The sequence below is a fragment of the Microcaecilia unicolor genome, unplaced genomic scaffold (assembly GCF_901765095.1).
Source record: "Microcaecilia unicolor unplaced genomic scaffold, aMicUni1.1, whole genome shotgun sequence".
NCBI classification, from domain to species: Eukaryota; Metazoa; Chordata; class Amphibia; order Gymnophiona; family Siphonopidae; genus Microcaecilia; species Microcaecilia unicolor.
In genome coordinates this window covers 201,255-471,511 of record NW_021962969.1, presented here as the reverse complement: position 1 = coordinate 471,511, position 270,257 = coordinate 201,255, and the positions used below count along the sequence as shown (strand labels likewise).

General features: G+C 46.3%; 2 protein-coding genes and 1 long non-coding RNA gene across 3 annotated transcripts; 2 read left to right on the top strand and 1 right to left on the bottom strand.

Moving 5' to 3' along the window:
- The first annotated feature begins 28,023 nt into the window (after window positions 1–28,023).
- On the top strand, window positions 28,024–173,959 carry LOC115458699 (calpain-5-like). Its single transcript, XM_030188527.1, has 12 exons — window positions 28,024–28,200; window positions 83,495–83,626; window positions 131,477–131,685; window positions 137,568–137,760; window positions 144,506–144,699; window positions 150,569–150,646; window positions 152,131–152,326; window positions 154,926–155,048; window positions 155,133–155,329; window positions 158,765–158,886; window positions 166,527–166,663; window positions 172,077–173,959. Exons 1-12 carry the CDS (start codon window positions 28,036–28,038, stop codon window positions 172,257–172,259), a joined length of 1,929 nt encoding a protein of 642 aa, XP_030044387.1. The 5' UTR covers window positions 28,024–28,035; the 3' UTR covers window positions 172,260–173,959.
- Window positions 107,840–108,316, top strand: LOC115458698 (olfactory marker protein-like). Its single transcript, XM_030188526.1, has one exon. It carries the CDS (start codon window positions 107,840–107,842, stop codon window positions 108,314–108,316), a length of 477 nt encoding a protein of 158 aa, XP_030044386.1.
- Window positions 170,846–194,522, bottom strand: LOC115458700. Its single transcript, XR_003940139.1, has 3 exons — window positions 194,513–194,522; window positions 181,140–181,150; window positions 170,846–170,929 (listed from the first exon to the last, which is right to left on the bottom strand). It is a non-coding gene; the product is annotated as an uncharacterized LOC115458700 (long non-coding RNA).
- Window positions 194,523–270,257: the final 75,735 nt, after the last annotated feature.

Sequence of the window (270,257 nt, the reverse complement as noted above, 5' to 3'; positions counted from 1 at the left end):
ATGAACATTCATATAACGCAGATAAGATAATCACGATGTCAGCAGAATACAAATGAAACCCCTTAATGGGTAACATATTAAAACATTCTTATAAAGTTGATATGATAAAATGATGTCAGTACAATACAGATATCAAAACTATCACCACTTATATTGATGGATTCATACATAAGTCCACTAGCATAAGAAAACCATCCCATCAACATTAAAATATGTCTTATGATGGATCCTCAGATAGCCCTTGAGCATTCCAAAGAATATACTCTCCAGGTCCACTTTTCATAGGTCCACAGGCAGTGGCGTTCCTAGGGGGGCTGACATCCGGGGCGGATCGCCGATGTGCCCCGCCCCCCCGGGTGCATGCCGCTGGGGGGGTGCTGCGCCCACCTGTCCTTCGGTCGTTCCATGCTCCCTCTGCCTCGGAACAGGAACCTGTTCTGGGGCAGAGGGAGCATGGAACGAACGAAGAACAGGCGCGCGTGGCACCCCCCCCAGTGGCGTGCACCCGGGGCGGACCGCCCCCACCGCCTCCCCCCTTGGTACGCCACTGTCCACAGGTCCTATCTTCATTAGTAATTTTTAACCAGTTTTAAGGCATTAGCCAACTTTTAGATTTTTGGTAAATATAAAAAGTAATGCACTTACCTTAAATATTCAAACTTGTGCAAAACAATGGCTACCTCTCCCGACATGGTTATGTTTCAGTGTCCTTCGTCAGGGTCGAGGCACCGAAGTATCCAACAGCTGAAAACTGGTTTTGGATACTTTTGTCCCTTCACCCTGACATCCCAAGTGGAAAATACACAAAATCAAGTCATTAGGATGTAGGTGGAGCCAGCATTCTTAGTACACTGGCCACAGAGACATCCTAGCAGAGCAGTGGGACACCCTAGGGGGCGCTGTAATGGACTTCACCTAAAAGGTACCAGGTACACATCTCACCATTGCTCCCTTATATTGTTGAGTGAGGCCTCCAAGAACATACTATACACCACTACAATAGCCCTTATGGCTGCAGGTGTCACCTATATGTGAGTACAGTAGGTGTTTGGTGGGTTTTGGAGGGCTGAAACATCCCACCACAAGTGTGACAGGGCCACCGAGAGACTCGGCCGGGCCCTGGGCAAGGCCGCCCCGCCTCCAGCCCCCCCCCCCCCCCCGTCACTCCCCCTGCCACTGCCGCCCCCCGTCGCTCCTCCCGCCGCTGCAGTCCGCGGTCTCACCTGCCTGCCTCCATGGCTCCAGGCCCCCTGCATTCAAGGCGGCAGTCACAGATCGCCTCTTTTCTGGCCTTCCCTCCCTGTGTCCCGCCCTCGTCTGATGTAACTTCCGGTTTCCGTGAGGGCCGGACACAGGGAGGGAAGGCCGGAAGGAAGGCGATCTGTGACTGCCGCTTCGAATGCAGGGGGCCCGGAGCTGAGGAGGCTGGCAGGTGAGACCAGGAACTGCAGCACCAGTGGCCTGACCCCGGCGCCAGGCCCCCTCCTCTCGGTGGCCCTGGTGCCAGTGGATTATTGGCCTGGGTCCCCTTCTCCACAGTGCACTGCACTGACCATTAGGCTACTCCAGGGACCTGCTGAGGCTGGTATATACTGTTTCTTTTAAATACTTTGGGGAGTTGGAGGGGCTCAGTGACCAGTGGGAGAGTTGAGAGATCATTCCTTTATTTCTCCAGTGGACATCTGGTAATTTAGGGCACTTTTTTATGGCTTAGTCATTATTAGAACAGGTCTAGCTCAAAACGTCTTAGCCCTGGACGTTTTCGTTTTGTTCCATTATGGCTGAAAAACGTCCAGGTCTTAGGAACACCCAGATCCCTCCCTTAACACCCCCCCCCCCCACCCAACATGCCCCCTTGAGATCTAGACGCACTGCAGATGAGCAGGATAGAAAAACATCTGGAAAATGGGTTTTCCAAATACCGATTTGGACGTTTTGGTGAGAAAAACGTTCTGATGCCACTTTTTAGATGTTTTTCTCTTTCGAAAATGAGCCCTTATGTAACTTTGTAAGTTCTAACTGCTTTGAAAATATGCCTCAATGTACAAGAAATTACTAAATGTCATGAAATCTTATTAATACAATGATGAGTGTGCAAAAAAATCATATATTACAGATATCGTAAACCACGATAGCTGTAATATAAACCATATAAAAGCAATATGGCAAGTAACATTTATTTATTTATTTGCTGCATTTGTACCCCACATTTTCCCACCTATTTGCAGGCTCATTGTGGCTTACGTTATGTTGCAAAGGCATCGCTATTAACAGAGTAAGAGGTTCAGCATAATGTTACAGATTATTGTGTAAGAATTCAGGTAAGTAGGGACAGTGGAATGATAATATATAACATATAGTTGAGAACAGAATGACTCGGCGCTGCTCCTGGGCCATCCTGTTCTCATACACCCTGTCCCATCAGGATTTACCCCTTTTGTACGCAAAGGTATTGTAGTGGCTAAACAAGCAATACTCTCAGAATGGCGTACATACAACTACCCTACAGTATCGCAGTGGCGTGTGCATATGATCACGCTACTGCGGGTAGAGAGGATGGGAATTACAGACTTTAAAACGAAGACTGGAGTGCGTTTCCAACTCACTTGGACTCCCTTTTGGAATACGCTGACTCCAACTGCCAGGAGTAGACTGTTAAACTTATAAATATTGCCCTGTACCCTGCGTTATTATGTTCATTTGATGCCATAGCAAAAGAAAAAGGGGTTGGGGTGGGAGGGGAAGGGAATGGGAGGGAAGGTTAAGTCCTATTTGTTGGGGTAGAAGTACTATGTGTTTTTTTTTTTTTGTTACATTTGTACCCTGCGCTTTCCCACTCATGGCAGGCTCAATGCGGCTTACACGGGGCAATGGAGGGTTAAGTGACTTGCCCAGAGTCACAAGGAGCTGCCTGTGCCTGAAGTGGGAATGGAACTCAGTTCCTCAGGACCAAAATCCACCACCCTAACCACTAGGCCACTCCTCCACTGTTGCTACTATTTGAGATTCTACATGGAATGTTGCTATTCCACTAGCAACATTCCATGTAAAAGTCGGCCCTTGCAGATCACCAATGCGGCCGCGCAGGCTTCTGCTTCTGGGAGTCTGACGTCCTGCACGTACGTGCAGGACGTCAGACTCACAGAAACAGAAGCCTGCGCAGCCTTCTACATGGAATGTTGCTAGTGGAATAGCAACATTCCATGTAGAATCTCCATAATAGTAGCAACATTCCATGTAGAATCTCCAATAGTATGTATTTTATTTTTGATACATTTGTACCCCGTGCTTTCCCACTCATGGCAGGCTCAATGCGGCTTACACGGGGCAATGGAGGGTTAAGTGACTTGCCCAGAGTCACAAGGAGCTGCCTGTGCCTGAAGTGGGAATGGAACTCAGTTCCTCAGGACCAAAGTCCACCACCCTAACCACTAGGCCACTCCTCCACTGTTGCTACTATTTGAGATTCTACATGGAATGTTGCTATTCCACTAGCAACACTCCATGTACAAGTCGGCCCTTGCAGATCACCAATGTGGCCGTGCAGGCTTCTACATGGAATGTTGCTAGTGGAATAGCAACATTCCATGTAGAATCTCCAATAGTAGCAACATTCCATGTAGAATCTCCAATAGTATCTATTTTATTTTTGTTACATTTGTACCCTGCGCTTTCCCACTCATGGCGGGCTCAATACAGCTTACATGGGGCAATGGAGGGTTAAGTGACTTGCCCAGAGTCACAAGGAGCTGCCTGTGCCTGAAGTGGAAATGGAACTCAGTTCCTCAGGACCAAAGTCCACCACCCTAACCACTAGGCCACTCCTCCACTGTTGCTACTATTTGAGATTCTACATGGAATGTTGCTATTCCACTAGCAACACTCCATGTAGAAGTCGGCCCTTGCAGATCACCAATGTGGCCGCGCAGGCTTCTGCTTCTGTGAGTCTGACGTGCAGGACGTCAGACTCACAGAACCAGAAGCCTGCGCAGCCTTCTACATGGAATGTTGCTAGTGGAATAGCAACATTCCATGTAGAATCTCCAATAGTAGCAACATTCCATGCAGAATCTCCAATAATATCTATTTTATTTTTGTTACATTTGTACCCTGCGCTTTCCCACTCATGGCGGGCTCAATACGGCTTACATGGGGCAATGGAGGGTTAAGTGACTTGCCCAGAGTCACAAGGAGCTGCCTGTGCCTGAAGTGGGAATGGAACTCAGTTCCTCAGGACCAAAGTCCACCACCCTAACCACTAGGCCACTCCTCCACTGTTGCTACTATTTGAGATTCTACATGGAATGTTGCTATTCCACTAGCAACACTCCATGTAGAAGTCGGCCCTTGCAGATCACCAATGTAGCCGCGCAGGCTTCTACATGGAATGTTACTGGTGGAATAGCAACATTCCATGTAGAATCTCCAATAGTAGCAACATTCCATGTAGAATCTCCAATAGTATCTATTTTATTTTTGTTACATTTGTACCCTGCGCTTTCCCACTCATGGCAGGCTCAATGCGGCTTACATGGGGCAATGAAGGGTTAAGTGATTTGCCCAGAGTCACAAGGAGCTGCCTGTGCTGGGAATCGAACTCAGTTCCCCAGGACCAAAGTCCACCACCCTAACCACTAGGCCACTCCTCCACTAGTTTAGCCACATGGGGGGAAAATATCAGATGTTCATACATGATGATGTTAACTTTTCTTCTTAAGTTTTGAATAAAAATGATTGAAACATAATTGAGAACAGATTTAAGATATAATGATCAATGATGATAATATGTTTAAAAATAATCGAAATAAAAGGGATTAGTATTAGTTGGTTCTGGTATAGATTGGAATCAGGTCATTAAGGAGTAGTAAATGACGGCAGAAAAAGACCTGAATGGTCCATCCAGTGGGGACAAATAGTGAAAATGCAATTGATCGTATGAATAGGCAGGAGGATAAGTACAAAGAATCCAAATAAAAAGTGTAAAACGGATTGAGCTATTGACATATGAAAATGCAGTTGATCATGTGAATAAAAAGGAAGTGAAATACCAAGGGATCTAAATAAAACGGAGGGAACAGCGGGATAGGGGGAAAATGCAAGTGAGAAGAAAGGAGAGATAACCTACCAATATACCACGATAGGCACAAATACTGATGAAGATAAATGTTATGCTGTAAATTGTAATATAAAAACATGGACATTGGAAAAGGTGCACTGACAGAAAAACTGCCGTGTAATTGTTTGTTTGTTTTTTTAAACGTTTTAAAATTATTTTTAAGCAAACAGAATGCAGATGTAGGGTCAGCTGGAAATACATTATAAGTTTATAGCACTATGGATTATCGCATCGAGGCCCCTTTTGCCGCAGAAAAAAGGAAATGGATGTGGGGTAAGTACGTACTTGCTACGGGGCCGTTTCTCGGTGCAGTAAGGATTCCTGCGCTAACCCAATGGTGACCGAGCTGCACGCAGCGCTGCCCGATGACCGCTGGCTACGCCCCCGGCACTACAAATAAGAACAGTTTCCCCGTCGTTCCGGTAATGGCTCACAGTGGAGGCGGCACTGCCACCTGCTCCCGCGGTAGGCTGGCGATAGTGCCGGGTTTAACACCGTGGTAAAAGGTGTTGTGAAAGGTCCCCTGTATTTGCATAAAACTGGAGGGAGGGCAGAGTTGTGATTTGAGGTGTCCCTTTCCCTTACATCCTTGCTTGAGACTGAGCGGTTCTTGTTCTAGTGCTGAGGATAATTAGGACGAGCCCTTGCAGTAATATCTGACTTGAGGATGTGCGAAATTTCTGTGCTGAGAGGTTGTGAAGTTAATGGTTAAAAACATTAATTATACGTATAGTGGCTTGTGAGCATCACTTGGTGTAAATAACTATTATCTGGTTACGGCTGAGAGGGCATGAGGGCAGCTTGGCTGTCAGCCTGTTTCTCTAAGCCTCGAGGTGGAAAGGGGGTTCCATAACATCAGTGACTCATCCCAGTGGCATCTTCCAGGAAATAACCTCTGGCAACCTCTCTCCTCCGGCAGTTTTGACTGACAGCCAAGATTACTGATTGTTTCAGCCTGTTCTAACCACATGTAGTATTTGCTCTAGCAGTGTTACTACTGCAATCTCGGAAAACAAGAGCACCACCAGAAACCAAAACTGGCACTTAAGTCTGAAAAAAAAAATTAAAGTTCTGCTTCCTTTTCTCCAACTTTTGGAACGATCGTTTTATTTCTCTCTTGTTAAGTCATTGGCCTTGTCTTCTTGGTGGCACTCGGAGTCCACGTGCCCAGCAGAAACTTTAAACCAAGCTGACATAACATCAAAAGGAGGGTCGTTTGCAAATCTGAGAGATTACCAAAATAAGGTATTATTTTTTTAGAAACCTAAGGTGACTTTACTACCTAGGGATGTGCACGGCCAAAAAAAAAAGTTTGAATAGTTTTAAACAGTTTTTGTGATTTTTTTTATTATTTGTTTTGTTTTGTTTTATTTTTTTTTGTGTGTGTATGAAGAGTATTTTCACACATTTGTGTGTGTTCCGTATATTTTATATGCCCCAAGAACCTTTAGTGTATGCAAATGAAATGTGTGTGTGCTAATTTGTAAGTATAGGTGTGTTCAAGTGATTTGTGCTAGTACCATCTCTAGACAAAAATATTTGGGATGGGGGGGGGGGGGTCGACAGGCAAGCCGTACTGACATTTCCACACATCATACCCCTTCTTCCTCCCATTTTCAAATTAGTAATATAAGACACTATGGCCTTCTATGCAGAAAGAACCCCCTCCCCCCACCCCCAGCCAGTTCTGCTACCCAGTAAAAGTCCCATTATAATTGATAGCATCATTCAGCCAATTTTTTGTGTTTGGGAGTGGAGTCTGAGATTCTGTCCAATCTTGTACAGAATCCAGTATAAACTCTGCCCCTCCTGTTCTGTATTGCAAACTCCATATTCCCCCAAAATGGAACTAGCTTCTTTACAAGTTACCGTATAAAAAATACTGAAATGGGTTATTATCTCAGGATAAGCATAGGTTCCTTCCGCTGCTCCTTTGTTTAAAGCAAGAACTGCTCCAATAGGCCAGACACTTTACAAAAGAACACAAAACCCTGCAAAAGACACACGGAACCTATATAGGAAATTACTTGAACCATAATGGCCCTAACTCATCTGCGAAAAGACAGCGCTATAACACTGGGTCCTAGAGCACCAATATACCTGATACTGTGAAGCTAGAAACCAGCTGGATTGGATTCCTGCACAGACGTTTTCAGGGGAATCCTGTATAGGCCACCCAAAGTTGGGTGTGCAATTTGCACACAGATCCGTGTGTAAACTAATTGGCTAATTAGGTGATAGTGATCAATTGGCACCGATAAGCACTAATTGGCAGTCATTACATGTGGATCTGCCCGACCACCCTATCTATTTATTTATTTGTTGCATTTGTATCCCACATTTTCCCACCCATTTGCAGGCTCAATGTGGCTTACATTGTGCCGGAGTGGCACTCGCCGTTTCCGGGTTGAGAAATGCAAAGTGATATTGCATTAGAGTTCATAAATGATACGGTAAATTACAAAGTAGCTTTGCATTAAAGTTCATAAATTATAGAGTAGATTATAGAGTAAGTTAGGCAATTAAATATAGAAAGTTCATATCCTGCATATGAAGTAGAGTGGTAGTGAGTAGTGCGTAACGTTCATTAGTGGCTGCGTAAATGAAGCAGTCAAGTGTGTAGAGTTCCGTTTTGGTGAAGTTTCCTTTCTAGTATTTAGGATGGATCGTTGTGGAATGCTTTTCTATAACTTGTGTTCCTAACATATTTCATGTGCAGCTCCAAAGGGCGTGGTGAGGGGAGGGGCATGGGCCGGTCATTCTCAAGATATGGGCACGCAGTGAAAGAATACTTGAATATGTGTGCCTAACTGACAGTGGTTGGGTGTGAGCATTTACGCCCAAAGTTAAGTGCAAACGTTCATACTGAGGAGGCCTTTTACAAAATGGGTGTAAGCCCATTGTGGGCTACAGCCGGCCCAGCGCGGGCACAGGCAGTGGTTCCACCCCCAACACGTGGCTTTTCCTGTGGGGTGAACCCTGTACAACTCCACAAATAGATTTCCAAAGGGGGGGGGAGTACTACATAAATTCTGCTTTAGCCTAGCCAAATTTTGTTCAGTTACTATACTGTACTGTACTGCACATGGTTTTATATTCCGCTAACTTTCCAAAAAGATTGTAAGCGAATAACAATACTAATTCCTCCAGTCAAGGAAAACTATAGATCTTATCGAATGAGATCTTATATCATGATCTCATTTACCCTAATCCATCTTACTAAACAATAGTATTAAATATTTTTTTCCAAACAGAGGCCTCTTTCTATAGGAGAGCCAGACCCAATGACCCTGCTGGCACTGCCTCTGATACCCCTGCCCCTCAGCGACTGTCATCTTCCCCCCGCACCCCCAACCTCCCCGTGGTCTACTTTAAAAGTTTCTAACTAGTTACCTCAATGCAAGGAGCTTGGAAACCAGCAGTTTGGTTAGTATGTGCGCATCAAATTGGAAGCAACCTAGGTTGATCCAGCAGTGATGGGGGTGCAGTAGGACATCTGGAAATGCAGCCTAAAACTCAAGATTTGTGCTATAATCAGGGCTTTTTTTGAGGGGGTACTGAGTACCGGCACCTTTTCCATTGTCTGCTAAAATTGACCCATGGTCTCCAAATTATAATCAAAGAGCTCAGGTTCAATACACCAATTCTGCCTTGCCATAGATTCTGTGACTGGTTTCAGGGGGCCTGGCTATTGTGGGGGTGGGTCCCTAAATGATCACCCCACCACTGAAGGGTTCACCTGGCATTTGAGTACCTGCACCTTTTTTGCTAGAAAAAACGCACTGGCTATAATATGGCGGACAAGGATGCCTGGGGAAAACCCACAAAACTCAAACCTATTGGAAAAGGATTTACGATATGTGGTTCACTTCTGTTCTGCTCTGATGCAACATTGCATGTGTTAAAAAAAAAAAAAAAACTATACCAAGCTTGTTTTCTGCATAACTGTCAAAACGTGACCAATTTCAATACAATTTGGGATGTATCATCCTGAATAAGGGCCCTGTTTACTAAGCCACGCTAGAGGCGCCCACAATATTCCTACGGGCGCCTACACACCGCGCACTAATTTTGTGCAAGCGCTAAAAACGCTAACGCACCTTAGTAGGCAGAGCCCTAAATTTGCAATAAGCCTGCATTCACGTAAATGACAACGCCATCACCTAGCGATTTATCGTCACGATATGCTTTAACATAGTAACGTAGTAGATGACGGCAGAAGAAGACCTGCACGGTCCATCCAGTCTGCCCAACAAGATAAACTCATATGTGCTACTTTTTGTGTATACATGACCTTGATTTGTATCTGCCATTTTCAGGGCACAGACCGTAGAAGTCTTGCCCAGCACTAGCACCGCCTCCCCCCATCGGCTCTGCCACCCAATCTCAGCTAAGCTTCTGAGGATCCATTCCTTCTGAACAGGATTCCTTTATGTTTATCCCTCGCATGTTTGAATTCCGTTACCGTTTTCATCTCCACCACCTCCCGCGGGAGGGCATTCCAAGTATCCACCACTCTCTCTGTGAAAAAAATACTTCCTGACATTTTTCTTGAGACTGCCCCCCTTCAATCTCATTTCATGTCCTCTAGTTTTACTCCAGCTTTAAATGTAAACAGTTACCATGATTTTTTTTCAGTCAGGAGCAGTGGCGTAGGAAGGGGGGGGCGATGGGGCGGTCTGCCCCGTGTGCACGCCGCTGGGGGGTGTCGGCTCCGCTGGTTCACTGCTCTCTCTGCCCCGGAACAGGTTACTTCCTGTTCCAAGGCAGAGAGAGCAGGGAACCAGCGGAGCCGACGCAGCTCCCAGCGACGTGCACTGCAGCCCTCCCGCCCGCCTCCTTTGGTAAGAATGCGCCCCGGGGGGGGGGGGGGGGAAGTGCACACGCGCCGAGGGGGGGGTGCGCCGTGCTGCACCTGGGGGGGGGGGTGCGCAGCGACAAACCGCCACGGGTGTCAGCCACCCTCGCTACGGCACTGGTCAGGAGGATCTGACCCTTACTAAAAATTGTATCTGGAGAAAGGTTTTAGTTCTCATAGACTGGTGCAAGAGTTTCCCCGAAAAGAGGTGGAAGAGGGTAAGCATAGAATATGTTTTGAACAAAACTGCTAGAAATGGGCTGAGCAGATCATCAATTAGGAAACCAGCAGGGCTTGATCAATTCTCGCTGAAGAAAATCATTGCGACAGTTGAAGAACCAGGTGGTGAAGTGATGCCGTTTAGGCGAGGTGGCCAGCATAAGTGTGCGCTTATTGCATATTTATTCAGGATGATATATCCCAAATTTTATTGAAATTGGTCAAATTTTGAAAGTGATTTTTGTAGTCGAATGAATTTTTAATTGTGCTTGCATCTATTTTCCACTGATATTAAACCCTGCAAACTATGCATCCAGGAGCAGTTGATAATTGCAGTGGGTTGTTTTTTTTTTTGATCCACTTCCAGCTTTCTGGGTCTCCATGCTAGGAATTTCTGAACACTTGCTTGGTCCACTACAGAAATCACTAAATTTTCAAGGGTTTCCTTAGCAAAACGTGCTGGGAGAGTCCATTTCAATGAAGCCTGGTACAAAATAAGTACCTGAATATATGTAAACCGCTTTGAGCGTAGTTGCAAAAACCTCAAAAAGGCAGTATATCAAGACCCATTTCCCTTTCCCTATTTGAGATTCTACATGGAATGTTGCTACTATTGGAGATTCTAGATGGAATGTTGCTACTATTGAGATTCTGTTGCTACTATTTGAGATTCTACATGGAATGTTAATGTTGCTATTCCACTAGCAACATTCCATGTAGAAGCCTGCCCTTGCAGATCAGCTTTCGGCTGCGCAGGGTTCTGTTTCTGTGAGTCTGACGTCCTGCACGTACGTGTAGGACGTCAGACTCACAGAAACAGAAGCCTGCGCGGCCGCGTTGCTGACCTGCAAAGGCAGCCTTCTACATGGAATGTTGCTAGTGGAGGAGTAGCCTAGTGGTTAGTGCAATGGACTTTGATCCTGGGGAACTGAGTTCAATTCCCACTGCAGCTCCTTGTGACTCTGGGCAAGTCACTAACCCTCCATTGCCCCTGGTACAAATAAGTACCTCAATATATGTAAACCACTTTGAATGTAGTTGCAAAAACCTCAGAAAGGCGGTATATCAAGTCCCCTTTCCCTATATAAGAATAGCCATACTGGGTCAGACCAGTGGTCCATCTAGCCCAGTATCCTGCTTCCAACCGTGGCCAAGCCAGATCACAAGCACATGGCAGAAATCCAAATAGTGGCACCTTTCCATGCTACCCATCCCAGGGCAAGCAGTGGCTTCCTCTATGTCCATCTCAATAACAGACTCTGGACTTTTCCTCCAGGAACTTGTAGAAGGGCAAGTGATGATAAAAGTAATTACTGACACTTGCTTTATTAAACGTATTGCTGGAATTATCTGTGATTGTCATCTGGCAGTTCTCAGAGGCAGGGACCCCTCTCGCTTATGGTATGTTGAAGATTTGTGTTAATCATTTACTGTTACCGGGAACGTTTGCTCACCATTACAATGTGGAATGCAGGAGGGAGAAATAAAACAAACAAACAAACAGAAACACTGTTTCCATCATGATGAAATGGAATGAAAGTGACAGAGAGCAAGTGCGGGCAGACTCGATAAGCTTTGTAGTGTCTGTCTTTTGTAGCAATCCATGATTCACTTGAAAAACTGTTGGTATGTAATTGATCCAAGCTGCAAACCCTTTCCGTTCTTATAGAATGAGTACTCTGATTAAAAAAAAGAAAAAACAGGAAGATGACTGAAGCTGTAAAACCATATTTCAAAGCAGGGGCGTAGCCAGACTTCAGCGGGAGGGGGGTCCAGAGCCCGAGGTAAGGGGGCACATTTTAGCCCCCCCCCAGGCACCGCTGGCCCCCTCCCTGACATTGCCGACACCCTTCCGCCGCCGTCGCCTACCTTTGCTGGCGGGGGACCCCAACCTCTGCCAGCCGAGGTCCTCTTCTTCCGGCGCAAGGCTTCGTTCTGTTTCTGAGTCTGACGTCCTGCACGCACAGGACGTCAGACTCAGAAGCAGAACGAAGCCTTGCGGGGGTTGGGTCCCCCTTCAGCAAAGGTAGGCTACTGCGGATTGGCGGCGGGAGGGGGGATCAAGAGGGTCGTCGGCAAGGGTCCAGGGCCAAATCTACGGGGCCCAGGCCCCCGTGGCCCCACGTAGCTACACCACTGTTTCAAAGCAGCCAAAAGAATGTCTGGCAACATCGGGGGGGGGGGGAGAGGGGAGCAGTGGTGGCGGTGACCTTGTGGGGGGGGGGGTGGAGGGGGGAGAGGTCGCACCCTGGGGGGGGAGGGGTGAGCGGCGGTGACCTTGGGGGGGGGGGGGGGGGGGTGGCGAAGGACTGAAGCTGCTCCTCCAACGTTCCAGTGTTATGAACGCAGCCAGAGACATTGGAACGTTGGGAGTGCAAATTATTATATTAGATGCTTAGACAGTTCTGCATATCAATTCTAATTAATGCCAATTAGTGTCAGATGCTTGTTAATTGGCACTTAGTGCTGATTGGCTTGTTTTGGAATACACTTCGATTTCTGTGCGGAAATCTTGGCGCGATATATAGAATCCAAGGGATACGTTTTTGTTTTTTTAATTCTGTGCTGATCACTCTTTAAGTGATGCCAGCCTACATAGCACTTATAGCGTGAAAGCATTAGTAACCACAAACATTTTTGACTGTTTCCTCAGTCCAGGAGGTACCGTTAGTTACCTTCCAGAAATCAATGTTCAGTGTAGCCCGCCCGACATTGTGGAATGCCCTTCCCCTATTGGGCTCATAAGACGTGAACTTGGGTCATACTGTACACGTAGGCTACTTTCTTCTGTGGGGCTGTATTGGAATTCAACAATTTGCTCTCTGTCCTTTCCTATAGGTTTGTATTTCCTTTCTTTTACTTTATTTTGTGTATGTAAACTGCTTTGATGGCTTGTCTTTAGGTGATCAATCAAATAAATGCAACCTTGAACCTTTTTTAGCCTCGAAAAGCCTCATTAGCTGGAAAATACCTAAATTTACAATTTATAAACGCCTAAGAATAGAAGCCCTATATATAAAATGAAAAGGGAATAGATAAACAGCCCACCTGAGGGGTGTATGAAGGGGACATAAATTGTTACTTGGTTTCATGAAAGTCTAGGGGAAGCCTTGAGGATCTGTAGCTGTGGAAAGGCAAGGGAAAAGCCACAGACCATGTAGAATCTGTGGTACTCGTGGAGGGGCATAATCGAAAGGGACGCCCAAGTTTTGCTGAGGACGTCCTAGCAAAACGTCCCAGTGGATGGGCAGGGAAGCCTGTATTATCGAAACAAGATGGACGTCCATCTTTCATTTCGATAATACGGTTGGGGATGCCCAAATCTTGAAATTTAGGTCGTCCATAGAGATGGTCGTCCCTAGACTTGGTCGTTTCTGATTTTTGGCGATAATGGAAACCAAGGACGCCCATCTCAGAAACGACCAAATGCAAGTCCTTTGGTCATGGGAGGAGCCAGAATTCGTAGTGCACTGGTCCCCCTGACATGCCAGGACACCAACCGGGCACCCTAGGGGGCACTGCAGTGGACTTCATAAATTGGTCCCAGGTACATAGCTCCCTTCCTTTGTGTGCTGAGCCCCCCAACCCCCCCAAATCCCACTACCCACAACTGTACACCACTGCCACAGCCCTTATGGTTGAAGGGGGACACCTAGATGTGGGTACAGTGGGTTTTGGAGGGCTCACATTTACCACCACAAGCGTAACAGGTAGGGGTGGGTGGGTGGGTGGGTCTTGGTCCGCCTGTCTGAAGTGCACTGCACCCACTGAAACTGCTCCAGGGACCTGCATACTGCTGTGATGGACCTGAGTATGACATTTGAGGCTGGCACAAAATATTTTTAATATGTTTTTTGAGGGTGGGAGGGGGTTAGTGACCACTGGGGGAGTAAGGGGAAGTGATCCCCGATTCTCTCCGGTGGTCATCGGGCACCTTTTTGTGCCTTGGTCGTAAGAATAACAGGACCAGGTAAAGTCGTCCAAGTGCTCGTCATGGACACCCTTTTTTGTTCCATTATGGATCGAGGACGTCCATGTGTTAGGCACGCCCAAGTCCCGCCTTCGCTACGCCTCCAACATGCCCCTGTGAACTTTGGTCGTCCCCGCAATGGAAAGCAGTTGGACGCCCAAAATCGGCTTTCGATTATGCCGATTTGGGCGACTCTGTGAGAAGGACGCCCATCTTCCGATTTGTGTCGAAAGATGGGGTGTCCTTCTCTTTTGAAAATGAGCCTGAATGTGACCTCAATTTACCATCATTTTTCTGTTTCTTCAGAGATGGTTTTCACAACTTCCTATGTAATTTATAATTGGTATTGTCCAAACTGAAATGCCTTTTTGAACTTTCAGCCTTTCCATTTGTCTGTGTTTCCTTTGGCACATCTGTTTTTCCTTTTCATATTCCGTCAGCCCGGATTAACCTTCTCTGTGTATACAGTAAGCAGATTCTTCATGTCTTGCCTCTTTTTTTTTTTAAGCCATATTCCAAGAAAAAAGTAATTTGTCTTCTAAGTCTCTTAAACACAGCGTGGTAACTGGTGTGCGTGTTTCTTGCTAGAAAGATTCAGGAGTGACAGGAAGAGGAAACTGCAATGGCTGCACACCTCGGTTATGATGTAATCCTCCTTTCTGCCTCTAGGAGGCAGAAATGGCCACCTCTGTGCTTGTCCTCTGTAACATGGAAAAGCATCAGCGTGTTGGGGGAGGCTGAGAGAGAGGCACCACTGATGCTAGTTTCAGCTCACCACCTCCCTCCAGAGTCAGGAATCTTTATTAACATGACAGAATTTGTTCACACATGGTCAGGGTAATACATGTGGAAAGAAGTTTTATAACAGGTTCCATGTTAACTATAAGGTACATAGGTGTCTTATAGAATACTAGACAAAATAGCACAATTCAGATCTCTTTCACCATACTAGAAGGAAGCAATACCTTGAAAAACAATGGTGAAGCACCAAACGAAAATGATAAAGGGAATGGAATGACTTCCCTATGAGGAAGGGCTGAGAAGGTTAGGGCTCTTCAGCTTGGAGAAAAGGCGGCTGAGGGGTGATAGGATAGAAGTCTACAAGATAATGAGCGGAGTAGAGCGGACAGATGTGAAGCGTTTGGTTACACTTTCAAACAACAACAAAACCAGGGGACACAAGATGAAGCTAGAATACGGTAGATTTAAAACAAATAGGAGAAAGTTTTTCTTTACTCTGCGTGTAGTTAGACTCTGGAACTCATTGCCGGAGAATGTAGTGACAGCAGCTGGCCTTACGGAATTTAAAGGGGGTTTGGACAGATTCCTGAGGGAAAAGTCCATTGAACATTATATATATATATTTTTTTTTTGGGGGGGGGGGGGGGGTTGCCGGGTTCTTGAAGCCTGGATTGGCCACTGTCGGAGACAGGATGCTGGGCTTGATGGACCCTTGGTCCCAGTATAGCGGTGCTTATGTACTTAAACAACGAGAGAGGGGGAGAGGGAGAGATCAAAACACCCAATCGAAACTGGTCCGGGTCCCATCTAAATTAGGCATGGACCAGGCGTATTCTATAACAACGCCCCCTTTTCAACTGTGTGACTTAGAATTTACCCGCAGTACGTTATAGTATTCGCTTAGACAATTCTGTGTGTAAATTCTAATGAATGCCAATTAATGTTAATTGCTTAATTGGCAATTAGCGCTGATTGGCTTGCTATCCAATTAGGTTATGCGCATTGTTCTGGAATACGCTTCAACTTCCATGCTGAAATTTCATTTTGATATATAGAATCCAGAGGGAAAGAGTCTAAATTGTGACTCCACCTGCACGCTTCTCTTGAACACGCCTACGTGGGTGAAACCTCTGGGATAATTTCCAGGAGTCAGGTCAATGTCCAGCTGCATATGATTGCGTTATGTAGTTCGTCAAGATAATCTGACCTCTGCAAAATTTCTGGGTCTTCAAAATTCTCAGGGTTAATCAAGTATTTGGGAAATAGGCTATGGCAGTGGTTCCCAAACCTGGTCCCGGAGGCACCCCAGCCAGACAGGTGTTTTTGGGATATCCACAATGAATATTCATGAGAGAGATTTGCATGCACTGACTCCACTGCATGCAAATCTCTCTCGTGAATATTCATTGTGGATTCCCCGAAAACCTGACTGACTGGGGTGCCTCCAGGACCAGGTATGGGGACCACTGGGCTATGCAATTTTTTTTCATGATGTTAAAACAAACAAACAAACAAAAACAGAGAAAATAAAATTCAGTGGATAGTACAATGAGTGGAGGAGTGGCCTAGTGGTTAGGGTGGTGGACTTTGGTCCTGGGGAACTGAGGAACTGAGTTCGATTCCCACTTCAGGCACAGGCAGCTCCTTGTGACTCTGGGCAAGTCACTTAACCCTCCATTGCCCCATGTAAGCCGCATTGAGCCTGCCATGAGTGGGAAAGCGCAGGGTACAAATGTAACAAAAAAAAAAATGAGTGGTCTTGTCTCAGGTCATGATAGCTGAGGCCTGGTTGTGCCTGTTGGATAGATCACTACTACTTCTACTTAACATTTCTAGAGCGCTGCTAGGGTTACGCAGCGCTGTACAAATTAACAACTAAGGACGGTCCCTGCTCAGAAGAGCTTACAATCTAAAGGACGAAATGTCAAGTTGGGGTAGTCTAGATTTCCTGAAGCCTGTATGTACAGTTGTTACTAGAAGAACTTAATGTAACATACATAGTAACATAGTAGATGATGGCAGAAAAAGACCTGCATGGTCCATCCAGTCTGCCCAAGACAAACTCATATGTGTATACCTTACCTTGAATTTGTACCTGTCCTTTTCAGGGCGCAGACCGTATAAGTCTGCCCAGCAGTATTTCCCGCCTCCCAACCACCAGTCCCGCCTCCCATCACCGACTCTGGTACAGACCGTATAAGTCTGCCCTCCCCTATCGTCGCCTCCCAACCACCAACCCCTCTTACGGCACAGACCGTATAAGTCTGCCCAGCACTATTCCCCGCCTCCCAACCACCAGTCCCGCCTCCCATCACCGGCTCTGGTACAGACCGTATAAGTCTGCCCTCCCCTATCCTAGCCTCCCAACCACCAACCCCTCTTACGGCACAGACCGCATAAGTCTGCCCAGCAGTATTTCCCGCCTCCCAACCACCAGTCCCGCCTCCCATCACCGGCTCTGGTACAGACCGTATAAGTCTGCTCTCCCCTATCCTAGCCTCCCAACCACCAACCCCTCTTACGGCACAGACCGTATAAGTCTGCCCAGCACTATTCCCCGCCTCCCAACCACCAGTCCCGCCTCCCATCACCGGCTCTGGTACAGACCGTATAAGTCTGCCCTCCCCTATCCTAGCCTCCCAACCACAAACCCCTCTTACGGCACAGCCCGCATAAGTCTGCCCAGCAGTATTTTCCGCCTCCCAACCACCAGTCCCGCCTCCCATCACCGGCTCTGGTACAGACCGTATAAGTCTGCCCTCCCCTATCCTAGCCTCCCAACCACCAACCCCTCTTACGGCACAGACCGCATAAGTCTGCCCAGCAGTATTTCCCGCCTCCCAACCACCAGTCCCGCCTCCCATCACCGGCTCTGGTACAGACCGTATAAGTCTGCCCTCCCCTATCCTAGCCCTCCCAACCACCAACCCCTCTTACGGCACAGACCGCATAAGTCTGCCCAGCAGTATTTCCCGCCTCCCAACCACCAGTCCCGCCTCCCATCACCGGCTCTGGTACAGACCGTATAAGTCTGCCCTCCCCTATCCTAGCCTCCCAACCACCAACCCCTCTTACGGCACAGACCGTATAAGTCTGCCCAGCACTATTCCCCGCCTCCCAACCACCAGTCCCGCCTCCCATCACCGGCTCTGGTACAGACCGTATAAGTCTGCCCTCCCCTATCCTAGCCTCCCAACCACAAACCCCTCTTACGGCACAGCCCGCATAAGTCTGCCCAGCAGTATTTTCCGCCTCCCAACCACCAGTCCCGCCTCCCATCACCGGCTCTGGTACAGACCGTATAAGTCTGCCCTCCCCTATCCTAGCCTCCCAACCACCAACCCCTCTTACGGCACAGACCGCATAAGTCTGCCCAGCAGTATTTCCCGCCTCCCAACCACCAGTCCCGCCTCCCATCACCGGCTCTGGTACAGACCGTATAAGTCTGCCCTCCCCTATCCTAGCCTCCCAACCACCAACCCCTCTTACGGCACAGACCGCATAAGTCTGCCCAGCAGTATTTCCCGCCTCCCAACCACCAGTCCCGCCTCCCATCACCGGCTCTGGTACAGACCGTATAAGTCTGCCCTCCCCTATCCTAGCCTCCCAACCACCAACCCCTCTTACGGCACAGACCGCATAAGTCTGCCCAGCACTATTCCCCGCCTCCCAACCACCAGTCCCGCCTCCCATCACCGGCTCTGGTACAGACCGTATAAGTCTGCCCTCCCCTATCCTAGCCTCCCAACCACCAACCCCTCTTACGGCACAGACCGCATAAGTCTGCCCAGCAGTATTTCCCGCCTCCCAACCACCAGTCCCGCCTCCCATCACCGGCTCTGGTACAGACCGTATAAGTCTGCCCTCCCCTATCCTCGCCTCCCAACCACCACCCCCTCTTTCCCCCAACTGCTCCGCCACCCAATTTCAGCTAAGCTTCTGAGGATCCATTCCTTCTGCACAGGATTCCTTTATGCATATCCCACGCATGTTTGAACTCCGTTACCGTTTTCATCTCCACCACCTCCCGCGGGAGGGCATTCCAAGCGTCCACCACCCTCTCCGTGAAAAAATACTTCCTGACATCTTTCCTGAGTCTGCCCCCCTTCAATCTCATTTCATGTCCTCTCGTTCTACCGCCTTCCCATCTCCGGAAAAGATTCGTTTGCGGATTAATACCTTTCAAATATTTGAGCATCTGTATCATATCACCCCTGTTCCTCCTTTCCTCCAGGGTATACATGTTCAGGTCAGCAAGTCTCTCTTCATACGTCTGGGAACGAACATCCTTTGACTTCTTTGTACTTTCACTAAATGAGATGGTTTGAAGATTTAAAGAACTGTCAACGGGAACATTTACTGGGAAAGATTGTGCAGAAAGTAAGAAAAAAAGAGCGAGAACCCTACAGGATATTTTATTCTCAATGACAAATTATTGTGCTTTTGTCTAAAGAGAATAGGGCACTGTAAAACTGTGGACTTTCCAAAGGTTGCTCCGAGCAGGGCTGTGTTTAATTGTGACTCAGACTGTGACAGAAACTTGTGACACTGTTATCATCTGCATTGAGCAGCTCATATCATAGAAATGTAGTTTATCAATAGAAATCAAAATAAAACATGGAAAAGAAAATAAGATGATACCTTTTTTATTGGACATAATATATTTCTTGATTAGCTTTCGAAGGTTGCCCTTCTTCCTCAGATCGGAAATAAGCAAATGTGCTAGCTGACAGTGTATATAAGTGAAAACATTCAAGCATTACTATGACAGTAAAATAGATACCATTGGAGATTCTACATGGAATGTTGCTACTATTGGAGATTCTACATGGAATGTTGCTACTATTGGACATTCTACATGGAATGTTGCTATTCCACTAGCAACATTCCATGTAGAAGGCTGCGCAGGCTTCTGTTTCTGTGAGTCTGACGTCCTGCACATACGTGCAGGACGTCAGACTCACAGAAGCAGAAGCCTGCGCGGCCACATTGTTGATCTGCAAGGGCCGACTTCTACATGGAATGTTGCTAGTGGAATAGCAACATTCCATGTAGAATCTATAGAAATCAAACAAAATAAAACATGGAAAAGAAAATAAGATGATACCTTTTTTATTGGACATAACTTAATACATTTCTTGATTAGCTTTCGAAGGTTGCCCTTCTTCCTCAGATCGGAAATAAGCAAATGTGCTAGCTGACAGTGTATATAAGTGAAAACATTCAAGCATTACTATGACAGTAAAATAGATACCATTGGAGATTCTACATGGAATGTTGCTACTATTGGAGATTCTACATGGAATGTTGCTACTATTGGAGATTCTACATGGAATGTTGCTATTCCACTAGCAACATTCCATGTAGAAAGCTGCGCAGGCTTCTGTTTCTGTGAGTCTGACGTCCTGCACGTACGTGCAGGACGTCAGACTCACAGAAGCAGAAGCCTGCGCGGCCACATTGGTGATCTGCAAGGGCTGACTTCTACATGGAATGTTGCTAGTGGAATAGCAACATTCCATGTAGAATCTATAGAAATCAAACAAAATAAAACATGGAAAAGAAAATAAGATGATACCTTTTTTATTGGACATAACTTAATACATTTCTTGATTAGCTTTCGAAGGTTGCCCTTCTTCCTCAGATCGGAAATAAGCAAATGTGCTAGCTGACAGTGTATATAAGTGAAAACATTCAAGCATTACTATGACAGTAAAATAGATACCATTGGAGATTCTACATGGAATGTTGCTACTATTGGAGATTCTACATGGAATGTTGCTACTATTGGAGATTCTACATGGAATGTTGCTATTCCACTAGCAACATTCCATGTAGAAGGCTGCGCAGGCTTCTGTTTCTGTGAGTCTGACGTCCTGCACGTACGTGCAGGACGTCAGACTCACAGAAGCAGAAGCCTGCGCGGCCACATTGGTGATCTGCAAGGGCTGACTTCTACATGGAATGTTGCTAGTGGAATAGCAACATTCCATGTAGAATCTATAGAAATCAAACAAAATAAAACATGGAAAAGAAAATAAGATGATACCTTTTTTATTGGACATAACTTAATACATTTCTTGATTAGCTTTCGAAGGTTGCCCTTCTTCGTCAGATCGGAAATAAGCAAATGTGCTAGCAGATCTGACGAAGAAGGGCAACCTTCGAAAGCTAATCAAGAAATGTATTAAGTTATGTCCAATAAAAAAGGTATCATCTTATTTTCTTTTCCATGTTTATTTTGTTTGATTTCTATTGATAACCTTAAGAGTGGACTAACACGGCTACCACACTCCTCTACTCATAGAAATGTAAAAAATAATGCCAAAATGAGGATCATTAGCTTTATCTGACCTATTTTACTCTTGGTGCAGTACTGTAGTTCCTGGTTCATTCCTGACTTATTTATACTGTGTTGCAGCTTGGGATCCTGAAAAAAGAAAATTGTAAACCGCTTAGGTCTAGGCGGTATATACTTTAAAAACAAATCCTCTGTGCTTCTTGCAAGCTTTCTTGAATTTAGTTACTGGGTTTGCCTCATCAGTGAACTCGTTCTGTACATCCTTCATATTTTCTGAGGGTCCTTCTGAATCTACCCCTCGGAACCTTATATCACGACTTCTTGTTTAGAACGTTCTTGCCTCCGAAAATAAGGTTGGAAGTGTACGTGCAGGACGTCAGACTCACAGAAGCAGAAGCCTGCGCGGCCACATTGGTGATCTGCAAGGGCCGACTTCTACGTGGAATAGCAACATTCCATGTAGAATCTCAACTAGTAGCAACAGTGGAGGAGTGGCCTAGTGGTTAGGGTGGTGGACTTTGGTCCTGAGGAACTGAGTTCGATTCCCACTTCAGGCACAGGCAGCTCCTTGTGACACTGGGCAAGTCACTTAACCCTCCATTGCCCCATGTAAGCTGCATTGAGCCTGCCATGAGTGGGAAAGTGCGAGGTACAAATGTAACAAAAATAAAATAGATACTATTGGAGATTCTACATGGAATGTTGCTACTATTGGAGATTCTACATGGAATGTTGCTATTCCACTAGCAACATTCCATGTAGAAGGCTGCGCAGGCTTCTGTTTCTGTGAGTCTGACGTCTTGCACGTACATGCAGGACGTCAGACTCACAGAAGCAGAAGCCTGCGCAGCCACATTGGTGATCTGCAAGGGCCGACTTCTACATGGAATGTTGGAATAGCAACATTCCATGTAGAATCTCAAATAGTAGCAACAGTGGAGGAGTGGCCTTGTGGTTAGGGTGGTGGACTTTGGTCCTGAGGAACTGAGTTTGATTCCCACTTCAGGCACAGGCAGCTCCTTGTGACTCTGGGCAAGTCACTTAACCCTCCATTGCCCCATGTAAGCCGCATTGAGCCTGCCATGAGTGGGAAAGCGCAGGGTACAAATGTAACAAATATAAAATAGATACTATTGGAGATTCTACATGGAATGTTGCTACTATTGGAGATTCTACATGGAATGTTGCTATTCCACTAGCAACATTCCATTTAGAAGGCTGCGCAGGCTTCTGTTTCTGTGAGTCTGACGTCCTGCACATACGTGCAGGACGTCAGACTCACAGAAGCAGAAGCCTGCGTGGCCACATTGGTGATCTGCAAGGGCTGACTTCTACATGTAATGTTGCTAGTGGAATAGCAACATTCCATGTAGAATCTCAAATAGTAGCAACAGTGGAGGAGTGGCCTAGTGGTTAGGGTGGTGGACTTTGGTCCTGGGGAACTGAGTTTGATTCCCGGCACAGGCAGCTCCTTGTGACTCTGGGCAAGTCACTTAACCCTCCTTTGCCTGCAGCATTGACCCTGCCATGAGTGGGAAAAAGTGTGGGGTACAAATGTAACTAAAATAAAAATAAATAAAATAAAATTATTGTAGTATAATTTGAGGCTCATTTGCAAAGAACATAGATTTACAAGGTTACATATGTTTACTATGGAACTTTGTAGATCTATGATGTGCTTTGAAAATGAGCAGCCAAATCTCATGAATTTTGATGCAATTCTTTTTACGTACATTTATTTATTTATTGTGAACACTTATACCCCACACAATCCCACTAAAGCAGGCTCCATGTTGGCTTACAACATACAGGAAAAGAATAACATTGTAATTCTAGGACAGCAGAGAGTAAGGTAGTGTTGGGGGAGGGTGGGAATCAGTAGGAAAAAAGGGCGGGGGACTGCAGGAGGTCAAGTAGCAGAGGAGTAAGCTCCATCACAAAGGTAGGTCTTCATATGATTTGGATTGTTATTTTAAGTTATTCTTTCTGTCTTTTAGCTATATATGTTTTGATATGATGCCTACATTTTATGTTGTTTTACTAATACTGATTTCATTTTAACAGTACTTTTTGCCCCTGATGCAGCCCGAATAGTGGCCGAAACATGGCCATGTTGGGTGACTTTGTCATATTCTCAAACGTTGTAGAATTAAATGCCTATGTTTACTAAGCGGCGCTATGGGTGCGTTAGCGTTTTTAACGCACGTAAATGCACCCATAGAAATGTATAGGTGCACGAGAGAAGCTTCACTGGCTCCCCATCAAAGAGAGAATAGACTTCAAGGTCCATACAGTGATCCATAAGATCATATCAGGAGAATCCCCTAGCTGTATGAACAACTTGATAGACCTTCCAATTAGAAACAGATCAATGTCATCACGAAAGTATCTCAATCTACACCTTCCCAACTGCAAAGGTATCAACCTACTATGCATCCACTTTCTCCTTTCTGGGTAGTCAACTTTGGAATGTTCTCCCAAGACCTATCCAAGCAATTAACAGCTATTTACCATTCAGGAAAATGTTAAAGTCCCATTTTTTTTCAAGCAAGCTTACCCTAATGAACCAACTTAATTCTAAGAGCCCACCTACACCACTCCTGCTCTGACGATGACACTGAGGGGAAGATGCACTAAAAATTCGTTAGATCCCTTCCCTTTCCGTTTTCCTTAACGAATCGGTAAGGGAAGGGCATGCATCAAGGAATAGGACTACAAATGAGCTGCTCGTTGTAGCTCACTTGCATTTTCTATTCCTTCGGTACGTCAGTACGTTAAACAGTCGGTACATTTAAAAAACAAAAGTGCCTATGGACGTCCTTTATGGACGGCCTTGGCCCCCCCCCCCCCCCCGCCCGAGGTCGATGCTGCTCCACGCTCCCCCCTGCATTAAAATTGTGACTTTTTTAGGCAGCCCCCCCTCCCTCCCTTCCTTCCTTCCTCTCTTTCTCTTTTTTTAGAAAAAACAGCTCCCGCTGTCCTCCCCCACCGCCGTCGGGTACCTTTGCTGGCGGGGGTCCCCACCCCCGCCAGCCGAAGTCCTCTTCTCCGGCTCGGCCATGTTGCTGATCTGCAAGGCTTCTGTTTCTGTGAGTCTGACGTCCTGCACGTACAACGTACAACATGCAGGACATCAGACTCACAGAAAACAGAAGCCTTGCAGATCAACAGCGCGGCCGCGCCAGAGAGGAGGACTTCAGCGGGCAGGGGTTGGGGACCCCCGCCAACAAAGGTACCCGACGACGGGAGGGGGGTCGAAGGGGTTTGTTGGCAAGGGGGGGCAGGGGCAAATCTACGGGGGCCCATGCCCCCGTGGCCCCACATAGCTACGCCCCTGATCCCCCGTGTCATTAAAGGTGCGCACTCTTTGCAAAGGGTACACCCTAGTAAGGACATTGCCCCCAAAATGATAATTAAAAAAAACAAAACGAAAAATCTTCACAATGACACACAAAGTTAAACAAAATGAAAATGTTTGCCCTGCACACCCACTGTATAAATGCTTTCTTCAAGCTTGGTTTGTTATTTTATAGCTTAGCAGATAATGCAGTATACACATTTCTGTGCTAAAGTCTTACTCTTTGGTTAGCACAGTTAACACACACCCTTCCCAAGCTGTTGCACCAAAACTGTGCAAGCTTTAGACGGCTTCCGTTTGACGTTCTAGGGTTCAGATTTTTGTAGAACCATACCCCTCATTCTATAATCTTAGCACCATATTATACTATTGCTTCATCAATTCCATTGGTTACCGGTGGAGGACCGTATTTGTTTCGAAATCTTGGCCCTTATTTTTAGGGGTTAACCTGGTGGAATTCAGTCTTACCTGTCAAAGCTAATCATTCCATAAACACTTCCCCATCTTTTGTGTTTGTTGAATGATCGTGTCCTGATGGTACCAGGCCCAAAGAGTGCATATTATCAACCCACTTGTTAAAGTGCCTTTTTCTTTGTTGGCCCCTCCTTATTGAACCATCTTCCGTTAATTGTTCGTTCTGAGCTATCTTATAAAAAGTTGCAAACATTATTGAAAACCCGTTTCGTCACTATAGCATTTGAAGGTACATCTTCAGGTCATTACTTGGGACTTTCCACCTGTGGTTATATACCAACGCCTGGCTATAAATGTATATATATCATTTGTTTTATTAATGTTTTCTCTAGTGTGCTTTTCCTTTCCTATCTTGATGTGGTGTTCTTTTCCAATATTTTTAATTTACCTTTTAATTTATTTTATTAATTTGGTGCATTTGTATCCCACATTTTCCCACCAATTTGCAGGCTCAATGTGGCTTACATTGTTCTGTCATGGCAGTCGCCATTCCAGAGTAAAAGATACAATTAGTATTACATAAAGAACATGGGTGACATAGAATTAAGCAATCAGTATGAAGAGGTCATAGTCGGAATAATAGATAAAAGCGTTAATGCGTTACAATTCTTATGATGGATCGTTGGAGTATGCTTTGTTGAAGAGAGAAGTCTTCAGTGATGTCCGAAAGATGATTAGATCGCGTATTGTTTTCACATCAAGTGGTAAACTGATTGATTTGTAAACTGAAGATCTGACTGTTAGATTGGAAATACCATTTGTGCATCAAGATTGCGAATGCTAGTAATTCCGTTCATGAATTTAACATTCACACATGTACATGATCAGCGCATGCTAAATGCTGTTATGCAAATTGGCAACACAGTTCACCAGATGCATACATTGTGGATATCCTGAAAACCTGACTGGCAAGGGGTACTCTAGGACTGGACTTGGAAAGCACTGTGGCAGTGTTTACCAACTGTAGGTTGTGACCCTACATAAGGTCCCAAAAAACATGGCTGCTCTCTGCCTCCCTTCTCTCTGGACCCCATCTGCCTCCTGCATTGGTTCCCTGTTAGACCCAGCACTTGTGCAGAGGATCTGGGCCTGTGAGTACGGCAACTCCGATCCTGCACAGACTGCTGTCGACACTAACTCTGCTTTTTCCCTTTGGACAGCTTCCCTACGAGGGAAGGCTAAAGCGGCTAGGGCTCTTCAGCTTGGAGAAAAGACGGCTGAGGGGAGATAGGATAGAGGTCTATCAAAGAATGAATGGAGTGGAACGGGCAGATGTGTATCGCTTGTTTACTCTTTCCAGAAATACTAGGACTAGAGGGGCACGCAATGAAGCTACAAAGTAGTAAATGGAAAATGAATCGAAGAAAATATTTCTTCAATATACATGTAATTAAACTCTGGCATTCTTTGTCAGAGAATGTAGTAAAAGCAGTTAGCTTAGTGGGGTTTAAAAAAGGTTTGTAGCTTCCTAAAAGAAAAGCCCATAAGACGTTATTAAGGTGGACATGGGGAAAATCCACTGCTTATTTCTAGGATAAGCAGCATGTACTTTTTGGGGATCTTGCCAGGTACTTGTGACCTGGATTGGCCACTGTTGGAAGCAGGATACTGGGCATGATAGACCTTCGGTCTGTCCTAGTCAGGGGCTTAGGTAGGTGGGGACATGGGCTCCCACACATTAAGTCCTGGTCTCCTCTACTTTTGACCCCCCCCCCCCCCCGCCAATCTCCCCGCTGCCACCGCCAGGTACCTTTGCTGGTGGGGATCCCCAACCCCCCACCAGCCGAAGTCTTCTTTAGCGCCGGTCGACTCCGGCGCCTTCGCTGATGATCTGTTTCTGACTTCTGACGTCCAGCGTGCACTTCCTGTATGTAGCCCCGTGCAGGACGTCAGGAGTCAGAAACAGATCATCAGCGAAGGCGCCAGAGTCGACCGGTGCTGAAGAAGACTTCAGCTGGCGGGGTTTGGGGACCCCCGCCAGCAAAAGTACCTGTTGGCGGTGACGGGGGAGGGCGGCGGTAGCAGGGGGTGTCAGCGGCGGGCGGGTGGGGGGTCAGCAGCTGGGGGAGACGGGCTAAACTGTGCCCCTCACCTCAGGCTCTGGACCCCCCTCCTGCCGAATTCTGGCTATGCCCCTGGTCCTAGTATGGCAATACTTTTGTACTTATGGATGAGTGGCGGTCTACAGGTTTGTTTTGATCATTGAGGTTACATCAAATCTGAAATGTTAAAATGGGATCATATTGGATAGAAAATGTAGGCGTTCTAGTATGACTGGTAACACAAAGTTCTTAATTCAAAGTGTCTGTTTACCAAATGGCTTTTGAGGGTATCGTTAGCATTTTGTACCCCATCCTTGTATCATCAGTCAGACATCAGAAACTGTACGACAGGGAGATGTTTTATATTGATCACTGAGATACCTATAAGAAGGCGATGTTAATTGACCAGACAGTCTTATATAATGTGAAAAGGAGGCTGATACATGTAACAGACTTTGAATATCTCTACTTGAACTATTTATTCAAACATGTACAAGATCTTCAAAAAAAATCTCAATGTAATAATGCTTAAAAAGTTCAGAAAAATAAAACGTCCTCAATTCCAATGGAATGTGAGAGAGTTTCAGAATTCCAGGGCTTGTACCAGCCTTTCAAGCTATGTTGAAGACAGACAGGCACTACAGAAGTGTGGATTTTGCAGATCATGCCATCAAACTGACATCTTATATTGATACCTGGGCTCTTTATGCAAGTCCTTTTCATGTTGCCTTGAAGCAAGCAAGCACAAATTCTGAAGTTGTGTTCCTTGCAGTTCTGCATGGGCATTTCCCATGGTAATGTTTAAATAAGTCTTTAATTGAGCTTGTTGACTGAGCTAGCGTGACCAGAATGCTCTCCGCCCCCAGTCTGCCCTAGAAATGCCTAAACATCCATAGTCCCACCAGTGATTGATCCGGCTCTTGTGGTTTGCTTTTTCGCAGTAGTTGCTCTGAAGGATGTTCTCGTCAGTGAAGCCGTTTGAAAACCAGCAGTACTCTGCTCTGAAGAAGGAATGCCAGCGGAAGAGGGTACTCTTCGAGGACCCCGAGTTCCCAGCCAATGATGACTCCCTCTTCTATAAGTCCCAGAGAATGCAAGGTGTACAATGGAAACGCCCAAAGGTGAGCACCTCTGAAATCTGTCAGTCATGTCATTGGTCAGAAAATGCCCGTTAACTCATCTTATAATGTTACAAAGCATTTTCCTTTCGTAAGGCATGATTGGCATGTGGAATGGGCACTTACAAACGTTGTCTGGGGCTTTACAAGTGTACAATATGCATTCCAAAGTCACGCGCACTTTTATATAATATGTACGTAAGAGTAGGGGAGCATAAGTTGGGTAGAGTTGCAATATATTCATAGGTTTGTTTTTTTTTTATTCCAAATCTGTTTATTGAGGAAACAACAAGACAAACCAAAAAGTGAAAACGCAAACATCACAGACAGCTTGGCTTCTGATAGCCCTGTGAGAGAAATACAAACCAAATATTATTATTATTATTTACTGCATTTGTACCCCACATTATCCCACCTATTTGCAGGCTCAATGTGGCTTCAGAGTGTTGTTATGACAAAGTCATGACAGGATCATACAATCGGTAGTAATCAGAAGATGTATGAGGAATTAGAGAGGTAAGTGATTAGGTAGGGTGGTGTAAGAGGTGTATTTTAATCCTTGAGTGGGTTGGGTGGAATTAAGTCATTAAGGGTTCTTTTTGTAAGCTTTGTTGAAGAGATGTGTCTTCAAAGATTTGCGAAAGTTGGTTAGATTGTCTATGGTTTTCAAGGCTGTGGGTAGTGCGTTCCATAGCTGTGTACTTCTGTACGAGAAGGTAGCAGCGTATGCCTGCTTATATTTAAGTCCTTTACAGCTGGGGAAGTTCAGATTGAGGAATTTGCGGGCTGATCTTTTGGCATTTCTGGGTGGCAGGTCCACTAGGTTTAACATGTAAAGTGGGGCATCTGCGAGTATGATTTTGTGTACGGTCGTGCAGATCTTAAACTCAATGCGTTCCTTGAGAGGGAGCCAGTGTAGTTTCTCTCTTAAGGGTTTCGCATTTTCGTATTTAGTATTTCCAAATATGCGTCTGGCTACGGTATTCTGAGCTGTTTGGAGTTTTTTAATAGTCTGCTCTTTGCAGCCAGCGTACAACGTGTTACAGTAGTCCAGATGACTTATTACCATTGACTGTACCAGGGTGCGGAAAATGTTTCTCGGGAAGAAAGGTTTCACTCTTTAGAGTTTCCACATCGAGGAAAACATCTTTTTCGTTGTATTCTTCACGTGAGTGTCAAGTGTGAGGTTTCGATCGATAGTGACTCCAAGAATCTTCAGATTTTCTGAAATGGGAAGAGTGCAGTATGGTGTGGTTATTTGTGTTGTACTGGGAGGTAAGTACTAGGCATTGAGTTTTTTCTGCATTGAGTTTTAGCTGGAATGAGTCTGCCCAGGTGTGCATGATTTGGAGGCTTTGGTTGATCTCGTTGGTGATTTCATTTAGGTCACGTTTGAACGGGGTGTAGATTGTGACATCGTCTGCATATATGTATGGGTTAAGGTTTTGATTGGCTAAAAGTTTGGCTAATGGAGTCATCATTAAGTTGAAAAGAGTTGGGGAGAGGGGAGATCCTTGAGGAACTCCGCATTCCGGTATCCATGGAGGTGATCTTTCAGCGTTCGTTGTTACTTGGTAAGATCTGTTTATTCATGTAAAAATATGTACGTACATAGGGAACATGCAAATGTTAACATGTTCAGAGCAACTGTATATTTTTTATGCATGAATTTCACTTGGGTTATTGTGCGGAGAGTGTATTTTATAAAGGCACATAGGGGCCTATGTTACTTTATAAAATATTTAGAAACCTACACTATCTAATCATATCCATCAGACCATTAGAGATGTCACTTGGGAGTAAAACAGCTTTCACCGAGGAATGATCATCATAATTGGCATAAGTCCAATGATAACATCCACTTCTATTTTTCTTATGTTACATCTTTTAAATATAGTTTGGATATACCTATGTTTAAAATAGGAGTACTTAGTTTTATTTAAAATAAGAAACAAAAGGTAGATATTAGATCGGTTTTTAGTTTTAGATTTTTATCATTGGACTTATGATGATTATTGTTGGTGAAAGTTATTATTTATTTATTTTTTAACTCCTGAGTGACATCTCTGATGGTCCGATGTCTATGCTTTCTTAGCGTTGTTTCTAGAGACATATTTGTAGATAGAGCCTTTAAAAAAAAACAGGCATGTGTTTCACATAAGCACCCTGTTAATTAAATTACACCCCCCCCCCCCCCCGCGCCTTGGGCTTTGTGTGTGTGTTTTGTTGAGGGAAAAATTTACTGCCAGAATCTTTCTGATGGACTTGTGGAGGCATACTGTGATGATAGAGTAATTAATTCTCCCTTAACTGAAGGGATTTTTCTGAGTTATGATTGTATTTTCCAAGGCATTTTTCTCTGATGGAATGACATTTGGGCAGGGATGGAAATAATTGCAGGAAATTTAGTGCTAGCTAAAATTCTTAAGCATAAGCAGAAAAATATTTCCCTAGATTTCTTTTAACTATCTAGATAATATTTTTTGTACAAATTTTCTTTATTTTGCGTTTGACATTTGGCTCCTGGGTCTGCCACCATCCTGTTGCACTATTGCAGGAAGACTTAGGAAATTGGAAGACTGTGCATCCAAATGGCAGATGAAATTTAATACGGACAAATGCAAAATAATGCACTTTGAGAAGAAGAATCCGAATCATAGTTACCTGATTTTAGGGTCCACCTTGGGGGTCAGCACCCAAGAAAAAGATCTAGGTGGTGATATAGACAATATGCTGAAATTATTTACCCAGTGTGCTGCAGTGGCCAAAAAAGCAAACAGGATGCTAGGAATTATTAGGAAAAGGATGATAAATAAGTCCGAGAATACTATAATGCCTCTGTAGCACTCCATGGTGCAACTTCACCTTGAGTATTGCGTTCAGTTCTGGTTGCTGTATCTCAAAAAAGATATAGTGAAATTCGAAAAGCTTCAAAGAAGAGTGACCAAAACGATAAAGGGGATGGAACTCCTCTCGTATGATGAAAGGCTAAAGAGGCTAGGGTTCTTTAGCTTCGAAACGAGATGGCTGAGGGGATATGATCGAGGTCTATAAAATCCTGAGTGGTGTAGAATGAGTAGAAGTGAATCGATTTTTTTCTTTTTTTTACTCTTTCAAAAAGTACAAAGACTAAGGGACACTAAATAAAGTTACACGGAAGCACTTTTAAAACAAATAGGAGGAAATATTTTTCACTCAACAAATAGTCAAGCTCTGGAACTCTGCCAGAGGATGTGCTAATAGTGATTAACGTATCTGGGTTTAAAGAAGGTTTGGACAAGTTCCTGGAGGAAAAGTCCATAGTCTGCTATTGCGACAGACATGGGGAAGCCACTGCTTGCCATGGAATTGGTAGCATGGAATGTTGCTTCTAATTGGGTTTCTGCCAGGTACTTGCAACCTGGATTGGCCACTGTTGGAAACAGGATGCTGGGCTAGATGGACCATTGGTCTGACCCAGTAAGGCTATTGTTATGTTCTTATGTTCACTAGTGCCTCCCCGTCATGGCCCTAGTGATTGGTCCACTGCCTGATTTGATAGTACAGTACTGTCTCAATTATCCAAAGTAAATGAGACCGGGCTGTTGTCAGATAAGTGAAAAGTCGGATAATACAGAAAACAATGATACCATATTTTTTTGTGCCCTTTAAGAGGTTACTGTATTTAAAATACAGTATTGTTTATTTATTTATTTGTTACATTTGTACCCCACATTTTCCCACCTCTTTGTAGGTTCAATGTGGTTTACATAGTGCCGGAGAGCAGTTGCAGACTCCGGTGTAGACAAATACAAGGTGGAAGTTGTGATAGGGTAAGGTTCAAGTGGTAGGACCACATAGAGGAATCGTTCGACGGAAGAGTTCAGTGATGGCCATTACGAACTTTTGCGTTGTTGTGTCGCAGAGATCAGGCATTTATGTTGGATCTGCGCTTACTAAAGTCTCCAATGACCTATTACTGGCTAAATCCAGAGGTCTCTAGTCCATCCTCATTCTTCTTGATCTTTCCGCCGCTTTTGACACTGTTGATAACAGCATACTCCTCGATACCCTGTCCTCACTTGGATTCCAGGGCTCTGTCCTTTCCTGGTTCTCTTCCTACCTCTCCCTCCGCACCTTCAGTGTTCACTCTGGTGGATCCTCTTCTACTTCCATCCCTCTGCCTGTCGGCGTACCGCAGGGTTCTGTTCTTGGTCCCCTCCTCTTTTCTATCTAAACTTCTTCCCTTGGTTCATTAATCTCATCCCATGGCTTTTTCTACCATCTGTATGCTGATGACTCCCAAATCTACCTTTCTACCCCTGATATCTCACCTTGCATCCAAACCAAGGTTTCAGCGTGCTTGTCTGACATTGCTGTCTGGATGTCTCAACGCCACCTGAAATTAAACATGACCAAAACCGAGCTTCTCATTTTTCCCCCCAAACCCACCTCCCCGCTCCCCCCGTTTTCTATTTCCATTGATGGCTCTCTCATTCTCCCTGTCTCCTCAGCTCGTAACCTTGGGGTCATCTTTGACTCCTCTCTCTCCTTCTCTACTCATATCCAGCAGATTGCCAAGACCTGTCGTTTCTTTCTTTACACCATCCGTAAAATCCACCCCTTTTTTTCCGAGCACTCTACCAGAACCCTCATCCACACCCTTGTCACCTCTTGTTTAGACTACTGCAATCTGCTTCTTGCTGGCCTCCCACTTAGTCACCTCTCCCCTCTCCTGAGGCAGGGATAGTGCTGGGCAGACTTATACAGTTTGTGCCAGAGCTGGTGGTGGGAGGCAGGACTGGTGGCTGGGAGGCAGAGATAGGGCTGGCCAGACTTACACGGTCTGTGCCCTGAAGAGGACAGTACAAATAAAGTAGCACATATGAATTTATCTTCTTGGGCAGACTGGATGGACCGTGCAGGTCTTTTTCTGCCGTCATCTACTATGTTACTATCTTTAAATCTAGATTGAAAGCCCACCTCTTTAACATTGCTTTTGACTTGTAACCACTCGCCTCCACCTACCCTCCTCTCCTCTCTCCTCCACACATTAATTGATTTGCTTGCTTTATTTTTTGTCTATTAGATTGTAAGCTCTTTAAGCAGGGACTGTCTTTCTTCTATGTTTGTGCAGCGCTGCTTACGCTTGGTAGCGCTATAAAAATGCTAAATATTAGTAGTAGTAATCTGTAGGGTATGCCTTTTTAAACAGGTGGGTCTTGAGTGTCTTTCTGAAGTGTAGATGGTCGTGTAGTGTGTTCCATAGTTGTGTGCTGATATAGGAAAAACTGGATGCGTAAGTTGATTTGTAGTTGAGGCCTTTGCAGCTTGGGTAGTGTAGGTTTAGGTACATTCATGTTTTTACGAATGAGTTTCTGGCTGGTAGGTCGATTAGGTCTGTCTTGTAATCCGATGCTTCACCGTATATGATTTTATGAACCATAGTACAGATTTTGAAGGCAATGCATTCTTTGATTGGGAGCCAGTGTAGTTTTTCGCGAAGGGGTTTTGTGCTTTCAAATCATGTTTTTCCGAAGATGAGTCTTGCAGCCGTGTTTTGTGCGGTCTGAAGTTTCTTTAGGATTTGTTCTTTGCATCCTGCACTTATCAGCAGCATGTGAAGTCGGAAAACAGGAAGAGAACCTGCACACGTTTTAACAGCAACATGATGACATGACCAAGGAATTTGTTGGATATGCCGGATGGTCAGATTAGCGAAAGCCGGATAATTGAGTCTGTACTGTAGTTACAGTTGCTGAATGTTAAGCACTAACCTCTGATTTCTGTATAGCGCAACTTAAGTTGCACTCACAAATCCAGTCGTATCCTGGATTTGCATGAACAAATGAATTACTTAACAAGCCAATCAGCGCTCATAATCGCCACTTGAGCAATTTACACTTGGCATTAACTAGAATTTACGTGCAGAACCAAGTATTTTCTATAAGGTGATGCACGTAAATTCTAAATTGCTTAGTTGAAAAGGGGGCATACCCATGGGCGTGGAACGCGCATTTCTAAAATCTATGCTGGGCGTTATAGAATTTACCCTGTCCCCGCGTAATTTAGATGTTGGCATTTACACCAAATTTTACTTGGCGTAACTGCCCACAAGTAAATTTAGTCGCACAGATGGGCGCTTGGCGTATTCTATAAACCGTGTGGAAATTTAGGCTTCTTCTATAAGGTCCACCTAAATTTAGGCGTACTTTATAGAATGCGCCTAGGCGTATTTTGTTTTGACGCTGATTTTTTTTTAGGCGTGATATGTAGAATCTAATCCTAAGTGACCAGCTGTTGGGTGGCCAAGGGTTGTCTCATTTATTTATTTATTTATTATGCTTGATATACTGTGATTTTGGAATGCGCACATTTTTTTGTTTTGGGGGGGGGGGGGTGCATTCTCTTCCTGCTTCTTTGGGGCTTCCAGCTCCATTGGAATTGGCCTGTATTGCAGTGGTGTACCAAGGGGGGGCGGTGGGGGCGGTCCGCCCCAGGTGCACACCGCTGGGGGGTGTCGCGCGCCTGTCCGTTACGTTCGTTCTGTGCTCCCTCTGTTCCGGGGCAGAGGGAGCATGGAAACGAACGAAGCGGACAGGCGTGCAGCACCCCCCCCCCCCACCACCACCACCACCAGCGGCGTGCAGCCGGGGGTGTCCTTTCGCCGAGGGGGGGGGGGGTCGCGCTGCACCCGGGGGGGTGGGGCGCATCGGTGATCCGCCCCGGGTGTCAGCCCCCCTAGGAATGCCACTGCTGTATTGCAATGTTTCCCAACACTCTCCAGAAAGCACAGCCATCCAGTTGGGTTTTTCAGGATTGCCACAATGAATATGCATGAGAGAGCGTTGCATGTGTTGGGTGTTCAATATATGCAGGTCTGTCTCATGCATATTCAAAATCAGTCTGTTGGGTGTGGCTTCCGGAGATGTTAGAAAACGCTGACTGCTCGGGCCCCATTATTCAGGGATTTGTTTTCTCTTTCACTAGACTCACCCAGTCATTGTAGCAGTGAAACACAATCAGGGACACAGAGGATAGCTCCTTCCAAAATCTTCTGAGTGGAGAAGTAGCCTAATGGTTAGTGCAGCGGCCTGAGAACCTGGGCAACTGGGTTCGATTCCCTCCTCTGGACTCTGGGCAAGTTAGTTAACCCTCCATTGCCCCAGGTACAAAATAAGTACCTGTACATAATATGTAAACTGCTTTGATTGTAACCACAGAAAGGTGGTACAGTGATACCTCAGTTTTCGTCACAATGGGCGAAACCGGCGAAAACCGAGGCAATTATTTCCATATGGAATTGTTTGGCTAGACGCGCAGGGTGATGCTCACACAACGAGAAACAACGCCACACTGAGCAGGAGAACGCGTGGGTCGCCCTTTGTTTTCGCAAAATTAGCAGCGAGGTCACGTGGGCACGCCGACGGAATCCGAGACAAAGTTTTCTCGGAAAAAATGGACGAAAACCGAAACGGACAATAACCGAAGTCAACGAAAACCGAGGTATTATTGTATATCAAATCCCATCCCTTTTCCCTCCCCTTAAGTATGGGCCCAATGTTTGACCACTGAAAAGTGGCACGCACTGCTCGGAGGCTGTGAAGTCAGGCTCGAAATCAAGTCGAAATGAACACTTTTAATGACCCTTCTTAGTCAGACTAGTGGCATTTTTTTACTGCCATGCGATTTGAAAGTCAGCTAGAAAATCATTTTGTGGCTTGTTGGTTGTCTGGTTTGTGGTTGTAGTTTAATGATGATGATTCTACAGTGTTATTTAATTCCTCTGCTAATCCCTGGTCTAATAAATGGGGAGTGCGACAGCCGACAGGGTTTTCTGAGCCGGCTCAGACTCTGCTCTGATTTTATTGCTGGCCTGGTTTGTTGAACCTGGGACAAGAATGACTCCTCTTTGGATACTCGCATGCTATCTATAATTTTTTGATGCCAAATTCAGCAGTGTAGATTGGGGGGTGTCTGCTGCATCAAAACCTGGCCCTGTAAAGTCATAGAAGTTATGCAGTAATAAATTATTCTCTTTCCTTTGTCCCATCCCATGATTTTTTTTTCCAGCTCCAGCAGCCTCGTACTGCTGTGACATTATGAAACATCTTGTACTGAAATTGAATGAACATAGTTGGTTACTGACTGGTACTGACATTGGCAGCTGAGACACTGAGAGAAGCCACAGGGATTGAACAACAAAGCTAGTGTTTTGTGGGAAGCAAAACGCCTACTTGAGAATCTCATATTTGATATGGTCCGTACTAAAAGGAAAAATGATCTTGCTGTACCCCCCCTCCCCTGCCCCAGTGCATTTAGAATCAATGTAACTGACCCGTCAAGTCAATTGCCGTAGTAGCCCATTGCGCCTTCTGCTTAAAGGACAGGAGCTACTTGACCAACTAAACTTGCATTTTGAAATAATGACATCAAGATCTGTATTCAAGAAAGTTAAAACCCAGAATGAACAAAGAAGTCTTTGTTCATTGGAGGGTGGGGTGGGGAAAAAGCAGATCAGTCCTTTGCGTGTAGTAAAAATGGAGAAGTCTTTTGTATGTATTATTGTTTTGCTTGTATAGAAGGACGTGAAACATTTCTGCAGATCAGGATTGTTAAAGCTGAGAAGAAATTTCTGTCTGGGAGACTTTTGTTTCAGAAGCACAAATAAACAGCATATATGAACTGGGAAAGTGGCTAGCAGACCCAGGATGTTCCAGTCCTCTCCCCCCACTTCTGTATCTCCAGTCGAGTGGTGTTTACATTGTATCCAGTTGGTAATGTATAACGTGATTGTATAAAAAGAAAGGGGTTATCACAGACCCTACAGCAGATATCCTCAAATCAGTCGTCGAGGTCCACAACCCAATCTGGTTTTCAGGATTTCCACAGTGAATATGTATGAGATCTGTTTACATAGTAACATAGTAGATGACGGCAGAAAAAGACCTGCACGGTCCATCCAGTCTGCCCAACAAGATAAACTCATATGTGCTACTTTTTGTGTATACCCTACCTTCATTTGTACCTGTCCTCTTCAGGGCACAGACCGTTTAAGTCTGCCCAGCACTATCCCCGCCTCCCACCACCGGCTCTGGCACAGACCGTATAAGTCTGCCCAGCATTATCCCCGCCTCCCAACCACCAGCCCCGGCACAGACCGTATAAGTCTGCTCAGCACTATCCTCGCCTCCCAACCACCAGCCCTGCCTCCCACCACCGGCTCTGCCACCCAATCTCGGCTAAGCTCCTGAGGATCCATTCCTTCTTCTGAACAGGATTCCTTTATGTTTCTCCCACTCATGTTTGAATTCCGTTACCATTTTCCTCTCCACCACCTCCCGCAGGAGGGCACTCCAAGTATCCACCACTTTCTCCGTGAAAAAATATTTCCTGACATTTTTCTTGAGTCTGCCCCCCTTCAATCTCATTTCATGTCCTCTAGTTCTACCGCCTTCCCATCTACAGAAAAGGTTTGTTTGCGGATTAATACCTTTCAAATATTTGAACGTCTGTATCATATCACCCCTGTTTCTCCTTTCCTCCAGGGTATACATGTTCAGGTCAACAAGTGTTTGCATTCACTGCTTCCATTGCGTTCAGATAGTTTTCATACATATTCATTGTGGAAATCCTAAAAACCAGGCTGGGTGGTGGACCTCAAGGGCTGGATTTGAGGACCTCTGTCCTACAGGCAGTCTCCTAGTTTCAGTTTATTTTGCTGTGTTTTAAGGATGAATGTTTGCTGGCAAGTCTTAAAATTATTTAGTGCTTGTTAACCTAGGAATTAATGTCCTTAAAGTTGATTGAAAGTTGTAATGTGCGTAATATATATATTTTTTAACAACACAGATGTGTAAAATGAAGCAAAAAAGTGTTTGAAAATCAGAAAAAAAAGTCCAAAAATGATAACACTTTTTGCATTCACACCCTTATCCCAATAATCTTTGGCACAAAATACGCACTAACACTGAGGCGCATCTTTGACTCCAGTAATTGGCATTTAGCACATGAGTGCCAGGCGCTATTCAATAAAGTACATGCCATTATTGCTTAGCCCATAAATGCAAGGGGGGGGGGCATACATATGGGCAGAGCATGAATGTGCCACCAAGCAATACATGCAACTTGTTCGTGTTGCAGGGTGCACTTAAGCATGCCAACATACACCAGCCATTGACCCTGCTGTAAGTGGGCGTGCCTAAATTTTGGTTCGCCAACTTGCCTTCATGCTAGTATTCCATAACAGCTTAGCCATGCCCCGAAGCCACTGCAGAATTGGTGCAAAGTGTGCTCCATTTTGGCACCTACATCTTGGGCATCAATGTATAGAATTGTTGCCTTTACTTTTTCATGCCGTTCTTCACCATTACTGTTGTGCAGTTCTAGGCTAGGTGGGGTCACAAAGCTTCAACAGCCAGCTAAACTATTCCCAAGTATAAATTTTACCAGCAAACTTTCAATTTTTAATCAAATTCTTCTTTAATGTAGCACTCATAGCAAACAAAGAAAATCAACTTACAGTTCAGTTGCTTGGAAAGAATTGTTGCCTTCTGCAAATAGAGGCCATATCTAGCCACCTCAGAGGCCAGCAGATGGCCAGAACCTCAGCCCAGCTGAGGAAAAGCTGCAGCACTCAAAGGGGAAAGTGTGGGAATATTGGAAGGCAATTGTTGGGAATAATGCTATGGAAAAATGGTGAAGAATTTTGATGGAATCACAGATTCAGGAGGGATGAACCCCTAGAACAGCTGCTGATCACAAAGGTACGCTAGGAAGATTGGGACTCTCTCACACAACCCCCAGGGTCACAGAGGGAGGGGAAGGCCTTAGCTCAGAACTAAGAGCCAATAAGGAAAAAATGGAAGGGGTGCAAAGAAAAGCTACGAGAATGGTATGGGATTTGCGTTACAAGACGTATGAGGAGACTTGCTGACCTGCACATGTATACCCTGGAGGAAAGAAGAAACAGGGGTGATATGATACAGACGTTCAAATATTTGAAAGGTATTAATCTGCAAACGAACCTTTTCCGGAGAGGGGAAGGCGGTAGAACTAGAGGACATAAAATGAGATCGAAGGGGGGCAGACTCAAGAAAAATGTCAGGAAGTATTTTTTTCACGGAGAGAGTGGTGGATGCTTGGAATGGCCTCCCGCGGGAGGTGGTGGAGAGGAAAACGGTAACGGAATTCAAACATGCGTGGGATAAACATAAAGGAATCCTGTTCAGAAGAAATGGATCCTCAGGAGCTTAGCCGAGATTGGATAGCAGAGCCGGTAGTGGGAGGCGGGGCTGGAGGTTGGGAGGCAGGGATAGTGCTGGGCAGACTTATACGGTCTGTGCCCTGAAAAAGACGGGTACAAATCAAGGTAAAGGTATACACAAAAAATGACACATGTGAGTTTATCTTGTTGGGCAGACTGGGTGGACCGTGCAGGTCTTTTTCTGCCGTCATCTACTATGTTACTATGTTATGAAAGCTCACAAGGAGTCAATCACAGAATACTGCAAACTACAGGGACAGCAGCCCTAATACACAGTGCTATCTATACACAGACAATGCAATTGAGTACGAATAATACTAATACTAAATATATATAGCAATGCATCCTGCCTCCATGAATATGGGGGTAGAACAACTGTGGTAAGGGTTTTCTTCCTACTTGTGATACATTCTTTAAGCAGTGGAATACCAAGGGCTGAGGGGGTGGAAATGGGGTTAGAGTCTGCCCTGGGCGCAGGCAGTAAGTGGGGTGCACTGAGTAGTTGCACGGATATTGACTCTGCCAATCCCCTGCCCCCTCTGACGTCAACTTCCTGCTCCGGGGCAGGAGACTAGTAGAGCTGACAGCTGTGCAACTGCTCAGTGAACCACCTGCTTGGAGGAGGGAGGGTGGAGAGTGATGTGCCTAGAGGACGGGGTGCTCCGGCCAGGTGGCAACAAAGCTAGGTACGCCACTGTCAAAAAGTCCTACCTCCCTCCCTCCCTCTCCTCTGAGTTCCAGGACCCCCCCTCCCCTTCCCTTCGAGTTCCAGGACCCCCTCACCTTCAAGTTCCAGGACCCCCGCGCCTCCCTCCCTCTCTCTCCCCTCTGAGTGAAAGCATGATCTGTCCACCTGCCCCTCGCCTTCCTAAGTGCCAGCCGTAATTTAAAACTTGTTACCTCGTGGTCCGGCGGCAATGGTGAAGTGGAGCAGGCATGGCGCTTCAGACTGCCTTCCCTTCTGTCTCAGCTCTGCCTCTGGTCCCACCCTCATTTCCTGTTTCCGGAAGGGCGGGACCAGAGGCAGAGCTGAGACAGAAGGGAACGCAGGCTGAAGCGCCGCTCGCCTTCACTGCTGACGCCGGATCCCGAGGTAAGAATTTTTAAATTCTGGCCGGCACGCAGGAAGGCAAGAGGCAGGCGGAGGACAGGTCGTCCTTGCACTCGGAGGGGAGAGAGAAGGGAGGGAGGCGCGGGGGTCTGGAACTCGGAGGAGAGGGGGGGCATGGAACTCGGAGGGGAGGAGAGAGAGGGAGGGGGCAGGCGGTCCTGGAACTCGAAGGGGAGGGGGCCTGGAACTCGGAAGAGAGGGAAGGAGGGAGGTAGGGGGGCATGGAACTCGGAGGGGAGGGGGGCTGGAACTCAGAGGGAGGACAGGGGGGAGGGAGAGCAGCGGTTGGTGCTGGCTTCCCTTCCCTTTCACTGATCCGCCGTCTGAGGTCATTGCGAGGGCGGGCCGATGGGAAGTGTGTTACGAACCCAGGCATCCAGACGTAGAACGTTGGAGGTGCAAATTATTATATAGGATGAGAGTGTAGGCAAGACTTGTTACAGCAACCTAAGTCATTGTTTCTGTGATGCTTGAACCAGAAATGATACATGGTTCATTGAGCCCAGTATACTGTCTCCAACAGTGGCCAATGTGGGTCACAAGTACCTGGCATATCCTAAAAAGTAGATCAGATTCTCAAGACTCTTTTCAAGAGATAAGCAGTGGGCTTCTGAGGCCTACCTGGCCTATGCTCACATTAGCCCTCTCCTCAAGTCACTTCACTGGCTCCCTATCCGTTTCCGCATTCAATTCAAACTTCTCTTACTGACCTATATGTGCATTCACTCTACCGCTCCCCAGTACCTCAACACTCTTGTCTCTCCCTATGCCCCTCCCCCCCTCGGGTGCTCCATTCTGTGGATAAATCTCTCGTCTGTCCCCTTCTCCTCTACTGCTAATTCCAGACTCCGTTCCTTTTATCTTGCTGCACCTCACGCCTGGAATAGACTTCCCGGGCTTGTACGTCTAGCCCCGTCTTTGGCCGTTTTCAAATCCAGGCTAAAAGCCCACCTCTTTAACGCTGCTTTTGACTCCTAACCACTACTCACTTGCCCTGTACCCTTTTATCCCCACTTCTTTAATTCCCTTACCTCTTAGTTGTTCTGTCTGTTTGCCTGTCCTATTTAGATTGTGAGCTCTTTGAGCAGGAACTGTCTTTTCATGTATGGTGTACAGCGCTGCGTATGCCTTGTAGTGCTATAGAAGTGATAAATAGTAGTAGTAGTACCTGGTTAATGATTCTGAAAGGACATTTCCTCTAGTAGCTTGTCCAAACCTTTTGAACTCCACTATGTTTGTCACCTTGATCATGTCCTCCAGCAACAGATTCCACAGTTTCGTTGTGTGCTACATAAAAAAAAACCCAACAAATTAGAGAAAGCCCTACATTAATTAGAAGGATTAAGAGCCTAATTAGTTCTCTTAGTCGGGGTTCTCTATGCTGAGAAAGGGATGCTCAACCTCTGAGTATATCAGATAACCATGTTGCAAGGTGGCCTTTGCCTTTTGCATCTTGAACAATGCATATCGATCAAGATAGTCCATTTAATATTAGGAAGAAGGTTCTATCCTGGTTCACATTAAGGGATTACAAAGTTTGGAAGGGGGAGCATATGGTATTGACACACATCAATAGACCTTGTTAAGTTAAATGCATGGCTAGAGGTTAAGGGCATTACTGAGTGTTCAGATTTATGGAGATTGTTTTATAGGTTAAAAAAAAAAAAAAAAAGAGGAATTTTGATCTGGAACTAAAGAATCCTTCCCCCCCCCCTACTTAGACAAATAAGTAATTCCTGAAATTAATAAGACTGAATTTGAAGAGTGACTGTTTTTGAACCAAACTGTGATAGAAAAATGACTTCCCAACAAATCTACACTATTTAACAATTAATTCACAGTGGCTTAGGTTTTGCGCCCCCCCCCCCCCAAAAAAAAAAAAACAAACAAACCACAAAACCAAACAAAAAAAAAAAAGCACACTGAGGTGGTCTGTTCAATAAGTTATATTTTACTCTACCTGGAGGTTGTTTTTTTTTTTTCTGTAAAGGCAGCTGTGCCAGGTATTTTATTTTTGTTACATTTGTACCCCACATTTTTCCCACTCATGGCAGGCTCAATGCGGCTTACATATTGTATACAGGTACTTATTTGTACCTGGGGCAATGGAGGGTTAAGTGATTTGCCCAGAGTCATAAGGAGCTGCCTGTGCCTGAAGTGGGAATCGAACTCAGTTCCCCAGGACCAAAGTCCACCTCCCTAACCACTAGGCCACTCCTCCACTCCACTGATGCGGTGTGGTTGAAATCCTTCTTTTCTATAAATCGTGTTTTCTGAGTGCCTGGTCACCCAGCTTGAAGCAGCAGTTTTTGGCATGGACCTGTCACATGGTTGATGATATTGTAGCTTGTTCTGTCTGCATTGATTTTTTTATGTTCACACCACAGCTACCTAGAAGCATATTCTTGTTGTGGACTAGCATTAGGCCATATGATTTATACTACTAAAAAATTAAACTAGTGGATTTAATGTTACATCAAGCCCTTAGAACACTTTTCTTTTGTTGGAAAGATCTTGACAAAGTAACTTATTTATCATGGTGGAATTCTGTGTGTATTTTAGCTAAATATGAATATGCTGCGGCTGAAAAACATAACTCACTTGTTAAGTACAACAAAATATGGTCTCCTTTACTAAACCCACTACATAATAACCTTTGTCAGAATTGAAATTATGTATTACTTCTGTGACTTATGATTATGATCTGTTATCGAAATAATCCCAGACTTGCCCTAACCTGAACATATATGCTGATGCTTGTTACTGTTAACTTATTAAGCTGGCTAATTGCTTTATTTTAGCCATTTGTTATCATTTATAAAACACAATAAAAATATTGGAACTAAAAAAAAAAATAAAACGAGTGGTGAGGTAAATACTGCAGTTTAAACCAGTGTACCCACATTGAGTGGGTCAAAATTCTCCATGCAAGAGTTTCAGTTTAGCATGTTATAGTCATGCCTTCCTGTTCTGTTGTTATCAACTGAACTTGGACACAGAAAATACACCGTCGGGTCATTCCTGCTCCAAATAATTTGTATGAAATTGCAACTAGGATTGTCGATGACATAAACATAATGGAATCCTGGGCATCATTGTTCAAGCTCAAATTGAATAAGGAAAAAACACACTGACTGATAACTCGTATCATCGCACAACACCGAATGCTTCACAAACATCAACACCATGGGTGCATCCCTCCTAATATCTTAAAAATCCTAGCTGTCACCATTGACTGCTAATTAACCTTCGACAACCAAATCTCAACCACAATGAAGAAATGTTCCAAACCAAGTGGAAACTGAAACGCATAAAAATCTACTTCCCGAGAGACGTGTTCCGCCCATTAGCCCAATCCATGGTCCTCGCCCACGTAAACTACTGCAACGGTACTTATGCAGGATGCAGGGAACAACTACTAAAGAAACTGCAAACAGCACAAAATACAGTGGCTAGACTAATATTCGGAACAAATCGATTCGAAAGCAGAAGACCACTGCTCCAAAAACTACATGTATATCTTCTCACATGCTTCCACTATTCATGATGTATTGTAAGCCACATTGAGCCTGCAAAGAGATGGGCTAATGTGGGATACAAATGCAATAAATAAATAAATAAATAAATAAATACATATATCCATCAAGATTTGCACCCTGACCTACGGAATAATTTTCGGTCTCGCACCAGAATACATGACAAACCTAATAGAACTACCTATACGCAGTGCAGTAGAAGGCGCAAGAACCTACCTTACCCTACCCCCTCAAGATGTCAAGGCCTAAAATACAAATCTTCATACTCAACCAACTTCACATACATCTATTCCAAGATATGGAACACAATATCGAAAGTCCTAAAGTGAAATGGAACTCAAATATATCATCACCATGGAAAGCAGACTGCGGAGTACCTCAAGGGTCACCACTATCACCGATCCTTTTCAACCTGATGATGACCCCATTAGCCAAGTCTTTATCCACCCAGGGCCTCAACCCATTCATCTATGCAGACGATGTTACAATATACATCCCCTTCAAACATGATCTGATAGAAATCACCAACGAAATCAACCTCGGCTTGGACACCATGAACTCATGGGCAAATGCATTCCAACTAAAACTCAATACAGAAAAAACACACTCCCTCATCCTCTCATCCCAGTATAATACGAACATACCCACAAACTTAGTCACCCCAGACCACATCCTCCTGATTTTCAGATAGCTTGAAAATCCTCGGTGTCATAATTGACCGGAACCTTACACTTGAGAGCCAAGCTAATTCCATAATCAAGAAAATGTTCCACTCAATATGGAACCTCAAACGCGTGAAACCATTCTTCCCGAGGGCAACATTCCGTAACCTAATACAATCAATGGTACTAAGCCATGCAGACTGTTACAATGGAATTTATGTGGGATGCAAAGAGCAACTTATAAAGAAACTACAGACTGCTCAAAACACAGCAGCCAGGCTTATATTTGGAAAATTGCGATTCGAAAGCGCCAAACCCCTCCGAGAAAAACTGCAGATACAAAGAATGTATAACTTTCAAAATCTGCACCCTGGTCCACAAAATTATCTATGGCGACGCCCCGGGATATATGACCGACCTTATAGACCTGCCAACCAGAAACACAATCGGACCATCACAAACATACCTAAGTCTTCACTACCCTAGCTGCAAGGGACTCAAGTACAAATCAACTTATGGATCCAGCTTCTCCTACATAAGCACGCAACTGTGGAATGCACTACCGAAAGCCATAAAAACAACGTACAACCACCTTAGCTTCCGGAAATCATTAAAGACCATCCTGTTCGAAAAGACATACCCTGCTGACCCAACTTAAGTGCCTAAACCCAGCAACACAACGAAATCAAAGCCATTAATGAACACTGTATAACTCTTCTTCTCTATGAGTCTCCTAATGTGTCTGTAACACATGAACCTCTTTGATAATAACATCACTTTGTATTTGTTTCATCACTAGAGGCGACTAACGCCTCACGGTACTATGTAAGCCACATTGAGCCTGCAAATAGGTGGGAAAATGTGGGGTACAAATGTAACAAATAAATAAAATGCACAATTGACTACTTAACTTTCCAAAAACACCCGAAAGCCCACTTCTTCAGAAAATCTCTATTCGATGATACTGCACAATAAAAAAAAAAACAAAAAAACACCACGGAGCTCGAATCACAATTGGAAACCGCAAACTGAATCTAAATTTCCTTAAGGTGGTGAAGTGTTGAATCTGACAACCTTTTTGGAGTCCTCTTTGGAGTTTATTACCAAAAGAGCAATTTTATTAGTCTCTTTTGCCTTAGAGAGGGATAGGGATGCAGTTTTGAGACTTTCTCTAAGACATTTAAATTCTTTATTTTTGGGGTCAAAAATAAGGATTTATCCGGACTTATCAAGAGAGACTCAAAAGAGGCACAAGGCCTTTTTGACCCTGCGCCCAAGAACTGTGGCGATAGGAGCTAGTTTCCTATTGAAATTAGAATTGTATTTCAATCCAAACAATTTCAGTTCTTTGACCCCAAACAATTAGAGGAATTTCTAGTTAGTAGAGAGGGAGTTAAGGTGGTGGTATAGTCCCATATGTACACTGTTTAACAGCTTGTGAGTGAAGAATCCGGGGCATGTACTTCATGGGTAAAAGTTATAAAATATATAATTATTTCCTTTAGATTATTTGAGTAATCTTACATCTTGATCCGATTTCTTAATATTGTGATCGATAATTTGTTGAAACTTAGTAGTTTATTATATGTTTGATTAAGTGTGATTTCCAACTTGTACATAAGTAATGCCATACTGGGAAAAGACCAAGGGTCCATCGAGCCCAGCATCTTGTTCACGACAGCGGTCAATCCAGGCCAAGGGCACCTGGCAAGCTTCCCAAACGTACAAACATTCTATACATGTTATTCCTGGGATTTTGGATTTTTCCAAGTCCGTTTAGTAGCGGTTTATGGACTTGTCCTTTAGGAAACCGTCCAACCCCTTTTTAAACTCTGCTAAGCTAACCGCTTGTGTATTATCATTCATAAATGTGAAATTATGTTTGTTAAAAAGTTTAATAAAAATGATTATAAATTACAATTGGAAACTAACCGACGACACAAGGAAACATCCAATGACAATGTACCATGTTTAATTGATGTAAACTGTAAGCCACATTGAACCGACAATTTGATTGGAAAATGTGGGGTACACATGTGCAGAAATAAATTCCCAGGATTGGCTGCTTGGTAATATCTGAACATCTTTTAAAGAGCTTTGAAGAGATTTATAGCCTGTACTGCATAAATTCAGTTTATTAAGGTTTTTGCTCATGTTTTCCAGACTGGCTGCATCGTGCATTTAATTTCAGTCCGTTTGCTTTGCAAGCTGGCAGAGCCGTATTGCTGCTGTTTTGCCTGTTTAGACACCTTTTTCTTCAAGGATGTTTGTGATGCTGTCCTCAAAGCTTGCCAAACGTTCGTTATAATACTCGTCAAATCATTTGTGTGCCACTCCTTCCTCTTAATCTGTTTGTCAGAATTATGCAAAAGGAACTATGGGTGATTCAGATGTTACCAGTTCAGAATATAAAACCATGTGGGCCTCTCTCCTTGACAGGAAAGATAAATGGTAGAAAAATTATATTCAAGTATGGCACAGATAAAAAAAAAATACAGGTACTAAATGTACAGTTTAGTGTGTGTTTGAAGATAGAACAGCATAGGACGTCTAATTTTATATCCTGTTATTTGCGAACACCCTCTCAGTGGTTTTAGGGTGATGAAGATTTATTTTGCTGGAATAAACTTTTGGGGAGCTAAAGAAAAGGGTTATTATTAAAAGCTGGAATAAACTGTTAGTACAGGAGAGCAAAGGTTAGAAATTGTAGTATCAGTGAGTAACTTGCAACTGTTGTACACAGACTAGAGAGAATTGCAAAGGTACGATATGCAACTGACTTTCACTGGTGGAAAGAAATCACATATCACCATTATTCGTACACATAAATATCATTCAAAGCTGAAGGGCAAAAAAATATATATAGGTATAATATTCCTACTACAGTACAGTCTCTATGATCTGACCTTCGCTAATCTGACCATCCAGCATATCCGACAGACCTACTACTACTTAACATTTCTAAAGCGCTACTAGGGTTACCCAGGGCTGTACAATTTAACATAGAGGGACGGTCCCTGCTCAAGGAGCTTACAATCTAAGAGACAAGTGAACGGACAGTCCGATAGGGGCGGTCAAATTGGGGCAGTCCGGATTTAGTGAATGGTAAGAGTTAGGTGCCAAATGCAGCATTGAAGAGGTGGGTTTTAAGCAAAGACTTGAAGATGGGCAGGGAGGGGGCTTGGCGTAAGGGCTCAGGAAGGTTGTTCCAAGCATAGGGTAAGGCGAGGCAGAATGAGCGGAGCCTGGAGTTGGCGGTGTTGGAGAAGGGTACAGAGAGGAGGGATTTGTCCTGTGAACGGAGGACCTCCCCCAGTGACGTCATCAAGTTGCCGTTAATAAACAGTATTTTAAATACCAATACCCTATGCCTGTTCTTTATGCATAGAGTATGTTTTCCGTGCATTTTTAAGGGATTACCATTGTTTTCTGTATTATCTGAATTTTCACTGATCTGACAACAGGTTGGCCCCATTTACGTCTGATTCAAGACTGTACTATACCTGCTTATCGGAGGAAATTAAAAATAGAAAACTAGGCAGGTGAGACCTTGAACGTGTGCCTTTGCCTTGTTCCTGTCCTTTTGTTTGAGAAGGGAGGGGATCCTCCAGGCTTGGACTGCTGAACTGCGGTCCATGGAATGGAAAAGAGTTTTTAATAAAGAGCTAGAGCTATTGATGCTTAGACTCAGCAAGGATGCAACTCATAGCAACGGAAACCCCTCCCAAGGAGGATGGCCCTGCCAGTTCTTGAGACACAGCTAGAGAAGACAGCCCAGGCAGGGCTGCCAAGGTGGGGGGGGGGGGGCAAAATTCTTCAGGCATGGCACTGGCATGGCTCTCCTGCTCCTGTGTGCCACAGAGCAGAGTTATTGTGATATCAGCGTTAACTATGCTCTTCCGGCCACACAGTCCTTTTTCTTGCCGCATCCCACCTCCTGTGTAAAAAGTACTTCCTGTTTGGATGAGGCAGGAAGAAGGACCCGTGCAGCAGAGCAGAGCTAGCAGGAGAGAAGACGAGCAAGTAAGCAGACCCAGGGGGGGTGTTTGCCCTGGCTCCGGCTTTGTCTCTCGGCGGCCGGGAGCCCAGGAGGAAAGGTTGTACTACTACTACTATTAAACATTTCTATAGCACTACTAGACTTACGCAGCGCTGTACAAATGAACATGAAAAGACAGTCCCTGCTCAACAGAGCTTACAATCTAAATTGGACAGACGAACAGACAGCTAGGGGTGGGGAAATTGCAGTGGTAGGGGTGATAAGTGAGGGTGTTGAGTAAGAGAGTCATGGTTAGGAGTCGAAAGCAGTAGCAAAGAGGTGGGCTTTAAGCCTAGACTTGAAGACAGCCAGACTGAGCCTGACGTACTGGCTCAGGGAGTCTATTCCAGGCATAGGGAGCAGCGAGATAGAAGGAACGGAGCCGGGAGTTAGCAGTGGGGGAGAAGGGGGACGACAGGAGACATTTACCCAGCGAACGGAGTTCACGGGGAGGAGTGTAGGGAGAGATGAGAGCGGACTGAGTTGTAGCAGCAGAACAGCTAAAAATGGATGCCCTTGGCAGGGCAGATGGAGCTCGCTCTTTCTGCCACTGCCCTGTACCACTAACCCCAAAGAACAAAATGAATAGCTGAAGCTGGCAGGGGATCCCCGAGCTTAAGATGTCCATCGGCGGCCAGAACAAGTGATTTTTCCTACCTTCTACAGCTGGCGGCATTTTCCACCCATTGCCGCCGTACTGGCCTCTCTTCTCCTGCATATATTTGTTTTTCAGGCATGCAAAAAAACAAGCATGCGCATGAGGTGGGGGGGAGGGGGTTGGTACTGCTGCAATGGGTGGAAAGCACCACCAGCCAACTTGTTCTGGCTGCCAAGAACATCTTTAGCTGGTGGGGCTTGGGGACCCCTGCCAGCCATAAGGATATTAGAATTTTCGGGTGGATCAGAGCCGACTGGGTGGGCTCAGTCCCACCCATGACTACGCTCCTGCTCATTCAGTTTGCTGCATTATCTACTTCCTAGCGAGAGGCTTGAAGGATTTTTATTTTTTTTAAATTTTTGTAACATTTGTACCCCGCGCTTTCCCACTCATGGCAGGCTCAATGCGGCTTACATGGGGCAATGGAGGGTTAAGTGACTTGCCCAGAGTCACAAGGAGCTGCCTGTGCCTGAAGTGGGAATTAACCAAAGTCCACCACCCTAACCACTAGGCCACTCCTCCACTGTTGCTACTATTTGAGATTCTACATGGAATGTTGCTATTCCACTAGCAACATTCCATGTAGAAGTCGGCCCTTGCAGATCACCAATGTGGCCGCGCAGGCTTCTGCTTCTGTGAGTCTGACGTCCTGCACGTACCGTCAGACTCACAGAAACAGAAGCCTGCGCAGCCTTCTACATGGAATGTTGCTAGTGGAATAGCAACATTCCATGTAGAATCTCCAATAGTAGCAACATTCCATGTAGAATCTCCAATAGTATCTATTTTATTTTTGTTACATTTGTACCCTGCGCTTTCCCACTCATGGCAGTCTCAATGCAGCGGGCAATGGAGGGTTAAGTGACTTGCCCAGAGTCACAAGGAGCTGCCTGTGCCGGGAATCGAACTCAGTTCCTCAGTTCCCCAGGACCAAAGTCCACCACCCTAACCACTAGGCCACTCCTCCACATGGCATTTTGGCTCCTTCTCAGCCGTTGGCTTTCACATGAAGGAGCCAACGGCTTTCTCATTTGATGATGTCCTTGACTTAGAACTTACAAAGCAGTGTGGGCTTATTTAATTGGAGTGTCTCGCCCATCATCTGGAATAAGGCATTACTGTTTGATCAAAGGAAAGACGTATTGCCATTGCTCTAAAAGCTCTTTAATGTAGGAGCTCAGTAGAACCCCTTCCACTATTCGCTATTAATTCATCAGCCTGACACCTGCATTATTTATCCTTCCCAATGTCAGCGAGCCCAGGAGGTAGCTACTAGGCCGGCATAATAAGGTACTGATGTTGCTTTCTTTAATCTATGCAGTAATGCTGGGGAAAATAAACAGCGGCTTTTTGTATGCTGAGAAAAGAAATCTAACGTGGAAATGAAGGCTGTTCAATGTGAGCCGCTCAGATTGTTCTTGTTCAACGTTTGAAAACCTTATTGGCGTTTGCTTAACTGGGGGGACTTGAATTTAGTCAAGAAATCAACGTGGTTACAACCAGTAAATTCTGCAGCAACAGATATGTGGTACTACTACTACTTACATAGTAACATAGTAAATGACGGCAGAAAAAGACCTGCACGGTCCATCCAGTCTGCCCAACAAGATAAACTCATATGTGCTACTTTTTGTGTATACCCTACTTTGATTTGTACCTGTCCTCTTCAGGGCACAGACCGTATAAGTCTGCCCCGCCTCCCAACCACCAGCCCCGCCTCCCACCACCGGCTCTGGCACAGACCGTATAAGTCTGCCCAGCACTATCCCCGCCTCCCACCACCGGCTCTGGCACAGACCGTATAAGTCTGCCCAGCACTATCCCCGCCTCCCGCCACCGGCTCTGCCACCCAATCTCGGCTAAGCTCCTTAGGATCCATTCCTTCTGAACAGGATTCCTTTATGTTTATCCCACGCGTGTTTGAATTCTGTTACCGTTTTCATTTCCACCACCTCCCGCGGGAGGGCATTCCAAGCATCCACTACTCTCTCCGTGAAAAAATACTTCCTGACATTTTTCTTGAGTCTGCCCCCCTTCAATCTCATTTCATGTCCTCTCGTTCTACCGCCTTCGCACCTCCGGAAAAGGTTCGTTTGCGGATTAATACTTTTCAAATATTTGAACATCTAGAAACAGGGGTGATATGATACAGACGTTCAAATATTTGAAAAGTATTAATCCGCAAACGAACCTTTTCCGGAGGTGCGAAGGCGGTAGAACGAGAGGACATGAAATGAGATTGAAGGGGGGCAGACTCAAGAAAAATGTCAGGAAGTATTTTTTCACGGAGAGAGTAGTGGATGCTTGGAATGCCCTCCCGTGGGAGGTGGTGGAAATGAAAACGGTAACAGAATTCAAACACGCGTGGGATAAACATAAAGGAATCCTGTTCAGAAGGAATGGATCCTAAGGAGCTTAGCCGAGATTGGGTGGCAGAGCCGGTGGCGGGAGGCGGGGATAGTGCTGGGCAGACTTATACGGTCTGTGCCAGAGCCGGTGGGGGAGGCGGGGCTGGTGGTTGGAAGGCGGGGATAGTGCTGGGCAGACTTATACGGTCTGTGCCCTGAAGAGGACAGGTACAAATCAAAGTAGGGTATACACAAAAAGTAGCACATATGAGTTTCTTGTTGGGCAGACTGGATGGACATTTCTAGAGCGCTACTAGGGTTACGCAGCGCTGTACAGTTTAAACAAAAAAGGACAGTCCCTGCTCAAAGGAGCTTACAATCTAAAGGACGAAAGTCAAGTTGGCAGTCTAGAATTCTTGAATGGAGGTATAGTGGTTAGGTGCCAAAGGCGACATTGAAGAGGTGGGCTTTGAGCAAGGATTTGAAGATGGGCAGGGAGGGGGCCTGCCATATGGGCTCAGGGAGTTTATTCCAAGCATGGGGTGAGGCGAGGCAGAAAGGGCGAAGCCTGGAGTTGGCGCCACTGTCAGGGGAAGGAAAGAATAAGGAAGAGAGACTGAGTATTGGGAGGTGACCTGACCTGGCAGATATCTGCTAGGAGATTTGAAAGGAGATGTCAGGTTTTCCAGGCTCATGCTATCCCCACTAGGCTACTTAGGGGCCCTTTTATTAAGCCGCGAAGGCGCGTACGTGCACCAAACTGGACACCGCCTGACTACTGCGTGGCTCTTGCGGTAATTTCATTTTTGTTGCATGTCCGCAAAATAATTGTTATTTTCGAACGCGTGTAGCGGTCGCGCACCAAGTGGCATCTGACGCGTGTAGGTCCTTACCGCCAGCCATAGAGCTAGTGGTAAAGAATTTGGGCGGTAAGGTCAGAGACCCAAAATGGATGCACGGCAAATTTGATTTTGCCGCACATCCGTTTTTGGGAAAAACAAAGGGGCCTTTTTTTTTACAGGCGTGCTGAAAAATAATTCTGCGCGTGCCCAAAACCCGCACCTACACTACTGTAGGCCACGTTTTACTGCCGCTTTGTCAAAGGACCCCTTGGTAAGTAGCTTTTGCCACGTTTGCAGTACTTGGTTGCCACATTATGTATTAGTAAAACCCAGCGGCGTACCAAGGGCGTGGCGATGGGGGCGGTCACGCCGCTGGAGGGGTGCAGAGAGCAGCTGTCGGCTCCGCTGGTTCCCTGCTCCCTCTGCCCCGGAACAGGTTACTTCCTGTTCCGGGGAAGAGGGAGCAGGGAGCCAGCAGAGCCGACGGCCTTGCGGCTGCTCCCAGCAGCAAATAATACACCCGGGGGGGAGGGTCGTTCTGTCATGAGTTGGTGGTGTCCTCAACAGAACGTTGCACTTGTGCTCTTTGCTGAGCTCATACTCAGACGAGGAGCTCGTTTGCTTTTCATTTTACTACGTATAGTTTTAGAAGGAATTTCCCAGTTAACAAGAGGTTTGAATTTGATTTGTGACCCCTGAGGCAGGCACTTCTCGTGCCGAAACACGGACCGCGTTGGGTCCTTTGTGCAAGTTGACTTATTAAAACGTCTTCAACGTCATCTCCTGAGTTGGTCTGTTCATCAGTCAGCCTCTATTCCTTGGTGATTTGTTTTGTCTTCCGTAGAGGCTTCTCCTGCCTTTTTGGTGGTGTTAATATTGAACCACAGCATTCGGTGATCACTAGATGCCAAATGGTCTCCCACTGTGACATCAGAATCATTCCAGCTAATAGTACAATCGATGAATATTGTCCTAATTAGATTATCGCAATGCAGCATATGTGGGATGCAAAGAAAACCTAATAAAATCACTGCAGACTGTGGAAAACACAGCAGCAAGACTAATATTCAAAAATCGAAATACGAAAGAGTAACCCCACTGCTAGTAATGTTACACTGGCCCCCAATCAAGGCCAGATTATGTTTCAAAACTAGTACTCTTATCTTCAAAATATTGTTTGGAATGTCTCCTGATTACATGCTAGACTCAATATTGTTTGGAATGTCTCCTGATTACATGCTAGACTCGATCGAACTATCACCAAGAAATACGAGCCAAGGAACCAGAAGTTACTTACTACTCCATTTACCCAACTGTAGAAACGTAATTTACAAATCCGTCTACATGGCTGGATTCAGTTATCTGCGTTCTAAATGGTGGAATTCAATTCCCAAGATCACAAGAAGTATTACCAAGTATCGTCAATTCAGGAAAGAATTAAAAAGCTATTTGTTCAAGAAATTTTATGGTTAACTATACGTGCCATCAATGTCCCATACTGCTTGGAATTGTAAAACAACAATGTAACCTCTCCTAACTATTAATTATAAGCCACATTGAACCGAAACTTGTTTTTGGATAACTGTGGGATAAAAGAATGAATGAATAAATAAAAAGGGACAGCCTTTTTCCTGCTGCGGTAAAAGAACACGCTGACGCTAGTCCAGGCCCCCTTTCAGGGCCGCCGAGAGACTAGGCCGGGCCCGGGGCAAGGCTGCCCCGCCGATGCCTCCCACCGCCGCTGCAGTCCGCGGTCTCACCTCCCTGCTTCCACGGCTCCGGGCCCGCTGCATTCAAGGCGGCAGTCGCAGATCGCCTCTCTTCTGGCTTTCCCTCCCTGTGTCCCGCCCTCGTCTGATGTAACTTCCGGTTTCCACGAGGGCGGGACACAGGGAGGGAAGACCCAAAGGGAGGCAGTCTGTGACTGCCGCTTCAAATGCAGGTGGCCCGGAGCCGAGGAGGCAGGCAGGTGAGACCAGGAACTGCAACACCACGGCCTGACCCCGGTGCCGGGCCCGGGGAATTTTGTCCCCCCTCTCGGCGGCCCTGCCCCCGTTTATCATAGCTTAGTAAAAGGGCCCCTGATAGAATAGATAGAGGTTCTTGTCTGAGAGTTACAAAGGAACAGAGGGGTACAACACCCCGTATATCAGTAAGAAGGGTAAGATGCATGGTGATAGAGGAAAAAGCACACCTCAAAGGAGACCAGTGACTGTAAATAATTTGAACATTTTTGATTCCTTTTGCAACTTTCTTTCTTTCTTTGGTTTTATGGGCTCTCTGCCTTATCATTTTCATAGCCCTGTTACTGTATATATTTGTGAGAGTTTATTAAATTGGAGTCTTGGTTTTACTTCGTAGCAGTCTCGTTATTAATTTTCCTAAGTGATATTTACTGTGCCTGCCAAGAAATTTTGCCCTGAATTTATAGGCAGCCTACATGGGATCCTTAAATTAGTCTGTGTGTTTGGGGAAAGATTTAGAGGACATTTAAAGGGGGGGGGGGGGGGGGATTTGCCTCAGACTCTACGGAATTTGTTGGGCACCTGCCTCTGGGGGTCATCCTCAGCCCCATTCCTTTTTGAGAGATCCACTACAATATCATAGTCTCCATCCAGATCTGTTATAAGCTGATCCGTGTCTTTCTCCAAATGAGGCATAAGGCACTTCTGGAGCAGCAGAACTTTCAAGTGCCTTGAGTCAGGGATGTAGCCAGATACCCAGTTGGACATGGAAACCCTACCACCCCCCCCCCCCCCCAGCATCTCCCCTCCTCTCCCCAGGCGATCCAGCATCTCTTAATTTCACACCCCCATCCCCACCCCGGTACCTTTTAAATCCTTTCGTAATGGGCCGACAGCGAGCACTGACTCATAGCAGCTGCTCGCACCCTCCCTGAGTCTCCCTCTGACACAGCTTCCTGTTCCCTCCCCACTCCGTCCACCTCAAGTACTCCTTCACCATGCTTCAGAGGCACAAACTGTGAGTTCACACACAGCCATGCAGGGGGGATTAGTGCTTCTGATCCAGGCAGTCCTTCCTGCAGCTGGGTGAGACGGGCGAGAGGCAGACCATCCATGGCTTCTCAGGGGAAGGTGGGCTCTGATGCTACCAAAAGCTTTAATCAATCATGTTCCAGTCTAGGTTATAGTGGGGATCCTTGGCAGCTTTCTCTAATCTGGGTAATGAACAAGTTTGGGTTTTTTCCCGCTAGTTGAGGATAATTCTGTTTTTGACTCATATGCAGGAATTTGTAGCCCACTTGCTTGGGGGGTGGGGGGGGGGGATTTTATAATCAAGCTCTTCAGCTTGGAGAAAAGGCGGCTGACATATGATAGAGGTATATAAAATAATGAGTGGAGTGGAAAAGATAGATATGGAGCGTCTGTTTATGCTTTCCAATAATACTAGGACAAGGGGGCATGCGATGAAGCTGGAGTGCAGTAAGTTTAAAACAAATAAGAGAAAATGTTTCTTTACTCAGCGTGTAATTCAGCTCTGGAATTTGTTGCCAGAGAATGTGGTTAAGGCGGTTAGCTTAGCAGAGTTTAAGAAAGGTTTGGACGGCTTCCTGTAGGAAAAGGCCATAGAATGTTATTAAATGGACGTAGGGAAAAATCCACTATTACTGGGACAAGCAGTACAAAATGCTTTGCTCCGTGGATCTTGGCGGGTGATTGTGACCTGGATTGGCCACTGTCGGAGACAGGGTGCTGGGCTAGATGGACCTTTGGTCTGTTCCAGTGTGGCGATGCTTATGTCTTATGTCTTAAGCGTATGTGTAAATAGTTTTCACATACTCTTATTTACACATGCTCATTTTATTTACCTTTTTTTTTTTTTTGTCTTCCCAGAAATGTTTAGGGTGGGTAACCCAGAAAATTTGTAAATCTATGTGCATATGTATATATTTTCAGATGTATGGAAACTCTTCCCCAGTCCCATCCAGAAATGCTTCTGCTTAGATAGTCCTGCATTTAAAGGCTTTGCCTGTATGAGTGCAAGTTTCTCTCTTTTTTTTTTGATCATTTGTTTTAGGAACCCCAAATAAGTCTGCATTTGTTTGGTTAGAATTCATTGTAGCAGAGGCAGCAAGATCACGTAGCCACTGCGGTGTGAGAAGCTGGAACAATGCACTTCATGGGACCTGCCTCTGCCATCCCTGTCAACTGGTGGGCCCTGGATTCAGGCCCCAGTGCTCAAAACTCCGGCACTGTTCCGAATAGCGCCGTAAAAATACCGCTTGAACAGCACAGAAGAGCAATGCTCTAACGCTCAACGCTAATGAGATGCAGATATAGGCACGTCCATAGCATTGAGCATTAGAGAGTTTGGCCAGAGGATTGTGCTGGCGCATTCACAGAAGTGTTCCATCATGGTAAGGTCGGCTCCTGGTCACATGTGCCTGGTAAAACCCGAACATGAAGCACACACATTGGCATCTGTTTTCTGCAAGTTTAAGCGTTTTAATTTTGTTTTGTTTTTTTTTTTAGCTTGGACGCTTATATTTAGATATAGGAAACAGACTTCATTGTGTGCTTTCACTGGGCGTTTTTAATTTTTTTTTAATTTTTTGCATGGATGCTTTAAATTTAGATGCAGGAAACAGATGCTAACGTATGCTTTCGCTTGGGTCTGCTGTTCCTCACGACCAGCGCTTAAGGGCTTACACGGGCTTCCTTCTCCTTCCAAAATTAATCAAAACCGGCAGATTTTGCAGAAAGAATCATGAGAGAATTGTGAGAAATCCTCTCTTCAAACAGCCCAACGCCTGTTCCGACCTGACGTTATTTTTGCAGCTGTAAGGCAGTTTTTATTTATTTATTTATCTGTTGCATTTGTAGCCCACATTTTCCCACCTATTTGCAGGCTCAATGTGGCCTACATAGTACGGTCAAAGGCGTTTGCCCAGTCGGTGGATAACAAATACAAAGTTGTATAGTGGTCGTATGAGGTATAAGGGGAGGGTCAGAATAGATGAAGATTGCATGATGTCCTGTTCGATCATAGTCATGCTGTGTTGGTAGGTGAAGAGGGTTATGTGGGGTCGTTGGGGTAGGCCTTTTTTGATGAGGTTGGCTTTTAGTGATTTCCTGACGTTCAAGTGGTCGTGGATTGTTTTCACACCTTTTGGGAGCCCATTCCATAGTTGTGCGCTTATGTAAGGGAAGCCGGCTGCGTAAGTTGTTTTATATTTCAGTCCTTTGCAATTTGGGTAGTGTAGGTTTAGGTAGGATTTAGTGTTGGTTTATTTCGGGCTGTCGAGCATTGGGGAGGAATCCAAAATGACCTCATTTACATGAGCTTGACTACATTTGCATGCTATCTGTGCTAGTGTCTGTCGCACTCGTTTCCCGCGCTGGACTCCTCTGAACATTCTGCACAGGTAAATACAGGTGCTAGTACAGCGCTAAGGGCCTCTAGCATTCGCATTTTCTTTTGAACATCGGGACCTCAGTGCCTGGGATTGCTCCACGCAGCTTATCCTTCGGATCAGCAAATTTTAGTTCTTGTCTCTGTGTAGAGCAGAACGAAAAATTGCTACAACTGGAAGAATATTTAAAATAATTCAGATGACTGCAGCGTCTTACCTGAGTGCAAAAACTAAAGTGTACGCGGCTGTCTTTAACCTTGGCAACTGCACTTCATTTTGAATCTGGCTGCAGCTAAACTTGTTCCCTTGACTTTGAAAGGTCTGCTTTAGAAAATGATTTGCAGCTGCTTTCTGGATCTCTTCGCCTGCCCTTCTGATCCCAGGGGACTCAGTAATAGGGTTGAGCGTGCCAGACCGTGAGTGCAGCCTATTGGATGAAGAGGAAGCAGAAAGCAAAAGATCTTTACCAAGAAAGTCTCAGAACAGTGTGCAGCATTCGTAGGACTGTGTAAAATGGCAAGAACATTTTTCAGATGCACTGACTACTTATTGATCTGCATGGCCAGCCGTGACTTCATCAAATTTGTGCATTTCCAGGAACTGATTTTCAGACCAAAACTGATTTCCTATGCTGATTTTTTTTTTCCTGTAGTGCTAAACGGCTCTAAGTTAGATGGAGGTCGGGCCAATACTTACAGTAAGATGCCTATTGTTTCTCGCTCTGTCTTGCCTGCGTCTGGCACGTAGGTGTATTGGTAGTACATAAGAACAACCATACTGGGTCAGACCAGTGGTCCACCTATCCCAGTATCCTCCTTCTAGCAGTGGCCAGTCCAGGTCACAAGTACCTGGCAGATACCCAAAGAGTAGCAACATTCCATGTAGATCCCCAAAGAATAATAAGATTCTGGAATCCTAAAGAGTAACAAGGTTCCATGCAGTCAAAGAGTAGCAACATTTCATGTGGAACCCCAAAGAATAATAAGATTCTGGAATCCTAAAGAGTAACACGATTCCATTCAGTCAAAGTAGCAGCATTCCATGTAGATCCCCAAAGAATAATAAGATTCTGGAATCCTAAAGAGTAACAAGGTTCCATTCAGTCAAAGAGCAGCAACATTGCATGTAGATCCCCAAAGAAGAATAAGATTCTGGAATCCTAAAGAGTAACAAGGTTCCATTCAGTCAAAGAGCAGCAACATTGCATGTAGATCCCCAAAGAAGAATAAGATTCTGGAATCCTAAAGAGTAACAAGGTTCCATGCTGTCAAAGAGTAGCAACATTTCATGTGGAACCCCAAAGAATAATAAGATTCTGGAATCCTAAAGAGTAACAAGGTTCCATTCAGTCAAAGAGCAGCAACATTGCATGTAGATCCCCAAAGAATAATAAGATTCTGGATTCCTAAAGAGTAACAAGGTTCCATGCTGTCAAAGTAGCAGCATTCCATGTAGATCCCCAAAGAAGAATAAGATTCTGGAATCCTAAAGAGTAACAAGGTTCCATTCAGTCAAAGAGCAGCAACATTGCATGTAGATCCCCAAAGAATAATAAGATTCTGGAATCCTAAAAAGTAACAAGGTTCCATGCAGTCAAAGAGTAGCAACATTTCATGTGGAACCCCAAAGAATGATAAGATTCTGGAATCCTAAGAGTAACAAGGTTCCATTCAGTCAAAGAGCAGCAACATTGCATTTAGATCCCCAAAGAATAATAAGATTCTGGAATCCTAAAGAGTAACAAGGTTCCATGCAGTCAAAGAGTAGCAACGTTTCATGCTACCAATCCCAGGGCAAGCAGTGGTTTCCCCCATGTCCATCTCAATAACATATGGACTTTTCCTTCAGAAACTTGTCCAAACCTTTTAAAAACCCAGATATGCTGTCCGTTGTTAACGACCCTTTCTACAGCATTACTAGACAAGCACAGTGCTGTACAATAGACCTAAGAGGCAGTTCTTTCTTCATAGAACTTAAAATCTAGCCAGTTTGTTCAGACAAATGACGGAGAAGAACCAAAAATAACAGGTGTGTGTGAATGTTTAGGCACCCCTGGTAAAATTGTATGCCTTAATGAATCCTTAGGGGTTCCTTTTACAAAGCAGCTGTAAACCCAAAGCGGGCTTACCGTGCGCTAATCTGGAGCTACCGCCGGCCCCACACGGGCGCCAGCGGTAGTTCCAGCCCCAGCGTGTGCCATTTCCTGTGCTGGGGAAAATAGGGCTGTACCACCACCTCAATGGATGCCATTAAATGCTTCGTCTCGCATGGCCACACAGTAAGTGAAATCTTACCGCATAGCTATGTCTTTTTTTTTTGGCCTTTTTACTCAATGCGGTAAAAAGGGCCTCAATGCACGGCAAAAAGGGCCTCCGCCACTATCCCAGGGCCCTTTTTACTGCAGCTTGGTATAAGGACCCCTAGGTGAACAGAAGTTGACATGACCGCAACGCATTACAAAGTTAAACACAATATCTCGCAGTCTTGCGCAGTTTTGCACAGATTTAAAATAAGAAAACAGTGACTATAACGGGTGCAAAAGTTTGGACACCTTTTCAGTTAATACTTTATATCTCCTTTGGCAGAATTAACCCGCTTCCAAACATTTTCCCAGTCTTCTATGCAGAACTCTTCGAATGCAGGGGGATTCTTAGGTTTCCTTGTACCCGCTGCATGTTTAAGATCTGTTCACAGATTTTCCATAATATTCAAGATTAAAACGAATTGGAGAAAATTTTTCTTCGCTCAACGTGTAATTAAGCTCTGGAATTCGTTGCCAGAGAATGTGGTAAAGGCAGTTAGCTTAGCGGGGTTTAAAAAAACATTTGGACTGCTTCCTAAAGGAAAAGTCCATAGACCATTATTAAAATGGACTTGGGCAAAATCCACTGCTTATTTCTGGGATAAGCAGCATAAAATGTTTTTGGGGATCTTGCCAGGTATTTGTGACCTGAATTGGCCACTGTTGGAAACAGGATGCTGGGCTTGATGGACCTCAAAAAGGCGGTATATCAAGTCCCATTTCCCCCTTTATGTAATGTGCTGCAGACAGCCTACAACTTAAATAAAATCAGAGAAATACCATTTTGTATTGACAATTTATTTTGCAAAACAGATGACAAGCTGCCTGAAAAATCTCATTCATTGGTTTTCAGTCTCAATTATCGGGACAGGCTGCCTTTGCTCTTGAAGCTCCCCCCCCTCCCCAACTTGCCTATGCTTATTGAAGTAAGCTTGCACCATTAAGACAAGCCTCACACATTATTAAAATGACATTTCCTTCCGTGAACGTTTACTCCTGGGAGGGGATGACTTGTGCTGGGTGAAGGCTTAAAGTAGCAGCAGGATGTACTTTGCTACCAGTAGTAGAACATAGTAACACAGTAGGTGACGGCAGATAAAATACCTGTATGGTCCATCAAGAAGGGGGGGGGAGACTTGTCTGGGCCAGGGCCACAAAGACACATTGTGATTGGGCAGCATCGCCAATGACGGGTGTCAGTGTGGCTGGGCAGGTTCTCCCTAGAGCTCGATTGAGTAACCACAGTGGAGTCCTGCCAAGGAAACAGATTAGAAAACAGAGTTCATTAACCAGTAGCCCAGGACTTGCATACTGCAGCCTACAGATCCGCGCATTTAACCACAAAGACGTGACTAGCTAGCACACTAATTATAGTTCTTGTTTGATTCACGGGATGCAAAATTTTAGCAAGGAGCAGTAATAGATAATTCATTCTTTTTCCAGCAACCAACAGGGGTATAGAAGGGAAGGAAAGATAAAAAGGTTGTCATGAGAATTGATTCCATTTTTCCTCTCTTCTCCAGAGGGGCTATTTATCTGTTTAGTCTTGTTCCTCTCTTACAGTATGTATTTAGCTGTGATTCTTGCTTATTAAGGATTCAGATGCATTCTTTGCTCAGGTACAGGTGAAGTGAAGAGGTCTTGATAGACATGTGTCTTTATTTTCTAGAAATGTACTGTAAATGTAGAGGTACTTTATATTACAATAACAAAAAGAAAAGCTAGCTGTTTTTCTTCCTCTGCTAGTGCTTAGGTGGCCCAGTTTCTGGAGGCAGACTTGTGGCTGTTTTAGCTTCTGCCTCTGTTGCATTGTGGTATTTGTAGTACTTCTGTAGGAAAAATCAAAAGAAAAAAAGCAGATCAAAAAAGACAAAAAAATAGAACAGGAGGGTAACAGAAGAAGTGGTTTATTACAAGTTACCCGACGTGGCCACGTTTCGCCCTCAGGCTGCGTCAGGGGTAAAAAAACTAATAGGGGTAAAAAGCAAAGTGAACCCCTAAAAGTAGTCCTACAACCACCTTGCATAAGTGCTTCCCAAGCTTACTCAGCAAACTTCACAATGCTATGTTGACTGGCAGCATTAATGCTGCCAGTCAACATAGCATTGTGAAGTTTGCTGAGTTTGCTTTTTACCCCTATTAGTTTTTTTACCCCTGACGCAGCCTGAGGGCGAAACGTGGCCACGTCGGGTAACTTGTAATAAACCACTTCTTCTGTTACCCTCCTGTTCTATTTTTTTGTCTTTTTTGATCTGCTTTTTTTCTTTTGATTTGCCATTTCTGTGGCAGATCTTTGCCTTTTTTTTGTTTCTGTCGTACTTCTGTAGGAAGACATTTCAGAAAATCCAGAAGAAGCCTAAGATCTCTCCATACCAAAACTGGAGGGTGTCACTTGGCTGCTCTGATATAGGAAATGCAGAGTACATTTGGAGGAGGCAGAGGGGTACTTCACCACAGGGGTGTAGCCAGACTTTGGCGGGAGGGGGGTCCAGAGCCCAAGGTGAGGAGGCACATTTTAGCCCCCCCCCCCCAGTGCCGTCAACTCTGCTGATCCCCCCCGCCACCATTTTTGACCTCCCCGCCACCACCACCACCACCTTTGACCCCCCCCCCAGCGCCAACCCTTTCAACCCCCTCTTCCTGCCGCCAACCCTCCCTCACCGCCGTCAGGTACCTTTGTTGGCGGGGTTGGGGACCCCCGCCAGCAAAGGTACCCAACAGCGGCGGGGGAGGGTTGGCGGCGGGAGGGGGGAGTCGAAGGAGTTGGCGGCGGGGGGGGGGGGCAGGGCCAAATCTACGGGGGCCTATGCCCCCGTGGCCCCACATAGCTACTCCCCTGCTTCACCATACCCTTCTTCCGGAAACAGGGCAGTGCAGTTACCGTCCTCATTCTGAGAAGAAAGAATTTGTTTCATACAGCATGAAATGTCTTGCTGTAAAATCTTTGGCATTAATTACATTCTCCTTTTGGTGTATGTCTTATTGGTGCAAGATTCCCTTAATGCATTGTTACTTATCTGATGTCATGCAACCTCCTCCAGCAACCAAGAGTAAGGCCCAGGCATGGAGATACCCATAGGCGTAGTTTGACTGTTTCATTTGGGGGGGGCAAAGAATGGGCGGAGCATATTAGCATATCATTTGCATATATACATATGCAAATGAATATGCTAATGTGGAGGAAGGAATTGAATTTACAGGCAAAATATCACAGATGCACATTTCAAAAAGCTGACACATTTCAATTAATAAATTATGAATAAAATACTTTTATCTACCTTTGTTGTCTGATCATTTAGTTTTTCTATTCGCTTTGGTCCCAGTGTCTTCTGTTTTATTCAGTGTCTTCTTTCCAGTAGGCTTCCCTCTGCTCCCCACCCCTCGCAGTCCCATCCATCTCTTGCTCCTTCCCTCTGCTTCCCACCCCACCCAGTCCCATCCATCTCCTGCTCCTTCCCTCTGCTTCCCACCCCACCCAGTCCCATCCATCTCCTGCTCCTTCCCACCCCTCCCAGTCCCATCCTTGCTCCTTCCTTCTGCTCCCCACCCCTCCCAGTCCCATCCATCTCTTGCTCCTTCCCTCTGCTCCCCACCCCTCGCAGTCCCATCCATCTCTTGCTCCTTCCCTCTGCTTCCCACCCCTCCCAGTCCCATTCATCTCCTGCTCCTTCCCACCCCTCCCAGTCCCATCCATCTCTTGCTCCTTCCCTCTGCTTCCCACCCCTCCCAGTCCCATTCATCTCCTGCTCCTTCCCTCTGCTTCCCACCCCTCCCAGTCCCATCCATCTGTTGCTCCTTCCCTCTGCTCCCAACGCTCCCAGTCCCATCCATCTGTTGCTCCTTCCCTCTGCTCCCCACCCCTCCCAGTCCCATCAATCTCTTGCTCCTTCCCTCTGCTTCCCACCCCTCCCAGTCCCATTCATCTCCTGCTCCTTCCCACCCCTCCCAGTCCCATCCATCTCTTGCTCCTTCCCTCTGCTTCCCACCCCTCCCAGTCCCATTCATCTCCTGCTCCTTCCCTCTGCTTCCCACCCCTCCCAGTCCCATTCATCTCTTGCTCCTTCCCTCTGCTTCCCACCCCTCCCAGTCCCATTCATCTCCTGCTCCTTCCCACCCCTCCCAGTCCCATCCATCTCTTGCTCCTTCCCTCTGCTTCCCACCCCTCCCAGTCCCATTCATCTCCTCCTCCTTCCCTCTGCTTCCCACCCCTCCCAGTCCCATCCATCTGTTGCTTCTTCCCTCTGCTCACAACGCTCCCAGTCCCATCCATCTGTTGCTCCTTCCCTCTGCTCCCCACCCCTCCCAGTCCCATCAATCTCTTGCTCCTTCCCTCTGCTTCCCACCCCTCCCAGTCCCATTCATCTCGTGCTCCTTCCCACCCCTCCCAGTCCCATTCATCTCCTGCTCCTTCCCTCTGCTTCCCACCCCTCCCAGTCCCATTCATCTCTTGCTCCTTCCCTCTGCTTCCCACCCCTCCCAGTCCCATTCATCTCTTGCTCCTTTCCTCTGCTTCCCACCCCTCCCAGTCCCATTCATCTCTTGCTCCTTTCCTCTGCTTCCCACCCCACCCAGTCCCATCCATCTCCTGCTCCTTCCCTCTGCTTCCCACCCCTCCCAGTCCCATCCATCTCTTGCTCCTTCCCTCTGCTTCCCATCTCTCCCAGTCCCATCCATCTCTTGCTCCTTCCCTCTGCTTCCCACCCCACCCAGTCCCATCCATCTCCTGCTCCTTCCCTCTGCTTCCCACCCCTCCCAGTCCCATCCATCTCCTGCTCCTGCCCTCTGCTTCCCACCCCACCCAGTCCCATCCATCTCCTGCTCCTTCCCACCCCTCCCAGTCCCATCCTTGCTCCTTCCTTCTGCTCCCCACCCCTCCCAGTCCCATCCATCTCTTGCTCCTTCCCTCTGCTCCCCACCCCTCGCAGTCCCATCCATCTCTTGCTCCTTCCCTCTGCTTCCCACCCCTCCCAGTCCCATTCATCTCCTGCTCCTTCCCACCCCTCCCAGTCCCATCCATCTCTTGCTCCTTCCCTCTGCTTCCCACCCCTCCCAGTCCCATTCATCTCCTGCTCCTTCCCTCTGCTTCCCACCCCTCCCAGTCCCATCCATCTGTTGCTCCTTCCCTCTGCTTCCCATCTCTCCCAGTCCCATTCATCTCCTGCTCCTTCCCACCCCTCCCAGTCCCATTCATCTCCTGCTCCTTCCCTCTGCTTCCCACCCCTCCCAGTCCCATTCATCTCTTGCTCCTTCCCTCTGCTTCCCACCCCTCCCAGTCCCATCCATCTCTTGCTCCTTCCCTCTGCTTCCCATCTCTCCCAGTCCCATCCATCTCCTGCTCCTTCCCTCTGCTTCCCATCCCTCCCAGTCCCATTCATCTCTTGCTCCTTCCCTCTGCTTCCCATCTCTCCCAGTCCCATTCATCTCCTGCTCCTTCCCACCCCTCCCAGTCCCATTCATCTCCTGCTCCTTCCCTCTGCTTCCCACCCCTCCCAGTCCCATTCATCTCTTGCTCCTTCCCTCTGCTTCCCACCCCTCCCAGTCCCATTCATCTCTTGCTCCTTCCCTCTGCTTCCCACCCCACCCAGTCCCATCCATCTCCTGCTCCTTCCCTCTGCTTCCCACCCCTCCCAGTCCCATCCATCTCTTGCTCCTTCCCTCTGCTTCCCATCTCTCCCAGTCCCATCCATCTCTTGCTCCTTCCCTCTGCTTCCCATCCCTCCCAGTCCCATCCATCTCTTGCTCCTTCCCTCTGCTTCCCATCTCTCCCAGTCCCATCCATCTCCTGCTCCTTCCCTCTGCTTCCCACCCCTCCCAGTCCCATCCATCTCTTGCTCCTTCCCTCTGCTTCCCATCTCTCCCAGTCCCATCCATCTCTTGCTCCTTCCCTCTGCTTCCCATCCCTCCCAGTCCCATCCATCTCTTGCTCCTTCCCTCTGCTTCCCATCTCTCCCAGTCCCATCCATCTCCTGCTCCTTCCCTCTGCTTCCCACCCCTCCCAGTCCCATCCATCTCTTGCTCCTTCCCTCTGCTTCCCATCTCTCCCAGTCCCATCCATCTCTGGCTCCTTCCCTCTGCTTCCCATCCCTCCCAGTCCCATCCATCTTCCCTCTGCTACCCCCCCCCCCCCGCGAGGTCCAAGATGGTGACTCCGTTTACCCCCTCTCTTCCTCCCTCCCTCCCTCCGCCGCAGGCAACAGTCTTCAGCTTTTCCAGCGTTCCTGGCAGCGGTAGCGATGTACACGCTGCCTTCGGTCTGCCCCGGAAGCCTTCTCTTCAAGTTCCTGTTCCCACCTATGCGGGAACAGGAACTTGAAGAGAAGGCTTCGGGGCAGAGCCAAAGGCAGCGTGTACAACGCTACCGCTGCCAGGAACGCTGGAAAAGATTGCTGCCTGCGGCTGAGGGAGGGAGGGAGGAGGAGGAGAGAGGGGTAGACGGACACGCTCCTCTCCATCCGCTTGGCTTCCCTGCCCTCTCTGTCTGCGTCCCGCCCGAAAGGAAATGACGTCAGAGGAAGGCGGGACGCAGACAGAGAGGGCAGGGAAGCCAAGCGGATGGAGAGGAGCGCGTGCCTGCATGTTTTTTTTTTTTTTTAAACTAATGGCGCGGCGGCGCCTCATCGTCGTTTGGGGGGGCATTGCCCCCCCTCGCCCCCCCAGTCTACGCCTATGGGAGATACCATATCATGAAGCGAGGGGAATGTTGGGATGCATAGAGAGAGGAATAGCCAGTAAAAATGTCTGTCTGAATTACTAGTGAGTTGCAACTGTAGAACTCCAATTGTCTGCTGCTCAAGGACATTCATAATTAAATATCATAAGGAGGAAAAGGGCTGTATCTTGCTTAAGCCCTTGTAGAAAAGCTACAAAAATGATATGGGATTTGCGTTGCAAACCGTACGAGGAGAGACTTGCCGACCTGAAGGAGGAAAGGAGAAACATGGGTGACATGATATAGACATTCAATTATTTGAAAGGTATTAATCCACAAACAAACCTTTTCCGGAGATGGGAAAGTGGTAGAACTGGAGGACATGAATTGAGGTTGAAGGGGGCAGACTCAGGAGTAATGTCAGGAAGTATTTTTTTCACGGAGAGGGTGGTAAGATACATGGAATGCCCTCCCACGGGATGTGGTGGAAATGAAAATGGTAATGGATTTCAAACATGCGTGGGATGAACAGAAAGGAATCCTGTTTAAAAGGAATGGATCCACGGAATCTTAATGGAGATTGGGTGGCAACGCCGGTAATTGGGAAGCAAAACTGTGCTGGGCAGACTTCTACAGTCTACGCGCTGATCGTAACTGAATAGATATGGATGGGCTGGAGTGTAAATTTTAAGGGGCTTCGATGTTAGCTTCAGAACTTGGGGAAAATCCAGTATGGCAGTACTTATGTAGTACAAGAAGAGTGCTGGACAGACTTCTACAGTCTGTGCCCTGAGAATGGCAAGGACAAATCAAACTGGAGTATACGAGGAGGAGTGGCCTAGTGGTTAGTGTGGTGGACTTTGGTCCTGGGGAACTGGGCTCGATTCCCACTGCAGGCACAGGCAGCTCCTTGTGACTCTGGGCAAGTCACTTAACCCTCCATTGCCCCAGGTACAAATAAGTACCTTTATATAATATGTAAGCCGCATTGAACCTGCTATGAGTGGGAAAGCGCGGGGTACAAATGTTACAAAAAAAATAAAATATACAGTATCGCATACCATGTAAAATGAGTTTATCTTGTTGGGCAGACTGGATGCACCGTTCAGGTCTTTATCTGCTGTCATTTACTATGTTACCATCCTGCTCATTTTCGAAAGAGAAGGGCAGCCATCTTCCGACACAAATCGGGAGATGGCCAGCCTTCTCCTAAACCCGGCCATATCGGTATAATTGAAAGCTGATTTTGGCCAGCTTCAACTGCTTTCCGTCGCAGGGCCGGCCAAAGTTCAAGGGGGGCATATCAGTAGTGTACCAAAGGCGGGACAGGGGCGTGGTTAAGAGATGGCCGGCTTCGGCCGATAATGGAAAAAAGAAGGCCGGCTATGACAAGCATTTGGCCGACTTTACTTGGTCCTTTTTTGTTCACCACCAAGCCTTGAAAAGGTGCCAGAACTGACCAGATGACCACCGGACAGAATTGGGTATCACCTCCCCTAGTGGTCACCAACCCTCTCCCACCCAAAAAAAATTTTTTTAAACATTTTTTTGCCAGCCTCTATGCCAGCCTCAAATGTCATACCCAGCTCCATCACAGCACTATGCAGGTCCCTGGAGCACTTTTAGTGGGTACTGCAGTGCACTTCAGGCAGGCGGACCCAGGTCCATCCCCCCCCCCCCCCCACCTGTTACACTTGTGGTGGTAAATGTGAGCCCTCCAAAACCCACCCAAAACCCACTGTACCCACATTTAGGTGCCCCCCTTCATCACTAAGGGCTATAGTAGTGGTGTACAGTTGTGGGGAGTGGGTGTTGGGGGGGTTGGAGGGCTCAGCACCCAAGGTAAGGGAGCTATGCACCTGGGATCAATTTGTGAAGTCCACTGCAGTGCCCCCTAGGGTGCCCGGTTGGTGTCCTGGAATGTAAGGGGGACCAGTGCACTAGGAATGCTGGCTCCTCCCACGACCAAATGGCTTGGATTTGGCCGGTTTTGAGATGGCCGCCATTAGTTTCCTTTATCTGTGAAAACCAATGGCGGCGATCTCTAACGGCAGACCAAATATTGAGATTTGGCTTGCCCCGACAGTATTATCGAAACGAAAGGTGACCGGCCATCTTGTTTTGATAATACGGTTGGGTATGCCGCTTTACGGGGCCGTCATTAGAGATGGCCGCCCTTATAGATGGCCAGCCCCGTTCGATTATTCCCCTGCATGTTACCTGAGTGTTACAGCGACATAGTCACTGGCAACTTCAAAACACTCACTGGGCTATTGTATCATCACTGGCCAAAAACCTCCTTTAAATGAATATTTAGTGAATATTTTTTGTTTTGTTTTTCCTTATTCAAAAAATCAAGAATCATCAGTCCAAACTGCAGAGACACCAAAAGAAATACAAGTGAGGCACTTAGCTTTTTCATCAAATCCAGCTGCCACTCCACTCCCAATCTCGTTGCTCCCGACGGGGACCCGTTTCACCCTCCGGCTTTCTCAAGAGAGAATAGAGGGAGATCATCGAAGCATTCTGCCTTCATCTTCACATCGAATCAGAAGCACATAGGAAGCTTCCATATTCCATACGCGCGCTTATGCGGAGTCTTTCCTGCAGAGGAGCAGTCTTGAACCATGCATATAAGCGAATCTTGCACTTATCAGTGGTGCGCTAAATCGAAGTTTGTCCCCATAGAAATTGATGGCGCCAGAAACGAGACCGAAGTACGGCATGCAGTTAAACAGAGCATGCGCTTATCCGACGTGCAGTTAAATGGAGTGCACTGTATATATATATATGTGTGTGTGTGTGTATGTATATATTGTGAGAGTGCAGGTGAAAGGGGATCCGGGAAGGCACGAAGAAAGGGGGTACAGGGAGCCGGGGAATCCCAACGGGGCAGATTTCCTGTGCACAACACCCACATTCAGAAAGCTGGGCTACCGGGGGCAGAGAGGTTGGCTGGGTTAAGGAAGAAGGGGAGGAACTACCAGTCCCAGAATCTTTCTCTTCCCCACCCGGCTGTGCAAGAGTTAGGGGAGGAGATAGAAGATTGGGAAATAGTCTCTGAGGAAGGTGATGAGGGCCAGCTGGAGAGATTGGGGGCGGGGGAAGTTGAAGAGGAGGATAAAATGGAGATTACTGAAGGACTAGGGGAGGAACAGATGGAGATTGGAGCCCTGGCTCAAACCCAAAAAGCTGCTGTAAGAGGGTGGCTAGCTGTACCTTGGAGAGACTGGTGGAAGACCGGAGGAGAGAGGCTGAGGCACTGGGGAAAATCTCTACTAAAGAGGAAACAGGTGTAGCCTGTGGGAGAAAAAGAGAGCTGGGCACAATTGAAACCCCAGTCTGAACCAGGTGGGAATAAAGCTGTGTAACCGTGCTGTAAGAAGGTGCAAGAAAGACAGTGTAAACTGTTTCATACTAAAAAGGTCTAGGCTGCAACCTACCAAGCATTTGGGTTTTTCCCTCTGATAATGTACTGTTCCCTAAGTGAAGTAATCTGAGCTAAAGTGAAGTTATATGGACTGTTTTTGAACCTGAGTTTGAAGTTATATGGACTGTTTTTGAACCTGAATTGGACTGTGTTGAACCTGAATTGTGCTCTGGGCTGCTAGCCTAAACAACCTGGAGTGAAGGGTGTTTGTTGATTTGAAGCAAGAAAATAAAAGCTCTTACTTATAAACATTGGGCTTTGAATGTGCCTCTGTGAAAGGAACGGAGGGAGGAGGAAGTCCTGGGAGTTCGCAGGGCCTGGAGCCAAGGCTGCTGGGTCCTGGATGGGCGACCCAGCTACAATATATATATATAGGGCAATATTGGACAGGGGCTGGGGTTCCAGAGAAATATTCCCCCTCCAAAACAATGTTTAAGTTCATGTCTGTGATAGGAGATCCTACTTCTGTAGCACACTGACTTTCTCCAGATTTATCTGATAGAAGTTGTTTGCGGACATTCTTCCTGTTACTTTTGCTCTAGAGCTAGATAAGAATTTGGGCAATAAAAATACCTCTTTCATGCCAAACATAGACTAGCTGTTTCCCTGGGGTAGTTTTTGGGACTTACAAGTTTCTTAGCAGCATAAATAATAGTAAAACGAACAAAAATAAGCATGAACACAATCAGAGGAAAACTTGGAGATGGCAAATTAAACCCTAGTAATAGGACTAGCACGAGATAGTACCGGAATTATATACATTTAACAGCACAGCAGAACAATTATATGACAAAAGGATGATAAATGTCAACATAATGCAAATGAAATACCTGTTGAGCATGCATTAGAACATTCAAATGAGAAAGATAGGAAGCTAACCCTGTTTAGATAAAGGGGACAAGTGCAGTTGAGACATACAAGACGGGTAGTACAAACTTACTGGGATAAAGAGGTGGGTGGCTAAACTGCAGGCAGATTAGTACAGTTATATTTATTTTATTTTTGTTACATTTGTACCCTGCGCTTTCCCACTCATGGCAGGCTCAATGCGGCTTACATGGGGCAATGGAGGGTTAAGTGACTTGCCCAGAGTCACAAGGAGCTGCCTGTGCCTGAAGTGGGAATCGAACTCAGTTCCTCAGTACCAAAGTCCACCACCCTAACCACTAGGCCACTCCTCCACTGTTGCTACTATTGGAGATTCTACATGGAATGTTGCTATTCCACTAGAAGTCGGCCCTTACAGATCACCAATGTGGCCGCGCAGGCTTCTGCTTCTGTGAGTCTGACGTCCTGCACATACGTGCAGGACGTCAGACTCACAAAAACAGAAGCCTGCGCAGCCTTCTACATGGAATGTTGCTAGTGGAATAGCAACACTCCATGTAGAATCTCCAAAAGTAGCAACATTCCATGTAGAATTAGAAACATTCCATGTAGAATCTCCAATAGTATCTATTTTATTTTTGTTACATTTGTACCCTGCGCTTTCCCACTCATGGCAGGCTCAATGCAGCTTACATGGAGTAATGGAGGGTTAAGTGACTTGCCCAGAGTCACAAGGAGCTGCCTGTGCCTGAAGTGGGAATTGAACTCAGTTCCTCAGTTCCCCAGGAGGACCAAAGTCCACCACCCTAACCACTAGGCCACTCCTCCACTCACTGGGCGCTGCTCTAGGTTACAGGGTGTGGAGGAAGCTAGTCCAGAAGTGGAGTGAGTAGATAGTTACCACATGTAAAGTTTTGGAGAAGAGCCAGGCTTTCTCCTGCTTCCTAAAGTAGAGGTAGCCTCCTGGAGTGAGTTCAGTTGTGGAGATTACTCCTGAGCAGGTTCACAGGGGGTATCACATTGTACAATTTTATTTTGGCGAGGGTACAGATAGTGATGTTCCTTGAGAGGACTTGAGGTCTCAAGGGTGTGTAGAGAGCTAACCTGTTCTGTAGACATTCCGGCCCATTTTGTCAGATGGCCTGGGGGAGGGGGGAGCTTTACATTTGGCTCTGTAAGGTACTGGTAGCCAGTGTAGTTTGTGACGTACTTTTGGTCGTGACACCTTAGGACATGTTAAAAGAAAAATTCTAATGTAGACTTCAGAAACGTAAGGGTATTTTCAAAGGGGTTTTAAGCAGACAGAAGAGGAACTTGTTGTACAACGGTTGAAGGGGTTTTCCTTCCCTTTTGCTCTTCCATTATATTCGATTCCTTGCATTAGAAGGTTTGGCTGAAGAGAGCTCCAGGATTCAGCTCTAATTTCACTGATGTTTAGAGACTTGAAAAACCTGTTGGGTCAACATTTTATTGTATAGTCCCCTGTGTTTGTTTAGTAGGGTGACTCATGCCCAGTAAAGAAAGGAATGTGTAGCTGGACCCTGCAAGAGGAAGTTTGGTCCTTGATCTATATGACAAGTTACAGTTGGGACAGATAGGCTTTGTATGGCTGGAGAATGGTGATGGGGGGCCAGTTGTCATTGTATATCACAGGTGATATGGAAGTATATCCAGAACCTAGTTACTCCATGTTTGTCTCCATGGCTTGTTCAACTTGCAGAGTCCTGAGAAAGCTTATGAATCCTAACCAGCTCATTTTCAAAAGAGGAGGGCGCTCATCTTCCGACACAAGTCGGGAGATGGGCGTCCTTCTCTCAGGGGCGCCAGAATCGCTATAATCGAAAGCCGAGTTTGAGCGTCTCCAACTGCTTTCCGTCACCAGGACGGCCGAAGTTCCCAGGGGCGTGTTGTAAGGGTAGCGAAGGCGGGACAGGGGCATGCCGGGACGTGGTTAAGAGATGGGCGCCCTCGGCCGATAATGGAAAGAAGAAGGGCGTCCCTGGCAAGAATTTGGTCCGCTTTATTTGGTCCCTTTTTTTTTTCAGGTCCTAGTCCCAAAAAAGTGCCCGAACTGACCAGATGACCACCGGAGGGAATCGGGGATCACCTCCCCTGACTTCCCCAGTGGTCACTAATCCCCTCCCACCCTCAAAAAAAACACTTTAAAAACTTTTTTTGCCAGCCTCAAATGTCTTACTCAGGTCCATCGCAGCAGTATGCAGGTCCCTGGAGCAGTTTTAGTGGGTGCAGTGGATTTCAGGCAGGTGGACCCAAGCCCACCCCCCCCCCCACCTGTTACACTTGTGGTGGTAAATGTGAGCCCTTCAAAACCCACCCGAAACCCACTGTACCCACATGTAGGTGCCCGCCTTCACCCCTTAGGGCTATGGTAGTGGTGCAGCGTTGTGGGGAGTGGGTTTTGGGGGGGCTTTGGGGGGCTCAGTACCCAAGGTAAGGAAACTATGCACCTGGGATCAATTTCCGAACTCCACTGTAGTGCCCCCTAGGGTGCCTGGTTGGTGCCCTGGCATGTGAGGGAGACCAGTGCACTACGAATCCTGGCCCCTCCCATGACCAAATGCCTTGGATTGGTTCGTTTTTGAGATGGGCGCCATCAGTTTCCATTATGGCTGAAAACCGATGGCGCCCATCTCTAATGTTGACCTAAATGTTCAGATTTGGGCGCCCCCAACCGTATTCTCGAAACAAAAGATGGATGCCTATCTCGTTGGAAAATACGGTTGGCCCCGCCCCTTCACCGCGCCATCCTCAGAGATGGGCGTCCCCGTTCGAAAATGCCCCTCTAATAATGTGAATTATAAGTTCTTACCACTGATAACTGTGATTGAAACCAGTCTCCTGCAGTAAACAGGGTATAAATTATGCAATGCCATGTTTCTTGAAACGTAACCTACAAAGTAATGGCAATAATTCAGAATTAGTGTGTAAAATAAGTTAACCACAGGGGCTCATTGTCGGAACAGAAAAAAAAATCCCAAAAATGGCACAAAGTTGCAGATGAACTTTTCTTTTTTTTTTTTTTTTGCCAAAACGTCCAAATTGCTATTTTTGAAACCAATTTTTAAGACTTTTTTCTATGCAGTACGTGCAGATCTCAAGGGAGTGTGTTGGGGGTGGGACTTGGGATGTAAAGTCAATATCCTGGCTGTTGAACCTCTGTGATAACAATAGTGAGCTGAATATTTTGAACATCTAATCAAAGTATTAAGCGGTATCCATTCTGTTAATCCTACTTATCTTTGTCTTTTTTGTTTATTTTTTCTCCTTTTTCTTCTTTTTTCTATTTTCTATATTCAACTCAAAGCAGAGAAAAAGACCTCATCAGTCCTTGCATGGCGTTACTGTGCTTAATGTGCTCAAACGCCAGCGTTCCTTGGACTCCGTTATAATCCTCGGTCTTAAAAAAAACTCTGCTTCTATATAGTGAATAGTGAATATAGTAATCAATGATAGTCAATCGTGATATTTCTTTCCTCTAAAATCTAATGTTAGAAACAATACTTAATGTTACTTAGCTTTTAATCTTGCCCTATGGGGCTCTCCGTTTCGCTATGTGTAATAAGCTTCTTCAGGGGGCCAAGCAACATTTTTGGCTAATCACGATATCTATAATCAAACAAAATGATACCATATAAACCTTAATGTAAATAATCATTCATTAATATAAAATCACAAGCCATTGAACCACTAACCTTATAGCATGGCGTCTCTGCTACTGTGACTCCGGTAGTGAAAAGCACTAACCGGAAGGAACCTTTCCTATTTATACTCTAAATCAGATGTAATCAGCTCCAAATCGAGCTATAACTATGTTGTATTCAATCAAAAAGATAAAAAGAATTCTTAACTCAAAAAATTTTTTTAACTATTCAAAACAGTTTTTTATTCAAAAAAATTAACTATTCAAAACAGTTTTTTATTCAAAAAAATTCAAAAAAACTAAAAAAAAACTCAAAGAAAGACAGCCCATTCAATTAATGAATTTAGCCCTCTAGGTTCCAGGGTTTGTAATGTGTAGATCCACTTCTGTTCTCTTCTAATTAACATCTTATCCCTATCACCTCCTCGAATGTTACTTGGTCTATCGCCAAACATTTCAAAGAATCAAATGTATGTCCTTTTTCTTGACAATGTAATACAATCGGAGCTCCTTTCTTATTCAGTTTAATACATGAACGATGTTCAGTCATACGTTGATGTAGCCGACGTTTAGTCTTCCCTACATATATTTTATGACAGGGACAAACCAAAATGTATACAACGAATGTCGATTGACAATCTGTCTGAAACCGTAATTGATACACTTTACCATCTTTTTGCTGAAATTGTGTCCAATAATATCTTTTTGTTGAACCTCTGTGACATCCTCGGTAAGAAAAACCGCTGAGCTGCAAACAGCTTTTTTGCCGTAACACAAGAGATCAACCTGACCCCTGATGCAGGCCTTTGTGCCGAAGACATGGCTGTGTCGGTCACTTTTATGCTATTTATGTTAAAGAATTCTTGACATCCTCCTTGAATCCACCTCACTTCTTTGTCACTCACTCATAGGCTGAAGACGTGACAACAGCCAGGTTTTGGCTATAAGCCTACATCAAGGGTTATATACTGTCAAATAGATGACAAATATTTATGCATATTCTATGAAGCTTACATGATTTGAAAGAAATGCTAGAGCTTTCTCTACTTAGTCTAAAACTTCCCTATGTGTTTTCTGATATATTTGTCTCTGAGCACAGGAGAACTGGTCTGATAAATCACTCCAGACCTTCAATTTAGGAAAACCCAAAGCTTTGTACACGCTTCCATGCGTCTTTCCTCACAGGTAGATTATGTCCAATACTCAATAGCTGCTCCTTTTCCATGTGACTTTCACCCTTGAGAAATCACTATCTGTAGTAACAATCCATTTACTTTCCCCTACAGGAAGGAGATAAGACCCAAATGCTTGCTTTTTTTTTTTTTTTCTTTACCCGTAGCCCAGTTTTTTTTTTTTTTGTTACATTTGTACCCCGCGCTTTCCCACTCATGGCAGGCTCAATGCGGCTTACATGGGGCAATGGAGGGTTAAGTGACTTGCCCAGAGTCACAAGGAGCTGCCTGTGCCTGAAGTGGGAATCAAACTCGGTTCCTCAGGACCAAAGTCCACCACCCTAACCACTAGGCCACTCCTCCACTGTTGCTACTATTTGAGATTCTACATGGAATGTTGCTATTCCACTATGTAGAAGTCGGCCCTTGCAGAAGTCGGCCCTTGCAGATCACCAATGTGGCCGCGCAGGCTTCTGCTATACGTGCAGGACGTCAGACTCACAGAAACAGAAGCCTGCGCAGCCTTCTACATGGAATGTTGCTAGTGGACTAGCAACATTCCATGTAGAATCTCCAATAGTAGCAACTTTCCATGTAGAATCTCCAATAGTATCTATTTTATTTTTGTTACATTTGTACCCTGCGCTTTCCCACTCATGGCAGGCTCAATGTGGCTTACATGGGGCAATGGAGGGTTAAGTGACTTGCCCAGAGTCCCTCTAGCAACATTCCATGTAGAAGTCGGCCCTTGCAGATCACCAATGTGGCCGCGCAGGCTTCTGCTTCTGTGAGTCTGACGTCCTGCACGTACGTGCAGGACGTCAGACACACAGAAACAGAAGCCTGCGCAGCCTTCTACATGGAATGTTGCTAGTGGAATAGCAACATTCCATGTAGAACCTCCAATAGTAGCAACATTCCATGTAGAATCTCCAATAGTATCTATTTTATTTTTGTCACGTTTGTACCCCGCGCTTTCCCACTCATGGCAGGCTCAATGCGGCTTACATGGGGCAATGGAGGGTTAAGTGACTTGCCCAGAGTCACAAGGAGCTGCCTGTGCCTGAAGTGGGAATCAAACTCAGTTCCTCAGTTCCCCAGGACCAAAGTCCACCACCCTAACGACTAGGCCACTCCTCCGCTCCCAGTTTTGAAACTGGGAGGCTTATTCTCTTGGAATTTCACCAGGGGCAGAAGCAAGTGGGGTTCGCTCCTGTCCCACTTATCCGCCGGATGACCATGGAAGATAAGTCAGGCCCAGGGACATACTGGGATTGAGGGAGGGCAGGAAGGGGTTTTGGACATGGAGGGGGGGCCTTCTATTGCTGGGGGACTGGTGGCAGAAGGAGGATCGGATTCAGGAGAGATCGGATTGGGGGAGGGCTGGGGGTTAGCAAATATCCCTTTATGCGGGTCCTGGTTAAACATTAGCCGATACCTGCATAACTGCCGGTTGCCATCACATGCCCAGACAACCCCAGATATTCGAGGCCAATGCCCGGACATGGCCTGGCATTGAATATTTATTTATTTATTTAACACATTTATATCCCACATTTTCCTACTTGGTTGCAGGCTCAATGTGGCTTACACAATACCGTAGCGGTAGGCTCCGGCTCAATAATACAAATACATAGCATAGTCGTAAGCATGTAAGAACATAAGTATAAGGCAACAAAGAAATAAAGAGGGATTGGTGATAGAAGTCTAGTACGGTCCGTGTTTTGCTGTATCGCGGGAAGTAGGAAGTTAATTTGGGTCAGGGAGATAGACCTTCTTAAACAAGTTGGTTTTCAGTAGTTTCCTGAAGTTAAGATGGTTGTGGATAGATCTCACCAGTGCCGTAGCGAGGGTGCCTGACACCCGGGGCGAGTCGCCGCTGCGCACCCCCCCCCCCGGGTGCAGAGCACGGCGCACCCCCCTCCAAAGCGCACCCCCCCCCCCCGAAACGCACCCTACCTTTCAGCGGGGGGCAGGCGGGAGGGCCGATCCGCCCCCAGTGCACGTCACTGGGAGCTGCGTCGGCTCTGCTGCTTCCCTGCTTTCTCTGCCCCAGAACAGGAAGTAACCTGTTCCGGGGCAGAAAGAGCAGGGAACCAGCGAGCCGACACCCCCCCCCCCCCCCCAGCGCGTGCACCCAGGGCGGACCACCCCACCGCCCCCCCCCCCTTCCTATGCCACTGGATCTCACGGTTTTGGGCAAAGCGTTCCACAGTTGTGTACTTATGTACGAAAAGCTGGATGCATAAGTTGATTTGTATCTAAGCCCATTGCAATCTGGGTCAAATTTAGCTGATGATGGTCAACACTTAAAAAAAGAAATCCACCAACCATTGCCAGCTGAATATCGGAGGACGATATCATAGTTGAAATGTAATCATTTTAAAATTTACAAATAAAAATGCAATACAAACCATTATACGTCAAGAAAGAAAATGGGGAAAAAAAAACCTAAGAAGAAAAAAAGGCAACTCTAGTGAGCACCGTAAATAGCGCTAGCTCACATTATAGTTTTTATTTATTTTTTTAATATTATGTCCGTGTCCAGTATGAAAGCAAATATGAGTTAGGCCATGACAACTTTCACTAAAGGCAGATATATAATGTCTGTTCACTGTAGGTAGAACTTGGCTGGGACTTTGTTCTTCAGAACGCATTTAGAGAGAGAGCACTCATTGTTTCATTACAGTACACTCTTAATGAAGCACATCACGTGAGAGTGTGTCCCTGCACTCAAAAACAGTTTTAAAGTAGAGATAATGACTCATTGTTTATATTTCAGGAGGGATCTTGCCTTGGGTTGGGCGATTGTAGAGGACATTGTCATTTAATATACAAACAGAGATTATTAGCCTTGGTTTCTTTATGTACTCTTGATCTCTGTCTGTTTGTCCTACAAGCTGAAGTACTGCAGGTCCTCCTTAATCTCTAGATTTACCCTTTCATTGCCATTGCTATGAATAAGTAGACATGAATCACATGGTTTACTTTTTCCAAAAGCATAAGGACTAGGAGGGTAGTTAGTGGGGTTCCTAGGGTAGTTAGTGGGGTTCCTCAGGGGTCTGTGCTAGGACCGCTGCTTTTTAATATATTTATAAATGATTTAGAGATGGGAGTAACTAGCGAGGTAATTAAATTTGCTGATGACACAAAGTTATTCAAAGCCGTTAACTCGCGACAGGATTGTGAAAAATTACAAGAGGACCTTACGAGACTGGGAGACTGGGCGGCTAAATGGCTGATGACGTTTAATGTGAGCAAGTGCAAGATGATGCATGTGGGAAAAAAGAACCCGAATTATAGCTACGTCATGCAAGGTTCCACGTTAGGAGTTACGGACCAAGAAAGGGATCTGGGTGTTGTCGTCGATAACACGCTGAAACCTTCTGCTCAGTGTGCTGCTGCGGCTAGGAAAGCGAATAGAATGTTGGGTATTATTAGGAAAGGTATGGAAAACAGGTGTGAGGATGTTATAATGCCGTTGTATCGCTCCATGGTGCGACCGCACCTTGAGTATTGTGTTCAATTCTGGTCGCCGCATCTCAAGAAAGATATAGTAGAATTGGAAAAGGTGCAGCGAAGGGCAACTAAAATGATAGCGCGGATGGGACAACTTCCCTATGAAGAAAGACTAAGGACGCTAGGGCTATTCAGCTTGGAGAAGAGACAGCTCAGGGGAGACATGATAGAGGTATATAAAATAATGAGTGGAGTAGAACAGGTGGATGTGAAGCGTCTGTTCACGCTTTCCAAAAATACTAGGACTAGGGGGCATGCGATTAAACTACAGTGTAGTAAATTTAAAACAAATCGGAGAAAGTTTTTCTTCACCCAACGTGTAATTAAACTCTGGAATTCATTGCCGGAAAATGTGGTGAAGGCGGTTAGCTTAGCAGAGTTTAAAAAGGGGTTGGACGGTTTCCTAAAGGACAAGTCCATAAACCGCTACTAAACGGACTTGGAAAAATCCAAAATCCCAGGAATAACATGTATAGAATGTTTGTACGTTTGGGAAGCTTGCCAGGTGCCCTTGGCCTGGATTGGCCGCTGTCGTGGACAAGATGCTGGGCTCGATGGACCCTTGGTCTTTTCCCAGTATGGCATTACTTATGTACTTATGAGGCACGCAATGGAGCTGCTAAGTAGTACATTTAGAAGAAACTGAAGAAAATATTTCTTCACTCGACAAATTTGTTGCTAGAGAATGTGGTAAAAGTGGTTAGCTAGAGCCCAGTACCAAGGAACACATTTGATGGTCCTGTAGAAAGGTGATGGCCTTTTGGAGATCGGTACAGGCCTGCCTCCAACGTTGGCTTGGACATGCCATTCCCTGGGTACCTGGCATTTTTCTATTTAACAGACCTATTCCAGGGGTCCAGCGCTGTGGTAGGCTGTTTACATGGTAGTGCTTTAATGCTGCTGTCCCAATGATAGCCCGGGCCTAGAAATATTCTGGTTGTCCTGTATTGTCTAAATGGTATAACAAGCTGTGGTAAATTTGTAAGATGGGGAGGCTGTTGACTGATCAGCGATGGACAATGCCTCAATGGAAGCGTGTATGGGCCTCTTTGCTTGCTTCTATGTCTTAGGGGGGTGGATTTGGTCTGTATGTGGATACATTTTTTTAATTGTCTTTGGTGATATGGATGGAGGGCTGGGTGGGTTGGGGGGGTCTCAGGTTTCGGAGGAATTTGGGGGTAAAATTGCTGTAAAAATTGAAGGTTCTTTCTGTAGGTTTTTCATGTCTTGTAGGACTTTTTCCTTGATGTTGTTGCAGCTATTGGTCTGTTTGTTGTACTTTTTCAAGTTGTCTCCCATATTTTCAATAAAGTTACCTTGTTAAAAAAAAAATAGCAGAAGATCCTGGAAGAAAAGTCCATTGTCCATTATTAAGGTGGAATTGGGGAACATCCACTGCTTATTCCTGGGATAAGCAGAATTGACTCTATTCACACTTTTTGGACCTTGCCAGTTACTTGTGACTTAGACTGGCCACTGTTGGAAGCAGGTTGCTGGGCTTGATGGACCTTTGCTCTGTTCCAAGTATGGCAATTTCTTATGTACTTATGTTCTGTATTACCTTGACTTTCACTAACATTTTTGCTCTCGCGGACTCTGTCTGCTCTTCCTCCCTCCTCCTATGAATTTAGCATCTGTCCCTATCCATGACATAGCCATGAGTGGGCAGCGGCTTATCCAGTTAGGGTTCATGCCTACCCAGCAGTGATGTGTTCTTGAGGTAGCTGGTGAGGATCCCTAAGCTCCACCTGCTGAAGACCTATTATAACTCTGCTGCCAGGCATGACAGCTCTCTTAGCCACCGATGCTGACACCTACACATGCTTACTTTTTTGTATGCACCTAAAACTGCCCATGCACTGAAAACCGAGCATGTGCAGTGGGTTGGCGGCTCAAAGAGCTGCTGCAAACTTCCAAGATGGCATCTTTTGGGGAGATCTTCAGCTGGTGGGACTTGGGAATCTTCACCAACTCAGGTATATTTATTTTTTGAGTTGGGGGCACTGGGGTAGGATGGAGAGGACATTTCATGCCCACCCACTCTTAGGGCTACCCAAAATCTGCTGTTTGGCTATTCCACTGCTCCCTCCCCTAGCTGTGTGTCCAGCTTATCTCCCTTCCCCTCCTTCACTGCAGATCCAGCATCTCTCCCACCTCCCCCTCCCCTTTGGGTTTGGCATCTTTTCCTCCCACCAACCACAGGTTTGGCACCTCCAAACTTGCCATAGGTTGTTGGCAGCAGCAGTGCGGAAGAGCAGCTGTTTCCCTCTCTTATCCTACCCACAGGAAGTTGACGTTGCAACTGCTACTGTTGGCAACCCACAGTGAGTTTAAGATGCTGGAGCTGAGGAAGTTGGGGGGGAGAAGAAAGGGAGAGAGAGCTGTTGGACTTCAGGGGCAGGGAGCTTGAGAGAACCAGTTTAACTGTGGGCGACCCTGGTCTCTTTGCTGGTCCCATTCAATGGTAACGAGACCTTTCCATGTTTTTGGACCACTGTTATGTAGCTCTGACCTCCAAATGCTGCCATCTTTATCTGGGTGGGTGCCCACCTATGTAATAGTGATCATCACGATATGGTTTGATATAAGGGTAAAGGTGGAGTGCAGACACACAAAATTCAAAGTACAGTGTTGACATTGTAAATAGTATACTATGCCATACTTTGTATTGTTATTTGAATATTTTTACTGTTGTAATTGCCTACTACTCATGTTTGATCCATTCTTACTGTACACTGCTTTGAGTGAATTCCTTCAAAAAGGCGGTAAATAAATCCTAATAAATAAGTTCAGTCCCAACCTGGATGGGAAAGCCAGTGCAGTTGACGTAGGTATGGGGTGCCATGACCCTATTATCAGTTTCGCAGCAATATTTTGCACAACCAGCAGTCTCTTTAATTGTTTCACTGGTAATCCCAATAGCACTATCCTATATAATAATTCTCACCTCCAACGTTCTGATGCTGCCTGGGACCGTGGCTTCTGCCAGAGGTGGTCTGCTACCTGCGGTAGATAACACTGACGTCATACATCCCTTCGAGTCTGCTGCTTTCCCTTCTCTTCACTCTGAACTCTGACTCTGGTTCCGCCCTTGCCGAAACAGGAAATGAGGGCGGGACCAGAGCTCAGAGCGAAGAGAAGGAAAGGCAGTAGACTCGCTGATCCTGCTCGCTCTTCAATGCTGCCGACGGGACCCCGGTAAGAGAGGGGGAGAGGGGGGTTGGCGATTTTAGAGGGGGGGGGACTGGCACTCGGAGGGAGGACAGAGCGAAGGAGAATGACAGAGGGAGGGAGGGGTAGGGTTACCATATGGCTCCAGAAAAAGGAGGACGGATTGAGCCAGCCGGGTTTTACTTCCATTGCTTTCCAATGGAAGTAAAACCCGGCTGGCTCAATTACTTCCATTGAAAGCAATTGCTTTTCATTGAAAGCAATGGAAGTAAAACCCGGCTGGCTCAATCCGTCCTCCTTTTTCTGGAGCCATATGGTAACCCTAGGGAGGGGGGACTACAACTTGGAGGGAGAACAGAGTGAAGGAGAGTGACAGAGAGAGGGAGGAAGCCATGGACATCGGAGGGGAGGAAAGGGGGCCGTAGAACTTGGAGAGGACAGAGGGAGAGAGCGAGGGAGAGGGGAGGAGGAAAACCTTGCTAGCGCCCGTTTCCTTTCATAATGAAACGGGCCTTTTTTTTACTAGTATTACAATAAATCTTATGTTTGTTATACCCCAATGAAACAAATGTTGCACATCCCCCGTCACCCTACTTCCCAGTGATAACGCGTTACTTTGCTACCAGTATCCTAACAGCATGCTGGGCTGAGGGTAGCCTTGGGTTCTTGAAGCTATTTTATCCGAGTAACTCTGCTTTTTGTATTTGTTCCTTGTTTTCATCCTGCTTCTCTAATTTCTGTTGCCTGCAGGAAATATGCGATGACCCCTATCTCTTTGTGGATGGCATCAGTTCTCATGACTTGCACCAGGGCCAGGTTGGAAACTGCTGGTTTGTTGCAGCCTGCTCCTCCCTGGCCTCCAGAGAAGCTTTATGGCAAAAGGTAAGGAAGTGATTGCATGGCACGCACACTACCTCCAAATTAAACTCATTTCAGTTATTCATTACAGCCCAACGTGAAGCTTTTTCTTATTTTCTCTATAGTAGATTTAATGGTTATCGATTAAGGGTTCCTCAAGGTTTGGCTCTTTCCCCTTTACTTATTAATGGGTCATTTGCAGTTGGTGTGTGTAAGTATGCTGTATCGTGTATCCCCTGAGAATCTGGATTTAAGCCCCTTACAACTATGTATGGTTGCTATTAGTCAATGGTTAGGTGCCCATAAACTTGTCCTGAATTTGACTAAAACAACAGTGTATTGGATAACGGGTAGGACACCACATCCTTCTGCTAATATTTCTTTGCTGGATATGTCAAGTCAGATTGTACATGAGTTTAGATATTTGGGAGTGATTAGATTCTCAGCTTACTTTTGGCAGTCAGGGTGATAAGGTAGTCCGTAACAGTTATGCTACTGTAAATTACGGGCTATAAGAGGTCTATTCGATGAATTGTCTAGTGCATGCCCTCTTTGTATCTTGCTTAGACTACAGTAATGTGGTCTTGGCCAACATTGCAAAGTTGTATGAAAAGAAGCTGTAAACTTTACAGAATACTGCCCTTCAATTGGTTGGGCATGCACGGTGATCATGTAACTCCACTTTACCTTCGTTACCATTGGCTGCTGGTGAGTATTGTTCAAATTGTTGGGGTTGCCCCATAATGTGGTATATGATAATCTTTGTTCAACCCTTTGTGGCCTAATATCATCGTATGTGTCTGGGCAGCATTTGAGATCAGAAGGTGAAGTTTGATTTGTGCTGTCCCTTTTGTCTTGGGTTTATTGGGCCTCAACGAGATTTATTTTTTGCATTTGTATTCCACATTTTCCCACCTCTTTGCAGGCTCAATGTGCTTACAATACATCATGAATAATGGAAACATATAAGAAAATATACATTTAGTATTACAGAAGGATCTTGGGTAACATGTTAGTGATAGAACATAGTAGTAGTTTTACAAGTAAATATTGTAAGGCAGTTCTGGGTATTTGTATAGGCAGTGGTGTACCAAGGGGGGGGGGGGTGGTCCGCTCCGGGTGCATGCTGCTGGGGGGGGTGCCGCGCGCCTTTCGGCTCTTCGTTTTAATGCTTCCTCTGCCCCGGAACAGGTTACTTCCTGTTCCGGGGCAGAGGGAGCATGGAAACGAAGAGCCGACAGGCACGCGGCACCCCCCCCCCCCCCCCCCAGCGGCGTGCCCCCGGGGGGTTCTTTCGCCGGGGGTCGCACTGCACCTGGGGGGTTATTTGGCTGGGGGGGCGCTGCACCCGGGGGGCAGAGTGCATCAGCGATCCACCCCGGGTGTCAGCGCCCCTAGGAACGCCACTGTGTATAGGAGTTCATATTTGTTGATCTTTGTGATATGCCTTGTTAAAGAGATGGGTCTTCAGTAGTTTACGGAAGTTAGTTAGTTCATAGAGCATTTTTAAGTTGCGCGGCAGCATGTTCCAGAATTGTGTGCTCAGGTAGGAAAAGGTTGACGCATGCGTTAGTTTGTATTTTAAGCCTTTACAGTTGGGGAAGTGAAGATTAAGGAATGTGCGGGATGATTTTTTAGCATTCCTGGGTGGTAAGTCTATCAGGTCTGACATGTAGGCTGGGGCGTCTCCGTGAATGATTTTGTGAACTAGGGTGCATATTTTGAACGTGATGCGTTCTTTGAGTGGGAGCCAGTGTAGCTTTTCTTGTAGGGGTTTAGCACTTTCATATTTTGTTTTACCGAATATGAGTCTAGCTGCAGTGTTCTGAGCTGTCTGAAGTTTCTTGATTATTTGCTCTTTGCAGCCAGCGTAGAGTGCATTGCAGTAATCTAGATGACTGAGTACCATTGATTGTACCAGGCTGCGGAATACGGTCCTTGGGAAGAAAGGTCTTACTCTTTTTAATTTCCACATTGAGTGGAACATCTTCTTGGTTGTGTTTTTCGCGTGACTCTCAAGTGTTAGGTGTCGATCAATGGTAACTCCAAGAATTTTTAAGGTGTCCGAAATTGGAAGATTCAGTTTTGGTGTGTTAATGGTGGTGAATTTGTTCGTGTTGTGTTGCGAGGTGAGTATTAGGCATTGGGGTTTTTCTGCGTTGAGTTTCAGCTGAAATGCGTCCGCCCATATGTTCATGATATGTAGGCTTTGGTTAATGTAATTGGAAATTTCCTTTAAATCTTGTTTGAATGGGATGTAGATAATGTCGTCTGCGTATATGTATGGGTTAAGGTTTTGGTTTGATTGTAGTTTCACCAAGGGTATCATCATTAAGTTGAATAATGTCGGTGAGAGGGGGGGATCCCTGTGGAACTCCGCATTCAGGTATCCATGTAGCTGATGTAATCGAATTAGATGTCACTTGGTATGATCATGTGATTAGGAATCCCTTGAACCAATTGAGAACGTTGCCTCCAATTCCGAAGTACTCGAGGATATGTAATAGTATTCTGTGATCGACCATGTCGAAGGCGCTAGACATATCAAATTGTAGAAGTAGTATGTTCTTGCCAGTTGCAATCATTTGTTTACATTTATTCATGAGAGTAACTAGTACCGTTTCCGTGCTGTGGTTAGACCGGAATCCTGTATTGGGAGTCGTGTAATATTGAGAATTTGATTAGATAGTTAGTGAGTTGTTTGGTTACCATCCCTTCCATTAGTTTGGTAATTAAGGGAATGGATGCTACTGGCCTGTAGTTGGTTAATTCACTAGCACTCTTCTTTGCGTCTAGTGCTTTTTTAAAATTTTGGTTCCTACTTTATGGAATGCTCTGCTAGGTAATATAAAGGGGGGAGGGGGAGTTTCTTTTAAAAGGTTTAAGAAATTGTTGACAGCCCATTTTTTTGTGTTAGCAATTGATCATTTCCCCCTACTGGTTGGTGCTGCAATGTTGTCAGGTACCTATATCTTGGACGGATGAGGGTGAAAGTGTTGCTTTTTTATTTTAATATTTGACTTCCTTATTTTAATTTCTTCTTTACATTTTGTATTGTACACTCCTGAGTTCTTTCTTGTAAAGCCAAACAGTATAGCACATTTTAAATAAACTATTGTTTTCAGTACTGGAACCTGAACTTGTCCGACAATCCAGAAATCGAGTCAGGGCAGCTCTTCCACTCTGTTCAGCTGTGAGAGAGCATCTCTGACATGGAACAAATAAAAAATATGAACGTTGCCTTTTTGACGCCACTGGAAATTGTATAGACCTGATAGTGCTGTGTTCACTGGTCTGGATCTTAAATTGAAAGTTGTTTTCTCTGAGATAGAGGGCCCAGTTGCATGTAAACCAACAGAGCGTAATCAATTATACCATATATCATAAATCTTCCCGTGGAGCTACAGATTCAGCAGAAGTGTCTGGGCAGCAACAACTACTGAAATTATGTATATTTTGTTTGAGAATCCAGTTATGGATGATGGATCTGGACTCCACCAGGGATTACAGGCCCCCCTGACCTTTTTGAAATTTGGTTATACATCTGGGTTATTTGCTGAAAGGGCTGAACATCTTGTTTAAGATAAGTACTTTGAAAACAAACTATTGTCAGTTTGGATATGGACTGATAATGTTAAATACTGATATAGTAGATTCCGGTTAATTGGGACACATTGGGACTACAGTACTTTGTCCCAATTTAAGCGACTGCCTTAAAAAATTGAACTTACCCAGAATCGCAAAAGGAAACAGTGGGAATCGTATCCGGTTTGCGCCCACTCCAGTTACATTACTCTGCAGGGTGAAAGTTTAAGACCGCATGGAAGGAAGTGACACTTATGGGCTGGAAGTGATTGTTTTGGGTTGTAAAAAGGGAACGCCAGGTGTTCTGCCTTCTATGCATGTCATCTCGTCAGCTGACTGTGCAGAGATGGATGCAGAGAGTAACTTCAAGATCGTGGAAGAGTACTGGTGAGAGAATGAGCCCCATGTCTGATTCGGGAGTAGGACACGGTAACGGCAGGGCCGCTGAGAGGGGGGAGCAGAGGGGACAAAATTCCTCAGGCCCGGGCCTCCAAGGGGGGCCCGGCGCCAGGGTCTCTCTCCTTCTCCTGCTCCCAGGCCGCCGGCACTGCAGTCCCCGGTCTCACTCCGCCTCCCTTCGGCTCCGTTGACAGCCCCTGTCTGTCCGCTCCCAGGCCCCCTCATCTCCATGTGAAAGTGGCAGATCGCCTCGCCTCCCTTCGGGCCCTCCCTCACTGTGTCCCACCCTCGTCTGATGTAACTTCCTGTTTCTGGGAGGGCGGGACACAGTGAGGGAGGGCCCGAAGGGAGGCGATCTGCCGCTTTCACACGAAGGTGAGGCGCTACCGATTTGAATGCAGGGGCCCGGTGGCAGATGGAGGGGGCAAAGTCCCTATCCAACCGAGGCCTCAACCCATTCATCTGTGCAGATGACGTTACAATCTACATCCCCTTCAGACATGACTTGACAGAAATAACCAATGAAATCAATGACGGCCTGAACATGGACTCCTGGGCAAACTCATTCCAACTGAACACTGAACACACTGCCCCATCCTCTCATCTCAACATAACAAGTACAAACCCACAACCATAAACACCCCAGGACACACCCTCCCTACCTCAGACAGCCTAAAAATACTTGGCGTCACAATTGACCGCAACCTTACCCTTTAGAGCCAAGTAAACTCCGTAATAAAGAAAATGTTCTATTCAATGTGGAAACTTAAACAAGTAAAACCTTTCTTCCCGAGGAACATTTTTCGAAACCTAATTCAATCAATGGTCCTAAGCCATGCAGATTACTGCAATGGAATCTATGCGGGATGTAAAGAACAACTTACAAAAAAAACTCCAGACCGCCCAAAACACAGCAGCCAGGCTGATATTTGGTAAAACACGTTTCTAAAGTGCTAAACCCCTCCGAGAAAAGCTGCACTGGCTCCAAATCAAAGAACAGATCACCTTCAAATTCTGCACTTTGGTCCACAAAATTATCTACGGCGTAGTCCCAGGATACATGACAGACTTTGTAGATCTACCAACCAGAAACAGAATCGGATCATCACGATCATACCTAAACCTATATTACCCAAATTGCAAAGGACTTAAATACAAAACAACTTACGCATCCAGCTTCTCCCACATAAGCGCACAACTTTGGAACGGACTCCCAAAAGCTGTGAAAACAATCCATGACCATCTAAACTTCAGGAAATCACTAAAAACCAACCTCTTCAAAAAGGCTTACCCCACCAATCCACCGTAAATCCCCACACCCAGCAACACAGTATAACCAGTGATCGTACTGGACAATATACAATCTTCATTCCATATGACCTTCACGGTGCCTGACACACACCTACCTCATTCGACCACAATATAACCTTGTATCTGTTATCAACCGGCTGGCGAACGCCTTTACGGTACTATATAAGCCACATTGAGCCTGCAAATAGGTGGGAAAATGTGGGGTACAAATATAACAAATAAATAAATTCTTGTTACATCCTTAGCAAGATACGGCCTCCAAAACTGAACACAGTACTCCAGGTGGGGCCTCGCCAATGACTTATACAGGGGCATCAACACCTCCTTTCTTCTGCTGGTCACACCTCTCTCTATATAGCCTAGCAACCTTCTAGCTTCGGCCACCGCCTTGTCACACTGTTTCGTCACCTTCAGATCCTCAGATACTATCACCCCAAGATCTCTCTCCCCGTATGTACATATCAGACTCTCACCGCCTAACACATACGCCTCTTGTGGATTTCTATTCCCTAAGTGCATCACTTTGCATTTCTTTGCATTGAATTTTAATTGCCAAACCTTAGACCATTCTTCTAGCTTCTGCAGATCCTTTTTCATGTTTTCCACTCCCTCCGGGGTGTCCACTGTGTTACAAATCTTAGTATCATCCGCAAAAAGGCAAACTTTACCTTCTAACCCTTCGGCAATGTCACTCACAAATATATTGAACAGAATCGGCCCCAGCACCGATCCCCTAGGCACTCCACTGCCCACCTTTCCCTCATCCAATCGAATTCCATTTACCACCACCCTCTGGTGTCTGCTGTCAACCAGTTCCTAATCCAGTTCATCACGTCTGGTCCAATCTTCAGCCTGTCTAGTTTATTCAAGAGCCTCCTGTGAGGAACCGTGTCAAAAGCTTTGCTGAAATCTAAGTAGATTACATCTATAGCACGTCCATGATTCAATTCTCCGGTCACCCAGTCAAAGAATTCAATGAGATTCGTTTGGCACGATTTACCCTTGGTAAAACCATGTTGTCTTGGATCTTGCAACTGGAAATTCACTATCCTTTCCTTCAGCATCGCTTCCATTACTTTTCCAGTAACGAAGTGAGGCTTACCGGCCTGTAGTTTCCAGCATCTTCCCTATCACCACTTTTGTGAAGAGGGACCACATCCGATGTTCTCCACTCCCACGGAACCTTTCCGGTCTCCAAGGATTTATTAAACAAATCTTTGAGGACCCGCCAGAACCTCTCTGAGCTCCCTCAATATCCTGGGGTGGATCCCGTCTAGTCCCATGGCTTTGTCCACCTTTAGATTTTCAAGTTGTTCATACGCATAGCATGAACGGTGCTATATCCACTCCATTCTCATATGTACTTTTGCCAGTCAATTGTGGTCCTTCTCCAGGATTTTTTTCTGTGAAAACAGAACAAAAGTATCTGTTTAGCAAATTCACTTTTCCTTCATCATTATCCACATAGTGGTTCGCAGCATCTTTCAGTCTCACAATTCCCTTTTTAGTCTTCCTCCTTTCACTAATATACCTGAAGAAATTTTTGTCACCCCTCCTTACCTTTCTAGCCATTTGTTCTTCCACTTGCGCTTTTGCCAGACGTATCTCTCTCTTGGCTTCTTTCAGTTTCATCCGGTATTTCTTTCCGTGTTCCTCTTCTTGAGTCTTTCTGTATTTCAGGAACGCCAACTCTTTAGCCTTTATTTTCTCAGCCACTTGCTTGGACAACCACATCGGTTTCCTTATTCTCTTGCTTTTATTTACTCTCCTTACATAAAGGTTTGTAGCCCTATTTATAGCTTCTTTCAGCTTGGACCACTGTCCTTCCACTTCTCGTTCGTCCTCCCAGCCCATCAGCTCCTTCCTCAGGTGTTCCCCCATTTTACTAAAGTCAGCATGCTTGAAATCCAGGACTTTGAGTTTTGAGTGGCCGCCCTCCACTTCAGCTGTCATATCAAACCAAACTGTTTGATGGTCACTGCTGCCCATGTGGACACCCACTCAGACATTTGACACACTATCCCTATTTGTGAGCACCAGATCCAGCGTCGCTCCCTCCCTTGTGGGTTCCGTCACCATTTGTCTGAGCAGAGCACTTTGAAAAGCATCCACAATCTCCCTATTTCTGATTCCGCAGATGGAACCTTCCAGTCCACATCTGGCAGATTGAAATCTCCCAGCAACAGCACCTCTCTCTCTTCTTTCCCAACTTTTGAATATGTGCGATCAGATCTTTATCTAGTTCCTCCAATTGTGTCGGAGGTCTGTAGACAACACCCACGTGGACAGAGGTTCTATCATCTCATTTTAAGGTGATCCATATCGCTTCTTCCTTTCCCCAGGCCCCTGTCATTTCAGTCACTGCGATATCATTTCTCACATGCAGAGCTACTCCCGCACCTTTACGACCATCTCTATCCTTCCTAAATAGATTATAGCCTGGTATGTTTTCATCCCATTCATGGGAACCATTGAGCCAGGTCTCCGTGATTGCAACAACGTCTGCCTCCAACATCAGGGCTTGAAGGTCATGAACTTTATTGCTTAGACTGCGAGCATTTGTGGTCATCACATTCCATCTACATTTCCGTGGAATTTTTATCTTCTGTTTAGTTTCTTGTTTAGTCTCTCTTCCTGCTGTGTTGGTAGGAAGTGATTTGCTAAGATTGTTGTTTTCATTGCTTTCCTTTATACTGACACATCTTGTGATTAGCTGCTTAAGCTAAAACCCTCAAAGCGGTATACAATTACAATAAAACCACACAGAGAGAAAAACAAAGTAGAAAAGGAAATACAGAAACTGATAGGAAAGCAAATAAGTCAGAATACTCCATCTGTTGTGTCCTCCATACCCAGCAACCAACAATTACACAGGAATCTTAGCCCACTCTTCTTTGCAGAATTTCTTTAATTCAGATACATTCATGGGTTTTTATGTATGAACGGCGCATTTTAACCACAGCATCTCTATTACTCACTCAGTTTATAGAAAACTCATTTTTGTTGGTATATCACAATTTTTATTTTTATTACATTTGTACCCCGTGCTTTCCCACTCATGGCAGGCTCAATGTGGCGGGCAATGGAGGGTTAAGTGACTTGCCCAGAGTCACAAGGAGCTGCCTGTGCCTGAAGTGGGAATCGAACTCAGTTCCCCAGGACCAAAGTCCATCACCCTAACCACTAGGCCACTCCTCCACTGTTGCTACTATTTGAGATTCTACATGGAATGTTGCTATAGAAGTCGGCCCTTGCAGATCACCCATGTGGCAGCGCAGGCTTCTGCTTCTGAGAGTCTGATGTCCTGCACGAACGTGCAGGACATCAGCCTCACAGAAACAGAAGCCTTAGCAACATTCCATGTAGAATCTCCAATAGTAGCAACATTCCATGTAGAATCTCCAATAGTATCTATTTTATTTCTGTTACATTTGTACCCCGCGCTTTCCCACTCATGGCAGGCTCAATGCGGCGGGCAATGGAGGGTTAAGTGACTTGCCCAGAGTCACAGGGAGTTGCCTGTGCGGGGAATCGAACTCAGTTCCTCAGTTCCCCAGGACCAAAGTCCAGCACCCTAACCACTAGGCCACTCCTCCACTGTTGCTTCTATTTGAGATTCTACATGGAATGTTGCTATTCCAACATTCCATGTAGAAGTCGGCCCTTGCAGATCACCAATGTGGCCGCGCAGGCTTCTACATGGAATGTTGCTAGTGGAATAGCAACATTCCATGTAGAATCTCCAATAGTATCTATTTTATTTTTGTTACATTTGTACCCCGCACTTTCCCACTCATGGCAGGCTCAATGCGGCTTACATGGGGCAATGGAGGGTTAAGTGACTTGCCCAGAGTCACAAGGAGCTGCTTGTGCCGGGAATCGAACTCAGTTCCTCAGTTCCCCAGGACCAAAGTCCACCACCCTAACCACTAGGCCACTCCTCCACTCTATAATGAATACATGCACATCTATAGTGATACAGTTCAAAACAGAGTAGAAATTTGTTCTAAAACTCCCACCCCCAACATCCCTATACACCCCTCACTTGTAACACAAATGTTTTGAGAACTTTTGCAACCTGCTCACTCAGTTTAAAGAATTATATCAGCCTTACTGGCAAAAAAAAAATGCTGGTGACGTCGTTATGTTCTCCAAAAATGCGTAACGTTAAAGTTTTGCACACTGAAAGGGCTAAACATCTTCCTTCCAAGCCCTGGAAGTGCGCACTCCCAAATTTCCCAGTAGGCTCCATGCAGGACTGGATCAGTCTGATTCATAGCACCCAAAAGCAAATTTCAGCATTATGGAGAAAAGAACATTGAAAGCTGTACCCTTATGTTACATGTTGGACTATACTTGGTGCTCTGAAAGGGATAGGGAACTTGGACTTGATGTACCGCCTTTCTGTGGTTTTTGCAACTACATTCAAAGTGGTTTATATAGTATAATAACATAAGAGTAGCCATACTGGGTCAGACCAATGTCCATCTAGCCCAGGATCCTGTCTTCCACACAGCAGCCAAGCCAGGTCACAAGTACCTGCCAGAAACCCAAATTGTGGCAACGTTCCAGAACCCCAAAGAGTAACAAGATTCCGGAATCATAACGAATAGCAAGATTCCATGAAGAATCTCAGAGTAGCAAGATTCTGGAACCCTAAAGAGTAGCAACATTCCATACTACAAATCCCAGGGCAAGCAGTTGCTTCCCATGTCTGTCTCCATAGCAGAGTATGGACTTTTCCTCCAGGAATTTGTCCAAGCCTTTTTTAAACCCAGATACGCTAACCGCTGTTACCACATCCTCTGGCAAAGAGTTCCAGAGTTTAACTATTTGTTGAATGAAAAAATATTTCCTCCTATTTGTTTTAAAAGTATTTCCATGTAACTTCTTCGAGTGTCCCCTAGTCTTTGAACTTTTGGAACGAGTAAAAAAGCGATTTACTTCTACTCGTTCTACACCACTCAGGATTTTGTAGACCTCAATCATATCTCCCCTCATCCGTCTCTTTTCTAAGCTGAAGAGCCCTAACCTCTTTAGCCTGGTTTTTGTGTCCCTTTCATTTCTGACCGCTTCCCTCCAGTGGCGTAGCCACAGGTGGGCCTGGGTGGGCCGTGGCCCATCCACTTAGGGCTCAGGCCCACCCAACAGCAGCACAAAAACGTGCATGGAACACTATAAACAGTGCTCCGAGTTGAGTACCATTTATAGAGTAGCGCATAGGTGATGGGATCCGCACCCAACTTTTGGACGTGAGGATTTACACCAACTGAACCCTGGCGTAAATCCCCATGCCTAAATTAGGCACAGATACCCCAAATTCTATAACAGTGCACGCATCTTAACTGAATGACCCTCCCATGGCCACGCCTACTTTTTAGTTGCATGCTAAAGAATGTGTGCACTCATCTTTACAGAGTAGCGCTTAGCAAGAGGCATGCGTAAATCCAAACTGTAGTCAGTTAGCCCCAGTAATTGATAGCACCCAGTTATTGGCCCTGATAGGCTCGCTACTTGTGCATGCACATTGGGCACACATACACACTTATGTACACAGTTTTAAGCGCCATTTATAGAATTCCCCTGTGCATGTATTATGCATCTAAGGGGCACACTCCAAATCGAAGATATAACTTGAAACATCTGACTTGGACAATGCAGGTTATACACAAATATACAGCTGTGCTTCCTTAATGAGTAGGTATGGTGGTAGTTAGTCAATTTATGTATTCTGATATTGTCATCTTTGGCCCATACTACCTGACCTGGGGGAGGAGGTTTTGGCCTTTGAAAGCTAGTCCAATAAAAAGATATCACCTTATTTTCCATTGTTTGTTTAGTTCCTCTGAATAGTGTTGCTGGGCCATATGTATGAATTGAGAACATCCAAGTTACACTGCAGCTAAATACTGGCCTCTGCATGATCTTTAATTATTTAAAATGTATAATAGCCATGCTGGGTTAGGCCAACACTGACCAGTGTGAGTTGTTTGAAAGTATCCGTTGGATCCCAATAGGAACGTTCCATTTTGCTCCTTCCTGGAAGTAAAATGTTGGAGACTTTCCAATCTGTCTGGCTGACGATTATTCTTGGACCTCTCTTCCAGTAACTTGTCCAGACCTTTTTGTGGTGGTCTTAACTCAGCTATTCTATACGTCTTGACCACATTTCTAGCAGAATTAATTCTGGAGTTTGCATGTTGGCTCAAAACATGATTTCCTAAATATACTGCTGGATAGTTTCATTGGAGCATCTTCTAGTCTTAGTACTGTTTGATAGTATAAATAACTTGTTCACACCATACAGAATTTTATAGACCTCTGTTGGTATCAGCTGTCACTTGTTTCTTCTCCTAACCAGTTGAGCCTTTCTTTTTATAAGAGGACTGATCAGCCCTATAAACATTTTTCTCATCATTCTGCTGTTTTGAGGTGCAGCTACCCAGAACTGCTTGCAGTACTTAAGTTGTGGCTTCATCATAAGGAGTCTTTCATGTTGCCAAGTGCCTTCTGAAAATCCATATACAATATATTGACCGTCTTGCTTTAAGTTTTTTATTTACACATCTTACTGGAATATTACTGCCCCATCCTTGACCATCTGTAAATCTAGATTGAAAGCCCGCCTCTTTAACATTGCTTTTGACTTGTAACCACTCCCCCACATTAATTGATTTGCTTTCTTTATTTTTGTCTATTAGATTGTAAGCTCTTTGAGCAGGGACTGTCTTTCTTCTATGTTTGTGAAGCGCTGCGTACGCTTTGTAGCGCTATAGAAATGCTAAATAGTAGTAGTAGTAGTAGTAATATTTAGTGCTAGCTAGTGGGGATCCCAAGTTTACCAGCTGAAGACCTCCCCCTGATGGGGCTGAAAACACTGCTCTCCACTTCAGCAGTCTAAGCTTCCTAAGCTGCTGATACTGGCCTCATTGAATTGGGGGTGGGGGGGGTGGGAGGAGAACACTTGGTGCCCACCCACTTCTTGACTAGGCCCACCCAAAATCTGCTGTCTGGCTACGCCCCTGCTTCCCTCCCATTAGCTTTGCTAAGTCAAATCTAGTTAAAAGAAACCCAGCAAAGCAGAAGGTTGGTGGATAACCTAGTGAAGAGAAGAATGTGAGCTTCTGAGACCATCAGAGAATCATCTGTAGGCAATACATTGCACAGATGGCTGGCGTTCATTCTGTATTTGGGAAATGTGCATCGGAAGAAGGTCCAGATTATCTCCCCCCACATTCTCCAACTTTGCATTCTTCATTTATTTCAAAACACTGATCCCTTTGCCAAAATTTAGTCTGCTTTTTTTTTCTCTCTTTTTTTTTCTTAATGAAACTCTTTGGAAATTGTTTTGCTGTTTGCCCAGCTCTCTCCCCCCCCCCCCCCCCCCCCCCCCCCCCCCCCCCCCCCCGCTGTCCTGTGAGACTGGAGGCGAGCAGAAGTTGGGCAGGCATTAGAGAGCTCATTATTTCCTGTCTAATTGCGGAGCGCTAACACACTACCGCCCATCCTCTTAGGGATTTTCTGTTGTGTTTGTGGCAAAGCCATCATTTTCCAAACTCTCAAATCCCAGAGGCTGTAAACTGCCCTGTGGCTTGTATCCTTTTTTCTTTTCTTTTTTTTTTGGCTTGTTTTCCAGTAGTGGGACAGGCTGTGTGACTTTTTCCGTTCAGTAAACACACAAACTTGTGGCAGTCGCTAGGCCACTAAACCTAAGCTGACAACATGTCAGAATCTGATGCTGAGCACAGAGAGGTTTAAGCAGCAACTGGCAGACCACTTCCTTGCTGCAAATTTATGAGTTTTATCTTAGTATTTTTCATGGTTCTGTACTGCCAGTTTAGGGAGCCATTCACCACTACTTCTGAAAATCCTCTTGTATACATGCTATTACGAACTGACAGTGATCTTGGCCCCCTCCCCACCACAGCTGCTGCCCACCAGGGCTGCTGAGAGACTAGGCTAGGCCCGGGGCAAGGCCGCCCCCCCCCCCCCCCCCTGCTGCCTCTCCCACCCCGCCGCTGCAGTCCGCGGTCTCCCCTGCCTGCCTACACGGCTCTGGGCCCCCTTCATTCAAAGCGGCAGTCGCAGATTGCGTCTCTTCTGGCCTTCCCGCCATGTGTCCCGCCGGACAGGGTAACAGCAGCAGGCAGGAAAGGATGTTCTTTCTTGTCTCCCCCCCCCCCCACCCGCAGAGGCCACTAGACTGGGAGGGTTGTAGTATGCAGTGGCAGCAGGCAACAGGGCAGAGCCTCTGGGCCCTTAGGCACTGCCCAGTTGCCCGAATGGTCAGTCCGCCCCTGGGCTATTAAAGGAACCTTCAGATAGAGGGAGGTGGGTGCAGATCTCTCTGTGCTTTAGCTGAGCCCCCAGCAACAAAATCTTGGAACCCAGGTCTCCCAGGGAGGGTACAAACCACTGGATGATTGGGCTTCAGGTTTTATATTTTAAAGCAGTGGCATATCCACAGGGGACTTGGGGGGCCTGGGCCCCCCACTTTGGACTCAGGCTCCCTCCAAACCTGCATTGCACCTGTTAAATGGCGCAAGAACTGAGCATGCTCAGAGAGCCTTGGCATTGGTGGCTGGAGGCACCCCACTGACATCCGGGTTATTTGCAGCTGCGCAAGGAGGAGGGGAGCGGCTTGGCAGCGAATTTCTTTGGCTGGCAAGGTACTAATTTTAATGCATGGGGGGGCAGGGAAGGAATACATTGCCTCCCTCCCCCCACCAAAATCAGAGGCTTGGCTAAGCCCCTGTTTTAAAGCAGTGGCGTAGCTACGTGGGGCCTGAGGGGGCCCGGGCCCCTGTAGATTTGGCCCTGGTCCCCTGCCGACGATCCCCTTGAACCCCCTCCTGCCACCAACCCTCCCCCGCCGTCGCCGCCCACCCCGCCGCCGCATCTGATACCTTGTTTGCTGGCCGGGCCAGCCGAAGAGAGTCTTTTCAGCGTCAGAAACAGCTGGTCATAACCAGGAAGTTCCTTGAACAAAGGCGCTACTCCGGCGCTGAAAAGACTCTCTTCGGCTGGCCCGGCCAGCAAACAAGGGTATCAGCAGCGAGGCGGGCGACGGCGAGGGAGGGTTGGTGGCGGGAGGGGGGTTTCAAGGGGATCATGGTGGCAGCTGGGGGGGCGGCTAAACAGTTCCCCCACCCCACCTCGAGCTGTGGCCCCCCGCTCCTGGCGAGGTCTGGCTACGCCCCTGTTTTAAAGTAGTTTGAATGCAGAGTTTACCATCTCCTTGTCATTGAATAATGGAGACAATTTGTTTGTTAAAATTGGATCCAAACATATGTATTGTACATGTTTTTCATGCCAGCGTTCCTAGCTGTGGCAAGAAAAAAAAATATTGTTGATTTTCAAGTGTAACCACAGGAACCATGCAACGGTTTGGAAAATATTCCTTTTGCCTATCTGTTTATCTCCTATATATTCCCTCTTCACTGTCTCAACTGTATCACAGAGCAGTCCTGAATTATTCATGTGAGCATTAGAGATTTGCCTTGGTATAATTAATGACTAATGCTTGAAGTCTAACCTCCTGTAAATAGTTCTAAAGTGCCCATACACACTCCTGCTGTACCTAATCGCTTTGACTCACTATTATAAGGGACTTCACTGTGAGCAGGTCAGTTGACCTTTGATCCATGTCTTCCTGCTTTTCTGCAGATTGTTCCTGTCAGTTGTTGACATCCTACGTGTTGAATAAGGAAGCTGAGGCTATCTGCGCTTTCCCACTCATGGCAGGCTCAATGCGGCTTACATGGGGCAATGGAGGGTTAAGTGACTTGCCCAGAGTCACAAGGAGCTGCCTGTGCCTGAAGTGGGAATTGAACTCAGTTCCTCAGGACCAAAGTCCACCACCCTAACCACTAGGCCACTCCTCCACTGTTGCTACTATTTGAGATTCTACATGGAATGTTGCTATTCCACTAGCAACATTCCATGTAGAAGTCGGCCCTTGCAGATCACCAATGTAGCCGCGCAGGCTTCTGTTTCTGTGAGTCTGACGTCCTGTACGTACGTACAGGACGTCAGACTCACAGAAACAGAAGCCTGCGCAGCCTTCTACATGGAATGTTTCTAGTGGAATAGCAACATTCCATGTAGAATCTCCAATAGTATCTATTTTATTTTTGTTACATTTGTACCCTGCGCTTTCCCACTCATGGCAGGCTCAATGCGGCTTACATGGGGCAATGGAGGGTTAAGTGACTTGCCCAGAGTCACAAGGAGCTGCCTGTGCCTGAAGTGGGAATCGAACACAGTTCCTCAGTTCCCCAGGACCAAAGTCCACCACCCTAACCACTAGGCCACTCCTCCACTTTCTCTGCCTTTGTCATATGTTCCTCAGTTTGGGTATCCACCCCCTACTTTTTGTGGATTCTTGTGCAGGTATCCAGAAGTGAGAGGGAATACTTAGCATTCATTCCCAGTGTGTATCTGCCTTGTGACTGTATTTTTTGAGGGCCTCATCTACTGAGCTTTTTTCCTATAGACCTGGGGGAGAGGGGGTTATAAAGGATCTTTTGCACATATGCCTTTCTCAGAGGACAAGCAGGGTAGTGGATGATGTCATTCAACGGAACCTGCATGGAAAGTTCTTTTTTTTTCGCCAGTAGCTTCCAGAGCTTTTGCAAATGGAGTCTCACCTGACATGCGCACATGTTCCCAACTTCTGCTGTCATAGGACCCGCTCAGTCCATTGGTTTCTACAGAGTGGACCCAAGACCCAGGAGCACTTAGTCCTGGTATTCATTCCAGAGGTTTCTGGTAGGAAGGAGGCAGAAGTATTTTGCAACCAGATGACCCCTTATAACCTTATTACAGTGAGTTCTCAAAATAATCTAGGTTGGTTATCATCTGCAGTTATTTGGACGCTCCCAGCAGATTGTGTCCCAGGGGCATAGCCAGACAACAGATTTTGGGTGGGCCTGGGCAAGAAGTGGGTGGGCATCAAGTGTTCTCCCTCCCCCACCACCACGAAAAAAATATCTCAGCTGGTGGTAAAACACTTCTTTCCACCTTGGCCGTCTGCAGCAGGCATACGCTGAAAACTGAGCAGGTGCAGGTGCCAGTATCATGGAGAGCAGCGTTTTCATTACCATCAGGGGGAAGTCTTCAGCTGGCGGAGCTTGGGATCCCCACCAGCTACTACTAAACATGTGCTACTGAGGGGTGGGCCTGAGCCCACCCAGGCCCACCTGTGGCTACGCCACTGTTGTGTCCCCTTTCCCCTGAGAGCATCATGGTCAAGTTCTCGGCATCAGAAAATACTTATGAAGAAACTCATTTCCATCTTGCAGGCCAGTGCGGTCAAACCTTTTCCACCAGCAGGTCAAATATTTTCTGATTACAAAAAAGATGAGGACTTTAGTGTGATTAGCGCTTATCATCATTATGTTGGAGGTAAATCCATCTCCGTACAACCTTTATTTGGTTATTTGTAGCATTTGTATCCCTCATTTTCCCACCTATTTGCAGGCTCAATGTACATTGTTCCGTCATGGTGATCACCAATTCCGGAAAAGAGAATTACATAGTTAAGGTGGAGGAGACAGAGTGGATTCCCATGAAGCCATCCACAGTGTCGTAGGGCCTCAGTGGTGTTCTTACCCAGTTGACGAAAGCGCCATCATCTGCCATGTGAAGTACCTGAGCTGGAAGGTGGCAGTTTATTTATTTTCAGCCCTTGATATACTGCAAGTGATTCCTGAGGCGACTACCGTGTTTCCCCGAAAATAGGGCATCCCCATAAAATAAGACCTACCGAGGTTTTTGGTGCCCTTGGAAAATATAAGGCCTCCCCCGAAAGTAAGGCCTAACAAAGTTTTTTTCTTTTACCGGTAAGTAGGGTCGCCGGGCCCCCCCCTCCGTCGCTCCGAAACTAACCTGAACTTAAGCATCCTTTCACTTTCCTTCCAGTTCGTAGCAAGCAGCAGCAGCAGGAGGGCAGGCCACTCCTTCCTTCCGTGTCCCGCCCTCGCCTGACGTAACGTAACGTCAGGCGAGGGTGGGGCACGGAAGGAAGGAGAGGCCTGCCCTGCTGCTCCTGCGAACTGGAAGGAAAGTGAAAGGAGGCTTAAGTTCAGGTTAGTTTCGGAGCGACGGAGGGGGGTGGGGTCCGGCGACTTTGGGTGGGGGCGCCATCTCGGGTGGGGGGCGACCTCGGGTGGGGGGTTAGTTTCGGAGCGACGGAAGGGGGTGGGGTCCGGCGACTTCGGGTGGGGGCGCCATCTCGGGTGGGGGGGCGACCTCGGGTGGGGGGTTACCGGTAGTTGCAGGAGCGACGGAGGGAAGGTGGGCGGGCCAACCGTGTTTCCCCGAAATACTAAGACATCCCCTGAAAATAAGACCTAGCGCCTTTTTGGGCGCAAAAATTAATATAAGACAGTGTCTTATATTCGGGGAAACACGGTATGCAACAATTTCTATTACTTCAGTTCATAGGGTTTGTGTGTTCCAGGCTCTAGTAACGGACCCACTTTACACAAAAAAATTTTTACCACTAGTGTGGTTCTGTGCACCCATCCGAAGTTCGTTCCTAAGGTAGTAATGGATTTCCATCTTAACCGGTCAATAGTTCTTCCAACCCTTTTTTCCTAGACTTCATGCCCGCAAAGATAAAAGTGCACTGTACATTTTGGACTGTAAGAACGCTTTGGCCTTCTATTGGGAGTGGCTTAAAACCTATAGAATGTCCACCTCGCTGTTTGTTTCTTTTGACCCTAACAGGATGGGGGGCTGCATTCTTTCTAATTGGTTGGCAGCAGTGGCGTAGGAAGGGGGGGCGGTCCGCCCCGGGTGCACGCCGCTGGGGGGTGTCGGCTCCGCACTGGTGCACTGCCCTCTCTGCCCCGGAACAGGTTACTTCCTGTTCCGGGACAGAGAGAGCAGTGAACCAGCGCGGAGCCGACACACCCCAGCAACGTGCAGTCGGGGCGGATTGGCCCTCCCGCCCGTCCCTCGCCGCAGGTATGCGCTCCGGGGGGGGAGGGAAGGTATGCGCTCCGGGGGGGATGCGCTCCAGCGGGAGGAGGATGCACCGTGCTGCACCCGGGGGGGGGGGTGCGCAGCGGCGACCCGCCCCGGGTTTCAGCTCCCCTCGCTACGGCTCTGGTTGGCAGACTTCATTACCTTCACCTTCATCAACAACGATGCAGAGATCCCTTTCTTGGTCCGTGACTCCTAACGTGGAACCTTGCATGATGTAGCTATAATTCGGGTTCCTCTTTCCCACATGCATCACTTTGCACTTGCTCACATTAAATGTCATCTGCCATTTAGACGCCCAGTCTCGTAAGGTCCTCTTGTAATTTTTCACAATCCTCCCGCGATTTAACGACTTTGAATAACTTTGTGTCATCAGCAAATTTAAGAATTTATTTTATTTATTTATTGCACTTGTATCCCACATTTTCCCACCTGTTTGCAGGCTCAATGTGGCTTACAAAGTCCTTTCATGGCATGACCATTTCAGGGTACAGAGATACAATTGGTGTTACAAAGATATCGGTAATAACAAGGCTAACTGATCATCAGGCGGTAGCAAACACAGACGCTAGTATGGAGCTATTGGCCCTCTAGCACCCGTGTTTGCTTCTGATCATCGGCCCGTAAGGCTCTCGGGGCTCCTTCCACAGTTTTCCCTGCCTTGACAAGCGTAAGGAGCAGGATCTGGGTTCTGTCAACCCTCAGGTGCTCTTAACGGATGTGCACAGTCTTGCTTCTTGTTACTGTATGCCGCTTTTTGTAGACACAGCATTGCTTTGCTCTCTAGTTAATACATTGAGTTGAGGTCGTTCAGAGAATCCGGTGATTATGTTCTTTTAACATAATCACGCTCTAGCCTAAGCTGCTGGGGAAACAGAAGCGGGTGGAGTCTCTGACACAGGAGAGATGATATTCCTTTGCCGTTTCATTGCACTTCCTGTCCCCAGAGGGCATCTGTTTTCAGGGATATAATTTGGGAGGCCAGCTTCCGAAAGAGATTTTTGCTTGACGTAGGGTATGGTTCACATGCAAAAGTTGCTATGTGCAGTAGAATCCCTGCAGACTGTGATTTTTCAAAGATAAAGCAGAAGTGGAGAAAAGGCATTTGGTTTTCATTAAGTTTTGTACTGTTAGAACTCTCAATGGCTGTCAGTTGTCTCTTTCTAAACATAGTCCACAAAAGGCTGATATGATCAGACATCTGTGTGCATAAGTACATATTATTGTCATACTGGGACAGACCAAAGGTTCATCAAGCCCAGCATCCTGTTTCCAACAGTGGCCAATCCATGTCAAAAATACCTGACAAGATCCCCCCAAAAGTACAAAACATTTTATGCTGCTTACCCCAGAAATAGTGGATTTTCCCCAGGTCCAATTTAATAATGGTCTATGGACTTTTCCTTTAGGAAGCCGTCCAAACCTTTTTTTAAAACTCTGCTAAGCTAACCGCCTTTCCCCACATTTTCTTGCAACGAATTACACATTGAGTGAAGAAACATTTTCTCCGATTCATTTTAAATTTACAACTTTGTAGCTTCATCGCATTTCCCCTAGTCCTAATATTTTTGGAAAGTGTAAACAGATGCTTTACGTCTACCCGTTCCACTCCATTCATTATTTTATAGACCTCTCTCATATCTCCCCTCAGCCATCTTTTCTCCAAGCTGGATAATTATTATGTTGGTCCAACTAAGCTAAAGAAAAAATATGGGCTAAATTATGTACCATACAGCCTTAAATTCATGCCGTAGAAAAAGTATATTGGATATTGGAAAGATTGCATATTGGAAAGAGGAACTCGAATTATAGCTACGTAATGCAAGGTTCCATGTTAGGAATCACTGACCAGGAAAGGGATCTAGGCATTGTCATTGATGATACGTTGAAATCCTCTGCTCAGTGTGCGGCGGCAGCTAAGAAAGCAAATAGAATATTAGGTATTATTAAGAAAGGAATTGAAAACAAAAATGAGGACATTATAATACCTTTGTATCGCTCCATGGTACGTCCGAACCTTGAATATTGTGTTCAATTTTGGTTGCCACATCTCAAAAAAGATATAATGGAATTAGAAAAGGTACAGAGAAGGGCGATGACAATGATAAAGGGGCTGAGACGACTTCCCTGTGAGGAAAAGCTGAAGTGGCTAGGACTCTTCAGCTTGGAGAAAAGATGACTGAGGGCAGATATGATAGAGGTCTATAAAATAATGATTGGAATGGAAGGGTAGATGTGAATCGCTTGTCTACTCTTTCCAAAAATACTAGGACTAGGGGGCATGCAATGAAGCTACAAAGTAGTAAATTTAAAACGAATCGGAGAAAATGTTTCTTCACTCAATGTGTAATTAAACTCTGGAATTCGTTGCCAGAGAATGTAGTAAAAGTGGTTAGCTTAGCGGGGTTTTAAAAAAGGTTTGGCTGGCTTCCTAAAGGAAAAGTCCATAGACCATTATTAAAATGGACTTAGGGAAAATCCACTGCTTATTTCTGGGATATACTGTTGAATGATTATAGACCGTCACTCTGTCCCATATAATGAAATATCAAAAAATGTTCACAGAGTGTGTAAATGCAAATATGATAGTCTTATATACTTTTAGACTAAAGTGAAGGAGAGTCTCATATATAGCACACGGTGGTATTTCTTTCACTCAATAGGTGAATCCATTACACGTGTTGATGTCTTAATCATTGACTCGACCTCCACCATCCCAATTATATTAACAAAAAAAGACTTACACTGCTTTTTTTACATGTACTTCTCAATAATGCACACTGCACTTATCTTAGGCAGATTGGTGCACTCTTAAAACCCCGACAGGTTCCCGTTTCGTATTGACTTTGTCAAGGGGGAGTGACACCAGTTCTGTCGACAAAGGAGAAAAAGAACAAGAAAAAAAGGAATCAAGTCTCTTACATATAAACCTTAACCCCATTATTTTAACTTCTCTAAATATTCGCATAACTTTTCCTAAATCGGCTGATGGCTTACCCGATTTCTGCCCCAGGCATTCGTGTGTCCTTGCTTATTCTGATAAAACTAGAAAATGGCGACGGCGTCTTTTTATTATTAGCAAGTAAACAGCTGATGGTGTTACGTCAAACGTTAATACGTGAAAACCGTTGCGGGACTCTTAAAGGTATAGTCGCCTTTGAAAAAACAGCTTAGAACAATCTTCTACGGCGGACATTAGAAAACATCGTGGAAAAACTTTTCAAAAAACTTGAAAAAACCTAAGAGGGGATATAACAGAAAAAACTTCCCCATTGGATATATGTATTTAACCCTGCAGGTTCTATTGTACCCAATGTGAAAATCCAATAAGTTTCACGTTGTAGAATTCTTCTATTGAAATCCCCTCCCCTTTTCGGGGGGAGTACTTGCTCAACTACCATACATTTTAAATCTTCTATGGTATGCTCGTGGGACACCCAATGATGAACTAAAGGTGCTCCTAAATTTTGAGCATTTATGCGTGAGTGATGTTCAATCAATCTTTCATGTAAGGATCTGGTTGATTTACCAATATAATATTTGCCACAAGGACACAGGGACACAAGGACGAAGAAGGAATTCCAATATTTAAATAAAAAATCACCAATTATTCCAGTTTTATATATCCTGCCTAAAGTACATAAAGATCTCTTGAATCCTCCGGGCAGACCGATCATGTCCTCCCGTGGCTCTCTCCTTGAACCTCTATCTGTGTATGTGGACACGTTTTTACAAGATTTTGTTAGAACTACCCCAGCGTTCATTAAAGATACAACGCATTTTCTTAACATTCTACAAGAATTGCGGTTACCTGATACCCCGATTCTAATGGCTACTTTTGACATCAAGTCCTTATACACTATGATTCCACAAGATGAATTATTAAATATCATCTCTGATATTTTAAATGCTCGCCCTAATCCACATCAAGTCCCCACCAGTTTCTTATATGAACTGGCGGAGTTGGCATTATGCAATAATTTTTTCAGCTTTCAGGATGTGATGTATATGCAAAAATCGGGAGTGGCGATGGGAGCCACGTTTGCGCCCACCTTAGCAAATTTATATATGGCAGCTGTTTACTTGCTAATAATAAAAAGACGCCGTCGCCATTTTCTAGTTTTATCAGAATAAGCCAGCACACACGAATGCCTGGGGCAGAAATCGGGTAAGCCATCAGCCGATTTAGGAAAAGTTATGCGAATATTTAGAGAAGTTAAAATAATGGGGTTAAGGTTTATATGTAAGAGACTTGATTCCTTTTTTTCTTGTTCTTTTTCTCCTTTGTCGACAGAACTGGTGTCACTCCCCCTTGACAAAGTCAATACGAAACGGGAACCTGTCGGGGTTTTAAGAGCGCACCAATCTGCCTAAGATAAGTGCAGTGTGCATTATTGAGAAGTACATGTAAAAAAAGCAGTGTAAGTCTTTTTTTGTTAATATAATTGGGATGGTGGAGGTCGAGTCAATGATTAAGACATCAACACGTGTAATGGATTCACCTATTGAGTGAAAGAAATACCACCATGTACTATATATGAGACTCTCCTTCACTTTAGTCTAAAAGTATATAAGACTATCATATTTGCATTTACACACTCTGTGAACATTTTTTGATATTTCTGGGATAAGCAGCATAAAATGTATTGTACTGTTTGGGATCTTGCCAGGTACTTGTGACCTGGATTGGCCGCAATTGGAAACAGATGCTGGGCTTGATGGACCTTCGATCTGTCCCAGTATGGCAATAATTATGTGCTTATTTATATATATATATACTAGTAAAAAAAGGCCTGTTTCTGACACAAATGAAACGGGCGCTAGCAAGGTTTTCCTCGGCTCCCCTGCAGCCACCCATGTCCAGCGACCCTCCTCTTCCCCTGCAGCTACCCACGTCCAGCAGCCCTCCTTTCTCCCCTGTCCCCCCTCCAGCCACCCATGTCCAGCGACCCTCCTCTCTCCCCTGCCCCCCATTCCAGCCACCCATGTCCAGCGACCCTCCTCTCTCCCCAGCCACCCATGTCCAGCGACCCTCCTCTGGACATGGATCAGCTGTGAGGCATGTTTTTTTTTCCCCCGGGTTCTAAAGTTGACATCATAATGGCTACGGTGATGTCAGCCTGATCTACGGAGCCTAGCAGACCAACTCGGAATGAGCCACGGTCCCAGGCAGCAAGTCAGAACGTTGGAGGTGAGAATTATTATATAGGATATGGTCATGGATTTGATATACTGCCTTTCTGGGGTACAACCAAAGCCGTTTACATTTATTATATGCAGGTACCTTCACTGTCCCTAGTGGGCTCACAATCTAAATTTTTGTACCTAGGTCAGTGGAAAGTGAAATGACTTGCTCAGGGTCACAAGGAGCCACAGTGGGAATTGAACCCAGTTCCGCAGCCCACTGTGCTAACCAAAAGGCTGTCCTTCATTTGCAGAACAATTTGACTCGGATTCTCATTTCTACTGCTTAAATAACCCTATACTGGTGATGTAACTGTATTTTTTAAATTATTTTTCCATGAAATTCTCTAGACGCCCTAGAATTTTAAGAGATGTCCATAAACAGTGGCATTTGGCGCTGTGATTTATCACAGTCTGCTCCACGCTATCAGCGACCCTGTTGAAAAAGTCCTTGTTTAAATACAAACAACTCCCCTTGCCTTCTGCTCAAAGTGGTTGCTAAGGCGATTGACTTCACAGATCTCCTCCCTGTAGACTGTTATACAGGTGCCTGGTATCTGTTCTTAATCTCTAAATTAGTGGAGAGGACACCCAGAGGAACTTCCCTACAAAAGCACCTTGCGTCAGTGACCAGGGTTGCTTAGCACCATATGGAGCAAAGGAGGGGAGAAGAGTTGGTTGCAAGATTTCACTTTGCTGGGTTATTCTGTCCTGTGTGAAAACTTTGTTCACTGAGGAACCTTGCCAGTGAGGAGTCGGGCAGCAGGTATGGCAGCTAATCCATCACTGCTGGAGCTACCTTTCGTGGAAGATGTCCAGCAGACCAAGTGCATGCGTCTGCGGGTCCAGAGCCTCCAGCAGAAGAAGGAGAGGCCTCAAGATGGCGAGAAACTGTTGCAGTCCAATGAGTACATCTACCATTTGGACTTTGCTCAGCAAAACCTCCGCTTCCTGCGGTGGAAAATACAGCTGAAGAAGCCCGGAAAGCTGACAATAACGGGAACGTCGCAGCACTGGACACCCGACCTCACCAACCTCATGACCCGGCAGCTGCTGGAGCCGCATGGAATCTTCTGGAAGAAACCAGGTCAGCAAGAGGTGGAGTGCAATGAGGCGGATGCCCAGGAGTTTGGAGAAAGGATAAGTGAGCTGGCGAAAATTCGCAAGGTGATGTACTTTATGTTCACCTTCTCGGAAGGCGCTGATCCAGCCAGCGTGAAGTGCTCCATTAGCTTCAAAGTTTGATTTCTAGCCACCGTCACAGCGTTTAACCGGGGGGGGGGGTTGAGGAGGGGGGAGGAGGAACTATTATGTTATAGTAAATAATGCCACAGAAATCTGTAGAAAATCTTTATTAGATGCTTATGCAGTATATTTTTCACACTATTTACAGAGCCTTTTACCCAAGTAAATTTATCCTTCACGAAACCTTCAACGGGAATAACTTTGGGTTCCCAAAGTGTGAACTTTTAGCCACATTAAAAAGGGCATTCATGTGGGTAGGATGTGTGTGTGTATGTATGTAGGACAATCTGTGCACAAGGACTCCCCTCCCCCTTTTTTTTTTGTCCTGCATAAAACGAGGTGCAAAATCTGCATGGATTTTTATAGCCGTGTGCCCACATAAGCAAATCCTTGAAGGGAGTCTGCGCATGTAATCTGTTTGAAAGTTACCTACTAGATTGGACTTTATACCTGTGTGGGCTACTGAAAATTACTCCAGAATTTTTATTGCTTCTATGAAGAAACTGTCCACTATAAATTTAGGAGCTTTACATTCACTGGCCTGTATAAACCTTTGGCTGTGAAGGTGATTGTCCAAGCCATTCTGTTGATGCATCCTAAATAATGTTTTTTTTTTTTAGTTTAAGGCAACAGTAGGTCTTTGGTAGTCACGTGGGGAATTCCATTTGCCTCAAACTCGGTGATTGCCCTTAATTTGTATTGAAAAATTCCATCTCCAAAGCTAGATGGTGAACAGTTCCGTAGGTTGAGTGTTAATTCCCTCCACCCACCCTCACCAATCTGTTAATGACATGCAAGAGAAAAAAAGAAACAGATTACTTTTTGTAAACAGAATCAAACTTTGGCTTCATCTGGCTCTAAAACGATGTATTTTAACAAGTGAGAGCGCCCCTAACGCACATGTAAACAATGTGAGATGATGTACATCTCCGGAAAGCACCTGCATTTCTGTCAGTGGGGCAGAAGCTGAACGATCGCAGTGTGTGTGTCTGTAAGGTTATTTTGCTGGGCAGTTCTTGGCTCTGAAAGTATAGCAGTAATGTGTCTGCACTCTCTCCTGTGTAATGCAGACAGGGAGACTCTGGGACGCAAGCAGGGAGCTACTTTAGTAAAGTTGATCCTGCAGAAGTGGTGATGTGCATTGCATAGGGAAGAGAGGTTTCTACCGTTGTGCTCGTTTTACAGCAGCTATATATCAAAGACGTAGCTCAGAATGGCTTCATTATGCAAAAATGGGTATTCTTTTAAACAGAGATTATCAACAGGTGGTTTATGAAAGGCAATGTTTTAACTCAAAGCATATGTTAATGAAATCTGCCATAACAGCAAATATCCGATTATGGGGATAATTTAATGGCAGCACTAGTGATGCTATTATCGTATGTGTTTATTTAATGGGTCCTGCTGTAGATAGCACGTGCTAATAGCATTGGCATGCATCAACTGTTATTAAGAGGCTCCTGTGACTAGTGCTAAGCTGGAGGTGTGCTATGGTATGTTGATCCCCCGTTCACATATACCCTACAATGTGGTATTGTATTTATGAGGTGACTTCGGGGCTTATTCTCAAAGCATTTAGATTTACAAAGTTCCATAGCTTACTATGCGGGGCATTTTCGATACGATGTCTAAGTCCAATTTTGGACGTTTTCCCACAAAGGAAAACGAAAAGGAAAGGAAGTCATTTTCAAAAAAAGAAAAACGTCTAACTTTTTTTTTTTTTTTTTAAATACTGTTTTGAACAAGGTTTTTTGTGATTTGGACGCTTTGTTTTTTGAGCCATTTTCGAAAAAAAAAAAAAACACGAATAGGTGCAAAACGTCGAGATTCGTGCCATTGGGATGTAGGAGGAGCCAGAATTTTTAGTAGACTGGTCCCTAGACATACCAGGAGAGCAGTGGGGCAGTGGACTTCATAAAATGCTCCCAGGTACACATCTCACCTTTGCTCCCTTATCTTGTCCCCTGAGCCCTCCAAAGCCCACCCAAAACCCACTGTCCCCCATTGCACATCACTACAATAGCTCTTATGGGTGAAGGTGGCACGTATATGTGGATTTTTGGTGACCTTGGGAGGGGGGTCACAGTTTCCACCACAAGTGTGACAGGTAGAGGGCGATAGGGACCTGGGTCACCCACTGTGTACTGCACCGAACACTACACTACTCCAGGGACCTGTATGCTGCTCTAATAGATCCGGCTTTTAACATCTGCAGCTGTCATAGAGACTGGTAAGTCATATTCGTATTCACATTTTTTGGGGTGGGAGGGGGTCAGTGGCCACTAGGGGGGGTATTGGGGGGGTCACCCCTGATTTCCTCCAGTGGTCATTTAGGGCACCTTTTTGTGCCTTATTTGTTCTGAAGACGGGTCTAGACCAAAACGTCTTGGTTTTAGTCCTGGACGCAATGCATTTTTACTAGCGAAAAAGGTGCCGGTACTCAAATGCCAGGCCACCCTTCAGGGGTGAGGTGATCACTGAGAGACCCACCCCACAATAGCCAGGCCCCCTGAAACCAGTCACAGAATCTATGACAAGGCAGAATTGGTGTGTTGAGCCTGAGCTCTTTCATTAAAACTTGGGGTCCGTGGGACAATTTTAGAAGACAATGGAAAAGGTGCTGGTACTCAGTACCCCCGAGTACCCCCCCCCCCCTCAAATAAAGCCCTGCCTGAACGTTTTAATTTTGTTCCATTATGGCTGTAAAATGACCAAGTGTTAGGCACGCCCTAATCCCGCCTTCAAAACACCCCCAACACGCTCGTGCCTTCTGTTTCGAACGCACTTCTGATGGACTTCATTAAAAAAAAACACATCTAAAAATAGTTTTTGAAAATACTGATTGGGACATTTTTGTGACAAAAATGTCCAAATGCTACTTTATGCCACTTTTTAGACATTTTTCTCTTTCGAAAATGAGCCCCCGTGTAACTTTGTAAGTCGAAGTGCTTTGAAAATACATCTGTATATGTTATAATTAGGGCTGTACTGAAGATTCGTATTCGATTTGATTCGACTCCAAAAAGTGCCCCAAATACATTATTTTGTATTCGGCTGAATGGTGATTTAAATTAGAAAATGAATAATTCAGGGCTCCACTGTGCTAAATCCTACTGAAATAAACACTTGATCTCTGATTTCACATTGCTTCTTTTATAATTTGTTATCTTAAACCTCAATGCTCGTTATTTGTATTCGGCCGAATAGTAAAATATGCTATCTGATACAGCTCTAGTTATAATACAGTAAATATTGATGAGGAATGAAACATAAGATCAATAAACTGTATTTAAATCCAAAATATTTCACTGAAACTCCATGTGGGTAGAAAACAAGCTTATCTACTACTTCTACTACTATTAAACATTTCTATAGCGCTACTAGACTTACGCAGCGCTGTACAAATCTCCCACACTTCAGCAATATTTCTTATTCAATTATATCAATGTTTTGTTATTTAATTATAATGGGAACAGAAATGTGCTGAGGTGAAATTCTGTCACTGGCAAAAAAAAGACCTGAAAATATTTTTTTGTCCAAAATAATTTTGAAAGACAAAACGTAACTTTTTCAGTGTTCCAACGGCTCTGTCAGTCCACCCAGCTTTCTCGGTCTGCCTCAAGGATGGCAGAAACAGGGTGGATTTGAGAAAACATGCATTCACACATTGAGGTCTGTTGAATCCCCTGAGGCAGCGGCATTTTTACTTCGAAACGCTGGCCATTGTCGGAGCAGACCGAGAAAGCTGGGACACTGTTATGTACAAAAAATATTTTCAGGAGATTGTTTTAGTCAATGATTTCATTTCATGTGAACGCATTCCTGTCTAAGAAGTTTCTGAGGCAAAACTTTTTTCTCATATTATAATTAAACTAGTAAACAAAGGCCCGTTTCTGAGCGCAATGAAACAGGCGCTAGCAAGGGTTTCATGGCTGCATGGCTCGTCGCTGTTTTACCTGGTTCGGTGCGTGCACCACTGCTGTTTCCGTTGTAGCTCTGTGTGGGTGGCGGTTTTCGTGCCCCGCCCTCGAGGACGGAGCAGAGCTACAGTGTAGAAATCCGGAGTTTGTGGCCTGAGTAGATCGTTGGAGGTGAGAATCTGCTCCACCCTCAACGTCATAACGTTTGACGCGAGGGCAGGGCCCAGAGACTGTGATTTTCTTGGCTTCAGAGCTTCGAACATACGAACCTTGGCTTCAGTGACTTCAGCAGACAATAGAACGTTGAGGGTGAGTTTTATATATATAGATATTGTTGATATTATTGAATAAGAAATATCGTATGGAAGATAACCTTCTTTTCTAAGCACATGGAGTTTCAGTGAAATTATTTTGGCTATATTTTATAATATACACATATATTTCAGTCATCGTTATTTAAGTTGGGTTTGATCATCTCCACTGAAAGTTGTATGCAGGGGCTGTAGTGGTCCTTGAATGCACATTCCAGTTCTTTCCTTTGGAATGAAAGTTTTCATGTTTGCCACAAGCGGCACCAAGTAGGGTTCTTACTCTCATGGACTGCCAACAGGGGGAGCTGCTTCCATCTGAAGAAAGGACCCCTGTGGATCACCAAACTCATCCATGTGTCTAGTTTTCGTGCCGGCTCAATAAAAGGTATCACAGCCTTGAAAGGATCCTGTTATTCAGTGCAGAATTATGGAAGGATGTGATGATCGGAGCGCCGTGGCAAAGAAGTTTCTACTGCAACTGTGTGTGAAGTCTTCAACTTGACTTTAATCAACCCGTCAAATCATTCCAGGTCTCCATTTCTATTGAACCCCAATGAAGGGGTTGTATGATGATAATGCTGAAAGATTTATCCACAATCCGTTGTTTCTAAATGCGTTAAATATATGTTGCAAGCATTCTATAGGAATTTGTATCTGTGAGAGAAATGTATATACTATTATTTTCTATAGTGTGCAAATCACTGTTAAATGTGTTTTTATCTCACAGCTTGCTTATTCAGCTTACATTTGTGCTTTATAATAAATAATATGAATTGCAGCACAGTGTTTTAGGATCCTGTCCTTTTTTAAAAAATTTACTCTCATTATTAAAGACTAGGTAAAAAGGCCCATTTCTGACAGAAATGAAACGGGCGCTAGCAAGGTTTTCCTCGGAGTGTGTGTGTTTTACAGAGTGTGTGTGAGAGTGAGTGTGTGATACAGAAAGAGTGAATGTGTGAGTGTGTGTGACAGAGCGAGAGTGAATGTGTGAGTGTGTGTGACAGAGAGAGTGAGACTGTGTGCGAGAGTGTGTGTGAGAATGAGAGTGTGTGCCAGGGGCCCCCTCCCTCCCAGTTTCAGGGTCCGCACCCCCTGCAAGGTCCAGTGTCCGCTCTCCCTCCCTCCCTCCCTCCCTCCCACCCACCCAGCTCCAGGGTCGTTTCCCCCCACCCCTCCAGTTTCATGGTCCCCCCTCCCTCTATCCCAGTTTCTGGGTCCGCCTGGCCCCCCTCTAAGTTCCAGGGTCCGCCCCTCCAAATTCCAGTGTCCGCTGTCCCTCCCTCCCACCCACCCTGTTCCAGGGTCGTTTCCCCCCCCCTCCCTCCCAGTTTCTGGGTCCCCCCTCCCTCCATCCCAGTTTCTGTGTCCATCTGGCCCCCCTCCAAGTTACTCCCAGCGTCGTTGCCCCCCCTCCCTCCCTGTTACAGGGTAGTTGCCCCCTCTCTTTCCCTCCCCTCCAGCCACCCACCTGCAACGTGGTGAAGCTGACTCCGTGGCTGAAGTGAAGGGGTTTTTTTTTCTTCATGTTCGTCGCTCTGTCACTATCTCTGTCCGCCCCGCCCTCGTGCCTCTGATAGGTCCGCCGCCCTCGACATCAAAACGTGATGACGTCGAGGGTGGCGGACCTATCAGAGGCGCGAGGGCGGGGCCGACAGAGATGGTGACAGAGCGACGAACTTAACGATCCTAATGAACCCTTCACTTGAAGCCAAGGAGTCAGCTTCAGAACGTTGAAGATGCCTTTTATTATAGTAGAGATAAGACATTTAAGCTGCAGAGTATAATCTGGGAGTTTTGACTGATGTCAGAGTAGTCGAGGAGAATGTTGGTCGTTTTCAGCCTTTTTCTTTCCTTGGACTGTCATATCGCCTTGTCTTATATGTTTAAAAACCAGTCCTGAAAAGCAAATGATTCTGTTGGAATACTGCGGTCTGTTCTGGTACAGGGGGTGATCACCTTTATTGACCTTCACTGGGATGTAATGGGAAGAGATGTAGAGCTTAGGTTTCACCCTTACTCTTCAGAGAGATGGAAGGGAAAATGTAGACCAGATGTCCGAAAAACTACGCCTGCAGGCTAAAATTGTGGACATGTTTTCCCCAAACTACTTTGTCCTATTCAAATTTGAATCACGCCCATCCTTCTGATGATCCTACCACTGTTGTATCCTACCAGGTCTGCGGCAGCAATTAAGGAGTCAAAAAAAGGAAAACAAAAAGCTTCCACAGAAAGTCAAAATAGAAATAAAATAGGGGTGGAAGTCACCAAATTGCAAATGTTTAAGACGTATTTATTTATTACATTTGTACCCCGCGCTTTCCCACACAATAAAAGTCAATAAAAGACTTGAAATAATGTCCAAAAGATTGACAGTCTTGAACATTTGCATTTTGGTGACTTCAACCCCTGTTTTCTTTGTCTGCAGTAATTAAAGAAACACTACTGCATCCTGCTGCCTCTGATTCAACTTCCTGTTTTCCCGTGGGAGGCGGAGTGCAGCAGACTCAGGGAAGGTCCAGGGCTCATGCTGTAGTTTCTTTCATTTCTGCTTGAGAGACAGTGGAATGCATCAGGAGGAGGAGATGAGATTTGAAGGGATCCTTTAATCTGAGGGGGAGGGAAGAGGAGAGCGACTGTACCCATGTTGGGGGGAGGGGTGGGGGAAAAGAGGGGAATACAGGGGATATACTGGACCACAGGGTAGGAAGGGGGATGAGAAGGAAAAGGGGAGAGATGTTGGACCGCATGGAAGGAAGAGAGGGGAGATGCTGGACCACAGTGGGGAGGGGAAGGCGAGATGCTGAACTGTTGTCCTTTATGCCAGAAGTCCTTAAACTGCAGACCAGAATTATAAATACATTGCACTGCGGGGCAAGAAGGAGGAGGTTGGACTTATCCTTTGGCTCTAGTATTCCCCCCTCCCACCCACCCCTTTCCCCCAGCCACTCAGCAAACTCGCCAATTCTGAGGTTCTTTTACTGACTTGAAAGGTCCAATGTGGCCCTCAACCCCAAAATTTGGGGACACCTAATGTAGAGGCATAGGTCAAATTTTCTCCAGAACCTGGATCAAAAGCTAGCTGTTAGGTGGCGGTGTTGTGCTAGGTCTTCTTTTCTTCTTCTGCATCTCCAATCAGGTCCACAAACCGTATCTCCATCATGGCAGCCCTGCAGTGGAGCATCCAACTGACCTTGGACAGCCATGTTTGGAATAGTGTCATGAACTGTATTATATAAACTAATGGATGATTTGGTTTGTGCCACATGTTACATTATGTATGACATAACCACCAACATGCACCGGTGAGGTAATTTGTGATGTGAATGAGCCTACAGAGGGGCTGATGTATGTTTGAACGGCTCTATATGGAAAACGCTTGCACTTCTGCTACCCTTGCAATACCTGTTTCTTGTGCTGTCAAGCTGGCACCTTCCACGAGCCATAACTTCTGATCTGCTGAACCGTAGACAGAACCAAATTAGATTTTGAATAATCACTGACCCATTTTTCTTTGTTTTGCCCAGGGGTGTCTAACCTCGCTCGTCAAGGGCCGCAATTTAGTCAGATTTTCAGGATTTCCCCAATGAATATGTGTGAAATCTATCTGCATGCACTTCCTCCATTGTATGCAAATTGATCTCATGCATATTCATAGTAGAAATCCTGAAAACCCAACCCGGCGAGGGCCGAGGTTGGACACCCCTGATCTAGCCTTTGTTTTCACTTCGAGTAGCCCTTTGGAAAACAGCATTAAGCAAATCGTTAATGCTTAAGTTGATGTACACATAGGCTAACTCTAGTTTTGCAAAAGAAAATACAGCCATTCAGTGGCAGTACACAGATTCCAGCTGGGAAATGGATCCTGCCGCCAAACAACCTGAAACTATCATTCTGTATCTGCTCCCTTGCTCTGGTCTATCTATTGTGTGTTCTTCGTGCATTTGTCAGAGATGTATATAGCAGTGGCGTAGCTACGTGGGGCCTGGGCCCCCTAGATTTGGCCCTGGCCCCCCTGCCGACGATCCCCTTGAACCCCCCTCCCGTCGCCACCCGCCCCGCCGCTGCATCAGATACCTTGTTTGCTGGCGGGGATCCCCGAACCCCGCCAGCTGAAGAGAGTCTTCTGTTCTTCAGCGCCAGAGTAGCGCCTTCGTTCAACGAAGTTCCTGGTGCGATCAGCTGTTTCTGATGCCTTACGTCCTGCACGGTGCAGGATGTAAGGCGTCAGAAGCAGCTGATCGCACCAGGAGCTTCGTTCAACGAAGGCGCTACTCCGGCACTGAAGAAGGACTCTCTTCGGCTGGCGGGGTTCGGGGACCCCTGCCAGCAAACAAGGTATCTGATGCGGCGGCGGGGCGGACGGCGAGGGAGGATTGGTGGCAGGAAGGGGGTTCAAGGGGGTCGGCGGCGGGGGGGTCCAATGTGGCGACTGGGGAGGCGGCTAAACAGTGCCCCCCCCCACACCTCAGGCTCTGGCCCCCCCCTTCCCGGCGAGGTCTGGCTACGCCCCTGGTGTATAGTAGAAGTGCTTGACTGCAGATATGGCCCGTAAATCCCTATTTACTTACGTGATCACTATCATGTTGGTCCCTATCATCCCTTTCACAAATAAAAGTGTTCTGTACTTATCCTAGGCTTCCCTGAATTCTGTTAACTGTTCCTTGCACCCGCCAACATTTCTGTGAAGACGTGTAACAAAAAAAATGATCTTCTGTTTTGATACTTGCAGAGTGCATATCAGATATACACATCCATGTACAGAGATGGCGGAGGGGAGGGGGATGCAATTGTCCTACTGTCTGCAAAGTCCATGGGAGCCTTTTACCTACAGATTTGTAGTTGACGCTAAATCACGAACATGCTTTCATAGCATAGAATAGGCTAAGAAAAAAGTATCCATGTACCCTGGCACCATCACATCTACTAATATTTTTTATTTGTTTCAATTAACGCATGTGCTTTTGGAAAATTTGGTTTGCTTGCCTTAGTGAGGCACCATCGAAATGTGAAGATGGGTTTCCAGCTGGGGGACAGGAGAAGAGAACTGTTCTCTCGCAAAGCTGAGCGGGAGTCCTCTCTCTACAATCCTGCCAGTGGGTGGTGCTGTTTCACTGCCACATTTTCAATAGCGAGGGACAGGCAAACTCTGCGGGATTATTTATAGGGAACCTACCCGTCTCTAGCCATTGAAAAAAACAATATCGAAACATCACCCCTCACTTCAGTTGGAAAAGAGATGAGCAAGAAGCTGGCAGTTGAGCTGTTGTCACATCACCAGACAACTGTTTCCCAGAGCTGTACCAATGTCATCTGTGAAAGGTGAAGCTGCACAGGGTGTCAGTACAGAGGGTCCCAAAAATTGGTCCTAACCCACCAACTCCTCTCATTGGCGGTGGCAAATTGGGCCGGGGGGGGGGGGGGCGCACAAAGGGCACATTGATAACTCTGTACAGTTCTGTGTATTCCTTGTATTTGCTCTTGCACAATGGTTTGTGTGACACACCCAGAACCTTACAACGTTCATCCGTTTTTATTTGATGAAAATTTGAACAGGTAAAAATAAATGCAACTTCTGGAAACTTCTGCTCTGATCTGCTGAGGGCGGCACCTACATGGTTTCCATAGTGACCAGGTTATGCAAATGAACCCAGTTATTTGACAGATTGTCTACAGATACATCTGCTACATAGTCATAGTGGATGTCCTTGTGGCCCTCAAGGCCTGGCTGCAAGGGGGATAATCTTGGTCTAGCTAAAAAAAAGTTACCAGAATATAGTATAGTAATAGTTATAGGCAGGTTGCATAGGTAGCATGAAGCTGCCTCGTGGTTTCTCAAGCAAGCTGCTGGCATTCTAAAACTGATTGTTAGTCAGTGGCAGTGTTGCCAGGTGGGCGGTTTTCCGCGACCCGCCGCGGGAAATTTTTGCCCGCTGCGGGTTGCGGTTTTTTGGGCTTCTTTTTTGTCTTTTGGGCGGTTTTTTAGGCGGTTTTTTCAGCCGCGGGGGCGGGGTTAGTGACATTTTGGGCGGGGTTAGTGATGTTCTGGGCGGGGCCGATGACTGCGGGGGCGGGGTTGATGACGGCGGGGGCGGGGGTGGGGATGTCAGGGGCGGGGTTTGAGTTTGGGCGGGTTTTGGGCTGGATTTAGGCTGGTTTGGGTGGGAAAAAAAATTTTCCACCTGGCAACCCTGGTCAGTGGGGTTGGGAATTTTCCTGAGAGAAGACGTGGATGAATGAACATCAGAGTGGAAGTGTAAATGGTTAAAACTGGTTTAAGTTTGAGCTGACCAGAGGACAGCGTGGACAGTAATTTATAACAAAAGTTACTGGGAGTGTGTGAGAGACCATGAGAGCAACTATGAATTTTTAAGTTACTAAAGCATGTAAGCTTAAGTATGAACTAAGTCTGGAAAAATATGAGGGGGGTCTTTTACTAAAGATTAGGTTGAGTTATCTGCAGCAGGGTCCATTTTATTCCTATGAGCCCTGATACAGATAACCCAAGTTAATCTTTAGTGAAAGACCCCCTGAGTGTTGAAAAGTCTGGAATAAAAGAGCCAACTTGAGGATGGAGGGCTCTGTAAGTCTGTGATGATTTTAATCAGAAGGTTGATGAAATACATATAATTTATATTTTAAGTTTTGTAAGGTGAGGGAAAATTCTGAACTTGCATTTGCTCTCCACTAGTTTAAAGCCTGTGTAGAAGTCGACCACTTAAGCTGTTGTCCGTTAAAGACAGTGTCTGTGAAAGGCTAAGGTGATGGAATTTAACAGGGAGAATTACAAGTCTAAAACTTAATGTTGGTTAAGAAGGATATGAATTTAACTTGACTGACGCCTATGTTTACTAAGGTGCGCTATGGGCGTGTTAGCGTTTTTAGCGCACGTAAATGGTTTACACGCGTTAAATGCTAACACGCCCATAGAAATCTATAAGTGCATTAGCGTTTAACATGCCTTAAATTTAAGGGCACGTTAGAAATGCTAATGCACCTTAGTAACTATACCCCTGAATCTTCCAAGCTCTTATTTGCAATTAGAAATTGTGTATGGAAAGAAACAACAATTGAAAAAAAAAAGAACAAGTGTGGATATCAGAGTAACTGGAAAAATTCTGGTTGGCTAGTTGAGAAAAATACTAATTCATTTCTGTCACTAGGTAGCTAGACACACAAATAGAGACAAGAAAAAAAGGACACAATAAAAAGAGAAATGCACAGACATAGGGAGATTTAGGGTTTTCTCTTTTGATTTATTAAAGGCAGGGAGTAGGTACCAAGGAGAAGAAAGAAGAGAGATGACATCTATTTGGACAACGGTCTCTGGAAGATCTCCTCCTGGCACCCAAAGTATAAGAGAGCACCCCGAAAGAAATAAGTAACTGAATATTAAAATTTGAGGGTAAACCCTGATATTGAGACAGAGAGAGGGTGAATAAAGAATACTTATGTGATTCATTGTCTTAAAGAGGTGTCTGAGTAGTGGAACCTGAAAACAAAAGGATGAAAAGAAAATGTGAAGTATTGAGTTTGTAGTTGAGTTTAATTGAGTAATTCTGTAGAAATGATCTAAATGAATAAGTGGAATACTTAGCCAAGTATGAACCTTTTTAAGAGTTATATTCTGGGTTTTGGTGTTGTGTAGAAGCGAAACTAAAGTTCTATTAAAAAACACACACACACACACACTAATTTGAATTTCTGTTTGAAACACCTAATTGTTGCATAAACTTGAGCAACTAATTACAACTTTAGTACTTTATTTTAATATTTAAATATTTTCTTGTTAAGTTCCTTGGCCGATGTTGTTTAATTGGGGAAACAACCATGACAATGATAACATCAATTTTTATTAAGTGTAATATCAGAACATAAAAATAGCCATACTGGGTCAGGCCAATGGTCCATCTAGCCCAATATCCTGTTTTCAACAGTGGCCAATCCAAGTCATAAGTACCTGGTAGAAACACGAAAAGTAACAATATGTCATGCTACCAATCCCAGGGCAAGCAGCGGCTTCCCCCATATCTATCTCAATAGCAGACTGTAGACTTTTCTTCCAGGAACTTGTTGAACCCCTTTTTTAAACCCAAATAACGCTAACCGCCGTTACCACATCTTCAGGCAATGAGTTCCAGAGCTTAACTATTCTTTGAGTTGAAAAATATTTCCTCCTATTTGATTAAAATGTATTTCCATATAATTTCGTTGAGTGTCCCCTGGTCTTTGTACTTTTTGAAAGCGTGAAAAATCAATTCACATCTACCTGTTCTATACCAGTCAAGATTTTGTAGACCTCAATCATATCCCCCGTCAGCTGTCATACTCCCACCACCAGGGGGTTTACACTCAACTCCTCTCTGCATTGTGGGGGTAGTAATGTGCACGTAGCACCTGCAGTCATCCCCTGCAAGGTTAGGCTGGCAGTATTTTCTGCATCGACCACTCTTTAGGTTTCGAATACTTCTCCATCAGGTTTGCCTCTTCTTGGAAACAGAGAGCCACTGAGTTTTTTTATTTTTCTTATTCTTGAAGGCTGCTACAGGTGCATCTTTTATTTTGTACCTCAAGTACTAGGAAAAACAACAATCTGTATCTTGTGGTCTTAGGGGCCCTTTTACTAAGCCGCGAAGGCACCTAACACAGTCATTTTGTCATCCTTCATGGTTCATGTCCTGGGTGCCAGCAGAGACGTAATTTCACCATCTGAGAAGGTTAGCAATCTGCATTTGTGGTCCCTGGTAACGGCTTTTTGAATGTTAAAATAGTATTTTTCACCTCATATACTCTAGAGAATAATCAAAGGATCTAATGATAAGTGCATCATAGAAAAATATCCAGGATAAATTAAAAGTGATATTTGAGAGATGAGCGGCCCTTGAAAATCCATTAGCAGACACGTGTAGTGATACAAGAGACCAGAGTGTTAAGGTCAGTAGTGGAATTTCCTGAAGTATCTAAACTTCACCATGGAACGAGATCGTGTTGAAATGCAATGCTGAAAGCATGGTGACCTGCCGAGGATTCAGGAAGTGGTGTGTGTTGGTGGTATTTGGATACAAAAGGGTAGGTTGATGGCTCTCTCATTCTCCCTGTCTCCTCAGCTCGAAATCTTGGGGTCATCTTTGACTCTTCTCTCTCCTTCTCTGCTCATATCCAGCAGATTGCCAAGACCTGTCGTTTCTTTCTTTACAACATCCGTAAAATCCGCCCCTTTCTTTCTGAGCACTCTACCAAAACCCTCATCCACACCCTTGTCACCTCTCGTTTAGACTACTGCAATCTGCTTTTTGCTGGCCTCCCACTTAGTCACCTCTCCCCTCTCCAGTCGGTTCAAAACTCTGCTGCCCGTCTCGTCTTCCGCCAGGGTCGCTTTACTCATACTACCCCTCTCCTCAAGACCCTTCACTGGCTCCCTATCCGTTTTCGCATCCTGTTCAAACTTCTTCTACTAACCTATAAATGTACTCACTCTGCTGCTCCCCAGTATCTCTCCACACTTGTCCTTCCCTACACCCCTTCCCGTGCACTCCGCTCCATGGATAAATCCTTCTTATCTGTTCCCTTCTCCACTACTGCCAACTCCAGACTTCGCGCCTTCTGTCTCACTGCACCCTACGCCTGAATAAACTTCCTGAGCTCCTACGTCTTGCCCCATTCTTGGCCACCTTTAAATCTAGACTGAAAGCCCACCTCTTTAACATTGCTTTTGACTCGTAACCACTTGCCTCCACCTACCCTCCTCTCTTCCTTCCCGTTCACATTAATTGATTTGATTTGCTACTTTATTTATTTTTTGTCTATTAGATTGTAAGCTCTTTGAGCAGGGACTGTCTTTCTTCTATGTTTGTGCAGCGCTGCGTATGCCTTGTAGCGCTATAGAAATGCTAAATAGTAGTAGTAGTCCCATCCCCTTTGATTTGAGCTTTCAGGCGCCATACCTGGAAATGATACAAAAATTTGTGTAACACCTAAACCGAACTTTGTTCTAGGCTAACATGACTTTAGTGCAAAACATTGACACTATTACTGTGGAAATGTATGGGGTACATGCCTTTTGTGATATTTCTTGCAAGAGTGTGCCACATATTTTCTTAGTAAGTCTTTTTGTTTCCTTTCGGATTTCACAGTGGTCTGCATTGTGAAAGCATGGGTTTCTTTATGTGCGTATAACAAGTCGGCTAGTTCTAGTGAAAGAAAGAAGACAAGGGGGCTTAGGGGAAAGGAGGAGGGAACACGTGAGTGAGAGTCTGGGGGGGGGGGAGACTTCACCGGGGCTACTTATTCACTTGGAGGACAGATGGTAGATAAGGAACACAAAAGGGGGAGGTGGTAAAGAGAAGAGAAGCTGAAAAGGTGAAGGAGTAAGCAGGAACAGGCTGGAGAAGAGAGAGACTAAGAAAGTAACTGGGTCGGGGAGAGAGCTCTTCAAAGAGGGGAAGAAGGGAGTGAGCAAAAGGGGCAGCAGACAGAAGAAAGGACAAGAAAAAGGAGAAAGGGGAGGAGATGACAAAGAGGTAAGGTTGTTAAGTTTTTAAGAATTTTGGGAGCCGGTTGTTAAAGTAGGGCCCTCCATGGTTACTTTAACAACTGGCTCCCAAAATTTGGGCTTGGGCCCCCTGCTGAATTCTCTTTTACTTTGCTGGTGGGGATGCTGAGCCCTGCCAGCCAAGTAAATAGACTGCTGCTGCTCCCTGCTCCTTGTTTCCAGCTCTGAGCAGCAGGCTAGGACTTCTCCAGCATGTGTGAGAAGTTTCAGCATGCTGCTCAGAGCAAGACATTGGGAGTGGTGGCAGTCCATTTATTGGTTGCCAGCAAAGGTATGCCTAGCGTGCCCGCACGAAGGGAGGGAGGAGAGAGAGGCAAGTGTTGCTCCCCCTCCCCCCACCCGGCCACCCCTGGCCCTTCCAACTGCAGAGCTGGCTACGTCCGGAGAAAGAGCCTGTTGTTAAAAATTTACCAGCACACCCCTGGGTTAGAGTGGGACAAGGAGAAAGAGTCTCTAACTCTTCTTTCCCATCCCAGTCTACTCCAGTTCAAGGTCTTGATACAGTCAACCATTCATTAGAAAGGTGCACAGCGTTCTAACACACACACTAAAGTACACTCCTGATGTAGTAAACAGATGGCATGCAAGATTGTATTTGCCACAAATGTCTCATTTCCTGTCAGTGGGTAAGTAGGAGTTATGCGCTCACCGACCTAAACTGAGACTTTAAAAATAAAGGCCAACCAGACTCCCCAAATCTTTCCACCTCCTAAAAATTTCCTGGTGGCCCAGTAGGGCCCCTCAAGTCTGCCCAGTCTATCTGATCCAGGGCACCCCTGATGAGCCCCTCTGGTGAAGGCACCCCTGGCCCAGTCATCTTACACACACACTTCAGTGCAGGAGCCCCCCATATGGGAGTGGCTGAATCAGTCTTTTCAGAGTTCAGACTCTATTTACTACTACTACTTATCATTTCTATAGCGCTCAAGGCATATGCAGCGCTGTACACCATACACAGAAGACAGTCCCTGCTCAAAGAGCTTACAATCTAGATAAGACAGGTAAGCAATTAAGGGTAAGGGAATATTAGATGAGGTTGAAGGACAGGGCAAGTGAGTAGTGGTTAGGAGTCAAAAGCAGTGTTAAAGAGGTGGGTTTTGAGTTTGGACTTGAAAATGGCTAAAGACGGGGCTAGACGTACAGGCTCGGGAAGTCTTTTCCATGCGTGAGGTGCAGCGAGACAAAAGGAACGGAGTCTTGAATTAGCAGTAGAGGAGAAGGGGACAGATAAGAGGGATTTATCTACAGAACGAAGTTAGTCTTTCTCTTTGATCAGGAAGAGGAAACTTTGGGCTCCTTTTATTAAGCTGTGGTAAAACGTGGCTTGCGGTAGCGTAGGTGCAGGTTTTGGGTGCGCGCAGAAATATTTTTCAGCGCACGTACCAAGAATGCCTTTTTTTTTTCTGAAAATGGACGTTTGGCAAAATTAAAATTGCCACGTGTCCATTTTGGGTGTCTGACCGTACCTCCAGCCATAGACCTAGCGGTAAGGAATCTGCATGGTAAGGACCTACGAGCATCAGATTATTTTTCAGATGCGCCAAAAATGAAATTACCGCAAAATGCACGCGATAGTCGGGCGGTAAGTCAGTTTTGGCGTGCGTAGAGCCTACTGTGGCTTAGTAAAAGGGGCCCTTTATATTGTAATTCAGCAACACATTGTTTGTGTACTTACCATGAGCACCTCCTTTAGTGAGCACCCCCCCCCCCCCCCCCCCCCCCCCCGGTGAAAAATAACCCAAACTGTTAAGCACATGATGTTGAGTCACTATCCAGGAAAAGGATTCTGGAAACTTTCAATTTAAATGACCTATTATAAAATTAGCCTTGAAAGGCAGGAAGGTGCCTGTTCGTTGCCAGCTTTATTAAGACACAGAGACACCTATGTGCAGGGCTTTTTTTGAGGTGATACTTGGGGGTACTGAGTACCGGCACCTTTTCCATTGCTAAAATTGACCCATGGAACCCAAGTTTTAATGAAAGAGCTCAGGTTCTACACACTAATTCTGCCTTGCCATAGGTTCTGTGACTGGTTGCAGTGGGCCTGGCAATTGTGGGGTGGGTCCCTCAGTGATCACCCCAACTCTAAAGGGTGGTCTAGCATTTGAGTACCAGCACCGTTTTTTGCTAGAAAAAATGCACTGCCTATGTGTCCCTGTAAAATACCAATAATGCAGCTTTTAATCCACAATAGGACACTACCTCCTATCCCATGACTCTCCAATTTCCTCTGGAGTCTTTCATGAGGTACTTTGTCAAACGCAGTGGCGTACCAAGGGGGGGTGGTCCGCCCCGGGTGCACGCCGCTGGGGGGGTGCCGTGGTGCGTGCCTGTTGCCCTGTCTCCGAGTTCGCAATTCGCATGTGTTCACTGCTCCCTCTGAGTCTGCCCCGGAACAGGTTACTTCCTGTTCCGGGGCAGACTCAGGGAGCAGTGAACACATGCGAATTGCAAACTCGGAAACAGGGCAACAGGTGCGCGCCGTGGCACCCCCCCCCCCCCCAGCGGCATGCACCCGGTGGGGAGTCATTTCGCCGGGGGGGGGGGGGGAGAGGTGTCATTTCGTCGGGGGGGGGGGGGGGGGCGCATCGGCGATCCGCCCCGGGTGTCAGCCAGCGTCGGAACACCACTGGTCAAACGCCTTCTGAAAATCCAGATACACAATATCAACCGGCTCACCTTTATCCACATTTTTGTGTATATCCCGTCTTTCTAAAACTGGCTTTTAAACATATGCAATATACACATTTAAATGCCAGTTTTCACATGTTTTAAGTCTCAAATGGACATCTAAAATTACCGCTTTTCTGTGATTTTTTTTTGTGTATATGTTTCATGGGTATGTATCGGAAGCTGCTTTGAGCCTTTAGCCTTGTCTTGTGCACATCTGATGTATGTTTTTTGTGTGTTATACTGTAAACCACTTTGAGCCCATGAGATGGGGGATATAAATCTATGGTATAACTAAAAAAAAAAATGTCGAAGTGACTTGAGTACCAACTAGGAGAGCTAAAAGGAACTTGCATCCAAGAATTACTGCTGCTTTGATTAACAGGAGCCCCCCCCCCCGCCACACACACAGTAGCAGCAAAAATCTTTCTTTCCCTAACAAGTATCTTGTGTGCAGCAGTGGAGTAGCCTGTGAAGGCAAATGTTAATTACTGAAATTCTGAACTCAGGGTGTCTCTCGTGGCCTATAAAAGTGAATTATTTCTGTGTTCTGCAGGCCACTTGTAACTATGGTGACCGAAAACCATTCTCATCATCGGCAAACTCTGTGTTGACCTCATTTTGGAGATTGGTTTGGGTGTAACCTGCTAATGATTTTCATTTCACGCTACAGTCTTACCAGGGAGGTTGTGTCCGCTCACCTTAGTGGAGAGATACTTTAGAGATCACTTGTGGTAATGTCAAATTGACGTTGCAGAGCATATGCAAATAAATGCGGAATTAGAATTATTTCTATGTGGGGGTCAGAGCCTTAGGATTTCAATCATGTTTGTTACATACAGACTGTTGTCATCTCTATATATAAAAGGCACCACCAACGTTCTAAATGAAGCCTCCAGCCGGAAGTGTGAAGGGGAAAGATATCCAGTTTCCCCATGAGTGTCTGCCCCGCCCTCGCTCTCTCTGTAACACAAACAGTGAAGGAAAACACAGCAAAGCATGAAATGAAATCGGTCTCTCTGTAACAGTGAAGGACTCAGAGGGGGGAGGGGAGAGAGGGCAGAAGCCTTCACTATCTCTGTAACACAAACACAGCACAGCAGGAAACTTAACACTGAAGGACTTGACTCCGAGGGGGGAGGGGACAGAGAGGACAGACAGCACAGGGGAAGGGAGAGAGGGCAGAGGGCAGGGACACACACACTCCCACATGCACACAGAAGAAAACCTTGCTAGCCCCCGTTTCATTTGCATCAGAAACGGGGCTTTTTTTTACTAGTTTTCTTATAAAATCAAGGTATGACTGAGAGTCTTTTCTACCCTCTCGAGTCTGTGATCCTCTATTCTTGTAGCATCTCCAGGTCTGCTTGAACTAGGGAGGAGAGGCCAGGCCCCCTACATCTCAATCTACAGCACGTGCGGCTGATCTACCTTACTGGCCACAAAGTTTAGAGGGAAAGATGGCAGCCATTTTGGCCCAACTGTATACAGATGCATAGGCACCTAAGCGGCTTCATAAAATACTGTCATAAATCCTGCGGAAATTGTGCCTAGATTGAAGGTGTAGAGAGTATGGGCCTTATTCTACAAAGTTTACACTCCTAAATTTATGAGCTCTTAAATTTGGGAGTGTAACTTATGCTTCTAAATGTATGTAGGAGCACAGAGTACACTCGCAATTTAAGAGTGTAAATTTAGAACCATAAACATTACAGAATAAGGGCCTATGCCTGCTCATAGTTTATAAAAATATGTGTGTAAATTGAGGCCCTACCCAAGCTCTGCCTCTGAGCATACCTACGGTACATGTATGCACCAGCTTGTACCACATGTATGTGTAGGTGTGATCTAATTTTATAAGATCCCATTTACACGTGGAAATCAGTGTGTTGCACTTGAAAATTGTATTTATTATACAGAAAGGAGTGGAGGAGTGGCCTAGTGGTTAGGGTGGTGGACTTTGGTCCTGGGGAACTGAGGAACTGAGTTCAATTCCCGGCACAGGCAGCTCCTCGTGACTCTGGGCAAGTCACTTAACCCTCCATTGACTGCCACATTGAGCCTGCCATGAGTGGGAAAGCACAGGGTTCAAATGTAATAAAATAAATGTATTTGCTGCATTTGTATCCCACATTTTCCCACCTATTTGCAGGCTCAATGTGGCTTACATTATGTCGCAAAGGCGAACACCATTAACAGAATACAGAATATTGTTGCAAATAAGGTACAAAGAATAACTCGTAAATTAGAAGTAAACAAATAATTCAAAGCATGTAAATGGGAGTAGGACAAGGTATAATGTTTAGTAATGATAATGTGGATAAAGTATCTAAATTAAGAAAGTTCAATATTGGCTAGTACTGATGTAGATAAGGAGTCAAGACATTATGGAGGATTCTCTTTGTAATATGGTTTATAAAACTCCCCTCTAGATGTGCTTCTAAGAGGTATTTCAAAATTCTCTGTTTACTGTTGAGTAACATTGCTTGTTGTAGGGTGGTGAACGTTTTACAGTATTTTTTGACTTGTGTCAGTCTGTGATTGAAGTAATGTATTTCCCCACCTGCTCTTATGTATTCTAGAATATACCTACATGAGTATTTCTTTGTAGATGTTCATTGGTTACTGTCTTGGAAGGAACATCGTCTGAAGACTTAAATGGGGAGCCAACACACAGTAATCAACCAAAAACTAAGACAATCTGGACAAGAAAAATGTAGCCATTTTGGAATGGCTGAGGTCAGAATTGCTTTTCCCATTCTGACACTCGTATGCCGATCTAAACCGAAAAAAGTAGGAGTGGACCAATGGTCTTACCGAGTGCCATCAATGAACTCCATCTGAATTTACAAGTCTGCTACAAGTAGTTTATTTTACAAACCTTTGTTAATGCCCTCTTGTAGGGCTTTTCTTTTTGATTCATGTCAATAAATTGCCTATTTCTTTTTTTTATTTTCTGGAGTCCATTGATTGGCACTTTGAAACACCATTGATCCACTCCTGCATTTTCTGTTTTGTTTAACTTTTTTCATAGGGGCACTTTTTCTCCTTTTTTTTTTCTTTGTTACATTTGTACCCCATGCTTTCCCACTCATGGCAGACTCAATGCGGCTTACATGGGGCAATGAAGGGTTAAGTGACTAACCACTAGGCCACTCCTCCACTGCTGCTACTATTTGAGATTCTACATGGAATGTTGCTATTCCACTAGCAACATTCCATATAGAAGTCGGCCCTTGCAGAGGACGTCAGACTCACAGAAACAGAAGCCTGCGCAGCCTTCTACATGGAATGTTGCTAGTGCAACATTCCATCCAATAGTAACAACATTCCATGTAGAATCTCCAATAGTATCTATTTTATTTTTGTTACATTTGTACCCTGCGCTTTCCCACTCATGGCAGGCTCAATGCAGCTTACATGGGGCAATGGAGGGTTAAGTGACTTGCCCAGAGTCACACCAATGTGGCCGCGCAGGCTTCTGCTTCTGTGAGTCTGACGTCCTGCACGTACGTGCAGGACGTCAGACTCACAGAAACAGAAGCCTGCGCAGCCTTCTACATGGAATGTTGCTAGTGGAATAGCAACATTCCATGTAGAATGTCCAATAGTAGCAACAGAATCTCAATAGTAGCAACATTCCATGTAGAATGTCCAATAGTAGCAACATTCCATGTAGAATCTCCAATAGTATCTATTTTATTTTTGTTACATTTGTACCCCGCGCTTTCCCACTCATGGCAGGCTCAATGCGGCTTACATGGGGCAATGGAGGGTTAAGTGACTTGCCCAGAGACACAAGGAGCTGCCTGTGCCTGAAGTGGGAATCGAACTCAGTTCCCCAGGACCAAAGTCCACCACCCTAACCACTAGGCCACTCCTCCACTGTTGCTACTATTTGAGATTCTACATGGAATGTTGCTATTCCACTAGCAACATTCCATGTAGAAATCGGCCCTTGCAGATCACCAATGTGGCTGCGCAGGCTTCTGCTTCTGTGACTCACAGAAACAGAAGTCTGCGCAGCCTTCTACATGGAATGTTGCTAGTGGAATAGCAACATTCCATGTAGAATCTCCAATAGTAGCAACATTCCATGTAGAATCTCCAATAGTATCTATTTTATTTTTGTTACATTTGTACCCTGCGCTTTCCCACTCATGGCAGGCTCAATGCAGCTTACATGGGGCAATGGAGGGTTAAGTGACTTGCCCAGAGTCACAAGGAGCTGCCTGTGCCTGAAGTGGGAATCGAACTCAGTTCCTCAGGACCAAAGTCCACCACCCTAACCACTTTTTCATCTCCTACATCTCCCTTTTTTCATGTGACTCATATGCTGATCCCAAAGTGGGGATGGGAAGTTCTGCTGTACTTGGCTTTGTTGGTGTTTAGGGAGAATAGATCCTGTTGTCATTTTGGTTGACTGATGATGTTGGATGAATGGAACAAGTTCTATGCAAGTTTTGTAGGGCTGCACTAATCACAAAAGCCCAGGCCTTAACCAGCAAATCCCAAGTGCATGGCAGGTTTGAGGCTACCCCTTTCCACTGCTTTAGTTGATTATAATTACAATTAAAACCACTGACATGTAATTAGTAGAGGACTTGTATTATAAATGGAAGCTCAAGAGAGCCTCGCTGCCCTCATTCAGCTTGTGGGATGTTGGGTGGAGCTTTGGATTTTGATTTGGTTTAAAATTCCTATGTGATTTGCTGCGGTACCACATGTCCCCCCCCCCCCCCCCCCCCCAGTGATTTCATACATTACTGGAGCCTCAGATTATGTTGACAGTTTCTTTTAATTTAACCATATAATAGAAGGTGTAAGCACATTTGCTCATATGCCAAATAGTGGAGACTGAAAAGCAAACATTTTAGCTGGAGGATAATCCCACACTCTGATCCGCAGGGCCGGTCAAATCCGGTAAGCGGGGTAAGCACTGCAGGAGGGCGCCTGCCTTCAAGGGCGCTGCTGCGGCGCCATACCGCGCCACCCTTGTGGCTTTAAATCTTTAATTTACCTGCATCCCAGCAGCCGCGTCATTTGAAAGCCCTGCCCCGTCTCTCTCGTGAGTTCGTTCTGCAGAGTCCCGCCTTCTGACGTCATTTCCTCGAGGGCGGGACTCTGAGGGAACAAACTCACGAAGGGAGGGAAAGCAAGAGACGGGGCAGGACTTTCAAATGACGCGGCTGCTGGGATGGAGGTAAATGAAAAAAGACTTAAACCACGCAGGGAAGAAAAAGGGGGATGTTGGGGGGGGGGGAGAAGAGGACGGGCAGGTGGCCATAAATGGGAGGGAGATGGGGGCGAAGGAGAATTGCTGGACAGGGGCAGGGTGGGAGAAGAGAGAAAGGAGATGTTGGGGGGGGGGGGGGCTGCCACGCGCACGCCAACTCATAGTCTGCAGGGGGGCGCCAGAGACCCTAGGACCGGCCCTGCTGATCCATGGGTTAACGCTTCAATATGAACTTTCATATATGTTTGAAGGCACAGCTCGTTAAATCAGAAGCAAGGAGTGAAGAAATGCAAAACATTAAATGTGTTCTTTTTACCTTCCATTGTCAAAATGACACCAGGTTTACAGTATTATTGTTCTGTTTTCATGTATATGGATGCAGAATAAAGAACTGAACAAGATTTTCTCTTTTTTTTTTTCTTTTTTCTTTTTTCTCCTTTACTTCTGTCCTTACTCCACCCCCTGCAATCACAGGTGATCCCAAACTGGAAAGAGCAGGAGTGGAACCGTGATAAGCCAGAAGACTATGCGGGGATCTTCCATTTCCATTTCTGGCGCTTTGGGAAGTGGGTTGATGTCGTAATTGATGATCGCCTACCGACAATCCATAACCAACTTATCTACTGTCACTCCAATGCCAAAAATGAATTCTGGTGTGCACTGGTGGAAAAGGCCTATGCCAAGTAAGTGGTTTGATAATAAAAATCCCCCCCCAAAAAAGGGCGTATACCAGTGATTCCAAAACCTGGTCCTGGAAGCACCCCAGCCAGTCAAGTTTTAAATCTAGACTGAAAGCCCACCTCTTTAACATTGCTTTTGACTCGTAACCACTTGCCTCCACCTACCCTCCTCTCTTCCTTCCCGTTCACATTAATTGATTTGATTTGCTTACTTTATTTATTTTTTGTCTATTAGATTGTAAGCTCTTTGAGCAGGGACTGTCTTTTCATGTATGGTGTACAGCGCTGCGTATGCCTTGTAGTGCTATAGAAGTGATAAATAGTAGTAGTAGTAGTCTCTTGTAACCAGAGCTAATATTGTGATGTCATAATGCCTCAGGCCACCAATAAGAGCCAACCTCATCAGTGATGTCACAATGGCTTGATTGTCCTATACTTGGCTCACTTTTATTACATAGCTCTTTGAGCAGGGACTGTCTTTCTTCTATGTTTGTGCAGCGCTGCGTACGCCTTGCAGCGCTATAGAAATGCTAAATAGTAGTAGTATTAGGTTTTCAGGATACCCACAATGAATATTCATATGAGAGATTTGCATGCACTGCCTCCACTGCATGCAAATCTTTCTCATGAATATTTGTTGTGGGTATCCTAAAACCCTGACTGGCTGGGGGGCCTCCAGGACCAGATTTGGGAATCACTGACGTATACTGAAGGTTTGTAGTGACTGGTTCGGGGTCAGAATAAAGATTAGTATTTAGTGCATGAACTCAGGTAAAACCAATGTAGATGCACTATTTAGAAAGGATGTTTTCTGAGAAGTGGTCCATTGACATTCTTGAATATTCTCCCTACAGCTTATTCTGCGGTTAGATGAAGAAAACAATTTTTAAAGGTTTTACACAAGTAACCCATTAGATTGTAAGCTCTTCGAGCAGGGACTGTCCTTCTATGTTATATTGTACAGCGCTGCGTAACCCTAGTAGCGCTTTAGAAATGTCAAATAGTAGTAGTAGTAGTAGTAGTAATTGGGTAGAACTGGTAGTTGAGAATTGATCAACTACTGACTGATGCACCCTCCCTGACCCCTACCCTGCTAGTTTGCCCTGTTGGATGCTTTTCCCCCTGCTTACTTCCTGTATACTTTTCTAAGTTTCCTATTTTGTAAGCTTATTAACGTTTTGTAAGCCACATTGTGCCTGCATGAGTGGGAAAATGTGGGATATAAGCGAACAATCAAACATATAAACGGCGAGTGACCGTACTCACTCGCAAATGCGCAGTAGAGACCTTCTCTGCCCCGCCCCCACGTCAATACGTGATTTCGGGGGGCGGAACACAGAGGGTCTGTACTGCGCATTGCTGAGGGAGGGACACCGCCGTCTAACGCTCCCCCCACCCGAGTCGCCGCCGCCACCCACCTTCTACCCGGTCGGGCCCTCGCTCCACTATTGAAACAGCGAGGGTCCGGGAACGCAGCACTGAGCTCTGCTGAGCTGCCGACATCGTCCTTCCTTCTTCTTCTTCTCTGCCTCTGTCCCGCCCTCGACGACGTTACGTCACACGAGGGCAGGTCAGGCAGAGAAGAAGAACGAAGGCCGACGTCGGCAGCTCAGCAGAGCTCAGTGCTGCGTTCCCGGACCCTCGCTGTTTCAATAGCGGAGCGAGGGCCCGGCCGGGTGGAAGGTGGGTGGTGACGGCTCGGTGGGGGGGGGGCGCGAACTCGGAGGGGGAGGGGCAGCGGCGAACTCGGCGGTGGGGGCGGGCCTTTCAACCCCCCCTTCCTATAATAGCCCGTTTTTACGGGCTCAAAGGCTAGTAAATAAATAAATGTGGGTCACCGTTTCAGCTATCCTGTTAGGGTGTAGCAGGGGCGTATCTGGACTCGGGCGGTAGGGGGGGCCAGAGCCAGAGGGAGGGGGCACATTTTAGCCCCCCCCCCACCATTTCCGGACCCCCCCCTCGCCACCAATGACACCCTCCCCCGCTGCTGTCACTTACCTTTGCTGGCGGGGGACCCCAACCCCCCGCCAGCCGAGGTCCTCTCTTCCATGCAGCCTGCGCCGCTGCAAGTTGCAACACTTCCTGTTCTTCTGAATCTGACGTCCTGCACGTACAACGCGCAGGACGTCAGACTGAATTCCAAATTCTGAGTCTGACGTTCTGCACGTTGTACGTGCAGGACGTCAGACTCGGAAGAACAGGAAGCGTTGCAACTTGCATCCTGCACGGAAGAGAGGACTTCGGCTGGCGGGGGCTTGGGGTCCCCCGCCAGCAAAGATCGGCGACGGGTTGGTTGGGGGCGGGAGGGAGGGGGAGGTGGAGAGGGTCTGTGGTAGGGGGTCCAGGGCGAAATCTGCGGGGGCCCAGGCCCCTGTGGTCCCACGCAGATACGCCCCTGGGGTGTAGTACAACCATTAAGATTTTTTTTTTAATGTCCATGCAGTTGTAGGATTTACTCAATGAAAGTTCTGCCCATCTCATATACAGCAGGCAGGGCCCGGGGTAAGGCTGCCCCGCCGCTGCTGCCCCCGTCGCTCCCCTCGATGCTGCAGTCCCCGGTCTCAGCTGCCTGCCTCCTCGGTTCCAGGCCCCCTGCATTTGAAGCGGCAGTCACAGATTGCCTCCCTTCGGGCCTTCCCTCCCTGTGTCCTGCTCTCGTCTGATGTAACTTCCGGTTTCCATGAGGGCGGGACACAGGGAGGGAAGGGCCCGAAGGGAGGCGATCTGTGACTGCCTCTTTGAATGCAGGGGGCCCGGAGCCGAGCAGGCAGGCAGGTGAGACCGGGGACTGCAGCGCTGGTGGCCTGACCCCGGCGCCGGGCCCGGGGAATTTTGTCCCCCCTCTCGGCGGCTCTGACAGCAGGTGCTGTACCACATTTGAAAAGCTACTAAAAAATCCTCTAGTAGTTAAAGATCTTTAAGCAAATAATTGAGGAAGAAAGTGATTCTATTAAAATGCCAAGCAAACATGAGTAAATGACCCTGGCTGGGAAATTACAGATGAAGACTGTGATCAAGAAACGGAAAAGATTCTGTATGTGTAGTAATAAAAGAAAATGTGCACCAAAATTTTACAAGAAACAAAAAAGCGTGGCCAGGACAGTTCCAACTAAGATTGGTGGAGGAATCGTTTCGTTATTTGGGTATCTTTCTACCAGCCCGGACAGGGGGGATCTATAGCATAAATATCCAATGGCTGATAGCTAAGACCAAACAGCAACTGGAAGCTTGGAGAACTTTGACACTATCATTGTCTGGGCAATTGTGCTTAATTCGAATGGTAATTTTGCCAAGGTGGCTTTAGGGCTCATTTTCAAAGCACTTAGACTTACAAAGTTCCATAGGTGTCTATGAAACTTTGTAAGTCTATATGCTTTGAAAATACACCGCCAAATGTGCTGCAAACGTTGCCACTGCGATTATTGATGAAGGATATTAGAATGTTCTGTCGCATGGTAACGAAGTTTTGTTGGGCGTATAAGAAAGCAAAAATTCGTCTGCAGTTGCTAATGGGAGGGTGGAACCAGGGCGGATTGGGCCCACCTAATATTAAATATTATAATCTCGCTTGTTTATTGCAACACGTGAGGGATTGGGTATTCTCATCAAGTTACCACACATCTATAGAGTTGGAGGAATCTCTCTTTAGTCCCTATCAATTGATTTCTCTTCTGCAGGGGGATAGATCTTCCTTGCCACAGAGGATGAGAGGTTCGGTGCTGTTGGGACCCTTACAGGGGGCCTGGAGATTTTGGGGGAAACAATTGGGAGGAGATCCGCAAGTGACAGAATTGCTAACCATACAGGGGAATCCGAACTTTCTACCTGGAATTGAGAATCCAATATTTCAACACTGGGTGCGACGGGGACTTAGTAACTTGGGGGTAGTGGTAGATCGAACTGGTGTGCTTAGACCACTGGAACAGTTGATCCCTAATGAGTCATTAGGCTGGGGAGACACTTTTGCCTACTGCCAATTGAATCATTATGTACAATCTTTAGACAAGGCATCCCTGAATTACAAATTAGGGGAGAAGATTCAGACACTATTTGAGGAGGCCTCGGAGGAGGCTCCTTCAATCTCTGGCCTCCAGAAGAAATTATGGTCTTTGGCACCTGCCAAAGATCTGACGTAGCTCAGACGAAGATGGGAACTGGATGTGGGATGTGATCTCGCCTCCTGGGATATTTCAGCACACCTCAAAGTTATTCCGCAAATCATTAGTGGGGCCGGGGTACAGAGAGTGTGCATTTCGAGTCATCCACAGGGCATATTTCTCACAAGTACAGTTGTTTAGAGCGGGAGGAATTGATTCGCCTACCTGTATGAAATGTAATTTAGCTGATAACACACTATACCATGGTTTATGGGAATGTGGGATTATAAGATGTTTCTGGAAACGGGTGGTGGCCTTTCTTTCCTTGATGTTGCCGAGAAGGGTACAAGGCACACGTCAGCAATTGGTGTTGGACTGTCCTGGTTCACTCAGGGGGCTAAAAGCGGAGGAAGTCCTGCTGTGTAGAAAGCTCTGTTTGCTAGCACGAAAATGTATTTTGCAAAAATGGACTGTTCCGGATAGACCTGAATTCTGGCACTGGCGCAACCAGGTACATCAACTCATGACTTGGGAGGCGCAAGAGGCCAGGGGTTCCTTTAAACGGAAATCACGATTTTTAAAGACTTGGAGTCCCTAAATAGCCAAACTCACGCAAAGAGGTAGAAGTCTCATCCTTAACAAATTATGACTGAGGACCTTGAGGTTCCATTGATGCCTTTAGACGGATCATAGGGAGGGTTAAAGGGAGGGGGGGTTGGGGGGGGGGAGGGAAAAGGTGGGGGGGTGAAAAGATTATGTAAAAGTTTGATGTTACTTTAGCAAAAAGTTTTGTTATGGACTATAGAGATATAAAATTGGCGTTTGTTATTGATGATTAAATGTTGTGGATGTGACATCCATAAAAAAGTTAAACCATAAAAGAATTCACACCATAGCACACAGGGGGTACACACAGTTTAAAAAAAAACATGCGTAACGTGTCCTCTGATGGTACATCTCCTTGTGAATGCTATACTTAGCGTGGAAGGTGTTTTCCTTGGAACATACTACTTTATTTGTTAAACACAAATATCCAACTGTTATGAGAGGGTGGAAAATGTTGCTCAAATGTGTGGAAAAGGGAGGGTGCAGTTCTGTCATGAAATTACTTATCCTTCTGGTGTTCAGATAGAGCCAGTGGCGTCCCTAGCCTCGACGACACCCGGGGCAGATTGCCGATGCCCCCCTCCCTCCCGGGTGCAAGCCGCTGGGGGGGGGTGCCAAGGCGCGCGCCTGTCGGCTGCGAGTTTGAATCACTACGCTAAATTCTCTCGTTCCCTGCAGCTCCCTCCCTCTGCCCCGGAACAGGAAGTAACCTGTTCCGGGGCAGAGGGAGGGCGCTGCAGCGAACGAGAGAATTTAGCATAGCGATTCGAACTCGCAGCCGACAGGTGCGCGCCGCGGCATCCCCCAGCGGCGTGCACCCGGGGCAGACCGCCCCCCCACCGCCCCTCCCCCCTTTCGTACGCCACTGGATAGAGCAAGTATTACTCTTTCAGATCTGGCGCCGATCTTTTTTCTGGTATGCATTCTGCAAATTAAGGAATGCAAATGTGGCTCCAGTGCAACGTTGTATAAGAAGGTTTTAAGAGAAAAACAATCCCCCTCCTCGCAAATATCTCCTTAGGAATTATGCAAATATGAGAATGATGTAAACGAATCTTACTGGGCTTCAGTGTGTCGAGTAAGGATGAGTTTTATTCCGTTAAATTTATTCCCTCCCCTTCCCCCCCCCCCCCCCCCCAAGTAAAAAACTTGAAATCTCTCCTCCTGTTACTTTCTTCTCAGGGTGGCGGGTTGCTATGAAGCTCTAGATGGCGGCAACACAGCCGACGCACTGGTGGATTTCACCGGCGGCGTCTCCGAACCCATCGAGCTGAGCGAGGGCAACTACCTGACGGATGAAAAGAAAAGGAACGATTTCTTTGAGAGGCTCCTGAAAGTTCACAACAGGGGAGGCCTCATCAGCAGCTCCATCAGAGTAAGGCGGCTCTTCTGTGGTGCGGGAACCTGGGATTTGTGGGTCCTTCTTTGGGACTTAATCCCCTTCTTCTAACGCCAGGGAAAAGGCACATTTTCTTATAAGGGCATGTGAGAAGTGTTACTGCTGTTCTGCATATGTCCAACATAAGGAACTTGTAGAGACCTGACTTGTTTATGTTTTTTTTCATGGTGTTTAAATCTGGGGGCTCAATACAGAAATAGAACCCTATTAAAACTGAACAAATCAAAACCCAACCCCAGGATGAAAAATCCATAAAGAAGTAAACCTAAATGGAACAATGTAGTCAAATATAAAATGAACATAGGTTTCCAGCTGAACTGGACCACACAGGTCCTGTCTTCAGTGGGTAAAACATAGGGGTGGACTGATCATTCGGGCAACCGGGCAGGCCCCTAGGGCCCAGAGGCTCTAGGAAGCCCAGAAACGCTGCCCGGTTGCGCCGCCGCACACTACAGTCCCTACAGGGATCTGGTGGTCTAGAGGCTGCTGCCGCTATTCTCCCTGGTTGCACGGCACCGCTATGTTTACAAAATGGCGGCCGAGACTCCTGTGGGAAGTCTCGGCAACCGTTTTATAAACACGGTGGTGCGCCGGGCAGAGTAGAGGCAGTGGGCGGACAAGAAAGAGGGGATTCATTTCCTGCCTCTGAAGAAGCCACAGCCATTAGACCACCAGGGCCCTTCAAGGTGGGGGGGGGGGGAGGGGGCTAGAGTACTTTCAGTCCACCCCTGGTAAAACAGACTCCAGAAGATACTCCAGGGCAGGGCAAATACTATTGGAACAGAAAGACATGTAAAAATTAAAATCTTCCAGTTCGTCTAGTTAGAAAATGTTGCTAGAAGCACTTGGACTTTCCAGCTCTTGTAAGATACCATACTTGGCAGCCCTTCAGTCGGATCTCTCGTCCGTAGGTGTGCTACTAACATAGTAACATAGTAGATGACAACAGAGAAAGACCTGCACGGTCCATCCAGTCTGCCCAACAACATAAACTCATATGTGCTACTTTATATGTATACCTGACCTTGATTTGTATCTGCCATTTTCAGGACACAGACCGTAGAAGTCTGCCCAGCACTAGCCCCGCCTCCCACCACCAGCTCTGTCACCCAATCTCCGCTTAGCTTCTGAGGATCCATTCTAGATGTACACAGTACTTTTCAAATACGCTCTTAGGGGTCCTTTTACTAATGGATTGCCATGTGTAGGGTTACCATATTTTGTCCCCCAAAAAGGAGGGCACATGCCCCGCCCCCACCACACACCCTGCCTCATCCCGTTTCACACCCTTGCTCCACCCCCTGTCACACCCTTGCTCCACCCCCTGTCACATTTTCCCCTCCCCCCTGTCACACACCCCGTCACCCCCCCCCCTCCCCATCACCCCCCTCCCCTTACCTTACTACTGCCTTGGTGGTCAAGTGACCTCTTCGGGTCAGGAAAGAGCCCCCTCTTTCCTGCCCGGAGTGCTGCCCTGTATGCATCCTTTCCTGTTGCTGATCCTCGGCACCGAGTCAAAATGTCCACCGAGAGTTGAAGTCTCGCGAGGTCACTTCAACTCTCGGAGGCCATTTTGAATTGGCTCCGAGGATCAGCAACAGGAAAGGATGCATACAGGGCAGCGCTCCGGGCAGGAAAGAGGGGGCTCTTTCCTGACCCGAAGAGGTCACTAGACCACCAAGGCAGTAGTAAGGGGAGGGGAGGCTAGCAATCTGCCCGTTTGTCCGCATTTCTGGACAAACGGGCAGCTTGGCAAAACTCGACCAGTTGCCTGGACATGCCCGGGTAAATCCGGTCATATGGTAACCCTAGCCGTGTGGCAACCCAGAACTACTGCCGGCCCAACCCGGGTACCAGTGGTAGTAGTTCCACCCCCAGAGCCCGTCATTTCTGGTGCTAGTGGAAGTATTTTTGAAAATATTTCAACAGGGGGTTACCCAGCGGTAATTGGGCTGCCCAGTTACTGTCGGGTTAGCACGGGAGCCCTTACCGCCACCTCAAAGGGTGGTTGTGGTGGTAAGTTCTCCCCCCTGAAATGGTCACATGGCACGTGTGAACTTACTGCATGGCCATTTCTTTTTTCGGTCATTTTACCCACTGTGGTAAAAGGGGCCCTGGCCAGGCATTGAGTGCACGTGTTAGCGAATATAATAAGGTATTTATTTATGCATGACATTTATTTTATGTTTTTTATTTGGATTTTGTTCACCCTTTTTCAGTAGTAGCTCAAGGTGAGTTACATTCAGGTATGAAGAAAGACTAAGGAGGCTAGGGCTTTTCAGCTTGGAGAAGAGACGGCTGAGGGGAGACATGATAGAGGTATATAAAATAATGAGTGGACTGGAACAGGTGGATGTGAAGCGTCCAAAAATACTAGGACTAGGGGGCATGCGATGAAACTATAGTGTAGTAAATTTAAAACAAATCGGAGAAACTTTTTCTTCACCCAACGTGTAATTAAACTCTGGAATTCGTTGCCGGAGAAAGTGGTGAAGGCGGTTAGCTTAGCAGAGTTTAAAAAGGGGTTGGACGGTTTCCTAAAGGACAAGTCCATAAACCGCTACTAAACGGACTTGGAAAAATCCAAAATTCCAGGAATAACCTGTATAGAATATTTGTACGTTTGGGAAGCTTGCCAGGTGCCCTTGGCCTGGATTGGCCGCTGTCGTGGACAGGATGCTGGGCTCGATGGACCCTTGGTCTTTTCCCAGTGTGGCATTACTTATGTACTTATGTACACTGGGTATTGTATCGCTCCATGGTGCGACCGCACCTGGAGTATTGTGTTCAGTACTGGTCTCCGTATCTCAAAAAAGATATAGTAGAATTGGAAAAGGTACAGCGAAGGGCGACGAAAATGATAGTGGGGATGGGACGACTTTCCTATGAAGAGAGGCTGAGAAGGCTAGGGCTTTTCAGCTTGGAGAAGAGACGGCTGAGGGGAGATATGATAGAAGTGTATAAAATAATGAGTGGAATGGATCGGGTGGATGTGAAGCGACTGTTCACGCTATCCAAAAATACTAGGACTAGAGGGCATGAGTTGAAGCTACAGTGTGGTAAATTTAAAACGAATCGGAGAAAATTTTTCTTCACCCAACGTGTAATTAGACTCTGGAATTCATTGCCGGAGAACGTGGTACAGGCGGTTAGCTTGACGGAGTTTAAAAAGGGGTTAGATAGATTCCTAAAGGACAAGTCCATAGACCGCTATTAAATGGACTTGGAAAAATTCCGCATTTTTAGGTATAACTTGTCTGGAATGTTTTTACGTTTGGGGAGCGTGCCAGGTGCCCTTGACCTGGATTGGCCACTGTCGGTGACAGGATGCTGGGCTAGATGGACCTTTGGTCTTTCCCAGTATGGCACTACTTATGTACTTATGTACTTATGTACTTATATTTCTCTGTCCCAGGAGGGCTCACAATCTGTTTGTACCTGAGGCAATGGAGGGTTAAGTGACTTTCCCAAGATCATGAGGAGCAGCAGCGGGAACCAGCCACCTCTGGATTGCAAGACAGGTGCTCTAACCGCTAGGCCACTCCTCAACAATTTATACCCCACATTAGCCCGAAATAGACCCAAGTTCAATATGGCTTACAAACAAACAATAAAATGAATAAATCATAATAAAAGTTGTGTACTCAACTGCCTATATATAGGTGCAAGAATTTACGCTAGCTTTTTGGCTGGCACAAGTGCTCGCGCCTGATGTTGGGTGAGCTATTTACGTAGTATTCTATAACGACAAATATTCGGAGAAGTGTCATGATAGAAATGAAGCTTAGGGCTAGATTCTGTATATGGGCACCTAAAAAAAAATCAGCGGCAGAAAAACCCTATTCTATAAACCACACTTAAAGTTAGGCCCGGTTTATAGAATAGTGCTTACACCCAAGCGTGGCCATTTGCCCCAGCTGCAACGTGGTGCACATCCCCGCGCCTAAATTGAGCATGGAATCCCCTTTATTCTACAATTACACATGTAAATTCTAAGAACACCCTCAATCAGGGCCGCCGAGAGACTAGGCCGGGCCCGGGGCAAGGGCGCCCCCGTCTCCGCCCCTCGCCGCTGCCGCCCCCCCCCCCCCCCCCTGTCGCTTCCCCCACCGCTGCAGTCCCCGGTCTCACCTGCCTGCCTCCACGGCTCCAGGCCCCCTGCATTCGAAGTGGCAGTCGCAGATCTCCTCTCTTCTAGCCTTCCCTTTCTGTGTCCCGCCCTTGTCTGATGTAACTTCTGGTTTCCGCGAGGGCGGGACACAGGGAGGGAAGGCCAGAACAGAGGAGATCTGCGAGTGCCGCTTCGAATGCAGGGGGCCCTGAGCCAAGGAGGCAGGCAGGTGAGACCGGGGACTGCAGCGCCGGCGGCCTGACCCTGGCGCCGGGCCCCCCTTGGAGCGCCTGGGGAATTTTTGTCGTCCCCCCCCTCTCGGTGGCCCTACCCTCAATCTACGCATGACCGTCCTATTTCCGTGCTCTCCTTGTTGGTCTCTCGTGTAAAGCTTAGGCACAGACCTGGTGCCTAAATTTACACATGTACACTTCAGTTAAATCTAATTAGTGCCAGTAATAGCTTGTTAAGCTAATTATCGGTGCCAATTAGATTGTTATTTGGTTAAATTGTGCACGCAAATTGGGCGCATGATCAAACTTGCGTGTGCAATTTTTCGCACTTTTTAAAGAATTCAGGAATTAGCGCAAACTATCTAGGCACCTATCCTTGGGCACCCTGCATAGAATTCCCCCCTGTAAGAGACGGCCCCTGTTCTGCAGCGTTTTCATTTTAGTCAAGACAAACATGCAGGACAAGGGACTTGGGTGAGCAGGAGACTCAAGGGTTAAGATTTAAAAGCAGCCTTAAAAGGGCCAGAGAGGGGGCATGACACATCAACCCAAGAAGACTTTTATGTCCCACATAAAAACATGAGGGCAGAAAAGGGCCAAATGGCTCCATCCAGTCTGCCCATCCTAACCACTAACGCCTCCTTTTCCTAAGGGAATCCCATGTGCTTGTCCCATGCTTTTTAAATTCCCACACAGTCCTTGTCTCCGTGACCTCCACCAAGAGGCCATTCCATGCATCCACCACCCTTTCTGTGAAAGAGTATTTCCTCTTAATTTCATCATATGCCCCCTCATTCCAGAGTTTTCTTTCATTTGAAATAGGCTCACCTCTTGTACATTATTTATTAGGATTTATTTACCACCTTTTTGAAGGAATTCACTCAAGGCGGTGTACAGCAAGAATAAGTCAAACATAACCAACAGACAATTACCGAAGTAAAAATATTCGAATAAGTATGACATGGAGGGGCATAATCGAAAGGGACGTCCAAGTTTTGCTGAGGACGTCCTGGCAAAACGTCCCGATGGAGAGGTGGGGAAACCCATACTATCGAAACAAGATGGACGTCCATCTTTCATTTCGACAATACGGTCGGGGACGCCCAAATTGCGAAATTTAGGTCGTCCTTAGAGATGGTCGTCCCTAGACTTGGTCGTTTCTGATTTTCGGCGATAATGGAAACCAAGGACGCCCATCTCAGAAACTACCAAATGCAAGCCCTTTGGTTGTGGGAGGAGCCAACATTCGTAGTCCACTGGTCCTCCTGACATGCTAGGACACCAACCGGGCACCCTAGGGAGCACTGCAGTGGACTTCAGAAAAAGCTCCCAGGTGCATAGCTCCCTTACCTTGTGTACACCACTACCATAGCCCTTACCGGTGAAGGGGGCGCCTAGATGTGGGTACAGTGGGTTTGTGGTGGGTTTTGGAGGGCTCACATTTACCACCACAAGTGTAAGAGGTGAGGGGGATGGGGCTGGATCCACATGCCTGAAGTGCATTGCACCCACTAAAACTGCTCCAGGGACCTGCATACTGCTGTGATGGACCTGAGTATGACATTTGAGGCTGGCACAAAATATTTTTAAAGATTTTTCTTGAGGGTGGGAGGGGCTTAGTGACCACTGGGGGAGTAAGGGGAGGTCATCCCCGATTCTCTCCAGTGGTCATCTGGTCAGTTCGGGCACCTTTTTGTGCCTTGGTTGTAAGAAAAACACGACCAGGTAAAGTCGTCCAAGTGCTCGTCAGGGACGCCCTTTTTTTTCCATTATGGGTCAAGGACGTCCATGTGTTAGGCACACCCACTTTCGCTATGCCTCCGACACCCCCCCCCCCCCCCCCCCCCCCCCCGTGAACTTTGGCCGTCCCTGCGATGGAAAGCAGTTGGGGATGTCCAAAATCAACTTTCGATTCTACCGATTTGGACGACCCTGTGAGAAGGAGTCCCATCTTGTTTTGTGTCGAAAGATGGGCGACCTTCTCTTTTAAAAATAAGCCTTATAGTAGACTAGTTACATCAACAGGCTGGCCAGGAGGAGAGTGTCACCGTTGCTAAAATTTGGCTGCCTCTCTCTACCTGCCACATTTCTCAGGGGTAAAATAATAATTGTGTGATTAAAGGTATATAATTATTTCTTTTCATTCCCACTGTAGCGCCTTGTGATTCTGGGTAATGGTTAAGTGACTTGACTGTTGTCCCGTGTCACAAGGAGCTGCGGTGAGACCAAAATAAATAAATATCAGACCTTTTAATCATGCGATTACAATTTTAATCAAAATGCGGCCCTAATTTATTTTGATATTTTTCTATTGACCTTTCAAACTTTTTTTGATATTTGATACCTTCGCTCATTGTATTATTTTCCACTGCACCAGGCAACCTCAGCAGCTGACATGGAGGCGCGTTTGGACTGCGGCCTAGTCAAAGGTCACGCGTACGCGGTCACCGACGTCCGGAAACTCCGTCTGGGTCATGGCCTCCTGGCCTTCTTCAAATCGGAGAAACTAGAAATGATCAGGATGCGGAATCCATGGGGAGAGAGGGAATGGAATGGTCCCTGGAGTGACAGGTAGGCCCGGCTTCTGTTTCATCTTTATATATTAAAAGCCTTCCAGACATTGCTGTGTATTCAGATATAAATGCACTGTGTTGCATAGTGGAATGCTATGACAGGTCCGAAGAACAGGGAAAATGTCCGCTCCCGATTAAGTGTGGGACAAATATTCAGGACGGTCGTCAGCATCATAAGAACATAAGTGTTGCCATACTGGGACAGACCGAAGGTCCATCAAGCTCAGGATCCTGTTTCCAGCGGTCGCCAATCCAGGTCACAAGTATTTGGCAAGATCCAAAAAGAATAAAACAGATTTTATGCTTCTTATCCTGGAAATAAGCAGTGGATTTTCCCAAATCCATCTTAATAATGGCTTATGGACTTTTCTTTTAGGAAGTTATCCAAACCTTCTTTAAACCCTGCTAAGCTAACTGCTTTTACCACATTCTCTGGCGATGAATTCCAGAGTTTAATTGCACGTTGAGTAAAGAAATATTTTCTCTGGTTTCTTTTAAATTTACTACTTAGTAGCTTCATTGCAATGCCTCCTAGTCCTAGTATTTTTGGAAAGGATAAACAACAATTCACTGTTACCCATTCCACTCCACTCAGAATTTTATAGATCTCTCTCCCTTCAGCCCTCTGTTCTCGAAGCTGAAGAGCCTCATAGGGAAGTCGTCTCATCCCCTTTATTATTTTTCTCGCCCTTCTCTGTACCTTTTCTAATTTCGCTATATTTTTTTTGAGTTGTGGATGCATGGAGTGGCCTCCCGGTGGAGGTCATGGAGACAAAGACAGTGTCAAAATTCAAAAAAAGCGTGGGACAAGCACATGGGATCCCTTGGGAAAAGAAGGAGTTAGTGGTTACTGAAGATGGGCAGACTGGATGCCATTGTGTGTGTGAGGTGAAACTTACTTGTTAGTCTCACTCATACACACAAGGAGTGACACGGGCTGCACATACTGCATCAGGACATGTTTATCCACTCCTACTCTAGCTGGGATAATATTTAACCATGTCTCTGACCTCATGTGCACCTTTCTTTAAATCAGTCACCTTATTTTCTAACTCCTCTTACTTAGGGTTACCATATGTCCGGATTTACCCGGACATGTCCGGGCAACCGGGCGGGTTTTGCCAATCTGCCCGTTTGTCCGGATTTCTGGACAAACGGGCAGGCTGGTGGGCGGGCCGTCCTAGGACAGCCTGCCCACCAGCCTGCCCATTTGTCCAGAAATCCGGACAAACGGGCAGATTGCTTGCCTCCCCTCCCCTTGCTTACTACTGCCCTGGTGGTCTAGTGACCTCTTCCGCCTTCGGGGCAGGAAAGAGCCCCCTCTTCCTGCCCGGAGCGCTGCCCTGCATGCATCCTTCCTGTTTGTGATCTCGGCGCCGATTCAAAATGGCCACTGAGAGTTGACGCCTCGTGAGGTCACTTCAATTCTCGGTGGCCATTTTGAATCGGCGCTGAGATCAGGAAGGGTGCATGCAGGGCAGCGCTCCAGGCAGGAAAGAGGGGGCTCTTTCCTGCCCCAAAGAGGTCACTAGACCACCAGGGCAGTAGTAAGGGGAGGGGAGTGACGGGGTGTGTGACAGGGGGGAGGGGAAAATGTGACAGGGGCGGAGCGAGGGCGTGAAAGGGGTGGGGTGGGGCCTGAAAGGGGGCGGGGCATGTGTCCTCCTTTTTGGGGGACAAAATATGGTAACCCTTCTCTTACTCTCTTACCTATCTATATGTTCCATCTTTGCTTATACCCTTCACTGTCAATTATAATGTTCTATTACGTATTGTGTTGACATTGTAAGTACATAAGTACATAAGTACATAAGTAGTGCCATACTGGGAAAGACCAAAGGTCCATCTAGCCCAGCATCCTGTCACCGACAGTGGCCAATCCAGGTCAAGGGCACCTGGCACGCTCCCCAAACGTAAAAACATTCCAGACAAGTTGTACCTAAAAATGAGGAATTTTTCCAGTCCATTTAATAGCGGTCTATGGACTTGTCCTTTAGGAATCTATCTAACCCCTTTTTAAACTCCGTCAAGCTAACCGCCCGTACCACGTTCTCCGGCAATGAATTCCAGAGTCTAATTACACGTTGGGTGAAGAAAAATTTTCTCCGATTCGTTTTAAATTTACCACACTGTAGCTTCAACTCATGCCCTCTAGTCCTAGTATTTTTGGATAGCGTGAACAGTCGCTTCACCTCCACCCGATCCATTCCACTCATTATTTTATACACTTCTATCATATCTCCCCTCAGCCGTCTCTTCTCCAAGCTGAAAAGCCCTAGCCTTCTCAGCCTCTCTTCATAGGAAAGTCGTCCCATCCCCACTATCATTTTCGTCGCCCTTCGCTGTACCTTTTCCAATTCTACTATATCTTTTTTGAGATACGGAGACCAGTACTGAACACAATACTCCAGGTGCGGTCGCACCATGGAGCGATACAACGGCATTATAACATCCGCACACCTGGACTCCATACCCTTCTTAATAACACCCAACATTCTATTCGCTTTCCTAGCCGCAGCAGCACACTGAGCAGAAGGTTTCAGCGTATCATCGACGACGACACCCAGATCCCTTTCTTGATCCGTAACTCCTAACGCGGAACCTTGCAAGACGTAGCTATAATTCGGGTTCCTCTTACCCACATGCATCACTTTGCACTTGTCAACATTGAACTTCATCTGCCACTTGCACGCCCATTCTCCCAGTCTCGCAAGGTCCTCCTGTAATCGTTCACATTCCTCCTGCGACTTGACGACCCTGAATAATTTTGTGTCATCGGCGAATTTAATTACCTCACTAGTTATTCCCATCTCTAGGTCATTTATAAATACATTAAAAAGCAACGGACCCAGCACAGACCCCTGCGGGGTAATTGCCTATTGCTCATGTTTGATTTATTCTTACTGTACAGCTCCTTGAGTCAATTTCTTCAAAAAGGCGGTAAATAAATCCTAATAAATAATTTGCATTCATGTTTCTATGTTTAAAAAGGTACAAAGATTAGGGCACACTGAAGGAAGTTACATGGTGCTACTTTTAAAATGAACAGGAGGAAATATTTTTTCACTCAACGAATAGTTGAGCTCTGGAACTCGTTGCCAGAGGATGTGGTATCAGTGGTTAGCGTATCTGGGTTTAAAAAAAAGGTTTGGACAAGTTTCTGTAGGAAACTTCCATAGTCTGTTATTGAGATAGATATGGGGAAAGCCGCTGCTTGTCCCTGGGAATCAGTAGCATGAATCTTGCTACTATTTGGGTTTCTGCCAGGTACTTGTGACCTGAAATGGCTACTGTTGGAAGCAGGATACTGGGCTAGATGGACCGTTGGTCTGACCCAGTATGGCTATTCTTACGTTCTTATAGTGTGTATTTGTAAGGGGGCGTACATTGGGCGGAGAATGGGTGGGACAGGTGAGGCTCCCACTTACATATATAACTTACAGAGTACTGTAAGCTGCATGTGACCCTGCTGAATTTAGGGAGAGGACTCCAGGGAAGAGTCAGAGAGCCACTTCTAGCTCCTGGGCCTTACAATGAGGAACACTGTCTTAACAGCTGACTTTCGCAGGTTTCTTGAATGGAGGTTATCTTAACAGTGTAATCAATTTTGGATTCCACAGCCCTGTCTGGTCCAGTTACAGCTTGGGCTGGCAGATATCAAGAACTTATTTCTGAGCAATTTACATGTGTATTTTTTTAAATTGGAAAGTATGCTTGTAAATGAAAACCTTGCCCTTTGGAATGCTACCAAAGGGTGCAGGTAAAAATACGTATATGCAAGGGTTAAACATGTAATTTTAGCAGCATTTCATGTGGACAGCTCTATAAAGAGACCAGGGCCGTATCTGCGTGGGGCCACAGGGGCCTGGGCCCCCACAGATTTCGCCCTGGACCCCCCTACCTTTGCTGGTGGGGGACCCCAACCCCCCGCCAGCTGACATCTGCTTCCTCCTGCCTTTAAAAATATTCCTTCAGCTGGCGGGGTCTTCTGTTCTTCTTCGTCCTCTGTGGCGTGCTGTTCATTCAAAGAGCTGCCTGCAATCCAGTTTCAGAGTCTGACATCGCTGCACGTTGTACGTGCAGGACGTCAGACTCACAGAAACAGAGTCTGTGAGTCTGACGTCCTGCACGTACAACGTGCAGCGACGTCAGACTCCGAAACTGGATTGCAGCGCTTTGAATGAACAGCACGCCACGAAGAAGAACTTGAAGACCTCGGCTCGGCTGGCCGAACCTCAGATACACCCCTGAAAGAGACATTTCAACATGAAAAGGGCTGTTTCCCTGTAGAAATGTGTTTTAAATATTGCTCTATTTCTCGATCACCCTCACCAGGAGCTCCCTCTAGTGGCTGATTATCTGTATTTCTGACAGGAAGTATATTCCTCAGAAATGGCCATTCCAGCATTAGTAGGTTAGACCCAGGGGTGTGCTGGTAAATGTTTAACAACGGTCTCTCTCTCTCTCTCTCTCTCTCTCTCTCTCTGGGCATAGCCAGCCCTGCAATTTGGGGGGGGGGGGGGCATGGGTGGACTTGGGGGACAACGCATGCCCCAGTCTCTCTCCACCTCATATAGGCATGCTATGGACTGCCACCACACCCTACTGCTTGTTTCTGGCTCTGAGCAGCAAGCTGGGACTTCTTGCACATGCAGGAGAAGTCCCAGCCTGCTGCTCAGAGCTGGAAATAAGGAGCGGGGAGCAGCAGCAGTCTATTCACTTGGCTGACGAAGCTCTGCTGCCCGTGTCGTCTTCCGCCACGGTCGCTTCACTCATACTACCCCTCTCCTCAAGACCCTTCACTGGCTCCCTATCCGTTTTCGCATCCCGTTCAAACGTCTTCTACTAACCTATAAATGTACTCACTCTGCTGCTCCCCAGTATCTCTCCACACTCGTCCTTCCCTACACCCCTTCCCGTGCACTCCGCTCCATGGATAAATCCTTCTTATCTGTTCCCTTCTCCACTACTGCCTCCAGACTTCGCGCCTTCTGTCTCGCTGCACCCTACGCCTGGAATAAACTTCCTGAGCCCCTACGTCTTGCCCCATCCTTGGCCACCTTTAAATCTAGACTGAAAGCCCACCTCTTTAACATTGCTTTTGACTCGTAACCACTTGTAACCACTCGCCTCCACCTACCCTCCTCTCTTCCTTCCCGTTCACATTAATTGATTTGATTTGCTTACTTTATTTTAATTTTTTGTCTATTAGATTGTAAGCTCTTTGAGCAGGGACTGTCTTTCTTCTATGTTTGTGCAGCGCTGCGTACGCCTTGTAGCGCTATAGAAATGCTAAATAGTAGTAGTAGTAGCATCCCCACCAGCAAACTTAAAGAGAATTGAGGTGGGAGCCCTAGCCCACATTTTGGGAGCCAGTGGTTAAAATAGCCATGGAGGGCCTACTTTAACAACCGGCTCCCAAAATTCTTCAAAACTTAACAAATGGCTCTCGTGAGCCTGTGAGAGCCTGCTCCAGCACACACCACTGGTTAGACCCCCAGTTGGCATATAGCAGTCTCGGTGTATGTTCTTGCCCCTTGCCAATTTGCTTCATGGTTGGGTATATCCAGGTCCCCTGAGGCGAAGGGCAGCATCGAATTTGTCACTGGATATTTTGTTGATCTCCATATTTAAGGTATTATAGGGATATCTATGTGTACACATCTACTGTTTGTATAGTATAAATGGCAGTAAATTGACTTTTAAGGCTGGATTAAAATTTGTTTTCTTTTTCTTGAATGCGTGCAGTACAATTTGCAGGTCAGAAGGGGAAAGAGATAAGCATGTCAGATTCTTTTTAAAAGAAATATACGTATAAATAAGCAGCAACTCCTGCTTTTGTTCATTTAAGTTTTCTCCTTTCTCAGCTCCGAGGAGTGGCAGAAAGTGAGCAAGAACGAGAGAGAGAAACTGGGAGTCACCGTAGAAGATGACGGGGAATTTTGGTGAGTTCGCTTTCGACGTGCAAGAGAATTCCAGGAGTTTAAATACACATAGGAGGTCACTTTTTTTTTCCTTTTCTCAGAAAACAGGGAAGTCCTGAAAGGGTGTGTGTATTGAATTCTCTGTGCGCGACGCTGCTAAGCACGCCAGTTCAGGATTTCCAAGGCGGGCCTGTGGTCCTTGCCTTTGCCTTCTTTGTAGACTGGGGTAGTTTATGGCATTGGTATGAATCCTTCCAGTTCTGCGCTTCTAATTTGGGTCATTGTTCTGCAAAGATCCAGGGCTGCTGAGAGACTGGGCCGGGCCCGGGGCAAGGCCGCCCCTGGGGCCCTGCCCCCCGAGGTCGCCGCCGCCGCCCCCCCTCCACATGCCCCCCTCCATCCACCACCGGGCCAGGCCCCCCCGATTTCAAATCATAGCACCTTATCTTGACCTCGCTCCTTGTGAAAGAGGCGCAGCAGCGGCAGTCTGCAGATCACCCTCGAGGGCGGGACACAGGCAGGGAAGGCCCGAAGGGAGGCGATCTGCAGACTGCCGCTGCTGCGCTTCTTTCACATGCAGTGAGGTCAAGATAAGGCGCTATGATTTGAATTCAGGGGGGCCCGGCCCGGTGGTGGACGGAGGGGGGCGGGTGGAGGGGACTGCGGCCCCCATGCCCCCCCCCCTCGGTGGCCCTGCAAAGATCCCTGCTTTCTCACAGGCAATACTTTATACAGGTGTGCTGGGGAAAATGTTCGTTTTGTTTTGGACTGTTTGGGTTTTTTTTTTTTCAAAACAATGTAAAAAGATTTCAAAGACCAATACATCTCTTTGACTCTTATGACACGGTTTGGAGGTTTCAGCCCAATGGAGCAGCCAATTGCGTGCTGACAGCCGCAGTTAGAAGGCAGCGGACAATCCAAAGTGTAATTGATTTCTATAAACTGAACTTCTCCCACCCCCACAGATAAAAATGGGGTTAGACAATGGAAGTGGCTTTAGTACAGAATCTCTCTAGTTCCTTATCTGTGTATTTAATCACCAAGAAAAAACAATTCTTCCTGGCAGCTGGTCAAGAGAGCCTCAGTATAATTAATGTCAGTATGCTAAAAATCTGTTGGCAGTGGGTAAGAAAAGAAAGCATTTTATTTATTCTAAGTTACAGTCTGCCTAGCAAAAATGATCAAGCCAGTTTCCAACCATTTATAAAATAATATAAAATCAGAGATAGTGTAGCACAAGACAAAAAACTAACCCTTCTTTTCTCCCCTGAGCTAGCAGACGCTTCCTCCTCCTAATGCGTCATATAAACGTCTTCCTAAGTGGATTGAAACCCACAAAGCTTTAGAATCATGTAGGGGAGTGTAACTAGTTAGAAAAATTGTAGAAACCTCTTTTCATGAGTATCTGTGTAAACAAAACAAAAAAAATTATCTGAACTGCAGGAACTATACTTGAGACTTGCCATTTTACAGTGAAATCATGTGGTATTTGCTGACCTTGACAGGATGAACTTTGAAGATTTCTGTAAATACTACACGGATGTCATTATGTGCCGTCTCATCAACACCTCCTATCTGAGTGTCCACAAGACCTGGGAAGAGGCAATTCTGGAAGGATCCTGGACCAGGCACGAAGATCCCTTACGGAACCGCAGTGGGGGTTGTGTCAATAACAAGAACACTTTCCTTCAGAACCCACAAGTAAGCTGGAAGATCCAGTGGTAACCCGTTCCTTCATGTGTACACTTAGCTGGCGCTGCCTTACATAAGTACATAAGTATTGCCATACTGGGAAAGACCAAAGGTCCATTGAGCCCAGCATCCTGTTTCCAACAGTGGCCAATCCAGGTCACAAATACCCGGCAAGATCCCAAAAATGTACAAAGCATTTTATACTGCTTATCCCAGAAATAGTGGATTTTATCCCAAGTCCATTTAATAACGGTCTATGGACTTTTCCTTTAGGAAGCCGTCCAAACCTTTTTTAAACTCCGCTAAGCTAACCGCCTTTACCACATTCTCAGGCAATGAATTCCAGAGTTTAATTACACGTTCTGGAATCCCAGCTTCAGTAGAATTTTCTATGACTCCACGGGAAACACACTTGTGATTCTGTTTGCTAAATCCTTGTTGGCCCTTTCCTATCAGTGCATGCCTGTCCAGATGATCAGTAATTTTGTTCCTAACAATAGCTTCCATTGTTTTGCCTAGCACTGATATCAGGGCCACATAAGAGCAAAACATAAGAATGTAAGAATAACCATCCCGGGTCAGACCAGTGGTCCATTTAGCCCAGTATCCTGTTTCCAACAGTGGCCAATCCAGGTCACAAGTACCTGCAAGATTCCATGCTACTGATTCCAGGGACAAGCAGTGGCTTCCCCAAGTCTATCTCAATAGCAGACTTTGGACTTTTCCTCCAGGAACTTGTCCAAACTTTTTTTTAAACCCAGATATGCTAACCACTTTAACCACATCCTCCGGCAACAAGTTCCAGAGCTTAACTACTCGTTGAGTGAAAAAATATGTCCTCTTATGTGTTTTAAAAGTATTATCATGTAATTTCATTGAGTGTCCCCTGGTCTTTGTACTAGGGGACACTGGACTTTTGTTTCCTATGGTGTCTTTGCATTCATTTAAAAATCTGGATCGACATATCATGGTGCAACAGCATACCGAGCCAGAATCGTGCTCCTGCACAAGGAAGCAACAGACAGGGAGCAATTTTGGCATCCCCACCTCCCCTTGCACCAGTGGCATAGGAAGGGGGGGGGGGGGCGGTGGGGCGGTCCACCCCGGGTGCATGCCGCTGGGGGGGGGGGTGTCGTCTCCGTTGGGTCCTTGCTCCCTCTGCCCCGGAACAGGTTGCTTCCTGTTCCGGGGCAGAGAGAGCAAGGAACCAATGGAGCCGACGCAGCTCCCAGCGACGTAGGCTCGGGGGCGGATCGGCCCTCCCAGCCGCCCCTCGCTGCCAAAGTAAGCTACAATGCGTTCCGGCGGGGGGAGGGGGGAGGGCCCCGGGGGACAGCCGCCCTCGCTACGGCACTGCCTTGCACACCCCTTGGTATGTCCCTGTTGCACAGTATAAGCATGCATGAACAAGGCACTGCCATTCTAATACACAGGTGATGATATTTTGGTACCAGGTACCAGTTAGTTTTAATCTGCAATATCCCTTCATATTTTAGTGCTGTTTCTTTGTCAGTCATGGACAGGGTTACTGTTCTTATAAATAAGTTTCAACAGCTGCTCAGTCAGCCTTTGCTTTCTAAAAGGATTTTTCTCATAGTTTAACTACAGAAAAAAAATCTCCACTGAAATAAGGCCCCAAGCTTCTATTTCTAGGATGACTGCAAGGACAGTGTTGGGCAGACTGGATGGATTGTACAGGTCTTTATCTGCCGTCACCTACTATGTTACTATGTTATGTAACCAGCATCTTTGGGGACTGAAAGTAGAAGAAGGTTGGCCAGTGTAGGCAAAGTGATCCACAACAAAAGTTACCTGTTAGGACATATCGGCCAGGTCAAGAGAAGCCTGGGCTTAAAATTGTATATAATTATTAGGGATGGGCTGTCATTTGCCCAGTGACACGAGAAACGTCAGTGGCCTATCCCATGTCATTGCATTTCATTAACAAATGAAAAGGAGTAGAAAAAAACATGACATTCCCCTCGACATTCGGCACTATTGAACTGGCCAGAACGGCTGCTGACCTGTAAATAGCGCTTAATCGGCTATTCCCTGCTGAATATCCCGTTAGCAGCTACCAGATAGCCATTTATATCGCCTGATATAACCGGCTATCTGCCTATTTTTAAAGCTGGTTTAGCGGCCATATTTGGCCACATGAAAACCTGGGATATCTTTGGCCAGTTTAACGATAACCGGCTAGGTTTGAATATTGAGGTAGCCGGTTATCTTTAAACCGGACAAAACTAAATCGGATATTCAATGCCAATCGCCGCAAATGGTTCAACGTTGAGTATCTGGGCATCGACCACGGGAGTTAACCGGTCTAACTCCCACAATCTGAATATTGGCGCCATTTTGTGTTCTTTCATTTGCCGATAATAGTATACACTATTTGCAAAGAGCTCTTCACGACATTGTTCCTGAAACGAAAACGTAGACTAATCAAAACAAAATGAACAAGACTCCAAATGGCAGGGGAGCTGAAACAAAACACAACTTCTGGGCTGCCCATCTCTAATAATTATGCTTTTGAGAGTCTGAACTTTGTAGAGGATGAACAGTGGAGCCGTAAACCTGCCTTATCCCATTGTGTTTGTTCCATCAGTATGTGTTTGATGTGACGAAGCCAGAAGATGAGGTGCTGATCTGCCTCCAGCAGGAATCCAAAAAGACGAGCCGAAAGGATGGGAAAGGAGAAAACTTGGCTATAGGGTTTGATATCTACAAGGTAAGACCATGTGTCTTGTGGGGATTGTGTTTCACTCGGATATTTTTGCTTTGGGAGTCTCACTGTGTGATTGGGTCTGCTCAGGTGGAACTGAACAGGAGGTACCGGATGCACACCCTGCAAACTAAAGCGGCCAGCTCCATTTACATCAACTCCAGGAGTGTCTTCCTCAGGACTGACCAGAAGGAGGGCCGCTACGTCATCATTCCCACAACCTTTGAGCCTGGGCTTGAAGGAGAGTTTCTCCTCAGGGTTTTCACCGATGTGCCTTCAGACTGCAAGTAAGAGAGTGCTGCCCACTTTTCAGATGTCCTTGGTTAATCACTTTGTTGATATTCAGCCAGCGATGGTCAGTGTTTTGCTGACCCACCATTGGCTTCATTCCTGGATATTCATTGCCAGGCCACGTCCGGGCTCTGGCATTGAATATCTAGGCATTCATGGCCAGCTAAAACTTAGCTGATTAAGGGGCCCTTTTACTAAGGTGCGAGGAAAAATGTCCTGTGGTAGTGCAGACGCGTGTTTTGGACACGCATGCGCGGAATCATTTTTAAACACACACCTGTAAAAAAATGCCTTTTTTAAAAAGTTTTGCCGAAAATGGACGTGTGGGAAAATGAAAATTGCTGCGCGTCCATTTTGAGTCTGAGACCTTTCCGCCAGCCATTGACCTAGCGGTAAGGTCTCACACGGTAACTGGGCGGTAATGATTTACACATGTAAAATGTCGATTACCGTCAGCGTGCCAGAAAATAAAAATATTTTCCAGTGCGCTTACTGGGTGCGCGTAAAAAATGAAATTACCGTATGGGCCATGCGGTAGCTGGACAGTAACTCCCAAACTATAGACAAAGGGCTTCATAGTCACTTTTTCACCATGATATTCAGACATGTCAGGTAGTGATGAGTCCAGAGTCCTACCTACGTACATTATTTCTGTCTTTGCAACATTTAAAGACATCTTAGCCTGACTCATCCAATCAACAATTTTGTCAAACGCATTTTTCAGTTCGACAGTTGGGTCCTGATCATGTTTTTAATAGGGATAATTGCATTATTCTTAGTTATGTTTCCAATACTGTTTATTGTAAGCCACATTGAACTGAAACTTGTTTGGGATAATGTGGGATATAAATGTCACAAATAAATGAAAGGTCGCTGCTGGGAGAAGGTGAGAAATGAAAGATTACTGAAGATGAGGGTCAGGTGACGAAATAGCAAAGGATGTTCCCCAATATTCTCTGGTGCCTCAGTCTCAAAACCCATTGTTTTCTCTGCCCTGTGACCTGAGACAGGAGTTTTTCCTGCATTTTTCTTGGTTTTTTTTTATGCTGCCTAATAACCAGCCTGATCACAACCACAAAATTAATCTGGAATGTTTTAAGACCAAGGCTTAAATTCTGGTTTTATGCGTTTCAGTGATGTTTGATTCCAGGATTCTTGTGCTCTCCACATTCTAGGCTTATATTATTTTATAATCTAATACTTACTGTATGCCCTGCCAAGATAAAGACCAGTATGGTCCATCTAGTCTGCCCAAAAAGGTAGTTAGGGATGTACCTGCTACTCAATGCAGGTTACACCCCTCTATGCCCTAAGTATGGAGGTCATTTAAATTTTGCTTTAATTCCGTCCTCTTGCTGTAATATTAAAAACTAGTAAAGAAGGCCCGTTTCTGACAGAAATGAAACGGGCGCTAGCAAGGTTTTTGTTTGAGTGTGTATGTTTTACAGAGTATGTGTGAAATTGACTGTGAGAGAGAGAGAGGGTGAATGTGCAAGTGTGTGTGTGTGAGAGAGTGAGAATGGGTGTGAGTGTGTTTATGTGAGAATGAGTGTGGGCGAGTGCGTATGTGAGACAATGAGTGTCCTCCCCTCTCCCCCCTGTCAGGTCTCAGGAGCCCTTCCACTGTGGTTTGAGGACCCGTCTTCCCCCCCTCTCTATGGTTTTTGGGACCCCCTTCCCCCCTGTGTGGTGTAAGGGACCCCCCTTCCCCCCATGTCTGGTATTAGGGACCCCCCTTTGTGGTCTTAGGGACCCCTCTCCCCCCTCTCTGTTGTTAGGTACCCCCTTCCCCCCCTCCCAGGTCTCAGGACCCCCAAGACACGTGTGTGTGTGTGAGAGAGAGAGAGACAGTGTGTGGCCACTCTGTTGCACATGAATTCCCTCTTTTCCCTTCATATTGCTGAAGCTCAGCTGCCCATGCTGTCTTCCATTATGTCATTACCTGGTCACCATTTTCACCCAAGGTGCAACTCTCCATCTCTGCATGCTGCCATTCAATCACTGCTGTTCCCCCAATCCCCAATCTGATTTTTAATTCTTTCCTTTCTCTGTCCCCATCTCAGGCTCCAGAGAAAGTCTCCATCTCCATCCTCCCATTCAATGAGTGGTGTTCTCCGAATCCCCAATCTGCTTTTAAATTCTTTCCTTTCTCTGTCCCCATCCCAGGCTCTAGTTAAGCACCTTTGCCCCAGCAGCTTCCTGTCTGATACATTTATGACGTCACGTACATCACCATCACCACCCATGGATCTTGCAGACACGACGGGTCGGTGTGGGTCGTGGGGATTGGGGTGGATAAGAAGGTGGGTGTGCCTTGACGGCGCGCTGACGTCAGTGTACAGGAATCCGTTTCGTGCAGCGTGGGCGCACACAGGTGGAGGGGGAGGAGCGTAAGATGTGAGCAGCGAGGGTAAAGTGATGTGAGTGTGGCGCCGCTCCGGTTTATGCCGTTTCTTGAGGTAAGAGCGAGATCCCAGCGTTAGGTACCCTGAGTAGCTTGGCAGTAATGGTCCTTCAGTGTGTGTGTTGTTTGAGGTCGTTCTTATGTGTTGGTGATGCGTTTGACGTCAGGTTTCGTCTACTGTTGCGATTGGATGAGTGTCTGTGCTCCGCCCTCGACGTCATCACGTTGTAACGCGAGAGCGGGGCAGACACTCATGGTGGAAAATCGAGCTGCACCACCATAAAATTGGAAGTTTGCCAGGTTTGAGGCTTCATTTAGAACGTTGGGGTTGTGTTTTATGTAGAGATGGGGCGTGGCCAAGGGCGGGTCTATCAGTGAGGGTGAGTGGTGGTGAGAGGCTGTAGAGATGGGGCGTGGTTGAGGGCGAGTGTATGAGTGAGGGTGAGTGGTGCTGAGTGAGCTTCAGAACGTTGGAGGTGGGAATTATTTATATAGATTATAATAATTTGGATATACATCCCAGAAGTGATTTTTTTTAAAGCCTGTGATGGGTCTGTTTTTATTTACTCTGTATTTCTATTCTGTTCCTCTTGGTTTCTGTTCATTCTGAATCTCGGCTGGGATCCTGGTACATACCAGGCTTTTATATACAAGTACCTGGGGATTCCTTCCTCCCCTCCTCCTCTCAACATGCCTCTCTCCTAGTCATTGGTAGGGACAGTCCTTAGGTGGGGCTGTGCACCAGGGCTCCTTTTGGGACTCTGCAATCGTGGGTCCTAAATGTGGCCACTAGGTGTCACCATTGAACAATAACCGTGATGTCTTCCCCAATCCTGTCTCCATAGTTTCCTAAGCGGACCCAGGGATAGAAGACTCAACTGAAAGGTCATAGGATGGGGACTTTCCTCATGGCAGTAAACGACACTGCCGTAAGGTCACGTTACCAGCCAGACCCTCGCCATCCCTGTACAGCTGCTCAGTGAATAATCCAGGAGTCACCACATACATGTTTCCTTCTTTATTGCAGAGAGCTGACTCTGGATGAACCCCCTCGAACCTGCTGGTCTGGATTGTGTGGTTATCCACAGATGGTGACTCAGGTCCATGTAGTCTCTGCCACGAGCTTGAAGAAACAAGACACTCAAGGAGGTACCAGTTCTTCAGTGGTTCTGTTGTGAGGCTTTGGGGGAGGGGATGCTCTATTGTTTTGTTTTGTTTTTTAACAGCGGCAGAGCTAAGATATTGTGATGTCTTATAACCCCTCACTGAATGGTAGTGGTGTCCTTTGATGTAGTGCGAAAGGCCAGGTGTGTAAGTGAGTCACTGTGACTAGTACATAAGTATTGGGACAGACCAAAGGTCCATCAAGCCCAGCATCCTGTTTCCAACAGTGGCCAATCCAGGTCACAAAGACCTGGCAAGATCCCAAAAAAGATCAATACATTTTATGCTGCTTATCCCAGAAATAAGCAGTGGATTTTTCCCAAGTCAATTTAATAACGGTCTATGGACTTTTCCTTTAGGAAGCCATCCAGACCTTTTTTTAAACCCCGCTAAGCTAACCGCCTTTACCACATTCTCTGGCAACGAATTCCAAAGTTTAATTGCAGAGTATAGTTGCTATTGTACAGTAATTATGAGGTAGACATCACACACTTTGTTTAGTACCTCCAAGTTCTCCCTTCATCCCTCTCCATTGCAATTTTTTGGGTATCGTAGGCTAAACTGGGAGGGTACATTCCAGTTCTGGCATGGGCGGAATATTCAGTTAAGATTTGCTTCCCACCCAGGTTTATCACAAAAGAAACAAAATGGCTTCAAGTTTATAGCAAGAGGATGGAATCACAGTTAAGCTTAAATGACCTTCACAGTTTAAGCGGGGTATAGAGGACTTGCAATTACAATTCGAGGAACGGAGAAAAATGAAGGTAGATAAAGATCATAGGGCCTATCCAGTCTGCCTATCCCTTCCTGTCTCGTAGAGATCCTATGTACTTCTCCCAAGCTTGCTTGACTTCAGATACAGTCTTCGTCTCGACCACCTCCACTGGGAGACTTCATCCTATGCCCCCTCATTCCAGAGCTTCTTTTCAATTCAAAGAGACTCGCCTCCTGTGCATTTATTCCGCATAGGTATTTAAATGTCTCTTCCACATCTCCCCTCTCCCGCCTTGCTTCCAAAGTATACATACTGAGATTTTTTTTATTTTTGTTACATTTGTACCCCGTGCTTTCACTTTCCTACTCATGGCAGGCTCAATGCGGCTTACATGGGGCAATGGAGGGTTAAGTGACTTGCCCAGAGTCCCACTAGCAACATTCCATGTAGAAGTCGGCCCTTGCAGATCACCAATGTGGCCGCGCAGGCTTCTGCTTCTGTGAGTCTGACGTCCTGCACATACGTGCAGGACGTCAGACTCACAGAAACAGAAGCCTGCGCAGCCTTCTACATGGAATGTTGCTAGTGGAATAGCAACATTCCATGTAGAATCTCCAACAGTAGCAACATTCCATGTAGAATCTTCAATAGCATCTATTTTATTTTTGTTACATTTGTACCCTGCGCTTTCCCACTCATGGCAGGCTCAATGCGGCTTACATGGGGCAATGGAGGGTTAAGTGACTTGCCCAGAGTCACAAGGAGCTGCCTGTGCCTGAAGTGGGAATTGAACTCAGTTCCCCAGGACCAGAGTCCACCACCCTAACCACTAGGCCACTCCTCCAGATCTTTAAGTCTGTCCCCATACGCGTTATGATGAAGACCACTGACCATTTTAGTAGCTGCCCTCTGGACCTACTCTATCCTATTTATATCTTTTTGATGGTGTGGTCTCCAGAATTGTCCACAATATTCTAAATGAGGTCTCACCAGAAACTTACACAGAGGCATTAGCACCTCCTTTTTCCTGCTGGCCATTCCTGTCCGTAAGCAATATAAAAGCCGCATGGCTAAAAATCCATAATTGAAAATACAATTAAAAACACACAACCACCACCCTTTACTAAATCTGAGCTGAGGATGAGTGAGTTACAGATACAAGTAGGTGTTTTGCTGTCCCAGAGGGTTTACAGCCTACTAAGTTTCGTGTTTGGTTCATACATAGGTTCCACTGAGTATAATTAAGGCTTGCATTATATCCAGGGGCGTAGCTACGTGGGGCCACGGTGACATGGGCCCCCGTAGATTTGGCCCGCCCCCCCCCCCCCCCCCCCGCTGCCAACCCCTTCGACCCCCCCCCCCTCCCGCCGCCAACCCTCCCCCACCACCACCATCGGGTACCTTTGCTGGCGGGGGTCCCCAACCACCGCCAGCCGATGTCCTCTTCTCCGGCGCGGCTGCTTTGCTGATCTGCAAGAGCAGGCTTCTCTTTCTGTGAGTCTGACGTCCTGCACGTATGTACAGGACATCAGACTACAGAAACAGAAGCCTGCCCTTGCAGATCAGCAACGTGGCCGAGCCGGAGAAGAGGACTTTGGCTGGCAGGGGTTGGGGACCCCCACCAGCAAAGATACTCGACGGCGCTGGGGAAGGGTTGGGAGCGGCGGGAAGAGAGGGTCGAAAGGGTTTGCGCTGGGAGGGGGGGTCAAAAGCGGTGGTGGCGGCAGGGAGGTTAAAAATGGGGGGGTTCGGCAGCGCCACGGGGGGCTAAAATGTGCCCCCTCACCTCGGGCTCTGGACCCCCCTCCTGCCGAAGTCTGGCTACGCCCCTGATTATATCACACTAAAATACGTGTTAGTAGATCTAGCCCAAAGTTTTGTACTGAAGGAGTGGAGGATTAAGTAACTTGTCAAGGTTCCTAGGTGCGTTGGTGAGAGAAGCAGGATTTGAACCCAGGTTTCCTTCCTCCTCACTTGCTGCTTATCCATTCTTACAGTCTCAGAGCCTCTTCGTGGGTGGACTAATTTTCAAAGCATCTTAGTGGGTGAACATGTGTTTACCAGTACTAAATATGTTTCAAGAATTTATCCAGTCTCTGAGCAAGTAGAAGGAGGGAGTGGAGGAAGCGAGGCAGTGGAAGTACACACAGACATGCTTTTCAAGGTCCTGTGTTTGCTTTTGCCCACAGACCCAAAGTGTAAGCAACAAATGTAAAGTGTATTGATAATTCTATACCATACAGGCTAGATTATCAAAGGTAAACTCTGTTGGAAGATTCCTTTTTGAAAATGAGATTGCACACCCATTAACATACACTGAGGGGAGACATGATAGAGGTATATAAAATAATGAGTGGAGTGGAACAGGTGGATGTGAAGCGTCTGTTCACGCTTTCCAAAAATACTAGGACTAGGGGGCATGCGATGAAACTACAGTGTAGTAAATTTAAAACAAATTGGAGAAAAATGTTCTTCACCCAACGCGTAATTAAACTCTGGAATTCGTTGCCGGAGAACGTAGTGAAGGCGGTTAGCTTGGCAGAGTTTAAAAAGGGGTTGGACAGTTTCCTAAAGGACAAGTCCATAGACTGCTACTAAATGGACTTGGGAAAAATCCACAATTCCATGTATAGAATGTTTGTACGTTTGGGAAGCTTGCCAGGTGCCCTTGGCCTGGATTGGCCGCTGTCGTGGACAGGATGCTGGGCTCGATGGACCCTTGGTCTTTTCCCAGTGTGGCATTACTTATGTACTTATGTCCTCTACTTGGCTCACTTTTATTACATAGAGCAGTGATTTAACCTATTGTGATGTCATAGTGGCTCATTCCACCAATAAGAGCCAACCTCATTAGTGATGTCACAATGGCTTGATTGTATAGAATGTTTGTACGTTTGGGAAGCTTGCCAGGTGCCCTTGGCCTGGATTGGCCGCTGTCGTGGACAGGATGCTGGGCTCGATGGACCCTTGGTCTTTTCCCAGTGTGGCATTACTTATGTACTTTGCAGGGGAGCTGAAATTTGCTCCTACATTCTGAGTATCAAGTCGGTGATGCCTTAGGGAGCCACAAGAATTTTGAATTGAACTCTGTATGTTATTTGGAGCCAGTGCAATTTTTTTTATGTCGGAGTAATATGTTCAGATCTTGGGATTCCAGTGATCAGTCATGCGGCTGCATTTTGGATGCAGAGCTTGGGTTCAGGACGCTGATAGTCTCAGAAATAGAGAGTTACAATCATCGATCTTTGTCAAGTTCTGTACAATCGTCCAAAAGTCAGGAGGTGTTACCATAACTTTCAGCTTGCTCAACATGCGAAGTTGGAAAAAAAAGAGGTCAAGATCACGTGGTCTATATTTATTTATTTGTTACATTTGTATCCCACAATTTCCCACCTATTTGTAGGCTCAATGTGGCTTACATAGAGGCAGATGCATCAAGCAAACGTTAAAAAATCTAAATCGTTAAAGTCCCTAACGATTTTTAAAAAACGAAGAATGCACCAAAACAACAAGTCACACATGCTCGGATCGGTATTGAAAAGTACAGTGTATCAAAGAATCACAATACACATCGGTAATCGGCCCCTAAATCATGCGCAGAGCAGCCAAGCGTTATGTTAGCTGCTCTGCACATGCCACAAACAGTCAAAACACAAGCACATGGCTCCCAAATCAAAACAAAAATTTAAAAAGGGTCGGGAGGGGGCAAAGGCGCTTGTCAGGAGCGTCCTGTATGGTCGCCGTTCCCCCCCCCCCCCCCCCCCCCCCCCCCCCCGCTTCCCCCTGCATTATAAATTAAAAAGCAAAACATACCGTTAGCAGCCCCGGCCCCCCTCCCTTCCTCACTACTCTGTCTCCCCTCAGCTCCGCCTCCCAACATCCTCCGCCCTGTGCCCCGCCCCCTCGGGGTCGTCACCGCCATTCCCCCCCTCCACCGGGCCCCCCTCCCTCTTACCAGGCCCGTGCAGCGCCTCTCTCCTCTGTCCGAAGGCGCTGCACGGGCAAGAAGAAAAGCTGATGCCTGTCTTCGCACAGCTTCAGTCGCGCGTCTCTCTCCTCCTGGGCCTGCCCCCATCTGACATCAGTAACCTGCGTAGGTTACTGACGTCAGACGGGGCAGGCCCAGGAGCAGAGAGACGCGCGCGTGTGTGTGTGCGCGCGCGCGCCTCGGGAAACGTAGACACAGCGGCTTTGGCTTGTTTTGGTTCGGGGCATTTGCACAAACTCTGAGAAGTCGCTTGACAAGTGAGTCCCCTTTTCATTCCCCCCATGTTTTTCTTTTTTTTTTTTGTCAGCCCGGGCTTCCATCCCTTTGGGCTGCAGCTGCTAACGAGGGGGAGCTGGCTGCTATCATTTTCTGTTGAAATGGCACTTTCTTTTCCACTGAGATGAATGGGTCGCGCACACGCAGTGGGTGGTTTTTTTTTTTTTTTGGATAGTACTATTGTGGCAGGAGCCGAAGCAGCGGTGGGAGATCCGGACTTGTGGATTTCTCTTCCATGGGGACATTTTGAAAGCTTATTTAAGAAATATTTTTGAACTCCTTGGGGCTGGTAGAGGCTTCTGTTTATGGATTGTGTCTTTCAGTTTCCTTTTGACCAATCACAGCGCTTTTAGCTCTGCTAATGCGCTGGGATTGGCTCAGAGTTTGTTTGTTTTTTCACTTTACTATTTTTCCTGGCACAGAGCTGTCCTAATGAGAGGTCGTTAGATTTCCTGCCTTTTTCCTGCGTAAAGGCAATCGGAAAAGGTTAGTGCATCTCGTTTCAATGGGGTTTGTACACAAATTGCTTATCTGCATTCCGTTTTCGTTAGCTGCTAGCTTCCTCGGTAAAAGCCCTTTGATGCATGCAACTGATCAAAATTTACTTGTTGGAGGGTCGTTAAAGGCTCATTAAGGTTTAGTGCATCTGCCTCATAGTACCGGAGAGGTGTTATAGACTCCGGTGTAAACAAATACAAAGTGATGTTGTGGTAAGATAAAGTTCATGTGGCCCAGCCACACTAGGGAATCGTACAACGAAAGAGTTGTGTTATGTCCATTACGTACTTTAGTTTTGTTGTGTTGCAAAGGTAAGGCATTTATGTTGGATCAGTAGGGTATGCCTTTTTAAACAGGTTAGTTTTTAGTGTTCTCCGGAAGTGTAGGTGGTTGTACATAGTTTTCAAGGCTTTTGGAAGTGCGTTCCACAGTTGTGTACTTATGTAGGAAAAACTGGATGCGTGATTTATATTTCAGTCCTTTGCAGCTTGGGTAGTGCAGATTTAGGTTCGTTCGGTGTATGTTTGCATATGTTTTGTATTCTCAGATTGGTATCTAGGCAAACTCCCAAACTATAGACGAAGGGCTTCATAGTCACTTTTTCACCATGATATTCAGACATGTCAGGTAGTGATGAGTCCAGAGTCCTTCCTACATACATTATTTCTGTCTTTGCAACATTTAAAGACATCTTAGCCTGACTCATCCAATCAACAATTTTGTCAAACGCATTTTTCAGTTCTACAGTTGGGTCCTGATTGTGTTTTTTTAACAGGGATAATTGCATTATTCTTAGTTACGTTTCCAATACTGTTTATTGTAAGCCACATTGAACTGAAACATGTTTGGGATAATGTGGGATATAAATGTCACAAATAAATGAAAGGTCGCTGCTGGGAGAAGGTGAGAAATGAAAGATTACTGAAGATGAGGGTCAGGTGACGAAATAGCAAAGGATGTTCCCCAATATTCTCTGGTGCCTCAGTCTCAAAACCCATTGCTTTCTCTGCCCTGTGACCTGAGACAGGAGTTTTTCCTGCATTTTTTTCTTTTTTTTTTTTTGAGTGGAGGAGTGGCCTAGTGGTTAGGGTGGTGGACTTTGGTCCTGGGGAACTGAGGAACTAACACTGAGTTTGATTCCCACTTCAGGCACAGGCAGCTCCTTGTGACTCTGGGCAAGTCACTTAACCCTCCATTGCCCCACGTAAGCTGCATTGAGCCTGCCATGAGTGGGAAAGCGCAGGGTACAAATGTAACAAAAATAAAATAGATACTATTGGAGATTCTACATGGAATGTTGCTACTATTGGAGATTCTACATGGAATTTTGCTATTCCACTAGCAACATTCCATGTAGAAGGCTGCGCAGGCTTCTGTTTCTGTGAGTCTGACGTCCTGCACGTACGTGCAGGACGTCAGACTCACAGAAGCAGAAGCCTGCGCAGCCACATTGGTGATCTGCAAGGGCCGACTTCTACATGGAATGTTGCTAGTGGAATAGCAACATTCCATGTAGAATCTCAAATAGTAGCAACAGTGGAGGAGTGGCCTAGTGGTTAGGGTGGTGGACTTGGTGGACTTTGGTCCTGAGGAACTGAGTTCAATTCCCACTTCAGGCACAGGCAGCTCCTTGTGACTCTGGGCAAGTCACTTAACCCTCCATTGCCCAATGTAAGCCGCATTGAGCCTGCCATGAGTGGGAAAGTGCGGGGTACAAACCTAACAAATATTTAAAAAAATAATAATAACCAGCCTGATCACAACCACAAAATGAATTTGGAATGTTTGAAGACCCAAGGCTTAAATTCTGATTTTATGCGTTTCAGTGACGTTTGGTTCCAGGATTCTTGTGCTCTCCGCATTCTTGGCTTATATTATTTTATAATTTAATACTTACTGTATGCCCTGCCCAGATAAAGACCAGTATGGTCCATCCAGTCTGCCCAAGAAGGTAGTTAGGGATGTACCTGCTACTCAATGCGGGTTACACCCCTCTATGCCCTAAGTATGGCGGTCATTTAAATTTTGCTTTAATTCCGTCCTCTTGCTGTAGCAAAAGGCTTGCTATTCCAATAGGATTATTTGTCCGATCTTCGTGAGGGATGGACTAAACGCTGACACCGTCCTGTCGCTGTTCCTCCTCCTCAGGTGCAGACCCTTATGTCTTGATCCTCTGTGAAGGAAACAAAGTACGTTCTCCTGTATATAAAAACAGCCTGAGCCCTCCATTTGACGTGAAAGGGTTGTTTTACCGGAAGAAGCCCGGAGAACCCATCTATGTCCAGGTATGTCCAGTTTTTTTTTATTAGTATTGCTTTGCTTCCATCAGCGTTGCATTTTCTAATTGTGATGATCCCTTGGGTACTAATGGGGGGCGATCCAGTAAGGAGCGGCCCGGATTTAGGTGGCAGAACACAGATAAATGCTGGTGCTGTAGTCATTTATGTTCCTGTTTGAACACGATATCCTCCTGGATTCTATGTATAGTGTCCAAAATTGGCTGCCGATTCAAGATATGTGCCCAACTTTAATTGGCTCACAGTTCAGTAAGTGCCAATAATTGGGTGCTCGTTGGCTACACGTTATTCTGTAACATTGTGCACCCAAACACTATAGAGCACAGCCCCTAAGGGGGCGGGGCCATGGGAGGAGCATGGGCGGGTCAGGGGCGTTCCTAAAATGTGAACACATTGTTATAGAATTCCGGGGATGTGCACGCAGATTGGGCACTAGGAATTACGCCTGGTTTTATTAGGCGTAAGTCCTGCGGAATTGGCATTCAATGCTATTCTATAATGGACGCTCATCTTTGAGTGCTGATTATAGAATAGTGTTAAGCGCTGATTTTTGAGCGCCATTTACCGAATCTAGCCCGGCAGTTCCCAAACTGTACGCCACAGCACCCTGGTGCACCGCAGCGAACTTTCAGGGGTGCCGCGGCGCATCACTCCCTACTTTCCCCTCCTGCAGGTCTAGCATCTGCCGCTTCCTGCTTCTTCCCCTGCCGCCGTTGCTGCAGTGCTTGCAGCTTAATGTTTTCAGGCCGTCCGCGATTCACACAGGCACTGCGGGGACTTCCCTCTGCCAGGTCCGGCCCTCACAACAGGAAGTTGCATCAGAGAGGGCCGGACGTGGCAGACTGGGAAGGCCCCAGCATGCCTGTGCGAACCGTGGACAGCCCGAAAATGTAAGCTGCAAGCTCTGCAGCGGTGGCGGGGGAAGGAAGCCGCAGTGATCCTGAACCTGCAGGAAGGAAGGTTGCTAGCGATGCTGGATTTGGGGAAGGCAGACGGCTGCAGGGAAATGGAGACCTACGAGGTGGGGATGTGTGCGGAGACCCATGTGGCCGGGGGGGAGGGGTGCGGAGACCTATTTGGGTGGCGGGGATGGTGCTGTGAAAAATTGCTCAGACACTAAGGGTGCCGGGAACCGAAAAAGTTTGGGAACCCCTGATCTAGCCCAGTGTGTATAAATGATCAGTTTTTGGTGACAAGCTATTCTGTAAGTACAAGCCAATATTCATTGGCGCAGGTGGAGCACACATTTAAGTGCATGTGTTATACAGTAATGTATGCGCATACTTTAATAATTTTAGTGCAAGCATTTGCACCAGCTCTAAACCTGGGGTAGGTGCTTGAACCTAAAATATAGGCGTGTAATTGACCTGTTAAACTAATATTCAATAAAGAAAAGTAGACACTTATTTTTATTTTTTTAAATTTTTCTTACATTTGTACCCCGCGCTTTCCCACTCATGGCAGGCTCAATGCGGCTTACATGGGGCAATGGAGGGTTAAGTGACTTGCCCAGAGTCACACCAATGTGGCCGCACAGGCTTCTGCTTCTGTGAGTCTGACGTCCTGCATGTACGTGCAGGACGTCAGACTCACAGAAGCAGAAGCCTGCGCAGCCTTCTACATGGAATGTTGCTAGTGGAATAGTAACATTACATGTAGAATCTCCAATAGTATCTATTTTATTTTTGTTACATTTCTACCCCGCGCTTTCCCACTCATGGCAGTCTCAATGGGGCTTACATGGGGCAATGGAGGGTTAAGTGACTTGCCCAGAGTCACAAGGAGCTGCCTGTGCCTGAAGTGGGAATCGAAGTCAGTTCCTCAGTTCCCCAGGACTAAAGTCCACCACCCTAACCACTGGGCCACTCCTCCACTGTTGCTACTACTTGAGATTCTACATGGAATGTTGCTATTCCACTAGCAACATTCCATGTAGAAGTCAGCCCTTGCAGATCACCAATGTGGCCACGCAGGCTTCTGTGAGTCTGACGTCCTGCACGTACAGACTCGCAGAAACAGAAGCCTGCGCAGCCTTCTACATGGAATGTTACTAGTGGAATAGCGCAACATTCCATGTAGAATCTTCAGTAGTAGCAACATTCCATGTAGAATCTTCAATAGTAGCAACATTCCATGTAGAATCTTCAATAGTATCTATTTTATTTTTGTTACATTTGTACCCTGCGCTTTCCCACTCATGGCAGGCTCAATGCGGCTTACATGGGGCAATGGAGGGTTAAGTGACTTGCCCAGAGTCACAAGGAGCTGCCTGTGCCTGAAGTGGGAATCGAACTCAGTTCCTCAGTTCCCCAGGACCAAAGTCCACCACCCTAACCACTAGGCCACTCCTCCGCTTAAGCTTTTTTATTCCAAAATACTACAGATGCACCTCCCTGTTCTCTCTTACCCCACTTTGTCTTCAAGGTGTGAACTCTGGCTTTCTCTGCAGCCTGCAGTAGGAACCCTCTGAAGTGACCAGTAGGTGCTGCTGTGGCTAAACAGCCAGCTGTCCTGCCTCCCAGGTCTAAAAGCAGCACATTGGCTTCCCCTTTCCCGTTGCATAACTTACAAAATATTATTATTAGTTTTTAAAATCCATAACTTAACCTGGTTATCTATTTTGCCTCCTCGCGCCTTACTTTCCTTCTAGGACACTTAGGTTGTCCCATCAAAACCTCCTTGTGGTTTCCACCTTCAGGGAAAATAGTTTATGAAAATATTCAGTGATCCATTTTTTTCTGTCCAGGGCCCTGATCTGTGGAATAAGCTACCACCTGGGCATCTTAGAATGCAATCCTCCCCTTGAACATTTCAAGGTTGACCTCAAGACGTTCCTTTTTACAGACTCATTTTCTTAACTACTCTGACTCTTGGTTGCCACCAGAAGCAAATCCTGGAAGCACAGTCTTATCCTTATATGCTTTCCCTCCCTAACTATCCTATCAAATATTGTAGTTCATCCCCCTTTCTCTCTTTAGTCTAGACTAGAGGTCACCGAAACTGAAACTGCTACCGAAACTGACTAATCACTTTCGGTCAGAACTGAAAACTGCAGCCAAAACGTATTGCCCGGTTTTGTTCGAAACTGACACCTAAATTTTGGTTATGTCTGTGTGAACCAACGAGGCCCACTGGGGACTGGCGGAGCATTCGGTCGGCACCCCTCTGCTAAATCCACAGGAGCTTTATTATCCCTTTGGTTCAGGAACTGCAAGCACAGGCTGACAACTGGGAGAGCTATTTTAACCAGGGGCGTAGTCAGACTTCGGCGGGAGGGGAGTCCAGAGCCCGAGGTGAGCGGGCACATTTTAGCAGCCCCCGGCGCTGCCGACCCCCCCCCCCCCCACTGCCATTGCCTACCGCCACCACCACCAACAACTTTAAACCCCCCCCCCCCCAACGACGACCCTCTCGACCCCCTCTCCCGCCACCAACCCTCCCCCGCCGTCGCCTACCTTTGCTGGCGGGGGACCCCGGTCCCCACCAGCCGAGGTCCTCTTCTTCCAGCGCAAGGCTTCGTTCTGTTTCTGAGTCTGACGTCCTGCACGTTGTACGTGCAGGGCGTCAGACTCACAGAAACAGAACAAAGCCGTCCTGCACGTACAATGGGCAGGATGTCAGACTCAGAAACAGAACGAAGCCTTGCGCCGGAAGAAGACAACCTCGGCTGGCGGGGGTTGGGGTCCCCCGCCAGCAAAGGTAGCCCACGGCGACGGTGGCGGCGGGGTAGGGTTGGCGGCAGGAGGGAGGGTCATTGGCAGGGGGGTCCAGGGCCAAATCTAAGGGGGCCCAGGCCCCCGTGGCCCCACGTAGCTACGCCACTGATTTTAACACGGACTTCTCAACAAGTCTGGCACATTTAGTTTCCCAAGTCAATGCAGATGTAGTTAAATATCCTCTGAGACAGGAACTTTGTGAGAATGTGTAAAAAAAAAAAAAATCATGCTGGGCAATATTCTATTTGATTAAAGCTGGCAGGAGAGACTCCTGCCCACTTAAATCACTTATCTGTGGCTAACCATTACTATTCAGTGTTATTTTTTAATTATTTATTTATTGGGATTTATTAACCACCTTTATGAAGAGATTCACCCAAGGCAGTGTACAGTAGATATTATTTAACATCAAACTTACAATTTTGTTAGCAGCATAAGTAGTAAACATTGCCGTCGAGAGGGAGGGGGGGCAGGGGGGACAAAATTCCCCTGGCCCGGGCCTCCAATGGGGGCCGGCCGCCGCAGTCCCATCCGCCCTCTGTCGTCGAGCGTCTGCCCCCTGCATTGAAAGCGCAGTCTCACCTCCGTGAAAGCAGCACTGCAGGCAGCAGAATGCCTCCCTTCGGGCCTCCTTCCCTCTGTGTCCCGCCCTTGTCTGACGTAACGTCCGCGAGGGCGGGACACAAGGAGGGAAGGAGGGCCGAAGGGAGGTGTTTTGCTGCCTGCAGCGCTGCTTTCACGGAGGTGAGACTGCGATTTCAATGCAGGGGGCCCGGCCCGGTGGCGGACGGAGGGGGGGAGCAGCGGCGGCGACCTCGGGGGGGGGTGGAGGGGGGAGCAGCAGGGGCAGGGTCCGGCCCAGTCTCTCGGCGGCCCTGGTAGTAAAATGAACAAGTATAAATATAGGGGGCCCTTTTACTAAGGTGCACCAAAAAATGGGCTGCGCTAACGTAGGCGCATTTTGGGCATGCGCAGATCCATTTTTCAGTGCACCTGTAAAAAAAAAGGCCTTTTAAAAAATTTTTGCCGAAAATGGACGTGCGGCAAAATTAAAAATTGGTGCGCGTCCATTTTGGGTCTGAGACCTTACCGCCAGCCGTCGAATGATTACTGCAGAAGTCTTGCAAGGTCAGTGCTTGAACTCTCAGCAGCCATTTTGAATTGGCGCCAGGACAGGAGACAGCAAGACAGTCTGCAGCCGCTCCGGGCAGGAAAGAGGGGGCTCTTTCTTGCCCCCCAAGAGGTCACTAGACCACCAGGGCAGTACAGTAAGTTAAGGGGAGGGGAGGATAGGACACCCTTAGGGGGTGTGACAGGGGACAAGGTGGGGGCGTGACCGAAGCAGGATGGGGCGGGGCATGTGTTCTCTCTTTTTTGGTGGTGGCAAATATGGCAACCCTAAATCTTCATTCCTATGCAGCTCTCTAATACAGATAGCAGTGATATTCAGTCACTGTCCAGGACACCCTCTTTGCATAGAGTTTTTGTTGAGTATCATTGTAGCATTATCTGGATAGCGCCTGGAGCAATCTGAAAGATTTTTTTAGCAGCACTATCCCAGCTAGGGTACTTATCTGGAAAGTGGCTGCTCATATCCAGATATTGAATATTGAACCCATAGCTTTTAACAATTAAAAAAAAAAAAACAAACAAAAACCTAATACATGGCTTTTTGCTTTTGGTAGATTTGGAATCATAATGTGGTGAGCGACGAGTTCATGGGTCAAGTGGTCCTGACAGGCGACCCCAACGAACTTCATACACAGCACAGCCTTCAGCTCCAAGACAAAGGGGGCAAAAGGTCCACTAATTTCCCAGGGATCGTCAACGTGAGACTCCTCACCTGCAGCACGCTCACCAAGGTCTAAGCCATCCTTGGGGTCTCCCTTCCGGTGCCAGAAACGTGGTGTAAAGTATCGGAGCTCCGCCCGCATCCCGTGAAAAGAAAAAGCCAGTCCTTACCTTCAGTGCTAAGAGGTGCCTTCAGCAAACAGAAGGGTACCCCATTCCTTCAAGCGCCATCGCATTTCAGCCAACACCGAAAAGCCCGACGACATGTTGATGTAGAAGAGTATCTTAAAATGGAGAGAGTGCCAAAAGGAGACCTGAATGAGAAGCAGAAGAGCTGAAAGCCCTTACCCCTGGAGTTGAAAAGTGAAGTACCCCATGCGGGGGAAGGTTGGTTGAATTAGCTGCAACTATGGCAGCTTTTGCCGTGCAGAACCATCTCGGGCTCTTTGCTCCTCTGCTTTCCAGTTCCAGTTCTCGTGAGCAGCTCCAAAGGGTCTCGACGCACTTTGCAGCCAGTACAGGTCACAGTGTTGGTGTCGATTGTTTACATATTAATCTCCAGTTGAACCCAGTATGAAAAATAATCATATGCACCTTATTCACGGCATTTGAAAGTCACTCCTTTATGTAGAAACATTCTGTGTACCCAGCACCTCTATTCCTGTTTTATTGTACGGTTAATACAGGCATATTTATATGCTGGTGTGTGTGTTTTTCAAATGTGTCTTAGTTTATAGGTAGGTGGAGGGAGGTCAAATTGTGCGTCTGAATCAGGGCGAAAAAAATGATTGAAATAAGAACTTTGGAAATGGTGGATTTTGAAACTGTGTTGAGATTTCAATGTTAAATTGTTTCTCATTGTCGTCTTCTCCCCTACACCCTGTCCCACATGCTCTTACCATTAAAACCGCAAGGGAGCTGAGGGTAGCCAAAAAGATCCTTTAAAAAATAGTATGACCTTTTTTCTTTTCTTGATCACGCTGTGAACTCCGGCCTCCTTCAGTGGTTGATTGTACATGCATAGGTCATGCAAACTCATGCCTCCTCTGGTGGTCAGTTTATAGATTTACATGCATAAATCAGTGCTTCAGGACATTTGGAGATGATTTGTCCCCTGTTGCCCCAGAATGCAAGTGTGGACTGTTCTTTGAGCCCCAGTAATTCATGCGGTTCATAAACAAAACCACCAGATGGTTCCTGTGGTGATTTTAAAAAAGTTTATATAATTCTGTTTACATGTCCTCTCTGAACACCATCTTGGCCTATCCTGTTTGGTTTGTAATATATTAACTGTGTGACCAGCGAAGTCTTCCTTCATTGACAGTGTACAGGGTTTGTGGGACACCATGTCTGCAATGTTGTTTTTTTAATAGAAGCTGAATAATTTAACTTTTTTTTTTTTGGGGGGGGGGGGGTTGGGGGTTGAGTGCTGGAGACTTGGTGGGTCTCTCTTGACCCTTTAGTATTTTGATTCATAATTACCTGAACATTTTCCCCTTGATTTTATATCCCCCCCCCCCCCCCCCCCCCCTTAGCCTGGTTATTCTTAGCCGAAAACGATTCACCACAGCTCTTTCCGGGACTAGGCCCCGATGATCAATTCCTCAGGCTGTTCTGAAACAGCGCCCTAAAAATAGTGCTGCAACAGCATGGGGGAATTAACTCCCCAATAATCAACGCTAATAACATGCAAATTTAAGTACATTATTAGAGTTGATCATCCTGGGAAAGTGCCAAAAGCCCAGACCTCTCAAACACCCTGGAACCCCTCCAAAATCAAGGCCCTGGTGTCCTAGTGCCCCCCCCCCCCCCACCACCACCACCACCACCGGTACCTCCGTATTGGAGGAGGGAGTAGCACTCCCTCCTCTTTCCAGCGCTGCCTTCAAAATAGCGGCACCCTGCTCAGTTCATCCTGGTATGCGCTGGGCGGGTTTCCCAACCATATAAGGGCCTTGCTTTTGGAGGGGGGGGGGGTAACCCTAATGCCAGCTCTGAGACAGCAAGATATCGCATGATTAATGACCTCCTCCCCCTCCCCCTTCCTCCACAGACTATGAGACTGTTAACTCCGCAGCTTCACCAGCCAGCCAGTGGAAGACCTGAACCAGGAATCAAGCCCAGGTCTCCCCACAGTACTGCATTGAGCCTCCTGGCCAGCCCCAGTCTTTAGTCCTTTTTAACGGCAATTCCTTGCGTTGCGTGCTGCTATTGGGATTAAGCCTGGCCCTGTCAGTGCTGTGCAGATTTCACAGGAGAGAGCAATCCACCAAGGTGGATGAACACTAACTCCCACGAGGATATAACAGTGTAAAAGGAAGTGGGTAGTGGGCCAGTGACTCCAGGGAAACGGGATACAAGTCTACAAGGATATCACTTTATTCAATGACTCGACACAGTACTGTGTTTCGGCCACAGGCCTGCCTCAGGAGTCTTTGTAAACCTGCTGTGTCTTCGCGTTGCTATGTGATATCACATAGCAACGCTAAGACACAGCAGGTTTACAAAGGTCTTTTTCAGGACTCCTGAGCAGGGGCGTATCTGGACTCTGGCAGTAGGGGGGGCCAGATGGAGGGGGCACATTTTAGCCCCCCCCCCCCGGCACCATCGGACCCCCCCCCCCCGCCATTGCCAGAGCCCCCCCTGCCACCGACCCCCCCCCCCCCCCCCCCCGCCATAGCCAGAGCCCCCCCCTGCCACCAACGACTCTCTCCACCTCCTCTCCTGCCGCCAACCCTCTCCCGCTGATGTTGTTTACCTTTACTGGCGGGGGACCCCAACCCCCGCCAGCCACCGAGGTCTTCAAAGTTCTTGTTCGTCGTCCTCCTCCGTCCGTGGCCATGCTGTACACTTGATTCGGAGTCTGACGTCGCACCACGTTGTACGCGCGTACAACGTGGTGCGACGTCAGACAGCGGGGTTGGCGGCGGGAGGGGGGCCAGGGTGAAATCTGCGGGGGCCCAGGCCCCTGTGGCCCCACGCAGATACGCCCCTGCTCCTGAGGCAGGCCTGTGGCCGAAACACAGTACTGTGTCGAGTCATTGAATAAAGTGATATCCTTGTAGACTTGTATCCCCGTTTCCCTGGAGTCACCGGTCCACTACCCACTTCCTATTACACGTGCAGATTTCACAAACAGGTTAAGCATGCTCAGTGTGTAGTATGCTGGCCTAATGTCTCCAATCCTAACTAGCAAGACACCAAATAGAAAAAAAAAAAAGTCCCCTTTGAAAACGAAGTAGGGGAGAACTAATTAAAAAGAAAGAAATAGATAAAAAGGAACCTAGAAGTCCTAGAAGCCCATACGCCTGGCCCCCTCCCTGCCCATCTTCAAATCCTTACTCAAAGCCCACCTCTTCAATGTCGCCTTCAGCACCTAACCACTTTACCTCTATTCAGGAAATCTAGATTGCCCCAACTTGACATTTCGTCCTTTAGATTGTAAGCTCCTTCGAGCAGGGACTGTCCTTCTTTGTTAAACTGTACAGCGCTGTGTAACCCTAGTAATGTTAAGTAGTAGTAGTAGTGGTGGGAGATGTAGTCAAGGTCATTGTCAATGACACCTTTTCTTGGGTGTCATTCTTTTAATTTGATATCATTTCCTTTTTTTTAATATATGTCTTATTTTGTAAACCAATCGGACAATGTATGATGGGAATTGCAAAGTGTAATAAATAAATATTTTTAGAACATTACTAGGCCAGGCAGTACTGTTTAGATGTAAGTGCCCACCTCTTCAATGTCGCCTTCGGCACCTAACCACTTTACCTCTATTCAGGAAATCTAGACTGCCCCAACTTGACATTTCGTCCTTTAGATTGTAAGCTCTTCTGAGCAGGGACCGTCCTTAGTTGTTAATTTGTACAGCGCTGCGTAACCCTAGTAGCGCTCTAGAAATGTTAAGTAGTAGTAGTAGAATATCAAACACAAGTTTATTATAATAAAAATTCCCCAAAAACAGTGGAAGTTCAGAAGAAGGACTCGACATACTGCCATGTTTCGGTACAACCTGCCTGCATCAGGAGTCGCAACAAACTGAATAGTTCTAACCACATGTATTTGTTGTTGAGGGTTAAATAATCCCGAAAAAGGAAAACTATCTCTGTGAATGCTTTCTCTGCAGTGTCATTTCTTTATTTTTTAATTGGTCCTCCCCTGATTCTTTTCCGTTTTCAGTCCTATCTAACCATTTGTTTTCAGCTGCGTTACTGTGTCGCATAAAGCCACTAGCTCAGACCAGATTTACACGTCGCATATAGAAACTTGACTAGAGCAATCAGTGTCCTGGTCCTGCAGCGTGAGGTTCTGGCCTTCTTAGGCCACAAGCCCATCTGGGTTTTTTATTAGGATAATAATCAAACATATAAAAGGCGAGTGTCGTACTCACTCGCAAATGCGCAGTAGGGACTTCCCTCTCTGCCCCGCCTCTGCATCAATATGTGATGAGGGGGGCGGGACAGAGCGGGAAGTCTCTACTGCGCATGCCGCAGACGTACTCGCAACCGCTCCGCCCTCCCCCCCCCCCCCCACGAGGTCACTGCTACCGCTCCCCCCACCCAGAGTCGCCGCCTCCGCCGCCCCTCCACCCAGCCCGAGCACTGTCTTTCTTATTGAACTTACATCGCACCACGCAGACGCAGCAGGCACATCAGCAAAGCTGCCTTCGGGACGGGGCTTCCTTCTCTGCCTGTGTCCCGCCCTCACCGCGTTACGTCACACGAGGGCGGGACACAGGCAGAGAAGGAAGGCCGTCCGGATGGCAGCTTTGCTGATGTGCCCTGCTGCGTCTGCGTGGTGCGATGTAAGTTCAAGAACAGACAGTGCTCGGGCTGGGGGGGGGGGGCCTCGGAACCCCCCCATTCCAAAACGAGCCCGTTTACACGAGCTCAACGGCTAGTACTGTATATAACACAGGGAGGGAGCTATCTTATATATGTTACCACTGTAATATCTGACGAATAGTTGCAAAACCATACGTTCAGATGGTTACTGAAATTATTTTTCCCCACAAAAAGAGAGAATTTTAGTGGATAATTGTCAACAATGAAAAACTCACCTTATAAATTTTTTTTTTTTTTAAACAGTCATTTTAAAAAAATTGCAATTGCCAGAAGCCTCTCAGCGTAACCCAGCATGGTGGCTGCTTCCTGCTTTTTGGGTATATCATCCATTCACGAGTGCATTCCATTGCTTCCAAAGCAGATCTTTAAGGGGTCCTTTTACAAAAGGCGTGCTGAAAAATGGCTGGCGGTAGTGTAGGTGCAGGTTTTGGGCGCACGCCGATCCATTTTTTTTAGCGCGCCTGTAAAAAAGGCTCTTTTTTTGACAAAAATGGACATGCAGCAAAATCAAAATTGCCGCGCATTCATTTTGGGGCTGAGACATTAACGCTTGCCGTTGACCTAACGGTAAAGAATCCAGGCGGTAATGACCTACGTGCATCCAATGCCACTTGGCGCGCGTCCATTATGTGCGCCAGAAAATAAAAAAATATTTTTTCAGACGCGCATAGCGGACGCGCGCCAAAATTGAAATTACCGCAAGGGCCATGCGGTAACCGGGCGGTAACTCCAATTTGGTGCGCCTAGACGCCTACGCGGCTTACTAAAAGGGGCCCCTAAGTCACCTAGCAAGTCTCGGCGTTGACGCAGTCTTAAGATAACATCGTCCCCATGCATCGCTGTACTCATTTGCTCATTTTAGAAGTACTGTAATTGTCTCTTCTGGGATCCACAGTCTGTTCTCGGAACTGCAACGACTGTTATCTGCAATCTAAGCTCTCTCACCCCGGTAGCGAGATTGAAGACTGTGTAAACACCCGATCAACATTTCAAATGCAAATTCAGTATTTTCATTTAAAAGTCATATTGAGAATTGTTGATATAGTACATGTCTGCAGGTGACGACCTGCCTGGTCCGTCCATTCTGCCCATCAAGGTGATCAGAGCTGAATCTGGCACTCTGCGCAGTTTCCACTTAATGATTGATCTCTGTCTCTCCCTGCCAATTTTGAGGCAAGACCGTAGAAGTCTGCCCAGCACCAGGTCTAATTCCCAACTGCTGAAGTTTACCATTGAAGCTCACTCCAGCCTTGATCCTGATCTGTTTTTGCCATTTACAGGACCCAAACCATAGAAGCCTACCTGGCATCGGTCTTACTTCCGAACCTCTGAAGCTGCCATCAAAGCTCATTCCAGTTCTGAGGTCATTTAAGTTTTGCTTTAATTGGATTGCGTCCTTCTTCTATGTAGTGGTCCTCTGTTTATCCCACACATTCATGCTGATTCCAGCCAGATATAGAGTAGATTCAGCTGTGTAAGTGAAATCCTAATTTATTTGTTTTTAATCACTGATAGAGGGACAGCACATTCCATGGTCAATTTGAAACACCAAAGATTTAGTGTTTGTAGGCTCTGTCAGTAAATTGGTCATTTATGCAGCCAGGATTGGTAATTCCTGTCATTTGTGGTTGATCACCGGATACATATAATTCATGCCGAATCCAGCCAGATGTGAGAGCAGGTTCAGCTGGCTAGCTTAATGTTTATGTTCTTCTGTTCAAGCCTCCTTAAATGTGAAGCCTGAACCAAGCTGTGGCTTAAGGTGGCTGATTTGGTCAGTTCTAAAGAAGGAATATTATTTATTTATTTCTTACATTTGTACCCCACATTTTCCCACCTATTTGCAGGCTCAATGTGGCTTACATAGTACCGTAAAGGTGTTCGCCAGTCGGTTGATAACAGATACAAGGTTATATTGTGGTCGAATGAGGTAGGTGTGTGTCAGGCACCATGAGGGTCAACGGGAATAAAGATTGTATATTGTCCAGTACCATCATTGGTTATGCTGTGTTGCTGGGTGTGGGGATTTACGGTGGATTGGTGGGGTAAGCCTTTTTGAAGAGGTTGGTTTTTAGTGGTTTCCTGAAGTTTAGATAGAAGATGGGTAATGAGGTTGTGGTTTCCATAGGGTCACCAACTCCCATATCAGCTGAATGGACAAGGCCCCTGGTCTTACTGCATCTATGACAGATGCAATGGGTAAGACCAAATCAGAGCTGTCTGGACAACATAAAACTAGTTGGTAACCCTAGCAGTGCGGTGGTAAAGGAGGTTTGTTGTAGTCTTACAGCTGACCCCGATTAGGGTTACCGTATGTGCAGAGACAAAAAAAGAGGACCCCAAAAAATGGTTGCTACTTTTGCTAAAGCAATATTTAATCGTAGCAAATTCCCAGCCCCAGCCCCCAAAGGATTTCTCACCTCTCCTTGAGTGTTGCAGGAAGGATCATAAGAGCTGGCTACACTGTACACAACAGTGTCGGGCTCAGGCTTGCTTGCTTCCCGTCTTCCCTCTCAGGCTCAGCTAGCCTCCTGGTGGTGTGTGATGGGAGAGGGGGGCACCGTACGGCAGTGAGCCAGATGCCCGCCCAGACCCAGTTCAGTTGCAGACTCGCAGCAACAGGTCAGTTGAGTCTGACGACCTTGCTTGGGTCCTTGACTTGCAGTGCATGAGGAAGGATGGACGATCTTCTGCATGCCACGAGCTGACTCAGCCATACCATGCACGGGCCAGTAGATCAGGTGACCATAACTTCACTAATACAGGCGTGGATGTGTGTGTCTGCGCGTTCATCGCTTTGGGCCCGTAAACCGGACGACCTGTCAAAATGTAGAGAACTTCCCGGATGCCCGACAGTGCCCTCAAAAGGAGAACATGTTCGGGGAAACCTGGTCCTGTGGTAACTGTAACCCAAATGTATGATTTGGTCTTGCTTACTTGTCTTCCTCACCCAAGCAAGTACCGTTTTATACCAGGGCTTTGTGATGATCTGCCTTGACTCGTTGAGTGAACCACACCAGAGTAACATTGCTCAGTGCAGATCTTGGTGCAACAGGGAAGGAAGAGACCAAGCCTGTAGGTCAGACATCTGGAGATTCACCACATCATCCTTCATCTTTACAGAAGAGAAGATACCGACTTCCGTGGACGTCAGTTCACCGGCTACTGCTCTGGTCCTTTACAACAATGTTTCCCAAGTTGGTGTTGTAGTACCCCCCTTGCCAGTCAGGTTTTCATGTATATTCATTGTGGATATCCTGAAAACCTGACTGACAAGGGAGTACTCCAGGACTGACTTGGGAAACGCTGCTTTACGTGAGTATCATGGAGGGATGGGTGCCGCTATTTCTAGCAGCAGATATGATTATTATTATTACATTTGTATCCCACATTATCCCACCTTTTTGCAGGCTCAATGTGGCTTACAATTCATCGTGGATACTGGAAATAGAAAAGAATGTACATTTGGTTTTACAGCAAGTTTTGGGTACATGATGGTGAAATACATGATAGTGTTAAAGCCATAGACGTTAGGTGCATGATAGTGTGAAAGCAAAAGACATTAAAGAACATTCCTAGATATCTTAAAGAAATTAGAGTTACGCGCGTTGTTCTTTATGATATATTTTGTCGAAGAGATAAGTTTTCAGGAGTTTGCGGAAGTTGGTCATTTTGTAGACCGATTTCAGGTTACGTGGCAGCGAGTTCCAGAGCTGTGTGCTTGTATAGGAAAAGGTTGATGAATGCACTGATTTGTATTTCAAGCCTTTACGTTTGGGAGGATGGAGATTGAGGAATGTGCGGGATGCCTTTTTTGCATTTCTGGGTGGTGGTTCTATTAGGTCCGACATGTAGGCTGGGGTGTCGCCATAGATGATTTTATGGACCAAGGTACAGAGTTTGAACGTGATGCGTTCTTTGAGTGGGAGCCAGTGTAGTTTTTCGCGAAGGGGTGTGTTGCGCTTTCGTATTTTGGTTTGCCGAATATAAGTCTGGCTGCCGTGTTCTGGGCTGTTTGGAGTTTTTTTGAGTATTTGCTCTTTGCAGCCGTCGTAGAGTGAATTACAATAGTCCAGATACACTGTAATACCGTCCTGCCCCTTCTCTTCCCCCCACCCCCCCTCCATCTTCCACAACATGATGTCACAGAAGGACACTGCTGCTGCTTCCAGGGCCATGGAGGAGGAGAAATCTCAGCTCCACACTGCTGTTCTGACCATAGCTTTTTTTTTCTTTCTTTCTTTCTTGTTCTTTGTCTTGCGAGTTCTTGTTTTTAAAATGCCACATTTGGCAGTCTCTTTATAGTGCTGCTCAAGCAATTAAAAAAAAAAAACTGGTAAAATGATCACCAGACATCAGAAGCTTCTTGGTTTTCTACTCCAGCTCTGGTCAATTTCTGAGGTATTTTATATGAATTCTTTGCAGACAGATGCCTTTTTGTTGGTATCAAGGTGAAAATTATACAAGGATGTTGCTGCATGAGCCTTGGGGGCCAAAAAGGCCCCTTCAGATGCCTTTCTTTTTTACTTAAGGAGATGAACAAGCAGTGGCTGTAAGGAAAATGGTCTTCTGAACTACATTTCCTATAATGCACAGCAGCCCCGTTATTAGGGTTTCAAGGTGCTTTTCCTACTAAATCCAGATCTTCAAATCCATGGTTGCAGTGGGCTAAAAACAGAAAGGTATGAGCCCATCCTGTGGAAAATAGTTGGCTGCCTGATCTGCTGCCTGACTAATAACATTTTCAAACAGTGAATGTCAGCCTGGCCTTCAGGCCTTCCTTCAGAGAGAAAAAGCCATAAATTAGAGAGGTTTATTAAAAAAAAAATCTGTTAAACTTGTATTAGGGCCAAAATGCCAAACTTACTTCCACCTCTTTTCTGAATAAAACTTGTTTTTCACTAAATAAAAATCCATTTTACCTCTTTGTAAGTGAGATTATTGAATATTAATCCGCATAATCTTAATTTTTGATGATTACTATGGGCAATGTGTAATTTTCTTTCTCAACAGTGGGGTTTTTTTATCCAACTTTGAGGGTATTTGTTTATGGCTCATTTTTTGTTATGTAAACTTTTTGAATTTTAGCTACCAAATTTTGTAAAGTTTTGTCCTTTTTCTTTTGCCTTATCAACACTGTCACCCTCGTTTGACTGGGAGGCACCCTGTTGTTTTGCTGTACTGTAATGCTTGTCTGTGTGCAATAAAATGATTGTAAAATGGTATGTTTAGAAAATATAAAAGATAATAAAATATCCTTTGCAGGGAACAGAAGTTGTTAAGTGACTGTTGGATATAAACAGGGCCGGTCTTAGGGCAAGGCGACCGCATAGGGCCTCGCACTCAAGGGGGCCCCTCACGGTACGCCTCTGCCCCAACTGCCCGAGTTCCAGTCCCCCTCCCTCTGAATTTTAAAAGTTACCTCGTCAGGTTACAGGCGGCAGCAGTGAAAAGAGTGCGAGCTGCTCGGCGCTTCAGGAGCCTTCCCTTCCCTCTCTCAGCTCTGGTCCTGCCCTCATGGGCGGGGCCAGAGCTGAGAGAGAGAACGGAAGGTTCCTGAAGCGCCGAGCTCGCATGCTTTTCACTGCTGCTACCTGCCGCTGCCTGTAACCCAACGAGGTAACTTTTAAAATTCAGAGGGAAGGAGGCCTCGGAAGGAGGGGGGGCCCTGGAACTCGGAGGGGGGCTGGGCCCTGGAGCTAGGGTAGGGACGGGGCTAGGGTGGGGCCCCATCAAATTGGTCTGCACAGGGCCCCGCACTTGCTAAGATCGGCCCTGGATATAAAAGGGGTAATTCTATGAGAAGCTGCCGGAATGGATGGAAATGTTGGCATTCCAGTCATACACGCGCCAATGTTGCCAGGCCTTGAATAACCATTTTTCTAAAGACACACAAGGTAGGGATGGGCAGATGGCCTTCCAAAAAGCAGAACAAGTCTCCAGAGGTGAGGTGGCAGTCAAGGTATTTATTAAAGCACCAACTATAAAAGACTCGACACGGAGCTGTGTTTAGGCATGAAAACGCCTACTTCAGGAGTCAATACAACCTTCTTGATTCTTTCCTCTAACGGTTGGTACTGAGTGTTCTCATATAAGATGAGCAACTACTGCCCCAACGGAAGGTTTTATGGACATGCACCCACTGTTCATCGAATCACACAAATGTGTATTGATGTCTGTCCATAAGAACGTAAGAGTTGCCATACTGGGACAGACTGAAGGTCCATCAAGCCCAGTATCCTGTTACCTCTTCAAATACTCTCCAAATACTGTGTGTTCTAACCATTTTTTTTACCACACAATTCTATTATGTGCTAGCATTTGATAATGTATAACTTTGCAGGTGGGTATTCATAGACGTGGGGCACACATTTGAGGACAAAGCCCAAAAAAGGAATATAATCTCTGTGCATTCCTTAACGAGCCAAGCCTGAGAATTTATACCAGCTCTGTGGCTGGTACAAGTGATCATGCCTGAAACATAAAGAAACATTTTTCACCTATCACACTAGTATCCTATAAGAATAAATAGGTGCACCCTTTACAGAATTACCCTCCAACGGGGTAATTCTATAATTGTGTGCCTCTATGTAGATGCCCAGAGGGCCTCTGGTTGGCATATAGGACCAGAGTCAATATAAATGGTGCCCAGCGCTATTGTATTGTATTGTAACACTTATACCCCACGCTTTCCCACTTATTAGCAGGTTCAATGCGGCTTACATAATACAACATAGTAACATATAGTAACATAGTAGATGACGACAGAGACCTGTATGGTCCATCCAGTCTGCCCAACAAGATAACTCATATGTGCATACCTGACCTTGATTTGTATCTGCCATTTTCAGGGCCCAGACTGTAGAAGTCTGCCCAGCCCCGCCTCCCCCCACGGCTCCGCCACCCAATCTCGTCTAAGCTTCTGAGGGATCCATTCCTTCTGAACAGGATTCCTTTATGTTTATCCCACGCACGTTTGAATTCCATTACCGTTTTCATCTCCACCACCTCCCACAGGAGGGCATTCCAAGTATCCACCACTCTCTCCGTGAAGAAATACTTTACAAGAAAACACAAAATGGATAAACAGCTAAATATAGTATATAAGAGGTGGACAATAAAAAGTGGGTAAGTAGGATAGGTAAGGGAGGAAGGTGGTAGAGGGTGTAAATTGGGATAGTGTGTTATTAATTATGGAAGAATGTATAATGATAGTTGGAAGAGGGATGAATTCAAGAAGGGTAAATGAGGAAGCATATTTCAGGTTCTGTCATATGGTCAGATCCGGGTATCACAGATGGATTCCTAATTTCAGTCAAGTCATTTGTGTAGCCTTGCTTGAAGAGGTGCTTTGGGTTGAGTATCCTTTATAGAAAAGCATGTAGTGCTAATTCCCATGCCCAGCTGGGACACCAAGACTTGCCTGCTGAAACCAGGTGTAATTCCTGGCATGCAATATGGGCGCAGATCATAAGTAATGCCACACTGGGAAAAGACCAAGGGTCCATCGAGCCCAGCATCCTGTCCCCGACAGCGGCCAATCCAGGCCAAGGGCACCTGGCAACCTTCCCAAACGTACAAACATTCTATACAATCAAGCCATTGTGACATCACTAATGAGGTTGGCTCTTATTGGTGGAATGAGCCACTATGACATCACAATAGGTTAAATCACTGCTCTATGTAATAAAAGTGAGCCAAGTAGAGGACATAAGTACATAAGTAATGCCACACTGGGAAAAGACCAAGGGCCCATCGAGCCCAGCATCCTGTCCACGACAGCGGCCAATCCAGGCCAAGGGCACCTGGCAAGCTTCCCAAACGTACAAACATTCTATACAATCAAGCCATTGTGACATCACTAATGAGGTTGGCTCTTATTGGTGGAATGAGCCACTATGACATCACATTAGGTTAAATCACTGTTCTATGTAATAAAAGTGAGGCAAGTAGAGGACATAAGTACATAAGTAATGCCACACTGGGAAAAGACCAAGGGTCCATCGAGCCCAGCATCCTGTCCACGACAGCGGCCAATCCAGGCCAAGGGCACCTGGCAAGCTTCCCATAACGTACAAACATTCTATACATGTTATTTCTGGAATTGTGGATTTTTCCCAAGTCCATTTAGTAGTGGTTTATGGACTTGTCCTTTAGGAAACCGTCTAACCCCTTTTAAAACTCTGCCAAGCTAACCGCCTTCACCACGTTCTCTGGCAACGAATTCCAGAGTTTAATTATGCGTTGGGTGAAGAAAACGTTTCTCCGATTTGTTTTAATTTACTACACTGTAGTTTCATCGCATGCCCCCTAGTCCTAGTATTTTTGGAAAGCGTGAACTGACGCTTCACATCCACCTGTTCCACTCCACTCATTATTTTATATACCTCTATCATGTCTTCCCTCAGCTGTCTCTTCTCCAAGCTGAAAAGCCCTAGCCTCCTTAGTCTTTCTTCATAGGGAAGTCGTCCCATCCCCGCTATCATTTTAGTCGCCCTTTGCTGCACCTTTTCCAATTCTGCTATATCTTTCTTGAGATGCGGCGACCAGAATTGAACACAATACTCAAGTTGCGGTCGCACCATGGAGCGATATAACGGCATTATGACATCCTCACACCTGTTTTCCATACCCTTCCTAATAATACCCAACATTGTTGTTCTGTAACTGCATGCAAATTTCCAGAATGTTCATTACCTGGCCATTCCCCTCCCATGGCCAAGCCTCCTTTCAGGTTGTGTGCTATGGGATTTGGGGGCGCAGTTTTAAGGAATAGCAAGATGCATGCCAATATCAATAATTGACTTGTGCCCAGTTATTGGTGTTAATTGGCTCATTACCGAGTTTAGTTGTATGCACGCATCTCAGGATTGCATGCAAATCTGAGTATCCTTTATAGGATCTGGGTATAATATTAGTATATAAGGGAAAGTAGGCACCTACTTTTCTTACAGAATACTAACATATGAACATATGCATGAGCACGCCAGCCATAGAGCTGGTGAAAATACACGTGTCTAGTTTTGGCAGGTACATGCATAACGTATTCTGTAAATTAAGTGTGTAAATGTGGGTACTTCTCAGGTTTATACCAACTGCAAACTATGTTGGAGATTTGTGCTTAGATGCCTTTTAGTGTGAACAGTTTTTATTGAACATATGAACATGCAACCATGAAACAGAGGTGCAGTTCAATTTTACATAGGAAAATTCCCATCCCCTACTCCCCTCATTATCTAATAGGGCTCGGTTGCTAGCGTCTCGTTATATCAACGAACTAAAAAGTCACTTTTCTATTATAAGTACCACCTATATAGATTTGGCAGCAAAACTGGGAAGTTGTTGGCCCGCCTTGCAAAAAAGAATAGTGGGCCCCATAGGGTGAATACTTTGCGAACTGGTGCTGGAGAGTTCATAAGGAATGATCGGGGCTTCTTGATCTTTTTCCTAACTTTTATGAGGGGCTCTATGTGCAACCCCTGGATTTAGGCTTATTGGGTACTACTTATTTGCAAACTTGATGTTTACCTGCTATTTCCCAATGAGATCAGGCTTCCTTGAATCAGGGGCGTAGCTACGGGTGGGCCTGGGCCCACCCAATCTCGGCTTAGGCCCGCCCAGTTTGTCTGATTCACCAATTGGCGCCGATCTTCTAGGCGCCGGTTAAGCTGCACAAGCCTGGATTGTTACCGGTTTTTGCAGTGCTCGGGTCCGTCCGGATCATTCAGCCTAAGTCGGTAGTGGAGTTAATCAGCAGCTGGGAGGATCTACTTTGACAGGGTAGCTCATCGCTGACTGCATCGCCGCGCGGTTGCTAATGCTGCTGCTGTGATAGTGCTTTGTCTGCACTCTGCAGCTGCTCTCACCGGTGCCTGCTTCCCCCCCACGGCACGGCGTGAATGCGAAGAAGGGGAGAGGAGGGAAAGATGCCAGATCGCGGACTGGAGGAGAGATACAGGATCAGGAGAGTGGAAGAGAGGGGTTAGATGCCGGGCGCCGCGGGGGTGGGGTTGATTATAAGAATGGTGCTCGGTGTGTGAGGGCAGCCATGATTGACTTGGTAACCCGGAGAGTGGCCGTTGGGGACAGATTTTTCCTTTTCGTCAGTATTTTTGCTCCAGTTTTCAGGGCATGAGACTGAGTCCGAGGAAGGCAACTGCTTCTACATTAGGTTTGCACTTTGAACTGAGGGAGCTGAGTTAAAATCGGAAGAAAAATGAGACGTACAGAAGATTCAGGACTGTCTGTACGTGAGGGTCGTAGGCTCACTGAAATCCAGTCTCAGAGCTTTTTGTAATAATGTGCTTTTTGTGAAGTAGTGTTTTCTTTTGGTTTAGTGTTAACACTTATCACAAACTATAGTCTGCAAATCCCAAAAAAATGTGTCCAGTGAGGATTGTACTATATGCTAAACATAAAAATACACAAAAATTAAGCAGGGTAGACTAACAAAGAGGGGTTTTTTTAACCCTTCCGCAGATGGCTAGGTAATCTGTCTCTAGCATTATGTAATATGCATTTAGAGGGTTTTTAAATTATTTTTTTCATATTAATAAGAATAATTTTCCATAGTAACTGATTTTTTTTGAGCAAGAGACTGGATACTAATTTTCTAGAAGTAATGGCTATCGCATCTATTTGATATTCTGCATTGTGGTTGGACCAATAGTCCATGTAACCCAGTATCTTATTTCCAACAGTAGTCAATTCAGGTCACAAGTAATGCGTTCCATAGTTATGTGCTTATGTATGAGAGGACATGAAATGAGATTGAAGGGGGGCAGACTCAAGAAAAATGTCAGGAAGTATTTTTTCATGGAGAGAGTGGTGGATACTTGGAATGCCCTCCTGCGGGAGGAAGTGGAGATGAAAACAGTAATGAAATTCCAAAATGCGTGGGATAAACATAAAGGAATCCTGTTCAGATGGAATGGATCCTCAGAAGCTTAGCTGAGATTGGGTGGCAGAGCCGGGGGGGGGGGGGGAGGCGGGGCTGGTGGTTGGGGGGGGGGCCTTGTTCTGGGCAGACTTCTACGGTCTGTGCCCCGAAAATGGCAGAAACAAATCAAGGTCAGGTATACACATAAAGTAGCACATAAGAGTTTAAATTGTTGGGTAGACTAGATGGACCGTGAAGGTCTTTTTCTGCCGTCATCTACTATGTTACTATGTCGGGCCGGTCTCTTCCAACTGTGCCTGTGTACCACTGCTAGCACTGAGCTCCTCCGAGGACCCGTCCCGAATCTGGGTCGGATCCTAGGAGGAGCTCAGTACTGGCAGTGGAACACAGACACAGTTGGAAGAGATCGGGCCCGATGAGTCGCATTCACGCTGCAGGGGGAGGGGGCATGTGGGGGACAGGACAGCAGGCACCGGTGAGAGTAACTGCAGAGTGCAGACAAAGCAATATGGCAGCAGCAGCTTTAGCATCCAAGGTGCTGTGTCACTCACTTCAGCCTCAGACGGGCCTCAGCACTCCCGTGCTGCCACAAACAGGGCCAGGTGCAGGATCCAGCGCAGTCTGCAGTGCTCTGCTCCACGTGCACACTGACTGCATAGTGTGCATAACTGCAACAACATTTAAGCCCAGGTAAAAGCAAATGTTTTAATTTTTATTATGTATAATGCTGGACTGCTGGTGGGTTTCAGGGTGGGGATAGGCTCAATGCTCAGGTTAAAATAAAATTTAAAAAAAGGCTGTAGATTTCATGTTGGTGTGGGTGGTCGCTTTTTTTAATGTTAACCTGGGCACTGCAGAGCCTATCCCCACCTAGAAACCCACCAACATTAAATACAAAAACGTTAAAAAAATTATTTTAACCTGGGCCTGGGTACTGCAGAGCCCAGGATTTAAAAAAAACAAAAACCCGTTTTGTATTAATGTAGGTGGGTTTCTGAATGGAGGTGGGCTCTGCCATGCGCAGGACATTAAAATACAAAATGTTTTATATTTAATGCTAGTGTGCTTTAAGGTGGGGTGGGGGTGAGATTAGGAAGAGCAGGGGAGATGCAAGACGGGGGATGGGTAGGGCTTAGGACACGGCTGATGTTGGGCTCTAGGGAGGGGTGGGGGTAGGGTAGGGCTAATGCCTAGCTACAGGATGGATGGTGGAGATCTTGTCATATGTTGAGGTGTTTGCCATTATAGTAGACTTATGTCTGGTCAAGTTTAAGATACGGGATAATGTAACTATATAAAAAATATTGTTTTTTTTCTATTAAGTATGTATGTGGTTTATGTTGATGCAGGGCAGCTGTTGGGCAGACTACTTAGAAATTCGTGATCAAATGCATTCTAATGCATTATTTTGTAGTATTCCAAGAAACACTACTCATACTTATATATATAGTGCCCACCCATATTAGCTCTGGGCCCACCCAAAATGTCAGGTCTGGCTACGCCACTGCCTTGAATGCTCTTTATCACTGAGGATAAAGTCACGGTGATTGCCCAAAGTAAGTCCTATAAAGCTCTGGGCCTTGATGGATAAAGGGCGGAATTTTATAAACTGTTAAAAAATGAAATTGCATCTCCTTTGGCAGCAGCAAAAAAAACAAAACAAAACTGAAGGCTTGTCTATCCAACCTAACAACCTAACTTGGGACTCCAAAATCAATAGCCTTGGCCCTCATTTTCTTTTTAGGGGCATAATAAGCAATGATGTTCCTTCTTAAGACCACCTTTGCTGTCTCCCACCTTCCAAGATATCAATTTTAAAACATTAAGAGGGGCATTTTCGAAAGAAACGTCCAAGTTGCGATTTGGACGTCTTTGCAAAATGTCAAAATCCAGGGACAGGGAAAACCGTATTTTCAAAAAAAAAAAAAAAAAAAGGATGTCCATCTTTCGTTTTGAAAATACCATCAGAGACATCCAAATCCTTAAATTGAGACGTCCTTGGATTCGGGCGTTCCTGACTTTCGGCGATTTTCGAAACCAAAGATGTCCATGTCAAAAACGTCTGAAATGCAAGCCATTTGGACATGGAAGGAGCCAACATTTGTAGTGCACTGGTCCCCCTGAGATGCCAGGATACCAACCGGGCACCCTAGGGGGCACTACAGTGGACTTCATAAAATGCTCCCAGGAACATAGCTCCCTTACCTTGTGTGCTGAACCCCCCCCCCCCCAAAAAAAAACAAAAAAAAAACCCACTACTCCCAACTGTACACCACTACCATAGCCCTTAGGAGTGAAGGGGGGCACCTATATATGAGTACAGTAGGTTTGTGGTGGGTTTTGGAGAGCTTGCTGTTTCCTCCACAAATGTAACAGGTAGGGGGGTCCGCCTGTCTGAAGTGCACTGCAGTACCCACTAAAACTGCACCTGGGACCTTCACGCGCTGTCTTGGACCTGAGTATGGCATAGAGGCTGGTACGAAATATTTTTAAAGAAGATTTTTGAGGGTGGGAGGAGGTTAGTGACCACTGGGGGAGTAACGAGAGGTCATTTTGTGCCTTATTCATAAAAAAAAACACGTCCAGGTGAAAACGTCCAAGTGTTCGACAGGAACATCCTTGCTTTTTTCAATTATGGGTCAAAGACGTCCAAGTGTTAGGCACGCCCAAGTCCCACCTTCACTACACCTCCGACATGCCCCCTTGAAATTTGGACGTCCTTGCGACAGACTGCAGTTGGAGACGTCCAAATTCGGGTTTCAATTATACTGATTTAGACGGCTCTGTGAGAAGGACGTCCATCTTCCGATTTATGTCGAAAGATGGATGACCTCTTTTGAAAATGAGCCTGTAAGTGACCCATATTTCCAAAAGGATAGTAAAAACAGAAAAAAAGTACAACACCTGGGAGAATGTCCCAGCCATCACTCTCCCCAGAAAGTACAGAAGTCAAAAAAACTTATGCTACATCTGTATCAGGACTCCCCCACCCCCAATTCCCCCCACCCCCATACCATCCCCTCCCAAGAATAATAGCAGGCACCAAAAACAGCAAGAAAGGCACCAACAGTCCCGTGTCCCCAATCTACACACCCCCTGGCCTCCCAACCTATTCATGTTTTATAAAACTCCCCACAAAAGGACCTTTCCATCTTAACACGGTACCTCTATCCATCCCACCCTCTGAAAAAAAATATATATACTGGCCCCACCATACCAGTACAATATATCATTCACCAAATAACAAACCGATAGCAAAACGATTTCCTTGTGCCAGAAAGAAAAACGTGAATTAGACCCGCTTTAAAAGCGGCTAGCTCAAGACCAAACTTGTCTTTGGACTCATTTGTGATTTTGCTGAGGTGGAGAGGTAGAATTGTTGACTTCTTGTAGCTGCTTCATCTCAGAAGGCCCTGCAAGTACTATTACCCGTGGCCGAATACCTCAAGCCTGCAGTTCACCTCTGAGCTCGGAGATAAACTAACCTTGCCTCCGAAGTCCTTGACCATGGAGGGGAAAAGAAAACAAAAAGGATTTTAGGACCCAGTAAGCAGACAGGTGGTAAGTACAAGCTACTAGTTGTTTATTTAAATCCAATTTGGGGTATGGAAAAAGTGATGTTCTTAACACATTAGGTTCTTTTGTAACATAAAAATACATAAAAAATACAAAAATACATAAATACATAAATTTTTCTAACAAGTGCAGCAGTAGAACAACAGTGAAACCAACAGACAAGTATTAACTAAAGTATCTTATTTGTTCTCTCTCAACCTATAAATTTCCTTTATATTGTGTGTCTCAAGAATCAATTATTTTGAATTACTTTGTCTTTTGGGTGTGAACACCCAGATTCAGTCTCTACAACAGGTAAGTCAGATTAAACTGTGACCCTTCAGTGTCCTTTTGCAAAGGAGTGAAGACTTATCTTTGGCCCTTCTTGGAACTTTTTTGTTCTTCCCCTTGCTTGTATGTTGGAGCTCAGGATCTTCCCTTTCAGTACTCACCCTCACCCTTTAAATTAAATCAACAAAAAAAAACCACCTTCCTTCCTGACTAACAGCAGGAACAGCACTAGCTGGGATTCAGGGATAACTGTGGCTTACTAACCAACAAAATAAATAATAATTGTATAACCTTAAATAGTTTCTCTGTTCTTGTACTGAGTTCCCTAACTAAGGAAGGGCACTCTTCATTGGATCTTGTAGTCACACTGCTCACAGCAACTTTGTCTCTCCAAACTCATGCAATATTCCACTCTAGTGCACCAGCATGTGAACACACATACTGGAAGCCCAACCTTAAGCTTGGAGACCAGTTTTCCTAAAGGCTTAACTGGGATTAATCCACTTGCATAAATCCGTCTTACACAACCTTGCACAGGGTCGCTCCACCACAGTCTTAACTGTAGAACTTTTAAACAGCAGACAAACAAAAAAACAGTTTAGTTCTTTCTTTCTCTTGTTCAAATCCAACACTTTTCACCTTCAGCACACTTCAGCTGCATTCAGTGTTTCAGCACTAAACACTGGCAGAGAAATTTCCTTTCAGATACTTAAACAGTACACAAAAAAAAAACATAGTTTTACAACTTTCTTTCTCTGCTCAAATCCAACACTTTTCACCTTCAACTCTCTTCATCTGCATTCCGGAATTCAAAGCTCACAGAAAAACTTACTTTCACACACTTTTCTGACTAGAAATCCTGTCATGCACTCATGTGCAAATGATCAAAAGTCAACGCGAGCGTGCAAGCCCATTAGCGCCGTTTTTGTGTACGCTTTTAACAACGTGGGATGAATAACGTGGTTACCGCCATAAACAACAAGCGCACCAGGCACTTGCGCACATGACATTTAAATATAGTCAATCTCATGTAAATAAGGTCATTTCGCGTTCCTCCTGGATGATCGAAAACTAGTGCCTCATGAACAGAGGTGTTGAACAGAGCTATGTCGAAAAACAGTGCTGCAGAATAATGCCAGGTCCTCTTCCTTCCTTCACGTGAGCCGGAAGTGCAAAGCTGGAAGACAAATTATAGCACGCGTTGTTCCGAGTGGGGGAGTAATTTGTTTGTACTGCTTTTGTCAACTTTCCTTTTTAGCGATATGTGATGGTGGTGTAGCAGTAGTCCTTGCCTGCTATCGCATTCTTGCAGAAGCGCAGGTAGGAGTGCAGGAGGGAGACCCACCAGCAAGGGCGGGGGTTGACCACCAGCAGGTCTTCAGGCCGCTACCTTGGCAGCGTGTATAACGCACAAGGGTGTCGTCGTAGGAAATGTCTGATACGGAGATCGTCAATATGTACCGTTTGAATAGAGAGGCTATTTTAGAACTTTATGCCAAGATAAAATGAGACATTGATTCCCGAACTGCGCGATCACATGCTGTCCCTGGACTGGTTAAACTACTGTGCACATTGCAGTTCCTGGCAACGGGTTCTTTCCAGCACGTGGTTGGGGCTTGCTGTGGTGTGGAGCAATCAACATTTTCAAAGCATCTAAAAGTGGTTTTGAATGCCTTAACTGCACGTTGCAGGGACTATGTCCGTTTCCCGCGGAGCGAGGTAGAATTGCAGCAGTTAAAAGTGCAATTCTTCAGTATAGGTAGCTTTCCCAATGTTTTGGGGGCCACTGATTGCACCCATGTCCCATTGGTCCCGCCATCAAAAACAGAATCAGTTTACCGCAACAGGAAGTCTGCCTCCTCCATAAACGTACAGGCTATTTGTGACGCCAGGCTAAGGGAGAGAGTTGCTGGTCATGGGAGAGGGGGAGGAGAACTGGAGGGAAGGGAGAGCTGCCGATATAGCACAAGGAGGGAGGGAAGGGAAACAAGAGATACCAGACCAAGGAAATGACGGATTCTTGCGGGAAATGGTTAGTGTGCTGTACTCGTTATTGATGGATTTTACATGCGACCTGTCGTGACCATTTTGTGAACTGCTTTATTGGGTTATTTGCTATTGCTGCTGTCCTGACACTCCTTGTTTTCTCTTTAATTGTAGGATGTGCCGTCGACAATTCGACTGGATGTGTCTATACACAGATGTCACACAACATCTGTGATTTGCCATGCAGTTGCCTGTTCATCTACTCAAGTCCTCAAGTCTATCAACCCCGCAGCATTGGTTCAACAATAGCACTTTACTATGTGAAATGGAAACGCCTGTATTAACCGTTACCAGTTACAATGCACAGAAAATGGAACGATCTGTACCAACAGTGCAGCGCTGTCAAACAGAAATTGTCCAGTGGAAGCCACTGTTTAACCTGTACATGAGGCTTGATCTCATCCGTTCGAACCCATCCGTCTTTCAAACAGAGAGTAAGAATGACTTTGTAAATAAGCATTGTCCAATTTTATTGGCCACGCTTCATAACACATAACAGTTTTCATTTAACATAGTAACATAGTAGATGACGGCAGAAAAAGACCTGCACGGTCCACCCAGTCTGCCCAACAAGATAAACTCACATGTGCCATTTTTTGTGTATACCTTACCTTGATTTGTACCTGTCTTTTTCAGGGCACAGACCGTATAAGTCTACCCAGCACTATCCCAACCTCCCAACCACCCGCCCCGCCACCCACCACCGGCTCTGACACAGACCGTATAAGTCTGCCCAGCACTATCCCCGCCTCCCAACCACCAGCCCTGCCTCCCACCACCGGCTAAGCTTCTGGGGATCCCTTCCTTCTGAGGAGGATTCCTTTATGTTTATCCCACGCATGCTTGAATTCCGTTACCGTTTTCCTCTCCACCACCTCCCGCGGGAGAGCATTCCAAGCATCCACCACTCTCTCCGTGAAAAAATGCCTCCTGACATTTTTCTTGAGTCTATTAAACATTTATTTAACATTTATTTAACATTTAACATATATGTGTAAACGATTTTTTATTGATACTGCAGCAGAATAAACATACAGGGATCTGCATATGACATACATCAAACCTCGATATAACTATACAAAGGTTTGCTAACATGCAACATTTTTGAATTTTAATTGTGCAACTTACCCCTCCCAACTCCCCCCCTCCCCTCTCCCTCCTAGGGCCATGGCTAGGGTCTCTGGTGCCCCCCTGCAGACTATCAGTTGGCACGCGCCCCCCCCCCCCCCCCGGACCTGCCTGGCTCCAAGGCGCGTGGAAGAGCTGGGCGGTGCCAAAGAGCCGAGCGCTGCTCCCCCAAGCTGCTGTCTGGGGCGCGATGGAGGAAATGGCTGGGTTTCGTCTGCAGAGGAGGCTCTGAGCATACTTCTCATTCAGCCTGAGCCTCCTCCGCTCCATCCCCAATTCCCTGGCACTTTAAATTTACCTCTCTCCGCCTCCGGCTCCGACATCTGCCAGGGGCGTATCTGGACTCCGGCGGTAGGGGGGGCCAGAGCCAGAGGGAGGGGGCACATTTTAGCCCCCCCCCCCCCCCCCCCCCCCGCCGAGCCCCCACCGCCACCAATGACTCTCTCCACCCCTCTCCCGCCGCCAACCCTCCCCCGCTGCCGTTCTTACTTTTGCTGGCGGGGGACCCCAACCCCCGCCAGCCGAGGTCTGCTTCCACCTGCCGCTGCCGTAAAAACTTCTTCTTCAGCCGGCGGGGGACCCCAAACCCCCGCCAGCCGCCCCGCTGTGTTTAAAATTAATCTTCGGCCTCCGTGGCCGTGCTGCTGTGATAGGCGCTGTTGAAATCCACTTCGGAGTCTGACGTCGTTGTACATTGTACGTGCTGCGGTCAGACTCCGAAGTGGATTTCAACAGCGCCTATCACAGCAGCACGGCCACGGAGGCCGAAGATGAATTTTAAACACCGCAGGGCGGCTGGCGGGGGTTTGGGGTCCCCCGCCGGCTGAAGAAGAAGTTTTTACGGCAGCGGCAGGTGGAAGCAGACCTCGGCTGGCGGGGGTTGGGGTCCCCCGCCAGCAAAAGTAAGCAACGGCAGCGGGGGAGGGTTGATGGCGGTAGGGGGGTCCAGGGCAAAATCTGCGGGGGCCCAGGCCCCTGAGGCCCCACGCAGATACGCCCCTGACATCTGCGCAGCATCAGTGAAAGTGCTGCCTGTCTGACGTCTCTCCACCAGCCTTCTCTTCGCTCGTTCGTTCCCTCCGTGTCCCACCTTCTTCTGACGTCATTTCCTTGAGGGCGGGACACAGAGGGAACAAACGAGCGAAGGAAAGGCTGGTGGAGAGACGTCAGACAGGCAGCGCTTTCACTGACGCTGTGTAGACGTCGGAGGTGGAGCGAGGTAAATTTAAAGCGCCGGGGAATCGGGGATGGAGTGGAGGAGTAAGGTTTTTCATTTTTTAAATACAACTCGACAGCGCGGCGCCCTTGAAGGCAGGCGCCCCCCTGCGGCGCTTACCGCGCTTACCATGTTGGCACGGCCCTGCTCCCTCCCCCCCTTCTTCGCTGTTATCCAGTTGCCCGTTCAACCGAAGCTGCTTCCTTGTACCACAGCCTCATTGAGGTGTTCCTTCAACTTCAACAAAGCAGTTCAAATATTTAGGCCTTCGCCAGTCTGGTCACGTGTACTCTATGCCTCCCGCCCCCCATCCCCCTCCTCGTCCTGTTGTCATATCCCATGTTAATATTTAACATATATTTAACATTTATTTAATATTTAACATTTATTGAACATTTATTCGTGAGGTGGCGCAGCGCGGTGGATGCGATCAGGGATTGATCCTACCATTTCGCTGATCGCATTCACCCTCTGGGACAGGTCACGCCACTCATCCTGTATGCACCTCATCATTTCCTGTACTTGCTGTATTTCGGAGTTGGATTGTGAAGAGGATGTTGGGGAAAAGGGGGGGGGGGTGCCGTCAGACGCAAGAGATGGGGGAGGGGGTGAGAAGGGAGGAGTGGTTTCCGGCATTGGTGTTCCAGTGGTTGATTGATTTTGACGGCATCGTGGGGGTGGCCACACTGGAGTGTCCCTAGTCCTCCGGTCTTCTATTGTAAAACCTGTAAAGGTTAAGAGGAAAACGTATTAAGACACACTAGTTTACTGTTAATGTTTGCTGTTGTTTTTTGGTTGTAATATTCAAATCTTGCATGGTTCAATGCTGGCACTCTCTCCTGCCCCCCTCCCTCCCAAAAGGATATCATTTCACTTACGTGGGAGGTTATGGTTGAGGTGCAAGAACCCTGACCATGTCCTCTCCAGCCAGGGTGGCATTTCAATAGGGGGGGTCAAGGTATACCTCCCCGTGGATCAGAGACCGATCTCCCTCGTACGTAGGGTTACTGGCACTTGAAACATATAATGTTGGCTAATGTCCTTTTGTGCTCGCGTTGATGTTTGATCTTCTGTGCAATACAGGAACTCACTGGATCTGCGTGGGGATCTGAGTAGGCTGGTGGACGACCTGTCTGGCTCTTCCTCCTCCACTGTAAAAACAGTACTAATTTAGAAGGGACACATAATTTCAAAGCACTTAGCTTTCCAAAGTTCCATAGAAACCTATGGAACTTTGGAAGGCTAAGTGCTTTGAAAATATGCCTCATAGTAAACAGATGTGTACATAGTTTTCTGTTTTTATTGTGTTCCAGTGTTTAATAATGTAAATAGAGAATATTTCTAAGTACTACTCACCTCCTCCTCCCCCATCTGGAGGGCTACGCCTTCTCTTGCCTGCCAAGGTGAGACAAGCACAGAAGGAAGAGAATGAGACAGTATATATTGTGTACAATACGGCAAATGTAAGCCATGTTGAGCCTGCAAATTGGTGGGCAAATGTGGGATACAAATGCTACAAATAAATAAATAATAGTTCCATAATGGCTTGCTGTTACTGTTTCCTGTTTTTTCGGTTCCACTGTTTTAATGTACCATTTAAATAGACACTATCCAGCTTATTTTAGAAAAAGAGAAGGGCGGCCATCTTCCGACACAAATCGGGAGATGGCCGCCCATCTCCTAAAGCCGGTGAAATCGGTATAATCGAAAGCCGATTTTCACTGGCCTCAACTGCTTTCCGTTGCGAAGCCGGCCAAACTTCAAGGGGGCGTGTCGGCAGTGTACAGAAGGCGGGACATGGGCATGCTTACGAGATGGCCGGCTTCAGCTGATAATGGAAAAAAGAAGGCCGACTCGGACGAGAATTTGGTCCGCTTTATTTGGTCCCTTTTTTTTAGGTCCAAGTCACAAAAAAGTGCCCAAACTGCCCAGATGACCACCGGAGGGAATCGGGGATGACCTCCCCTGACTCCCCCAGTGGTCACTAACCCCCTCCCACCCTAAAAAAAAACAACTTTAAAAACTTTTTTGCCAGTCTCTATGCCACCCTCAAATGTCATACTCCGGTCCATCGCAGCAGTATGTAGGTCCCTGGAGCAGTTTTAGTGGCTGCAGTGGACTTCAGGCAGGCGGACCCAGGCCCACCCCCCTCCCCTACCTGTTACACTTGTGGTGGAAAATGTGAGCCCTTCAAAACCCACCCGAAACCCACTGTACCCAAGTGTAGGTGCCCCCCTTCACCCCTTAGGGCTATGGTAGTGGTGGATAGTTGTGGGGAGTGGGTTTTGGGGGGGCTCAGCACCCAAGGGAAGGGAGCTATGTACCTGGGAGCAATTTGTGAAGTCCACTGCAGTGCCCACTAGGGTGCCCGGTTGGTGTCCTGGCATGTGAGGGGGACCAGTGCACTATGAATCATGGCCCCTTCCATGACTGGGATTTGGCCGGGTTTCAGATGGCCGACTTCGGTTTCCATTATGGATGAAAACTCAGGCCGGCCATCTCTAAGTCCGGCGATCTCAACATTTAGTTCGATTTGGCCGGCCCCAACCATATTACCGAAACAAAAGATGGCCGCCCACCTTGTTCGATAATACGGTTGTCTCCACCCCTTCGCGGCAACGTCCTCGGAGATGGCCGCCCTTAGAGATGGGCGTCCCCGTTCGATTAAGCCCCTCCACGGCTCTCATGATCAAATCCTGGCACTATTTCGACGGCGGCGGCGGGTTGGCGGCGGGAAGGGGGGCTCGAGAGGGTCGTGGCAGGGGGGTCCAGGGTTTAGGAACTCCGAGGGGGGGGTCTGGAAATCGGAGGGAGGGGGTCTGCAAATTGGAGGGAGGCAGGGAGGTGGGGTCTGAAACTCGGAGAGCAGGAGGGAGGGGTCTGGAACTCGGAGGGGGGTCTGGAATTCAGATGGAGGGAGGGGGGTCTGGAACTGGGGGGGAGGGGGGGACGACCCTGGAACATGGAGGAAAGGGAGACACTGGAACTGGGTGGGAGGGAGGGGCCCCAGGCGCACACACTCTCTCCCACAGACACACACTCGCACACAATCTCACTCACTCTGTCACACACACACATGCAAATTCACTCTCTCACTCACAGTCACTCTCACACACACTCTCTCAAACATACACACTCCGAGGAAAACCTTGCTAGCGCCCGTTTCATTTGTGTCTGAAACGGGCCTTTTCTACTACTAGTTCCATAATGGCTACCTGTTACTGTTTCCTGTTTTTTGGTTCCACTGTTTTAATGTACCATTTAAATAAACGTTATTTGCTTTTCAAATGGGATCCGTTTACATTTTACTATGTTGACTAACTGTTCTATCCTCTCATGCATTGCCACCACCCTCTCCCGCTGGAAAACACAACTCACCATTGCCCACTTCCTTGCCTGGGCTACTCCGTGTCTCGCATGCTGAGGGGACACAAACACAGAAGGAAGAGAGGTGTGGTAGCCGTGTTAGTCCACTCTTAAAGGTTATCAATAGAAATCAAACAAAATAAAACATGGAAAGGAAATAAGATGATACCTTTTTTATTGGACATAACTTAATACATTTCTTGATTAGCTTTCGAAGGAAGAGAGAATGAGACAGCATATATTGTGTACATCCTCCTATATAATAATTCTCACCTACAACGTTCTGTCTTGCCTGGGACCGTGGCTCCCTCGGAGTTGGTCTGCTAGGCTCCGTAGATCAGACTGACGTCAGTGGCCACATTATGACGTGATCCCAGGTGAGAGAAAAAAAAACCCACACTTCAGTGGCCAATAGGAAAGGAGCAGAGGGAGTAGACAAAAGAAAAGAGACATCAGATTGGCCAGTAGAAGGGAGAGGGGAGACTCATAGCCAATGGGAGACAGAAGGAACAGAAATCATCAGTGGATGGAGACAAAAGAGAAGAGACATCACATTGGCCAGTAGAAGGGAGAGGGGAGGAGCCACGATGCAGGGAGCAGTCAATCAGCACAAAACGGGTTGGACACTGCCAGAATCGACGGCGGGGGAGGGTTGGCGGCGGAAAGGGGGGCTCAAGAGGGTCGCGGCAGGGGGGTCCAGGGTTTAGGACCTCCAAGGGGGGAGTCTGGAAATCAGAGGGAGGGGTCTGCAAATCGGAGGGAGGGAGGCAGGGAGTTGGGGTCTGAAACTCGGAGAGCGGGAGGGAGGGGTCTGAAACTTGGAGGGGGGGTCTGGAATTCAGATGGAGGGAGGGGGGTCTGGAACTGGGGGGGGGAGGGGACGACGACCCTGAAACACGGAGGAAAGGGGGACACTGGAACTGGGTGGGAGGGAGGGGCCCCAGGCACACACACTCTCTCTCACAGACACACGCACACAGTCTCACTCACTCTGGCACACACACACACGCAAATTCACTCTCTCTCTCACACAGTCACTCTCACATACACTCTCTCAAACATACACACTCCGAGGAAAACCTTGCTAGCGCCCGTTTCATTTGTGTCTGAAACGGGCCTTTTCTACTACTAGTTCCATAATGGCTACCTGTTACTGTTTCCTGTTTTTTGGTTCCACTGTTTTAATGTACCATTTAAATAAACATTATTTGCTTTTCAAATGGGATCCGTTTACATTTTACTATGTTGACTAACTGTTCTATTGTTGCAGGAATGGATGCATGAATTTGTGATGCTTCAGGAGTCAGACAGCACACACCAGTATGAGAGAGAAATCTTCTTTATTTGCCAGCAAACAAAGCAAGACATCAGTTCTAGCTCTCTTCTCTTTCTCTCAGCTCTTTTTGTGTCATGTGGCTTCTGTCTCAGCTGCTTCTCTTCTGCTGTCTCTCCTGTTGTCTTCCAGCTTTCTTCCTTTCTTCTGAGCTCCTTCTGACGTAAACTGCTTCTGCTCCTACTTAAATACAGTTCTATCCAGCCTAGCCTAGCCCAGCCCCCTTACTCTCCAATTGGTTAAGGAATAGATTGGTCACTTTACCTCAACCAATCATTACTTTTGAAATATCAGTTACATAGGTTCCAGACATCCTAAACTGACCTGTGACCTGGGGCCCCTTACACCAGACATTTGGGCTCCAGTCTCTTACATGTTATTATGATTGATTTCTCATATTCCTAGTACTAACTGCTAACTAAACTCTGGCATTCATTAAAGGGGTCAAGGGCCAATCTTACTTAATGGCATACATATCAGGTTATCACTTTCAAGACCATTTCTACATTTTACCTATAATTAATCAAGGAGAAGAGAGCTGACTAGCCCTGACCTCGTTCACCTATCAGCTTATACATTGAACCAGCCAGAACTATGGCTAAGTCAAACCACATGTTGATCTCTTCACTGCAGTCTTTGCTTAGAAAATACAGCAGAGAGTAACATTAGATTTAAAAAGGTATTCTACATTTAACTACACAGAGTAAACATATTCTAAAATGAGCATCCTTATAACACATATTCTAAATATCAAAAACTTGTAAATTCTAATCTATTGCCTCTCTCTAAACAGTATTTCTGCCTATCTTGTAAACTACAATATATCTGGCTCATGCCAGAGCTTACAAAGGCTGCTCAGCATGCCTAATAATATACAGATGTGCCAGCTAGCATTGGCAATTCACAAGGGTGAAAGAAATTCCTGTCTCTGACCTTTCTAACCTAAACCATCTGGCATTCCTTTACTTTAGTTGCAAGGTAAAAAGCTAGAATTTGACCAAGCTTTTAACAGAATTAACCCTTCATATGATTTCTTAGAATTAATCTTTGCCCACTGCCTCATTCCCCCCTTTGAGACTAAAATCAGCTTATGCAGAGATAAGTCTCACAACTCAAACTCTGGAGATTATAGTGGTCCTAACTAGGAATAGACTTGTGAATCACCATTACCCTACTTGTTAAGGTCCGACGGCATACTGCCGAAGCACATGAGGCCAGGAAACAAAACAACAACCCTGCTAAAACTAAGACTATTAGGGAAATGAACAAGGGACGTATCCAGGAGGTCAATGACCACCACCAGGAGGTAAGGTCTAATCCTCCTCGGTAATCCTCCACATTAAGGCTGGCCAACTGTAGGACTTTATCCATGGCATGCCTAACTACATGCGTCCTATTTATGACAATAGTACAGCACTCTGAAGAATTTAGCACTGTGCAGAGGCCACCCTGGGCTGCAAAGAGATAATCAAGGCCCATACGATTATACCGAGAAACTATACTTAATTCATTAATTTGATCCTGCAATGCATTGACTACCACATTCAGCTCATGAACTAAAACATGGAGTAGGGACTGAAGTCTCCGAGTAGCCATACCTAGTTCAGTAATACCCGCTACCGGGCCTCCAATTGGAATCCAGGCCGTGGCAGAAAGGGCTACAAGTCTCTTTTTAGTCAGAGGATAAGTAGAATTGATATACTGGAGGGCTAATTCAATCGCCTCATCCTCTGTGGCAACGGAGGAGGGTAAGGACAAAGCCTCTCGCTTAGAGCGGTGCGGGGATAGTGGCTTGAGAGGAATAACTTTAGGAAAATAATTCAAGGTTACCAATACACAAAAATCATATGTGGAGGGAAGAATCATGTGGAGGACATTATCACAGAGCCAGTAATGACCAAGGAGAGGGTGAGGAAAGTTCCCAATAAATGTTGGCTCAGGCTGGACAGGGTACTTAGGGTGCCCATAATGCGAGCCCCTATCCCAGGGGGAACGAAGACGAAATGGAGACTTTGCACACCATAGGCGCCAATCCCCAATTGTGACAGGCTGCTCATTTGTTAGTAACTCTTCATACCCCGGGGACTTATGAAAGTAGAAAATAAGCTTGGACACTATAGTCTTCTCAGTGGTACGCTTAGGAGCCAGATAATCACCTGGGTCATAATCTGCAGGTATGGTAGCAGGGCACATAGGAGTACCTGGAGAAACTACCCACACAGATTCTCCTTTTTCTGGGAGAACATTAGTATAGTTACAGGGAATGGGAAGAACAGTTGAGATGCTTCTTGTTAAACAAAACACTCCAGAGGCTGGATAGGGAGACGTAAAAACTGGCCTTAGAGAAGATTCAGAGGGGGAAGTAGCATTATAAAAGGACCACCAAGTATAATCCTGGCTCCAAGGACCTGAACTCGAAAAGTAGGGAGGTATAAGAGCTGGGAGTTGCACAGGAACAGGAACAGCTGGGACATCTGTGGTATAAGGAGAAAATCGGGAACACACAATACAAGGGGAAGTAATCTTTGCCTGGCTAATTAGTTCCTGGACAGAGTGTAACCAAAGGTTGGAGCGAGTTGGGGTATTAGGAACAAGGAGGCAAGGAGTAGAAAACAACAAAAGCATCCAAACTACTAACATTTTCTTTCTTCTTAATCTAAAACAAATACAGCAAACTAATTAAGCAATAATATTTCAACAGTCTGTGCTAATCACAGATTATTCTCATATAATGTTTCAGTCTTTGAGTTCTTATACCAGTTGGGATAGACCCTCAACTGATAAGGATCAAGCTCTCAAATTCCAAGAAAGCCAGAATCAGGGCAAGAAAGAGTCTCAGTGTGAAGCCGAAGTTCAGCCGCTCCTGCAGTATGCAGTTGACCCTTCTTTTCAGCTAGTAGATTCTTTGGTTCGGGTCAGGCGCAACTTCAATGGCTCCGCTGGATCACTTTCTGCTCTCCACTGTCTAGGCTCCGTCTGATCCGTGCTGGGCTCAGTCTGGTCAGCAGACTTAATTCGAGACCAATGGACCCATGGAGTAATCCCTGCGACCTTCACAGCTGCAGGGGTAGAAAGCAAAACAGTAAAAGGTCCTTTCCATCGGGGCCCCAAAGGCTGGAGCTTCCAGTCTTTCACCCAAACTCTATCCCCTGGCAGGAAGGAATGTACCTGAGCCTGGAAGGGGACAGGGTTTATTTCTCTCACATAAGACTGAAGCTCAGAAATTATCTTTCCCAAGAGGGCTACCTGCTCCTGCACCTGGGCAGACCCTAAAATCCCTATGTCTCCCTTAATTCCCTGTAAAATGGCTGGGGGCTTCCCATACACAATTTCAAAGGGAGAGAGGGCTGTTCCTTTAGTTGGGGTGCATCGGAGGCGGAAGAGGGCTAGTGGCAATGCCTGTGGCCATTTCAATTGGGTTTCCTGACAAATCTTTGCTAGGCTATTTTTCAAGGTTCTGTTTGCCCGCTCAACCTGCCCTGAACTCTGGGGACGATAGGCACAATGCAATTTCCAGGTAATGCGCAATGCGCGGGACAGGGCCTGAAGTGTAGCTTCAACAAAGGCGGGACCATTATCTGAACCTATGGCAAGGGGCAGTCCATACCTGGGGATGACATCCCTAAGGAGGGCTCGAGCTACTTCTGTGGCTTTCTCAGTGACTGTAGGATATGCTTCCACCCACCCAGAAAAGGTACAAACCATAACTAAGAGGTATCGGAGCCTACCGCTCCTGGGCATTTCTGTGAAGTCTATAACTAGGGACTCAAAGGGTGTTAGTCCTCTAGACTGAACTCCTGGTGGAATACGGGGTCCCTGACGAGCATTATTCTGGGCACAGAGAGTACATCGGGCAGAGGCAGTGGCAACCAGACTATCCAATCCTTCCAGCACCACTACTCGATTGAGTAGGCGGGCTAGTGCTGTTTTCCCTAAGTGTGATAGGTCATGAGCTTGAGACACTACAGGCCAAGCTAGGTGGCGTGGCACCAGAACTCTGGTATCAGGGAGATGTAACCAGCCATCAGGTCTCCTTACTGCACCTTCTTCTTGAGCCCATTTCTCTTCCATTTGGGTATACATAGGCGTCCATTCTTGCAGTCGGATTTGGAACAGGGGAGTCACAGTACTTGCTGGGGGTCCTCGAGCAGCTTCTTTGGCCACCCGATCAGCATGGCGGTTCCCTCGGGCCACTGGAGTATCTATCCTTTGGTGTCCCCTGCAATGAATGACAGCTACCTTCTTAGGAGCCCACACAGCCTCTAGCAGCTGAAGTATTTCGGGTCCATACTTAACAGGTTGGCCTGCAGCATTTATGAGTCCCTTTTCCTTATACAAAGCTCCATGAGCATGTAGGGTTGTGAAGGCATACTTAGAATCAGTATAAATGTTGGTTACCAGTCCTGCTGCTAACTCCAGAGCTCGTATGAGGGCCACAAGTTCTGCTTTCTGGGCTGAAGTTCCTTGGGGCAGGGCTCTTGCTTCTATCACCTTGTCCTCTGTCACCACAGCATAGCCTGCCAGTCGCTTAGAGTTCTCCACATAACTGCTTCCATCTGTAAAATAAATTACATCTGGGTCCCTCCACGGCACATCTTTAAGATCTGGTCGACTGGAGTACACTTCATCCATAGTTTGGATACAGTCATGATCCGGTGGTCCCTCAGATGCTGGCAAAAGAGTAGCAGGATTGAATGTAGCCACTGTTTCCAGGTGTATCCGTGGATTCTCACACAAACTGGCTTGGTACTTAACCATGCGGTTATTTGTAAACCAGTGATTGCCCTTATACTCCATGAGGGTAAGAACTGCATGGGGGACTTTAACAACCAGTTCTTGCCCCAAGGTCAACTTATCAGCTTCCTGGACCAGTAAGGCTGTTGCTGCAATGGCCCTCATGCAGGCTGGCCATCCTTTAGCCACTCCATCCAGCTGTTTAGACAGGTATGCAACAGGCCTCTGCCAGGATCCCATCATCTGGGTCAGCACACCTAGAGCAACCCCCTGTCGCTCATGGACATACAGTGAGAAAGGTTTCTCCACATCAGGAAGGCCTAACGCAGGGGCTTGGAGTAGGGCTTTCTTTATGGCAATGAAGGATTGTTGAGCAGTAGGTCCCCATTCAAATGGTTCCTTTTCACCCCCCTTTGTGGCTTGGTAAAGGGGTTTCGCCATCAATGCAAAATTTGGAATCCAAATTCTGCAAAATCCGGCTGCTCCCAGAAATTCCCTAACTTCCCTTCTGGACTTGGGTTGGGGAATTGCAGCAACTGCTTGCTTCCTACTAGCATCCAGTCTCCGACTTCCCTGGGAAATACAAAAGCCCAGATACTTCACTTCTGACTGACAAAGTTGGGCCTTTGAGCGTGAGACCTTATAGCCTGCATCCAAGAGTAGCTCCAGCAATTCTCTGGTAGCCTCAAAACACTCTTCCTGGGTCACTGCTGCAATCAGGAGGTCATCTACATACTGGAGTAAAACTCGCCTGGAAGGCTCAGATTTAAAAGTCTTAAGGTCTTGCCCTAGGGCAGTCCCAAAAATGGTGGGGGAGTTCTTGAACCCCTGTGGCAGGCGGGTCCATGTATACTGAAGCTTCCTTCCTGTTACTGGGTTTTCCCATTGAAAGGCAAAAAGCAATTGACTGGCTGGGGCCACCCGAATACAAAAGAAGGCATCTTTTAGATCTAGTGTTGTGAAATGGGTAGCTCCAGAAGGTATCAATCCTAACAGGACATATGGATTAGGCACTACAGGGTGTAATGAGATAGTGGATTTGTTGACCACTCGTAAGTCTTGGACTGGCCGGTAGTCCTCAGTCCCTGGCTTCTGAACTGGCAACAATGGCGTATTCCATGGAGACTGACAAGGACGAATAATTCCATGGGATAACAGACGATTCAAATGTGCTTGAATCCCTTCCAGAGCCTTTCTGGGAATTGGGTATTGGCGAAGATGGATTGGCCGGGCACTTGGAAGTAAGTCTACATGTACAGGAGGAATATTTCGGGCCAACCCTGGGGGATTATCTTCTGCCCATACCCCACTGACCTGAAAGCTGTCTGCCAGGGGTAGGTCAACTTGGCTATGTGACTGATGCAGCCGCCATTCTTCTTCAAGAGGGCAACAGAAACTCAGTATACCCTTAGGGCTGGATGTTGGGGGCCGAAAGGAGACTGAAGTCTGGCCATCAGAGTCAAAAGAAATTTGGGCCCTAAGCTTGGACAGCAGGTCTCGACCTAACAAAGGGATTGGACAGTCTGGCATATACAGGAATTCATGAGTGACTATGTGTGAGCCTAATTGGCATCTACGGGTTGTCAGGAAGGGCCTCCGGTTCTGCACCCCCGTGGCTCCCACCACTCGGACAGTTTTTCCAGACACAGGCGCTAATCGCTCCGTCACAACAGAATGTTCAGCTCCTGTATCAATCATGAATGGAATTGAGTGGCTCCCTATAGTTAACTTGACCATAGGTTCCTGGGAGCCCAGTTTGTAGGAACCCGGTCTGTCCTATTCGTCCCATTCTGCCATCTCGGCTATCCCGATGATGTCAGATTCAGGAGGCTCATATCTTCCCTCTCGAACTCGGCCTCGGCTTCCTCGATCTCCTGGTCCCCTTCTCAGTCCCTGGCGCCTCTGGGGGCATTCATCTTTCCAGTGCCCTCTTTCCTTACAATAGGCACACTGGTCCCTCTCCAATCTTGGTCTGGGATTCTCCCCCCTTGGCCGGGATTGATTGAAGGAATCTCGGGGCCTGGCTGGTGGTCCGGGGTCCCACTTTGGCTTCCCATTAGCTAGAGGTCGACCTCGGTTAAGGGTGGAATTAGTAATGGCTGCCGCTAAAAGGTCGGCCTTCTTCTGCATCTTCCGGTCAGCCTCTCGGCGCACCTCCTGATCTCTATTAATGAAAACCTTGGTTGCGATCTCAATTAGCTGGGTGGTATTCATCCCTGCGAATCCCTCCTGACGCTGCAACTTCTTCCGGATATCTGGCATACTCTGGGCCACCAATGCGCTATTCACCATTCTCTGGTTTTCTTGGGCTTCAGGGTCAAATGGGGTGTATGTTCTGTAGGCTTCAATTAGTCGCTCTAGAAAGGCCCCAGGGGATTCAGTTGCCCCTTGGAGAATTTCAGAGACCTTTGCCAGATTAATGGGCCTCTTTATGCCTTTCCTCATACCTTCCAGTAAGTCCCGGCAATAGCCAGACAACAGTTCATAGTGCTGCCCATCATTTGGATCCCAATCTGGAGCTGCGCGAGGAAACCGAGCTCTAACCCACCCCTCTAGGTCCGGTGTCCTCTCGGGAGCACGTGCTCGCGTGATGGCCTCAGCATTTTGCAAAATCTTCCGCCTCTCCTCAGTTGTGAAGAGGGTCAGGAGAAGTTGTTGACAATCAGTCCAGGTTGGGTTATGGGTGGCCATAATGCTAGCCACTAGGTCCACCACTGCCTGAGGCTTTTCAGTATAAGAGGGGTAATGCGTCTTCCAATTCAGGAGATCGGTGGTTGTGAAGGGTACATACTGATAGGCCTGTGCCTGTATAACCTGACCCTGATTATTAGGATCCGGTCGAGTGGTAGTTACCTGACGAAGTGGCAGAACTCTCGAGGAGGTGGGAATGGAACCTGAGGTAGAGCTAGGAGCTACCCTCCTATCATGCTCAAAGGTGATTGCAGCAGGTCTAACCCATTCAGTGGAGGTGTGTTGAACCCCTGAGGGATGGGGAGGGGTACTCATAGACTGAGAGGTGGTCACAGGTGAGTCAGTCCATTGAAAGGGATGCCGGGCCCCTGATGAGTGGGTAGGGGTATTAGAGGGAGAGGCTGGGCTGTCAGGAGTTGAGGAGTCAGGGAGTGGAACCCAAAGCGGGTCTTCAGAGGTTAACAGGAGAGGATGTGGCAGAGGAGAGTAGAGACTGGGTGAAAAGTCCAACCTAGGGTGTGGCAGGTTTGGCACAGGAGGGGAAGAACTATCCGGAGAAGCCTGTGCTGGAGAGGCTTGGGCTGGGCGGCGTGGATCTCTAGGGGTGGCACGGAACCCCAACAATGGGCCATAAGGTGGTGGCTCAAGATCTGAGGGGTCATCAGAGAGTATGGGTTTCTCGGACAGGGTAGGGGCGGAAGCCACCGATTGGGTGGTAGGCTTCCTGGGGCTCTTTCCCTCTTCTAGTTTAGATTTTCTAATCTTTCTTTGAACACGGCCTAACATAAATTTTACTGGGGATCCCATATAAGTTTTCAACCACGAGGGAGGGTCAGTCACAAGGCTGTCCCAGGAATCTATATAAGGGAGTTGTTCAGAATATTCTGGTTCTCCTACTACTATGCTGTAGACCTTCCGGATTACTTCAATATCTAAGCTGCCACTAGGGGGTCACCCCACTCCCATAGATGGCCACTCAACTTCACACAAGGTTCTTAAAGTACCTGAGCTTAAAGTCTGTCCATAGTCATTAATTAAAAAGCCTTTTTTAAAGTTCTTAAGCATACAATCTAGGGGGGTAGCAATTTGTCTAGATGATGTCCCACCCATAATGCTTACAGTTACAACACACAAAAAGGGAGGGAATTTTTGAAAGTGCAGTAAGGGGTCCGCACTCTCGAAACACTAGGTAGACAGACAGCAATCGCTTCCTTCCGTTGCTGACCAATTGAACTCGCGTTAATTGGAAATGCAGCTATAAGAAGTCCGCACTCAGTTAATCATTCACGCATCACACATTCCATACAGAAAATCCCACCCAACAATTTCAGATTTCTCAGATACAGATAAGCTCAAGCGTTTTCGCTTCTAGTCCCCGCGACTAGAAGGTACTAGGGCCTTCGCTGAGAGTTGATCAGGCTCTCCTTCCTCAATTTTCTTTGAGGGGCTGGTTTACAATTTTCTAGCTAGAATTACAATACAGAATACAGAATACATACCCGGCGAATGTTCTCCAGTCAGTTGGGTGCTGGGATTAATGCAGGATTCATCCCACCGCTGCCACCAAGAATTGTTGCAGGAATGGATGCATGAATTTGTGATGCTTCAGGAGTCAGACAGCACACACCAGTATGAGAGAGAAATCTTCTTTATTTGCCAGCAAACAAAGCAAGACATCAGTTCTAGCTCTCTTCTCTTTCTCTCAGCTCTTTTTGTGTCATGTGGCTTCTGTCTCAGCTGCTTCTCTTCTGCTGTCTCTCCTGTTGTCTTCCAGCTTTCTTCCTTTCTTCTGAGCTCCTTCTGACGTAAACTGCTTCTGCTCCTACTTAAATACAGTTCTATCCAGCCTAGCCTAGCCCAGCCCCCTTACTCTCCAATTGGTTAAGGAATAGATTGGTCACTTTACCTCAACCAATCATTACTTTTGAAATATCAGTTACATAGGTTCCAAACATCCTAAACTGACCTGTGACCTGGGGCCCCTTACACCAGACATTTGGGCTCCAGTCTCTTACATGTTATTATGATTGATTTCTCATATTCCTAGTACTAACTGCTAACTAAACTCTGGCATTCATTAAAGGGGTCAAGGGCCAATCTTACTTAATGGCATACATATCAGGTTATCACTTTCAAGACCATTTCTACATTTTACCTATAATTAATCAAGGAGAAGAGAGCTGACTAGCCCTGACCTCGTTCACCTATCAGCTTATACATTGAACCAGCCAGAACTATGGCTAAGTCAAACCACATGTTGATCTCTTCACTGCAGTCTTTGCTTAGAAAATACAGCAGAGAGTAACATTAGATTTAAAAAGGTATTCTACATTTAACTACACAGAGTAAACATATTCTAAAATGAGCATCCTTATAACACATATTCTAAATATCAAAAACTTGTAAATTCTAATCTATTGCTTCTCTCTAAACAGTATTTCTGCCTATCTTGTAAACTACAATATATCTGGCTCATGCCAGAGCTTACAAAGGCTGCTCAGCATGCCTAATAATATACAGATGTGCCAGCTAGCATTGGCAATTCACAAGGGTGAAAGAAATTCCTGTCTCTGACCTTTCTAACCTAAACCATCTGGCATTCCTTTACTTTAGTTGCAAGGTAAAAAGCTAGAATTTGACCAAGCTTTTAACAGAATTAACCCTTCATATGATTTCTTAGAATTAATCTTTGCCCACTGCCTCACTATCCTCTCATGCATTGCCACCACCCTCCCCCCACTCTCCCCTGCTGGAAAACACAACTCACCATTGCCCACTTCCTTGCCTGGGCTACGCGGTGTCTCGCATGCTGAGGGGACACAAGCACAGAAGGAAGAGAGAATGAGACATCATATATTGTGTACATAGTTCCATAATGGCTACCCCAAACACATCTTTTCTCTTCAGTGTCTTCTCTTCAGCCCCTCCGCCACTTCCTGGCAAGCTGTTGCCAAGGAACCCTGGGCCTCTGAGTCACCAGCTGACCTCTGCTGGCCAATAAGGTGTCAGAACACAGGGTGTTTTCCTCATGGACACTAATTAACATTTTTTCACAATCTCCATTTTGGAAAATAACTTTCCATAGGAAATAGAAAAGTTATATTTTTAGACAAAAACCCATAAATCTTCTATACAATCAGATCAAAATATCTTACAATCATTGGTGCCATCAAACTATACATACAGTGTATTTTTTATATGTTTAAACACATATTTACAGACTTTTATCATAAATCTGTCAAAACTCTTATAAAACTAGAAATGTTCACTCAAAAAAAACAAATCCAACACTCAGAGCACTAGGGCAAGCCGCAGACAGCGCAGCTCCGTGCAGGAAGTCCAGAACCGCTTCTGGAGTCACAGCCCTGGCCACCAACAATCTCTGTGAGCCCAGAGCCTCTCCCGGACCCAGTGGCGTACCTACGGTAGTTGACACCCGGGGCCGGTCATTTTTTAACACCCCCCCTCCAAAATCTAGTACTAGACATGCCGAGAATACAAAACACTCAGGACCTATAGAGCAATTCTAGCATACCATAAGCAGTAATTTCTAAAAGTCACACAAGGAAAAGGAAAGCATCTTAAACACTACAGTGAGCACTAGAACATCAATTCACCTACTGTAAAACGAAACCAGGCAGAATAACACAGATCGTCCATCTTGCACAGTCAATGCCAACCGAAAGCCATGTCTTTTTCACAAACACAGATACACCCTAATCCACTATAGAATAAGCAATAACCTTTCTATTTAGACAAAAATTAAACTGAACCCCCAAGATGCCAGACTCTGCATACAATGCAACACCACAGAAACAGAAAATGTCCCCTAGTACTGTGCAAAACATAAAGACAGCAGATGTAAATTTGAAAAAACTAACAAGTACCAATCACCACTTTACAAATTAACAAATAGAAATAAAACAAATATAGAAAATACAATAATACCATTTTATTGGACTAATACATTTAGCTTTCAGAGGCCAAAACATCCTTCCTCAGGTCAATACAGTATAGTGCTGTTACAATATCCTATCCGGACCTGAGGAAGGGGGTTTTGTTCTCCGAAAGTTAGCCAAAATGTATTAAAATTAGTCCAATAAAAAGATTACCTTGTTTACATGTTCTATTATAAACATTAACACAGCTACAATATTACTTTATCCTAAAGCAAAAAAAAATAAAAATATATATTTTATTTACAGTTTGTCGTCTCTGGTTTCTGCTTTCCTCATCTTCTTTTCACTGTCTTCCTTCCATCCAGCATCTGTCTTTGTTCTCTCTCTGCCATCCAGTGTCTGCCCTCTCTGCTGTCGCCTCCATCCAATGTCTGCCCTCTCTCCTTGCCCCTTCCATCTACATCTGCCCTCTATCTCTGCCCCTTCCATCCACCATCTGCCCCTGTCTGCCCTCTCTCTCTCCCCCTTCCATTCACTGTCTGCCTTTTCTATCCCTTCCATCCACTGTCTGCCCTTTCTCTCTGCCCCTTCAATCCATCATTTGCCCTCACTCTCCCATCCATCCAGGGTCTGCCCTCCCTCTCCTCCCCCTTCCATCCAGGATCTGTCCCCTCTCTCTTCCCCTTTTTTCAGCCCCCAGTTCCAGCCCCACTATCCCACCAGTCCCCAGTTTCAGCCCCAGTCCTTTTCTCCCACCAGTCCCGAGCTTTAGCCCCCAGCCACTTCTCCCTGTCCCCTTTTTAGCCCCCAGTTTCAACCCCAGCCCTTTTCTGTCACCAGTCCTGAGCTTCAGCCCCAGCCACTTCTCCCTGTCTCCTTTTCAGCCCCCAGTCCCCACAATTTCAGCCCCTGCCGCCTTTCAGCCCCCAGTCCCAGTACTAGCCCCCTTATCCCACCTACCCTCCTTCAGCCCCCAGTTTCAGCCCCCTTCATCTACATGCCTTGCCCCCCTTTCAGCCCGACCCATTCTCCCACCTGACCCAGGCATGCCCCATTTTCCGTCATGACCCCTTCTCAGACCCCAGTTCCAGCCCCCTTCTCTCATTTGAGAGCCCCCTCCTCCCATCTGAGAACCCCCACCCCAGTCCCCTTCTCCCATCTGAGAACCCCCTCCCCACCCTAGTCCTTCTTCCATCTGAGAATCCCCAGAACACCCCTCTTCTCTCCCATCAGAGAACCCCCCCCTCCCCAGTCCCCTTCTCCCATCTGGAAACCCCTCCCCACTCCAGTCCCCTTCTCCCATATGAAAACCCCCTCCTCTCCCAGCATGTGAGAACCCCCACAATACCCCTCTCCCATCTGAGGACCCCACCCCGACCCGACTCTCCTGCTCCCACCCTACTTTTTTTTTTTAAATTTTGAAGCGTCGTTGCAGGCAGCGCCTCGCGTCTGCCCTGCTTGTAAAAGAAGTAAATCTCTTCGCTTCGTCGTCGTCGGGCCTCACTATGTCCCGCCCTCGCGGAAATTACCTCAGAGGAGGGCGGGACATAGTGAGGCCCGACGACGACGAAGCAAAGAGATTTACTTTTTACAACAAGCAGGGCAGACGCAAGGCGCTGCCTGCAATGACGCTTCAAAAAAAATTTTTTTAAGGTAAAGTGGGAGCAGCGGATCACCCCCCCCACCCACTGACACCCGGGGCGGACCGCCCCCACCGCCCCCCCCTTGGTACGCCACTGCCCGGACCCCAGGTAAGAATAACAAAAAAATAAATATAACCCACCGGGTTACATTCTGAAAAAAGAGTGGAGACCTGCTGTTACCTTTGTTTCAGGGCTTTGTTCGAGGGGGTACTTGGGGGTACTGAGTACCGGCACCTTTTCCATTGTCTGCTAAAATTGACCCATGGTCCCCAAGTTTTAATGAAAGAGCTCAGGCTCTACTCACCAATTCTGCCTTGTCATAGATTCTGTTACTGGTTGCAACTTGCAGGGGTCCTGGCTATTGTGGGGTGAGTCCCTCAGTGATCACCTCATCCCTGAAGGGTGGCCTGACATTTGAGTACCGGCACCTTTTTTGCTAGAAGAAACACACTGCTTTGTTTGCCACTGTCTGAACCTTTTGACCCTCACATTTCCTGCCTTGCCTCGTCTATGTCTCACCTCCAAGTCCTTACCCACACCTGCCAGCTCCACAGCCACGCCTGTCCCTTGCTCTGTATCACCCCCTTCCCACACCAACCTTCACTGTCCCATTCAAACTCCCTACCTGCTTCTCTACTCCCTACCTGCTTGTCTTCTGTCTCTCATTGTTCCTCTGTCCACTCCAGTGTTGCCATATAAACAAAAAAAATTCCCACCCAAAACAGCCCAAAACCCGCCCAAAAACCACACACACCCCACCCCCGACGTCATCACCCCCACCCCCGACGTCATCAACCCCGCCCCTTCCGTCATCACCCTGCCCCCGCCGTCATCAGCCCCACCCCTTCCGTCATCACCCCCGCCCCCGCCGTCATCAGCCCCGCCGTCATCACCCCGCCCAATACGCCACCTCGCCCCGCCCAATACGTCACCAAACCCCGCCTCTGTCGCCGTTAGCCCCACCCCCCGCCGGCCGAAAAACCGCCCAAAACCCGCACGAAAAAAAAAAACAAGCCCAAAAAACCGCAACCCGCCGCGGGCAAAAGTTTCCCGCAGCGGGTTGCGGAAAACCGCCCAATTGGGCGGGAAAACCGCCCATCTGGCAACCCTGGTCCACTCCCAGTTTGTCACTGTGCTTTGTGTTGCTGCTTTTTGTGTCAGGACAGTGGTCTGGTGCTGGGAGAAACTGTGTTGTGTGTTGCTGCTGTTTGTGTGAGGCCTGTTTGCTGGTGCTGGGAGAGTGAGTGCTGGATGGATGCTGGTGCTGGGTCTCTCTAGGTGCAGTAGGTGGAGGAGTGAACAGTTGTGCTACTGGGCAAAGTGGATTGCCCCTGTGGTGGTAGAACCCAATCATGGTTGTGCTGAATGCTATTGTGGCTGATGCTTTGCAGAGGAGAATCAGGAGATATCTCAGTCCCAGGTTATTTAGGCCCAGGACTGGCTTCACTGTAAGTACTGCTGTGATAGGACTACTATAGAGCACCTCTGTGACCCCTACTCCAGGCCAGGAAACACAGGAATAATCCAGTGCCTGTCCATCTTATGATCACTGCCCCCTTGCCTTTCTTGCCATTGGAACTTTTCATTCAGTGTTAGTTAGCAATAAATGCAGGCCTCAGCCAGCCCGCCATCTCCAACTGTCTTGCCCAGTTCCTCACACTATATTACCTTGCCCACTACTGCTCAGGCCCTCCAGAACAACATGCCTTAGTTCTACACCATAGACCACTTCCCCTCAGTCATTGGTGTCATCAGTTGCACACATGTTGCACTCACCTCCCTCCCCCTCAGGCACATGAGGAAACTCCATGAACACGCAGGCATTGTGTGATGCCCAGAGGGAGATTGTGGACATGTGTGCTGGTACCTATGGTCCACCCATGATGCATATATCCTTAAACATTCTGGAATCTACCACAGGTTTGACAGAGGAGAGATTACTGGCAGCTGTCTCCTACAAATTGAGGTTGAAGGGGGGAAGACTCAGGACTAATGTCAGGAAGTATTTTTTCACGGAGAGGGTGGTGGATATGTGGAATGCCCTCCCGCGGGAGGTGGTGGAGATCAAAAAGGTAATGGAATTCAAACATGCGTGGGAAAAACACAAAGGAATCCTGTTTAGAATGAATGGTTCCGTGGAATCTTAGCGGAGATTGGGTGGCGACGCCGGTAATTGGGAAATAAAACGGGAGCTGGACAGACTTCTAAAGTATCACATGCAGTGGCGTAACAAGGGCGGGGCGGTGGGGGCAGTCCGCCCCGGGTGTCAACGGGTGGGGGGTGCATCCGTCCACCCCCCCCCCCCCCGGCGCAGCGCCTCCCCCCCGACATGGTCCCCACCTGCCTACGAGCTCCATCCAGCGGGTAAAAGGGTGCCCAACATGGCTGTGTTTCACCTGGCAGGGCTGCTTCAGGGGTAATATAATACCTCAAGGAGTAATCCTGTCACTTCCCCCAAGGAAGAAACCCAGAGGTGTGAGAATGGCAACACCCAGGGAAAACAAAGCATTCAAACACAGAATGGGGGAGGGGGGTCTCTGCTCATTCACCAAAGGCACACTTTTACCTGCTCTCGAAAATAAAGGCTTTTAAATCATCTTTCATCGTGTCTGCTTCTTCATCTTCCATTCTACTGGGACTAGCGGACCGCTTGCCCATCCATTTTTTAGGACTGTCCTAGGTAAGCAGTACTGGGATTCCTAACGTCTGTACCCATTCCCCACTTACATCACCACCCTACCTCCCTCCAGATGCCCCCAGAACCCACACCCATGACCCACACTCCACAAGGTCCACATACAAATACACACCCATGTCTGTCAATCCTGCTACCCCCCCCCCCCCCATCTCCACAGGTGACAGAAGCTACCCCAGCAAACCTGGCTAATAATTCCCATTGTCCATCCCCCCCCCCCCCAAAAAAAATGAGACTGAGGAGGAATATAACAAGAGCCACAGGAACACCCGCATCATGATTGAGTGAACTTTTGGCCAGCTGAAAAACAGATTCAGATGTCTGGACCATTCTGGAGGGGAGCTCCTCCACAGCCCTGAAAGGTCAACAAGATATTCATGGTCTGCTGCATGCTGCACAACTTTGCACTACAACGAAGACGGCCCCCGCCAGAGGACATACAACAGTATATATTTATGCTTACCATATCTTATTCTATCCCCCCCCCACCCCTCGCCCTCCTCCTCCTCCAGCACACACCATCACAGCATGTATTTTGAAATTTTCTGACAGATCTCCACAAATTACCGCCATTCTTAAAAAACATTGGAGCATTATGCTTACTCAACAGACTGTTCGTGATCATCATCTTATGGTCTCTTTTTCACGAAACCAAAATCTCCAGGATCAATTGAGCTATGCCGATGTATGAACGATGGGTTATCCAAATGTGGGGCGTCATTCAAAATGTGGACATTGCTCTATATGCCCAGTAACAATGGAGGGTGAGGAGTTTGAATCATCTACAGGCAAAAAAATTTAAACTGAACTATAAAACTACATGCGAATCCAATAATGTTGTTTACATATTTCGTTGCCCTTGCAACCTGCTTTATGTAGGTCACACCACACGACAGTTTAAAACTCGGGCTATCGAACATCGACACTGTGTGTCCAACCGTAAATTGGAAGCACCTATGGTTAGGCATTGCATGCAAGCTAACCATCAGTTTGATCAATTGCAATGTATGATTATTGACTGTATCAAATTAGGTAAGAGAGGGGGGGATTTAAAAAACATAGTAACATAGTAGATGACGGCAGAAAAAGTCCTGCATGGTCCATCCAGTCTGCCTAAGACAAACTCATATGTGTATACCTTACCTTGAATTTGTACCTGTCCTTTTCAGGGCACAGACCATATAAGTCTGCCCAGCAGTATTTCCCGCCTCCCAACCACCAGTCCCGCCTCCCATCACCGGCTCTGGTACAGACCGTATAAGTCTGCCCTCCCCTATCCTTGCCTCCCAACCACCACCCCCCTCTTCCCCCCACCTGCTCCGCCACCCAATTTCAGCTAAGCTTCTGAGGATCCATTCCTTCTGCACAGGATTCCTCTATGCATATCCCATGCATGTTTGAACTCCGTTACCGTTTTCAACTCCACCACCTCCCGCGGGAGGGCATTCCAAGCGTCCACCACCCTCTCCGTGAAAAAATACTTCCTGACATCTTTCCTGACACGGATGGCTTTCCGGCAGCATAGGAACGTCCATATTTTAAAATAGCCACCTAGGTATCCATGTGGAGAGTAGCTTAATGGTTAGAGCCGGTAGTGGGAGGCAGGGCTAGTGCGGGGCAGACTTATACGGTCTGTGCCAGAGCCAGTGGTGGGAGGCGGGACTGGAGGTTGGGAGGCAGGGATAGTGCTGGGCAGACTTATACGGTCTGTGCCAGAGCCGGTGTTGGGAGGCGGGGATAGTGCTGGGCAGACTTATATGGTCTGTGCCAGAGCCGGTGGTTGGGAGGCGGGGCTAGTGCTGGGCAGACTTATACGGTCTGTGCCCTGAAGAGCACAGGTACAAATCAAAGTAGGGTATACACAAAAGTAGCAGACATGAGTTGTCTTGTTGGGCAGACTGGATGGACCGTGCAGGTCTTTTTCTGCCGTCATCTACTATGTTACTATGTAAGAGAGGGGGGGATTTAAAAAACATTCTGTGGAGAAGGGAACAACACTGGATCTACAAGTTAGATACAGTTGAACCTAATGGCCTTAATAAAGGCACTGAGAGGAACGCTTATTATTAAAGGTAGGCAGTTCCCCTGTAGGCCAGCGTCATTTTACAAGATGCAGATTTGGAGCCTTTTCATTGGATAAGGGTTTTTGACGCTGGGGATTCTTATAGTTAGCGTGGTTGACTCCCTCTGCGCCATCTTTGGATCATTAGTGACCGGGACTTTGGTATTCAAGTCTGTTGGAGTCTGTGAGTTTATGATGTGCAGTGCTCTTCCTGACGCAGCTTTTTTGGAGGCGAAACAAGGCGCACTTGTTGAAGAGTTGGTGTACTCTGCTTAAATGTTGGGGTGAAAGACGGCAACTTCTCCCCTTGGATATTACTAGGAGCCCCCGTTGGGATCTGGACTGAGCTAAGTACCCAAAATACCCAAGCTGTTAAAAATTTTGTTTTCCTTGGGGGGTTCAAGAGATCTAGAAGATGGATGTTGTTTTCCTGGGGGGCTCTGAGTTCAGAAGGGTGGTGAAGAATTGATACAATTGTCTTAGGACATGTTTGTTTAGTTTGGTGATTGGCGTACTCCACATTAGGTGTTAGTAAGGAACAGGAGGAGGTTTTTTAAGTCGCCCGTTTTTCTCACTTAGAGTGAGTTTTTTTTGAGCGATTGGTTTTCCTCCTCTTCTGTCCCTTACGGAACCTATGATAGTAAACGGACCCCTATGTTGGTAGTGCTAGTTCTGTATTGAAATTTTCGCTACCGGGGGATTTGAGGTTCCATTTGATTAATTATCTAATTGTTATTATAAGGTGGAAAGCGCCCGCAAACTAATTGTGCAAACAATCTGGTATTTACAGTTTTAAAAGTGACATGTAAATAGTTAGATATGTTATCATATTTGGCTTCATATTATTATTCTTTCCAAACCAACAGAATGTTTATCACGTGTATGCATTATAGAATTTCAGGACAGGCATGAACAAAGTGGCAAACGTTTAAGGGATGGTACAATTCCTGTCTGATGCCTCCCCCTCCCCCATCTCACCTGACCTTCTCTTTTGGTGCCTGCTAGTTCCCGATATGTGCATTTTTTTTTTTTTTGTTACATTTGTATCCCACACTTTCCCACTCATGGCAGGCTCAATGCGGCAGGTAATGGAGGGTTAAGTGACTTGCCCAGAGTCACAAGGAGCTGCCTGTGCCAGGAATCGAACTCAGTTCCTCAGGACCAAAGTCCACCACCCTAACCACTAGGCCACTCCTCCCTAATTTGAAGACATGACTCTGGAAAGTGCCCTCTTCTATTGCACACTGCCATCCTTAGCAATCAGGGATCAGGCTCTGGGATGTGGTTTGCTGCTTACTCTCTCTTTTTGGGCAAAGTCCCAAATTAAGGGGAAGAGGCAGGTCCACAAGGCTGTAGAGCCTGTGTCTGTAATAGTTCACAATTCCGTGACCCACACACTTGTGGGACTGTCCCTTGGGTGGGCCACTGGTGAAGCGCAGCAGGTATGTTAACAGTTGTGAAGTACTAGGGAGGAGCAGCAGCAGTCTGAGGACAAGGGGGCTGTAAGCAGGTGAGGGTGAATGAGGCACCAACAGCACTGCTGTTGGCCAGGAGATGCAGGGCAACCAGAAACCTTCTGCTGGCCTTGTCTACTAGTCCCTTCACCCTTCTTCTCTCCTTGCCCTATAGCATGTCCAGTGCATCTTTTCTAGCAAAAAAAGTGCCGGTACTCAAATGCTAGGCCACCCTTCAAGGGTGGGGTGATCACTGAGGGATCCACCCCACAATAGCCAGCCCCCCTGCAAGTGGCGTAGCCAGACCTGACATTTTGGCTGGGCCCAGAGCTAATATGGGTGGGCACTAATATATATATATCTATCTATCTATATATAGATAGATAGATAGATATAGATATATATATAGGCATTAGTGCCCTACTTCTAGCATTTTTCCTCTCTCTCCCTCCTTTCATCCAGCATTTCTCCTGTTTCTCTCTCCATCTGACCAACCAAGGTCTCCCCCTTGCTCCCCTTCCTTCTCCCCAACAGCTTGTCTCTCCCCTGCCCTTTTCCATGTCCCCTCTTTCCATTCATCTTTCTCTCTGTACCCTTCTTCTATCCAGCATCCCAACTCTTTCTTTCCATCCAGCATGTCCCCTTTCTCTCTCTCCCTTCCACCAACATCTCTCGCTCTCCACCTTCTGTCCAGTGTCTCCCTCCTTTCATCCATCTCCTCTCTCTTCCTCCTTTCATCCAGTGTCTCCCCTTTTTCTGTCCCCATCCAACATCTTTGATCTCTCTCTCTCCCCCCCCATGCAACATACACCCTGACACACTATCTTCCTCCTCCCCTTCCAAACAAAATATTTTTCCTCCACCCCAGCATCCACATACCTTAGTTCCCCAGGACCCCAAACGGCTGCTGAGATCAGCTCAACTGCATCCCTTCTACACGCTGCCACTGTGAGCAGCCTCAACAAAAGAAGAAAATGAAGCGCGGGGCCGCAGCAGCCTTCAGGCATGCACTGTCGGTCTGCCGGTCCTCAGCCTTTGTCGGAACAGGAAATTGACGTCAGCGGGGGCAGAGGACGGCAGAGCCGACAGCGCATGCCTGAAGGCTGCTGCGGTCCCGCGCTTCATTTTCTTCTTTTGCTGAGGCTGCTCACAGAGAAGCAGCGGCGGCGGAGGATCATCGCAGCGGCGGTGGAGGATCATCGCAGCGGCAGACTTTCCCGCTTTGGCAGGAGTGCGGAAGATGACCTGCCAAAGCGGGAGTGTTCCGCTGAATGTGGGAGACTTGGCAGGCAGGTGGGCGGGCGGGCCTGAGCCAAGATTGGGCGGGCCTGGGCCCACCCAGGCCCACCCGTAGCTACGCCCCTGCCCCCTGCAACCAGTCACAGAACCTATGCCAAGGCAGAATTGGTGTGTAGAGCCTGAGCTCTTTCATTCAAACTTGGGGTCCTTGGGTCAGTTTTAGCAGACAATGGAAAAGGTGCCGATACTCAGTACCCCCAAGTACTCCCACAAAAAAAAGCCCTGAGCACGTCTCTGTCCTCTGTACGGCAGTGCCCTTTTGCTTCACTCTTTGTATTTTCCCTTCATATGCCCTTCTGTCCCACCTCCTTCCTTCCTCATGGCTCCTTTATGTCTGTGTTCCCTCTCTGTAGGATTATGAAGGCTTTTGTAAAGCAAGGAGCCTTACTGTATTTCTTTTACAAGGTTGTCCTAATTCAACGCCATCGATTTTCTTGAAACGCCTCCAAGGTCTCTACAGTGAAAGAGTGCAGCACGGAAGAAGCAATGGGGATGTCGAAGTAGAAAGGAGAGGCTTAACAGGAGAAGTGCTGTGCTTAAATACTTCTTCTCCAGTGATTGTGCCCAGTACTACTACTACTATTTAGCATTTTTATAGCGCTACAAAGCGTACGCAGCGCTGCACAAACATAGAAGAAAGACAGTAGTGGGAAGAGAAGAAGAGTTTATGAATAACAACTGTAATACAATTTACCTACTCCAGGAGAAATGTAACCCATTCTCAGACAGTCTGATGGCCAATCAGGTGCCTGTTTTATAGGCACCAGTTACCCTGCTCAGCCACAGCAGTAGCAAAAGCTCAGCCATGTGCAGCTGGAAGCGTCTCTTGTGAACCTGTTCGCAACTCCAGTGTTTTCTGTAGTGCTCCAGCAAGCAAGCAAGCCCCTCCCATGGCCACGCCCCCTTTTGAGTTGTGCAGGAGACTTTTTAGGCATGTAGTGTTATAGAATAGCACATAGGCAGATGCGCATGTGAGTCCTAATTAGTGCCGATTAACATCAATAATTGATTGTTAATGGCTCATTAACTACATAATGGAATTCTAAAACAGTAGAAGATGTATACAATTTGCTTAACTTACAGTAATATGCACCCAGTTTAGTGGCGTAGCCACAGGTGGGCCTGGGTGGGCCGGGGCCCACCCACTTAGGGCTCAGGCCCACCCAACAGTAGCAGACGTTTAGCACTAGCTGGTGGGGATCCCAAGCTCCGCCAGCTGAAGACATCCCCCTGATGGTAACAAAAACGTTACGCTCCACAATACCGGCACCTGCACATGCTCAGTTTTCAGCGTATGCCTGCTGCAGACTGCCAAGGTGGTAAGAAGTGTTTTCCCACCAGATATTCTTTTGGTGGTGGTGGGGGAGAGGGGAAGAACACTTGGTGCCCACCCAATTCTTGCCTAAGCCCACCCAAATTCTGTTGTCTGGCTACAGAATCTGTACAAGTGAATCGCTAAATAAAGGGAGATGTAGTTTTTCATTTAAAATTGACCTTGGATGTATGAATTGAAGGTTTAATTAAATCTTTCTGACACTGTAAGCATATGATCCTTCTGTATAAACTCAGGAATTGTTCCTGAGTAATCATTTAAACAGCGTTAAGAGTACGGAGATAGCTAGATTCACTTAGGTACCCCTTATACTCCTGTCATAGTATTTTGGGGTGGGCCCAGAGTTAACTTAGATGGGCCCTTCCACACACACCCTCACCCCTATATCCAACATCTCTCCCTTTCTCCCCAACCCCCACGGGCAGACTGGCAACTCCCCCTGCCTCTGAACCCCCCCCCCCCCCCCATTGTACCTTAGAGGCAACCGCAGAAATTCATTTTTGCTGCATTTTTTCTGCTGCATGCCGCCTGCACTGACATCACTTCCTGTTTCCTTTCTGGTGGAATGCAGCAGAGGGAAGATTGCTGGGCTGGCACAAGCAGCAAAAATGAATCGCTGCGGATGTCTTTGAGTATACCACGGAGAGGATTCAGAGACGGGACAGATACCTGGCCACCAGCAGAGGAAAGAGAGAGAGAGGAGATGGTAGTGTCACTGCTGCATGGATCTGAACCAAAAATAGGTGGGCCTCTGCCCACCCAGGCCTACCCATAGCTAAATCCCTGGACAAAGCTTGTGAGCTTCCAGCACTAGTCATATAACAGCACCCTGCGGAGGTTTCTCCCAGGGGCAGTGTTTCCTTAAGTACATAAGTGTTGCCATACTGGGACAGACCAAAGGTCCATCAAGCCCAGTTTCCTGTTTCCAACAGTGGCCAATTCAGGTTACAAGTACCTGGCAAGATCCCAAAACAGTACAATACATTTTATGCTGCTTATCCCAGAAATAAGCACTTGATTTTCCTCAAGTCCATCTTAATAATGGCTTATGGACTTTTCTTTTAGGAAGATATCCAAATCTTTTTAAAACCTCGCTAAGCTAACTGCTTTATACCACATTCTCTGGCAACGAATTCCAGAGTTTAATTACACATTGAGTGAAGAAATATTTTCTCCAATCTGTGTTAAATTTACTACTTTGTAGCTTCACTGCGTGCCCCCTAGTCCTAGAATTTTTGGAAAGAGTAAACAAGTGATTCACGTCTACCCGTTCCACTCCATTCATTATTTTATAGACATCTATCATATCTTCCCTCAGCCGCCTTTTCTCCAAGCTGAAGAGCCCTAGCCGCTTTAGCCTTTCCTCATAGGGAAGTCGTCCCACCCCCTTTATCATTTTCGTTGCCCTTCTCTGCACCTTTTCTAATTCCACTCTATCTTTTTTGAGACGTGGTGACCAGATTTGCACACAGTATTCGAGGTATTGTTGCACTATGGAGCGATACAAATGCATTATAACATCTTCATTTTTGTTTTCCATTCCTTTCCTAATAGTACCTAACATTCTATTTGCTTTTTTAGCCACCGCCGCCGCACACTGAGCAGAGCGGTTTCAACGTATCATCAAAGATGACACCTAGATTTCTTTCCTGATCAGTGACTCCTAATGTGGAACCTTGCATCACTTAGCTATATTTCGGGTTCCTCTTTTCCACAGGCATCACTTTGCACCAGGGGCGTAGCCAGACTTCGTCGGGAGGGGGGTCCAGAGGCCGAGGTGAGGGGGCACATTTTAGCCCCCCCTGGTGCGACAACCTCCCCCGCCATTACCGACCCCCCCCCCCGCACCGCCGCCAACTTTGACAACCCCTGCCGACAACCCTCTCAACCCCCTCCCGCCACCAACCCTCCCCCGCCGTCGTCGTGGGCTACCTTTGCTGGCGGGGGACCCCAATCCCCGCCAGCCGAGGAGGTCCTCCTTCCACCGAAGGCTTTGTTCTGTTTCTGACGTCCTGCACGTTGTACGTGCAGGACTTCAGACTCACAGAAACAGAGCGAAGCCTTGCAGATCAGCCAGCAACGGACGTCAGACTCACAGAAACAGAACGAAACCTTGCAGATCAGCCAGCACGTTTCTGTGAGTCTGATGTCCTGCACATACAACGTGCAGGACGTCAGAAACAGACCGAAGCCTTCAGAGGAAGAAGAGGACCTCCTTGGCTGGCGGGGATTGGGGTCCCCCGCCAGCAAAGGTAGCCCACGGCAATGGCGGGGGAGGGTTGGCAGCGGGAGGGGGGTCATGAGGGTCATTGACAGGGGGGTCCAGGGCCAAATCTACGCCACTGCTTTGCACTTGTTCACATTAAACGTCATCTGCCATTTGGATGTACAGTCTCCCAGTCTCGTAAGGTGCTTTAAAAAAATTTCACAATCCTCTTTCAATTTAACAACTTTGAATAACTTTGTGTTGTCAGCCAATTTAATTACCTCACTAGTTATTCCATCTCTAGAAAAGTTTGTTTTGCACATAGAAAGCAAACCACTGAAGTGGAGGAATGAGGGTAACTTTACAAAGTCCATAGGTACAGGCAAACAGTAAGGTTGATGGACAAGACTTCCAACACTACCACACTGACAAGAGAAGTTTCTTAAAGATGTGTTTTTTTGTGGTGAACAAAAAGACCTGACGCGGGACCATGTTTTGGAGTGAAAAAACCTGCCTCAGGGGTCTGCAAGTGACACATAAGTATACATTACATTAAGCCAAAAAATTTTGAATAAAAAAATAATTAAAAATACAATTAAATATATACATTATCATAAAAATTATAATAGAAATAGAAATACAATCTAACAAAGTAAAAGGAACAAGAGCCATGTGCACATGTGGTTTCACAGGTGAAACAAAAATGTATTATATATATACTAGTAAAAAAGGCCCGTTTCTGACACAAATGAAACGGGCGCTAGCAAGGTTTTCCTCAGAGTGTGTATGTTTGAGAGAGCGTGTGTGAGAGTGACTGTGTGTGAGAGAAAGAGTGAACGTGCGAGTGTGTATGTGTGACAGAGAGAGTGAGACTGGGTGCGAGTGTGTCTGTGAGAGAGTGTGTGTGATTCTCCTCTCTCCCCTGCTCCCCCTTCAGCCACCCAGTGATTCTCCTCTCTCCCCTGCCCCCCCTCCAGCCAACCAGCGATTCTCGTCTCTCCCCTGCCCCCCTACAGCCACCCAGCGATTTTCCTCTCTCCCCTGCTCCCCCTCTAGCCACCCAGTGATTCTCCTCTCTCCCCTGCCCCTCCAACCACCCAGCGATTCTCCTCTCTCCCCTGCCCCCCTCCAGCCATCCAGCAATTCTCCTCTCTCCCCTGCCCCCCGGGGTCTTTTACTAAGCCACGGTAGAAATCATGCTCATGGCATCTCAGCATTTACCACCAGCTGATTTCTACCATGAGCTAAAAACACTACCATGGCTTAGCAAAAGACCCCCTTAATCAATGTGGCACCCAAAATGGCAGGAATCTTGCGGTAATAAATCTTAGTTGTCTTTCTTCCCATTTGCTCTGGCGACCAAGTGCTCTTCAGCATCAAAAAAGGGCAGGTTGACCTTACTAATTCTTTCGTTGGCTTTTTTTTTCATAGTGTCTCTTTCTGCTTCACATTTGAGCAGCATCTCTGATGCCTCTGAGAAAGAGGAGTGCTTCAAGATATTTGGGAAGGGCAGCTATAATTCTATAGAAAACTGGAAATATGAATAGAGTCACTACCTAGGGGAAAGGGTGGTGGATGTATGGAATGACCTCCTGGTGGAAGTAGTGGAGTTGAGGACTGTATCTGAAAGCAAAAAATGCATGGGACAGGCACGTGGGATGAAGAGATAGTGGACGATATGGATGGGCAAACTGGATAAGCCATATGGGCTTTTATCTAGCTTCGTTTTCTCTGTTTTTCTGTTTTTGTGAAAGATTGTAGAATATCTTGCATTGACTAGATTACAGTATCCGAGGCTGGAAGGATCACTAGGGGGTGGTATTGTCAAACAAATGAGATTTCTTTAACTGTATGACCATTAATTCAAATGCAAGAAAATGTTGTTTTGATCGACTTAGATTTTAGTGAGGTGTTCAACACTGTACCTGCCAATAAGTCTTGAAGTGTTAAATTGGATTAGAAAGTGGTTGAACAGTTGGGTTCTGACAGGGAGGTAAACAAGGTGAAAAGTGCCTTGTTTAGAGGAATTATTTGGTCCCAGGACCATTTCTGGCCAGTGTTTTTAAGCGGCAGTGGTAGCACTGCAGCTGGGGTACAGGGGAACCTTAAGATTTTCAAGAAGGTGAACACCCTACGGGAAGCAGAAGACAATGAAAAGTAATTTTTTTGTGTGGTCAATCATTTTTATTAATTTTGAAATAACAAAAAGAAAGGAAATTAAGTACCAGTGACTTAATAGCAGTTTTAACAAGTTTGATTATGTTCACTGACTTGTAGAAGAATTATAGACAGTGTTTACATCAACTCTGGAATCCCTGATTCTGTTTCATTACAGGTATTGTATATCTGTAGGAATAAGCATATTATTAAATGTTAGAGGTGGAGACAAGAAATTATACATATATATGTAATTAGTACCCATTTATATTTGCATAGATTATAATAATTAATATTAACTGGATGAGTAATTGAGTATAGGAGAACAGGTTTTATTAAATGCTAAAAGGGAGCCGCATTTCTCTGCGGCAGCTTTTTCATATTTAGCGTAAAGACATACTGTATTCCACCACATATCATAAGATAGTCTAGATATTAAGATCTGTCTAACATACAAAATCATAATCACGGGAGAATTTGGTTTAGACACGGTAATACAACCTCAAATAGCCAAATTATTACGTACATTGATTCAAGTTGCTTTAAAACTGATATGTCAAAATGAAAAGTAATTTAAGAAAGCTTGAGGAGTATTTTTAAATGTGACAGCTAAGATTTATTGTAGAAAAGTGTAATTATATATTTGGGGATGCAAAAAGCTGGAATTTGAGCAGTATTGTGTTACCTCTGAAGTAGGGGATTTAGGAAGAGGCAACGCGGACAACTACCAAATGCCTGGACCAAAGAGGAGGAGACTGCTCCCACTTGCCTCAGGATTGTGGGGCTCTGTCTGGCTCACCTCTTCACTCTCAAGTTCTGACTGTGGGCACCAATGTCTTTGATCAGGCCCTGCTAATGTGGTTTCATAACAGTGGCGTAGCCAAGGGTGGGCCCAAGCCCACCCACTTAGGGTTCAGGCCCACCCGGTAGCAGCACACCTATGATGTGGCTGGCATGGATTCCCAAGCCCCACCAACTGAAAACTCCCAACAATTGGCCCTCCTGCATACCTTGTAAATAGCAGATCTTTGCCCGCAGCAAGCGGTGACTGATACATACTGCTTGCTTCGGCCCCACAACCTTCCCTCTGATGTATTCCCACCGAGGCGGAAACAGGAAGTTGCATCAGTGGGAAGGTTGTGGGGGCAACATGAGCAGTGTGTATTAGCTGCTGCTCGCTGACAGTGAAAATCTGCTATTTAAAAGGTATGCGGGGGGGGGGGGGGATGTTTGAGAGACCATATGGGATGCAGATGAGAGAAGAAGAGACCAAATCACCTGTGGGATGGGGCAGGATTCCTCTGCCCACCCATTTTGGTCCCAGGCCCACCCAAAATTAGGTGTCTGGCTACGCCCCTGTTTCATAAGTCTGTGTTCGACACCGTTTTTGATTTTACTCCAGTGAAAGACAACACGTGATGGGGACTGACAACCACAAGACTGAGACGGGAAGGAAATCATCACTGTATAATGCATGCGAGAAGTCATCTTCAGTATTAAATCCAGTGCTGAAGACACCGTATAGGCACTCCAGATCCGATAGTGCCGAAGCTGGCGAAGAAAAAAACAAGTGTTAGAACAAAGTATTGCAGTTCAAAGTGGAAAGTGTAGATGCATCAGTAATATATAAAAGCATTTCTTTATAGAAAAGTGGCCCATGTGTCGAACAATTACCTAAGAAAGAGTGGGGCAAAGCTGATTTGAGGCAAAGAAGATCCACAGTGGTGGGAAAGTGAGGGAAGAGTTGAGCAGGGCAAATGAGCCCAACTCAGATCGTCCATGGTCTCAAATGGGTCTGGTCTACCAAGTAATCAAGCTATGCAAATTTATTTTTGTTACATTTGTACCCTGCGCTTTCCCACTCATGGCAGGCTCAATGCGGCTTACATGGGGCAACGGAGGGTTAAGTGACTTGCCCAGAGTCACACCAATGCGGCCGCGCAGGCTTCTGCTTCTGTGAGTCTGACGTCCTGCACGTACGTGCAGGACGTCAGACTCACAGAAACAGAAGCCTGCGCAGCCTTCTACATGGAATGTTGCTAGTGGAATAGCAACATTCCATGTAGAATCTCCAATAGTAGCAACATTCCAATTAGAATCTCCAACAGTATCTATTTTATTTTTGTTACATTTGTACCCCGCACTTTCTCACTCATGGCAGGCTCAATGCGGCTTACATGGGGCAACAGAGGGTTAAGTGACTTGCCCAGAGTCACAAGGAGCTGCCTGTGCCCGAAGTGGGAATTGAACTCAGTTCCTCAGGACCAAAGTCCACCACCCTAACCACTAGGCCACTCCATCCACCTGGATGGCTATTATATACGTTCATTGTGGATTTTCTGAGATCAGCCCTTGAAGACCATGGTTTTACACCTCTGAAGTAGGATCTGATGGATTTCGGCAGGTAATGGAGAAACTGTAAGAGTCAGGAGCTCTCCATATGCTGTTCAGTTTCTCGGTTTCAGTGGTTGTCTCTTTGCTTCCCTTTTCTCTCTTCCCATCCCCACATTGTTTCTTTCAAACGTTTGTTAATATGAGCATAAATACAGGATATGGCTAATGCAATACTCATTTTTTAGATAACAGTGGGATTAAAAGAATGCATAAGTAAATAAATATGCAGACAGAAGGAACAGCACGAGAAAGCAGTTTGACCGTCAACTCATTCCATTTGTTGGATCTCCAGAATTCTATCATGATAGTGAAAAGAGGGAGCACATTTTGAAAGGCGAGAAAGAGGAAAGCAAACATGGGGTTATGAGCTTGGGATTCACCATCAGGATAAAGAAACCTGAAGCACAACATATTTGTGACCTACTGAGTGAAAAGGAACCAAAAGTGGGGTATATGACTTTGAAGAAACTGTGTGTTTTAAGCCTGTAAAATGAGTGGGAAAGCGCGGGGTATAAGTGTTACAAATAAATAAATAAAAATACTAGATACCAATCCACAATCTTATCACCTCTTGCTTAGACCTTCTGTAACTTGATTCTCACAGGTCTCCCACTAAGCCATCTCTCTCCCCTTCAATTTGTTCAAAATTCTGCTGCATGACTAATATTCCGCCAGTGTCGTTATGCTCATATTAGCCCTCTCCTCAAGTCCCTTCATTGGCTTCCAATCCATTTCCGCATACAGTTCGAACTCCTCTTATTGACTTACAAATGCATTCACTCTGCAGCTCCTCAGTACCTCTCCACTCTTATCTCTCCTTACACTCCTCCATGGGAACTCCGTTCCAGTGGCGTAGCCAAGGGTGGGCCCAGGCCCATCCACTTTGGGTTCAGGCCCACCCAATAGCAGCACATCTCTAATGTGGCTGGCAGGGATTCCCAAGCCCCACCAGCCAAAAACTCCCAACTCTTCCTCCTGCATACCTTTTAAATAGCAGATCTTTGCCTGCTACAAGCAGCGACTGATACATACTGTTCGCACCAGCCCTGCAGCCTTCCCTCTGATGTATTCCCACCTATACGGAAACAGGAAGTTGCATAAGAGAGAAGGCTATGGGGTCAACATATGCAGTGTGTATTAGTTGCTGCTCGTTGCCAGTGAAAATCTGCTATTTAAAAGGAATGCAGGGTAGGGGGATGTTTGAGAGACCATATGGCATGCAGGCAAGAGAGAGAGAGAGACCAAATTACTTGTGGGACAAGGCTGAGTTCATCTGCCCACCCATCTTGGGCCCAGGCCCACCCAAACTTGGGTGTCTGGCTACGCCCCAGCTCCGTTCATTGGGTAATTCTTATCTGTACCCTTCTCCACTACCAACTCCAGACTCTGTTCCTTTTATCTTGCTGAACCATATGCCTGGAATAGACTTCCTCAGTCCGTACGTCAAGCTCCATCTGTCCTTCTTCAAATCTAGGCTAAATGCCCACCTTTTTCAGGCTGCTTTTAACTCCTAACCCCTATTCACTTGATCAGCACCTATGTCTGTTTTATCATTCCCACCTTAAGTAATTCCATTATCTCCTGTTTGTCTGTCCTGATTAGATTGTAAGCTCTGTTGATCAGGGATTGTCTCTTACATGTTCAAGTGTACAGCGCTGCGTACGTCTAGTAGCGCTATAGAAATGATAAGTAATAGTAGTAGTAATGTGATTAGACAGGGATGGCCCTGCCACAGTATTGACTAGGTGTTTGCCTAGGGCGGCAGAACTTTGGAGGCTCCAGCATGCTTGAGAGTCTTCCCTCAGCCGAGCTGCAGGCAGATACCTAGTCCACGCTGTGGCAGGGTCATCCCTGAACCCTGCCCTCTTCTGCAACGGGACAAAACAGTGCTTCGGTGTGGACCTGAATTCACAAGGCCCATATAGCACTCTCCTTTTGAAGCTGGCCCCAGAACAAGTGTGAGGGTAGGGAAGGGAAGTTGAGATGCTAACTGGAGGGATGAATAGAGGGGAATGAGGAATGCTGGCAACTTGGAGAGGCAGTTAGAGGGGGAAGGGGAAACGCTGTCCACCTTGGGGAGTGAGATAGAGAAGGGAAGGGGTGATGCTGGCAGCCTTGGGCTGGGGGGGGGGGTAGTGGTTGGCCTTGAGCTACTCTTAAGGGGTGTCTCACAGCTGAAAGTTTGCCTGGATCATCCGATACCCTTTGGTTGGCCCTGTCAGTTCCAGATCTTTAATTTCAGTTTCTCTTAAAAATATTTATTTTTTAAAGTTAAATGTCTATCAAAACAGATTCACCAACTAACCCTGCAATACAGTGCAGTCCATACACCACCTATTCTAGAGTGAAACGTTTTCCCTCAGTTCGGCCATCTCACTTCCGGTAGGTTGTCAGAGAATTCACCATTAGGCAGGGAAAGTCCCAGACCAGTCATGTAGTCCAGGAGCCCTGGGATCCCTTTCCGAAAGGGTTTCTCCTATGCCAGACTTACGGTGCAACTCTTTGAAAACAGTACAAGTAGAGATGATCAGCCCTAACTCTTTATAATAATTGCTTGCAGCAGAACCTCACATTTTAATACTGACCCTAAGTCACAGATTAAAGAAAAAAGGCTGCATTTACTTAATGCATTGAGACATATTATTATTATTCATGAAGCACTCATATACCTTAGAAACAAGATGGTCAGCATTATCTTTACTGTAGTAGGTATGTCAGCAGTTTACTTTACTGGAACATCTGTTTCCTTATTCATTTCTGAGCTCTGAGCACTAATTCCCTCCTGCTTTACAAACTGTTTTAGGATGCATCCCTCCCCTCCGAACCGGGGGCGTAGCTATCATGGGGCCATGGGGGCATGGGCCCCCGTAGATTTGGCCCTGGACCCCCCCTGCCGTGACCCTCTCGACCCCCCCTTCTCGCCACCAACTCTCCCCTGCCACCGCGTACCTTTGCTGGCGGGGGACCCCAACCCCCACCAGCCGAAGTCCTCTTCTCGGCCGCGCAGCGTTGCTTGCTGAATGATCTGATCAAGTTTCTGTGCGTGCGTCTGATGTCCGGCACGTTGTACGTGCAGGACGTCAGACGCACGCACAGAAACAGATTCAAACTTGATCAGATCATTCGGCAACGCTGCGCAGCCGAGAAGAGGACTTCGGCTGGCGGGGGTTGGGGTCCCCCACCAGTAAAGGTATGCGGCGGGAGAGGGTTGGCGGCGGGAAGGGGGGGGTCGAGAGGGTTGCAGCACCGGGGAGTCGGTGGCACTGGGGGGGGAGGCTAAAATGTGCCCCCTCACCTCGGGCTCTGGACCCCCCCTCCCATCGAAGTCTGGCTACGCCCTTGCTCCGAACATATATATATATATATATATATATATATATATATATATATATATATATAAATCACACTTTAGACTAAGGACTGCAGATTGTGATTTGCATTACAGTGAAAAAAAAAATATATATATATATATTTATAGCATTTATATCCCAGAATTTTCCCACCCACGGGCAGGCTCAATGTGGCTTACAACAGTTTACAAAAACATACAACAATTCAGCAAACAAACAATCAATTTCATAGGCATGAAAGAGAGAAAGGGTAATAGCAAAGGAGGGAAAAGGAGAAAGAGTAGCGGTGATCAAAATGCCGCTACGACAGTTACAGTTCAGAAGTAAAAGATGCCAGGCGGGTTTGGAGCGTTTAAGCGTTTCCAAATAAAAAGGTCTTGAGGCGCTTTTTGAAGGTCGGGTGATCGGGGGTAAGTTTGACCAATTTAGGTAGACCGTTCCACAAATGAGCGCTAACATAGGAGAAGGTGGATGCGTAGGTGGTCTTATACTTGAGGCCACAAAGTATTGGGTAATGGAGATTTAATAATATATATTTTTCACTGTAATGCAAATCACAATCTGCAGCAGTCCTTAGTCTAAAGCAGTGGCGTAGCCAAGGGTGGCCTTGGTTGGGCCCAGGCCCACCCACTTTGGGTTCAGGCCCACCCAGTAGCAGCATACCTATGATATGGCTGGCAGGGATCCCCAAGCCCCACCAGCCGAAAACTCCCAACAAGTGTCTCTCCTGCATACCTTGTAAGTAGCAGATCTTCGCCTGCAGTGAGCAGTGACATACATACTGCTCGCACCGGCCCCACAGCCTTCCCTCTGATGTATTTCTGCCTAGGCGGAAACAGGAAGCTGCATCAGAGGGAAGGGTGTGGGGCCAGCATGAGCAGTGTGTATTAGTTGCTGCTCGCTGCTGGTGAAAATCTGCTATTTAAAAGGTATACGGGAGAGGGGGGATGTTTGAGAGATCACATGGCATGCAGGCGAGAGAAGGAGAGAACAAATCACCTGTGGGACGGGATGAGGTTCTTCTGCCCACCCATCTTGGGCCCAGGCCCACCCAAAATTGGATGTCTGGCTACGCCCCTGTGTGATTTACAGGACTAGACATTTGGGAACGGGACAACATTTTGAAGAAAGGGGAGCTTATTCCCAAAAGGAGGGGGCTCCACTGAATTAGTATGAAATCCAGGGGTTGATGATAATATTTAAAAAGAAAACAGAGCAGCTTTTAATTCGAACATGGGATAAACTCAGGAGCATCCCAAGCTGGAAATGCAAGCTGTGTGGCACCGCCCCCAAACATTCCCTCCTCACTCACGACATCGTGGTCAAGCACGGAAGCCAACTGACCAGGTGCAATTTTGGTCCACCCGCTTCCCTTGCATCCTGTGCTGTACATCCCTCGCTATGGCCCTGGGTTAACCAACAGTTGCTCAATAGCACATTAGAAAAAGTTACCTACGAAGGCTACTGACACAACAGGGAAGTCGGAACACCCTGACAGAGGGGGTTGCAATACCGGCAAAAGTAGCCCAGGTGTCTTTAAGTATAGTGCAGATGCAGTCAAAAAATTCCAAATTATCTCTCTCTAGGAGAGAGTCCTCAGGAAAAACGCATCCTCAATCAGTAGGATCTTTAGCTCATAAGTACATAAGTACTACTACTACTACTACTAATAGCATTTATATAGCGCTACCAGACGCATGCAGCGCTGTACATTTGACATAGAGAGACAGTCCCTGCTCAAAGAGCTTACAATCTAGGTAAAACAGACAGACAAGACATTACGGGCAAGAGAATTGCAAGGTAAAGAGGAACAGGGGAGAAGGAGGGCAAATGAGTAGCGGTTAGGAGCCAAAGGCAGTAGCGAAAAGGTGAGCTTTCAGCATAGATTTTAAAACAGGTACATAAGTAATGCCACACTGGGAAAAGACCAAGGGGCCATCGAGCCCAGCATCCTGTCCACAACAGCGGCCAATCCAGGCCAAGGGCACCTGGCGAGCTTCCCAAATGTACAAACATTCTATACATGTTATTCCCGGAATTGTGGATTTTTCCCAAGTCCATTTAGTAGCAGTTTATGGACTTGTCCTTTAGGAAACCGTCTAACCCCTTTTTAAACTCTGCCAAGCTAACTGCCTTCACCACGTTCTCCGGCAACGAATTCCAGAGTTTAATTATGCGTTGGGTGAAGAAATGTATGTAAGGAGTCTTGTTGCCTTATATCAACAGGAAGAGTATTCCACATGGCAGGACCTACAACACGAATAATCCTTTTCCTAATTCATTCATTCACCAGAAGCTGGTCCTAGTGCCAAAAGAACAAGAAGGGAAGTGACCCCCCCCCCCCCCCCCAGATAGTGTCCTTATATACATATGTGCCTGCCGTTGCTAGATACATATATATGTGTCAGTTTTAGAATGTGAAAATACATGTGTGTTCTCTCTCAAAGGGGCCCTTTTACTAAGCCGCATAAGCGCCTGAGCGCGCCCAATGCGTGCTAATTCTGAGTTACCGCCTGGCTACCGTGTGGCCCTTGTGGTAATTTCATTTTTGGCACGAATATGCTACGTGCATCCGAAAAATATTTTTTATTTTCTTGTGTGGGTCAGCTACACACGTCAAGTGGCATTTGACAGGCATAGGTCATTACTGCGTGAGACTTCACCGCTAGATCTATGGCTGGCGGTAAGGTCTCAGACCCAAAATAGATGCATGGCAATTTTCATTTTGCCACACATCCATTTTTGGCATTTAAAAAGGCATTTTTTTACAGGTGCGCTAAAAAATGATTCTGCACGCACCCAAAACACACATCTACACTACCGCAGGCCATTTTTCAGTGCACCTTAGTAAAAGGACCCCCAAATTTGCTACTATTAAATAGCTTTATCAGCCACATTATCTTATGCGGCAGCTCTAAACTTGTAATTTGTGTTATATCTAATATAATAATTTGCTCCTCCACCCAACATTCCAATGTGTGTCACTGGGATTGTAACCACCTGCTGATGTCACTCCTCCAACGTTCTCCCTCCCCCCTCCCTCCCAGTTTCATGGGACCCTGGAACTGGGAGGGAGGGACAGAGGGAGGGGGGAACCTGGAAGAGGGAGGGAGGGGACACTGGAACTCGGAGGGGGAGGGAGGGAGGGGCCCCTGGAACTCGGAGGGAGGTGGAGGGGGCAGGGGAGAGATGCTGCACATGGATGGATGGATGGAGGGGGCAGGGCACAGAGGATATTGCCTGCATATGGATGAATGCAGGGGAGGGAGGGGACCCTGAAACTCAGAGGGAGGCAGGGAGGGGATGACCCTGGAACTCGGAAGCAGGGAGGGAGGGAGGGGACAACCCTGGAACTCTGAGGGAGGGAGGGAGGGAGGGAGGGGGGACAACAACCCTGGAACTCGGAGGGAGGGAGGGGGGATGACCCTGGAACTCGGAGGGAGGGAGGGAGGGGACGATGACCCTGGAACTCAGATTGCGGGAGGGAGGGGGGACCCTGGAACTCGGAGGGAGGGGGCCCTGGCACACACTCTCATACTCACATACACACTCTCTCTCACCAGACACACTTGCACCAGCCTCACTCTCTCTCTGTCATACACACACACTCGCACATTCACTCTCTCTCTCTCTCTCTCTCTCACACACTCGCACATTCACTCTCACACATACTCTCTCAAACATACACACGCCGAGGAAAACCTTTGCTAGCACCCATTTCATTTGTGTCAGAAACGGGCCTTTTTTACTAGTTCTGTATATTGTTATGTTTTATTCACTTTATTGTTTGTTTGTAAGCCACGTTGAACTTGAGTCTATTTCGGGTTCATGTGGGGTATAAATGTCATGAATAAAATAAATAAATAAAATTACCCACCAGGCCTCAATATGGCTGAAATTTAGTTTCTGGTCAATATACAATCCATTATGACAAGATTAAGCAAAACGTCTGTGCCAGAGCTGGTGGTGGGAGGTGGGACTGGTAGTTGGGAGGCGGGGATAGTGCTGGCCAGACTTATACGGTCTGTGCCCTGAAGAGGACAGGTACAAATAAAAAGTAGCACATATGAATTTATCTTGTTGGGCAGACTGGATGGACCGTGCAGGTCTTTTTCTGCTGTCATCTACTATGTTACTATGTTAAACATTAGATTAAAGCACAGGTTCTCAACTCAGTCCTCTTGACACACCCAGCCAATCAGGTTTTCAGGATCTCCACAAGGAATAGACATTATAAGATAGATTTGCCTCCAATGGAGGGAGGGCATGAAGATCTGTCTCATGCATATTAATTGTGGATATTCTGAAAACCTGGCTGGCTGGGTTGAGAATTCCTGGATTAGAGTAATGGTGATTCTATTTTTTTGCATCTTTATTCACCTCTCCTTGCTTTTAAATATTTTATTTATTAGGAATTATTTACCACCTTTTTGATGGCATTCACTCAAGGCGGTGTACCATAAGACTAAATCAAACATGAGCAATAGACAATTACAGCAGTAAAAATATTCAAATAACAATACAAAGTATACATAGTAACATAGTAACATAGTAAATGACGGCAGAAAAAGACCTGCAGGGTCCATCCAGTCTGCCCAACCAGATAAACTCACATGTGCTACTTTTGTGTATACCTTACCTTGATTTGTACCTTCCTTTTCAGGGCACAGACCAAGTAAGTCTGCCCAGCATTATCCCCGCCTCCCAACCACCAGCCCCGCCTCCCACCACCGGCTCTGGCACAGACCGTATAAGTCTGCTCAGCACTATCCCCGCCTCCCAACCACCAGCCCCGCCTCCCACCACAGGTTCTGGCACAGACCATATAAGTCTGCCCAGCACTATCCTCGCCTCCCAACCACCGGCTCTGGCACAGATCGTATAAGTCTGCCCAACACTATCCCCGCCTCCCAACCACCCGCCCCGCCACCTTACCTTGATTTGTACCTTCCTTTTCAGGGCACAGACCAAGTAAGTCTGCCCAGCATTATCCCCGCCTCCCAACCACCAGCCCCGCCTCCCACCACCGGCTCTGGCACAGACCGTATAAGTCTGCTCAGCACTATCCCCGCCTCCCAACCACCAGCCCCGCCTCCCACCACCGGTTCTGGCACAGACCATATAAATCTGCCCAGCACTATCCCCGCCTCCCAACCACCAGCCCCACCTCCGGCTCTGGCACAGATCGTATAAGTCTGCCCAGCACTATCCCCACCTCCCAACCATTCTCTTCAGCTGTCTGTGCTGTACTCATGCTCTACATCAGTGTGTCACCCGCGCGGGGCCCTTGGCATAGTACACTACTTACAATGTCAACACAATAGTAATAGAACATTTTAATTGACAGTGAAGGGTATAAGCAAAGATGGAACATATAGATAGGTAAGAGAGTAAGAGGAGTTAGAAAGTAAGGTGACTAATTTAAAGAACGTTCTTAAGTTGTTTCTCTTATAATTGATAAATAAAGTGGTTTATTATGTTTTTACTTTTACATAGGACAACCTAAGGTGAGTCTCTTCATGAAGGCGGTTAATAAAGTCCAATAGATTGGACAGGTATTGCAGTCTCGGCTGGACCTTGGGCTCTGAGTAATGGCACCTTTCTAGCTTCCCTCCCAAGGGCTGGACTCCACCTCTGCTACTGAGGTCACCTCAAATCCAAACATCTTTGCCCATAATCTCCTCCCCTCCGTAAGCAGGATCAGTCAGTATGAATGGAGAGGAGGGTCAGGCAGGCAGGCTGTGAGATCGTTATGTGAGGCAGGGGAACTGGTGAAAACTGGGACAGGTGTCAAGCCGAATTTGAACAGGGGACCGGCTTCCGGAGCGCTGTGGGGCAGGCGTTTTGGCTTCTGTAAACCCAGAAGCTCCCCAGGTCAAATGTCTGAATGGACTGCTAAAGGTGAGTGAACAGAGCTCTCGGCAGGAGCCTATCTGGATTTGCTCATTCTTTAAGGATTTACTGAAAGCCTCTTAAGAGCTGATCAGGTACTGGCAATAGCCTGAATTAAAAATCCACAATGTGATCCGTGTGTTTTCCTTAGCCTTAGACGAGCAACTCTTTGAATTTAATCAGATTTTTTTTTTTTTTTTGGGGGGGGGGGGGGGGGTAGGGGTTTGGAATTTCCCAGGTCTCTGTTAAGAAGTTAAAGCATGGGTTACCTTTCCAAAGCAATGTGGAATTTAGTGGATTAAGGTGTTTTTTCTAGAGGGGGGATTTTTACTGAGTGGATTAATTCTGTTCCTTACAGTAGTGTGTGTCGAATTGTCATTGAAACATTTCCTTGTATCAGACACACATTGATACCACGAATTCATTACGTTTTTTTGTCTTATGTTTTCCTCTGGTGCCTGGTTTGATTTTCAGAGAGGGCAAATCACATTCGACTTAATTGGCTGGGGCAGTAAATCAGCTGAAGCCAAAAGGTCAGGTGTATTTCACGTAGCAATCCAGCTCCTTCCAAGATTTCTGTTCAAGAACGACGGGTATCGGTGTTATTTTGAAAATGGGGAAGGAATAGGTAGTCGTTTGGGGGAAGTTCATGAGCAAACTCTAGCATTAGGGAAGTAATGGGTAGTTTATTGGTTCTGGCTAATACTAAACTCTTGTTAAATCTCCTTTATCGGTCTGAAATGTCAGCAAAGGCAACTTTAAATATAAAAAGTCATCAACCCAGCTGTTTTGTCATTAATGATAGTTTTGCTTCTCATTGGTTTCAAAGACATCATTAATGACAAAACAGCTGGGTTGATGACTTTTTATATTTAAAGCTCTTGTTAAAGGTATAAAAGAATGCGGAATCTTAGCGGAGATTGGGTGGCGACGCCGGTAATTGGAGAGTAAAACCAGTGCTGGGCGGACTTCTACGGTCTGCGCCCTGAGAAAGGCAGGGACAAATCAAACTCAGGTATACATATAAAGTATCACATACCATGTAAAATGAGTTTTTATCTTTAGGCAGACTGGATGGCTGGTAAGGTCTTTATCTGCTGTCATTTACTATGTTACTCTTTGGGGTTCTACATGGAATGTTGCTACTAATTGGGATTCCGGAATCTTGTAACTCTTTAGGATTCCAGAATCTTCAGAACTTTTAGTACAAGAACAGTGCTGGGCAGACTTTTACGGTCTGTGCCCTGAGAATGGCAAGGACAAATCAAACTTGGGTATACATATAAAGTATCACATACCACTTAAAATGAGTTTATCTTGTTGAGCAGACTGGATGGACCATTCAGGTCTTTATCTGCCGTCTTTTACTATGTTACTATGGTATATATCCTTCAAATGCAGATTTTTCTTTTCTTGCTGTCCGAGCAATGATTAAACCTCAGATCCCACAGTGAACCTGACAGGGCTGTTCAAGTTTAGCACAGAGTCATGTAAATGCATTTCATTTCATTTTATGAGATAAATTATGCATTTCTTCTCCACCTGCTACCCAATCCCACAGTCCTCCTCAGATATTTGTACTTTCTTCCTGAGATATATCACAGTGTAGATAAAAGACACCAATGACATCGGAGGGATTTTGATTCCTGGGCCGGACAGGATTGCAGATGCTGTAGAGAGTGTGTTCAAAGCCTCAGTCACCACTAGAGAATGACATGGGGACAAAGTTTGTCCCCACCCCGTCCCCGTGGGTTCTCTCCCCGTCCCTTCCCCCGTTCCTGTGGGCTTTGTCCTCATCTACAGAAGCCTTGAACACATGATTTTATATTTAAATCTTTTTATTAAGGTATAAAAAGGAACAAAATGCTGTGCAACTGTTGTACATAAGTACATACGTAATGCCATACTGGGAAAAGACCAAAGGCCCATCAAGCCCAGCATCCTGTCCCCAACAGCGGCCAATCCAGGTCAAGGGTACCTGGCAAGCTTCCCAAACATACAAACATTCTTTACATGTTATTCCCAAGTCCATTTAGTAGCGGTCTATGGACTTGTCCTTTAGGAAACCGTCCAAACCCCTTTTAAACTCTGCCAAGCTAACTGCTTTCACCATGTTATCCGGCAACAAATTCAAGAGTTTAATTACGCGTTGGGTGAAGAAACATTTTCTCCTATTTGTTTTAAATGTACTACACTGTAGTTTCATCGCATGCCCCCTAGTCCTAGTATTTTTGGAAAGCGTGAACAGACGCTTCACATCCACCTGTTCCACTCCACTCATTATTTTATATACCTCTATCGTGTCTCCCCTCAGCCATCTCTTCTCCAAGCTGAAAAGCCCTAGCCTCCGTAGTCTTTCTTCATAAGGAAGTCGTCCCATCCCTGCTATCATTTTCGTCGCCCTTCGCTACACCTTTTCCAATTCCACTCTATCTTTCTTGAGATGCGGCGACCAGAATTATGTATAAATTACAAATAGAAAACAATAATAACAATGAACAGCTATAATAACCCTTCTTCTCACCACCACCCCTTACCCTTCCAACTAGAAAATGACATGGGGACAAAGTCTGTCCCCATCCCCATCCCATTCTCTAGTCACCACACAATGATGAAACCTAGTGGGCAGAGTTAGGATCCACCTTATCCAAGTACCGGTGGGATTTTAGCCCCCAACCAAGGAATATCACTGTGTTGGCTGGGCTGATTGAGTTTTTGAGGAGAGGGTACAATATGGGGGGAAAAGATCCTAGTTAGTTGCAATTAAAAGTTCAGGCTGCTGTAGCCCTGCAGAGGGCAGTTCCAGTTTAATTGCAAGCTCAAAGGAGCGGGAGAAAACTGCCATGCCTTCCTCCCAAAAAATTTCATACAGTAAAGTCATGCGGAAATTATTCATCTGAAAACTGTGAGTCACGTGTTCCCTGAATTTGTGGAAACCAAGGATGCAACATAGTCTATGGTATAGATTCCTACAGTGTTCGTGGCTTGATTTCATGGTGTTCTAAACCTTAAATATAGCCACGTAGGGGTAGATTCTATAAGTGGTACCTAAAAATCAGTGCCAAAAACTTTACACACTGAGCAGTATTCTATAACGGGTATGCCAGTGGGGTCGCTACGGATGCCTTAGGGGCCTGCCCCCCGCCAAATTGGATCCAGGGACCCTTGTTTGACTGGTGGGGGTCTAAAACCGAGCATGCACGTGATGTGAGGGGAAGCAGGGCAGGCAATGTGCAGAGAACAGCGTTGGAGAAAGGCTTCAGCTGGCGGGGGTTGGGGACCCCCTGCCAGCCAAGGTATGTGGGGTTGCGGCAGGTAGGCAGGCCAAACTGTGCCCCCTCATTTTGGGCTCTGGACTCCGCCAAACGTTGAGGTCTGGCTACACCCCTGGAGTATGCCTCCTTTATAGAATAGCGCTTACGGCACATACAGCTCCTATCTTTAGGCAGCTGCAATTACGCCTTCTAAAAGCAGGTGTAAATGCCGTTATTTAAATTAGGTGCGGTTCGGCTGAGTTCTTTATTTGCACACGTAAAAATTTTGGAATGCCCCCTCCCCCAATTTACATGTGGATCGTTATAGAATACGATTCCAATTCAATTCAAACAAATTCTTGTATACTGCTAATATCCCCTTTTCAGGCTTCAGTGCGGTTTACAGTCTAGGTAATAGTGTTAGTGTGAGGTAGGAGAAGATTAGATACCATTGATGTAATGTATGAGATCAAAAATATTATAAGAAAGGACAGTGGGTGGTACTAGGAGGTGGAAGTCATAATGAATTATTATGAAGCAGTCTTTGGGAAGAGAGAGGTGTTTAGCCTCTTCCTGAAGCTAAGCTAGCTGTTTTCTGTTCTGATGGCAGTAGGTTTAACGGGTAATAGAAAGCTGTAAATCTTCTGATATCGAGTTGTCTTTTGAAAGGATGACACTAGAATCAGCAGTTCTTTCAGTGTGTTAGAGTGGGCCAGAGGTAGCGAAGCGGTCTCAGTCGGCAGTTCAGAGGTGAAACCCTTTAGGATTTGAAAAGCTAAACAAGCAGCTTTGAACCCGAGTCTTTCTGCTATGGGGAGCCAGTGCAGTTTGTTGAGATGAGGTGAAACACTGGTATATCTATTTAGTCTAGCAGCTGTATTCTGTATGATTTGCCGTTTTTTTCTCATATTGACACTTAATGCCAAGAAATAGACCGTTTCAGTAATCCAAGTGAGGTAGAACTAACATTTGGATTAATAGTGCGAAGGCTTTTTTGATTGAAGAATGATCTGACTTAGACGTAGCTGTCTTATTTTGAATAGTGTTTTTTTTCCATAGCTGGTTAATATGGGATGAGAAGGTGAGTGAAGAATCGATCAAGACCCCTAATACTCTGGTTTCAGACCCAACTGTAAAGCTTTGACCATTGGACAAAGATATTGATAATGGGACCTCAACTCCCTGATTTTGTTCCTCTGGTGCCTGGATTGATTTTCAGAGGGGGCAAACCACATTAGAGTTCATGGCTGGGGCAGTAAATCAGCTGAAGCAAAAAGGTCAGGTGTATTTCACGTAGCATTTCAGCTCCTTCCAAGATTTCTGCACTGAACCAACGGGACGGGAATCTGTGTTATTTTGAAAATGGGGGGGGGGGGGAAGTTCATGAACAAACTCTAACATTAGGGAAGTAATGGTTTGCTTATTGGTTCTGGCTAATGCTAAGCTCTTGTTAAATCTCCTTAATTGGTCTGAAATGTCATCAAAGGTAACTTTAAATATAAAAAGTCATCAACCCAGCTGTTTTGTCATTTAATTTTTTTTTGTTACAGTTGTACCCCACGCTTTCCCACTCATGGCAGGCTCAATGCGGCTTACATATTGTATACAGGTACTTATTTGTACCTGGGGCAATGGAGGGTTGAGTGACTTGCCCAGAGTCACAAGGAGCTGCCTGTGCCTGAAGTGGGAATCGAACTCAGTTCCTCAGGACCAAAGTCCACCACCCTAACCACTAGGCCACTCCTCCACTGTTGCTACTATTTGAGATTCCACATGAAATGTTGCTATTCCACTAGCAACATTCCATGTAGAAGTCGGCCCTTGCAGATCACCAATGTGGCCGCGTGGCCGCGCAGGCTTCTGCTTCTGTGAGTCTGGCATCCTGAAACAGAAGCCTGCGCAGCCTTCTACATGGAATGTTGATAGCATTCCATGTAGAATCTCCAATAGTAGCAACATTCCATGTAGAATCTCCAATAGTATCTATTTTATTTTTGTTACATTTGTACTCTGCGCTTTCCCACTCATGGCAGGCTCAATGCGGCTTACATGGGGCAATGGAGGGTTAAGTGACTTGCCCAGAGTCACAAGGAGCTGCCTGTGCCTGAAGAGGGAATCAAACTCAGTTCCTCAGTTCCCCAGGACCAAAGTCCACCACCCTAACCACTAGGCCACTCCTCCACTGTTGCTACTATTTGAGATTCTACATGGAATGTTGCTATTCCACTAGCAACATTCCATGTAGAAGTCAGCCCTTGCAGATCACCAATGTGGCCGCGTGGCCGCGCAGGCTTCTGCTTCTGTGAGTCTGACGTCCTGAAACAGAAGCCTGCGCACCCTTCTACATGGAATGTTGATAGCATTCCATGTAGAATCTCCAATAGTAGCAACATTCCATGTAGAATCTCCATTAGTATCTATTTTATTTTTGTTACATTTGTACCCTGCGCTTTCCCACTCATGGCAGGCTCAATGCGGCTTACATGGGGCAATGGAGGGTTAAGTGACTTGCCCAGAGTCACACCAATGTGGCCGCGCAGGCTTCTGCTTCTGTGAGTCTGACGTCCTGCACGTACGTGCAGGACGTCAGACTCACAGAAACAGAAGCCTGCGCAGCCTTCTACATGGAATGTTGCTAGTGGAATAGCAACATTCCATGTAGAATCTCCAATAGTAGCAACATTCTATGTAGAATCTCCATTAGTATCTATTTTATTTTTGTTACATTTGTACCCTGCGCTTTCCCACTCATGGCAGGCTCAGTGCGGCTTACATGGGGCAATGGAGGGTTAAGTGACTTGCTCAGAGTCACAAGGAGCTGCCTGTGCCTGAAGTGGGAATCGAACTCAGTTCCTCAGTTCCCCAGGACCAAAGTCCACCACCCTAACCACTAGGCCACTCCTCCACTGTTGCTACTATTTGAGATTCTACATGGAATGTTGCTATTCCATTAGCGAAGTCGGCCCTTGCAGATCACCAATGTGGCCGCGCAGGCTTCTGCTTCTGTGAGTCTGACGTCCTGCATGTACGTGCAGGACGTCAGACTCACAGAAACAGAAGCCTGCGCAGCCTTCTACATGGAATGTTGCTAGTGGAATAGCAACAATCCATGTAGAATCTCCAATAGTAGCAACATTCCATGTAGAATCTCCATTAGTATCTATTTTATTTTTGTTACATTTGTACCCTGCGCTTTCCCACTCATGGCAGGCTCAATGCAGCTTACATGGGGCAATGGAGGGTTAAGTGACTTGCCCAGAGTCACAAGGAGCTGCCTGTGCATGAAGTTATTAATGATAGTTTTGTTTCTCTTTGGTTTCAAAGACAACTGTCTTTCAAACCAAAGAGAAGCAAAACTATCATTAATGACAAAACAGCTGGGTTGATGACTTTTTATATTTAACGCTCTTGTTAAAGGCACAAAAGCAAGCAGTATAGATCCTTCAAATTCAGATTTTTTTTTTCTTGCTGTCCTTCGAGCAATGATTAAACCTCAGCTCCCACAGTGAACCTGACAGGGCTGCTCAAGATTAGCCCAATCATGTAACTTTGCTTAAAGCCCACCTCTTCAATGCTGCGTTCGGCACCTAACCCTTACCGTTCAGTGAATCCGGACTGCCCCAATGTGACTGCCCCTATCGGACCGACCGTTCACTTGTCTATTAGATTGTAAGCTCTTTGAGCAGGGACTGTCTCTCTTTGTTAAATTGTACAGCGCTGCGTAACCCTAGTAGCGCTCTAGAAATGTTAAGTAGTAGTAGTAGTAACTGCATTTCATTTTATGAGATGAATTATGCATTTCTTCTCCACCTGCTACCCGATCCCACAGTCCTCCTCAGATATTTGCACTTTCTTCCTGAGATATATCACAGTGTAGATAAAAGACACCAATGATATCGGAGGGATTTTGATTCCTGGGCCGGCCAGGATTGCAGATGCTGTAGAGAGTGTGTTCAAAGCCCCAGTCACCACTAGAGAATGACATGGGGACAAAGTTTGTCCCCACCCCGTCCCCGTGGGTTCTGTCCCCGTCCCTTCCCCCGTTTCCATGGGCTCCGGCCTCATCTACAGAAGCCTCGAACACTTATGATTTTATATTTAAATCTTTTTATTAAGGTATAAAAAGGAACAATTTGCTATGCAACTGTTGTGTATAAATTACAAATAGAAAACAATAATAACAATGAACAGCTATAATAACCCTTCTTCTCACCACCACCGTCTACCCTTCCAACTAGAAAATGATACTGGGACAAAGTCTGTCCCCATGCCCTCCCCGTCCCCATCCCCTGTCATTCTCTAGTCACCACACAATGATGAAACCTAGTGGGCAGAGTTAGGATCCACCTTATCTAAGTACTGGTGGGATTGTGGCTCCCAATCAAGAAGTATCACTGTATTGCCTTGGCCGAATGAGTTTTGGAGGAGAGGGTACAATATGGGGGGAAAAGATCCCAGTTAGCTGCAAATAAAAGTTCAGGGTGCTATAGCCCTACAGAGAAGAGTTCCAGTTCAATTGCAAACTCAAAGGAGCAAGAGAAATCTGCCATGTCTTCCTCCCAAAAAAATTCATATAGTAAAGTCATGCAGAAATTATTCATCTGCAAACTGTGAGTCACATGTTCTGAATTTGTGGAAGCCAAGGATGCAACATAGTCTATGGTGTAGATTCCTACATTGTTCACTGCATGAATTCATGGTGTTCTAAAGTAAGCCTTAAATATAGCCACATAGGTGTAAATTCAGTAAGTGGTCCCTAAAAATCAGCAACACAACCAGAAAAGTGGAAAGAACAGCAGTGTCCCACGAACAGTTGCAGGAGGAAAGTGGAAACAGAGAATCTGGCTCTTCTGTTTTTTGAAGAGCCTGTTTCTGTTTCTACTCTCTGCTTAAAAATCAACACCAAACATTTTATGCACGGAGTGCTATTCTATAAGGGGTATACTAGTAGCATAGCTATGGGAGGGCCTTAGGGCCTGGGCCCCCCAAATTGGATCTGGGGCCCCTGGCTTGGCTGGCAGGTGTCCCCAACCCCTGCCAGCTGAAACCTTTCTCCAGTGCTGTTCTCTGCACATTGCCCCCCCCCCCCCCCCCCGGTTCCTCTCATGTCGTATTCATGCTCGGTTATAGTGAAACTGAGGGACCATAGGGACCCCCGGCAGCCAAGGTATGTGGGGTTGCAGCAAGGAGGTAGGCCAAACTGTGGGCCCCCACATTTTGGGCTCTGGACCCCCCAAATATTGAGGTCTGGCTACACCCCTGGGGTATGCGTCCTTTATAGAATAGCGCTTAGGGCACAAACGGCATCAAACTTTAGGCACCAGCAATTAACATAGTAACACAGTAGATGACGGCAGAAAAAGACCTGCACGGTCCATCCAGTTTGCCCAACAAGATAACTCGTATGTGCTACTTTTTGTGTATACCTTACCTTGATTTGTATCTGCCATTTTCAGGGCACAGACCGTAGAAGTCTTGACCAGTACCAGCCCCACCTCCCACCACCAGCTCTGCCACCCAATCTCGGCTAAGCTTCTGAGGATCCATTCCTTCTGAACAGGATTCCTTTATGCTTATCCCACACATGTTTGAATTCCGTTACCGTTTTCATCTCCACCATCTCCCGCGGGAGGGCATTCCAAGTATCCACCACTCTCTCCATGAAAAATCACTGGGGAGGAATATGTTTAGCATGCATTTGCATGCTAGTAGCGTTCAGAGCCCGCGAGCGCATTGTTTCACTCTCTCGGGGGCTCTGATCATGGGGCGGTAGCAAACATAGGCGCTAGTATGACCCTAATAACCTCGCTTCTGATCATCTGCCCAGCAGAGCTCTATCTGTACTATTATGATTATTATTTTATAATGTTTTATTTTGTTTCACTGTCTTTTATTGTAAACCACTTTAAAACAATAGCTGTATTAAGCAGTATATAAAGTAAGTAAATCAAATCAATGCTTTCTCTCTGTTTTTGCAAATTGATTACTGGCTTTAGCAAAGTAATTTCTGAAGCTAGCATCTTTTTCTCTGACCTCTCTCTGAATGCAGGAGAGAAAATGGTGCTCTGTTTGACTTTGGTGTTGAGCTGTCAGCTTCATCAGCCATGGAATTTGGGAGAAGTAAGATAGGGATAGGCTTATCTAGCTGCTTATCAGTTTTAGTGTAATTGGTGAAGTGACTCATCCTTCTGACTTAATTCCCTCCCAAAGTGGCCTTGCCTTTTCAGGCCAAAAATGAATGTGCATGAATAAAGATTTAGCTCATTCTGCTTCCACGGTCATTTGATACTTTTAAAGGTATGCACATCCAAAATGCCCTCATTTGTCATGCAAGGTTCCACGTTAGGAGTCACCGACCAAGAAAGGGATCTAGGTGTCGTCGCTGATAATACGTTGAAACCTTCTGCTCAGAGTGCTGCTGCAGCTAAGAAAGCAAATAGAATGTTAGGTATTATTAGGAAAGGAATGGAAAACAAAAATGAAGATGTTACAATGCCTTTGTATCGCACCATGGTGCGACTGCACCTCGAATATTGTGTTTAATTCTGGTTGCCGTATATTCAAAAAAGATATAGTGGAATTAGATAAGGTGCAGAGAAGGGCGACGAAAATGATAAAGGGGATGGGACGACTTCCCTATGAGGAAAGGCTAAAGCGGCTAGGGCTCTTCAGTTTGGAGAAAAGGCAGCTGAGGGGAGATATGATAGAGGTCTATAAAATAATGAGTGAAGTTGAATGGGTAGATGTGAAGCGTCTGTTTACTCTTCCAAAAATACTAGGACTAGGGGGCATGTGATGAAGCTACAATGTAGTAAATTTAAAACGAATCGGAGAAAATGTTTCTTCACTCAACGTGTAATTAAACTCTGGAATTCGTTGCCAGAGAATGTGGTAAAGGCGGTTAGCTTAGCGGAGTTTAAAAAAGGTATGGACGGCTTCCTAAAGAAAAAGTTCATAGACCGTTATTAAATGGACTTGGGGAAAATCCACTATTTCTGGAATAAGTAGTATAAAATGTTTTGTACTTTTTTGGGATCTTGCCGGGTATTTGTGACCTGGATTGGCCACTGTTGGAAACAGGATGCTGGGCTTCATGGACCTTTGGTCTTTCCCAGTATGGCAATACTTCTGTACTTATATGTACTTATGTTTCACCGTTGATTCAGAAACAAATTTCACGTGTTTAGTATGCGTCGATCAGCAAAGATATGTAACCTTTTGCTCTGCTTTGTTAAGCTCACAGTGGGAAGCAGTGCATTGAAGCTCTGGTTTTTTTCTGTGTGAGAACTTTTCATTTGCACTCAGTAGCTCTGGCTAAGCTTCTGCTCCAGCTTCCTGTCCTTCTGAGGCTTTACAACAGCATAGCTTTTTCAACTGGCTCAAAGAAGACATAAATTCATCTGTAACACCAAAACGTTTGTTAAAGGTATTCTTGACTCTGTTTCATGCTCCTGCAAGTTCTTTGTTTTTCAGTTTATTTCAATAACCCCCCCCCCCCTCCGTTTTTATACAAAGCCGCACTAGCGGCTGCCGGTGAGGTAACGCCGACGCAGCCCATTCAAAGTGAATGGGCTGTCGGCATTACCGCATGGCTTTGTAAAAAGGGGGGGGAGGGTAAATCAGGGGCGTAGCCAGACAACAGATTTTGAGTGGGCTTAGGTACAGTGGCGTTCCTAGGGGGGCTGACACCCGGGCGGATCGCCGATGTGCAGCACTACCCCCCCTCAGTGAAAGAACCCCACACCCGGGTGCACGCCGCTGGAGGGGTGCCGTGCGCCTGACCGCTTCCTTTGGTTTCATGCTCTCTCCGCCCCGGAACAGGAAGTAACCTGTTCCGGGGCAGAGGGAGCACAGAACGAATGTAGCGGACAGGTGCGCGACACCCCACAGCGGCGTGCACCTGGGGCGAACTGCCCCCACCGCCCCCCCCCTTGGTAAGCCACTGCCTAGGTAAGAAGTGGGTGGGCACCAAATGTTCTCTTTCCCCCCCCCCCCCCCCCCCCCATCACCACCAAAAGAATATCTCAGCTGGCAGGAAAATGCTTCTTTCCACCTTGGCAGTCTGGAGCAGGCATGCGCTGAAAACTGAGCATGCGCAGGTGCCGGTATTGTGGAGAGCAGAATTTTGTTACTATCGGGGGCAAAATCTTCAGCTGACAGAGCTTGGGATCCCCACCAGCTACCGCTAAACATGCGCTGTTGGGTGGACCTGAGCCCTAAGTGGGTGGGCCCTGGCCCACCCAGGCCCACCTGTGGCTACACCACTGGGGTAAATGTTTCATGGAGGTTAAGAATCAGCCTGTCTTTGTGTATGAAACTGAATGAGAACTTAAGTATTTATGCCGTCAATGCAGCATGACGTGTAAGGAGGGCAGAATAAAGTGACACGGAAAGGATATGTGGTAGGAAAAAGAGATGTTGAAACAGAACTGTGTGTTTACAGAGAAGATAGGGAGGGTAACTTTGTATTGATCATCTATGCAGACCTGCCAAGTCTCCCGCATTCAGCGGGAGACTCCGGCTTTGGTGGGTCATCTCCTGGCAAAGCGGGACAGTCTCCCGCTGAGATGAGAAATCGCTGGGGGGTTTTTTTCAAATGCAGCAGCAGCAAAATAACAGCAACAAGAAAAAAAAAAACAAGCGCAGGCCTGCAATAGTTTTCGGACATTGTGTTGTCAGGTCTGCTGGTCCTCTGCCCCCGGAACTCGAAGTTGATGTCCAGGGCCGTGCCTAGGGTCTCTGGCGCCCCCCCTGCAGCCTATCAGTTGGCGCCCCCCCTGCAGACTATCAGTTGGCGGCGGCGCCCCCCCCCCCCCCCCCCCCCCCCCCCCCCCCCCCCCGTGAAAATGATCACTCACCACTTGCCACACTGACAGGAATTGTCAGCAATATTCTTAGAAACAAATTGCTATACATTGCAAAATAAGATAGCAGATGTAAATTCTCAAAGTGGACATATTCCAAACACTAAATGAAATAAAATGATATTTTTTCTACCTTTGTTGTCTGGTGACTTTCTTTTTCTGATCATGCTGGCCCAGTATCTGATTCTGCTGCTATCTGTCCTCTTAACTCCATTTCCAGGGCTTCCTTTCCATTTATTTCTTTCCTTTCCTCCTTTCTTCTTCATTTCTGGTCCTCAGCTTCTGCCTATTTTCTTCATCCATGTGCAGTTTTTCTCCTCTCTTCCTTTTCCCTCATTTCATCTCCTTCATCTCTCTTCCCCTCTATGTCCAGCAATTTCTCCTCTCTCCCTGAGCCCTGCCCTCCCAATCCATGCCCATCCATGCTCCTCTGTCCCCTGCCCCCTCCATTCATCCCTTTCCAGCAATTCCCCTCTCTCCCTGAGCCCTGCCCTCCCAATCCATGCCCATCCATGCTCCTCTGTCCCCTCCATTCATCCCTTTCCAGCAATTCCCCTCTCTCCCTGAGCCCTGCCCTCCCAATCCATGTCCATCCATGCTCCTCTGTCCCCTGCCCCCTCCATTAATCCCTATCCAGCAATTCCCCTCTCTCCCTTCCATGACCCCCCCCCCCGCATCCATGCTCCTCTCTCTCCTCTAGCTCCCATGTCCCAGCCTGGCCCGCCCTCTTCTCCCCCCCCCCCCTTCGCATCCATGCTCTTGTTTCTCCCCTGCCCTCCCGCTCCCATTGTTCAACTGCCCGCCCTCTTCTCTCCCCCAAAATCCCTTTTCTTTTTTTTTTCTTTTTAAATTTACCTCCGTGGCGGTTCCGGCAGCGCAGCGTCAGGGAAGGAGGCGGCGCTCCCGACGTCTAGCCTTCCCTTCGCTGTGTTCCGCCTTCTTCTGACGTCATCCTTGACATCAGAAGAAGGCGGAACACAGCGAAGGGAAGGCTAGAGACGTCGGGAGCGCCACCTCCTTCCCTGATGCTGCGCTGCCGGAACTGCCACCACGGAGGTAGATTTAAAAAGAAAAAAAAAGAAAAGGGATGTTGCGGGAAGGCGAGCGAGGTGAGCATGGTGCGGCGGCGCCCCCCAGAGGGAAGCGCCCCCCTGCCATGCTTACCTCGTTTACCGTGTTAGCACGGCCCTGTTGATGTCAACGGGGGCACAGGATCAGCAGAGCCGATAGCGCATGCCTGAAGGCTGCTGCGGGCCCGCACTTTTTGTGTGTGTGTGTAACGGCTGCTGCAGAGGTTGCATGGAAACAGGAGGGAGAAGGGATGAAATGAAAGTTGAAACCAATAGGTTGGTTTTTTCTGTTTCCCCTTCAAAACAAAGCAAGCAAACCTTATGAGCTGCTGTATCCACGTTGTCATTCTTTATTGTTGGTAGCATTTTTTAAAATTTAATCTCACTTATATTTTCAAACATGCTGGCTTGTGCAGTATACAGATGTACATGAAGGAAGTATAATAAGGAAATAACTTTTCATAGGTAGAGTAGTAATTTGTTAGAAATTGTAATCAGTGTGTCATTTGGAGGGGCTGGTTACTGGGACACTGTAGGACTGTTATATATGTGCAAAGATTTTATTTTTTTCTCAAGGTAAAGGGCCTCTAAAACAGACATCATGTTATGAGAATCAGGTGCTCAACATCCAGAGTATCTATTTATTTATTTATTTACTCAGTTATTTATATCATTTATATCTCAAATTAAACATGAATTGGTTTGAAACCTGGGAACATTTAAAATCTTTTTTTTTTTTAATGCAAAAGAAAAAGATGACATGAGGTGGAGTGGGCAGAGCCAAGGTAGAGTGGGCGGGGCTGGGCAGGCACTAAAATCTCCCTCTCAAAAATCGGGACCCCTTGGCAGCTCTGTCTATGAGGTTAAATGGATATCCAAGGTTGCTTGTGTAAAACTATATGTCCTTGTTAGGCTTTTTTTTTTTTAATGTTGTTGCATTAGTCATGCATTAATGCCTAACACAGCTTAGCAAAATGATCTCAAAGTAAATTAACAGACTGCCCCTCCCCGACCTTTACAACTAAATCACTTTGCCTGTCTACGATCGATCGGACATCAATACTGACAGAGTATTAGCTCTGTATTTCAGGAAGACTGATTATCCGAACACACTGAGAATATCTAATATTGACAGAGTATCAGCTTTAACTTCTTTGAGCAGGGACTGTCTTTCTTCTATGTTTGTGCAGCGCTGCGTACGCCTTGTAGCGCTATAGAAATGCTAAATAGTAGTAGTAGTGAATATACGGAGACATATCTGACGATAATTCAGCTGCTTTGGATTACTTTAAAGATACCTTCTCCGTCATCATTGCGACCCCTGACGTAGGTGTGGCAGCACCGAAACACGGCCCGTCTTGGGTATTTCATGAATAACTGTTGTCACCTAAAGTTGATAATAAAAAAAATTGTGTCCCTCTTTTTAAGGCCCTTGGTGCTTTTTTTTTTATCTTGCTGCACCATATGCCTGGAATAAACTTCCTGAGCCGATCCATCAAGCCCCATCTCTGGCTGTATTAAAATCTAGGTTAAAAGCCCACCTTTTTGATGCTGCTTTTAACTCCTAACCCATACTCACTTATTCAGTACCCATGTTTTTCATTCCTACCTTATTAATTCCCTTATCTCTTGTTTGTCCTGTTTGTCTGTCCTAATTAGATTGAAAGCTCTGTCGAGCAGGGACTGTCTCTTCATGTCCACTGTACAGCGCTGTGTACATCTAACATAGTAACATAGTAGATGACGGCAGAAAAAGACCCAATTTAAAGAGACCCTATATTATTTGTGTGGGGATTAAATCAATGAACAATATCCATATTATCCCAAACACTTTATCTCAGATCACTTTTACACACAAACAATGTTCTCACAGTGCATCCATTTATAAGTCCATCATATTGAGAAAACGGGGATCTTCTGAATTTTTAACAGCATAAACCATCCAGAAAATCGTGTTTCAATTGTATCGATGGTGCTGTTCACCTCGTCATAGATCAACCCGCTTTCCTCCTGATTTTTCTATTTTTTTTCTTTTTTTCAATATTTCTTAAATAATAATCTTCTTAGATATTTTTAATCTCCAAAATAAATAATATATTATAACTTACCTTTTAAGCGGCTCTAAGCAGCGGTGTTTCTCCCGATTCAAACCTCTGCCGACTTGGCCAGGTTTCGAAATTCTTCTTCAGGGAAGAGGTTTGCTAGGACGAGAAGCAGTATAACAAAAAGATAAATATCCCCATAAGCATAAGTAACTCCTTATAGCAAATAGCTCGCTGTGAATTACCATCTCTACCTTTGATTCTACATATAAACAAAATGGCTGCGACGTCTCTGTTAGCCCCAGCATTTTAAATAGACCACAGCTGATTAGAGTCCATAGCATTTGATAGGACCACGTCATCCTTGTAGTCACCAATCAAATTAGCGACCACCAATCCATTTCAGAGAGTTCAGTCCGTGAGGATGTAACGCACGGAGTTGAAAGATCCACCTTTGCTCTTTATAGTTTCGTAAAAATCCAGTATTCCCACCCTCCCACCCTAGCTGAACATAATCTATAATCCGCCATCTAATGTCTTCTATTTGGTGAGTCTTCTCTACCCAGTGCTGGACTAGAGGAGCAGCCAATAACTTATTTTTAGTCCGCGACTTGTGCTCATTCAATCTGATTTTAATCGGGCGGCTCGATTTTCCTATATATATATATCATATGGCAGGGGCATATTATAACATACACACTGTTGTACGAAGTACAATTAGTTCGAGCCCGTGCCACTATCGGTCGTGTAGATCCGGGAGGTGTCCAAGATACCCCTTCTATCGTAGAGTCGCACCATTGACATGAATCACATTTAAAATGTCCCAAGATCTGACGTCGGTGCCGGGCAAGATGGTGGAGGCTATTATTAAGAATAAAATTGCAGAGCATATACAAAAACATGGACTGATGAGACAAAGTCAGCATGGATTTAGTGAAGGGAAGTCTTGCCTCACCAATCTAATGCATTTTTTTGAGGGGGTAAGCAAACATGTGGACAATGGGGAGCCGGTTGATATTGTATATCTGGATTTTCAGAAGGCGTTTGACAAAGTGCCGCACGAAGACTCCTGAAGAAATTGCAGAGTCATGGAATCGGAGGTAGGGTATTATTATGGATTAAGAACTGGTTGAAAGATAGGAAGGAGAGAGTAGGATTGCGTGGGCCAGTATTCTCAGTGGAGGAGGGTAGTTAGTGGGGTCCCGCAGGGGTCTGTGCTGGGTCCGTTGCTTTTTAATGTATTTATAAATGACCTAGAGATGGGAATAACTAGTGAGGTAATTAAATTCGCCGATGACACAAAATTATTCAGGGTCGTCAAGTCGCAGGAGGAATGTGAACGATTACAGGAGGACCTTGCGAGACTGGGAGAATGGGCGTGCAAGTGGCAGATGAAGTTCAATGTTGACAAGTGCAAAGTGATGCATGTGGGTAAGAGGAACCCGAATTATAGCTACGTCTTGCAAGGTTCCGCGTTAGGAGTTACGGATCAAGAAAGGGATCTGGGTGTCGTCATCGATGATACGCTGAAACCTTCTGCTCAGTGTGCTGCTGCGGCTAGGAAAGCGAATAGAATGTTGGGTGTTATTAGGAAGGGTATGGAGTCCAGGTGTGCGGATGTTATAATGCCGTTGTATCGCTCCATGGTGCGACCGCACCTGGAGTATTGTGTTCAGTACTGGTCTCCGTATCTCAAAAAAGATATAGTAGAATTGGAAAAGGTACAGCGAAGGGCGACGAAATGATAGTGGGGATGGGACGACTTTCCTATGAAGAGAGGCTGAGAAGGCTAGGGCTTTTCAGCTTGGAGAAGAGACGGCTGAGGGGAGATATGATAGAAGTGTATAAAATAATGAGTGGAATGGATCGGGTGGATGTGAAGCGACTGTTCACGCTATCCAAAAATACTAGGACTAGAGGGCATGAGTTGAAGCTACAGTGTGGTTTAATTTAAAACGAATCTGAGAAAATTTTTCTTCACCCAACGTGTAATTAGACCTCTGGAATTCGTTGCCGGAGAACGTGGTACGGGCGGTTAGCTTGACGGAGTTTAAAAAGGGGTTAGATAGATTCCTAAAGGACAAGTCCATAGACCGCTATTAAATGGACTTGGAAAAATTCCGCATTTTTAGGTATAACTTGTCTGGAATGTTTTTACGTTTGGGGAGCGTGCCAGGTGCCCTTGACCTGGATTGGCCACTGTCGGTGACAAGATGCTGGGCTAGATGGACCTTTGGTCTTTCCCAGTATGGCACTACTTATGTACTTATGTACTTATGGACCTCTACGGTATAATCCAGTCTCTTATAGGTCAACATCTCTCCTATCGTTTTCCCTCTTTGAAACGCACAGATAGGATGATCCGCAAAGCAGGCATGAACCTGCAACATCTTCCAGTTCCAATGTATACTTCTGTTAATATTCGAACTTAGGGTAGAGTATGGAATCACCAAAACAAGCTTATCTTCTTCCTGTCGCGCATTATATTGTAATAGCCAGTCCCTGCAAGCATACTAAGCTCTTCGATATGCCTTTTTGATTGTTGTTATAGGATATCCCTCTCTTCAAAAATCGTGTTGTCATATTATATGCTTGATTTTCAAACATCACGTCCTCGGAACAGATTCTTCTCTACCCTCATCTCCCCCTACGTTCCTGCCCGTAACCTCCGCTCACATGACAAATCCCTCCTCTCGGTACCCTTCTCCACCATTGCCAATTCCAGGCTCCGCTCATTTCCCTTGCCTCACCCTATGCCTGGAACAGTCTTCCTGAACCCCTACGCCAAGCCCCCTCCCTACCCATCTTCAAATCCTTGCTTAAAGCTCACCTCTTCAATGCTGCATTCGGAACCTAACCTTTCGAACATAGAGGTCGCCCCAATCTGTCTGACCTATCTGATTAACTGTACATTTGTCTTTTTAGATTGTAAGCTCTTCGAGCAGGGACTGTCCTTCCATGTTAAATTGTACAGCGCTGCGTAACCCTAGTAGCGCTTTAGAAATGTTAAGTAGTAGTAGTAGTCTTCTAATTCTCAGGAACTGGCTCACTGGCAAACTAGCCTTAAGGTGGTACGGGTGGAAACTGGAAAAATGAAGTAAAGTATTACGCGTGGTGGGTTTCTGATGTCAGTTAGTATACAGACGTCCATGTTTTTTATATATACCCAAACATCCAGGAATTCAATACCTGTCAGGTGAGACTTAGATGTAAACTTCAGACCTGCACGGTCCATCCAGTCTGCCCAACAAGATAAATTCATATGTGCTACTTTTTCTTTATACCTTACCTTGATTTGTATCTGCCATTTTCAGGGCACAGACCGTAGAAGTCTGCCCAGTACTAGCCCTGCCTCCCAACCACCAGCCCCGCCTCCCCCCACCGGCTCTGCCACCCAATCTCGGCTAAGCTACTGAGGATCCATTCCTTCTGAATAAGATTCCTTTATGTTTATCCCATGCATGTTTGAATTCCGTTACAGTTTTCATCTCCACCACCTCCCGCGGGAGGGCATTCCAAGTATCCACCAATCTCTCCGTGAAAAAATACCTCCTGACATTTTTCTTGAGTCTGCCCCCCTTCAATCTCATTTCATGTCCTCTAGTTCTACTGCCTTCCCATCTCCGGAAAAGGTTCGTTTGTGGATTAATACCTAGTAACATTACAGAAATGTTAAGTAGTAGCATGGCTTTTTTTGAAGGCGAATTTGGGGGTACTGAGTACTGGCACCTTTTCCATTGTCTGCTAAAATTGACCCAGGGACCCCAAGTTTTAATGAAAGAGCTCAGGCTCTACACACCAATTCTGCCTTGTCATAGATTCTGTGACTGGTTGCAGGGGGCCTGGCTATTGTGGGGTGAGTCCCTCAGTGATCACCCCACCCCTGAAGGGTGGCCTGGCATTTGAGTACCGGCACCTTTTTTGCTAGAAAAAATGCACTGATGTAGTTGTATCATGTTTCATACTTATCATACTATCATTATACAGCCCATAGAACTATCAAAGACTGTTTACACACAGCACTAACGAATGAACTTTACAAATTACATTAACACCTATACATTTTCCAATATGGTTTTTTTTTTTACCATTTTTGTGTCCTGGAAGTTTGAGGTTAGACTTGTGATGTACTAAAATGGTTTTCCTGTTTCTTTAATAGGACAAGACTAAGGGGCCCGTTTACCAAACAGTGGGAAACGGAGCCTTAGCCTGCCTTTACATGGGTCTGTCCCGCATGTTGAGGCAATTTTTACCGCTAGGGTAAAATGACCGAATTTCCTGTGTTGTGTATTAATGGTCTCTTGCTAATTTTGCCATTAGCGCATGGCCATATCCGCAGGCGTCCTTACTGACATTTTGTAGGCGACCTTGTGCCCGCGCTCACCCCACGGTAATTGGGTAACACACAACCTTGTGCCCGCGCTCACCCCACGGTAATTGGGTAACGCACAACCTTGCGCCTGCGCTCACCCCACGGTAATTGGGTAATGCACAACCTTGTGCCCAAGCTAACCCCACAGTAATTGGGTAACGCACGACCTTGTGCCTGTGCTAACCCCACGGTAATCGGGTAACGCATGGGCTTGTGCCCGCGCTAACCCTACGGTAATCGGGTAATGCACGACCTTGTGCCTGCGCTCACCCCATGGTAATTGGGTAATGCACAACCTTGTGCCCGCGCTCACCCCACGGTAATTGGGTAACACGCGGGCTTGTGAACGCACTACCTGATTAGCACACAGCATGCCTACTCTCCGCCCATAGTTGCACCTCCCATGCTGAAAAATACAAAATATTTTCAACATGAGATTAGCGCATGCTGATGAGCACACTGCCACGGGATGCCTCAGAGCGTCCCGTGGCAGTGCTATTTGTCACATGGTAAGCACGCACAAGTAAAAGGGCCCCTAAAACTTGTGCACCCTGAAAAGTTACGGACATGCATGTGGAGGTCAATATGACCTAAGACGTGTGCTACTTATTGAAATACAAAGACTGTTAAATTGTCAGACCAACCACATCCAAAGCCGGTTTGTTTATTTATTGGGATTTATTAACCGCCTCTATGAAGAGATTCACCCAAGTTTTATGTTAAACTGTACAGTTTAACATAAAATTTACAATTTTGTTAACAGCACAACAATAGTAAAATAACCAAGAATAAACTAAATACATTGAGGCAAACTTGAAAACTGTAAATTGAAACCTAATAATAGAACTACCTTGAAACAGTATCAAAAATATACACATTTAACAGTACTGGAATTCAAATACCAGAGATATCATACAATGTTAGCATAATACTAATGATACACCTAATAAGCAGGCATTAGAACATTCAACTAACATAGATTTGATGCTAAAGATTTTCTTCCATACAGCTTACCATATAGCTGAGAGACCAAGATCAGATATACGTGTTCTGTCCTCTGACAGCCTTGCACTAGTTTATGATCCTAAAATGTGTGTAAAGCTTTTACTGTTGTTCTCATTTCTAAGGACGATCATTGCTGCAGTTCTCACTGCAAAGATACGTGAACAAGGCATTGTATGTAATGTAGTTCACAGGCAATGCAGCCACACTTGTCTGTCTGTATAAGAACGGTTACTACTGGTTGTGAGGCTTCTCTCTCTCTCTCTCTCTCTCTCTCTCTCTCTCTCTCTCTCTCTCTCTCTCTCTCTCAGCCAAGCTTGGCTCCTTTGTCTACCTGCTATCATTTCCTGGTCATCCTTACTATCTCTGTCCTGAGAGGTCAGCCAGGTATGACCTTTCCCTCCAATCGAGGGCCGTCCTTTAGCACCTCCCTTTCCATGCGGTGGCAGGCTCTGTCCCTATTGGTCCTTCCTCCTCCCTGGGCCTGTGTGAGGCTTCTTGACCTCCTTGTCCCTTTCACCATCTTGCTTCAGACAGCACCTGTCCTGCTGAACTCCCTGCAACGAATTTGATTTTTTACCTTGAATATATCTTCCTAATAAGATATTGCACTCTCCAGTTACCCAGCTTTGAGCCACTTCTATCTGCTCAACTATTTCTCACCTCTGCAATAAAGCTACCTCTCTTCAGATCTCCACCTCCACCCACTGAAAGAGCTCTCAGGATTATGGAGTCTCTGTGCCCTGGGGCAATACTTCTGAACATCTGACTGTGAGTAAATTATCTGCGATTTATTCAATAAAGAAACTTCAGAAAAATAATGAGACTTCAGGTGTGCCAAGGTTATTACTCCAAGATATCAAGACTTTACAGTAACAAGCCTTGAGAGTATTGACAATATGATGGGAATAAATGCTTGGTACAGTCCGTTGGGATAATTTGATGGTTGGCTAAACTCGTTTGCAGAGCACTGCCCAAGGTTGCCTTACATAATCAGGAGATTTGGCAGAGTATTATTATGTTATCACAGATGTCATCTATTTCTAGCTGTCTAGTGCTTCACCAGAGTGCGATCTGTAGGATACCCTTATCCTCATGGACTTACACCTTGCTCCACAGAACCACATCATTTGCTAATGGAACAGCATGACGTTATGGTCAATTACCCTAATTACTAACAATTTACATTCTCATTTACTTATGGTTTTATGTTGGGTTTTATTATTAGTTCTTATTTCACCAGTAACATTGCCTGCATTAATTTACTCATTCTGGAGGCCTTATTAATTTTATTGCACGTATCAGTTATGTCTAATTATATCATTTACGTGTCAACCTTCATTTGCATTAACTCATGTCAGTTCTTTTCTTAAGTTGCGGTAAAAAGTGGCTTTAGTGTGGTCTTACGGGAGTCTTTACCACACGCTAAGGCTATTTTTACCGCAGCTAGAAAATGACCGATTTTCCCAAGTAATGGCCATGTGCTAATGTTGGCAGAAAAACAGCAGAGAAACTCTGCGTAACATAACACACACTTCCCGATTACCGCTAGGTACACTCTGATGCTACAAAAAAAAATTTTTTTAGCGCCGGAAATGACGGCACGCTAGGGTTGGGAAGTACCACCAGGCTGCTGTGTCACTTAGTAAAAGGAGCCCTCAGTCTACGAACACTCCTCAATTTACAGCAAACCATCCGTATTATGTTTAAAACTTGATATTTTATACACAATGAGGAATCCAAAATAACTCCAAGATTCCGAACTTGATGCAGAATTGGAATTGAAACATCACCTATTTGGAAACAATTAGGGATACCTTCCGATGAATAACAAGATAACAAAAGAACTATTTTTTTTATTGCCTCTTTGTTGGTTATTGAATTGTTTAGACCAGGCATGTAGCCAGACAACCAATTTGGGGTGGGTCTGAACCCAAAGAGGATGGACCCAAAAATTCATCTCTTCACTGCTCCTTACCCCACTTGAGTGCTCTCCCCTTCCCCCACCCACACAACATCGAAAGAAATACCTGAGCAAACCCCACGACTGAAGACCTCCTCGTTCCTAATATAGGAATATTATAGACATCTACATGGTTAGTGCGCACTAAAACACTAGCATGCCTTTGTAAACAGGGCCTTTAGGGGTCCTTTTACTAAGGCACATAAGCACCTAAGCACATCCAGTGTGCCGTCAAATTTCTGTAATAGATCTTTAACCATGCTGGCTATTGTTTGGCCTTCCTTCTACCTTTTTTTGATATGTGGAATAATTTTGGTCTGGGCTTCTAAGATGATATTTTAAACACCATCCATTCCTGATTTAAACTCTTAACCTTTGCAGCTGCATGTATTGCCAATGTAAAATACAGTATACATGCATTCCTAGAACATCCAACCACAGCATGCCATTCTTTAAATCACTGCACGCTTTAGAGAGATTTGCCTGCCTACCAGCTCCATGTATGCAAATCTTTCTCACGCATATTCATTAGGGGTATCTTAATAACCTAACCCATCGGCAACCCACAAGAACTAGGATTGAGGTCCAAGGGTGTACTGAAACAAGGTGTGTACTTTGATCCACGTACAGGAAGGTGCAGTTTTCAAGACGCTCTTTTACTTGTGCAAGTGGCATTGGAAAATTGCCTTTTGTACTCAGTTTAGGAAAAAAAACCACCCAGATGCTTGTAGAATGAAGAGTCAACATGTGTCTCATTATGCAGAGTTAGTTGGAAGCTCTGAACAAGACGGGCGCTTCAGAAACAAAACAAGTACACTGCCACAGGTCATTTCAGCCCATGGATGTACTGTCACTAGCGCTGAAATTACACCAGGAAGCACTTTGTTAAATGATCATCCATTTAAGTCTTTTTTTTTTTTTTTTTTTTTTTTTTTTTCCCCCCTTGTGACACAATAACTGTGAGATGCTTGTGCACAAAAGAAAGTGGCTCATCTTTTTATGTGCTGCATAATTTAACAACAGAAAACCTTGTATCACTTACCCTATTTATTCCTTATTGTTTGGTTATGCAAAAGCAATTGGATAGAGGAAAGGTCAGGCTTATTGTTACGGTCCATTGTGTTTCCCGGGTTGCTAATAATATTGAGTGCCAGCTTCTCTCATCAGCATGGAGTTGATTTAAGCATCAATGCAGGTTTGCTACAGAGTCTCAGCCTCAGCTCGAAACCTTGGGGTCATCTTTGACTCTTCTCTCTCCTTCTCTGCTCATATCCAGCAGACCGCCAAACCTGTCGTTTCTTCTTTACAACATCCGTAAAATCCGCCCCTTTCTTTCCGAGCACTCTACCAAACCCTCATCCACACCCTTGTCACCTCTCGTTTAGACTACTGCAATCTGCTTTTTGCTGGCCCTCCCACTTAGTCACCCTCTCCCCTCTCCAGTCGGTTCAAACTCTGCTGCCGTCTCATCTTCCGCCAGGGTCGCTTTACTCATACTACCCCTCTCTCCTCAAGACCCTTCACTGGCTCCCTATCCGTTTTCGCATCCTGTTCAAACTTCTTCTACTAACCTATAAATGTACTCACTCTGCTGCTCCCCAGTATCTCTCCACACTCGTCCATCCCTACACCCTTCCCGTGCACTCCGCTCCATGGATAAATCCTTCTTATCTGTTCCCTTCTCCACTACTGCCAACTCCAGACTTCGTGCCTTCTGTCTCGCCGCACCCTACGCCTGGAATAAACTTCCTGAGCCCCTACGTCTTGCCCCATCCTTGGCCACCTTTAAATCTAGACTGAAAGCCCACCTCTTAACATTGCTTTTGACTCATAACCACTTGTAACCCCTCGCCTCCACCTACCCTCCTCTCTTTCCTTCCTGTTCACATTAATTGATTTGATTTGCTTACTTTATTTATTTTTTGTCTATTAGATTGTAGCTCTTTGAGCAGGGACTGTCTTTCTTCTATGTTTGTGCAGCGCTGCGTATGCCTTGTAGCACTATAGAAATGCTAAATAATAGGTAGTAGTAGTAGTAGTATTGGATATGTCTACAAGGGTTTTGGTCTTACAATTTCAGGGGTCCTTTACTAAGGTGCGCCAAAAAAATGTCCTGCGCCGTTGTAGGCACGTGTATTGGATGCATGCATTTTTCAGCGCACCTGCAAAAAAGGCCTTTTTTTGGCAGAAAATGGACGTGCAGCAAATAAAAATTTGGCACGCGTTCATTTTGGGCCTGGAAAAGGTGCAGAGCTGGGCGACAAAGATGGTACAGGGGAGGGACGGCTTCCCTATCAGGATAGGCTGAAGAGGCTGGGGCTCTTCAGCTTGGAGAGAAAGGCGGCGAGGGGAGATATGATAGAGGTCTATAAGATAATGAGTGGAATGGAACGGGTCGATGTGGAGCGTCTGTTTACGCTTTCCAAAAATACTAGGACAAGGGGCATGCGATGAAGCTGCAGTGTGGTAAATTTAAACAAATCGGAGGAAGTTTTTCTTCACTCAACGCGTAGTTAAACTCTGGAATTCGCTGCCAGAAAGGTGGTTAAGGCGGTTAACTTAGCGGACTTCAAAAAGGGTTGGACGGCTTCGTGGAGGAAAAGCCATAGAATGTTATTGACTGGACGAGGGAATACAGTATTTTTAGGATGGGCGGGACAAATTGCTTGTTCTTTTGGCCGCTGTCGATGAGAGGGTGCTGGGCTCGATGGACCTTTGGTCTGTCCCAGCATGGCGATGCTTATGTACTTATGAGACCTTACCGCCGCCTGTTGACTAACGGTAAGTTCTCACGTGTTAACTGGGAAGTAATCGTCAACGCACATACACTGCCGATTGCCGCCCGGTTAGCGCCACTCGGTAGAAAATAAAATATATTTTCTGTCATCCATATCAGACGCATGGAAAAAATGGAATTACTGCCCGGGGCACGTGGTAGCCGGATGGTAGTTCCAAACTGACACATGTTCAAACTTCTCTTACTGACCTTTCACTGCATCCATTCTGCAGCCCCCCATTACCTCTCCACTCTCATCTCTCCCTACATTCCTACCCGTGACCTCCGCTCGCTGGACAAATCTCTCTTGTCGTCCCCTTCTCCTCCCACTGCTAACTCCAGGCTTCGTTCCTTTTTCTCTCGCGGCACCCTTATGCCTGGAAATAAACTTCCTGAGCCTGTACGTCTAGCTCCATCTCTACCTGTTTTCAAACCCATGCTGCAAACCCACCTTTTCACTGCTGCTTTTGGCTCCTAGTCACTACTCATTTGCCCTCCCCTTGCTCCTTCTCACCCAGTATTTCCCCTTGTCCTTAATTGTCTTGTCTGTCTGTATTATTTTAGATTGTAAGCTCTATTGAGCAGGGACTGTCTCTCTGTGTCAGGAGTTCAGCGCTGCGTGCATCTGGTAGCGCTATATAATAATAATAATGTTGGATGCGTGTAGGCACCTATGCACTTAGTAAAAGGACCCCTCAGTTCTCTTCCATCTACTCTGAGAAAGCAGTGATACAGGGGAATTAGCAATCTATCTGGTCTCACAGTTCATATGCAGCAAAATCTGTGGACTTATTCTTAAGACAATTACTCCTGTCCAGTGGCGTAGCTATGTGGGGCCAAGGGGGCCTGGGCCCCCGTAGATTTGGCCCTGGACCCCCCTGCTGATGACCCTCTCGACACCCCCTCCCGCTGCCAACCCTCCCCTGCCACCACCATCGCCTACCTTTGCTGGCGGGGGACCCCCAACCCCCGCCAGCCGAAATCCTCTTCTTCTGGCGCAAGGCTTCGTTCTGTTTCTGTGAGTCTGACATCCTGCACGTATGTGCAGGACGTCAGAAGCCTTGCGCCGGAAGGCGATGACCTTGACTGGTGGAGGTTGGGGTCCCCCGCTAGCAAAGGTAAGCGATGGCGATGGCGGCGGCAGGGGAGGGTTGGCGGTGGGAGGGGGGTCGAGAGTGTCGTCGGTGGGGGGGGGGGTCAAAGTTGGTGGTGGCGGCGGGGGGGGGGGGGGTCTGGCAATGGCAGGGGGTGTCGGCAGCACCGGGGGGGGGGGGCTAAAATGTGCCTCCTCACCTCGGGCTTTGGACCCCCCCCTCCCACTGAAGTCTGGCTATACCCCTGCTCTGTCTATCTTAAAAAAGCATATAATTGTCATGGCATTTAGGTATCAGGCAATATGATTCTTGCTACATCAGAATATCAACTACTATGCTATGTTTCTGCCACAGAAACTTAAAAAAGAATCCTTTAGGCTGGGGTTTCAGGGCAGCTTAATGTAAGTAAAATAAATTTAAACAAAACAAAAAGGTCATCCAGGCTAAACACAACTCCTTTCCCCAATGAAAGAGGTCAGGGAAGTTTGAAACAAAACATGTATTTGCAAATGAATTTGAGATTGCTATAAGCTCATTTTGCAAGGAATGTTGAGGAAGGAATGGCAGATGTCCAGGTCATGATGCACTCAGTTCCCCTGGTATTTTACAAAAGTCTCTGCTGAACATAGAATCTTTTGTAAAATACCTAGAAGGATGGCAGCAAATACACGGGTATTTGCCAGTATATCCAGCAAGAAGCAATGATTAAAAAAAGCTGCACATGGAAAAAGAGCAGCCCGCTGGTGGTTAGTAGTGGGGGCAGGAGCAATCCCCAGGGGTTCAAATGGCACTGGTCAACCCCTAGCAGTAGTTTCCAGGACTACCACTAGGGGGGGGGGGTCAACTGCCAATTAAAGTTTATCTAGAGTAGAACTTACTACTACTACTACTTAACATTTCTAAAGCGCTACTAGGGTTACGCAGCGCTGTACAATTTAACATGGAAGGACAGTCCCTGCTCAAGGAGCTTACAATCTAAAAATTATCAACCTTTTTGTGGTTGTGACCCCCCATGACGATGCCAAATAAAATAGCTTTTGGAAATGTGCATCTGTGATATTTGCACGTAAGATTCAATTTCTCTAGTATGCTGCATGCCGAGTCTGACTTCTTGAGGTAACTTTCCAGTTCAGTATTTTGCCTTCATATCTTTTGATTTCTAGTTCCTCGTGTCATATCTGTTGTGTCATGTGTTTTTCATGTGTGATCAAGGTGCAGTATTCTGCTAGCATGTAGCATTGCAGCCCTTTTTTGTCACTAGGTTGTGTACTGGTGTTTTAGAGCCCGGTGTAATTACAGTGCTGCCTTTCCACGCATAAGGTGTAGCTCGTCCTGTCCTTGGAATTAGTGCTGTTATGGTTTGGTAAGGTTCTTCTGAGTGTGTTTTGCACAACTTTGGTACAGGTTTTGCAGTGGAGAGATTGTGTGTTGCCGTACTAAGGTGACATCAACACTTTAAATTAATTTTAGTTTGTTGTCATAACATCAGACATGATTTATAATATTTTGGAGGATCTGATGTTGAATTGTTAAAGGTATTAACTGTGACTATTTTACTTTTATTTATTTATTTTTCTTGTGTTGTCAGACAATTATGGATTGTAAGCCCCACCCATGGCACCACCCCTAACCCCGCCCCCTTTAGGCTCCCCAAACAGTTGGGCCACCGACCGCTTATGATCACAGGATAAAAGCATTGTGGAACCCCCATACACGGTAAAAGAGAGAAGAGCATATGGACCCGTGAGCAGAAGCTAGAAAGGCCAAGGAGATGGGAGAAATATAGAACAAAGAAGATAAGAAGAACCCTGAAGGAGCAGAAGTGAGAGGGAGGAGCTGACAGGAAGTAGAGAAGTTGGAAGGAAGGAGGAAAAGGCAGGAGAGGAGGGTAAAAGCAGAGAAGAGAAGAAATGAAAAGCAGGAAAGGGAAAAGCAGACAAGAAAAGAGAGGAGGAGTGGCCTAGGGTGGTGGACTTTGGTCCTGAGGAACTGAGTTCGATTCCCACTTCAGGCACAGGCAGCTCCTTGTGACTCTGGGCAAATCACTTAACCCTCCATTGCCCCATGTAAGCTGCATTGAGCCTGCCATGAGTGGGAAAGCGCAGGGTACAAATGTAACAAAATAAAATAGATACTATTGGAGATTCTACATGGAATGTTGCTACTATTGGAGATTCTACATGGAATGTTGCTATTCCACTAGCAACATTCCATGTAGAAGGCTGCGCAGGCTTCTGTTTCTGCGAGTCTGTACATGCAGGACGTCAGACTCACAGAAGCAGAAGCCTGCACGGCCACATTGGTGATCTGCAAGGGCCGACTTCTACATGGAATGTTGCAACATTCCATGTAGAATCTCAAATAGTAGCAACAGTGGAGGAGTGGCCTAGTGGTTAGGGTGGTGGACTTTGGTCCTGGGGAACCTAGTTCAATTCCCACTTCAGGCACAGGCAGCTCCTTGTGACTCTGGGCAAGTCACTTAACCCTCCATTGCCCCATGTAAGCTGCATTGAGCCTGCCATGAGTGGGAAAGCGCGGGGGGTACAAATGTAACAAAAATAAAGTAAATACTATTGGAGATTCTACATGGAATGTTGCTATTCCACTAGCAACATTCTATGTAGAAGGCTGCGCAGGCTTCTGTTTCTGTGTGTCTGTCGTCCTGCACGTACGTGCAGGACAGGGCCGGTCTTAGGCAGAGGCGACCAAGGCGACCGCATAGGGCCCCGCGCCTAAGGGGGCCCCGCTCAGCACCCCAATTCTGCCTCGCTCGTGCCTCTGCTGCTGCTCGCCTTAGTCGCCTGAGATGATCCCCATTCCCGCGGCTCGGCCACTCCACTCCCACCACCACCGGCGCGGCATCCACCCCCGGCTTGGGCCCGCTACTAATTGTAGTGGACTTGAACTGAATAATTTCTGGGGAGGGGAGGTTTCATGATAGCATTGTGCTTATTATTTCAATCAATTTTTTTTGTACAAGTTTAGCTTCATTTGTCTTTATTTGAAATTTCATAAATTTAAAAATGTTCTAAAAATGGAATAATCTTATCAATGGGGTGGAGCTAGGCAGGGGGCGGGGCTAGGGTAGGCGGGGCTAGGATGGGGCCCCACCAAATTGGTCTGCATAGGGCCCCGCACTTGCTAAGACCGGCCCTGGTGCAGGATGTCAGACTCACAGAAGCAGAAGCCTGCGCGGCCACATTGGTGTGACTCTGGGCAAGTCACTTAACCCTCCATTGCCCCATGTAAGCCGCATTGAGCCTGCCATGAGTAGGAAAGCGCGGGGTACAAATGTAACAAAAATAAAATAAAGAAAAAAAAAGCAGAAGTGCTAAAGAGAGATTGGAAACCCATCAACGATATCTCCACATTTAAATGGATTACAACCAAGTTTAACTCCATCAGGAGGAAAAAGACCTCAGTTTAAACCTGAGAGAGAAAACATCTTAGACTGCCACTTAGCAAACATCATTGGTCTTAAAAAAAATATTAAAAACTACTGAAATTAAAAAAAAAAATAAATAAAACAACACTTTTCTTTAACACACCATAGCGCCTTAAAAAGATGAGACTTATTCTCTTCAGTACATCTACAACTTCATAATCACACACAACAGTGTCAAAAATCAAAACTCAAAAGGACTCTCTGTACCAAATTCAGAATAATAGCTGAAGACCAAACAATATCAATTAATGCCTAATGATGATATGAATATGTAAGATTTTTTTCTTACTCAAAAAGTGATCTCTTTGTTAAAAAAAAAGTCCTTTGATGCCTACTGATAAACGTGTGAAATTTTTCTTTTCCTTATTGCATATTTCAATTTGATGTATATTTAAAAACCTTCTTGTTGCAATGCTCAGATTAAAAAAATTTCAAGGGGGGGGGGGAGGTGGGGTGTTGGTTGAGGTCTTTGTTGTGTCTCAGGTAACAGGAGAAGTTGATGTCCCAAAGCAAAGCCTACTGGTGATCCACATACACATATACACATACAAACATACAATACACATGTACATATATACACATACACACATTCACACAGAGATATACATATTATATATACTACATAAACGCACATATGAACAGACATGTACACACACATGCACATAGACACATATATACACACATGCATATGAATACACATGTGCATACATGTATGTATACAGAAGCACTTATACACGCATATATATATATTTTATTTTTTATTTTTTGCTACATTTGTACCCCGCGCTTTCTCACTCATGGCAGGCTCAATGTGGCGGGCAATGGAGGGTTAAGTGACTTGCCCAGAGTCACAAGGAGCTGCCTGTGCCAGGAATTGAACTCAGTTCCCCAGGACCAAAGTCCACCACCCTAACCCACTAGGCCAATCCTAGTGGTTATGCGTGTATGCATGTGTATACAGTGCATGTATACACACATGCACATGTATACACATGCATACACACACACACACACACACATATACGTGAACACACAGCTATACAAGCATATTCACACCTATACACAGATATTATATATATATATATATATACACACACACATAGGGAGCAGGACCCAGTGGCCCCAGCTTGGTTGGTACAAGAACCACAGTATAACCAGTGATAATCCTTGGCAGTCAGATGTAGCAATATAAGAACTAAAACGTGATAGAACTAAGCCCTTCTCTCAGTACCCTTCTCCACCACTGCCAACTCCAGGCTCCGCTCATTCTGCCTTGCCTCACCCTATGCCTGGAACAATCTTCCTTTACCCATACGCCAAGCCCCCTCCCTACCCATCTTCAAATCTCTGCTTAAAAATCACCTCTTCAATGCTGCCTTCGGCGCCTAACCGCTTGAGAAAATAGAGGAATGCCCCAATCTATCCGCCCTATCAGATTAACTGTTCCACTCGTCCTCTAGATTGTTCTCTTGTCTTTTAGATTGTAAGCTCTTTGAGCAGGGACCGTCCTTCTATGTTTAATTGTACAGCGCTGCGTAACCCTTTAGAAATGTTAGTAGTAGAAACTGAATGAAGATCCAGCTTTCTATATACTCTTATTCCCCTTTCTCCCTCTTCTTAGGAAGCACCCAATTAAACTAGTAGTGCCCCCCCCCCCCCCCCCCCCCCGGGTCTAAATTTTATCCTGTGATGGCTCTCTATACTATAT

Coding starts and splice junctions, on each gene's coding strand:
- LOC115458699 (XM_030188527.1), top strand. CDS start 28,036: ATGTTCTCGTCAGTGAAGCCGTTTGAAAACCAGCAGTACTCTGCTCTG. Junction 158,887..166,526: donor GAAACAAGACACTCAAGGAG/GTACCAGTTCTT, acceptor CCTCCTCCTCAG/GTGCAGACCCTTATGTCTTG. Junction 166,664..172,076: donor GAGAACCCATCTATGTCCAG/GTATGTCCAGTT, acceptor TGCTTTTGGTAG/ATTTGGAATCATAATGTGGT.
- LOC115458698 (XM_030188526.1), top strand. CDS start 107,840: ATGGCAGCTAATCCATCACTGCTGGAGCTACCTTTCGTGGAAGATGTC.